Source organism: Bos mutus, chromosome 15, assembly GCF_027580195.1.
Source record: "Bos mutus isolate GX-2022 chromosome 15, NWIPB_WYAK_1.1, whole genome shotgun sequence".
In the NCBI taxonomy this organism is placed as follows: Eukaryota; Metazoa; Chordata; class Mammalia; order Artiodactyla; family Bovidae; genus Bos; species Bos mutus.
This window is the reverse complement of record NC_091631.1, coordinates 30,123,175-30,411,532: the sequence shown is the minus strand read 5'-3', so window position 1 is coordinate 30,411,532 and position 288,358 is coordinate 30,123,175. Positions and strand designations below refer to the sequence as shown.

Sequence of the window (288,358 nt, the reverse complement as noted above, 5' to 3'; positions counted from 1 at the left end):
TATAATGATTTAAACTGCAATTTCTTTTGCACCAACAGAACATGAACCTACCGCTGACTGCTGTATTCCACAAGGTCTCAGTTGATGGCTGTTTTGAGGAGAACATATTATTAGAACCTGGAGAGGGAGAAGTGGACAAGGAGAGTCTGTCTTCTCAGCCAATTTAACCAGCCTGTTTTTTATAATTCCATTTGTCCTTTCTATTTGCCTCAGCTCTGTAAATGATGCACAGTGGGTGTATTTAGAAATCTTGAGGACCTTACAGCCCATTTTGTAAGTTGTACATGAAAATTACTATCAATAATAGAAGGTCATCTTAAAGAATAAAATCATCCTGGAAATAGATTTGTTGACAATCATCATGCAAACCCTTACTTATGAAAATGAGTGTGCTTTTTACTCATCTGGGAAAGTCCGCAATCACTAAACATTCACAGTCATAATCCATTACCTTGTATAAAAATCCTCTAGAAAGGATGAGTTCTTTTCTTTGCTCTAACATCTTTCTCTACAACATGAACACGATGTACAGGGACGCTCTCATAATACTGATAAGCTGGATTTTAAAACATGGAGCATACCACTTATACCTATTTTTAGCATCCTTCCTTGTCTCCCTTGTCTCCTTCTTTACTTATGAGTGCTGTGCCAAGAGGGAGCAAATTTTTTATGTATTCTAGCAGCTGTCTGGTAAGTTCCAAGATGATTTTGGTATAAAATACGTCTTGATAGGTTTATTATTCTGAATTTAGGACCTGATCTTGGAGAAGGGAAACAAACAAAAAAGTGTTGTCAGGAAATAGCCTCACTCTTGGCTATATTATTAATATGACAGCTATATTTTGTAACAACCTGTCTCTAAGAGTTTAACTTCTCTAAAAATGAGGGATCCTCCTGTTTTATGTTATATCATGACCTAAGAGCATGATGCAAGTTAGTACAAAGCCCTCAAAATTAACATGTTTTTTGAAAAGTGAAAGTTCAAATTCAGGGACTTCCCTGGTGGTCCAGTGGTTAAGAATCCACCTTCCAATAAAGTGGACCTGGTTCGAGCCCTGGTTGTGGAACCAAGATTTCACATGCAGTGGGGCAACTAACTCACATTCTGGAACTACTGAGCCCATGTGCTCTAGAGCCCACGCACTGCAACTAAGACTAACACAGCCAAATAAATATAATAAATATATATATTTTTTTTTTAAGTAAGTTTAAGTTTAGGTTGGTAAGGACGTAACTTTGCTATACATGCAAAACATACAGGAAAAACTAACTTATTATTCATTTTAACAGTAGACTGTGTACTCAGAGACCATTTTACTTACAAGTGACCAATATTATTTAAAGCTTTATGCTTCTTTAAATAGAAGGAATCTGAAGAAGAACTTCTGGAATGACAGTCAGAACATCTGAAAATCCACTCCTCCATACAAGCAGTAACACTGGAAAAACTTGTCAAATCCAACTTTTCCAGAACTCTGGAAGTTAACCAAAGCTTTCAAAAATCTAAGGAGAATTTATTCAAGAAAAATTGCTGAATATCACTAGAACAGTGAACTTTGTGGCATTTTTATTTGCTTTTTCCGATCCTCCTCTCCACAACACCATAGTAGTATCCAAAATCGGCAGTCTCACAACTCCTGCTGCTGCTGCTGCTAAGTCGCTTCAGTCGTGTCCAACTCTGTGCGACCCCATAGATGGCAGCCCACCAGGCTCCCCTGTCCCTGGGATTCTCCTGGCAAGAACACTGGAGTGGGTTGCCATTTCCTTCTCCAATCTCACAACTCCAGTATTAACTACAAAAACCAGTGACCTAGCAGCCACTAGAGGGGGCAGAGTGGGTGTGAAATTCCCCAAAAAGCTCTGTTCCAAGAGAACTGTCACTGCTTGATCTGTCTGGAAGCTCTGTGAAGAGCCCCATTCACAGGGCTTGTCTGACTCAGAGCCCACTCAGTGAGAAACCCCGTCCCCAGGTGTTTGTCTAAACAAGCAACAGCTAATTATTTGACATCCCAGCCTCCTACCAGTTGTGGCAAACAAGAGGTATGATTAAAAAAAAAAAAAAAACTTAAAAGTAATATTAGGGAATGAGAAGCCAAGAGAGAGCTTTGAAAAGCTCTGACATCTACTTGGGAATCCTAAAATTTATGTGCATTTGCAGAACTGTGAGTATGTCCAGGAAATACCGGAGAAGGCACCAGTCCCTTAACTCTGGTGACCTTGAGGCCTTGCTCACGCAGGTAGTGACGAATAAGGCAGAGTAAACTGCTAGAGCATTTGAAGCTTGCCTGAACCAGCATACAGAGTCCCTTAGCAAAGAGTAGGAGACATTGCTTCAAGGCATTTAAGGAAAGCTCTGTCCAATCATTGGCTGACAACTGAGCTAACCAGGCAGAAACTTCAGTGACTACCATGTACCAGAACAGACTTTTTAGAAATAGTCCATGAAAATCAATAAACAAATAAACAGCACAAACAGCAAGCTCTGGTTGAAAAGATACGATTTCTTAAGTTTTCCCATATATTATTTAAAATATCCAGTTTTCAGCAAAAAATGTTAGACATATAAAGAAATAGGAGAGCATGGCCCAAGCAAAGAGAAAAAAGTAGTCAATAAAAACTGTCCCTGAGGAAGCCCAGATGTTGGACTTATTAGACAAAGATAAGGTATTAAGATATAATACCTTTAAATCAGGTATTATAAATAAGAACTAGAGGAAATTGGGTCTAAGGAAGTCAAGGAAAATATGAAAATGACATCTCACCAAATACAGAATATCCATGAGATATAAATTATTTAAAAAGGAAGTAGAAAATTCTGGAGCAGAACAGTACAATAACTGAAATTAAAAATTTACTAGAACTTCCTCAACTTGATAAAGAATATCTACAAAAGGCCCTAGAGCTAACATCATATGTCATAGTGAGAAACTTGAGGCTTTCCCAAGAAGGATGTCTCTTCTCACCACTCCTTTTCAACAGGATACTGGGAGTTCTAACCAACGCTTAGGATGAGAAAAGAAAAAGCTATACAAGTTGGGGAGGGAGAAATAAGTGTCTTTGTTAGTAGATGACATGTTCGCCTATGTAGAAAATCTGCAAGAACTGACCAAAAAACTCCTGGAACTAATAAGTGATTATAACAAAGTTGGAGGACATAAGGTCAATAAGCAAAAGTCAATCTAGCCTTCCCACATACTAGCAATGAACAGTTCAGGTCCGACTCTTTTCGACCCCATAGACTATACAGTTCATGGGATTCTCCAGGTCAGAATACTGGAGTGGGTAGCCTTTCCCCTCTCCAGGGGATCTTCCCAACCCAGGGATTGAACCCAGGTCTCCCACAGTACAAGTAGATTCTTTACCAGCTGAGCCATGAAGGAAGCCCAATGAACAGTTAGAACTCAAAATTTTAAAATATATATATATATATATTATGTTATGGGACTTCCTAGTGGTCCAGTGGTTAAGAATCTGCCTGCCAGGGGACACAAGTTCGATCCCTGTTCTGGAAAGATCCCACAGGCCACAGAGCGACTAAGCCCTGGCACTACAGCTATTGAAACCCTCAGGCCTATAGCACGTGCTCGGAAACAAGAGATATCACCGCACTGAGAAGCCTGCACGTGGCAACTAAAAAGTAGCTCCTGCTCCTCACAACTAGAGAAAGCCCACAGGCAGCAATGAAAACATAACACAGCCAAAAATAAAATAAATAAATAAAAATTTTAAAAGATCAAAACTTATTGGATACAGCTAAAGCATTGTTTAGAGGGAAATCTAGAGCTATAAAAGCCTATATTAAAAAAAAGATTTAAAATCAGTAACCTAACCTATTACCTTAAAAAAATAAAAACAGACTAAATAAAACAAAATAAACTCAAAGCTATCAAAATGAAAAAAATAATGAGTAAAGCAAAAATAAATGGAACAGAGGATAGAAAGACAACAGGGAAAATGAAGAAAATCAAAAGTTGGTTCTCCGAAAAAGTCAACAAAGTTGATATATCTTTAGCTACATTGATTTCAAGAAAAAAAGAGAGAAGAATCAAATTATTAATATCAGGAATAGAAGAAGGGATATTACTATTATTCCCACAGAAATAAAAAGCATTGTAACAATATTATAAACAACTGTAAGTCAATAGATAACATAGCACAAATGAAATGGACAAATTCCTAGAAAAGCACAAACTATCAAAGATGACACACAAATAAGTAAAATATTTAAAGTGAAGTCCCTCAGTCGTGTCCGACTCTTTGTGACCCCATGGACTGCAGCCCACCAGGCTCCTCTGTCCATGGGATTCTCCAGGCAAGAATACTGGAGTGGGTTGCCATTTTCTTCTCCAAGGGATCTTCCTGACCCAGGGATTGAACCCAGGTCTCCCGCATTGCGGGCAGACACTTTAACCTCTGAGCCACCAGGGAAGCTAGTAAAGGGGTTTTGCTGGTGGCTCAGACAGTAAAGAATCTGCCTGCAATGCAGGAGACCTGGGTTCAATCCCTGGGCCGGAAAGATCCCCTGGAGGAGGAAATGGCAACCCATTCCAGTATTCTTGCCTGGAGAATCCCATGGACAGAGGAGCCTGTCAGGCTATGGTTCATGTGGTCGAAAAGAGTTGGACACAACTGAAGTGACTTACGGAGAAGGCAATGGCACCCCACTCCAGCACTGTTGCCTGGAAAATCCCATGGATGGAGGAGCCTGGTAGGCTGCAGTCCATGGGGTTGCACAGAGTTGGACATGACTGAAGTGACTTAGCAGCAGCAGCAGCAGAAGTGACTTAGCAAGCATAAAAAGTAAAGAGATTGAATTAGTTTTTTTTTAATCAATTAGTTAATTAATTTTGACCATGCCTTGGCATGTGGGATTTTAGTATCTGGATCAGAACCTGCACCCCCTGCAGTGGAAGCTCAGAATCTTAACCACTGGACCACCAGGAAAGTCCCTGAATTAGTAATTTTAAAACTTCCTTAAAGAAAAGTTCAGGCCCAGATGGCCTCAGTGATGCATTCTACCAAATGTTTGAAGGATAATGAATACCAATCCTTCGCAAATTCTTAAAAAAAAAAAAGGAGAGAACACCCCCCAACTCATAAAATTAAACAATATCAAGAAAAAAACCTACAGACCAACATCTTTTATGAATAAAGATGTAAATCTCAACAAAACATCAGAGAATTCAGCAGCATATAGAAAAGGATTATACACCAATACCAACTGGGAGAATTTAAAGAATGTAACTTGGTTTAGCATCTCAAAATCAATTGATTTAACACACCATATTACTAGGATAAAATACCAACCACATGATCATCTCAGTGGATGCAGGAACATCATTTGACAAAATCCTTTAATTAAAAAAACAAAATAAAACACTGAACCAACTAGGAATAGAAGGGATTTTCCCCAATGTGATAAAGGACTTCTATGAAAAACCCACAGCTAACATCCTGTTCTAAGCCAAAAGGCTTTATCCCTCAGATCAGCAATAAGACAATTATAACTCTCATCTTGTCTATTCAATGCTGTATAAAGGTTGTAGCCAGGGCTATTAGTGAAGAAAAAGAAATAAGAAACACATGAATTGGAAAGCAAGAAGTAACACTATTTTTATTCACAGATAACATGACATTCTGTATAGAAAATCCTAAGGAACCCTCAAACACATGATTATTAACAAGTGAGTTCAGCAAATTTGAGGAGACTCACACTTCCTGATTTCAAAACTTACTACAAACAATAATCAGACAAAGCAGGAGTAGCAGAAGATAGATAGGATAGAACCTAGAGCCCAGATTTTTGACAACAGTGCCAAGACAATGCAATAGGAGAAAGAATAATCTTTTCAAGAGATGGTGCTGGGGCACAACTCAATATTCACATGCAGAAAAATTAGGTTGAAACCTTATTTTACACCACACACAAATTAACTCAAAAATGGATCAAAGACCTAAACATAAGAGCTATAGAGAACTTAGGGGAAGAGCTTCAATAATTTCTTAGATATAGCAAAAGTAACAACAACAAAAAAAGATAAATTGAGTTACATCAAAATTTAAAACTTCTGTGCAGCAAAAGACAAAAGAATAAAAGGGCAACATACAGAATACAGAATCAGAACATATGTCTGATAAGTTAACCCAGAATATATATTGAGAATTCCTATAATTTAACAACAAAAGACATGTAAACTGATTAAAAAACGGGCAAATAACACAAATAGACGTTTCTCCAAAGAAGATATACAAATGACCAACAAGCATATGAAAAAATGTTCCACATTACTAATCATTAGAGAAATGCAAATTACAACCACAGTTACATATCACCTCATACCCACTAGGGTGGCTACTGTTAAAGAAACAAACAAACCAACAGAAGATATTAATACGTTTTGGCCAGAATGTGGAGAAATTGAAATTCTTGTACACTGTTGGTGGAAATATAAAATTGTGCATCCATTTTAAAAAACAGTATGATAGTTCCTCAAAATTAAAAATAGAGGGACTTCCCTAGTGATCCAGTGGCTAAAACGCCAAGCTCCCAAGGCACAGGGCCTGGGTTTGACCCCTGATCAGGGAACTAGATCTCACGTGTCACAACTAAAAGTTTGCAGGCTGACACTAAAAGACCCTGCATGCTATAATTTAAAAAATTAAAAATAGAATTACCATACAATCCAGCTATTCCACTTCTGGTTATATATCCAAAAGAATCGAAAGCAGTGTCCCAAAGAGATAATTGTATACCTGTGTTCACAGTAGCATTCTTCAGGATACATTCCTGGTGGTCTAGTGTTGGACTCTGCACGTCCAACACAGAGGGTGCCATTCAATCCCTGGTAGGGAAACTATGATCCCATATGCCACGTGGCGTGGCCAAAAAAAAAAACAAACAATGTCATGGTAGCATTCTTCACAATAGCCAAAATGTGGAAGCAGTTCAAATGTCCAAGGATGGATGAATGGATAAAATATTATCCATTGTAGTATACATACAATGGAATATTATTCAGCTATAAAAAGGAATGAAATTCTGACATGTGGATGAACCCTAGGACATTAGGCTAAGTGAAATCAGACAGACACAAAAGGACAAATAATGTGTGATCCCAATTATATGAGGGAAAATCACTGCAGATGGTGACTGCAGCCATGAAATTCAAAGATGCTTGCTCCTTGGAAGAAAAGCTATGATAAACCTAGAGAACATATTAAAAAGCAGAGACATTATTTGCCGACAAAGGTCCATCTAGTCCAGTAGTCATGTATGGATGTGATGCTAAGTCACTTCAGTCATGTCCGACTCTGTGCAACCCCGTAGACGGCAGCCCACCAGGCTCCCCCATCCCTGGGATTCTCCAGGCAAGAACACTAGAGTGGGTTGCCATTTCCTTCTCCAATGCATGAAAGTGAAAAGTAAAAGTGAAGTCGCTCAGTCATATCTGACTGTTAGAGACCCATGGACTGCAGCCTACCAGGCTCCTCTGTCCATGGGATTTTCCAGGCGAGAATACTGGAGTGGGTTGCCATTGCCTTCTCCAATGGATGTGAGAGTTGGACTACAAAGAAAGCTGAGTGCTGAAGAATTGATGCTTTTGAGCTGTGGTGTTGGAGAAGACTCTTGAGAGTCCCTTGGACAGCAAGGAGATTCAACCAGTCCATCCTAAAGGAAATCAATCCTGAATACTCATTGGAAGGACTGATGCTGAGGCTGAAGCTCCAAAACTTTGGCCACCTGATGTGAAGAGCTGACTCATTGGAAAAGACCCTGATGCTGGGAAAGATTGAAGGCAGGAGGAGAAGGGGGTGACAGAGGGCAAGGTGGTTGGATGGCATCACCGACTCAATGGACATGAGTATGAGCAAGCTCCGGGTGATGACGGACAGGGAAGGCTTGCGTGCTGCAGTCCATGGAGTTGCAAGGAGTTGGACACGACTGAGCGACTGAACAACAACAACAAAAAGAGTAGCCAAATTCATAGACATAAAAAATTGAATGGCCATTGCCAGCGACTGGGGAGAAGAGGTAATGGGGGACTGCTGATATAATGGAAATAGAGTTTCTGTTTTACAGAATGAAAATGGCCTAGAGATGTGTTGCACAACAATATGAATATACTTAACACCACTGAACCATAAGCTTAAAATAGGACAGTAAATTTTCAGTAGTCTATATTTTACCACATTTGTTTAAAAGGCTACAAAATTGCTTAATTATGTTTACAGATATGGAAGATGGTGAGGTATTATCATTTATCAGATTCGAGACAATTTTTCTCTGTGACCCTTGACTGCTATACCTCAACTTCTAGCTGGTTCATCTGGCTGCTCATAAATTAACCTGATTTCTGCCATTCAAGCCTTCTCAAGCAACCTAAATGTCCATCAACAGATGAATGGATAAAGAAGATGTGGTGTGTATACATATGTTTTTACACACACATATACACACACAGGGGCTTCCCTGATAACTCGGTCAGTAAATAATCTGCCGGCAGTGCAGGAGACCCAGGTTTGATCCCTGGGTTGGGAAGATCCCCTGGAGAAGGAAATGGCAACCCACTCCAGTATCCTTACCTGGAAAATCCCATGGACAGAGAAGCCTGGTGGGCTGCAGTCCATGGGCGCAGAGTCAGGCATGACTGAGCAACACTGAGGAACTGATGCACACACAATAAAATATTACTCAGCCATAAAAAGAATGAAATATTGCTATTTGAAGCATATGAATGGATGTACAGATTGTCATACTAAGTAAAATAAGTCAGGTAAAAAAAGACAAATATTATATGATATCACTTATATATGGAATCTAAAAAAAATACATTACTGTGTGGTGTGGCTAAAATAATAATAATACAAATGAACTTATTTATAAAATAGAAACAGAGTCACAGACATAGAAAACAAACTTATGGTTACCAAATGGGAAAGGGGATAGAGAAGAACAAATTAGGAGTATGGGACTAACAGCTACACACTTGTAATAACCTACAATGGAAAAGAATACAAAGATGTATACCTGAAGCTAATACAATATTATAAATCAACTATAGTTAAATTGGGCTTCCCTGGTGGCTCAGACAGTAAAGAATCTGCCTCCAGTTCAGGAGACCTGGGTTTGATCCCCAGGTCAGGAAGATCCCCTGGAGAAGGGCATGGCAACCCACTCCAGTAGTATTCATGCCTGGAGAATTCCATGGACAGAGGAGCCTGGTGGGCTACAGTCCACTGGGTCGCAAAGAGTTGGATACAACTGAGTGACATCACACACACACACATAGTTAAATTGAAAAAAAAAATTTTTTTTTAAGCCTACTCAGTATATGACAGACTTTTCTACATATAATTCTTAACAGTTTTTTTGTGAGCAAACTGAAGCTGAGAAAGGTTCGGTAATATTTCCTATAGCTGTGGGAGAGATGGAGCTATCACCGGGTTCCATCCTGGCTGCAAAGCCTGGGTTCTTCCTCACTAGGTCCCATTCCCCTCAAGTCAGCACTTGGGGTCAAAAATTCAGATCCCCTCTTAGAGATGAGCAAATTATCTAGACTTTTTAACATTTAAGTTTAATTTTTATTTATTTTGGCTGTGCTGGGTCTTCATCACTGCTCAGACTCTTCTCTAGTTGTGGAGAGCGGGGGCTCCTCTCTAGTTGCGCTGCGTAGGCTTCTCATTGTGGTGGCTTCTTTTGTTGAGGGGCACAGGCCCTAGGGTGCATGGGTCTCAGGAATTTCGGTTCCCAAGTTCTAGAGGGCAGACTTCAGTAGCTGTGGTGCCTGGGCTTAGTTGCTCTGAGGCACATGGGATCTTCCTGGATCAGGGATTGAAGTCATGTCTCCTGCATTGGCAGGCGGATTCTTTACCACTGAGCCACCAGGGAAGCCCACTCTAGATTTTTTTTTTTTAAACTTTACATAATTGTATTAGTTTTGCCAAATATCAAAATGAATCCACCACAGGTATACATGTGTTCCCCATCCTGAACCCTCTTCCCTCCTCCCTCCCCATACCATCCCTCTGGGTCGTCCCAGTGCACTAGCCCCAAGCATCCAGTATCGTGCATCGAACCTGGACTGGCATCTCGTTTCATACATGATATTTTACATGTTTCAATGCCATTCTCCCAAATCTTCCCACCCTCTCCCTCTCCCACAGAGTCCATAAGACTGTTCTATACATCAGTGTCTCTTTTGCTGTCTCGTACACAGGGTTATTGTTACCATCTTCCTAAATTCCATATATATGCGTTAGTATACTGTATTGGTGTTTTTCTTTCTGGCTTACTTCACTCTGTATAATAGGCTCCAGTTTCATCCACCTCATTAGAACTGATTCAAATGTATTCTTCTTAATGGCTGAGTAATACTCCATTGTGTATATGTACCATAGCTTTCTTATCCATTCATCTGCTGATGGACATCTAGGTTGCTTCCATGTCCTGGCTATTATAAACAGTGCTTCGATGAACATTGGGGTACACGTGTCTCTTTCCCTTCTGGTTTCCTCAGTGTGTATGCCCAGCAGTGGGATTGCTGGATCATAAGGCAGTTCTATTTCCAGTTTTTTAAGGAATCTCCACACTGTTCTCCATAGTGGCTGTACTAGTTTGCATTCCCACCAGCAGTGTAAGAGGGTTCCCTTTTCTCCACACCCTCTCCAGCATTTATTATTTGTAGACTTTTGGATCGCAGCCATTCTGACTGGTGTGAAATCCACTCTGGATTTTGATGAATGTTGAATGTGTGGACCCTGGAATGACTAAATTAACAAATAGAGAGATGAGTGTAAACACGAATGGCTCACTTGACAGACTAAAGGAAACTTGGAGAGGGTGGGATCCAAAGAGAAGGAAGAGCAGGAGAAGCTGAAAGAGGAAATTGTATCTATACTTACCAGAGCTCTTAGTCAGTCTATCCTGCGCTGAGGACAGAGACCACAGAGCTGCTGCCAGCCTGGAGAAAGGCCAATCCAGTCAGAGCTGCGTGTGACCCTCGTAGCAAAGGAGGCTCAGGTAAGTTGCCCCAAGGAGGGAAGTGCGACGGGCACTCAGGAGAGTTGGCAGGTTGGCACACAGGGCAGGGACACATCTCTCTGTAGAAAGAGCACTCTGGCTCCTGTGGGGAAGGTGACTTAAAGGGGAAGAAATTGGAGGAGGGAAGACCTTACTCCAAACCCAGAGCCAACGGGAGTGAATTCCAGAAAGAATTTTTGGAAAGTCCCTTGCCAGGGCTTGGGGATCAACAACATGGGGGATGGTGAGAGAGAGGGAGGTCTCCATTATCAGTTCTTAGGTCCCTCGGTGACAGTCTAAAGGAACAGATCTGTTATGCAGGGGGTGGGTGAGGGGGTGGAAGGTGAGGGTCAGTCATGAACAGAGTAGGGGGCTGTCGCTTTTGCTGGGTGTCTCCCATGACTTTAAGTTCTTGTCCGGTTAGCAACTCCAATGTGGGGGACTTTTATGCTGTCCCTTGTCTTAGGATCCTGCATTTGTTCTTTGAAGGATAAAGGCAGGGATCTGGTTAATTTGTCCAGAAGTCGCTGAGGAGACCAGAGTCATGATGGAAGGAAATGATTTTCAGAAAATAGGGAAGGAAAAAGTCTGAGAAAGCAAAGCTGTTTAAAAACAACCCCCATCGTCATTTCTGTATTATTTAACCATCACCATCCTGTTTGGTACCTCCCTTGATCCTCATGCTGAACCGGAGAACTCAGCAGAGCTGGGTCACTGCCATGCCAGGGTAACAGGGTTTCTAAGCTGGCATGGAAACCAGGGTGATCAAGGGTGTGAAGGCAGAGCACTTGCTGGACACAGGATGAGGCTGTGTCCTCTTCTGGAGACTGGAGCATGGACCTGAATTATTTAGTTACTTTTCTTGGGTCACTCCAGAGAGAAGGTAGGGGCACAAGGAGTCTCCTCCAACTTGGGAAGATTCCCCCAGGGAATCTAATCCCAGATCCCCTTTTGAGCTCCCCAAGCTTACAGTGAGGGAGCCGGTGCCCTTGCCAATCTTCTCTACTCCAGCCTCAAGGAGCCTCAGGACCCCAACACTGAAGGAACAGGATCTGACCCCATCCTTCACCGTGGAGTTGGGGAGACTGGGGCAGGAGGCAAAGCGGGGACCCTGCGAGGGGCTCTCTCCCTTCAGACTTTGGTCTCCTCCACAGCTGACTCTGCAGGAAAGGAAAGACATGCCCTGGAAACTGACACCACTTCTGCTTTTTCTGGGTTGGATGACCTCTGTGTGCAGTGCCCGGACCCGGACAGACCTGCTCAACGTCTGCATGGATGCCAAGCACCACAAGGCAGAACCCGGCCCTGAGGACAAGCTGCACAACCAAGTGAGGATGGAGTGTGGCTCTGGGTTGGGAGGGGGCTTGTTCAGACAAGGAAGAGGAAGTCAGGGTGGTGGGGGAGGGGTTGAGGGGTCAAGCCCTTCCATTATACACTCACATCCTGAGTTACCATTGTGGGAGAAGATGAAGGCAGGATGGGGTGCAGTTGATGTGATTTCAGAGGTGGCCTGCTCAGAATAGGATCCCATGTTGGCAACAACGTGGAATAAACACTTACTGAGCGCCTCCCAGGTGTCATGTGTGTTCTGTGCATGGTTTCGTATTCCCAGAGGTCCCACGATATGGGTAGATGATGTTCTCCTCCACCTGATACAAAGGAGGACACTGAGGCCCAGAGAAGCACGTGGACACCCAGAGGATTTGGACAGGACTTGCCCCTGTGATGGGGTGGGGGTAGGATTGAGGTGGGCACTCCCAGGGGTTTAAAAGGTGAGAGATGTCAACATATATTACTGCATGCTGTGATGCAGCACACCTTTCCTCCTCTGCTCGAAAAGCCACCTTCCAATGAGGCTTAATACAACCACCCTCTTTCAAATTTCAACAATCATTCCATATTTCTATTCCCTGCTGTTATTTTATCCATATAATTGATCAGATCCTGATTTTTTTCTCTTTTAGCTTCTTACTGTCTCCCTTGACCAGAACATATATTTCTGCCTGTTTTGTTCTCTTCTGTATTCCCAGTATCTCAAACAGTAACTTGCATAAAATAAGTACTCAGTAATTATTTTTTAGGGAATAAATAAATTACTTTGTATGAAGTGTCAAGCACTGTATAAATGATAGCTATTGTCTTCCCAAGACAGGGCTTCTCCCAGGCTCTCACTGCCCCCATCAGTCTTGTAACTGTGTCTGCCCCAAGACAGGAGTTTCTGGAGGCCAAGGACAGAAGGGTCCTAATAGTGAACATTCTTAGGACAACCTGCCTGAGACAGGAGAACAAGAAGAGCCAAATGGGAAGAGGCTGGAGGTGGCAGAGGAGGCAATTAGTCTCATGTCTTCCCGACCCAGTGCACCCCCTGGAAGAAGAACGCCTGCTGCTCTGCCAGAGTCAGCCAGGAGCTGCACAAGGACACCTCCTCCTTGTATAACTTTACCTGGGACCACTGTGGCAAGATGGAACCCGCCTGCCAGCGCCACTTCATTCAGGACAACTGTTTGTACGAGTGCTCACCCAATCTGGGGCCCTGGATCCAGGAGGTACTGGGGTCTCCCTCCTTTCACCCCAGCAGGCTGCCCCCAACTCAGTCACAGCTGTTCCTACCAACATCCTTGGCTGACTGAGCCTCCCTGCCCCTACCTTCTCCCCCAGGTGAACCAGAAGTGGCGCAAAGAACGGTTCCTGAACGTGCCCCTGTGCAAAGAGGACTGTCAGAGCTGGTGGGAAGACTGCCGTACCTCCTACACCTGCAAGAGCAACTGGCACAGAGGCTGGGACTGGACCTCAGGTGAGGGCTGGGGGGCGGGGAGATGGAGGTGTGGGGTGGAGAATGGGGGTCTGAGGATTTGGGGTTGAGCAAGGATTCCTAGGGGTGGCCAGAGTTAAGCTTTAGGCCTAGGGACAGAATGTATGTGCCCACCCTCTCTCCCCCTGCAGGATCTAATAAGTGTCCAACTGGGACCATCTGCCGCACATTTGAGGCCTACTTCCCCACACCTGCAGCCCTGTGTGAAGGTCTCTGGAGTCACTCCTACAAGCTCAGCAATTACAGCCGGGGCAGTGGCCGCTGCATCCAGATGTGGTTCGACCCTGCCCTGGGCAACCCCAATGAGGAGGTGGCGAGATTCTATGCCTTGGCCTTGACTGCTGAGGCCTGGCCCCAGGGTATTAGACCTCTCTTGCTCTGCCTGGCCCTGATGCTGTCACTCTGGCTCCATGACTGAGTCCAGCCTGTCCCCAGGTTTGATGACCAGGCTGGGCTCAGTTCAGCTCCCACAAATGAGGGAGCCGTCAGCATGCTTCCATTCATCATCCATCCCTTTGTCATCCAGTTCCTGCTCCAGGATGGGGCTTGGGGTTTCTCTGACAGCCACTTCTAACAAATAGACCCAACACATCTGAGTCTGATGAATTATTTTGGTTCTGAGTTTGTGTGTGGTAGAGGGCAGATTCCACAGTTTTTGGATTCCTTCAGATTAGAGAAACAAAACATGAGCTTGTTCTGCTACTCACTATGTGAAAATGAATCAGTTGCTTAACTTTTCTTAAACCAGTTTCCTTCTCAATAAAGTGAAGATAATAATCCTTCCTTCTCTCATAGTTGTGAAATGTTGCCTAGAAAGCATGTGTGCCCAGTGCCTGCACATTATTAGTCCTCAGGGATCCTGTGGCCCTTGTAGCCCCAAATGAGACAGCCAAGTCCAGGACTTCATTATTTATATTGGGTCCCAGAGGAAGCCCTTTTCCCCAGGCTCTGTGCTCCCTTGTGCTGATATGGGAAAACTGGGGATTGGAGTCCAGGGAAAGCTGGGGGTGTGTGTGTGTGTGTGTGTGTGTAAACAAATTCACCCATGATACTGACTGAAGGGGCAGAGTTGGGGCTTGGCACCTCAGAGAAGAAGGCAGTTAGTGAGGTTCCTGCAGAGCAAACACTGCAGATTCTAGCCCTAGTTCAGCTCTGCTGAGTCCTGGAAGAGGGGCGGAAACTCTTAGGGCTTCTCAGAGGCGGGAACTATCCCCGACACCTTTGTCCCCTCCAGGATTGGTAGGTACCTTTGTCCCCTCCAGGACTAGTAGGTGTGCCTCTCCTGGAGGATTGCTCTGTCGTTACACAGCCCCCAGGAATTGGGCCTCAGTTTATCTCAGGGTCTCCGGCTTCCCCTTGGAGGAAGCCTTTGTCTCCACATCCCAACCACAGTTATCTTCAGAGAGGCGCAGGTACCTGAATGAGAACTCCAGGCAGGTGGTGTCCTCAACTTGAAACTAGAAGCCAGGAGTGAAGACTCAGTCTAGGTCTCTCTCGCCTCCTCATAACAAGAGGTTACTGAAGGGGGAAGTTGGCCACAGATTAGAGGACGAGTAATTGGGTTACTGGAGAGGTCTTGAGACACTGTTTCGCGTGGGTGGGTCTCAGTCATTACGTTTATCTAGTCTGGAAGGCCCTACAGGCCCCTCTCCACGTCCCTGGTTTTGCTCCAGCTGGGTAAAGTCACTGTATATTTGAAACAGAGAAAGGAACTCTTTGAAATTGACCCAAACACAGATTTTATTCAGCAAAGTGAAAGTTCCCAGGTTAAAGGGGATCCTTTGACAGCGGCCTGAGTTGGCGGCAGTGGGAACCAGGCGGGAGGCCTGTGCCTTTAAGGATCCAGGGGGCGGAGGGGCGGGGCAGGAAGCGGACTCCCAGGAGACGCCGCCACCGGCTAGGTCTTTTTTTGGGGAGGGGTGGGCCAGACCCTCCTAAGAGCTGCTGACCTTTCCGGGCGGCCCGTGGGCCCTACCTCTCCTGGTGGGAGGGGAAGAGGCCAGGGGACGACGGAGCGAACCCGGTCTAGGGGGCTCCTGGCTCCGCGTCCCGCCCACAAGGCTCAAGTTTGTTGACTTGGAGGGAGTAGCTGGGGCGGGGGCGGGTGCTAATAATACCCGTTCGTTCCGCCGCCGCGCTTTACAGTTTACACAGCTGTCACCTTCGTTACTCCTTAATTAATAATAAAAATAGCCGCCTTTCGGGAGCGCCCACTGGATGCCGGGCCCCGTGCCGAGAGCTTTACAAGCACAGTCCCGTGGACTCTGCCCTCAAAACGTTATCCCCATTTTACAGAGCCGGAAGGCGAGGCTCGGAGAGGCGCCGTGACCTGCCCGAGGTCAATCGGCCGGTCAGCAGCTCTGGGATCAAGGCGCTGGGCCCGGGCGAGGCGGGGCGCGCGGGTGCTACCCCCGGCTCCGCGGAGAGCCGCGGGGGCGGAGCGGCGGGCGGGGCGGAAGGCGAGGGGGGTGCGGCGGCGGAGGATGGCCATCTTAAGTGGCCGCTGAGAGTCCAGGGCCGCTTCCCCGGGGAAGGGGGCTTCGGAGCAGCCCAGGAGGTGGGAGTCTGAGTACGGCAGCCGAGGCTCTAGGGATAGGTCGGGAGCCCTGGGGGCTGAGGGAACTTTCTTCTGTGTGGGCAAAAGGAGGCCTGCTCTCTTGACTGCTGAACCCCTCAAGGCCCGGGCCTGCGGGTATGGGGGATGGTGCCAGGGAACTTGGCCGAGAGGGGGAAGGGCTCTGCCTGGGCTGAGAGGGGCTGGCAGGGACGGTGCTTGGGGATTCGAGGACACTGGAGCTCTTCTGGGGGTTTGTAGGGATCCCCCCACGGGATTTGGACCCAGTAGTTTGGGGGTTCAGGTCTAAGAGGGGATTTCAAGGGAGTTGGGGATGATGGAGAGAGGGGACGGCAGGAGGTTCATCATGGGATCCTTTGCAGATTTTGATAACTCGATCCTACGAGTCTGTAGGGAGTCCGAATGGAAAGGATTTGAGGGTGGGATCAAACGTTTATGGGAGTTGAGGGGTTGTATAATTGCCAGTGTAGAAGGAAGGGGTCGGGATCCCGAAGTGTCGGGCGCAGGATGGGGGGGACTTGGGCTTCGATGCGGGGGTTAGGAGCTGGATCGCCTCTGGTGATGGCGGGGCAGGATCATGTGGGGTTTGAGAGGCCCTGGGACTTGGGGGGTCCTGGGTCCTGTGGGATGCAGAGGGCAACTTCCCCATGGGGAAGAGGGTGGGGGCAGGGGCGGGTCGAGCCTCGGGCCGAGCGGTGGGGGTGGGGGCCGGCCGCTCGGCACGGCGCTCCGCTCCTGCCCCTCCCCCGCCGCCTCTGAACAAACTTTTCTTTCTCTTCAAGTTGAGGCCGGCGCTGCTGGCGGCGTCGGCTGCGCGGCAAACCCGGCGGCAAGCGCGGCGGAACGCGGAGCTCCGATCTCCGGGTCGGCCTCGCCGGCGGATCCTTAGCCCCGGGACCCGGGCCCGGTCCCAGCCTCAGCCCCGAGCGTCCCGGGGCGGATGGCGCGGGACGGTGGGCGCGGGCGGCGCTGAGCCCTGCGCGGGCCATGGCCTCCGCGTGCGGAGCGCCGGGCCCGGGGGGCGCTGGGCCGGGGGCCGCTTTGGGCAGCCCGGCCCCCGCCTGGTACCACCGCGACCTGAGCCGCGCCGCCGCCGAGGAGCTGCTGGCCCGGGCAGGCCGCGATGGCAGCTTCCTGGTCCGAGACAGCGAGAGCGTGGCGGGAGCCTTTGCTCTCTGCGTCCTGTGAGTGGGGCCGGGGCTCCGAGCGGGCGGGGGCACGGCCCGGGCTTCCTTGAGTGTTGTGGGGGTAGGGCCTGGGACCGTGGGACGCCAGCGCCCCCCAGAGTGAGGACCTTGGCTTTCTGCCGGACTTAATGAAGGATGCTGGGAGCACTTCCTTCCTGCTGTGTGTCTGGGGGCAGAGTATGTGGGGTCCTGCTGCCCCGGGTGGCTGTAATTGGGGAAAATGCAGAGTCTCTGGTAGACCGGGTCAGGCATCCTCCAGGCAGGCGTGAGGGTGTACATTCCAAGGTTGTGTGCATTTGTGTTTATGAAGGGATCAGGTATCTGACTCAGAGCCGGGGCCAGAGGAACTGATGGCCTGTGTGGGGGGATGCCCAGCAGCTTCCTTATGGGGACTTTCTGAATCCCAGGACTGAGACTGGGGCCTGCCTGGATATGTATGACTGGTCTGGGGGGCAGGGTAGTGTGGAGGAGAAGGGGAGGGGAGGCTGTATGGGGCCTTGTCATTATTTCATGAATCAGTGAGTGAGTGTGTCTGCTCTAGCTCTGGGAATGCGGCTGCCCTAGGCCTGAGCTGTGGGTGCTGAGTGTGGGGCTAGATTTGGCAGCTCTCCGAGTGGGCCTGGTTTTGTGCTTCTACCCATCAGCCATGTGTGGCGGTGGTGTTGGGTGGGTTTGCACTTTCGGTTTTGGAATCTTCCTGAGCTGCAGCCCCCCCCAACCCAGATCAGCCACTGGGTGGGCTCCTGTAGGCCTCTGGAGTGGGAGGTAGTGAGTGGGAAGCTGTGATGCTGCTTTGTTTAACTCTAGTTATGTTGCTCAGCTCCGTGAGCTCTCCCAAGTCCCTATCCTTGTCTCTTTCCCCTCTGTTCTCCTCACATCTTGGGGGTACACTGGCCTAGGCCAGGGGTTTTCACTTGGGCTTGATTTTACCCCTCCGGACAGTTGGCAGAGATATTTTTGATTGTCGCAACTGGTATCGTGCTACCTGCTTCTAGTGCGCAGAAGCCAGGGATGCTGTTCGACAGCACACAGGACCGTCCCTCACAACAGAAGAATGCGGTCCATAATGTTCGTGGTGCTGAGGTTGAGAAACCCTGGCCTAGGCAGTGGACCTGAAGAGGAAGGGGCTTATGTCCCTTAAGTTTCAGCTTATGTCCCACGTCTGAGGCCCAAGAGGGGAGACTGACGAGGGACAGCCTGGGCAGATGAATATCTTAAGAGTCCTGCATACCAGCCCCTAATTAGGGAGGGGAGGAAGGCAGGTGCTAGGTCAGCTGTTGAGTGGGAGGGGGACAGCTGGGCCTGTGTCTGGACGGGGAGCATTATTGTCCCAGGAGGGAAAAATTCTGGCTCCATTACCAGGGAGGGGCTGGGTGGGGTGGGGGTCTGTCTGTGTGTGGGAGCTTCAGCTTTACCAGCTGTCTCCGGTTACTCCCTGCATCTCAGGAGCCTAGAGGTGGGTGATCAGAAACAAACTTGCTTACCTGTACATGACACCTATGTGTACAGGGGAAACAAAGACACACCCCTGCCCCTGGAGTCACAGGCAATCTGACAAGCAGGCCAGGATACAGGTCCTGGTCTCTGTCCTGACTAAATGCTAGCTGGGCCTCTTCCTTTGTGGCCTTAGGCAAATCACTTTTCTTCCTTGAGCCTCAGTTTCCTTTTCTGGAGAATGGGGATGATAATAATAATATCTTCCTTAAAGTGTGAGGATTAAATGAGATTATGTCTGTAGGACATTGAGTACCTGGCTTGTCACAGAGATCGGACGCAGTTAATGGGATGCTATTATTGTTATAAACACAGACCCACAGTCCACAAACCAATACACCCAGTCACACACAGATACCCACACAGTTTGTGCCAGTGGTCAGGAGAGTCCCCAAAAGGAGAGTTTTCCTGAGAGGAGAGGGTGGCCCTGTGTCCAGGGTATAGGGTCTCCTCAAGTAGACGTTTGATCCTCTCTAGTGCCAGTACCCACCTACTGCCCGACACAGGGTCCAGGTGACTCCCTTGGGCAAGCCTGCCTGGAGGCGTGGCTGTAGAAATCCTCCACCCCCACCGAGCGCGGGCTGTACCATTTGGACCAGGCTCAGCTGTCACCTGCTCAGCTGTTGCTGCCATCTGTCAGCACCCCTCGTGCCCCTCCTCTGCTTGGGGCTCCTAGAGGCCCAGGTCCCCCACCGGGGGCCCCCATGTGTCCTCCCAATTTCCTGGTGTCTGAGGAAGGGAAAGGAAAGCCCTAGGGTGGTATCCCGACATCCGCTCAGCAAGACTGCTTCAGACACACCTGACTCCAGCAGAACCATACAACCAGCGTAAACACAGGCAGCAGACACATTTGTGATAGCACGTCACCCATGCATGCAGACGAGTTACCCAGGCGTCTGAGAACTCTTACTCTGGCGGGGGGCCCAGACTAGTACCACAGCCCAGAGGGTCTGTTTAGACAGCTGTGGAAGCCACAAAAGAGCTGCCTGTTGCTTCCCCGGGCTTGCAGTGGGTGTGGAGCATATGTAGGTCTGGGGTGGGGTCCGGTCATTCCTGCTCTGCTTAGCACCAGCAGGATAGAGTGGACAGGCCCCATCATTAACCCTGTGCAGCCTGGGTAGACAGTTTCAAGGAAACCTAGCCAAGGGGCCCCGGGGGCTGGGCCCGCTGGTTGGCAGGAGGAACGGATGCCTTGGGACTTAGATGCCATCCTGGGGGAGACAGATTTGGACCCCCTGCTTTGCCATCAGGTATCAGAAGCATGTGCACACATACCGAATTCTACCTGACGGAGAAGATTTCCTGGCTGTGCAGGTAGGAGCTTGGACCCTGACCCCGTCCTTGATTCTAGCCTAAGGTTGGGGACCAGGTGACTGACTCTTCTTCCACTCTTCCCGGCCTGCAGACCTCACAGGGTGTGCCAGTGCGACGCTTCCAGACCCTGGGGGAGCTCATCAGCCTGTATGCCCAGCCCAACCAGGGTCTGGTGTGTGCCCTGCTGCTGCCTGTGGAGCGGGAGCGAGAGCCGGACCCGCCGGACGACCGTGACGCCTCAGGTGCTGCCTGGGTGCCATGTACCTTCCCTGCCCCTCACCGGACGTCCCCCGTGACTTCCCACCCCATCTTCTCAACCTGCCTCCTCTGAAGCCCCCTGCCACTCTTCTGGTGCCTGGGCCATTTATTCCCTTCCATGGAACTCCCTGACAGCCATGGTACCCACCCCCACCCCCCACTTCACGGAGAGCAGGAGGCTCATACCGCTGCCTCCTGGCCCCTGTCCACAGATGGGGAGGACGAGAAGCCCCCACTGCCCCCGCGCTCTGGCTCTACCAGCATTTCTGCCCCCATGGGGCCCAGCAGCCCCCCAGCAGCCCCTGAGACCCCCACAACTCCAGCTGCTGAGAGGTGAGACCCCCCAATCCCTCCTGAGCAGGCAGTCCTTGTCTTTTCTGAGAACCATGTCCTCAACAAAGGTGGGAAGACCTTTAAGGCACCCCCTCCCCGACCCCCAGGAGGCAGACACCCTGGTCTGTTGCACTCTCATTGCCACTTGTACCATCTCCTCTAGGGAGGGGGTGGGGTGCTAGGACAGTATCAGCGGGCCTCCACTGACCTCTTACCCCTCCCCCAAGTGCTCCCAATGGGCTGAGCACTGTCTCCCATGAGTACCTGAAAGGCAGCTACGGGCTGGACCTGGAGGCCGTGCGGGGCGGAGCCAGCAACCTGCCACACCTCACCCGCACCCTCGCCACCTCATGCCGGAGGCTGCACAGGTACCTGGGGCACCCAATGCCATGCGCCCCACCCTTACCTCATAGCTGTCCTCTCCCGCTCCCTTGCTACACAGATGCCCTGACCTTTGACCTCTGGCTCAGTACAGAGAGCCTGCTGTTGCCTCCTGACTCTTCCTCACCTGAACCCTTGTATCCTCATGGGGGCAGCTGAAACTCCTACACACTCAGCCCCTTTTCCCTGTACCTGGGTCAGAGTGAGGAGTTCTGACCTAGTGTCTCCATAGTGAGGTGGACAAGGTCCTGTCAGGTCTGGAGATCCTGTCCAAGGTGTTTGACCAGCAGAGCTCACCCATGGTGACCCGCCTTTTGCAGCAGCAGGTGGGACTGTGGAGAGAGCTCTGGGGGTGGGTTTGTGTTCCGGGACTGGGCGGGGGGGCTCCTGCTAGGTGGTCTCATGGACAAACCTCATTCGTTCTCCCTGCAGAACCCACCACAGACCGGGGAGCAGGAATTAGAGAGCCTGGTGCTGAAGCTGTCAGTGCTAAAGGACTTCCTGTCAGGCATCCAGAAGAAGGTGCCCTGACTCCTGATCTCTGACCCCTGATCCCCTCACCTGGCCACTTGCCTTGTCTTGATCTGAACCCTGAATCTGTAGTTCAGCACTGACACCAACATCAGCGGTGGCCCTCCCTGCCCCTGCCCTCAGCAAGGCTCCTGACCTGGCCCTGCCCTTGCCCCCTCCAGGCCCTGAAGGCCCTGCAGGACATGAGTTCCACAGCCCCCCCAGCCCCACTGCAGCCATCCACACGTAAGGCCAAGACCATCCCTGTGCAGGCCTTTGAGGTACATAGCGGGGGGTGGGGGGACATTCCAGGGCAGAGAGCCGGTGGAGGTGAAGAGGGTGTTACCTGCTCCCCAGGTGTTTTCAGCAGCACCCCCACTTCCTTGCCTGCAGGTGAAGCTGGATGTGACCCTGGGTGACCTGACCAAGATCGGGAAGTCACAGAAGTTCACGCTGAGTGTGGACGTGGAGGGTGGGCGGCTGGTGCTGTTGAGGAGACAGCGGGACTCGCAGGAGGACTGGACAACCTTCACGCATGACCGCAGTGAGCCAGGGCCCAACCCAGGTTGGGCAGCAGGGTGGGCCCCCTGGGTCTGTGGGCACAGGGTGGTGTGACCCATTCTCCATCCCCTAGTCCGCCAGCTCATTAAGTCCCAGCGGGTCCAGAACAAGCTGGGCGTCGTGTTTGAGAAGGAGAAGGACCGGACGCAGCGGAAGGACTTCATCTTCGTCAGCGCCCGGGTGAGCAGCGCATGGGCCTGGCCGCCGGGGGCCGCAGGGGTCCCTGCCAGATGGGAGGGAAAAGATGATGGGGTGGAGAGTATGTGTGCTGAGAGTGGGCGGCCCGAGGGTGGGCTGATAATCATTCAGTGAACATTTACTGAGCACTTGCTGTATGCTTGAGGAGTGGGGGTGTGGTGGTGAGCCAGAGGTGTGTCCCTGTCCTTGAAAGACCGGCCACCTAGCAGGGTAGGCCCGTGGAAGGGGACTTCCTGGCTGCCCACCTGTGCCTGACTGACCGCTGTCCCCTGCAGAAGCGTGAAGCCTTCTGCCAGCTCCTGCAGCTCATGAAGAACAAGCACTCCAAGCAGGACGAGCCCGACATGATCTCCATCTTCATAGGCACCTGGAACATGGGTCAGGCCTGCGGAGGGACTGGGGTGGGAGAGAGGAAGGGCTCCAGGCAGGGGCCTGACTGCCCCGTCCCCTCCACCTCCAGGAAGTGTGCCGCCTCCGAAAAATGTGACATCTTGGTTCACATCGAAGGGTCTGGGGAAGACCCTGGATGAGGTCACGGTGACCATACCCCATGACATCTATGTTTTTGGGACCCAGGAGAACTCGGTGGGCGACCGCGAGTGGCTGGACCTGCTCCGCGGGGGCCTCAAGGAGCTCACGGATCTGGATTACCGCCCGGTGAGGGGGTGTTGTCGTGTCCAGCTCCTTTCCCCACACACTGGCTGGCTCCCCCCAGCTTGACTGGCTCTCCTTCTGGTCCCTGGGAATATCCTTTAGGAAGTCTACCCTGAGTCCTTTATGCTGTGGGAAGGCCGCTCTTTCTGGTCCCTCAGGAAAAGGTGTGGCAGGCCTTCTTACCTTGTGATTTCCAGAACCGTCTATAGTGTGGGCTGGGCAGGGTGAGGGTGAGGGAGGTGGGGACAGTGGCCCAGCCTGGGGCAGGGGTGACCCTGCACCCTCTCCCCAGATTGCTATGCAGTCTCTGTGGAACATCAAGGTGGCCGTGCTGGTCAAGCCAGAGCACGAGAACCGCATCAGCCATGTCAGTACGTCCAGCGTGAAGACCGGCATTGCCAACACCCTGGGTGAGGAGAGAGGGTGGGGTCCCTCTGGCTACTCTTCCTGCTTCCTTTCCAGCCAGGGTCCAGGGTCTCCTATCTATAGAACTCTTTGAACTTTGCAAAGCATGTTCATATTCTAAATCTCTTCCAGCCCTACCAGGAGGCATGGCCAGGATAATTATCTCCATTTCATAGATGATAAAACTCGAGCCCAGAGTGGTCAAGTGACCTGTCCCAGGTCGCACAGGCTAGCACGTGATAGAGCCTGGCACCAGCATAGTGCCCAGGTCTCCCTGTTTGCAGTCCAGTGTGCTACCTCAGGATAGATTGTGCTCAGTATCTACAAAGCCTTGCCCCTTCACCACCGGGGTCCCTGTGATCTCCAGGGACTCTGCTCTCACGTGCAGACAGACTCAGACCATCTAGATGGGGCTGCAAGTGCCCGGTGTGGACCCCAGAGAAGGCGTGGTTGTGTATGCAGGGAACTGCCTGCCTTATGTTGTGGGGGTCGGGAGGATCTTTCCACTGCTGCTTCAACGGGTGGGGGGTAAAGTTGGGAGCCCACCGAGGGTGACCCAGACATTCTTCTGTTGCCCTGACAGGAAACAAGGGGGCCGTGGGTGTCTCCTTCATGTTCAATGGCACCTCATTTGGCTTTGTGAATTGTCACCTCACCTCAGGAAATGAGAAGACTGCCCGGTGAGGGGGTGCCTTCCCAGTCATCTCTTTAGCCTTATCCTCTGTTCCTGAGACCTATTGCCTCTCCCGTATTCTAGTCCACGACCCTCCTACATCCCTGTCCCCCAAGGCCTCCTTCCTTACCTCAACTCAGGACCCCTCTGTCTATCCCTGATTTTGACCTTGTCCCCAGGGACCCTGATCCCTGCCCTGTCCCCAACCCCAGCCAGAGACTTCTTATCTACATGTCTGTGCCTGACATCTGACCCTGGAGCTCCCCCTACCCCTACCACAGGCGGAACCAGAACTACCTGGACATCCTGCGGCTACTCACGCTGGGCGATCGGCAGCTCAGCGCCTTTGACATATCTCTGCGCTTCACTCACCTCTTCTGGTTCGGGGACCTCAACTACCGCCTGGACATGGATATACAGGTGTGAGCAGGGCCCGTGGGTGGTAGGTAGGGAGGCTGGGCTGGGGCCTAACTGGGCTCTCACCTCTGGCTTGAGAGGGCAAGGCCCCAGCTTTTATGTGCCCTCTCCCCTCAGGAGATCCTGAACTACATCAGCAGGAAGGAGTTTGAGCCCCTGCTCAGGGTGGACCAGCTCAACTTGGAGCGGGAAAAGCACAAGGTCTTCCTTCGATTCAGTGAGTATGGGCGCGGTAGCGGCAGTCCCTGAGGGCCAGGGTCCTAGTAGGATCCCCGGGTCTTCAGGGCCCTGACCCCTCCATCCCTGCCTTTCCTAGGTGAGGAGGAGATCTCCTTCCCACCCACTTACCGCTATGAGCGGGGTTCCCGGGACACGTATGCCTGGCACAAGCAGAAGCCAACTGGGGTGAGTGAGGAGAATGGGTTAGGCCCAAGGAGACCCCCCAGGACTGTGGTGAATCAAGAGTGTGTGTGGGGTCAAGCCTCTGCACTTACCATTCCAGGCTTTATGGCCCCTTGAGGCCTTGGGGGTGATCCTGGGTGTTGGAGGTGGATGTTGGACCCAGTGTGGTAGGGGCATGGGCCTCAGCTGAGCAACCCCCAGCTGACCCCTGACCACACTGCTGACCCTGCCCCAGGTCCGGACCAACGTGCCTTCATGGTGTGACCGGATTCTCTGGAAATCCTATCCCGAGACCCACATCATCTGCAATTCCTATGGTCAGAGCCTCCCGGACAGGGTGATGGGCGATCCCGGGTGGTCCCTGACCTGACTCTGCCTTGGCTTTGGGAGTCAGGAGCAGAGAGTAAGGAGCTTTCCCCTGAGCCCCCATTCCTACTCCCCTCCCCCAGGTTGCACAGATGACATCGTCACCAGCGACCACTCCCCCGTGTTTGGGACGTTTGAGGTTGGAGTTACCTCTCAGTTCATCTCCAAGAAAGGTGGCTATTCTGGCTGTGCTGTGGGTGCGGCATCCATCTGGGTGGGTGCAGGTGCTAGCCTGGGGGGTGTGCATAGCTTTGAATATATCTGAGTGTGTGTGTGGGTGGGTGTGTAGGGGCGGGTACATACATGCATGTGCAGGAATGTGTCTGAATATGTGATGTGTAAAGCTGTCTGTGTTCCTGAGTCACCGTGAGAGGTATATGCCTGTTAGCAGGTGTGTGCGTATGGAGGTAATTGTGTACATGTTTCTGCCTGCCTGGGGCTCCTCATGTACCCGTGTGCCTAGTGGCATGGTGGATTGTTGGTGGGCCTATCCTGCAGGCACTCTGGTTCCCAGCCCCTTCTCAGATGGTCTCTGATTCTTGGGTTGTCTGTCTGTCCCAGCCTCAGGTCCAAGCTTTGGGGTCTCCCTGGGCTGCTTGGGATGGAGGAGGCCCCTCCTGGCCTTCCCTCCTGCTCTGCCAGGGCTCCAGATTCCCTGCCCCAGTGCTCAGTGTCTGTGTCCTGTTCCTTCTGCCACCCTCTCAGCCCTCCTGTCTGCATTCCTCCCTTTGCCCCTCAGGGCTCTCAAAGACCTCAGACCAGGCCTACATCGAATTTGAGAGCATTGAGGCCATTGTGAAGACGGCCAGCCGCACCAAGTTCTTCATCGAGTTCTACTCTACCTGTCTGGAGGGTCTGAGGCGGGGCCCAGGGCTGGGTGTGGGTCATTGGGGATGGGAGGCCTGAGGTGCCCAGAGTGGGCAGCCCCCTAGTTAGGGGGAAGGGAAGCTGAGAGGTGGCACTCAGTTGGGTGTCCCCTCCCCCACCAGAATATAAGAAGAGCTTTGAAAATGATGCCCAGAGCAGTGACAACATCAACTTCCTCAAGGTGCAGTGGTCCTCACGCCAGCTGCCCACGGTGAGGCTTGGGGGTGAGGGCACAGAGGGAAGTGCAGCCAGATGCCACCTGGAGCCTGCCTGGGAGGGTGGGAAGAGCCCACAGTGTGGGCTTGTGCGTGGAGTGGGCATGAGTGAGGACGACGGCATGTGCTTTACTTGCGGGGGGAGGGGGGTTTGGAGACCAAGTTGCAGTTCACTCATTCGTTCCATAGATACTTCTCAAGGCTTCACTAAACGTCAGATGCTGTGTTGGCAATTGTTGATGCAGAAAATCAGTTAGTTACAGGGCTCTTGAGTGCTCTGAAAGGCCCATGGAAATCTTTCCTTCAGGTGGACGGGAGTGAGCATGGACAAGCTTGAGGATGGGATGAGCCACAGTCATGAGGAAGTGGGGTGGGGGGTGCTTTATTCCTCACTGGGCCTCTCTGCTCCCAGCTCAACCCCATTCTGGCTGATATCGAGTACCTGCAAGACCAGCACCTCTTGCTCACAGTCAAGTCCATGGACGGCTACGAATCCTATGGTGAGGGCAGAGGGGGGCTGAGGGGCACAGAAAGCCGAGCAGGGCCCTAGGAAGGCTTGGCAATTTGCTGGTCTGTTCCATCTGCCCTTCAGGGGAGTGCGTAGTGGCGCTCAAGTCAATGATTGGCAGCACAGCCCAGCAGTTCCTGACCTTCCTGTCCCACCGCGGCGAGGAGACAGGCAACATCCGTGGCTCCATGAAGGTGCGGGTGCCCACAGAGCGCCTGGGCACCCGTGAGCGACTCTATGGTGGGGGCTCCATTGGGAGGGGTTTGGGGCATACAATGGGGCGGTGCGGGCAGGTCTAGGAGAGGAGGACCAGGGTTGCGGGGCGGGCGTTGGAATCCCTGGAACATTTGGCAGTTGTACAGCCAGGTCTGGGGGGTGGGCCTGCCCTAGGGAGTAGCTGGGAAGGGGCTAGCTAGCCCATGGGTGTCTATGAGGTGCAGGACCCCAGGTCCCTTCTAAGTCTCCTTTCCCTTCCCCTCACAGAGTGGATCAGCATTGATAAGGACGAGGCAGGAGCAAAGAGCAAAGCCCCCTCTGTGTCCCGAGGCAGCCAGGATCCCCGGTGAGCTGGGGCTCTGTGGGGAGTCACTTGAAGCGGTGCCTGGGGACTCGTGGCCAGCTCCTGCTTTATCTCCCTCCCCTGTGCACCCTGCAGGTCAGGGAGCCGCAAGCCAGCCTCCACAGAGGCCTCCTGCCCCCTGTCCAAGTTATTTGAAGAACCAGAGAAGCCACCACCAACTGGGAGGCCCCCAGCCCCGCCCCGAGCTGCTCCCCGGGAGGAGCCCTTGACTCCCAGGTGAGAGAAGGAAACTTGTCATTCCCATCCCTTATCCATCTTGATCCATCACTGTGCGTGGCTCTCAGGGTTGGCCTGGGGATCATCTGTTGCTTGGGTCTCTGTGGGGCCCTACACCCGTGGCCACTGGCCAGCCAGGCCTCCTGAAGGTGTGGTTCTCTGAGTCAAAGGGAGCACAGTCAGCCTCTCCTCTCACTTCTGTCTTAAAAAATAGACTTAGAAATGGTTTCTGCAACAGCTCTCTTAGATACTTAAGTTGAGCCTTCTGTTTGGAGAAGGCCTGTGTCTCAGCAGATTTCCCTGGGGCGTTCTGTGGAACACTGTCCTACAAGATGCCCCATTGGAAAACGCTTTGTTGTCAAATGAGTTTGGGAAATGGTTGTTACTAGATTCTTTTCTTAGATATTCCCAGTGCACAATAGTATCAGCAAAAGCTCTGAGCTTGTGGACAGGAAGGAAATCCTTTTTCAGCTGTGTTGAATATAGTTTCCCAAACTTAATGGGCCAGGAAACTTTTCCATGCAATAACTATTAATATCCTGGGGAACTACAGTTGACCCTTGAACATGGCAGGGGTTAGGGGTGTATAACTCATAGTCATCCCTCTGGATCCCCAGTTACTGTGTATCTGAAGTTCCGCATGGATTCAGCAAATGTGGCTCATATATCGTGCAATACCATAGTAGTGAAAAAAACTGCATAGAGTTGGACCCCTGTAGTTCAAGCCCATGTTGTTTAAGGGTTAAGGTCAAGTATAGTGTTCCATGGATCATACTTTGGGAAAGTGAGGCTTGCTTTTTAATTATATCCAGTTGTCATTTGAACATAAAGACTCCTGGTGCATTTTCAGTCATCTTCAGCTGTTATCAGGCACCTTGGTTTTATCTTCAGCCTTGAATAAAACTAACCTGAATCTGTGAGTAAGATTCCTCAGTAGACTGGGCTCAGGTGCCTCCAGGGCTTTCCATATCTGGCTGGTCATTCTCATTGAAGGCTTTTATTGCCCTGCCTTCTGGCCTCTGTTTTCACCCATTTTACAGCTTTTACAGTTACAAAATCAAAAAAAGGTTGGAGACTCTTAGCGAGTGAGGCAAGGAAGATTGGGGGTTATCCAGTTGTCTCCCCAGTTTTAGAGATGAAGACACAAAGGGGCAGAGAGGGAAGGTAACGTGCCCACGGTCACATGCAAGTCTAGGGGTGGGGGCTTACATCTCCTGACTCCCCGCCCGGTGCTCCTTCCACCGCACCCACTGCCCTTCTCCCCTTGATTCTGGGCCCTGATTTTATTCTGCTCCCAAACCCAGGTTGAAGCCAGAGGGGGCTCCAGAGCTGGAAGGGGTGGTGGCCCCCCCACCCAAGAACAGCTTCAATAACCCTGCCTACTACGTCCTTGAAGGGGTGCCACACCAGCTGCTGCCCCCGGAGCCACCCTCACCTGCCAGGGCTCCTGTCCCACCTGCCACCAAGAACAAAGTGGCCATCACAGTGCCTGCCCCACAGCTTGGGCGCCATCGGCCTCCTCGTGCAGGAGAGGGGAGCTCATCAGATGAGGACTCTGGGGGCACACTGCCCCCTCCAGACTTTCCACCACCACCACTGCCGGATTCGGCCATCTTCCTGCCCCCTGGTCTAGATCCTCTGCCAGGGCCAGTGATCCGGGGACGCAGTGGGGGTGAGGCTCGTGGCCCACCACCTCCCAAGGCCCATCCAAGACCCCCGCTCCCGCCAGGCCCCTCACCCGCCAGCACTTTCCTGGGGGATGTAGCCAGTGGGGATGATCGCTCCTGCTCAGTGCTGCAGATGGCTAAGACACTGAGTGAGGTGGACTATGCTCCCGCCGGGCCTGGCCGAGCCATGCTCCTGCCAGGCCCCCTGGAGCTACAGCCGCCCCGTGGGCTGCCCTCGGACTACGGCCGGCCTCTCAGCTTCCCTCCGCCTCGCATCCGGGAGAGCATCCAGGAGGACCTGGCAGAAGAGGTGTGTGGGCCGGGGGTGGCTGTGTGCCTGCAGAGTGTGCCTGCCTGCGGTGGGGGCATCTCTTTACTTCACCACTCGGCACTCAGTGGTGTCCCCTGCCCTGAGCTGGGCACTGGGGAGCTGAAGGTCGCAGGAATCAGCCCCTTGCTATGCCTCTCTCCCCACCCCAGAGCAGGCGGGAGAATATGGCTGCCTGCAAGTCCTGTGTGTGCAGGCCCCCTCAGTGCTGCCTCTAACCTGCTCTGTTCCCTCAGGCTCCGTGCCCGCAGGTCGGGCGGGCTGGCGGGCTGGGTGAGGCAGGCATGGGAGCCTGGCTGAGGGCCATCGGCTTGGAACGCTATGAGGAGGGACTGGTGCACAATGGCTGGGACGACCTGGAGTTTCTCAGGTGGGGGCGGGGCTGGAAGTGGATGGGGTGGGACTGGCCTTGGGGGCGGAGCTAGGGGCTCTCTGGACCACCTGGCCCTTCTCCCAGCATCTCTTACCCTTACAGCGACATCACTGAAGAAGACCTGGAGGAAGCTGGGGTGCAGGACCCGGCTCACAAGCGCCTCCTTCTGGACACCCTGCAGCTCAGCAAGTGACCGCGGTGGCATTTTGAAGCTGCGAACTGAGCGCCAAACCCGCCCTTAAAGGCCCAGCCAGAGCCCTGAAGTTTAAGAGTTATAAGGGGTCGGGGCAGTACTTTTCTGCCTATTTATTGGGGACCTGTGTTCCCTACTGCCCAGTCATTTGCCCAATCATTGTCCTAATTAGGACATCCTACCCCTCACCTTTTAGAGCCAGGGCTGCGGAGGTCAGTTGCCATGGTTACCGAGGACCTCGGTTATTCTGGTGCTGTCCTCCTTTTCTGGGCCACTCCTCCAGCCCCAGGGAGGTCATGGGGTCCATATGGGTACGTCTTGGGTCCCCACTTTCACCGTTGTTCTTGCTACCCTCCACCCAGGCTGAACCACTGGTGGAGGGGCTCAGCTGGGACTTCTCCCAACCCCCTCTCAGGGGTGTCCGTCCGGAAATGAAGGAATAGCCCGAGAACCGGGCTGGGGTTTATTTAAGCTTTTCTGTGTGGGTTTAGGGAGGGCGGGCACTTTAATGTTATTAGGGCTGGTTTGGGTGGGGGCAAAGAATCTTGGCCACAAAGCGCCAGTTTGCTTAGTTTTGTCTCCTGGTCTATACCACCTGCACTGCAGCTGTGTGGCAGCTGGGGGTTCCTCGCTGGTCATAAGGGGAACTGGGCTCTTGCAGGCAGCCTATCCCCTTCGTGGGTACCGAAGGGTTCCAGTGTGATGTCAATAAATTAAGTTTTATTTGGATTGAGCAAAACTCACCTCAATAAATTACAAGTTTTTCAAAGAAAAGAACAGCAACAACAACAAAAAAGACAGGAAAGAGGAAGCCCCTCTGTCCCGATGCCCTGGCAGCTCTGCTCATCTCAGGGCCTCCCCTCTGTGCCAGACCGGCTGAGGATGGGTGGGGAGGAGTGAGGGAGAAAACCGAGGTGGGACCCTTTTCGCCACTCTTTATCCCAATGATGACCAGCCGAGGGGAGACCCAGCCAGCTGCAGAGGCAGGGGAGGAAGCCGGGCTGTTCCATTTGAGGATTCACCTTTGAGCACTGTTGGGGCAGGCATTGTTTGATCCCCTTTTCAAAGAGAGCCAGGGGGCTCTGAGCTCTCCTGGAGGGCATCCCAGTGAAAAGTACCCTCCCCCACCCCCACCCCCACGGTGCGGAATGGGGGTGGGTGAAGACGAGAGTAGCCCTGGCTTGGTCTCCGAAGCTGGGGAGGGCACACGGAGGGGTCAGACACAGTGGGAGTGGGGCCAGCAGGCAGACCTGGGATGGGAAGGGGCTGTCAGGCCCTGGAGGGGCAGGGGTAGGCAGGCCCGGAGCCTCTGGAGGCCAGCGGCTAGAAGAGATTGGTTTTCAGGGCGGGGCCGGGCTTCCGGTGGAAGGAGGACAGAACCCCCGAGAAGGGCCCGGGCCCAGGTTCCGCTGGCTGCCAGGCCTTAAGCAGCTCCGCTGCGCCCGCGCCTGGCCCGCCGCCCCCACCACCCGCCACGCCGGCCCACAACGGGCCCTTGAGCTGCTGTGGCCCCGGCCCAGGTCCGGGCCCGGAGCCCAGGGCGGCGGGCAGCGGGCTGGGGCTCAGGCGTGGGCTGGCCAGGCCGGGCGCGGGCGGCGGCGGCAGCGACGCGGTGCTGTCGGGCGTGGGGCTGCACGTGGACTCCTTGGAGTCGTCGTCCTCAGACGAGCAGCGCGCCTCACCCTTTTTGGCTCCCGCCGCGCCCGCCGCACCCTTGGCGCTGGCCGCACGCTCCTGTTTGCGGAACTTGGCCCGGCGGTTCTGGAACCAGACCTGCGGGCACAGGGACCGGTCAGCCCGGGACCGCCAGGTGCGAGTGAGACCTCCGTCCGGAAGGGGCCGGGTCACGATTACTGACAACCAGCCTTCCGAGTCTTGGCCCCTCGGCCCTCCACCACTGCTCGCTGCCCTCCTCATGGCTCGCCTCACTCTCCTGCTCCACTGGTCTCTTCCCCCAGGTCCTCAGCGTCTTCCCCTTAGGATCTGCCCACCCGCCGACCCCGCCGCCTCCCGGTGTTCTCTGCCTCCTGGACCGGCCTCGGTTTTCGCTCTCCTCGTATCCCAAAGCCCTTGCCCCAGTTCCTCCCTACAAGAAGCCCGGGGCTGTAGAGAGCGGGTTAGGGCACTTGGGAAACCTTTTGTTCAGGGTCTTCAGTAAACGCGCTCCAGCTGAACATCTGAACTCAGATTTATAAGATCGACAAAAGTCTGTCCCGACCCAGCTCCTGCGCCTACCCTGAACCCCGGGCGTTCCAGGCTCATAGGTTTGGCTTTCCCCCTGTTTGGCCTCGTTTGGCCCCGAGGCCAACCTAGAGTTGACCCTCTACCCACTCGTCCTCCATCCTGGCTTCCCAAGCATCACTCTGCCGTGCTCAGCCCTACCCGGGAGACAAGGGGAAATCGTGACGCTGAATAGCTCCGTTCTGCCGAAGGCCTCAGACCCCGTCTGCCCGCCGCCTGCCTCCCGGGGCTGCCGGTCCTCTCCTGCCCTGTCACCGCCAGCCCACGCCCTGGCTCCTGGCCCTAGCTCTCTGCCAGCAGGCTGCACCCGCCGGCTGCCCGAGTGAGGCCCCTCTGTCCCGCGGACCCCCAGGTGTCAGACACTAACTTCCCGCCCTGCTCCGCGCGCGCGCGCGCTCCCCGCACACATCCGCGAAAACACACCTGCACGCGAGCCTCCGTGAGGTCGATCTTGAGGGCCAGCTCCTCGCGCGTGTAAATGTCGGGGTAGTGAGTCTCGGCGAAGACGCGTTCCAGCTCCTTCAGCTGCGCGCTGGTGAACGTGGTGCGGATGCGCCGCTGCTTGCGCTTCTCGTGCAGGCCCGACGGCTCCGGAAAGAACTTGTAGGGCACTACAGATGTGTGCGGGAGGGGGGAATCAACGAGGGTGGGATGTGAGGAGCCGAGCCCGGCCCGCTGGGTTCTGCGCCTGAGGGATCGCTTACGGTCCCCTACCCCTGACCTGGCCCCTGGGCTTGGCCCTCTCAATCTCAGATCGCTTCACCACCGCTGGATAGAGCCGGCAGGGATGAAGGCGGACAGGGCGCGGGGAGACCTGAGACCCAACAGCTGCAGCTAGGGAACCAAAAATCTGATTCTCTGTCAAGACTCTTGACCTGTCGCTGCCCTCCGCAGCGTTCCTTCCACCTCCCACCAGTCTACCCACCCCTGCGACCCTCAATCGACCTGACTTCTGATCCTGTTCTATCCTTCCTAGCCTGCGCTGTCTGTGAGGTCTCGCCAACACCCTGTCTCTCCAATAACCAGTCTCATGGACTGCAGCTGGATAACTGAGACTCTCCTGCCTAGGTCTACCTTCAGCCCTGCCACGGACTCTCTGACATTTAAAAATTTGGCCATCTTCACCCTGCATCCTTCTTCTCCCCAGGCCTCATTTCCTCAGCCCCATTTCACATCCCATTCTCCTCCAGGTGTCCCCCTCTCCTCTTCCTCATCTCTCTCCATCCTCATCGATCCGTAACTTTCCCCTTCTGGACCATTCTTCTCTTTGTACCCATTGTGAAGGGTTATTTCTCCCCTCCCAGCTTCCTCCATCTTCTCTTTGCCCTTCTTCTTCCTCCCAGGCACCTCTTTCTACCAGCTCCTCCAAAAACCAGCCCCAACCCTACCCGTCACTCTTTCTGTGCAGTCTCCCATGTGCCCCTTCCATTTCCCATTGCTCCGCAGACAGCATTTCTGATACTACCTCCCCATTCTTGTCTCCAGCCCCTGTTTAGGTCTCCCCATTCTCCAGAGATCTCCATTATCAGTATCTTTGTCATGTCTCCCTAGTTCTCTATCTCCCTTAATCCTGTCTCCAGCACCTCATGCCTATCCCCATCTTCCTCATCTCTGTTTTCAGTCTTCCCGGGTCCCCATCTCCCATAATTCCTGTCCACATCATCTGGTATTTATTTCATCGCCCCAGCCCTGGGTCCCCATTTCTCCCAGGGACTCCGATCTTTCCATCTCTGCTCAATCTTTGTGTATCTGTCCCCATCTTCCTCATCTCAGACTTCCAGCTTTCTGGGGGCCCATCTCCCCGTTTTCTGTTTCTATCTCCACAGTCCCCATGTGCATATGACCCCAAGTACCCAATCTCCCTATCCCTGTTCCAGTTTGACTCCAGTTTCTCCCTGGTTTTCATTTCTCCAAGCTCAGGTCTCTCTCACTATCCCTCCCCATCACACCGGTCCCAATCTTCTACTGAGTCCTGTGGTCCCAGGAAGCAAGGAAATGAGATTGGGTGGGGCAGCTTTGACTCTAACTGGAGAGATGAGGGTGGCTAAGAGCCTTCATGAGGTTGAAGGTTCAGTTAGAGACTTGGATGAAGGAGGCTTGGGCATCTCATGGGGCTGCTTCTGGGTTCTGCAGGACTCTAGCTGGGAAAATCTCCAGGGGAATGGAGAAATGAAAGTGGCTTAATGACCTGAGCATCCTTTTCTTCTGGCCACAGAATGGGTTTCAGTGGTGCAAGAGGGTTTGGGCACATGTAGGATGGGTTCGAAACCAGGCAGTAGAGGCTTGATGGTGTTGGAGCTCTAGGAAGGCTCCCAGTTGGGCAGCTCATCTGCCGCCCAGGCCCATGCTGGAGCCGGGCATGAAGTGGGGTGGTGATGATAAGGATGGGCAGTCTGACTGGCCTGAGCCGGGAGCAATCTTCCAAGGATACAGGGTATGGAGAGGTTTGGTGGTCAATCGTTGCCTGTGGGCAGGGGAGGGCCTGGTGAAGAGTCTGGGGCTAGACCAGGGATCTATTTATTTCCTTGACCTGAAGAGCACAGGATAGGGATACAGCAGCGAGAAAGAGGAACAGGAAGGATGAGAGGGTGGGGCTCAACTCTGCCTAGGGAACCTCCTCTTACTCGAGAGGCTGTAGGTCCCGCGGGAAGTTGGAGGATCTGGCTAGGGCAGAGATTGTGGCGGCTGTGGGGGACCGTCGCAACCACTTGCCGAATGGGCAGGGGCTGGGGGTGCCGTAGGATCTGCAGGGAGGTTTGGACCAGGGCTGGGCTCACCTGCCGAGTAGGGCGCAGGCTGATGGTCCCGTAGAGCACCAAGCGCGCAGTTGGAGGAGCCGAGCGCGGGGCAGGGAGGCCCGGCCGCGGGGAAGGCGGGTCGCAGGGGACTGTACTGGAAGCCGCCGGGCTGGCTGCAGGCGCCGAAGTCGCCGTAGGCGGACGCCTCCATGGCCGCCACGCACGAGTCGTACGAATTGAGGTAGGAGTAGTCCATCGGCCCGGGGGGCGGGGGCGGGGACCGGGCCTGGCCGGGTCGGAGTCTGGGTCCCAGGCCGGATTGGGGTCAAGATGGGGTTTGGAGCGCCAGGCGCTGAGGACCCGAGGCCAGTTCTGAGCGCCCGCGAGACCGCCCGCCCCGTCGCGGCCGCGCTCCGCTTTGGTGCAACGCAAGTGCAGCCCAGCCCGGCCCGCGCGCCTTTTAACGCGCAGGACCCCGCGGAGGGGGCGGGGCGGGGCGAGCTCTTCGGGGCGGGGTCTGGACGGCCAAGACCCCGCCCCCAGTCTCCCCGACCCCCCACCCAAAGGGTAGCCGCCGCCTTCTTAGGGCTCGAGAGATGCAGGGCAGGCTGCCCAGGCCCCCATCCCTAGAGTCCCCATCCCGCCCCAGTCCGGACCAGACCTTCAGTGTATGCATCGTGCCAGGCCGTAGGGTCCCGACCCCTCTCCCTGGCCTCCCCACCTGCGGCCCCGCAGAAGGGAGGGGAAACAGGCCTGGCGGCGCTCGCTCGTGTTAAGAAGTTAATTCAATTCGTCCAGTTAACCGAGTTATTCTGATTCAGTCCCTCGGCCCCGCCCCCATCGAGGTCCTATCCCGGAGGGGACCACGGAGGCGGCTCAGGAGGGCGAATGGCGATAAGAACGAGAAAGAGATGGGACCTGGGATGGGGATAGAGGATGTGGATGAAGAGAGGAGACAGAGTCGGAGACAGGGAGAGAAAGGGACAGAAACAGTGATGGAGAAAGATGGAGAAAGGAATAAGAGATAAGGGTTCACAGAGACAAGGATGAGACATGGAGGAGAGAGCTAGATTTGGGGCGGGGGGAGCAGAAGGGAGACAAGAACAGAGGTGGCAACCAAGGTGAAACATGTAGAAGAGGAAGGTGAGGATGGAAGTGGGGACAAGGCAGAGAGACAGAGGAGACAAAGATAACAGAGAGACAGAGGGGGGATGGAGAAAGCGAGTGAGGCAGGCATGGAGACAGAAGCCACATGGACGAGACACAGTTGGAAACAAGGATTGCAATGGAGATCAAGAGAGAGATGAAACAAAACAGGGCCATGATAGTGAGACAGACACACAGAGACTGAGTCTTAGTGAGACAAGGCCAGGGACAGACACAGCGGAGGAACAGAAGCTAAGGGGTGGAGAGAAAGAGCCTTTGGAGAACTGAGACCCACCAGCTGGAGCGCCTGGCGGGCAGAAGGATTGCTGTGAAGGAGCCACCTGAAGCTACTGAGGGGGAGGGCTGCCTCTATCCTGGCCTGTCCTGAAGGCCACGAAGCCCTGCCCCGCACCTTCAAGGCCCAGCCTGCCCCTCCCCTCCCCCAGGTCCCATAGCTCAGTCCCTCCCCCTATTGCTGCTGGTGTGAACCTCTGGTTCCTAGCACCCTGGGCACAAAGTATGTGTGTATGTGGGTACGTGTGTGTGTTGAAGGTCAAGACCAGGCAGTAACCAAACAATCGTTTCACTCTCAGCTTCTACCCCCTCCTCCAGAGGCCATTTTCTTTTTCAGGAAAACCACCTAGATTCAGTCTGGACCTGGCCACAGTGTGCTCCACGGACTTAGCCCTTGGCCTCCATACTGTGGGGTCACAGGATACAGAATCCAGGAGAACAGAACAGAGAACTCTTCACCCCCTGCAGCTCACCTGAGGAGGATCTAGCAGCTTCCTCACCCAGCCCTAGCCTCCAGCTCCCAGTGTTGGCAGATCCTGCCCATGAAGAAGTGGAGACCCAGCAAGAAGGCAAGGAAGTGGCAGCCCTTCGGTACCGGCCAGAGTCCTAGGGGAATGAGAGAAGGGCTCCCTAGTTCCCTCCCCGCTAGCTTAGTTACACAGTGGGGAGCATGCCCACCCTCAGATCATTCTCACCCTCCCGGCCACTCATTCTTTAACACCTATCCCCCATTTCTGTAACTACTGCTTGTAGGGGGCTTGAGGTGTTTTCTCTAGTTACTTTTTAGGAGGTCTAAACTAAAACTCACTCAGAATGTTCTCTCTGCCCGTGTGGGAGGTGCACCTTGACCCAGGGAACCAAAGGATGTCAGAATTGGAAATCAGACAGTGCCACTGCTCTCTTCCTTAGAACTCCCGTGGCTCTCCACTGTCTTCAGGATCAAGTCCAAGCTCTCACTCTGGCCCACAAGGTCCTCCATGCCAGTGCTCCAGCCTGCTTCCCCCTCACCGTGGTTTTCTTTGCAGCCCTCACACATTGATCTTTTAGCTCAGAGTTGTTGTCTCCAGTTGGAATGTTCATTCCAGTCTCCTCTCCACCACATTCCCCTCCCAATCCCTTACCCTCACCCAAAAAAAAAAAAAAAAAAAAAAAAGCCAAAACCTGGGAGACACTTTTTTGTCATTAGGTCTCAACTTAGATGTCACTGCTTCCCGGAAGCCTTCCCTGATACCCGTAGTACCTCCTTCTCTTGGTTACTCACCTTGGTGAAGCATTTGCAGCAAAGTGCAAGGTATAGGGCAGAACTGTGTCCTCATGTTGATCACCGTCTCTGGAGCCCTCCTGTCCACAGTGGCTAGCACATCACGGTACTATCGCAGGCCTTCCCATATCTGTTTGTTGAATGATTCGTGAAGGCAAGACTGAACTTTTTGTGTTGGGGAGTCCTGCCTTGTGTCCAGGAAAGGAATCCCATCCCGGACTCCCACTCCCCACTCTTTGGAAAGGGATCACCCTCCCTTCTTCATCCCCTCACTCCCCAAAGACAGGAAACTCCCTCCCTCTGGGCCAGCCTTCTGCCTGGGAGAAAGTCCTTCCTCATCTGAGGAATTTTCAAGGGGCCATATCCCTTCCACAAGGACAAAGTAGAAGCAAAGGGGCAACTGACGCGTGTGTGTAGGGACCAGCAGGGACGCGAGGCCCTGGTTCCATCTGTCTCCGTTTCCATGATCCATCCCTGTCTTGTCTACACTTTGGTCATGGAGCCATTAAGTTCCTTTTTCCGTCTAAACCGATTTAAGTTGGGCTTCTGACACAGCCAAGAGTTCGGACCAATATAATCCGTAAATGCTTGACACCTTTACAGGGAATCAAACAAATGGCTGTAGTGATTGGAAGTTTTGTGGTAACATGCCTGTTGCTGGCTCAGCTGGGCAGAAGCTGCCCTTCTCCTGACTCAGGACTCTGCAGTTGAAGGCTCCTGTCTCTGCGAGGAGCTGTTTGTGCTGAGGCTGGCCCTGACACTGAGGTGAAGTCCAAGAAAATGTTTGAACCCTGTCTGTTGTTGGGTTCAGGTGTTTCAGATGGTGTAGGTGGGGCAACTTTGGAGGCCAGGCTGCGTGTGTGTGAGATATGCTGAGAACTCAGCATAAAAGGAGACAGGTAGAATGAACTGGGCTCTGCAAGGGCCTCAGAACAGAGAGGCTAGTGGTTGTCATCTGATGTGGACACTGTTTCTAACTGAGACCCTCCTCCCACAAATGTGTGCACTCTTGGGGAAATAAAAATGCTCTGACATGGAACATTGTCTCGCTGAGCATGTCTTCACTTCCGTAGCTGATGATGGGTTCTGGGTCACTGGGTTCCAGCTCTGGCGCTGCCACTTTCAAGCTGGATGACAGGGAGAGTTACTCAGCCTCTCTGTGCCTTACCTTTCTCATCTGTAACCTGGTTTACTTTAATGATTAAGTGAATTAAAATATCTGAAGTGTGTGAATAGTGCCTGGCGCACAGTAACCATTGAATAAGTTAGCCACCACCACCACCACCCCTCTCTCTCTCACCAAGTGACTGAGGCCCGTGACTGATAGGCCCAGACCACAGTCTGGTTGAGCTCCTCTGATCTGTTACACCTGATACCGAGATATGTAATCCAGACACGGACCCCTGTCTCTGCACCACAGCATCACCTCTACCTTCAAGATTTCAGAAAATACCAGCACACTGCAGAGTTAGCCGGAATCCCTTAATTTTATGCCGGTGAGGAAACTGATGCCCAGCGAGGGGTCCTGGAGGAAAAGTGAAAACAGTGGGAGTGTGTTGTGATGGGGGATTCCTTCCACAGAGAGAGCGGTGTGCAAAAAGGAACCCGATGAGAGGGTGCAGTGGGGACTGACTTCTCTACTGCTCTGGTCCCAGCTCTGTGAGCCTGGACAGTGGAATTACCTTGAGAGCAGAGGAGAAAGGACTCATGCCCTGGAGAACTCTTTCTGCCTGTGGTCATTTGGAGAACTCCCAGGCTACTTCTGCAAGCCAGCACAGATCTTGACCTTCCGTCGAACTCTGAGCAAGGCCCTTCGGGGCTCAGAGTGTGGGCAGCAGGCTGATCTCCGGATCCAGGGCACTCCTGCCAGTCCTCCTCTCCTCTAGGGGGAGAGCAAGGAGCACTGGCTCCTCCTGCCTTAGACACGCATCTCTCAGCCTCTGAAGCAATGCCGCAGTGTCATTGCTGAACAACTGTGACCGGAAGCCAAGCTTGATCAGACACCCATGTCTGCCTTCTAGTAAGGGATGGAGTTTATCTATTAGTGAAAAGTTAACACATTTTTGGTCTTGCTTAAGGACCTTAGAACTCCTTTCACTTGCATTTATCAGTATCAACTCCATCAGTAACCTTCTTCCAAATAGCTATTCTCTCCTGCTATAAATTCTGGTCCAGGGAAGGTTGGAGGCAAACATATTAACTGTATATTCCCAATCTGTCTATCAGGACCTGACCTATAGTCTTGAGAATTCCCTGGCAGTTCAGTGATTAGGACTCAGTACTTTAACAGCAATGGCCTGGGTTCTACCCCTAGTCGGGGAACTAAGATCCCACAAGCCAAGCAACATGGCCAAAAAAAAAAAAAACAAAAAACCCCAAAACAAAACTGCAGTTTCTTGTTCATCTCTCTGTAATGGGGACAACTCTCCCCTTGTTGACTATTTTTTTCCCCACTAGTACCATAGGCTCTCCAGTCTTCTATTAATTTCCATTTTTATTTGTAACTTCTAGCATTAGGCCTTTCCAGGGATCCTAAACACCCAAAATATTTAGCCTTCAGAGATCTCTGAAGAATGAGAAAACATCTTAACTCAGTTCTACAAATATTTCTCGAGTATCTGATCTATGATGGAAACAGGGGGCACTAGACATATGCAATGCCACCCCACTCCAATACTCTTGCCTGGAAAACCCCATGGACGGAGGAGCCTGGTAGGCTGCAGTCCACGGGGTCACTAGGAGTTGGACACAACTGAGTGACTTCATTTTCACTTTTCACTTTCATGCATTGGAGAAGGAAATGGCAACCCACTCCAGTGTTCTTGCCTGGAGAATCCCAGGGACGGGGGAGCCTGGTGGGCTGCCGTGTCTGGGGTCGCACAGAGTCGGACACGACTGAAGCGACTTAGCAGCAGCAGCGGCAGATACATGGAAATTAATCCTGGATGCTTTCTTTTTTTTCAGACAGACTTAAAAATGTTTTTTTTTTTTTACTTATTTGGTTGTGCCATGCAGCATGCAGGACCTTAGTTCCATGACCAGGGATCAAACTTGCGCCCCCTGCAGTGGAAGCGAGTCTTAACTACTGAACCATTAGGGAATCCCCTTAGATGCTTTCTTTAGGGATCTTCCGATTTGGCGGGCACAAAAGCACTTATTTATGGGGAGGTTTTCCTTAAAATGTCTTAGTTGTCTGGGCAAGAAAATGACACATAGAGGGTGAGGTGAGTTCGCTATTTTTTTTAAAAAAAAGGGTTTGATCTTACCAAACATGCCATACCTTGCCAAGCTTCTTCAAACTTTTGCGCGTGGGAAGGGACCTGCCTGAGGGCTGCCATAGTGGTCATCTGTGGTGTGGCCAGCCCAGCACGGCTCTTCTCTTGGGAACTGTCTCCTCTTTCCACATGGCTACCCAGGGAACCGTTGTTCTTATACAATCCTACCCTCAGCCATAACTGGTCCCAGGTGTGGTTACCTGTTTGAAGATGGGTCAATAAAACCCTTTTTCATCATTTTTTCTTATTTGAATTGAGAAGTCATTCTCTTAAAAAAATTTTTTTTGCTTATTTATTTATTTTTGGTTGCACTGGGTCTTTGTTGCCGCACGAAGGTTTTTCTCTGCGGTGCACGGGCTTCTCATTGCCGTGGCTTCTCTCGTGGAGCACAGGTTCTTGGCACTCAGGCTTCCATATCTGCAGCATGTGGGCTCAGTAATTGTGGCTCGCGGGCTCTAGAGTGAGGGCTCAGTGGTTGTGGCACATGGGCTTAGTTATTCCGTGGCATGTGGAATTTTTCCAGACCAGGGATTGAACCCGTGTCCCCTGCACTGGCATGGGGATTCCTATTCACTGTGCCACCAGGAAATCCTAAGTCATTCTCTTTTGAATGATGAAAGCTATAGATATAAAGCTCAGGGAATGTTTCCAGCCATATTCCCCCATGAAGGGAAGGAAGACGGAGGCAGTGAAGAAAGAATAAATAAAAAGTTGAGACAAAAGCTATAGAGGCTCATATTAGAATTTAAGAGCCTAGTTCCAGTTATTCTGGAGACATCCTTACTTATTTTTGCAAATTAGTTATTCAGCCCTTCATTGAATTTTGTTATCCAATACAGTCTTCTTTATGTTTAATCTATTTCAAGTTGGATTTCTGTCACTTCCAAACAAAGAGATTCAAATTAAAAAATTGATATAATGGTATGCAGTGAGGCCAATGGCAGACCCTAAAAACTGGAACTAGTCTAATTGATCAGAGAAGGCAATGGCACCCCACTCCAGTACTCTTGCCTGGAAAATCCCATGGATGGAGGAGCCTGGTGGGCTGTAGCCATGGGGTCGCTAAGAGTCGGACATGACTGAGCGACTTCACTTTCACTTTTCACTTTCATGCTTTGGAGAAGGAAATGGCAACCCACTCCAGTGTTCTTGCCTGGAGAATCCCAGGGACGGGGAAGCCTGGTGGGCTACCATCTATGGGGTTGCACAGAGTCAGACATGACTGAAGTGACTTAGCAGCAGCAGCAGCCTTGTTAATACAGAGTGGGATGCAGTGAGAAATCCCTCCACTTTGAGCCTGGAAATGAGATGTCCTTGTTAGGTATTAATGAAGTAACTGGGAAAACTATTGCATGATTTCTCTTAGAACTTAACCTCAACTTTCCCCTTTGCCTTGTGGTTGCAACTTCAGAGGATTAAATTTTAAAAATGGTGTTTGGCAACCTTGAGAAGGTGCTTTAAGAGGACAAGTGGGTCTCCCCTGGTGGCTCAGAGGTAAAGAATTTGCCTGCCAGTTCGGGAGACATGGGTTCAGTTGACAAGGGTTCGGTCTTTGATCTGGGAAGATCCCACATGCCTCGGAGCAAGTAACCCTGTGAGGCACAACTATTGAGCCTGTGCTCTGGAGCCTATGCTCCACAACAAGAGAAGCCATTGCAATGAGAAGCCTGTGAGCTGCAATGAAGATTAGCCCCTACTCACTGCAACTAGAGAAAGTCCGAGCAGCAACAAAGACCCAGCAGAGCCAAAAATAAATAAATGAAATTATTTAAAAAAAAAAAAAAGAGAGAGAGAGAGAAGACAAACAGATGAAGAACAGCAGGATGATTCTAACTCATAAGGAAGCCTCTTCCGTGGCCAGCAGTCTGAGGCTGCCATAGCAGGATAGTCACGTGACCTGCAGATTGGCCATACTCCAGTTTTCTGCCACACTCTAGAGTGAATATATTTGACTAGGAAACAGTGACTGACAGATGAAATGGGAATATTTGGGAAGCTCTAGAGGAACTGGGCTTCCTAGGTGGGGCTAGTGGTAAAGAATCCACCTGCCAGTGCAGGAGACATAAGAGATGCGGATTTGATCCCTGGATCAGGAATATCTCCTGGAGAAGGACATGGCAACCCACTCTAATATTCTTGCCTGGAGAATCCCATGGACAGAGGAGCCTGGTGGGCTACAGTTCATGGGGTTGCAGAGTTGAACACAACCGAAGTGACTTAGCACGCAGAGGAATGAGAGAAGTGGGGTTCCCCCAGTTCTTCTAGGCACTCTGATCTGACAGTAGGAGAGAGTTGGCTTTTTTTCCCCCCATATCCAGCATCTGAAACCATGTTCTAAGTTAGGGGAATTCCCCACCTAATATATTCCAGATACTTACTCTTTGAACTTCCCTTGAAAACAAGATTGCATAGATAACTAATGGGAACTCAAACAGGGGCTCTGTAATAACCTAGAGGGGTCGGATGGGGAGGGAGATGGAAGGGAAGTTCAAGAGGAAGGGACATATGTATACCTATGGCTGATTCATGTTGATGTTTGATGGAAACCAACAAAATTCTGTAAAGCAATTATCCTTCAATTAAAAATAAATTTTAAAAAACCACATTGCAGATGCTTGACCTGTTCTCAGCCAGTCATGTACATTGATCATAGACTAAGCTAAGGAGTCTATAGCTAAGGAACTGAGGACTCAGCGACCATAAGAATCCTCTCCAGGGGAAATGGGGTTGCAGCAAGATCTAGTTCTGGGTGCAGTGGGGCCATCGCTGGTGTGGTTGCTCAGTGGGCACAAGGGACTCATATTCCTCCTTCCATTCTGTTTCCTAGAGTGTGATTTCTAACCTCAAATGTTCTAAGATAGCTGCTGGAGTTCCAGTCATCACATTCACTTTCTAGGCAGCGAGAATGAGGAAGAAGGGACTTCCCTGGTGGTACAGCGGTAAAAAAAAATTCACCTGTCATTGCAGGGGCTGTGGGTTTATTCCTGGTCTGGGAAAAGTCCATGTGCCATGGAGCAACTAAGCCAGTGTGCCACAGCTACTGAAGCTTGCATGCCTGGAGCCCATGCATGACAACAAAGAGTGGCCCCCACTTGTAGCAACTAGAGAAAGCCCACTAAGCAACAAAGACCAGCACAACCAAAAGTTAATTCATTGATAAAGAACAACACACCAAACAAAAAACCCCAAGAGCACCGCCAGCCACAGAAATACCAGACATCCCCCTGCCCAGGATTATGAGTGGCTGCTGTTCTAAAAAAAAAAAAAAAAAAACAAGGAAGAAGGAAAACAAAAAGTATATCTCTCAGTGAGCTATCTCCCTATAAGGAACCTTCCAGAAGTTCCATGCAAAACTTCTGCTTACTTCTTTTCTGCCTGAACTCAGCCGTATGGTCACATCATACTTACTGAGAATTTAGGAAAGGCATGATTTTAGCTATGTACATTAGTATTACAAATAAAATAGAGTCTTTATTGCTGAGAAGTAAGGATAGAATGGATATTAGGCAACTGTATTAGTTATCCATTGCTGCATAACGAATTACCCCAAACTTATTAGCTTAAAAAACACACATCTATTAAGTCACAGTTCCTGTGAGTCAGGAATCTGGGCATGGCTTACCTGAGTCTTCAGCTTCAGAGCCACCTCCAAGGCTGCAATCTAGGTGCCAGATTCGCAATCTCAAATGAAGGTTTGACTAAGGAATGATTTCTCCCAGGCTCACTCACATGGCTGTCACCAGGACCCATTTCCTCCAGGGATGTTGGTCTGAAGGGCCGAGTCCTTACTTATGTTGGCCAGATGTTGGCCAGAGGTTGCCCTCATTTCCTTGCCATATGGGCCTCTCCATTGGGCAAACATGTAAGAAGAGCCAGAGAAATGCCAGCAAGACTGAAGTCAGCCTTTTATAACCTAGCCTTGGAAATGACATACTGTCACTTGGCCATTTCTCTTCCTAAGAAGCAAGTTACTGCTCACATGTGAGGAGTGGGGATTATCCAAGTGCCTGAGCATCAGGAAGCAGGGATCTCGGGGAGTCACTTCCAAGGCCATCTGCCACAGCAGACAGCTAGTATCTCTGTTACAACCCCAACTTACTGCTGAAGATAGCCAGAGACTACAGCACCCTCTCCCTGTCTAATGGGATCACTTGACTTGTTTGAAGACTATGCAGACTTCCCTGTGGGGAATTATGTGTAAGAGGAAGCCAAGTCTCCTCATGCCCCATCCCACTGACTTAACTGTCTCCACACTCATTATCAGAATCAGATCCGACATGCATCAGAGTCACATATGAGGTCAAATTCAAATTTAGTGGGAAGAAGTCCTTCCCACTAAAAGAATTTAAAGATTTTTCAAATGTATATCAATAAAATCTGGCAAATATATGTGAGAATGGATTCTGAGAGTACAGGACTAAGGGTGAGGAGCCTAATTTAAAATTAGGCTGAACTGACCAATATGAGTGCACTTACCAGAGAGCCTGGATTCCGTGTGCTGATTATAACAGCTGGGAGCTCTAATTGCCTTTTTTCTTTTTTTAAAGATGAGTTTATCTTTTCTTTTTTTTCTAAATAAATTTATTTATTTTAATCGGAGGCTAATTACTTTACAATATTGTATTGGTTTTGCCATACATCAACATGTTCTTAGAGTCTAACATCTTATTATATCACCTATCCACCCATCTATCCATTCTTCTATCCATCTGTCAATCTGTTGTATTTTTCTGATACATTCACAGTAAGTTGCGGACATTCGTACATTTGGCCCCTAACACTTCAGCATGCATGTCATTAAGTAGAGAAAATATTGTTAATTTTTCTGGTAAATTTTCATACATAATGAAATGCATAAAGCTAAGTGTACCATTCAATGAGTTTGACACATGCATCCATCTGTGTAGCCCAATCCCTTACCATCATCACAGAAAACTCCTTCATGCCTCTTTCCAATCAATCCCAAGCCCACTCCCTCAGAGGCGGCCACTCTTCTGATTCTTTCCCACTACAGATTAATGTTGCCTGTTCTTGAATTCCTCTGAGTACTCTTTGTGTAAATCTTCTCCTACTCAGCATAGTATTTTTGAGATTCATCCATGTTGTGTGTATCGATAGTTCATTGCTGAGTAGTATCTCACTGAACGACTATTCCTGTGTAAGTAGAATTCTAAGATGTCTCCCGAGATTCTTGCCTCCTGGTACAATCTCTAGTGTGGTGAAGATGATGGGATAGCACCCCCACGATTAGGTTCTGTCATGGAGCACATTTGACTTTTTTAAAAAGCTATTTATTTATTTTTGACTGCACTCGGTCTTGCTGCTTTGTGTGGGCTTGTCTCCAGTTGCAGTGAGCAGGGGCTCCTCTCCAGTCTCAGTGAGCGCGCTTCGAGTTGTGGTGGCCTCTCTTGTAGAGCGCGGGCTCTGGAGAGCCATGGGCTCAGTAGTTGTGGCTGCGGGTTTAGTTGTCCCACAGCATGTGGAGTGTTAGAGGACCAGGGATCGACCCCATGTCCCCTGAATTGGTAGGCAGATTCTTTACCACTGGACCACCAGGGATGGCCTGCTTTTCTTTTTTTAAGAAATATTTACATTTAGCTGTTTGGCCGTGTCGGGTCTCAGCCGTGGCACGGGGGATCTTTCGCTTCGGCGCGCGGACTCTGGTCGTGGCGCATGGGCTGCAGATGCGCAGCCTCACTGGTCGCAGCACTTGTGCCTACTTGTTTCACAGCAGGTGGGATCTTAGTTCCCCGACCAGAGATCCAACCCATATCGCCTGCATTGCCCAGTGGATTCTTAACTATTGGGCCACGAGAGAAGTCCCAGCACATTTGACTTTTAAAAGGGGGATTATATGGGTGGATCTGACCTAATGAAACGAACCTTTTACATTGGGTCAAGAAGTCTTCAACAGTGAAGTCAGAGAGATTTGAAGCATGAGAGACCTTTAACAGGAGGAAGATTCCTCATTGATGGATGGAGGGACCATATAGCAAAGAATGTGAGTGATCTCTAGGGGTTGAGAGTGATTTCCAGCTGACAGCCAGTGAGAAAACAGGACCTCAGACCTTCAGTCACAAGAATCTGAATTCACTAAGAACCTGAATAATCTTGAGACTGGATTCTTCCTCAGAGCCCCCTGAAAGGAGTGCAACTCAGCTGACACCCTGAGATCCAAAGCCTATGATAGTCCAGCCACATTCTGGCAGATGAGAACTGTGCCAGACTTTGAAATACAGACTTGTGAGCTGAAATGAATGTTGTTTTGAACTGCTAAGTGGTGGGGCTGTTTGTTACACAGCAGCAGCCAGCTAATACTACCGTGTGTTTAGCCATTCCCTTTTGATGGACATATAGGTTATTTCTAGTTTGGGACTATTATCAATCATGTTGCTATGAATATTTATGTGCAGTTTTTTTTTGTGTCGATCTATTTTTTCATTCCTCTTGAAATGGAAATGTTGAGTCATAGGATAGATGTTGTATTTAGTTTTCTAAGAAACTGCCAGAGTTTTCCTAAAGGAGTTGTGCCATTTTATACTTTTACTGATAGTGTATGAGAATCCTAGTTGCTCCACATACTCTTGAAAGTCAGATAGTCTTAGTCTTTTTTTTAATATTTTCCATCCTGGTGGATGTATAGTGGATTCAATTGTGTGGTTTTTTTTTTTTTTTTTAGTTGGATTCACTGATGAAGTTAAATGAAATTGAGAATCCTTTGATACAATGAAGAAGAAAGAATTCAGACACTTTGGGAGATGGGAGTGTTGGTTTATAAACCCTCCTTCTAGGTTTATAAGTTATCTACCCCCAATTCCATCCCCTGGAGGGCCCAGATGACATTCTCTTCACCAAGGTATTGAGAAGTACACTTATCAAAGAGTGATGGCATCTTTGGAAAGTGCTGTAGCATCTGGTTCTGCAGGCCTGTGATGCTCAAGAGAGACTATATTTGGGCCAAAGAATATGGGCAGTTCATTAATATTCTGATATGTAAAACCAAAAGTCCTGATTAACTGGTGAGCAGAGGGCAGCCTAAGACAAGATGCAGAGTTATGACCTCTCACCCAGTTTCCAGGCCTGGGTTAGTTCACAGCCTTGGAGTCCCCAGAATGAAGTGAAAGCAAGCACGCTTAGACGAGATGTATAAATGTCTGTCTATATATTCCTGAAGATTTCCCTAGTGGGACCTGTAGTCATTTCTCAGGGTAAATTATGGGTTGAACTATGTCTCTCAAAAAGATATATCGTGGGACTTCCCTGGTGGTCCAGCAGTAAGGAATCTGCCTTGCAATACAGGGGACTTGGGTTCAATTCCTGGTTGGGGAACTAAGAACACACATTCTGTGGAGGACTAAGCCCACCCGTGTGCTGCAACTGCTGAGCCTGTGCACCACACCTAAGAGTGTGCTTCATCAAAGATCCCACTGGACTCAAGGATGATCCTGCCTGCTGCAACTAAGACGTGACACAGCCAAAAAAAAAAAAAAAAAAAAAATCCAAGACTGACAATTCAGTAAAACATAGTTTTCCTTAAAAAAAAAAAAAAAAAAAAAAACCACAACAAAAAGGCATGTTGAAGTCTTCACCCAGGTACCTTCGGAATAGATGACTTTATTTGGAAATATGTTCTTTCCAGATATAATCAAGTTAAGATGAGGTCATATAGAATTAGTGTGGGCCCTAATTCAATGACTGATGTCCTTATAGGAAGAGGACATCTGTAGGACTGATGTCCTTATAGAGACACACAGAGAGGACACCATGTGAAGACGGAGGCAGAGGTTGGAGTGATGCAGCTTCGAGCCCAGGAACATCAGGGACTGCTGGTGACCCCCGGAAGCTAGGAGAGAGGCATGGAATGGATGCCCCTCAGAGCCTCGGAAGGAACCGGCCCTGCCGACACTTCGGCTTTGGACTTCTGTTCTCCAGAACTGTGGGAGAATACATTTCTGTTGTTTTAAGTCACTCAGCTTGTGCTACTTTGTTAGGGCAGCCTTAGGAAATGGATAGGAAAACTGTGACACTGGGACTATTGACACCGGCTGTAATGCTAATTGGGACTGTAGTTGGCACCCTGGCCTACCATTCAGAGTGGAAACAAGTGGTAAATTGACTTGATTCTCACTTACTTCACCATATGTTCAGTCTGTAAACCCCTTAAACCCCATGATTTTTCTAGTTCCAGAGTGTATAGACTAGAGACAGCAGTTGGTAGAATATGTCTTTCTAGTCCAGGGAATAGGGCTTTTTTTTTTTTTTTTTTTTAATATGGCTATTATGGTTGAAGGGGTTGGTGGACTTCCCTGATGTTCCAGTGATTAAGAATCTGCCTTGCAATGCAGGAGATGTGAGCTCCATCCTTCGTCAGAGATCTAAGATCTTACATGCCATGCAGCAACTAAGTCTACACACTGAACTTACTGAGCCCTTAGAGTCCTCACACCACCACAAAAATTCCATGTGCCGCAACTAAGACCTTCAGTTCACTTCAGTTCAGTTGCTCAGTTGTGTCCGACTCTTGGCGACCCCATGAATCGCAGCACGCCAGGCCTCCCTGTCCAGCACCAACTCCCGGAGTTCACTCAGACTCACGTCCATCGAGTCAGTGATGCCATCCAGCCATCTCATCCTCTGTCGTCCCCTTCTCTTCCTGCACCCAATCCCTCCCAGCATCAGAGTGTTTTCCAATGAGTCAACTCATCACAGGAGGTGGCCAAAGTACTGGAGTTTCAGTTTTAGCATCATTCCTTCCAAAGAAATCCAGGGCTGATCTCCTTCAGAATGGACTGGTTGGATCTCCTTGCAGACCTTAGGCAGCCAAATAAATAAATATTAAAAAGAAAGTCTTCCTATCAAAATTATAAACAAAAAGTAATGATGCATTGTTGGGGGAAATGCAAGACTTGGTAACCATCCAAGACCTGAACATTCATAGGTGGTGATTCCTGTTACTCACCTAATTCCTCCTTAACTCACCCGACAGCGGATTATTGAAGTGTTAAGACAGGTGATGACTCCAATTGTGCTGCTGTCCCAGGTATGATTTCTTTATTAGAGCAAAGAGTCTAGCAATAGAGCCTCTGCCACCTATAAATAACTTATTAAATTGTAAATGTTTTTCCTCTATTTCAATAAGCTAAGAAGGCCAAAAGTAGTTTCAGCCTGGCAAGGGCAGTAGTGTATCTTCACCATTTTGCTTCAGGACCACCTTAACTTTGCCTCTGGGCCACAGTTCAGTCCACAGAGACTTTGATTACCTTAGCATGCAATGAGACATCACACCAGTCCACTATGATTATGATAAAATGCAGACAAAATCTAAGCAGCAGCAAGTATTAGGTACCCTGCATGTCTTAGTGAGTTGGTGTGTCAGTGTTTGGGATTTTAGTCACTTTGGTACATGTGTAGTGGTAACTCACGGTTTTACTTTGCAATTCTCTAGTAACAGGATGTTGAACGTTTTTTCATGTGTTTGAGATTTGATACATCATCTTTGGTGAGATGTCTGTTCAGACCTTTTGCCTATTTTAAAATGAGGCTTTTAAAAATTATTGAGTATTAAGGCTTCTTCGCATATTTTCAATACTAGTCAGATGCGTGTTTTGCAAATAGTTTCTCCCAGGCTGTAGCTTGTTCTTCCATTCTTTTGAAGAGCAGAAGTTTCTAATTTTAATGAAGTTCAACTTCCTCTTTTCTTTCATGGATTGTGCTTTTGGTGTTATATCCAAAAAGTCATTTGAGAGCTCCCTGGTGGCTCAGTGGTAAGGACTCAGCACTTTCACTCAGGGGCCCAGGTTCAGTCCCTGGTTGGGGAACTAAGATCCTCTGAAAGTGGCACAGAATGGCCAAAATCAATCAAACAAACAAAAACAGTCATTGCCAAACTCAAGATCACCTCAGTTTTCTCCTATGTTGTCGTCTATGAGTTATATAGTTTTGTATTTTACATTTAGGTCTGTGACTGACTTACATGTATATTCTTAATTATTTTATTAAAAATGAAACAAAGAAAAAAGATTTAATCAAATTAAAAGTATAGAATTAAAAACCAATCAAGACACAATGAAAAACTTCTCTTTTCTCCCCACTTCTAGTCTCAGAACCCAGAATCCACTCTCTAAATCATTTTAGCTGTATCTTTTGGTATTGCTCTCCATACATTTAGATAAATGACAATTTTAGCTAACATTTACAATGGGTCAGGCTGGATCCTAAGTGCTTTGCATGCACTGTCTAATCCTTATAATCACCTTATATGGTAGGCATTATTTCTATTCCTATTTTAGAGATGAGAAAAATTGAGTCACAGAGGGATTCGGTAATTACATAAAGTCACATGCTTAGCAAACGTCAGAGCTGGGATTTAATCTCAGACAGTGTGTTCTTCCAGGATAATGTTTACTCTGTGATGTCTTGATTGGCTGATTTTAGACTACTGGCTTCCTCCTATGAATAATTATAACTCATACCACCCAAGGCCCCAGTGTGACTCTAATATCCCAATATGCCATATTTCATGGAATCTAAGACACCATTGACTATAAGTTACACCTTTATATACCACTAAAAAGAAAAAGAATAACCAAAATAACCACAATGTTTTCTTACCCCTTAGAATTTTTATATTTATTGAAAGAGATCTTTTACATTTTAGATGTATAATTTATTATATACTTTGGTGCTTGCGAGCAATAAAAAGAAAAATATAAGCAAATAAATTGATTCAAGTATTTCTAACACTTATGTCAGAGTCCCATTTTTTGAATTATTTTTTGCTTTAAACATGTCAGTGCCCACATTTAATTAATTTAACACAATGTTATACTCTGAAACTTCAAGAGTATTGGTGATACAGAGAGGGATCTACAATCATCAGTAATTTTCTTCCAAACCATTGATATTTCCTTCTGCAAGTTCTGATATTGGCGCTTTCTTGATTTTTCCAGAAGGTATAAATGAAAACTCAGACTTACATTCTTTCCTCAGATAATACTGACATGCTGTGTGGACTGAAATCTCCAGGAGTGGCAGCTATCCAGTCATGCCACTGGAAACAGCTATCATGTTTGCACATGGCAATAACTATGTCACAGCCATTCCCTGGCTGGTAGTGGTTTTGAAGGATCTTGATTTCAGATTTTCAGATTCCAGTTTTTACAACATATGTGTCTTGAAGTACATGAAAAACTTCATGTTGAAAAAAAATGCATTTGCACACAAATTGTAGTTATGTCATTTGGTTGGACTGTTTGATGTCATGTATGCATAAAATATGTACCACGATTAAATTAATTTCCTTGTATGAATTTTTCTTTTCCAAGAAGTAATAATAATTGCCTACTTAAAAAAATATATTTTAATTTATTCAGCTGTTCTGGGTGTTAGTTGCAGCCTGCAGGACCTTCGATCTTCTTACAGCATGTGGGGTCTTAGTGCTGCATGTGAACTCTTAGTTGTGCACTCGGGATCTACAGGGATGGAACCTGGGCCCCCTGCCCTGGGAGTATAAAGTCTTAGCCACTGAACCATCAGGGAAGTCCCAATAATAACCTGTTTTTCATTTGCTTAGCTTCCTAAGCCTATCACTATCACTCTCCTAAGAAACTGTAAAATTCTTGGAGATCCTCTTTTCCACACAGTCAGACATGTCAGGTCTTCTATCCGTCCCATTATTATTATTATTATTTCCTGGAGAGGTCTCTCCTGGAGCTTTCTGGCACAGACTGGTTACTGTTCCCAGTCCCTCACTTCCTTCCAGTTAGAGAATTATACACCTCTGCTTTTGCCATGTGACTTTGCAGTATCTTTCTCAAAGTAGGAGGAATATATTTTCCTGTCCCATTGATGTTGAGCTTGGCCCTGTGACTTGCTTTAGCTCACAAATTTTAATAGACATGAGGGGAACAGAGAAGTTCAATGTGCTTGTGTAATCTGGCTTGCTTCTTCAGTTTCCACATACCACCATGACAAGGACATGGTTTGGATAGCTTTTGGTTCAAGGAGAACGAGAAAACATGGGGAGAAGATTTGAACCTAAACCTCAATCTATAGGTAAGCCCACCCGAGCACTGCTGTATTGATTGAACCCTAGCCAACATGTAGAGCCATGAACATGAAAAATATTGTTGTAAGCCCCTGAGGTTTAGAGGTTTTATTACATAGAAAAAGCTGACTAATATACCTTCTGTCCTCCTGCATGAATCTGGACTAGCTGTTGTTCTATAGAGCTTTGTCCTGCGATATGCCTTTGGGTATTTATTGGGCCAGATCCCCCTGCTTTTTGAATTCTGTGACTTGCTTTATCTTGACTTATTTCCTTGTTTTAATGGAGCACTTCCTCAAGTAGCTTCCTGAGAATGGGTGCAAAGTAGGAATATTTTTTGAGACCATATCTGAACACATTTACTGGACCATTACATTTGATTAATAATTTGGCTAGGTTTGTATTTCTAAGTTGAAAATAATTTTCTCTTGTAATTTCACCGCTGTCTTTTAGCTTCCTATGTTGCTTTTGAGGGATGTTGATATGGCTCCTTATTCTTTGTATGTGAATTTATTTTTCTTTTGGAATCTTTTAGAATCTTCATGTCCTGAGGGTTTTGATATTTTATGGTGATATGCCTGTGTAAGGATCTGTTTTCAACCATTGGTCATTTGGTGGGTCCTTTCAGCCTAAAAATTCATGTCCTTTAGTGATGGACAGTTTCTTGTGCTACTTATTTGATAATATTCTCTGCCTCACTTAATCTCTTCTTTCTTTTTAAAACTCTTATTAGATGGATGTTGGGCATTCTTAATTGCTTTTTCTAACTTTATATGTCCTGTCACATTTTCCATTTCTTTTTGTTTTACTTCTTGGGAGATTTTCTCAAGTTTATCTTCCAATTATTTTATGGATTAAAAAAATTAAAATTCCAGAAGTTATTCTCTTCTGTTATTACTTTTAAAAGAAGAATCTTGTTTTCATGTCATGGCTATGTTCTCTTTTATCTCTCGAGATATCATAGATTGTTGGGGGGGGGTAGTTTGCCTGTTGTTTTCTATATTGTTTCTGCTTCACCTAGGGATCTGCCATTACTGAAACTTCTAATTCTTTTATGAGACTTCCTGGAAAGGGTAGGATTTCAGTGATGCCATCATTCCAAGAGAATTCAAGTCCCTAGTGAGGTTTTATAATTACCATGCCAAAGGTTCCCTGGGTTACAGAGAAGAGATCCTATGCAATCAAAGATGCGTTTACCTGTTTGGAGACCATCAGCACACTCATCTGTTTGGGCTTCCAAAGCTGTGTGGTCCTTCCAAGCAAAGTGGAAAGCAGTAGGAATTATTGCTGAAACAAGGCCAGGCCTTGCCTACATTTTAACCACTTACGGAGATCTACATTTCTTTATGTAGATCCAAGCTTCTTTCTGATATCACAGTCCATCTTCCTGAAGAACTTTCTGTAATATTTTTGTAATCCAAGTCTAATTGGTAATGAATTCTCTTAACCTGCATTTGTCTGAAAAAGTATTTAATTTTCATTTTTGAGACATTTTCACTGTGTATAGAATGCTGAGTTGACAGTTCCTTTTTTTAGCACTTTATAAAGGTGTCACTCTATTGCCTTCTGGGCTTCCTAGGTGGCGTAGTGGTAAAGAATCTGCCTGCCAAGCAGGAGACCCGAGTTCGATCCCTGGCTTGGGAAGATCTCCTGGAGAAGGAAATAGCAACCCACTCCAGTATTCTTGCCTGGAAAATCCCATGGACAGAGAAGCCTGGTGGGCTATATATATAGTTCATGGGGTCACAAAGAGTCAGACAGACATGTGCAGTAGTTTAAATATACGCATAGAAATTCTTTGCTGTTTTAGAAGACGGAGCTTAATTCCCCTCCTCTTAAGTTCAGGAGAGAAGTAGAGATATGTTACTTTCTTTTCTGGGTACAAGATGCAATTCAGAATTTTTTCTTTTGATTTTTTTGTACTGAAGTTTAATTGACATAACATTGTTAGTTTCAGGTGTGTAACATAATGATTCAATTGTATATATTGCAAAAATGATCACAATATCTAGTTAACATCCATCACCATACACAGTTACATTTTTTTTTCAGATTACATCCCCATGGCTTATAACTAGAAATTTACTTTGTACCTTTGACCCCATTAATTCATTTCACCCACCTCCATATCTTGCCATGCCTCTGGCAATCACCAAATTGTTCCTCTGTATCCATAACTTTTTCTGTTGTTGTTAACGTTTTTTAAAGATTCCACATATAAGTGAGATCCTCAAGGTCCATTCATGTTCCAGATGGCAAGATTTCATTCTTTTTAAATGGCTGACTAATATTCCAGGGTGTGTTTATAGCTCACATTTTCTTTATCCATTCGTCCATCAGTGGACTCGGGAAGGTTACTCCCAAACCTTGGCTACTGTAAATAATGTTGCAGTGAACATGGAGATGCATATGTCTTTTCAATATCAACACCCTGAAGTGGAACTGCTGGGTCATATGGTAGTTCTGTTTTTAATTTTTCGAGGCCCCTCCATCCTGTTTTCCATAGAAAGCTCACTTCTAATGGCAAGACTACAGTAGAAACAATGGTGTGGGACCTCTGAGACCTGGGTCACAGAAGACAGCGCGCTTCTGCCCGACCCGCAGACTGCTCTGAGCACACTGACTGCCGCCTGTGAGGGCTCTAAGCTGTATGCTTTAGTCACCAGGAAATTATATTTCTTTTACATATTTAATTGTCAGGAAAAGGCCACTGGATAAGGAGTTATTATAATGGGAAGAAGCTACCAAAGATAAAATCTCAAATCATGAGGTTATGCCATAAGAAAGCTTACTGAGTGATTTGCTCTCCCAGCAAGCACCAGGTAAGCATCTCTTCTGTGTCTAAGTATGCCCAGAGAAGCCACAGAAATCAAGTGGAGGATGACGCTAAGACAGTTTTGTAATTTTAATCTTTTAAAATATGACTCCTGACTTCTTTGATACAGCTCTATTAACATGTGGTTTTGCTTTTTGAAATTAATAGACTTTATTTTTTAGAGTAGCTTTAGATTCACAGCAAAACTGACTGGAAAATACAGAATTCCCACACTTCACACCTGCCCAGCCCTGCCCCAAAGTCTCCCCACTATCAACACCAGCATCAAAATGGTACATTTGTTACAACTGATGAACCAGTATCGACACATCATTATCAACCAAATTTCATAGTTTACATTAGGGTTTACTCTTGTCCATTCCATGGGTTTTGACAAATGTTTAATGTCAAGTACCCATCTTTATCATACAGAATAATTTCACTGCTTTAAAAACTCCCTGTACTTTACATGTTTATCTCTGCTCCCCACTCAAGTTTCAGGCAACCTTAGTTTTTTACTCTCTCAGTAGCTTTGCCTTTTCCAGAATGGAATCATACAGTATGTAGCTGTTTCAGATTGGTTTCTTTCACTTAGTGATATGAATTTATGGTTTCTCCATGTCTTTTTCCAGAGAAGGCAATGGCACCCCACTCCAGTACTCTTTCCTGGAAAATCCCATGGACGGAGGAGCCTGGTGGGCTCCAGTCCATGGGGTCGCTAAGAGTCGGACACGACTGAGTGACTTCACTTTCACTTTTCACTTTCATGCATTGGAGAAGGAAATGGCAACCCACTCCAGTGTTCTTGCCTGGAGAATCCCAGGGACGGGGGAGCCTGGTGGGCTGCCATCTATGGGGTCGCACAGAGTCAGACACGACTGAAGTGACTTAGCAGCAGCAGCATGTCTTTTTCTGGCTTGATAGCTTATTTTCCTTAAAAATATTTTTTCACAGAGAGTTATTTTTATTTTAAATAAAACAATGTGTACATGTCAATCCCAAACTCCCAATCTATCCCTCTCCTCCCGACAACTCGTTTCTTTGTAGTGCTAAATAATATTTCACTGTCTGGATGTACCACAGTTTGCTTATGCATCTGCCAACTGAAAATATCTTGGCTGTTTCCAAGTTCTGGCAATTATGAGTAAAGCTTTATAAACCTTTGTGTGCAGGTTTTTGTGTGGACGTAAGTTTTCAACTCCTTTGGGCAAATAGCAATGAGTATGACTATAGGATTGTATGGTGAAAGTAAAGCGTTGTAAGAAACTGCCAACTGTCTTCCAAAGTGGCTACACATTTGTGCACTCCCACCAGCAATGAGTGAAAGTTCCTGTTGCTCCCCTGTTGTCAGCAGCTGGTGTTGTCAGTGTTCTGGATTTTGGCCATTCTAATAGGTGTGTGGTGGTATTTTGCTTGTTAACTAGCATTTCCCTGAGGACATGTGATGTTAAGCATCTTATATTTTTATTTGCCATTGATATATCTTCTTTGGAGAGATATCTGTTCAGATCTTCTGCCCATTTTGTAATCTGGTTGTTCATTTTCTTACTGTTGATTTTTAAGAGTTCTTTGTATATTTTGGACACCAGTCCTTTATCAGATATATGTTTTGCAAATATTTCTTTCAGTCTGTGGCTTTTCTTTTCCTTCTCTTGACCTTTAACTTTGATACATTATAACTAACTTATTTTAGGGACTTTCCAGACCCTAACCAGTGGTCCAGTGGTTAAGAATCTATCTGCCAATGTAGGGGACACATGTTTGATCCTGGTCTGGAAAGATCCCACATGCCAGGGAGCAACTAAGCCCATGCGCTCTAGGGCCCATGCTCTGCAACGAGAGAAGCCACTGCCACGAGAAGCCCAGGCACTGCACTGAAGGGCAGCCCCTGCTCACCACAACTAGCAAAAGCCTGTGTGCAGCAACAAAGACCCAGCGCAGCCAAAAAAACAAAATTATTTTAAAGGATTTTTTAAAGTATAGTCTTTTGATATAAAAATTGAGATAACTCACATAATAAAATTTACCCTTTGAAAAAGCGTATGATTCAGCGATTGCACAAAGTTGTACAACCATCACCAGTATGTAATTCCCTAACATTTTCATCATTTCAAAAGAAGTCCTGTATCCGTAATGTCATTCCCATTCCCGTTCCCTCAGTCCCAGGCGACCACTAATCTACTTTCTCTTTTATCTATCTAGACATTTCCTCACCAATAGTTGTTATTGTCTCTCTTTTTTTTTAATTATACCCATTCTAGTCGGTGTGTAGAAATATCTCATGGTTTTGGTTTGCATTTCCTTGATGGCTAATGATGTGCTTATTGGCCATTTGTGTATCTTCTTTGGAGAAATGTCTATTCCGATGTCTGTTTTCCACTTTTTTAAATTTTCTTTTTATTGTTGAGTTGTAAAAGTTCTTTATTTACTTAGGATACTAGATTGGCTGGAGAAGGATGGGGGTTTTGGAGGAAGTACAGTTACTGTTGATAAAATTCGGATGTGACCATGATACAAGTGACTGAGGTGGGCAGGGGCATAAAAAAAAATCACTAAATGTGAGCAAAGTAGCGTTTTGGATAAATCATTCATGGGAAGCTGAAGCCACCAGGAATGATGGCATGTGTTGAGGAAGGGAGAAAGTGATATGGGGCCTAAGATCTTCCTTGTATGAGGCACAGTTGTTGAGAGATCAGTAGACAGGGCAATGACAGAAGGGCTGGAATAGTCACCTGCTGAATTAAAAAAAGCTAGGAGGAAGGATGAGCAATAATCACAGAGAAGCAGTGGGGGCTCACTTGCTGTGTCTGATGATAAAAGCAGCTTCTGTCTATAAGGGCTACAGGGGAAGAAGCGTCTTAAGGGACAGCCAGAGTAAACAATATCTTCAGGGGACAGTCAGGGTGAAAAACATTCTCTGACAGAAATCACAGCAATGTTTTCTTAGGTCAGTCTCCCAGGCAATAGAAATAAAAGCAAAAATAAACAAATCAGACTTAATCAAACTTATTAGCTTTTGCACAGCAAAGGAAACCATAAACAAAATGAAAAGACAACCTATGGACTGGCAGAAGGTATTTGCAAATGATGTGACAGACAAGGGCTTAATTTCCAAACTATACAAACAGCTCCTACAACTCAATCACACACACACACACACACACACACAAATCATAAAAAAATAATGGGCAGATGGGCAGAAGATCCAGACAGACATTTCTCCAAAGAAGACATACAGATGGCCAACAGGCACATGGCAAGGTGCTCCACACTGCTAATTATTAGAACGGGAACCCTTCTATACTGTTAGTGGGCATGTAAATTGATACTGCCACTAAGGAGGCAGTATGGAGGGTTCTTAAAAAGCTAAAAATAGAACTACCATATGATCCAGCAATCCCACTCTTGGCCATACATCTGAAAAAGACATACTCTAATTTCAAAAGATATACTCACCCCAATGTTCATAGCAGCACTGTCTACAATAGGCAAGACATGGAAGAAACCTTAGTGCCCATCAACAGAGATATGGACAAAGAAGATGTGGTATATAAATACAACTGAATATTCAGTTCAGTTCAGTCGCTCAGTCATGGCCGACTCTGTGACCCCATGAATTGCAGCACGCCAGGCCTCCCTGTCCATCACCAACTCCCGGAGTTCACTCAAACTCATGTCCATTGAGTCGGTGATGCCATCCAGCCATCTCATCCTCTGTCGTCCCCTTCTCCTCCTGCCCCCAATCCCTCCCAGCATCAGAGTCTTTTCCAATGAGTCAATCCTTCTCATGAGGTGGCCAAAGTATTGGAGTTTCAGCTTTAGCATCAGTCCTTCCAAAGAATGCCCAGGACCGATCTCCTTTAGACTGGACTGGTTGGATCTCCTTGCAGTCCAAGGGACTCTCAAGAGTCTTCTCCAACACTACAGTTCAAAAGCATCAGTTCTTTGGCGCTCAGCCTTCTTCACAGTCTGACTCTCACATCCATACATGACCACTGGAAAAACCACAGCCTTGAGTAGATGGACCTTTTTTGGCAAAGTAATGTCTCTGATTTTGAACATGCTATCTAGGCTAGTCATAACTTTCCTTCCAAGGAGTAAGCATCTTTTAATTTCATGGCTGCAATCACCATCTGCAGTGATTTTGGAGCCTCCAAAAATAAAGTCTGCCACAGTTTCCACTGTTTCCCCATCTATTTCCCATGAAGTGATGGGACCAGATGCCATGATCTTTGTTTTCTGAATGTTGAGCTTTAAGCCAACTTTTTCACTCTCCTCTTTCACTTTCATCAAGAGGCTTTTTAGGATATTACTTGGCCATAAAAAAGAATGAAGTGATGTCATTCGCAGTAACATGGATGGACCTACAGATTACCTTACAAAGTGAAATAAGTCAGGCAGAGATAAATATTATACCACTCATATGTGGAGTATAAGAAGTACAAATGAACTTATTTACAGAATAAAAACAGACTCACAAACATAGAAAACAACTTATGATTACCAAAGTGGAAGCATGGGAATGGATAAATTGGGAGTATGGGATTAACAAATGCAAATTACCATGTATAAAATAAACAACAAGGATTTACTGTATAGCACAGGGAACTATATTCAATATCCTGTAATAAACTATAATGAAAAGAATTGGGAAAAAAAAGTACACACAGGTATAAACAGATCACTTTGCTGTTCACCTGAAACTAATACAATATTGTAAATCAACTATACTTCAGTAAAAATGATGACAAAATGGTGAAGAGATGGCACAAACATTCCAACAAAATGCTTATATAAAAAAATGTTATTGATTGAAGGAAGAGCTGGGGGGGCACAGGGAAGCGTTGGGCAAGGGAACACTATGTGATGAGGTGATGGTACAGATGACCACTGAGGTTCATACCTCTTGAAATTACCGTGATAAACCTGTGAGGCATACTGGGGTTGGACTGGAATGACTCTTGGAGGATGGTGGGCAAACAGTTCCAGGATTATGATGGAGGGTGCGTTCCTTATTTCTGATCATGGCCCTAGAGGTGACACACTGGTATCTGCCCTCTTACCCCACACTGAAGGGGTGTTCCCCCTGTCCCAGGTCAGTTCCTTAGAGCCCAGCAGGTGACCCAAATCTTTAGAGATTCAGTACTTAATGGTTCTGTTATTTCATATCTAAATCAATTAGGATCACACAGTTCAGTCAGTCACTCAATCGTGTCTGACTCTTTGCAAACCCACAAACCGCAGCACAGCAGGCCTCCCTGGCCATTACCAACTCCCGGAGTTTACCCAAACTCATGCCCATTGAGTTGGTGATGCCATCCAGCCATCTCATCCTGTCATCCCCTTCTCCTGCCTTCAATCTTTCCCAACATCAGGGTCTTTTCAAATGAGTCAGTTCTTCGCATCAGGGGCCAAAATACTGGGAGTTTCAGATTCAACATCAGTCCTTCCAATGAACACCCAGGACTGATTTCCTTTAGGATGGACTGGTTGGATCTCCTTGCAGTCCAAGGGACTCTCAAGAGTCTTCTCCAACACCACAGTTCAAAAGCATCAATTCTTCTGTGCTCAGCTTTCTTTACAGTCCAACTCTCACATCCATACATGACTATTGGAAAAACCATAGCCTTGACTAGACAGACCTTTGCTGACAAAGAAATGTCTGTTTTTTTATATGCTATCTAGGCTGGTCATAACTTTCCTTCCAAGGAGTAAGCGTCTTAATTTCATGGCTGCAGTCACCATCTGCAGTGATTTTGGAGCCCAAAAATCACTAATAGAGAAAATTGTTGGGGGTGAAAAACACGGAAATAAATCTGAGAAAACCACCTAGAATGAAGGTTCTTTTTTCAAGTTCACCATACCCTCCTTTTTTGCCTTATAGTTTCTAATCTTCCCTTTACTTCTCTGAACATTTTTTTCCCTTTTATTTTCTCTAAACATTTTACACATACTTCTTTTAAATTCAGATTCATCTGTTACAATTCTTGGAGTGCAGATTCTTCTACTGGTGGCATCTGTTATGTTTCTTCTCCTTCGTGGTGGTTTGCTTTTTTTTTTTCCCCTTTCTCTTCTCCTCCTTTGTTTGAGGGTGTTTTCCCTGTATGCTCATTTCAACTGGACTTGTTTTCCCAAAGGTTCCTTTGTGAAAACTTGGTTACAAGAATATCCTTACTGAACAGTTTTGTCTTTGCTTCCAAGGGATTCTATAGCCCAGGACCGGCTTTTTGTTAATTTTTCATCTTGACATTCTAGTAACACTTGGGTACTGTGAATTTGGACCACATTCTCACAAATGGCAAATATATTTGTTTGTAGAGGAGTCTTTCTACCTGTAACCCTGAGTGATGTGAGACTTTCTTGTATTTCCCTACTGATCCCCAGGTTAAGGAACAGGGTTTTTCTGGTCTTCATTTCACAAGGAAGTGGTCCTTTGAGACTCCTGTTTCAGTGGTGATGGCCCAGCACTCAGCCAATAGGTGGGTCCCCAGTCTCGATAAACTCTTTGACCTTGACTCTCACACATCCTCTGACTTTTGGGTTTCCGTTCATTTCTGGCACGTTGGGACTTCCCATTTTCAGTTTCAAGTTCAGTTGTGTGTCAAACATTTTTTTGGCTACATAATATTCAATATTTCTATACTTGATGTGGGAAGGAAGTTTGCCTGGGACTACTCTGTTGGTTAGAAGTCACCCCAAAACATTCTGCATACTGCAATGAAAAAGTTCTTTTAAAAATACCAATATGGCTGTTTCATTCCCTTAGTATGGCATTCAAAGCACTGTGAAGTCAGGATACTTGCCTCTCTAGCATTTCCCACCACTTTCTCCTTTTCTCCAGAGTCACATAGTCTGTGCAGTCCAGAAACAGATACCGATGCGTCTCTTTCCATTCTCTTACGAATCTATTTAGGGTATACAGTGATAGTAGTTACATTTACTTATCCTCTAGTTTGCACACTCTCCAGGTGGAACTGAAGTAACTGATAGGCTACTACTTGTATCTCCTAGACCCAGAAAACAGTAGTTCTGAATTGTATATTATTTTTTTATGAAAATTTTTTAAAATTTAAATTTATTTTAATTGGAGGCTAATTACTTTACAATATTGTATTGGTTTTGCCATACATCAACATGAATCTGCCACGGGCGTACAAGTGTTCCCAATCCTGAACCCCCCTCCCACCTCCCTCCCCATACCATCCCTCTGGGTCATCCCAGTGCACCAGCCCCAAGCATCCTGTATCATGCATCAAACCTGGACTGGTGATACGTTTCTGACATGATATTATACATGTTACAATGCCATTCTCCCAAATCATCCCACCCTCTCCCTCTCCCTCTCCCACAGAGTCCAAAAGACTGTTCTATACATCTGTGTCTCTTTTGCTGTCTTGCATACAGGGTTATCATTACCATCTTTCTAAATTCCATATATATGCGTTAGTATACTGTATTGGTGTTTTTTTCTGGCTTACTTCACTCTGTATAATCGGCTCCAGTTTCATCCACCTCATTAGAAGTGATTCAAATGTATTCTTTTTAATGGCTGAGTAATACTCCATTGTGTATATGTACCCCAGCTTTCTTATCCATTCATCTGCTGATGGACATCTAGTATATCAATTATATAGGTTCTTTCCAAGAACAATATCTTTTCATTTGTCAGATCATGTGCTATGCCCTTCAATATGATTTTCCTTTTTTGTTAAATTTATTCTTAGTATTTTATAATTGTGAACAGGTAATACATTAATAAGGTTCAAAATTCAATTTAAAATTATAAAAAATAGTTAATTTACCCTTCCATTGCTGTTTCCTCTCTACCCAATTATTCTCTCTTCCAGAGTTACTTTATGTATATGTGAGCAAATACATATACCTATTTATTTCAACTGTTAATGGAATACTTTTGTTGTTGTTTCTAGTTGATTATTGCTGGAATAGAAAAAAGCTATTGATTTTTGTACATTTATCTTTTATTCAGACACTTACCAAATTTCCACATTAATGCTAATAGGTTTTACTTAGAGCCTCTTAGATTTCCTAAACACACAGTCACATATCAGCAAAACAATTTATTATTTTCCAATACATATACCAATTATTCACTTTTATTGCCTAATTATTTTCAACTGAATTTTCAAATCAATGTTGACTCTTATTTCAGACTTTAATATTTACTATTGGTTTTTGATGAACAGTTTCTTTTCCTTTTACTTGGAGGTTTATCAAATCACACTTAAAGCTGTAAAATTCTGTCAAATGCTTTTTCAGTACATACTGATTAAATGTTTCTCATTTAAAAAATTTCATTCTGAAATAATTTTAGACTTATAGAAAAGCTGCAGAAACAATACAAAGAATTCCTGTATACCCTTCACTGATTTCCTCAGTGAGAATACTTGTGTTTAATCGCTCTGTATTTTTTTTTATGAGTGTAAGTGGCTCTGTGGTAAAGAATCTGGCCGCCCATGCAGGACACTCGGGTTTGATCCTTGGGTCAGGAAGATCCCCTGGTGAAGCGAGTGGCAACCCATTCTAGTATTCTTGCCTGGAAAATTCCATGGATGGAAGAGCCTGGCAGGGGGTCACAAAGAGCTGAACACGACTGAACGACTTAGCACACACACTTGTATACATACATATGTGTATGTATATAATTTAGTTTCTTGAAACATTTGCCAATTGTCTTTATCTTTAAATATTTCAATGTGTATTTTCTAAAAACAAGGATATCTTCATAAGAAATATTATCAAAATAAGAAAATGTTAATCTACAGACATTTAAATAATATTCATGTTCTTGAGATTAATATATTAGTAATATTTCCTGATATAGAAGCTTGTATTACCTTATGTAATAATGTTAATAATGTTAAAATAAACCTTATGTAATCATGTTATAAAGTTCAACTTAATTTTATTTGGAATTTTTACACCTATAGTCATAGATGAGATTACACTATGGCATTCTTTTTTGGCAGTTTATCGGGTTTGAGTATTAATACTACACTGCACTTTAAAAATCAACTGAGCATCTTTTAATCTTTTCCAATGATCTGAAGCAGTTTATATAGTAATTAAAAATCACACTGATACATTTTTTGGGTTGGGTTATGGCTACAGTGTTATTAACTTTGTGATAATTCACTGAATTGCATAACTGTGATTTGTATACTTTTCCATATAAATTTTAAATAAAAAGTTTAAAGAGGAATCTTTTAAAAGGGTAAAATTGCAATCACTTTTCCAATTTCTTCTGTTGGTAATTAATTGGCTTATTCAAACTATATCTTGGGTTAGTATTTGCTAGGAAATGATCTATCTGCTCTGTTTTCAAAATTGTGGCCACAAGACTTACCTTAAAATTATTTAAAACTCTTCCATATATATGATTATGTCTGATGTTGTCCCCCTCCACTTTTCCCCTTTATCAGACTGAGAAAATCTATTTTATTGGTGTTTTCAAAAAGAATCATCATTTTCTACTTATATTATTTTTTTTTTTTTGCATTTCTACTTAACTTCAGGTTTTATCTTTTTTCCTATGGTTTAAATGTTTTTTTTTCTAAATTCCTAAAACAATCACTAAGCACCTTTGAATTTTTCCTTTTGAACAATGAAGGTATTTTACTTCCAAGTCCAGCCTCATGTATTTCTAGATACTCAGTAAGGTGTCTGGGGTCTTACTTTGCCCTATCCTCTCAAGTTCTGCTGCCTGGCCACAAGCACATGACAAATGTTCGCTCCATGAACATAGGATACTGTTGTGTCCTGGGCCTCACTGTGAAGATCCGTGCTTGCTGCAGGGCCTACCCATCCATCCAAACACCTGGAGCAGCCATCATGTGAAGGCTCTGTGCCAGCTTCTATGAACAGGACAGTCAGTAGAACTGGGTATCTGCCCTCGTGGATCTTACACTCTAATGACAAAGGCAAACACAGAACAAGTAATGCAACTGAGCTAAGTCCTGTCGAGGATGCTGTGAAAGTATAAGGCAGGCGTCCAACATCACCTACAAGGCCCAGCTGAGTCTCTAGAAGTGATACTCAAGCTTCTTAGAATCGGAGGTCTACTCTGTCCCTTATTCTCTTCTCAGAAAGGTAGTCATTGGGTTTTCCTGTATAAAAGCTATCTGGTTTTCAGTTGTATGTCTGCTGGTCCTGGCCACAGCTGACTGAACCAAGAGACGGACAGCTGGGCATAAGAACTTTATCCAACAGGAGTGCTCTACACAGGATGGTCACTGACTGACTTAATTAGAGCCTCTATGGGAGTCTGAACAGAAAACAGAATGAGAGAAGAAACAGAAATAGCAGGAGAGGAAGAAGCAGAGAATGAATCGTAAAGTGCTAATAATAATGGCAAGCCCTGTGGTATGGGGTTAGACTTGTAGGCATCAATATGGACTCATGGTTTTTAATAATATACAGATGGACAGATTAGTAATAAATTCAGCTGTGTGTGACACATGTGTTAACATATACACATATATTTATTTCCTAGCTTTGTGTGCTGAAAAGGCCTAGAAGCAATGATACTCCAGGAGCAATGAATATACCACCCTGGTTTCTAAGTACCATTCTCAAATAAGAGGCATCAGGAGTTGCTTAGAGAAATGGCTGAAGTCAGGGCTGGGACAAGAAAAGTGTAAGTAACCTTGGAACACCTTGTGGTGCCAGAAAATAAGGTAATACTAAAAAAACGATGGGGCAACATTGAAACAACATAGGAGCCAACTCAAGAGCTCCCAATGGCCAAATCTAGGCCATATGAGCAATGAAATAAATTCTATTAGTACTATTAGTAGGCTACAACCCATAGACTAAAACAAGTATTCATTAGTTTTTACTTATAGGTAAATTATTGAATAAATAAATGGGAGAAAAGAGACAGCTGTTCCTTACAGAAGAATACCAATTAATACATATAGATGGAATAAGAAAACAATGTCATTATTAGGCAAATATAATATTAATATTTGTTAAAAGCAAGAGCCGGTTGGGAAGATCCCCTGGAGAAGGAAATGGCAACCCACTCCAGTATTCTTGCTTGGAGAATCCCAAGGACATAGGAGCCTGGCAGGCTACAGTCCATGGGGTCACAAAGAGTCGGACATGACTGAGTGACTAACGCGTTTACATTTACATGATGGATGCTAAAATCAACGGGCAAAATTCTATGGATAAATAAGACATCTGTACAGTTTCTATCTTTCTGTGAGATTCTTATTCATTTCAAAGGGAAAATTAGTAATCTTACAGTGGAGAACTGGTATACACAACCTCAGCATGTATCACCTGCTCTGAGTTATAAGGATGGGCACAGCATCACTTGAGGGCTAGTCTTGCCCAAAATGGAGACCCTCAATCTAGCATGTGAAAACAGCAGACAAACTCAGATTAAGGGACACTCTACAAATTTAACTGACCTGGAGGTTTCAAAAGTGTCAAGATCATAAAACGCAAAGGATGGAGGAACTGTCACAGGTTGAAGGAGATAAAGGAAACGCAACAAGATGTAACACGGGATCCTCGACTGGATTCTGGACCAGGAAAAGGACATCAGTGGGAAAAACGGCAAAATCTGAGTGCCTAGAGATTAGCTAGTAGTACCATATCATGTTAATTTCCTGGTTTTAATAATTATAATTTAATAATTTTTAACAAATGGTTGATGAAGGGTGCATGGAATTCTACTATTGTGTGGTAATTTCCTGTAAGTCTAAAATTATTTCAGAACAAGAAGTAAAACAACAACAACAAAAACTGCTACTAATAAATAAACAAAGAGTGGCAGTCACTGAGGTACAAAGCGGCAGACAGCTCCTTGAGGGGCTGGATGGTGCCTGTTGCAGCATCTGCTGGAGGCCATGTTCCAGCTTCCGGCTGCCCCCCACCCGCCGTGTCATGATATTCCTCCATCACTCGGGGGACTGTGATTCCTGTCCCCATTTTCTGCTTCCTGGAAGAGACTTTCTGACACCAAAGGAGGGTTTCCAAAGTGGCCCTTCAGGGGAGGCTGATGGCATGGTCCTCAATGGTGGCTACTGCAGATGGTTCCCAAGGATGTACGTACCAAGCCTTGCTGTGCCCTGCTAATTAAGCTGAGGCCGAACACGCCTGGTGTATGGAAAAGCCTTGGGGGATGGTGTGCAGTCCTCTGCTTAGTGACTAGCATGCAGACTGCATGAGGGAGCTGTCTATCCCATGTTCACTTAGCTAGGACCACGGTATAAACGGGGCTGAGGCAGACTCCATGGCCATCTGGGTACAGCCCGACCCAAGGATCCCTCCCCCTACAGTTCTCCACTGTCTATGTTGTTGGTCTCCTGCAAGAGAACCCGCAGAGTTAAGCTTGCTTGGTCATTTGGTGCTTCTGTCCAGGCCCCGTGTAGGGTAGGGTAGTACCCAACCTTCTTCCTAAAGATGCCCAATGCTGGCCTAGTTCCAAGGCTGGAGAGACGTGGTCTGGTCTGACCCCTGAACGTGGGGCAGGGAGGAATAGTAGCTACGACACAGCAGTGGAAGGGGGAAGGGTTCCGAGAGTCCCTTCCCCTTGGAATTCTAGGGCATGGGAAAGAGGAAGCAATGGCTTAAATGCAGAAGCTCTGTGTCTGGGCCTCTGACTTCTCTGCTCCCTGTGGAGACATTCTGGGGACTCAGTAGCATGAGAGCCAGCAGAGGGTAGCAGGTCACAGCCTGGTCCCTGTCTTCTTCCAGCCAGATCTGTTCTCAGCTGCCATACTTCTGAGCTTCCAGAAAACATGATAAAGTTCCAGAGGCTCTGGGACATGAGGATCACGCTGAGGGACAGGGATGAGGGAACTCCCTCTTCTCCCTGCCATAAAGCAGAGGAGCAGCTCCCCTCCCAGAGACCTAGGAGCACATGTGGGCCCCACAACGAAGGGGCTAGGGTGGGGCTGAGAAGGCATCTTCCAGGGGCTGTGAGGAGGTAACAGGCCTTAGGCTAGATGCAGAGGGGTGAGAAGCAGGAGGGGAAGGTAGGTCGGTCACCATGCCACAGCCAAGGGGGCTTTATTAGGTGTTGAGGGCATGTAGACGCTAGAGGGTGTGGCACACCTTCTCAGGGTGGAGTGGTGCCTGGATGTCCAATTTGTGGGTCTTGCTGTCCTTATCGATGATCTCCAGCCGCAGCTTGGGGGGACGCCTCTCGGCCTGGGATGAGGACAGTTCAGGACTCCTGAGCAGCTGCTTGTCTGAGTCCTCCACAGTGATGCGCAGGGTGCAGCCCCCCGGCAGCAGGTCCTGCTCATAGGCAGCTGCCAGCTGGTTCACCACTCGGCGCTCCACCTGCAGGCGGTAGGGGAAGCTGTCGTCACTGCCAAAGCCTGGAGGCCCAGCTCTGTTACTTGCTGCCTGGGCAAGAACTTACTCAAAGCTTCAGTTTTTTCATCTGCAAAGGGCTAACAACACGAGCTTGCAGGACAGTACTAACAAGTCAGTAGTCAGTTTCTGAGGTTCCTAGCCCCAGTTCCCTGACGCTGGTAGGAGTTCAAACTCATTTCCCCTCTTGGACAGGGGTTTTACTTGATTATATTGTTTTTGGTTCTGAAGGGGCATCTGCTCTGGGTAAGGACAACCCCAGCCTGCCTGGGCGAATGGGTCTAGGGGCAACAGAGAGGGAGGTGTGGAGGTCCTCTCAGGACTCACCTCATGCTTGATGGAGCGGGCGCCATAGTGCACATTGTAGCCTTCGACCAACACGTCTGCCACCTCACGGTCCCAGAGCAGAGTGATGTTGTGCCTTTGCTTAGCCTGGGACAGGTCAGACAGCAGCATGTCTGCATGTGGCCCAGGGCTTTCTAGATGTTCCGCCCCCACCCATGGGCAGTCCCTGCTCTTACTCTTTTGGCCCAGAAATTCAACTCCTTGTTGACGAGCTGGATGAGCTCCGAGTGGCAGAAGGGGAGGAAGTAGACGATCTCATTGATTCGTCCCAGAAACTCATCTCTCCGGAAGTGAGCCTGCAGGGCCAGGTTAGGGATGTGAGCTTAGTGACCCAGAGTGGGTAACGGAATTAGTGGACCCTACTGGGGAAGATATGGATGGGAGGGCTTCCACATCCTCACGATGGCTAAGGTGATCCCCTCCAACTCGAGGCTCCAGCGGGAAGGACAAGGAACTCTTACTTTTAGGATGGGGCGAATCACGTTTTCCTTGAAGTTCTTTGAGATGGTGATCTTGTCACTGATCTGGACGTCCCCTGTGGAGACAGAAACATAAACTGCCTGCTCCCTACACCTGGGACCTTTGGGAGCTGTGCTGAACCTTGGCTCCATGACAAGAGCCTGCTCTTGCCCCTGACAGTCTGTATGATCCTGGTCAACATCTTGTGTCCTCTGGGCTTCGGCCTTCTCATCACCTGCACAATCAGAGGACTGGACTGCATACTTCCCAGACCCTTCCAGTGCTCATGTGCAGTAGGAATTACATGAAGGAGCGGAGGGGAGAGGAGAAGAGTCAGGACTGAGACTTGAGTCCTGAGTTGTAAGAAGGGGGCTGGAGAGTTCAATCCTAGACAGAAGGCTGATAGAAGCAGTGTCCACCCTGACACACTCCCCTTTCCAGCACTTTCCAGGGCCTACCCGTGCCCACCTCCAGGTTTCTGACCTGCCAGCCCCTTGCTGCACCAAAGTGTCCCTCCCTGTTAAGTGCACATCTCTTTAGTCCCCTGAGACCCTGGCCCTCCTCCTGGCCCCACACCTTGGGGTGGCTCTGTCCCTGCCTCTGTCTGGAGCCCTCCTGTTACCCGAGAGGCCTGGGGCTTTCTTGAGGAAGTAGGGGCACTGTTTGTTGGCCTCCCTCCACTATCTAGTTGGGTGCTTGGTATCTAGTCAGGGCCAGTGAGGGAGAGATGCCAGCCAGGACCTTCATCTGACCCTGGGACCCCGATTCCATCCTTCCCCTGGAGCAGCGTGGCAGCCGTGTCACTTGACTGTTTGCCAAGAAAACGTGGGCCACATGCCATACCAAGGTTCTCGGCAATCCGGTTACGGCTCATCTCCAAAGCTTCCTGCCTCAGCTGCAGTGCATGCTGTGCTATCTCGTCACTGGCCACGTTTGAGGTCATGATGAAGATGGCGTCCTTGCAGTCGATGGTCTTGCCTTTTCCATCTGTCAGCCGGCCCTGGGAAGGAATAGCAACTGCGTGGTCAGGGAGCGGTAAGGCCGGGCACCGCTTCCAGGAGGTCTCTCCAGAACCCTCTCCCCCTGGCAGTTAGCGCTCCCTCCTCTGGGGTGTCTGAGCACTGTTCTCACACCTTGGTTTCAGTGCTCACCTGCTGGGAGAGCCACCAGCTGAGACTGCATCTGCTGCCTGGCATCTCTCAGGGCACCCAGAAGCCAGTCTGACTGTATAAGCAGCCATCCAACACACTCTCCTGGAGGCCTGCTGTGGGTGGAGCTCTGTGTTGGGGCACTGGGGACTCACTGAGCCTGACAGCTCCAGTCTAGAGGAGTGAGGCCAGGAAACAAGCAGTTAGAATTCAGTGGGTTAGGCATTATGATAAAGGGAAGGCCAGGCTGCTATAGGAGGTCACAGCGTATTCTACAGGGCCACTGTGCAGACCAGATAAATGAACTGAAACAGGTATCATCTCTGCATCTTCAGAGCCATCCTCTGGCCTAAGATAAAAAATAATGTTCTTCCTTTAATCAACATGGGAAGTTGCCTTGGAATCTTTCGTTTTTTTCTAGAAGTGACACAGAAGAAAGCATCTTTACTAGACGCAAATGCACCAAGGAAAGAGAAAAGGGGCAACAATAAAGGGAAGAGACAGAAGAACTAGAAAAGTGTAGTTGTCCAGGGCCGTTCAGCTTAAGAGCGAGGAACTCCGCCCACTCAGCAAACCTCAAGGCTCTCATGGTACAACAGCACTTTGCAGTCATTTGTAAAGAAGCACAGGGGCTTTCCTAGTGGCTCAGTGGTAAAGAATCCGCCTGCCAACACAGGAGATGTGAGTTTGATCTGGGTTGGGAAGATTCCTTGGAAAGAAAATGGCAACCCACTCGAGTATTCTTGCCTGGGAAATCCCATGGACAGAGGAGCCTGGTGGGCCACAGTCCACAGGGTTGCCAAAGTGTTGGACACGACTTAGCAACTAAAGAACAACAATGACATATAAAAGCAATAATCAATGCCCTGCTGAGAGGAACTGGTGGAGTCTGCTGTGATGGGCACCCACAGCCACCCCCAGGGCCCTACTCGGTACCTCTGTGAGGGCAGGGGCTGGGTCTTGTTCTCACTGGGTCTTAGAACAGTGCCTGGCATAGAGCAGCCCTCAGCACTTGCTTGCAGACTGTTTGAATCCTCACCACCCCTACAAAGAAACTAAGGCTCCAAGAGCTTAGTTTGTACAAGGTCTCAGAGCTGGAACACAGTCCAGCTGAGACTCTACTGAACAGGCTCACCCCAGCACCCCTGTCACTGTACACCAGGCTCCTGGGGCCATACCAACAATGTGGGATAAAGGAGGCTTTGTGAAATTTTCTTTCCTAAATAAAAACTTCTCAGAGTTCTTCTAAATTCAGTTTGCATCCTTTGATCCTGACTGGAGAGAAGCTAAGCTACTGGGTCAGGTGTGGGGAGAGGTAGACCTTCTTAGGAATTCACTGGGGCTGCAGACAAAGCATAGCTCCTGCCAATTCTGAGAGCATGGCTCCGGGGAGAGGTCACTGACAGCCTGAGGGGCCCTGCCCCAGGCCAGTGATTCGGGGCCCTACCCCAGCCTCAGGCAACCATTCCTTCCTAAGTATGTTCCTTTCCCTGGCTGCGAGGGCCTCACTCAAGGTCAGCCCTTGCTTCTAAAGCAGATGCAAAGGCAGACTAGCCCTAGCTCTCAGAGGTAAAAAAAGAAAGGCATGTGCATTAACTGAGCACCTACTGTGTACTGGGCATGGTACCAAGTGCTTTTCTGCCTCACTTTACGCTGGCCCGTGGCACAGGCCTCTCAGGAAGTGTTAGCTCCAAGGGCGTCTATTCAAAGGGGACCTTGAGATCCAGTCGTGGTCATTCCCCCGTCCCAGCCTTGAGTGGGAAGAGGAGAAGGACGGGTACAAGCAGATGTCCCTGAGCTTGGCCATTAGCTCCCCACTTCACCCCCTGCCTACGAGTTACAACACGACAGATCCACTGAGGGCAGTTCTAGTTCTGGGGACCAGGTCTGCGTGTGCGTGGATGACCCCGCTGTGTTCACAGTGCTCGTCCCTGAGGACTGAGTGCACACACGGCTATACTGGCCAGAGCAATAACCCGCGGCCATTCCGTTCTGAGAGATCAAAGCTCTGCTCATAACGGGGCCTGGGGATGGGTCCCTGGCGGGCCAGGGGAGCAGGTGCAGTGCATGACTGGCCCAAGGGTGACTTTCAGTGTTTGTGCCTCCTCCTCAGAGTCCTTGGCAATAAAATGTGTCCCAAAGAGGGAGCTGTGGCTGACCCGCCTCCCAACTGGAGTGCACGCATGCGGGTGAGGTGTGAATGCTCACTGCAGGGTCACAGGGGCTGCTTCCCCAGTGGCCCCCCATTTCTGTCCTCGAAGGGAGGCACAGAGAGTGGGCTTCCTGGGACTTGTGCCCTGTGCTGTAGGTCTGGGGTCAACTGGGAAGTGAGCTGCATTAGCTCTGCTTGGTGACAGCTTTGCTAGGGCTCCCACTTTTCTGGGCCTAAGCTTGGGGGATCTGGGATGGGTGGATCTGGGGTGGGGGGCGCGAGTCTCTATGCCCCTTAGTCCTACTGATCCTAGGGCAGCACTCACCACAGTGGCTGAACTGCTTTTTGCTGCCTGTCTCCCCCTCACTCCCGAGCACTGAGGCAGGGGCTGTGTCTGTTCTGCCTGTTTCCCCTCTGCCTGCCTGCACTAAACCACACTCTTTCTAATTTGCCTCCTACTCTCTGGCAATTCCCTCTGGGTCTTTGCAGAGAGGTCGCAAGCCTCGTCTCTGCTTACCAGACTCTCACCAGGTGAGAGCGCTCGTCCATTCCTGTGGCTTGTGACTCTTTCTGTGCTGAAGCACTCCTGAGTCTATTCCAGCACAGACCTCTCTTGCACTCCAGACAAGCAACTTCCTGGACATCTCCATCTGGCTGTATCCCAGGTATTTCATTTTCAACACTTCTGAACCTTAGCTCCTCACCTTCCTCAATCTGTTGCTCACATCTCTGTGTTCCCTGCCTCTGATAGGGGCAGAACCCATGGGTCAGGCCAGAGACACTTCCACTGGTCACCCTTGTCACCTCCCTGTCTCCTCACTTGGGAGTTCTCTCCATCCAATGGCCCTGCTGTAGAGCACGTCTCCCCAGCCCTCACTAGGACTCTTCAACAGTCTCCTCGCTGGTCCCTCTTCTTCCTTCTAGTCCATTTACTCACTGCTGCCTACAGGAGCTTTATAAAAGGAAAATTCAATCATGCTTTTCCCTTGCCTCAAGTCTTTGAAAGCTTCTTACTCTCCAGCAAATAAATCCACGCTCCTTTGCCTGAGATTCTAATCTGCCCCTGTCTATCTCACCCATCTACCTCCACCATTCTGTTCTCACCTTCCCTCGCAGTCGGGCAATTACTGAAAGGCTGCAGTCCTCTGGATGAGGCAGGCTGCCTCACGCCTCTCTGTGCCTACACACAAGGTGTCTACTGCCAACCCTAACATACTGAATTAAGTTAGTTGACGGGGTGTTTCCCCTGGTGCTGGGGGCTCTGAGAATGCCTGGAAAGACTAGGTACCTGGGAGTTATTATTTAAGCTGTGGGTTCTAGGAACTGGAGTGCCTGGGTTCAAACCCTTGATTTTCTCTTCCCAGCTGTGTGACCATGGATGAATCAGTTATCTCACTGTATCTCAGTTTCTACATTTGCCACACTGAGGTAGTAATAATGACTATCTTCATATGGTTATCGGGAAGATTAAAGGAGTTCATAAAACAGTGCCTTGCACATAAAGTACAAAAATGCCAACTTGATCGCATCCCTTTTCTACCTGATAGGGCAGGTTTGGGTCTCGTCCATAAGCTGTGTACCTGAATCCTATTAACAGTCTAGAATGGAGTTGGGGGAGTATCAGAGCACAGGTGTTGGAAACAGAATATGTGACCCTTGAAGGACTGGCCTTCATTCCTCAGTAGGAGTTCTCAGGATAGGGAGCAGATAAGAGCCTAGGAGGAGGGCAATAAAACTGGGGCAGCCAAGGATGCTGGGCTCGGAGGGGAAGCCAGTGAGTGGGCAGCTGTGGGGACACTTGGATCTGGCTCTGGCTGGCTTGGTACCTGGTGTGCTATTTGGTCCAGGGGTATCCATTCCTGTATCTCATCAGCGAACCTGTGAGATTTTGAGAAGCAAACCCCTTTCCATTTTCCCAGGGCTGGATGGGGCTGAGTGGAAAGGCGGGCTGGACTCGGTCTGCCCATGTGCTGGCTAACACAGCCTCTGCATGGGAGCAGAAGGAAGGCCTCACCTGGAACAGGTGGATGTCAGCCCCTCCCCTGACAGTAAGCCCTCCCTCCCCTGCTCAAGATAAGGAGAGGTACAGCGGGGAGACCTGGGCTCTGGGACCAGATGTGTCTTGAGACCATTTATGGCTCCTCTGGCCTTGTGCTCTGTGGCCTTGTGCAAGTCATTTACAACCTCTTGAACTTGTTTCTACATCTGTTATAAAAGGTTACTACCTTGCCTGGCTATTGTGATGATTAGCAATAAAGTCTGTAACATCTTTAGCACAAGCCTACTGCATAGACTGCTGAATAAAAGGAAGCTGTTCTCATCTAGAGCTCACTCGGTCAGTTCAGAGGGAGACTGTTCTCGTTTGTGATGAGCCGGGAGCTGTTCAGAAGAAGAACACTCCATAAGCCAGGGCACCACCATTCCATCATCACTGCAATGGTCACAGACAGCAGTAACATTACTAACATTTTAAAGAACTGGTGAAGATGATGGAAGGAAGGAGCAGGAGCCGTCTGAGTGAGATTCTTGGAGCTTACTGGATCCAGCCTCCCTGTTTTTCACATGAGGTTCCTAGAGATGGAGCTGAGCTGGAACTAAAAATTCAGGTCTCACTCTCTCCTGGCACTTCTGCCCCATTCTCTCTTTAAAAGGGACCTGGGCAGCCACAACATTTCAACTTTTGGGCCCTGCTTGTTTTTCCTAGAGTGCCCAGTCTGGGCCCTGGTCCAGAGAAGGGGTGAAGCCACATCTGCTAACTGAGAAGCAGGAACTTGATGAACGACTGACTCCGGATCCACAGGTCCTGCTGCTCATAGCCCCCTCATACCTACAGGTGTCCCCCAGCCAAACCCAGCCCCATGACTCACCTCATCAAACAGCTGCAGCATGATGGTGAGCACATCTGGGTGGGCTTTGTCTACCTCATCAAACAGCACCACGGCGTTGGGGCACTGCTTCAGCTTCTTGGTCAGCTGGCCACCCTCCTCATGGCCAATGTAGCCTGGTGGGGACCCGATGAACTTGGCTACCTGGCGGAAGGAGAGAATTAAGTTAGGCAGGCCTTTCCATCCTTTCAGTTTCCAATACGGGGCATGCACGGTAAGCTGGCTTTGTATACTGTTAAGACTGCCTGTTTCAACAAGGTGAGGTTATCTCTTGGGGTGGAAGGAATCTTGCTGTGATAGGAGAGCAGTTGGATCTCTTCTATGTTTATTCTTCAGAGCAAATCCTATGCAAAACAGATGGACCCCACTGTGTACATATGTCCCCAAAGGACAAATTCCAAGGCTGCTGTAATTATCTCAGGCTTGAATGACAAGTCACATCAAAATACCCAGGCAGAGTCATGTTGACAGGCTTTCCAAACCAGACTTCCCCAAGGACTCTCACTCACCTCATGCCGCTCCTGGAACTCAGACATGTCTAGCCTGATGAAACCCTGTGTGGAAACAAGCACGAGTCCATTTGAAGATAGGAAGGCAGAGGGAAGGGCTGAGGAGGAGAGCATCTCAAATATCTTCTGGGCTTTCAAGCCACACCAAGCCAAGATCTTCTATCCCATTCTCATGACACAGTGTTTTCTGGCTCCTTGTCTCCTTTTTTGTCCACTCATCCCCTAAATGATTCCCTCACTCCCTACCTTAATAAATCCAAGTCACGTCCCTGCCCTTAAACTGGCCTGGAAAGTCTTTTTTTTTCAGGCTTCTACTAGGCCTGATCACCGCATCATCCACTTACCACACATTTCCTGAAGGCGTCCTGTGTGTGCTGAGCACTAGAGCTATGTATGTCTCTGTCCTCTAGGAGCACCGGAGTGGGACAGGCTGACATAGACAAAGTCAGCCACCACCAGCGTGGACCATGATGAGATGGAGGGGAGCGACAAACACCCAGACAGCTCCACGGTGTCCTCCACTCTGCAAGTCTACATAGGCACAAGTCCCTTTGCTTTAGTTTTCTTCTATTTTTCAAAGAGTATAGTTGATTTGCAAAGCTGTTAGTTTCAAGGGTACAGCAAAGTGACTCAGTTATACCCACACACAAAGACACATACATATTCTTTTTCAGATTCTTTTCCATTACAGGTTATTACAAGACATTGAATATAGTTCCCTGTGCTATACAGTAGGTCCTTATTGTTTATCTTTTTTATACATAGTAGTGTGTATCTGTGGAGAAGGCAATGGCACCCCACTCCAGTACTCTTGCCTGGAAAATCCCATGGACGGAGGAGCCTGGTGGGTTACTGTCCATGGGGTCACGAAGAGTCGGACACGACTGAGTGGCTTCACTTTGACTTTTCACTTTCATGCATTTGAGAAGGAAATGGCAACCCACTCCAGTGTTCTTGCCTGGAGAATCCCAGGGACGGGGAAGCCTGATGGGCTGCCATCTATGGGGTCGCACAGAGTTGGACACGACTGAAGCGACTTAGCAGCAACAGCAGCAGTGTATATCTGTTAATTAACTGTTAATTTATCTGCTCCCCATTTCCCCTTTGGTAACTACAAGTTTGTTTTCTGCCCTGAGTCTATTTCTATTGTGTAAATAAGGTCATTTGTATCACTTTTTAGGCTGCACAGATAAATGATATCACATGATTTTTGTCTTTCTCTGACTTACTTTATATAGTTTGATAATTTCTAGGTCTATCCATGTTGCTGCAAATGGCAGTATTTCATTCTTTTTGATGGCTTAATAATATTCCAACCTCCCTCCCCATCCATTCCTCCATTGATGGACATTTAGGTTGCTACCATGTCCTGGCTATTGTAAATACTGCTGCTATGAACACTGGGGTACATGTATCTTTTTGAATTAGAATTTTCATCATCTTCAGATATATGCCCAAGAGTAGGACTGCTGGATTATATAACTCTAGCTTTTTTTTAAAAAAAGAATCACCATACTGTTTTCTAGAGCGGCTGCACCAATTTACATTCCCACCAACAATGAAGGAGGGTTCCCTTTTCTCTACACCCTAGTTTACTTTTCTTTTAAACTAATAAATCTGATTTATTTACATGTTTTCACGTCATTCAAGTGCTCTCCACAACACTGCTTGCAGCCCTTCTCTCTCCACGGTTGGGCCTAGGGGTGCTTTCCAAGGGAGGTGGCCTCCTGGGTGAGGCCCTACCATAATTAGGCCCAGGGATAGAATACTGTCTAGAGTGGGATTTGCGAGTTAACACAAGCAGAATGCCTTCTCCTTTTTATGAAGAACTCAGGGACTTAGGGTGTTATAAGGGGATTCAGAGGTACCCTGTCTCTCCACCCAGATAAGGGTTCCCCAGAGACTCCTCAGGTTCCTCTCCTACTGGCACCCACTGACTACACTTCTCTTAAAAGCTGAGGAACAGCGGGTGCCAAGACCTGAGAGGGAGGTATTAATGGCTATATCTGAAATGCAGGCCATACTGCAGTTCAGCTGCTGGTCAGAAATTCAGTCTGTGAAGTATTCTAGTTTTCTCTGTCCTGTCACTCTGTATCTGAGGTATAGGGCGGCAGAAAGAGCCCTGGACTCGGCTTCCAACCCCAGTTCTCCACTGTCTGTGGCCTTGACCAGGCTGCCTTCCCTTTTAGAGGTGCTGTTTCTTCACCCTACGTCCTCTCCCTGTTTCACCAGAGGCCTGAGGACAGGCCCTAACCCAAGAGGTGGGAAAGACCCCGGAGAAATTCTTAAGGCCATGTGGTGTGATCACTGCTATCAAGGATGAAGCATTAGCCAGTAAGCATCTTCACAGGGCCCCAGGCAGCTTGGCCAAGAGAGACATAGGCTTCAGGGAGGGTAGGAAGAGAGACATGGGGAAGCTGGGAGTGCTGGAAGCAATGGGCTGGAAGCCATGAGATGGGCATCTGATAACAGCTGAGACTCACTGAGTGCTTACTATGTGTTTGGCAATGTTCTAAGCAAGCTAGAACCCACGTTCTAAAGGGCTTAGAACATGAGTAAGTCTAAGAGATAAGTACTATTACCATCCCCACCTTATAGATGAGAAGACTGTCACGGATTAAAGTAATTTGCCCAGGGTCTCAAACCGACAATCTGGCTCCAAGTCTGTGCTCTTAGCCTCTATACTCTGTTGTTTCATATGTCCCACTCCCTCAATCAGCTGGGCTTTTGGCATCTTCATCTTAAGGGTTCTGAGTTTTGTGCCCAGAACCAGTGTCAGTCAATGTCCTACGATAAGAGGGAGTATAGACTTCAGTGCTTACTTACTCTTATGTCAAGTTACTAAGTTCTTCTACTGATTTGCTAAATAACTCTGAACAAATCTCAGGGCTTGATTTTCTTAGCGGGAATAATTTTGGTTTCACATGATCTTAGCTTAGGGTTATCTAGAAGTGAGGCAACAATAATAATAACAACAGTGAAAGTGAAAGTGAAGTTGCTCAGTCCTGTCGAACTCTTTGCAACCCCATGGACTGTAGCCTACCAGGCTCCTAAGTCCATGGGATTTTCCAGGCAAGAATACTGGAGTGGGTTGCCATTTCCTTCTCCAGGGGATCTTTCAGACCCAGGGATCGAACCTGGGTCGCCAGCATTGCAGTCAGATGCTTTACCGTCTGAGCTACCAAGGAAGCCAGTAATAATAATAGTATCCAACAAGTACTGATTGCTTACTAATGTGCCAAGAATAGTGTACAGCATTTTACATCATTATCTCACTTAACCTTCATGATAATTCACTGAGATAGGTACCATTATTGCACCCATTTTACAGATGAGGAAACTGATGTAAACAGAGATCTCAGCCAACTCCACAGAGTAGTTTAGAGCTGAACTCAGATCCCTGCTCTTGATCCCTTCATCATACTATAACTGTGGTCTTTAGAGCTCCACCACCCTATCTCAGGATGAAATCACAGGATGCCGTTAAGGTTTTTTTCTCCGTTAAGGTTTTTTTCTCAAGGATTATTAACTCTAATAATGGAAGTTAACGAAGCTGCTCAATTTGGGAAAAACAGTGGAGTTTAATAAGAGAAAAAAAAAAAAAAACTCATAGGAGGTCTGATAAAGAAATTATAAAAATGTGCAAACAGGGATTTCTCTGGCAGTCCAGTGGTTAAGACTTCATATATCCACTGCAGGGGGGCATGGGATCAATTCCTGGTTAGAGAACAAATATCCCATATGCTGTGTGGTGTTGCCGAAACAAGAAAAAAGTGCACACAAGTCTTTCTGAGGTAGCCAAGTCTGGAGGTATCAGTGACTCTTTTCAAATGAGGAAACTAAGGTACAAGAAAGCCAGAGCTTGAATTCAAGTCACCGACTCCCAGGCCAGTGCTTGTTCACTGAGTGAGCCCTCCTTTACACTGGGGCCTGTAGATGACACTCCCCACACATCAGTCCTTGGATCCTGGCAACATCAGGTATCCTGGTTAGACAAGCTTACAGTTCAGAACCCTCAGATTATAAAGGCATGTCTCAAACATGCCTGTTACATGGCCAGATAATGTCCATGCTAAACACAGATGTTGTAATGAGTTGATCCACAGGGCTGGTCAAAGTAGGAGTTTTATAAAAGTACCAACTCTGATTTAAAAATATATGGATGATTATATTCTCACGCCCCTCGTCTCCCTATGTGACACAAGGACAAGAAGGACAGGTTTATAATCTAGTCTTCTCTTGCAGCAGAGAACAGTTTTGAGAGAATAGCTGACAGACTGGATTCTCATTTTACTTCTTCGCCTAACAGGTGCCCTTAACGTTGCAGGGTCTCAGTATTCTCATCTGAAAAGTGGTTCTAATTTGGCATTTAAGCTATTTTCCTTGTAAAATCAAATAAGACAGTAGATGGGAGTGCTGTGAAAGGATGGAGTGATGGATAAATATGAGACAAGGGATCAGGTACTTGATGGGTGTTAGAGCCTGAGCTCGCTGTGATTCACAGTATTTCACTTGATGCTCACAGTAATCTTAGACACAGGAATGATTAGCTTTATTTGAGGCAATAGCTGAAACTTGGAGGGGTAAAGCAACATGCCTAGGGCCAGCAGAACCTGCGCCAAGGAATGGCTGACTCCAGAGTCTGGATCACCCAGCCCACTATCTCCAAGGGGAGAGGGTGGTAGGCACTTCCATCTCCTGGGTGAAGCATGCACTGAAGGATGCCATCGTCAGCTTTCAGGACACCCTTCACAAGTTGAAATCTGCCTCTCGTTTAGATGCTCCAACTGAAAAAAGACTTGCATCGTCCATCTTTTATCAAGCCCTTTCTCCTTTCTACACCAGCAAGTCAGCAGATACTTTCCTTCTACTTCCACTGTTTATGAAGACATATTAAGACAGCTTGGATAAGGAGATTATAATTTGTAATTAAATATTAACCTTTCTGACAGTATTAAAATTAAACCACTCAGAATTCTTCATCCCTAATCAGGTGGTTCCTGCCCGTAACTACATCTTCTCTAATAGTCTCACTAGTTTATGGCCCTTTCCAGAGTGCTAATTGTTTCAATCGCTGCCAACCTGATGAATTGGCCTAAAAAAGCCGTTTCAGTTGGAACATATTAGCATGCCGTGTGCTGCTTCTTGCCTGCCTGCCTGCCTGTCGAGTGGGTCTGCCCTGGCTTTGGGTGAGGCAGCTCATAGCTACTGGCATAGTCAGCAGAAGGGACCATGGACACAGCTCAGGAGGACACAGCCTCAGCTACCTTGTTTTCTGTGGCTGCCAGGCCCTCAGAGAGGTGGTGAAGGGGGAGCCAGGCCGCAACAGGACAGGAGTTGGCCAGGACTCTGTTGCTGGCAGAGTTCTAGGCAGTTCCTTATTGCCTCAGCTAGGGAGGCTTTCCACAGAAATTAGGCAAGGGTACCCAGGGTTGTGGGCAACCTGCAACGCCTCCAGACTGGGAAGCTAGGAGGAAGAGAAATGTCTGGTTTTAAGTTGAAATGTTTCTGCAGTCTCCAAGGACTGCTCTGACATTTTTCTCTGTGTGAAACAATTTCTTGTCAGCCTTAGTAAGTCAAACTGAGCAGGTCTCGGAAAGCCAGAGTCTGAACAAGGGGATGGACTTGTGCGAGCTCTCCACGGCCTGCCAATTGCGCCTAGTTCCAGCCCTTACCTTTTTGGCATCTTTGTGCATATATTTAGCTGTCTGCTTGGCCAGTTCTGTTTTTCCTAGTAGAAGGAAAAGAGAAGTATTGGGTTAGGAGATGACTATCTCCTGGAATGAAAGAATATTAGAAATATTAGAATATTAGAAATGCATGGATGCTGGAAATAATACATGTTACAGAAGGGAACAGAACAGAAAGGGTGACTCAAAGTCACCAAGGGAAAACTGATGGTAAATCTGGGACCAGAATCAGAGTCTGCATTGTATCTTGATTTTTCTGTGGATGGGGACTGAAACTTTTTCTCTATGGTAGCATCTAAAAGTGGGAGGTTGTCTCATACAATCCAGAGCCATCTTGTCCTTCGAATCCCAGCACAAACCTTGCTTTTCCTAGAAGCACCTTGACTCCCTGGCTCATTGTACTGTCTCTCTCTGGACATCCATGGTCCTGCCATCTAAGCTAGGCCCTGGAGCCACAAGGCCAAACAGAGGCTGGGAGAGGATAGAAGCCACCCCTCCCTGGCTTTACAGCTTTATTTTGTAACATAAAGAAAGGATGACGATACCAAAGTGATGGCTCTGAAGGGCCATTTGGTATGATGGTCAAGTCTTTGGAAGTCACTGCCTATCTAGTATGGCTCAAGGTCTATGATATAGTGTGAAGTGATGGTAACCCTTTGGGACCCTACATCAGAGGCAGCATCCATGAAGATGCTGAGGGGGAAGAGGAAGCTACAAATGCATGTAATTCCCCATAAAGACAATGGGAGGGCAGCGATGTGGGACTGTGAGGGTGGAGAGTGAGAGGGTGAGAACACTTCAGATAATCCAGCCCAACTGGCTATAAAAATCCCCAACCAACTTCACTGCAACCAGTTCTGCTATGCACTTAGCACTGTGCTGACCATCAGTGGCTTTCTTTAGCTTCCTAGAGGGTTCTGGCCCAGGCTACACTAGATAAGGCTGGTGCCCTGGGCAGTGGAGGTAGTTCAACTACTCCTACAGGGCAGCGTCTGGGGTTGCAGAGTGGCTGGACCAGGACTAACAGGCCCCCAATGGCCTAGCCCTCCTGGTGAATCAGGCCCTGCACCACAGCTTCCAGAGAGAGAGGCATAATTCCAGCTGTTTCAATGTGACAGATGATCCTCTGCTGGCTCTGTAATTCGAAGGCAGTTGTTTTGGGAACTGGAGTTGAACTAGAGGAGGGTCGTGTGACTCTGGCCCATAGCAGCTGGGGCTCCCCCAGCTCTCTTCCCCACAGGCTGATCTACTCCCTGTTACCTATTCCAGATGATCCCAAGAAGAGGAAGACCAGGGGGTGTTCTTCGTCGTACCAGCCATTCTCCTTCCTCCGGATCGCTATGGCCAAACACACAAGACGGGAGGACAGAGAGGGAGGCAGATAAATCAATGACACAAAAGGCAGGATAATTATCACTAAGTATACAATATGTTTTACTGCTCTGCGCCCACTCAAAGTCCTCACTACCATTAGTGCTGCCTAATCTGATTAGTTGGCAAGGCCCCTAGAGACACCTAATCAGGTTAGCATGGATTTGGAAAGCTGCCCAGAGCAGATTTCGGATAAAGTTTTCCAGGATGAGCACTCAGCGTTGCCAGGGAAACTGAAAGGCTGGTGGATGGTGAATGGAGGTGAAGGGGGTGGGGGACTGACTGGTGAAGGAGAATTGGAGAGGAACTTTAGATCCCGGCTGGTAACCCATCTACTCACAACTGGTTGGCAGCTGAGCCTCCCCCTATGCAAATGGGAGAGGCAGAAGCCCATGGCAGGGCCTTGGGGACTGGGGTGTGAGCTCTGAACTCTTTCCCATTTGGGGGAAGTAAGGTCTGCTGTTAGGAAATATAGCCAAATGCACTTTCTGGAAGCCAGTCAAGGGTACTGTGGAGCTCAGGGCAAGGAAGGGTGAGCCACTTGCTAGCACCTCCACAACCATGGCCTCCAATGGACAGAGGTGCGGGAGGGGAACAGACATGTACCAAGTTTCTTGGGGCTCAGCTCTGTTACAGTAAGCGCTGACCTCTCCTCTCCAGGAGGAAATATATAATCAAGGGCTCTGCATGCCACACAGAGTGGGAGAACCAGGCTCAGAAGCATTACCCAAGTATAAGAGTAAGGAGCAGAATGAGGCAGAACCATCTGAAGAATCATTTATTTAATAAATGATTAAATAAATGTTATCTCCTAGGCCCAATGGAAAAATCGCCAACATTTTATTACTCAAGACCCATTCAGATAACCCTGAGTAGAAAATATTATTTTCAATTCCATCAGATTGAACAGGAAACTGAAACAAGAGATAAAGATATCTGCCCAAGTCACAACAACTAGTAGGTTACCAGCTGACTGGTGGAGATGGTAGAGTTGCATTGCTAAACCTGTCTTCTATTTTGGTCACATATGGTTATAAAAAGTGGATTAATTTGGGTTGCATAAATGGAAACACGCACTCAGAAGCAGGAAGGGGTGAGAGCACTGTGCAATGTCAAAGTTGGTCTGCAGATGGAACAACATCTATGGTCTGCTCCTCAGAGAGCTGAGGGGAGATGAGCAAAGGAATATATGTTGGAGGACAAGGCCTGGAAACCAAGTCAATGGAGGAGGAGTTGACAGTCTTAGGGAAGCGTCTTCAGTTCTGAGGTGCAAAGATCATCCATACTACACACTGTGTGGTATAATCTGTGTCTCTGGGTTTCATGGAAGTGGCTGGGGAGGTCAGGGAAGGCCTTCAGAAGAAGTGGAAATGATGACAGATCAGACTAGGCAGGATCTGAAGGGGAAGAGGTGGCAGTATGACAGAGGTTGTGGGGGGGACAGGAATGAACAGGAGTAGCTGTGGGTGGGATCAGACCACAGAGGTCTCGAATGCCTGTCTCAGGAGTACATGTCCACACTGTGGGCTTTCTCACCTCAATCTCTAATGCTTCTTCCTAAGATACTTTCTAGTTCTGGCCTCAGAAGAAACAGAAACTGTCCGTGGACACCGGACAAGCCACTCTGCCTGCCTGGATTCTCTCCCTGAGATTTCTGAGAGGAGTCTGAGAAACCACTCAGTCTAACCTCTCCCTTGGGTTAGGCTGAGATCATCTCTGAACTGACTGGCTTGGTCCTCTGGAAGAATGGCCATGAGGGGAACCCACAGGCCTCGCAGGTATCCAGAGGCTAGGCATGAAGACAAAGAAGCCCTAGCCTGGCGAAAGGGGAGGCCCCAGTGTTCTGACAGAAGCAACACCCTGTGGGTGAGGGTGTTTGGGAAGGTAGAGACCTATAAAAGGACAAAGGCTAGACTTCTGTGAATATATGTGTAGGATGTGTGCTGAGGTAAAGGTGAGAATGGGGGCTTATCTGAAAGGAGTCACACTTCTCCAAAAGTTGAATAAGTTGAGAATCTAGGTTTGAAAGAAGCTGAACATAAACTAGATTCAGGCTTCATGGGGGTATCTGGGGAGGCCAAAGTACCCAGGCATCACTCAAATGGGGAGCCCGGGGAGAAGAGTTCCCCAGGTGTTGTGAACCTTGGGTTCTGATCTTGACTTCTCTTTCATGAAGCTTCCCAGCCCACCAAGAGCTACATGCCTCTGGGCTAAACAGTTCAAAAACACCATGGAGAACATGGAATTGGATTACGCCTGGGGCCATCTTTCCCCCCTTCTTTTCTAATAACGCACCTGGGAGAGAGCTCTTTATAATGCCAAGCAGACTCCACTGCACAGCTGTCCCTGGTCAATTCTGCTGGACTCAGGGCATGAGTCTGGGGTGGGCTCAATCTGGGCACCCCCGTGAAACAGGCAAAATGCCAACCATTAAACAATTACAACTCTGGATATTTCTAATAATATCTGAAGAGAAAAACGGCCAAGCAGATGGTGTCCGACAGAATGAAAAATGGAAGTAGCTAGAAAAGACTGAAGAAGGCGGGCCCCCGGGTGTGTGGTTGGTAGGGCAGCTGAGGGCTAAGACTGGGAACCTTAGGGTCCTGTCAGGCTGGGGCAGAGGCTGGGACACAGACCTGGCTGGGTCCACTTGGGATGTGGTCACAGATATTCGTGCTCTCACTGTGGACAAGCAAATGCAGCAACTTCCTCTGCTAGCACTTCAGAGCCTATAAAGAACTTCTGTAGACATAACTTCATTTGAGGCTGGTTACAAACCCATGAGGCAGGCAGGGCACGTAACTTGATTCCCATTTTACAGATGAGATCATACATATAAAGAAGTGAGGTGACCTGCTCAAGGTTACACAGGTAGATAAATGGACCTGGGCTTTACCCCTTGTGCTGGCAAGCTCTTGAACCTGAACTGGTGGTTCAGGAGTTTAGAGGGAGGACCTGGCTGTTTCCCACACAGCACCCCGCATTCCCTCACCTCACCTGGAAAGTTGCTCCTCTGTAGTCTTTCAATCTGGCTGCCTCAGTCACTCCATACATGGTCTCAGGAGCCCCTGCCCCTGACCATCTCTTGACCAGTGCTCTCTGGTCTCAAGGTCCCCTGAGCAGGAAGCTCAGCCCATCTGGCCTGTCCCATCTCTGGGGCTCCAACAGGCTTGGCAGCCTCTCCATATGCTGGACCAGTGACAGGGTCCCCTCGCTGGGTCTTCTGGCCATGTGGACCACTACCACTCATCCTACATCTCTCCTGCAACAACTCTTCCAGCTGACTCCATATCACACCTGCCCCAATAACCCCTGTGTTCATCGATGGGGCGGTGCGGTAGGGAGGGCAGGAGCCACAGGATCTAGTTTGGGGTCCCGGCTCTGTCACTTATTAGCTGACTTTGAGCTCAACACTTACTCCTTTAGAAGCCTGGTTTCTTCATCTCTAAAATGGGACTAGCCATACGTGCTCAGTCGGCCCCTCATGAAGATTAAAATGAGTTAATGGTTATGAAAGTGATTTGTAAGTTGCAAAAAAAAAAAAAGAATAAGAATAAAAATAACAGTAGTCATAGCAGCAGTGGGGGCACAAGCCATTAGCCGTGCTATTTTACAGATAGCCCTTTCATCCTTACAATACTTCAGAGAAGTAAGGAGTATCTCTCCATGTTACAGAGGACGAGGCTGAGGTTCAGAGAGGGACAATGGGAAGGTTTCATCTGTGCACCCTCATATCAGGGGGAGGGTAAGTCCCGATTTGATTGTGTATTTCATGGGTGCATGTCCTAGGCCTATTTCCTGAGGGACTTTTGCAAAACACTGGTATAATGTGTGCTGACTAAATGAATTAATTGTTGGTCTTCCTGGAATCACAAGGGGCAAAGAACAGATATTTCAGCTCCCATTTTACAGAGAAGAGTGATGCCTGGATCCAAGAGTCTCTTACAGCTCCAAGTGGTTACTACTACCCTTGGGTAAAGAAGGCTTCCATTCTCTTCTTAACTTCCCTCCAGGGAGTCTTATCCATTTGTTCAGCAAAAAAGTTCTGTGTCGAGTGCTGGGGCACCTACAAAGAAACCGAGAACAGGTCTGCACCTCTTGGGTGAACGCTGCTATGAAAACTGTGAGCGCCAAGTGGTATGGAGTACTGTGAAAAGTGTGGGAAACGCTATCTGTTTCTGACTGTGACTTGGGGGCCAAAGCACAAGGGGGAGATGGCTAGGCAGCCTGGATATGATGGGACATTCCAGGAGGAAAGCTCTGGTGTGCAAAACCCAAGTGAGACAAAAGAACTGCCTCCTCCTCCCATGCCAGGCCTTTGCCTCCATCTAGCTCAAGGTTTGGGGGAGTCTGGGTAGGCTGACTCATCTCTCCTGATAAGTTCTATTGATGCAGCAGATTTTTTTTTAACCTAACCTGAAACAGTTTGCCCCATGCTTGTGCCACCTCCTAGGGGAACCTATCCTTCACAGGAATTCCACAGTTCAGTCACCTAAATGTCTATTAGTATCTTCTGCCTAAGCTTACAGGTTCAAGGGGCATAGCTCAACAAATGCCTGCTTCTGGTGCCCTGGGTTTGGTGGATGATGAGAGAAAAGCTCTTTCTAGTCTGTCAGGAGTATTCTTTCTGAAGGCAAACTACTGCTACCGAGGAGTTAACGTACTAAAATTGCAAATAGCTTTTGTTGAGCCCACCCACTGTGTGTGAAAGCCTCGCAGGCTATGGTTAGGTTAAGGTTAAGGACCCTATGGGTTAGGGACCACTGGAGGGAAGACTGACACCCTTCCAGAAAGAGGTTGAGATCAGAATCTGTGCTCAGGGGAGGCAGAACCTCAAGACGTGTTTAGACTTTGTTCATCTGAGTTTACTTGAGTTCAACAACCTTTTACATACCTGTGTGCCAACTCTAAACAGACCTGAAAGAGAGGTAGTTTCTGACTTTTGCAGGGAGAAAGACATACAAACTGATGCTACGTGGTAAGCGCAACAAAAAAAAAGTGTCCACAGGAAGTGCATAGAAAGGCCCTGCACCAGGTGGAGAGTTAAGGAAAGCTTCCTGGATAAGGCAAGGGTCAGGTCCTGGCAGGCGAGCAGAAGGGCAGAGCAGTCCAGACAATAAGAGCAGGGGCACAGGAGGGACTCCTGAAGTGGGGAGGTGGAACTTAAGAAGTTTTCTAAATTAATCACTACCTCTCTACAACTCAGGGACGATCTAGATGTATTTCTCAGATTACAAACAGGACTCCAAGGGAGGGTCCAGAAAGCTAGCTGCAGCACTCAGGAAGATTACATTTCTGGATTAGTCAAAGAGGGAGGTGGAGTATGAGATAGGATGGTGCACCTACTGTGCGTATATGGGTGATATTAAAGTTCTGAATTCGGGTCAGAGCCAGGCTTAGAAGAGAGGTCAAGGTGGTAGAGCTTCCCTGGGGAGTTCACAGGCTTCAGAGTCAATGGGGACCAGATGCAATGGGCTTCAGGCATAGGCCTCTGGTCAGAGGGAGCCACTGAGAAGCCTCCACGGGTGCAGGCTGCCCAGAAGAGGCTTCTTGGAGCAGGTCTGGGGAAAGGGATGTCACTTCAAAGGGTCAAAGGCTGACTAGTATGGGTGTTGTAAACAATGATCTTGCTACACTCACATTCTTAGTGTGCTTGTGAACAACTAGGAAGCAGGCTTAACAGCTTCTCTTCTTTCCTCAGAGCACATCACAGAGATGGACAAAGGGCCATAAGCAAAGTAATTAATGTGACAAACTGCACTAAGCATCCACCTCGACTGGAGGGCTGCTCCAGGAACTGGGAAAACAAAAATGATTCAGTCAGGGTCTCTGCCCTCAGGAGTCTACAGTCTATTGCTCCTGAAATATAAAAACCAGCCCGAGGGTGGGAGACGGTCAGGGCTAGGGTGGGGAAGAGGCCAGAAGAAAGGAGTTTCAACCAGAGATGGCAGCATCAACAAATATAGGCAGGAGATCAACGCAGCATGTGCAGGGCGGCAGAAATAGCCATTGTGTGCAGTGGGGGAGGGGGGACAGCTGGGGAAGTGGGGGAGGGCAGCAGGGGTGGGCCCTAATGCCAGGCCAGGGCATTAGAAACTCAAGAATTTTACACAGGTTTTTTTTGTTTTGTTTTTACACTGTACAAAGCTGACTCCAGCTAGGGAGAAGTGGTTATAGGGGAAGAAAAGGAGGCAGAGAGACCAACAAGGAGACCACCACTAGGTTCAGACAGAAGACACTGAGGTCCTGAGCTGGAGGTCCTCAGTGGTATTAGGAATGGGGGGAGAGGCTAGGTGTGAGATCTATTTAAGAGGTAAAATGATAGAACCTGAAGGGCTTTAAGGGGAAGGAAGAGCCAAGGAAATATCTACGCTTCTACTCAGGAGACCAGGGAATGGTGGGGCCTTTACCGAGACAGGAACATGGGAGGTGACCAGGTGGAGGAGGGGAGCAGAGTCTAGATCTGAACAGACAGCTGGCTGCCTTTCTGAGGATGGTGGGCACAGAGGTTCTGAGCTCCCACTAGAACAGGCATCCTCCCCTTCCCCATGATCAAGAACAGCTTGGGATTCTGGAAGAAGAACCTCACACTTGATGTCAGTGCTCTGGCTTGTGGTCTGCATGTTGGCCCTGCTTTGGCTCCAGTGACCCAAGAAGACCAGAGAGGCCACGGGGGCCTGGGCTGTGGGGTCGGTGCTTCATCTCCCCCATTTGTAAGATGGTAACTGTGCGCCAGCCTTGCTAGAAGCCCTGCAGCTGGGGATCACACTGATAAATTCACTGTATTACTTTGCACAAATCAATATCCCAGCACTTACCAGGGGTTGATGTGACCGAAATTGGTTTCAGCCAATTCGTGAGGGTAATAAATGGCCATTTATCAAATCAATTCATTCTGCGGCACTTCTTTGGCTGCCCACCCTCATGGTACATCTGGGGTGCCAGGTTCCACCCAGCCAGCACACATCTGACACTAGCTGAGAGCACTCAGGGAGCACCCTAGCCTGCCCTCTAGATCCGCCCCACTCTCCTGCACCTGCTTCAGTGCTGAGGCCCTGCCATAGATTCCGACCCAGAGAGTGCCTCATGCTTCACGGGAGCTGGAAGCTGAACACACTCTGACTGTTATGAGTGTGATCCCTGGCTGCAGGGCTTCTAGCAAGGTGGGCGAAAAGTTACCACCTTACAAATGGAAGGGAATGTACTAACCCCACAGCCCAGGCCCCCACACCCTCTGTGTCTTTTCCAGCAGCACTGGAGGCATAGCAGAGTCACCCTACACACCACAGGACAAGGAGGAAAGCGTTCCAGATCTGAGGCAGAGTGTGGGTGACAGATGGAGCTATGGGTAGGACAAGGCACTTGGCAGACATTCTGACAGCCCCTAGGAGGTGGGAAGTGGAACCATCTACTCCTGCTCTGGGCTGGCAGCAGGGAGAGACAAGGAGAAGGACCAGGGGAAGACGCCAGTCTGGGGCTGGGACTAGGGGTCAGTCTTGGATTGATGGAAACAACTGAGGGCCTGACCTATGAAGCACAGTGCCCAACGCTGGACAGTAAACATCTAGAGGAGGGGGACTGGGTTTTATTGAGAACTGTCTGGTACATACTGGAGATAGCATATGCTTTACAGTCCTATAGTCCTGAGTCTGGATCCCTGGTACAAAGGTGAGGAAACTGATGCTCAAAGAAACTGAGTGACCAGCCTGAGCTGCATAGCTGGTAAGTGGCCCACCTGCCATTTGAGCCCTGGCTGACTGAATTCTTTCCACTTTAATGTCCTCCTCCCTCCCCTAACTACTTCTGGAAGTCTCACAACTTATGGGCTTGAGAAGCTGGTGAGAAACAGGAGATCAGAGGAGTGGGCAACATGTGAGGAAACGGCTGTGTAAGAAGTGGAGGGTAAATACCATGATGGCAGCTATAGTTCTGGCCCAAGTGGACATGAAACTCTAGTAGAACCTGCTTCTCACATCTTGGCTCAGTCACTGATCTCTCCAATGGGCTCCTCCTCCTCTCTTTGACCCAAGAGCTCCCAAGGTCTCCTCTCTTTTTACCTCAGACATGGCCTTGGCAAAGAAGTGGGGGGTTGCCACCTCCAAGCTGAGGGTGGCTGTCTATTCAGACCCAAAAGCGCAGCCTGATGAGGTCTGGGCTTGAGTAGTGGGGACTTGTGTCTTCACAGAAGCTTTCCCTGGCTCCTGGGTGTGCCTGCAGGTAGTCTCTGCCCTCCAGCTGCTGAGGCAGATCTGGTCTATGGGCTCCTTTTAACTGCTGATGGTCAGGTCATGACCTGACCATGAGTCCCACTGGTGTGTGAGGAGGATGGAGACGGGCTGGGCCCAGTGTGTCACAGGGATGACTGCCTTCATTGTGCACTGACTCCTCTGGGACTCCACAATTTCAGCTTCATGTCTCCTTTCACAAGTGAGAGAGTTTGGTGCTGGGCGTGGCGGCTGCTGGGCTGCATGTGGTGGGACTAGAGGCGGCACTGGATGCACCTGACCAAGACATCGCAGGGAAGAGGCTTTTAAAGCTGAGCTGAGCATTGGCTCACCTGAAGGGCCTCTCAGAATATAGAGTTCTGGTCCATCGCCAGAGCTCCTGATCCCACAGGTCTGGGATCAGATCTACATTCTAACAAGTTCCCAGAGGATGCTGATGCTGCTGGTCCAGAGACCACTTTGAGAACCACTGCCTTGGGGGATACTCCCTTGTCTAAGTCAGAAATAGGGTTCCCTTGCCCTTCCCTCATCTGTCTTGAGGTTACCCTCAGGGAGCCATGCACCTCAGGAGAACAATGGTGAGGCCACCATCCTGAGCACAACCCCAGTTTTATCTCTCTCCACTGGAGATGCATGCACAGGAAGGTCAGGAGATGAGGGGTGATATCAGCAGACGGTCTAGATCCCAAGGTGGCATAAGCGCTTCTGAGGTAGAGAAGAAGGCACTCAAGACTTGCACGGGATGTTTTCCATAGAATTGAGCCAGCCTCCAACAAATTATATTGAAGGATGGCACAGTCCCCGCCGGGAGACAGGAGACCAAAGCTCTAGTTCTGGCTCAGTTATGACAATACTAGTGATGGGAAAGCTCTTGTTCCTCTCTGGGTCTCAGTTTCTCCACCTGAAAAGCGGGGGTGGGGTGGGGTCAGTAGATCAGATGAACATCAGAGTTAAATTCAAAGCACAGAAAGAAGCCTTGACCAAATTACTCAAGTGTTCTGCCTCAACTTCCTCATCTGTGACATGGGGATTCAATGGGACCAACCTCATAGGATTGTAAGGATTAAATGACGTGGCATATGCAAAGAGCTTAGAACACTGCCTGGTACACAGAAAGCACTTCACAAATGCTATGCTGTAACAATAACAGCCCCTTCTCCTCAGCTTGGAGATGGCAGGACCACACCTCACTACAGCAGACCACAAACTTCTACACCCTCTTCGGTGTGCGTGTACTCACCTGCGCCCACTGTGGCGATGGCGCTCTCCTGGCCAATGATGTGCTCCTTCAGCCGCTGCTCCAGGGGAAAGCGGCGCCGCTCCTCGGCCTCCCGCTTCCGCTGCTTCTCTTGGTACTGTGGAGAGAGACGAGAGATGGAAGGCGGCTCAGGAGCGCCGGACCCAGGAGGACCCTAGTTTCATTCTATCCCCCCAACCCAGGGGGAAAAAGCAAAGGGTCTGGGCCTCTGGGGGTTCTGATGGACAGCTCTGGCTCATTCTTTTCCCAGCCCCTCGTCTGAGTCCTCACCTCATTTCCCTACCTTGGTGGCCACTGCTCAGGGGTCCTGGCTCGCCCTGCTAGTAAAATAAGTACTGCTAGTATTGGGTTGGCCAAACGATTCTTATGGTGTTCACATAAGATCTTATGAACTTTTTTGCCAACTCATTAGATTAACTCTTGAGTCTGGAGTCTGACAGAAGACTTGGTTTGAATCCCAGCTCTCTCACTTATAAGATGTGATTATCTGGAGCAAGTTACTATGCTCAGTTTTCTCCTCTGCAAATTGGGGATTAAATATGATGCTGTATACAGAATGTGTCTAGTGCTATGGCTAGTAAGCACTAAGTGCTTACAAATAGATAGGTTCCTTTCATTTTCTGCTTACCCTCTTGAAAACCATTTTGGTTTTCAAACCAGAGCTACGAACACCCTTCAAGTCAATGATACTGCATTTTTCAATTAAACACAACTATTCAGCAATTGCTAAATTCCTGGCACTGTGTATGCCATGATGGAAAGGTGGGGAAGGGGCAAAGAGGAAGACTGGCCCCTGGCAGGTTTAGATGATGCTGAGTGCCTGGCAGGTGTCTGGCCTCTGGCTTGGTCCATTTCAGAAAAGACAGAAGCAGGAGGCTTGAGCTTTGTCCCACTGAAAGGGAGGGGAGAAGAGCCATGTCTTGCTTTCAAAGAGCTCTATCTAAGTCAGGCAGGGGAGGCGAGGCAGGGTGTGTACATGAATACTTCTCAGGCAGGATCAGCCGTTTCCCTTGTGGTTCTAAAGCATGTGTGCCTACACCTAGCCCTGTATCTATCACTGAAAAAAGCTACTTGAAAATGAGTTTGCTGCATATTTGTGATTGTGTCTTACAAATCAACTATGAGCCCCATTTTACTCACTGCTATTTCTGGCATGGGTCCTGGCACAGTGGACACAGCTGGTGAAAGTTTACAAAAATGAAGCTGATGACAGATACAAAGAGGAATTAACAGCTAGATTGGGTGGTGTAGGAGTACAGAGAAGGGAAGGATACATAAAACATAAAACATTTCTGGGAGGTGAGAGACTTGAAGGAGCTGGAATATTGGGCTAGTTGGGAGCTGTGGCACTATCTGGAGACTGGGTTGGGGGGTGAGTGCATGGGTCTGATGATAAAGCATCGATGGAGGCCAGGCGCTGGGGGCAGGAAGCAGGCCTTAAAGTGAGACAGAAAGACCTGGGTCTTCCGGGGGCTTCTCTTCCCTAGGGCTCCTGTAACACTGACAGCTTTCTAGAAAGCGAGCTGCCAAGGTAAGGCCTTGTCACAAAAGTGGTGGCTGCAGATTGCTCTTGTGGGCAGAGTGGATGAAGAATACCTGCTACTTGGGCAGTGTTTTCCTGTTATGGTAGTGACCTTGACAGAAGTTAAAAAAAATAAATAGCAAACAATCCAATTTTGGCTGTTGCTATCAGTCTGTAACTGAAAGCTCCCATCAGTCCTGGGGTTTCATATGGAGCAATAATTCGGCACCGATCCCAGCGGAGCAACGCTTGCCGGTTGGAATCCAGCACGTCACTGTGCAGCTCCCTCAGGCACCACATACATCACCTGGCTCTGCCGACTCCAGCCATATATCTGCCTCCTCCTCCTCCCTGTCCACCTAGCCCCTCTCAGCACTTGGGTCCACTGGGCTGAAAGGCTCTGATGGAGAGATGCACACATACAGGCCGGTACAGCACCAGCCAGTGGCCTGGCCCGCTTGCAGTCAGGCAGGATGCAGAAGGAACCTGGCCTCCGAGAGTTTGTGAGGTCTGTCTGCTAGGTCATTTCCCCTCAGGGATGGGTATTCCCACCTCTGGGCCTTTTGTCCACACTGCTCCCTCAGCACATAAGTCTTCTCTATTCCCACCCATCTCTAAGTGATCTTAGCTTAAATACCAAATTGTCTAAAGAGCCTGTTGCCCTGGCACCTCCAGAGCACTTGTTTAACTGCCTGTTTCTATCTCTTTACTCCACACATGAGGAAGTAGTGACAAAGACCATGCTCTATTCATCCCTGTAACTCCAGCACCTAGCACAGGCCTGGATCACAGAAGGATTCAATTTGTGCTGCCAAGTGAATGAGGTGACTGCCGTCTGTGAGATGGCTGCTGTGTGCCGGGCATGGTAATCCGAACTTTCTGTGTAGTGTCTTACTGACTTCTTACAGCAGTCCCCGTATGAAGTTTGATACCTTTCTGGCTCATAGTGAGGCACATCATGTGGCAGAAAGAAGCCAGCTTTGCCCCAGAAAGACCTGAATTTAAACCTCACCTAATCTACTTGGGCTTCCCAGGTGGCGTAGTGGTAAAGAATCCACCTGCCAATGCAGGAGACATGGGTTTGATCCCTGGGTAGGGAAGATCCTCTGGAGAAGGGAATGGCAACCCTCTCCAGTGTTCTTGCCTGGGAAATCCCATGGACAGAGGAGCCTGGGGGGCTACAGTCCATGGGGTCAAAAAAGATTGGACACGACTTAGTGACTAAACAACAACAACAAATCTACTTAACAGTAAGCTCACCTTGGGGAGTTAATTCAACTCCCTGAATTTCAGTTCCTCATCTCTAGCATGGCAATGGTACTCATTGTGGGATGCTGGTGAGAATTAAGTGAGATGATGCATATGAAGCACTGGGCAGGTCTCTGGCACACAGCGAATGTATATGCAGAAGTAGCTGTGTGAGAGACTCAGGGGCCAACACAGTATCTGGCCTGTGCAGGCCTTTGATAAACTTTGCTAACTACTTCTTTACTGCATTTTGATAACTAATTTTCTAACCCAGTGCCTTTGTTTTTATTTTGGTGCTAGAACTAATTTAATCTGCATGGAGCCCCACAGATAAGAGGAAGAAGCGCTCTGGCTTAAGCAGAAGCCAGGAGTTAGGTCCATTAGGATGCCCCCATGGACCCAGTGTGGCTCCTGAGACTTCTCCCCAGGAACCCTGAGTCTGCTGGGCAGTCTCAACACCAACTGAGCTCTCAGGACACCTCCACTGCCTGGGGTGTCTCAGCTGTGCCTGTCAATTTCCCTTACATGGTAGAGAACTCCTCCTCTAGGTGCTTTCCATCCACTGGTTTGTGGGGCCTCACAAAACACACCTTTTCTTCCTTTGCTGCAAGCAAAGCTTAACAGGAGTTTCCCCACCACTCTGTTGGTTTGGGTACTACCATCATGGCCTCCCTGAGCCTTCTCCAGGGCAACATTTCTACCTTTTGCAACTCTTCTTCAGTGTCATGATTTTAGGTTATCTTAGTATTGTTATTTTCTTGAGCAATGGGAAAGGGTTCTGGACTTCTATGGGGGTGAGCGTCAGGTTTCTCAGGAGCTCTCTAAATAGTACTGGGAAAGAGTCAACCTATGGCCTAAATTTGAGCACACCCTGATTCGAGTACAACCCCCTCTACGCCTGGAGCCGTATACAGCTCTTCAGAGAAACTTCTGAAACTGGACCAGACTTTTTGATAAAAATGTACAGGACAATGGGATTAAACCACGTATGAGGTTATTACTTCATGCTCTTTCCCAAATGCTTAGCACAGAGCTTATATTAAAAAAATATGTTGAGGACTTCCCTGGTGGTCTAGTGGTTAAGAATCTGCCTGCCAATGCAGGGTAAAAGGGTTTGATCCCTGGTCTGGGAAGATTCCACATGCCAAGGGAAGCCCGTGCACCCCAACAAGAGAAGCCACCACAGTGAGAAGCCCACACAAGCAATGAAGAGTAGCTCCCACTTGCTGCAACTAGAGAAAGCTCACACGCAGCAGTGAAGACTCAGGCAGCCAAAATTTTAAAAAAAAATGCTGAATGAATGAATGACTTTTTAATAGTGTGAGCTATGAGTTCAGGCTTGTGGAGAGCTAACCAGTGGAAGAACCTAGGGAAGGAAACTACTTGGTCTGTATGTATTTTCTTTGGGAGGAAAGAGAAGGCCCCTGGTAAGGGTCCATGAATGTGGGCTATTGTTGTTCCTGGCTTCTGAGGAAATGGGGAAGAAGACTACAGGGAATGAGGTCAAGGCTCTGCTTCAACAGGGTTCCAGTAGAGGAGGGGACAGGGTAGGTGACCCAGCTTGCAGAAGCAGAGGACACTGGGTGGAGATGCACTAGAAGGAAGCCACCAGGAGAGCAGGAGAGGGAGAGTGATCATCTTCTTAATAAAAGCCACATGCAATTAGTTTCAGAAGCCCTCACCTGGAGCCAGCAGCAACCAGCTTCCTATGCTGCATCTCGGCTGGATAATCGCAGCCACTGGTTTTCATCATTCTTGATTTAATATGGCACCCCTCCTGGCTCTGAGTGCATTTACAGGAAAGGGCTGGGAGGCCGAGGCGAAGCCTAGCTGGGCTCTTGTTAGGAGGTGGGTGGCTGGGCAGAGCAGCTCTGTGGGTGAGAGTTACAGGGAGAAGGGTATGGCAGCACCCCTGCTGCTGGGCATTACTCAGGGAACAAATCTGATAATAAACCTAGCGATGTGTTTACTGAGAGGGGAGCTGGGGCAGGGGTGGTCGGCAGGAGACCCTGGGGAAAAAACAGGAAAAGTGTGGCAGAGGGAAGAAAAGAGAGTCCAAGATGCAGCTTGCCTTTAGAGGGAAGTCAGGGCACACAGCCCCCTGGTTTCTCACAGACTCAGATATGCCCCATCCTCCTGACTTCCTAGATCCACCCCAACTCACATCATAGTCAGGGCTTCTACCATGTCCTGAAGCTGGGGGAGGCAGAGAGGCCTGGGTGGGGAGGTCAACAAAGTGGGCAGAAGATGAGACTCAGGGGGCAGGTGTGGGACGATGCAAGAGTCCTGAGAAGAGGGAGTGATGACAAGAGGAGCACAGGGGGTCCAACAAAGGAGGCTGGGAAACGTCGAGCAGACAGGAGGGGAGGATGGGGGATGAGAGGGGCACCTAAGGGACTTGAAAGTCTCCTGAACTAGCTCAGAGTCCACATCCGTATTGAGGAAAGCTGGGTACAGTGCCAGCATCAGTCCCATGAAGACTTGGTGACCGCTATGTCAGCATCCCAGGGTCCATTCTTTCCTCCACCTGATCCTCCTTTTGCCGCCAGATCAGTATTTTTAACATGTTAACTGGATCACGTTGCTCCTCTGCAAATAGCTGGGTTGCTCCAGAGACAAGAATGGCAAGACGGTTAAGAGGGGCAAAGAGGGGCTGAGGTGAGAAAATGGGTTGTATGCTCCTCAGCGTGTCACATCAGGAGGTACATGATGATGATGTACCTGTGACTGGGGATGTTAGTTTTGATCATCTGATTAAGGTGGGCTGTGCCAAGTTTCTCCACCATCATCTTCCCCTTATGTAATTAACACGTGTCTTGTAGGGTGGGACTTAGAGACTACATAAATACCCTGTTACTCCTCAAACTTCCACTCCTTAGTCTGAGTATGAACTGATGAATCTTGCCTGATTTGGGACCAGCTGTTCTACCCTCACAGCCCTAAGGAGGTCAGAGGATCTCCTCCCTCATCATCCAGAGAGGAAGTAATTAAAGCAGGGTCCCACTGGTAGCAAGTAATAAAGGCAGAACACTAACTCCTGCAGTCTGACTCCAGTGCCTGCACCTTCCACCCCGGAGATAAGAAAAGACCCGTTCTTGCCTTTAGGGAGTTCAGAGCCTATTTAGGGAAAGGAGATTTAAAACACAAATTTCATATTCCTACTTTTAGCATGGGGATACCTAACGAATTTATTGAAAATAAACACCAGAGGGTGTTCTTGCCAGAAATGCACAGCCTGAATTGAATCATAAAGAAACATTAGACAAACCCAAATTGAGGACAGTCTACAAAATAGCCAGCCTGTACCTGTTAGAATGTCAAGGAAGACTGAGGAACTGTTTCAGATTAAAGGAAACTAAATAGACGTGACAACTGAATCCAACTTTGGATCCAAAATTTTTTTTCCTTGTAAAACGAACTATTGGGACAACTGGTGAGATGTGAATAACATCTGTAGATTAGTTAATATTAATGCTCTGATTCTGAGAATTGTATTGAGGTTATATAGAAAATGTCCTTTATTTTTTAGGACCTTCATACAAGTATTTGGGGGTAAAGGGGATCATGTATATATAACTCTCAAATAGTTCAGAAAAATTATATATCTTTATATTATTCATCTCTACATAATAAAGCAAGTATGATAAAATGTTAACAACCAGTAATATAGGTGGAAGTTTATGGGAATTTGCTGTACTATTTTTGAAGTTTTGTAAAAATAAAAGTGAAATAAATCAGGACAATGCTTACCCTTGAGGGACAGATAGTGACTGGAAGGGAGTATGATACAAATGAATGCTTGTAATAGTCTACTTCTTGATTAGGTATATTCAGTTTGTGAAATTAACAGTGAGCTGTATAGTTATGAGTACCTTATACAAATACATTTCAACAAACGATTTTTTAAAAGTTAAAAGAGAAAGAATGCAAAGGTGTATCCCCATAAAGCATGGAGTGCTCTGTCTGGCCCATGGAGAACCTATAACGAAGGTCGGATGGTGTTGTCTGGGCCAAGCACAGAGCCAGGCATGCAGCACACCAGCACTTGAAATGAGATGCGAAGCAGGGAGCAGGCTCGGTGAGGCAGGGAAGGGGGTTTCTCTTCATCCTAAGCCAGGCGGAACATAACCCTCTACGTTCCTGTATACCTCACCCCTTCTCTCCTGATGGCTTCCTCCAGATCTGATGGGAGCACCCAGGCGTGCAGCCCGGAATGCGGGGCCCAGGGGAGCCCTGCATCCCCAGCTACCCCTGCAGCAAATGAAAAAATACACAGACAGGAAATGTGCTTGTGATTCTGTCACTGGGATATGCAAATAAAATATATATGATAGACCTATCTGCCTAATATTCCTGCCAATTCATTCTCTGGGTGTGATTAAAATGAGCAATAAATTCCTCGTGAGTCTCGGTGGAGTGAGGATCTGGGAGTGGAGATGCTGGCTGCCACCAGCACGTCCCCCTCAGCTGAATATTCATCATGGAATAGCTTCCCATATTTTTGTTTTATCTGCCATCATGTGCGCAGAGATATATTTCCATCTCTCTGTTGTCTCTTAGTTAAGATGTGAAAATGGTCTAAGCTTTAAGTATTAAACCCTTCAGCTTGTGAAATCCTTCAAAGTGAGATCACAGGTTACCTTCTCTGTGAAGCCTGCCCTGCTCATTCTGCCTGGAGGTGATCCATGCTTTCTTAGAACCCCCACTAGCTCTGCGTGGACCCCTCCTAAGGCACAAGTCAGCCTGTGGGTATCAGAGCTAAGAGCGCCTGCCTCTCCCCATCTTCCTCTCCTGATACCCAGCTCAGGAGACAGGAGCTGGGCTTCATCCACCTCTCGATCTTCTTAGGGGGCCTAGGAGGCTTCCACACACACAGACTGCTCAGAGAACTAAGCAAATAAGCCATGAGAAACAAATCATTTAGGCCACTTAAAGTGACAGAGATTCTTAGATAAGTGACATATTTTAAAAGGCAGAATAAAATTAAAAATTAGGCTTATGGATAATTCTAAAATGGGAAAACCATCAAGAAATAATAAGTGAAAAAACATAGATTCCAAACATGGAACTAGGGTCATAACTCAAATACCTTCAGGACCAAGAAGGAAATATAAATGCCTGACAGGTAAGCACATAACACGATAGGAAACAGATACCTGTGGCTGGAGAGTCCACATTACAACCTCTAAGGCATTACACTCACATTTAAAAAAAACTCTGAACTGCCAAAATAAAAGGTGGCTGCCAGTTTGAGGCCCATGGTTTATACAGTAGGCTATCAACCAGGCTAAGAAAAAAAACCCACTTATGTATAGATATGGTCCAGAAAAGGTAAATGTAGTATCATAAGAGGAATGGTCTGATTCGTATCTCAATAGCTGCTTATAATAGCCTGATTTTCAAAAGTCACGTTTTATTTTACCTTCAGTTTTCTCACCTGTAAAAGGGGGGGAAATAAGAGCTACCTCATAGCTTTGTTACAGCATTAGAAAAATTATATATTCGAGACCTGGCAGAGTGCCTAGATGCACTTGATAAATGGTACCTACTATGACTATAAATAATTAAAAACATTAATAATAGTTATGTACAGATAGTAGGGCTAAAATGCTTTTAAGTGAGAGTCAGTTCAGTTGACATCTCTTTCAGGTAGCCTTCCTTGATCTCCTAGGCAGGATTAGAAGCCACCATGGGTTGCCACAGTCCCTGGGCTTCCCTGGGACTGATGACTCAGTGGTGTCACACTTTACTTGTCTGTTTCCTCACCAGACTGTGAGCTCCTTGAGGGGTTCACCCAGATATCTTCTTCCCACCTAGCCCAGAACCTGGCATACAGATGTCATTTATAAATATGCACTGACTTATTTAATTATCTTCATTTTATACTGTCCAGATTTTCCATAATGGGAAAGATGACTTTTATAATTACAGATTTTCTATAAAGAGTATATATTTGACTATAGAGAGGCAAGTAAAGGCGGAAGAGGCTGAGCTGGATGGCAGGGAGATGCCGGATGGACAGAAGGGGAGGAAGATAAGATCAGAGTGGTGGTAATCCGTGTCTAGACAAAGAGCCAGGACATGAGGTCTGAGGCTGGAGCCTCAGCACCCTCCAGGCCTGAATCATTATGTCACTGACATAGGGCCTGAACTCGAGAGCTGATACTTACTTCCTGGCAGAGGGTGACATAACCCAATCTAAAGCAGTGTTTCCCCCCTGAAACTCTTCCTCACAGTTTTGAAGAGGTAGTTTTTTTTGCAACCTGGAGAAAAAGAGCAGAGCAGAAAGAATGGGAGACCATGGAGATGCTGAGCAACTGAGAGAAAGACAATGCTGCTGATGTCCAGGGAGAGCTGAGGGTGGTTCATGTGGGTAGAATCTGAGGGGACCCCAGAGCAATCAGGTGGAGGTGCTCAGCAGACAGCTGAACATTACAGAAGAGGAAATCCAGCCTGTGTAAAGGGATCAAATGCAGAGAGGTGATGACAGAGAAAGAGTCTTCATGTTGAGAGGTGACAAAACCCCTGGCTGGCTCTGAGTGGTCTTCTAGCCTCAAAAGGCAGCCCCTGCCCTGGCTCACAGCTCTGTGAGGGGGCTCCTTCTGGAAGCAGCCACCCATTAAGCCTGGCTCTGTCCTAGCCCTGGCACTGAATCCATTTCCTCTCTCCCCTCCTCCTCACAGCCGTCTCTGTGCCCACGTGCCATCTCTCCTATCCCGGCCAGATGCCCCACTGCCTTCAGCCTTTTCTCATGGCACAGTTCTGCTTGCCTGCCTGCTGCCCACCTCTGCACAGATTCTGAGAGCTCACTCTACTCAGAAGGTAGCCCTCTGTGGTCTAGAAGGATCTGACTGGCACAGAGGCAGCAACTGCCACTTACTCATTTGGGACACTGACTTTGTATTGATATGGCTGACATCAAGACATTTCCTGGGCAGCCAAATTTCATTAGGGTCCCTCAGCAGCCCTAACCCTTCCATCCCTGCTGATATGAAGAGGTCTGTTCTCCTGCTTTACGTGACCAGGCCAGTGCTGGCCCTATGTCACACGACCTGACAAAACAGGAGTAATTTTGGCCAAGGGCAGCGCTGGCTCTCAGGGGACAGTGGCTTGGCCTCAAAGGGGAGATAATGACAGGGATGTAGTCCCTGAGGTGATGTGAAACAGTGCTCAGAGATTTCCTTAGAGAATAGGGGAAGCAGACCCAACTCTAGGGCAGGAACATGGGATTAGCTGTGTCCAATAAGTTGTGAGTGGAAGTAAAGGGTCCTACTTCCAGGCTGAGCATGTAGCTGCCGGTGGGCGGCCCTCCAGGGTACTCTCTTCCAGAGGGCGGCTGCTCTGCAGTGAGGTCCCTCAGCATCGCGGATGAGCAGAGCCCGCCTCTGCTGACCCATGATGGATGATGGACGTGTAGCACGAGGTAAAAATGAATCTTTGTTGTTTTAAGCCACTGAAATTTGGGGTTGTTACAACAGCATGACCTAGTTTATCCTGACGCTACACAGACCAGCGGTATATTGAATGGAACCACAGAAACCATTCAGTCACAGTGTTTTCATTTCACAGAGGTAAACTGAGCTTCAGGAGCAGAAGCCCTTGCCCGAGGTCAGTCAGTCAGTGAGGGGGTGAGATCACAACCCCAGCTGAGTGCTCAGTCAGGTGACCTAACCTAAGTGCTCTTACTCAAGACACACAGAGTGTCTGCCACTAGGTGGGACCTGCCACTCTTAATCATCTCAAAGTACTGCAGCCAATTTGCCAGAGAAAGATTCCACGAAGCTGGAAAAAGCCCAAGACTGACAGTCAGAAACCAAGCTTCCAGTTCCTGTCCTGCCAGTGAACCTACCACGGGATCTTAGTAACAGTTTTGATGTTAACTCGCTCTGGGACCAAGGGCAAGTCACAACACACCCCTGGGCTCCAGTTTCCCCAGGAAGAAAAGAAATCATTTGATCGAGGTTTCAGAGATTTAAAATGTGTGCCCCACAGCACAGCTTCCATGGAGGCTACCCAGGGGGGAAGGATAGGCTCTCCTTCAACCAGAACAGCTCTATTTTCCTCTGACTTATTTATTTTACTTTGATAAGATTTCCCATCTACTGGACTTGATGGTTTCTCAGGTCCCAGCTCTGACATTTGTGATTCTAGTTCTTAGATTCTGCCAAGTACTTTCTAAGTTATAGCTGGGTGGCTGAGAGGAACAGAAGGCAGCCTGTTTTTAGAAGGTTCAAAGTCTGGATGAGAAAATCAAATTAAGATGAAGATTGTTTTGCCTCATACTCTACATAAGGATCTCTGGAGTGTATATGGAGGGAAGGGCTGAGGGAAAAGTTCTAGAAGGAGAGATGATGGAAAAGAGTTACTTGATGAGGCTGCAGAGTGCATGAGACCTGAGGAAATAGTACTGAGGCGAAGATTTTGTCCTGCTATCCCCTCTCCTTCATGGAAGGAGCTGGAAGGCTCACTACCTCAGAAACTGAATTTAAAAGTTAGTCCTCAGAAGCCAGAAGTGGCCCAGGCTGCTTCTTGGTCAGTAAAGGGGATGCCTCCTATTCTTGATAAGAGGAGGCTGGATTTGTATTTAAATAGACAATAATCCTCTAAGGAGAAGTGGCCTTTGGTGTAGAGTCTGACATAATTTAATGAGTGAAAGATGAAATGAAGCATGGAGTGCCCACAGGCCTTCTCCTTTCTTTGAGACTTACCTTGGTCTCAGAAGTCCTTAAAAGCTTCATCACGTCCCCTTCTCGGGCATAATCCAAGGGTGTGTGTCCCATTTCATTCCTCTGCAAGGGATTGGCTCCTGACAGGAGGAGAAGGAGAAACAGAGCCTCTGTGAGTGATCAGTGGACCCTCAGCCTTCCCTGGGAGGTGGCATAGGCCTTGACTTCAGTGTAAGGAATGCTCACAGAAATATGGAGCAACAAAACCTAAGAGATTGAAACACATGTCAAGTTACTCTGAGAGAGGAGCTCTAGGTCTTCTCTGACACAGAAGTAAGGGTATTAAGGCTCCTACATGTGCATGCATACATGCAAAAACTCATTACCCACAGAGAGTTGCCACACACACAGATGTGTTATACACACACATAGGTGTGCTGTGCCCACAAAAATATACACAGCTGAACATGCTAACAAATATACCAATACACATACAGATTAATACACCCCAACTCCAATGCATTCTTCATTAAAATGGCTGCATTATCAAATTTGTTTGTATACAGATGAATATTCATTCACAAAAATCATATAGAAATCTAAAGCACAGAGTATCCCAGGTAATGACAAGGCCCCTTCTTTCTGCTCTCTGCCTCTCCCTCTGCTTAATGCTTCTTTTCCCTGCTCACTTCCTGCCTGCTAGAGTCAGCTGAGCTCTGGCCATCATCAGCAACCCCACTGTGCCAGCCCTCACCTGTGCTACTTGTTGCTGCGTGTGCACTCAGGCAGGCATCTCCTCCAGTCATTGGTTCCCATGATTCAAAGACAAAGAACTTGAAGTATAACAAAAAGAAGAGGCTTACTTGGGGCCATGTATCTACCTTCTCTCACTTATAAGTGCCGGCAGCTAGGCAGCTGATGAGCCTGTGTAAAGTGTCTGCTTGGTGTAGAGCTTTGACAGTCATGGAAGATAGGCTACTTTAACCCCCACACTGTCAGAATCTCCTCCCCAAAGCCCAGATCTGGGCACCTCACTCTTCTCTTCGAAAATTGACCATTCCATTCAATCTGTCCAACCCTGAATGAGCTGGGACTCAGGACATGGAAGAATCAGATCTGGTCCTGGCCCAAAGCACCGCTCTCAAGAACTATGTGTTAAATGGAACATTAAAGTAACAAACAAACAAATACTCCTTGACCTTTATTGCTAAGGAAGTGCGTTGTCTATACTTCAATAAGGGTTAAGACACAGTCCCTGCCATGAGGATGTAGTAAGTTGGCCAGGGACACTAAACGCACAGGAAAGGCTGCGTCACCATGAGGCCTGGCTCAGAGGGGATATTCAGTCACTGTTTGCTGATGGACAGTAAAAATCAGTGTTTCTCAATCCCAGGCTGAGGCAGCATTCATATCACGATATAAAACCATTCCTATTGAAACTCTCTGCTTCTTTAAGGACTATAAACTCATCAATGATGATTGTCATTTATTAAGCATTTACACATGGCTGTCTGCCGCGGCTGCAGAGGAAGAAGCATGGGAGGAGGAGGGGAAAGGAGCAGAGAGCGTGAAGCATGACCCAGACCAAGGAAGCTTATTATCAGTTAGAAAAATTAATACTTTTTTACATGATTCTATTTTCTAATAGGAAGCTAGTACAAAATAAAATATTTAGCTAACTTTTAATCACAATTCACATACCTTTCAAGGTACACAATTCAGTAGTTTTAAATACACTTCCATCATCATGTAAGCCTCACCAGTATCTAATTCCAGATCATTTTAATCATCTTGAAAAGAAACCCCATCACCATTATCAGAGACACTCGCCACTTCCCCCAACCCCAGAAACCATTAGTCTGCTTTCTGTCCCTATATGTGCCTACGCTTGACATTTCACATAAATGGTGTGGTCTTTTGCATCTGGCTTAATTTACCATGTTTTCAAGGTTCATCCATGATGTAGCACATGTCATTCATGCCACAACATGAATGTAGGAATATAGCATGTACTTCATTCTTTTATGGCTGAATAATAGTGCATCCTGTGGACATACCTTATTTTGTTATTCATCAAGCTCATATGCATTTGATTTGCTTTCCCCTTTTGGCTATTATGAATATGCTATGAATATTTGTGTACAAGTCTGTCTGAGTGGATGTATTTTTCTATGTCTCTTGAGTATGTATCTAGAAGTGGTGATGATAAAAATAATAGCCACTAGTGTTTACTATGTACTCTGTATTTTATATATATTATCAACCATCCTGAGGGGTAGAAATTAAAATTCCTGTGCTATAGATGTGGAAACTCAAAGGAGATAACTAGCCCAAGGTCACAAAGCTGGTGATTTGCTTGGCTCAGGAGTCAAACCTACTCCAGGTTTTTTTAACTACAATTCTTCACACTTCAACCAGGGCAGCCACAATACACCCCTGGTGAAAAATCATTCCATGGTTTTCACTGCTTATAGGATAAAATGCAACCTCCCTAATGAGAAGAGTGTCTTCCTAACTAGCAGGCAAGTCCTCAAAGCTCAATTGGAGCCTTATTCTTTCTTTCAATTCTGTTGGTGCTTGCTTACTGGGCACTGTGTATCAGGGCCCTGTACATAGGGAGATGGGAGACTGCCAAAGCCAATGAATAGTTTTTGGGTTTTTTTTTATATTTCTTGATCACTCTGCAGCAACCAATACCTTGGCCACTCTCTCCTTTGAGTTATATAAACCACTTTTCAGGTTTTCCTCACACCCCTGAGACCATTCCTTCTCTGTCTCTTCTGCAGGCTCCTGGTCCCATCTTTTAGATTAGGTGCTATCTAGAGTCTAGGCACAGTTCCAGCTCTCCAGAAGCTAAAAGGGACGAGAGACGACCATGCAACAACAACTCAGGCCGAGAGTGATCAGTGTGCCGAAGGAGGGACAGCGGGCCTGTAGAGAGAGGTGCAAGAAGACCACAGTGCTAAGGGGCTTGTTCACCTGACCCAGTTTCCCAGCCAGCCCTGTTCTGTCTGGCGCTCAGCACTCAAGGCTTGAGAGGCAGGGGCAGACAGCATCGTCCCTTTCCTCAAAGCTCCTGGACCACAGCTAGGGCTGGAAGAGAGCTACACTCACTCAGTGGAAAGGCCTCTCCTCTCTGAGGCAGCCTCAAGGGGAGCTCTGTCACTGAATATGGGCTAGAGTGGCAGGAGGGTGTGGGAGAGACCTCTGGAAGGGAAAGAAAAGAAGAGCAAAGAGAAGAAGAGAACTGGGTAAGAGAGGAAAAAATAGGAGAGAGAAGGGGAGGGGGAGAAGGAGAGAGGTGAGAGAGGAAGACAGTGGAAGAAAGAACAGAGGGTGAGATTAGCTGCTTCAAACAAGTGCTGTCAGTGATCTATATTTGCTTACAGAATGAAAAATGTGTGCCATAAACATTGGCCACTGAGTAATTTCTAGTAGGAGTTGTGTCACTTCTCATAAAGGATGGGATGGGACAGGTAGGACATTTCTGCACTGGGCCAGCCAGCACAGGGATGTCGTTTAAAGCAGTGCTCGGTCTGTCTCCAGCCCAAGAGCTCTCACCCAGATTCACCCCAGCCACCCCGAGGCGGGAAGCCAGCCAGGCTCCCCAAGGTTCTGGAGCCTCGGGTCAGCATGTCTGCTCCCAGTTTAGGAAAGCTGAGGCTGGGGCGCCATGGGTAATGTCCATCTAATATTAGTCCCTCAGCCCCCGAACCCTTGCTCTGATGTTCTGACTTGACTAATTGCTGTAATAATTGATAGAACCTGACTTCTACAACTGATCGATTTCACCTCCACGACCAACGGCCACAAACCATTACACTCCAATAAATAACCACGTTGGGCCTCACCCGGCTGTCCTCTCCAGGGGCATCAGGATGGCCCATGCCCTGGCCTGACCTCACCATGCCTCCCACCCAGGGCCCCTCCGGGCCAAGCAGCTGGTCTAGAGGGTCAGGCTCCTGGGAGTAAGTCAGAGGGCTGGGCGGAGGTGGGGAGAGCTAATCGCAGGCCATCCGTCACCTCCCACTGGCTGTCTGGGGCTGGGGCCAACACCTGGAGCACCCCAGGCAGTATAGTGCAGGACTCCTCCCCTGCTCCAGATTAGTGTGTCTCAGCTTATAATATTTGATAAATAGCAGACTGGCTTCCTGGCAGCACTGCTGCGGCTGCGCCTGCCCGCTACAGCTGTGGAAGGTCACTCATTGGGGAAATATGTTTCTGTCAGTGGTATTGAAAAAAGTTCAGTGGAGTGACAGGCCTCAATTTTTCAAATTTTATTAACTCCATCCTCTTAACCATTTGTCTTGAATTCCTTCAGATTCTGGGGGATCTGTCAATAGGGCTCGGGCCAGGAAAGTAGGATGGGGGTGGATGGTCATGGACAGGTCCTGGCTGGTGCCAGTGACAGGCTGGGGTCTCAACACCCAAGGCAGGGTAAGGGAGTGGAGCTGGTGTTGACGGGAGAGAGGGCCTGGCCCACGGGGGCCCAGGGAGCCTGCTACTCTTCTTTGGTACAGCACCTGCCTTAGGTTTGACAGCCTTATAGGCTTTCTGAGGCAAAATAGACCTTAATGGTGAGTTCTTCCAATTCCCTAAGAAGTGACCCGCCTCGACTACATTCGGAACAGGTGAGTCACCCTGACTTCCTCAAGCATGTCCAGAGCCCCATTCCAAGCTCACTGCCTGCCAAGGGGTTTCCCGCACTAAACTGAGGGCAGATTCTTTTTGCATGAGCCCCAACCTCTCTCTCTAACCCTACTCTCACCTTGGACTTCTTATAAATATCCATTCATCTTTTAAGACTCAGTTCAGGCTTCTTCTCCAGGAAACCTTCCTTATTTCCCTCTCACCCCAGATTTGGTGCGATCCTTTGTGCTCCATGAGCCTTTCTGCTTCTTTCTTACTACATTGATCACTATGTTATAACAGTCTGTCTCCATACAGGACTGAGAACTCTCAGAAGTCAGGGTCCATGGCTGATCCACTGCTATATCCTGACTACCTAGCACAGGGGCCAGCACAGAACACATGTTCAGTAAGATTTACCAAATGAATGGACTTCTTTCCAGGTGTTATCTTCCAGAGCCACACACAACATGGCCATTCTTCCTGCCCCAGAAAGGCCCTTCTCATAGCAAGTGAAGTATGTGACCATGTTCCTTATCCCAGTGGACCAAAGTCCTCAGTCTCTTTGCTAGTTCTAAACCTCTTCGTCTAGGTGGCAGGTCAGGTCAAGACCCAACACTCTCTATCTATCTCTGTGGTGGGAAGTGGGGAGGAAGTGGTTGCAGAGAGAGGCCCACTTGCCCTTCCTGGGGAGAGTGTGGAACCAGAGTGAGAGATGGGATTCAGGTCTCCTGACAGCAAGTCTGGGGTGGCAGAGGCGAAAAGGCACATTACTCCCTCCTCCCTTGACACCACTCTGTTCTGACTTTCTGCTACCTCTGTGAATATCAAAGACAAGACAATGATGCAAAATGCAAAGAAGAGAGCTTAAAAAAAAAACAAAACCAAAAAAACCAAACCCAGTAACTGCCCTATACAAATGTGTGAGCCTATATTATCAATAATATTGACAGGCTCCCCCACTCCCTCCCACCCCTGCAGTCCTATTGGCCATCCTGGCCTTTGAGGGATCCGGATCTACCACACCTGGTTTTCATGACTTGCCCTTTTCTCCACCTGCAGCTACCTCCCTGTCCCCGAAGAGTACACAGCCTGGAAGCCAGCACGGACGGGGGTTACTGCTCCCTGGTTGTGACTAGGGTCTTGCTTCACTTCTCTGGTGGTCATAAGCACAGCCCTGCCTACCTCAAGGGGTTCTATTTGGACTGAATAAGATGTGTAAAAAGTGTAAAAAGATAAAAAGCTGGGGGGAGAAAAGACTGTACAAACTGTACAATGTTTGTAATAACTTACACATTCATTCTTCCAATATTTCCATGTTTTTTTTGAACCACACCACTCAGTTTGTGGATCCCCAACCGAGGAAGCACAGTCTCAACCACTGGACCACCAGGGAAGTCCCATTTTTACTGTTGACTCCTTTAGCACCTTCATCCTAATTTTTACTATTTCAACAGTCTGTTTACTATCTCCAATTAGAAGTTACTATTGAATAAGGGAAATTTCCCCCATGATCAGAGGTATCAGTGTGGAGTGATTCATTCTCTTTGGCTGTGAGCTCCCCATCAAGGACACATTCTGAGATGGGGTGGCCACACGAGAGAAGCCATGCGCCTGCCCCGTCTCCATACTCACCTTCACTCACCTCCACACTACTGTCCGGGCAACTCCTCAGGCCTAGTACCCTGGTCCCTCGTCTCCCTGACTATCCAGACCCTACCCCTTCTTCAGGGCCCCTTCTCCGGGGAGCCTCTCCACCCCTCCAACTCTCAGTGCTTATCATCCATGGGCTCCTATTATCTTCCCACTCCTCCCATTTCTAGGAGTCCACCTGTCTAGTCTTCCCAGGTAATCTGTGTGTAGCTCCTCAGGTCAGAGATGCACTGATTCTCCGTGTGTTCCCAGAGGTTGAAGGTAAAAGAGAGGAGCCCTGTCCAGGATGCTGCAGGAAGCACAGCAGTACTGGGAATAGAGCTGTGGTTCCTAAACTTTTCCCTTAGACCACACTAACCATTTCCAACAGAATCTGTATACATACGTACATGCGCACCTGAAGATATGCCTCCCAGGTAACCAAGAACTTTTACTAAGTACTGACTATATGCCATACACAGTGCTGACTACTTCCTCCTATTTAATTCTTAACAAGAATTTGATATGGCTTTCCTGGTGGCTCAGATGGTAAAGAATCTGCCTGCAATGCAGGAAACTCAGGTTTGATCCCTGGGTTGGGAATATCCCCTGGAAAAGGAAATGGCAACCCACTCCAGTGTTCTTGCCTGAAAAATCCCATGGAGAGAGGAGCCTAGCAGGGCTATAGTCCATGGGGTTGCAAAGAGTCGGACACAACTGAGCGTCTAACACACAAGAATTTGATGAAGAAAGTAGGAGAGGTATTATTTTTTCCATTTTACAAATGATTTAACTGAGTGTGGTAGAAGAGCAAGGTGAAAGACAAGCTAACATGTGTTGGGTGTTAAGGCCTTTATATGCAGTTATTCACCATACAAAGACTCCTAAGAAAATAGAGGCTTAGAGAGCTAAAATAATTTGCCCATGGTCATTCAGCAGATAAACAGTAAATCTGGGACTTATTATACTATTCTCTTTTTGAGAGAAATATATGTTTGAAATTTTACATAATAAAATGTTGATTTCTTTTTTTAAAAGAAGCCATCTGGTTTTTCCACCACATTGTGCTACTTTCCAAAGGTCCGATGACTCAAAAAGAGGGACAAATCATCTTTCCTCTTCCCTACCAACATGCTTAGATGCTCCAAAGCCAAGTTTGGGGGGTGTTTCCAGAGGCAGGTTTGGGGTAGACAGTTTTGTTGAAAGGGTACAAAATGGAACTCCTTTTCTTCCGAGTCAGAACGCCCCTCTCCAGGGTGAATGATGATCCACATAAGTTGGTCCCCAGGTCATTTGGAAGTCTGAACCCTCTGACACACACTCTGGTGGATCCCTTGTCTTCAGGGAGGTGGATTTCTGAAGTTCATGGAACAGAGAGCTTTTGCCTCCTGGCTGGACCCAGCCCTCATTAATCACTGATTACTGACTTTGAGGCAGGAATGGCCACACACAGCGGAATCTGACTGGTTCTTGTCCAGAGGGAGAACCCAGATTGGTAGGAGACAGATAGGGACAGAAACAATGACAATATAGTATGGTGTCAGGGGGACAAGGAGAAAAGGATGATGAATCCCCTCCCCCATTACAAGGGAGACGTATCCTGGGGTGTCTCGGGACAATCCTGAGCACACAATGGAGAAATGTGGGCCGACTGCCATTCCGTGTGGAGGGTTCGTGAGTGACAGTGGACTAACCAGACCCACAGGGCAGGGCGGAGCGACGGACAGATCAGAGGTCACAGAAGAAAGTTTCCAATGGCAGCAAAAAGGCTTGGTCCTGGTTCAGTATGTTCACCCCTGATATGGGGATGGCCTAGTCACCAAATCTATCTAGACTTCAGATTTGCGTGGGAAGAGGTCCAAATACATGTAGAAGACGGACATTAAGAGCTAAACAAACGAGATGAAAATGAATGGCAATAAATGGGAAGTCATGGATTTGGAATGACAAAGTAGAGATTGTTCTGGAAGAGTGACTGAGATAGGAAATGGTTTAGAAGCCACGTGGAAAAACGTGGTTTAAGGAACTGGAGGTTTAGGCTAGAGGCAAGATAGCTCAGGAAAACATGCCTGCATTTTCAGGTATTTGAAGGGCCATCATGTGCAACAGGGACTAGATGGACCCAACAGTAAAACTTTAAGACCCTTGCAAGCAAATTTTGGCTCAATATTTGAAACTGCTAAGCATCAGAAAATCCAAAGATAGAATGTGAGCAACCTCAGGAACAAATGCGATTCCCCCTGCACTGGAAGTGTTCAAGCACTGAATGGATGACTGTGTGGCAGGTCTACTATTTACACATCCGTTTACAGAGGTTTTATCAAGATTGTTAATTTGTGTTTCTGCATTCATTCAGAGATACTTCTGGAGAGCGCTCTATGTGTCTGGCCCAGTGCCAGGTGCTGGGGACACAAAAGTGAATAAGATGACCCTGTCCTTGCCCTCAGGGAGTTCCTGGTTCTGTTGAGAGCAGATGGACAAGTTTATTCCAACAGTAACTTGTGTTCTGATTACAGGCCTCAGCATAGGGAGGCTGGCTTTGGCTTAGGTTAAATCAAAGAGTTTCTGTGGAAATTCAAACACGTTTGGTTACCAAAGGCCATGGTTTTATCAAGGTCAAATCACTTCTGTAAACCTACTATTGGCTGTGGAAACAGAAGTATACACTGAAGCACAGTCTGTGAATTTTTGTGCCCGATGTCTTGCTCTCAAGAGCCCCAAATAAGTCGCTTCACATGTCTGACTCTGTGTGACCCCATGGACTGTAGCCTGCCAGGCCCCTCTGTCCATGGGATTCTCCAGGCAAGAATGCTGGAGTGGAGTGGGTTGGCATGCCCTCCTCCAGGGGATCTTTCCGACACAGGGATGGAACCCATGTCTCTTATGTCTCCTGCACTAGCAGGCAGGTTCTTCAGCACTAGCGCCACCTGGGAAGCCCAAAATTTGGTTTTTGGCTGGGACTGTTTATGTGCCTACAGATTGTCTTACAAGTGGCTGTGGTGTCAGGGTGAAGTGATTTAGTCAGAGGCCTACCCAACTCTCCATTTCTTACCCACCCTATGGGGACTGCTTCAGCACAGACATAAACATGCTCCTGCCGTTACCTTATTGCACTCGTCACATGGGGAGGCTAGAAGGCTTGATTCAGGGATATGATTGGATTTTAAATCCCAGTCTCCCAGGATTTTAATTACTGGTCTGGGGCAGCAGGGCTAGGCGCTGGCTGCCTTTGGATGGAGGAGGTCGATACGCCACTCCACAACATATTGAGCCACAATGCCTGCAGACTCTATTGCTCTATTTAATCATCTTTTGCAAAATTTACAGTGGAACAGGAGGGATCAATACGGAATTTATCACATTCTCTTGTAAATATGAGCTGGGAAAGAGTTCCAGGCAGTTTGTTACTGAGTGGGAGGGAACATGTCTGTGTACAGCTGGGCATTAGGAGATGAGACAAAATCCATACTTCTTGGCATAAGCTACAGATGCTCAGCCAGTCTCTCTGAAGCCTGAAGACAAGCTCAATGGGAAGAACACTGATTCATTCACTCATGTGATCAACCAACCAACATTCCAGAGCACCTATTTCATGCTGAATCCTGTATAAGGTCGAGGAACAGAAATGGAGTTCTGCTCTTGAGATCAAAATCACAGATTCCACAGTGGCCCTGCCACCTACTAGTGGTGGAATATGGAATATGGAATAAACAACAAGTTACTTAACAGCCTAATGCCTCTGTGCATGCATATGGAAAACATAGGTAATAAGAGTGTTAAACTTGCAAAGATATTTTAAGTATTGAAAGAGATAAAGCCTTAGTTCAGAGCTTGGTACAAAGTAAGAACTCAATAAATGACAGCTATTGTTATTTTTACTACAATTATCATTATTAAGTACCCCTTCCTATAAAGTGTCTCACTAATGGTATATGTGCAGAGATGGAGGTGTTGAGCAGGGGGGCAGCCCCCCTTTCTCTTTAGTAGACAGAAGGGAGACTGAGTGGCCTTCCATAGGTTAGAGACCTAGTTAGGGCTCTACTGGCAGCAGAATCAGAAGAACAGAGGGAAGAGAGAATAAGAGGAGACGCATGCTAAGCTCTGTTTTTGAAACTTCAGTTGTAATCTCTAAAACAATAAAATAGCTTCCGAGGGAATTTCCTCGTGGTCCAGTGGTTTGGGTTCCACACTTCCACTGCAGGGGGCATGGGTTCCATCACTGGTGGGAGAACTATGATCTCACATGCTGCACAGTATGGCCAGAAAAGAAAAAAAGGCTTCCTAAAACTGCTGTGGGGTAACAGCATGAGAAGCGATTCACTTTACGTGAGCAAACCAGGAAAAGTGACAAGAAGAGACATAAATGAGTTGGTTCTTGAAGGCTCAGTGGGGGTTTGATAGGTGGAGAAGTGGGGAAAGGGCATTCCAGTGACAGAAAAGTAAGCAAGCAAAGGTCTGGAGGCAGGAAAGACTCCCTTCAGGGAATGAGGAGCTGACTGGGCCTATGGCAGAGACAGCTCCTGTGTGCCCAGGCCCACCTGGCTGCAGACAGGGCCCTGGTTAGCCTATCAAGTGCTGGTCCCAATCCTGAAGCAATCATCCCCAGCTGCTCTTGGAGATAGGGTGGAAGAAGATTCCCAGTGGACCACAGAGAGATGTGCATGCTAAATTAGACATCTGAGCGTTATCTCACAAGCATAAGAAATTACTGCAGGTTTCCAAACAGTGCAGTAGTGGGGTTTTGCAGAGTAAAGGTTGGTTTGGAAAGGAGCCTAGAGGTAGGGAGACCAAGAAGTCTTTTCCAACAGTCTAGGTGAGAGAGACAAAGTCTGAACCAGAGTATGGGGACAGAGGGGAGAAGATGCACTTGAGAGAAAACTCTAAGAAAGATGAGTGTGGTAAAAAGTGAGGGCAAAGTCATCAGACACTTTAAAATTCCTTTCTTGTTTGGGTGACAGGTATTGATGATGCCATTCACCAACTAGGAAATATGGAAGAAAGTCTGGGGGACAGGGCTGGGTTTGGTTCATTGAGTATGAGAGGTCTACAGAATATGAAGCATCACAAACTAGTGGAGACACAAAAATGCCTGATTTGTTCTATGGCAAATGTGTAGGCTGGTCTGGTTAGAAAACAGGTGGTACAAAAACATGGAGATGAACACTCAAATGTATTTCACATATGGAGTTAGGTGAGCAAAAGGGCAAAAAGCAAAAACTCCTGCCAAGAATTTCTGCTCAAGGCAACCCTAAGGCAAGCGTTTTCTAGATGAGGGATAAAGAAGGCTGAGCGCTGAAGAATTGATGCTTTCACTGTGGTGTTGGAGAAGACTCTTGAGAGGACCTTGGACTGCAAGAAGATCAAACCAGTCAATCCTAAAGGAAATCAATCCTAAAAAGCCATTGGAAGGACTGATGCTGAAGCGCCAAACTCTGGCCACCTGATGCGAAGAGCCAACTCATTAGAAAAGACCCAGATGCTGGGAAAGCTTGAAGGCAGGAGGGGAAGGGAACAGAGGACGAGATGGTTGGATGGTATCACCAACTCAATGGACATGAGTTTCAGCAAGCTCTGGGAGACAGTGAAGGACAAGGAAGCCTGGCATGCTGTAGTCCATGGGGTCACAAAAAGCTGGACACGACTGAGCAATTGGAACAACAAGAGATGAATAGCACGTGATGTAAGTGTTGGAAGTAGGGGGATCCTTAGCTCATTTTCATTTGGGGTGAGTCTCCTGGAAGTTGTGGGCTTTCAGGAGGTCAGCCTCATTTCCCACTCTCCCCATAATCCAGCACAGACTATCCTCAGAGGTGGCAGGAGGTTCTGTGACCAGAAAGCAGCTGGGAGCAATTGTCAGTAGGGAGGGAAAGACTCTGGATAAAGCCGAGTTCAAAGTGGACTATAATAAGAGCTCGGGTCCCCAGGCTTCAGCACCCCTCCTCCCCCTTCTGCAAAGACAGCTGAGACCAAGGCAGCCGAGCCTGGGGTCTGGGCTGAATTTAGCAGTCATAATTATACTGCTGACGTCTGGGGCACAGCCACAGTCTCTGCAGAAGGCAGCAGCTTTTGTTCATGCGCTAAAAACACACCATCCTCAAACATGCTAATCGCATGTCTGCTTCCATCTAACAGCATTGAAGGGAGGCTGAGGAAAGGGCACACAATGCCCACACATCTGGCTAATTCAGTTATGAGGCCAATCAATCTTGATGGGTTGTCTATAAAACACCAACCACCCCAAAGGACTGAACTGACCAGATGTTTAAGCTTCTGTTGACCAATCCCAGCCTAATGTCCATAGCAGGGAAGAGGGGTTATCAAGAGATGGCTTATGCTTCCACTCACAGGTCTATTGCCAAAGCTAAGTAAAGCCTCTGCTTGAATGAGAAGCATTAGTACATCAGAGCAGTGGTTGAGCCAGGCTCACTGGCATGAAATACACTCAAATATACAGACCTTTACTCTAACCTTAAGGAAAACAGGAGGCCTTATTTACAGTTGGCTTTGAGAACAACCACAGAAACAGAAACTGATGAAACAGTCTGCTAACTGCACTTCCCAGCAGGAAGAGAATCAGGAGTACAGAGGCAAGTACCTTTAACTATGACATTAAACATCACAGGTTGCAGTTCTGGGCACAGGAACTGTGTGTTCATCACTGATGTCTGCTTTTCACCACCACCACCACCACCACCCCGGCATCAAGTTTGATAAGAATTACTTATCTCCCTCATAAAATTGTTGCTTGAAAAAAAAAAAATCAGAAGCCACTGCCAAAAGGAGTCTTCCAGTTAATATTATGCCCAACCACAGTCACCAGGCAACAATCACCAAAAATAAAAGTGGAAGGGTAGTGGGGAGATTAGGAAAAGGAGAAGACAGGGAATAGACTTGAAATCTATACCAAGAAAACCATTTCAACCCAGAGCTTCTTGCTGGTGCTAATGATTCCATTTTTTCTCAAAGGGGCTTTTCCCTAATCAATTCTAAGGACTTTACCAAATCTGTCTCAGAGTCTAGGCTTTATGGCAAACCAGATGGATGAACATAGGTAAAGGAAACTTACAACTTTTTTTAGAAAGTGATGAGAGAAGCACAAATTAAAAATGAGGATTTGTTATGATAGCCCATGACCAGAACAGCACTTGGCATCCAGTAGGAGTTTAATAAATATTTTCTGATTGAATAACTGTAACAGTTATGATAAACCTTTGTCTACTTTGCAGGTTCCTAGTCACTCTTCTGTCCCGTCATGGGTGACACTCAAGGTTGAGTACTCAGCCCTTGTCCCTTTCTGTCTGCATCCATTCTCTTTTAGAAAAAAAATTGTTCCAATCTTTACAAACTATCCCAGTGGTTCTCAATCCTGGCTGTACATTTAGGATTATATGAGAAGCATTAAAACTGTATCAATACAAAACTGAAGAAAATATTTGTAACATATATCAGAAAAATAGCTAATATCCTTAACTTGCAAAGAACTTTTAAAAATCAAGAGAAAAACAAAAACCAAAAGTCCCAGAAAAAAATAGGCAAAAGACATTTTGGCAGACAATTGAAAAAAGGAGAAAAATGATTCTTAAACATTTGAAATGGTGCCCATTTCACTCACAGTAAGAGAATCAAACTAAAACTATACCAAAGTACTCTATTTCACCTATTAGATTGGTAAAAGTTCAAAAGGTTGGCAATATACAATGTTGGCAAGGCTGTGAGAACACAGCCACTTTCACACAATATAAGTAGAAATGCAAAAGGCACAACTTTTATGGAGGAGAAATTTGCAATACCTAACCAAGGGCATACATTTACCCTTTGACCTAGCAATAGCGCTTGTAGAACTCTGCTGTAGAGATGCACCTCCCATTATTCCAAAATGTACGTGTAAGATGCTATTCACATAGCATTATTTTTAACTACCAAAGCACAGCATATATAGTTCATACACACAATGGATTACTATGTGACTACAAAAAATAAGGACGATCTCTGTGAAATGATTACCGAGTGACTTCTAGAAAATATGGTTAAGTGAAAACAAGCAACTGCAAAGAGCATGTATAATACATTATCTTTTATGTAGGAAAAAGGAGAAATAAGAAAACATATATATATTGGCTTAGACAACGAAATACAGGAAGGACAAACTAGAAAACAATCAAAATTGGTTATCTATTACACAAGGGGTCAGGGCTTACTGAGGAGAGCAGGAAAAGGTTGAAAGCAACACACAGGAGGGAGTTTCACTTCTCTGACTATACCTTTTTGTACAGTTTTTAGAAAAAGATTAATGGTCTATATATTCAAACAACAAAACTAAAACAAGGAAAGGTAGAGGAGAAAAACCCTAAAACTGAAAGCGTGTTGAAAAAATTAACCCAACTGCATTTCAAATTAACAACATAAACACCCTGAAAGGAAAAACACCCACCTAAATAACCAAGGAACTAGTATTTGACTATATACCCTCAGCCTTGGATGGAGTAGCTGGGCCAACTATAAACATATCCTGACCTGAACTCTTTTAGTAGTTCGTTTTCTATAGTGGTTTGGCTGAAGAAGGTCTGAAGACTTTTTGGATATATTATAGGATTAAACAAATGAGTTGTGTATCAGGGCTATTTGGAGTCAGAATTCTCACTACAGAAGAAGGGACACAGAAATGTGAAATGTGTGAGGACAAGGAAGAACCCTGTAATGATGGACTGGAATGGGAGGTATTGGTATTCTCAGGACTTCTAAAATAGGTACGTGCATATGCATATAATATGCATATACATAATAGTGTGTATATGCATATGCGTGTGTGTAATAAGTACACCTAGTACTCATGTTTTGGTCTCCAATACAATTGCCCACTAAAAAAGTCTTAGGACTCTCAGAGAAATGGCTGATTCCAGGGCAATGGCAAGGTGGATATAAGGTAAGATTGAAACATCTAGTTATGCAAGAAAATACGGAAATTAAAAAAAAAAAAAAAGATGCAGGTATGGCACTCTGGCCAAATCTGAGATAATTTTAGCACCAATATAACCACTAAGGGCAGTAATACATTATAGAACCCTAAAGCAATAGTATCCATAAGCACACATAACAATAAATAAATAAGTGAGAGAGAAGGAATTCTTGTTGATCACAGAAATGCCAGTTGCTGGTCAATTGTGGAGTGAGTGCTCACCCTTTTGAATTTTGTACTGTGTGCAAATTAACTATTCAAAAACAGGAAGAAAAATAAAACATTTATAAAATATCTCTGACAGTGCAGCAGGCAGAATAATGACCTCTAATGATGTCCATGTTTGAATCCCTGGAACCTGAGAATGTATTAGTTACTCAGCAAAAGGGAATTAAGGTTTTTCATCAGCTGACTTTGAGATGCAAAGATTACCCTGGATTATCTAGGTGGGCTCAACATAATCACAAGAGTCCTTACAAGTAAACGAAGAAGGCAGAAGAGTCAGTGTCAGAGTGGTGGAACGTGGGAAAGACTTGAGGGATTGTGCTAGTCTGGGGATGGAAGGGGCCAAGATAAGGAATGTCTGAGACAAGGCAGCCTTGAGAAGCAGCAAATGGCAATAAAACAGATACTCCCTGAGTCTCCAAAAAGGAACACAACTCTGATGACACTTTGATTTTTGTCCAATGAGACCATTTTAGACTTATCCCCAGAACCATAAGTTACTAAATTTGGGTGGCTTTAAGCTGCTAAGTTTGTGATCATCTGTTTGCAGCAGCAATAGGGAGGCTACCTAAGGAAAGCTACAGTGGCTGCTTCTGAGGGGGACCAGGGGTGTGGAATGGAGATTTCCTTTTCACTACACATCCCCTGGTACTGCTTGAAATGTTGATTTTTTTCCCCCCACATTTTTTAAAGTAAAAATCACTGCAGCGCTAAACAAGCCAACAATAGACAATCACTTCAGGGACTCTCTACTGGCTTCAGAGTTGAGCACAAGTCCTCAGGCTCACCCCAAGGTCCTCCATGCTCCGGCCTTCCCCTGCTCACCATCTGACAGGTGGCCAGTTTCCTCCAGGTCTCAAACATGCAAGGCTCATTTCTGCTCCTCCCACACCTGAAAAGCTTCCCTCCTCCCTCTGCTGATCTATTCTGCCTGTCCTTCAGGATCTGCCTCCAGGCCCTCTCCTCCACGAAGCCTTCTACAATGCCAACACTGATCTTCCCCTCCTCACCTCATTTATTACATTCACTGGTTTTTTTGCTTCCTGGCCTTTGTTTATTAGAGTTTCATTACCTACTGTCATGGTGTTCTCAGCGTGCTTTGTGTTTGGGCCTTTTCACTGAACCAGCGCTCTACAGTGTGCAGTCTGAAGGAAGGGCCTGTATCTTTCTTTCTACTCCTGCAACGCCTGGTGCGCATTTATAAATAAACTCAGTCAGCAAACATTCACTGAGCATCTATCATGTGCTAAGGATAGTGCAAGGTGCTAGGGATATAAGTCCTGCAGATCCAGACCCTAACCTGTGTAATGAAGGCAAGATCTATTAATCAGATAACTGAATAGCTATTTGCTGTGTTAAGAGTGATAAAGAAATTATACAGGCTGCTTTAAGAGCAGAGTAACCTTTCTAGGAACCTCTTCTAAGGGATGCTGGTGGTCAGCTGCAGGAAATTAATTAATAGCTGCTGAATAAATGTGAATACTTAGATTTGCAATTAAATCAGAGGGCAATTATTCATTCAGAATTACAAAATATGAAAATTAAAAGGAGCTTTGAGACTGCAATCCAACTAACTTTATAGGTGGGGAAAACGAAGCCCAGTGAGGAGGAAGGGACTTACTCAAGGTTCCATCCACTGCAAGGCCAAGTTAGTGTAGGTCACATTAGTGCTGCATAGGGTTCATTACTAAGGGAGTTTCTGAAGGATTCCTGAAGTGGCAGACTCCTTTCTTTGGCTGCACTTAAAAGAATTTTTCATTTCCAAAATGATGTTCAGGCAGAAGACTGTGGGATCAGCCTACAGAGAGCATTTCTGCTGTGTTCTCCGTGGGACGCTGCTAGGCCTCTGTGTAACACAGCAGAGTATATGAAAGCTAGATGTGAACTCGTTTAGGGAAGGGAACTTTGGTTCTGACCCATCTTACCCTGGGATGGACCTCCGCTGCTATTTTGCAGGTCCTGACCTCTATGGACTAAGGTTCTCCTTCTTAAAACCCGTGCTGCCCTTTCTCTCTGCATTCTACCCAAGAGCACACTCACTGGATGGGCACGAGTGGGCTGACAAAGGGCAGCCGACCCTGCCATGGGAAACTGGAATCCTACTCAGATGTTTCCAGGCCCAGTGCAGGTGGAGAACACAGAACAGACCTGGCCCAACAAACGCTGACCTCTCCCTCACCCAAGGGAGCCTTGGCCTCCAGCTGCCACTCTTGGTGATGAGCTCATGCCGGATACCAGCCAGGCTCATCTGAGGACTGCCTGGAGCCGATTAAAGCCTTGATGAAATGCGGGTGCCTGGTGGCAGGTGGCTCTGGAGAGCTGGGGCTCTGGCGCCCAGGCACTCTCATCTCTAACTCAACTAAAGCAGCGACTCCTCTACGTCCACAGATCTGGGATACAGAAACACCCTTCCCTAGGGACAGCTCATCATTCTGCACTGCCCAGGCCAAAGGCAGAGGACAGGCCTTGGGGTCACTAAGGACCCTCTTTAGCCCTGACCTACTATGTGAACTGCAATGGCATCACTACAGAATCCCTCCGTTCCCCACTGTGCCCCTGACTGGACGGCTGCGTCTCTCTGGATGACTAATGGCTGTCACTCTCCACAGGCTTTCCTCAAGTTAAGTGACCGGTTGACATCTACACTTCAGGTTTCCATGTTTATACCATTTGCTCAGGGAAGACCTCCCTCATCTGCTTCAGACTAGCTTAGGCCTCCATTACACTCCTACCACCTTCTACTTTTCCTTAATACTACTTCTCTCAGTGGTAATTAGCTAATAATTTTGTGATTATTTGCCTAGATGTCTATACCCTGCCAGACTAAGCTTCATTAAGAATGAATAATTTGGGAATTCCCTGGTGGTCCAGTGGCTAGTTAGGATTCCATGCTTTTTCACTGCAAGGGTGTGGGTTCAATCCGTGGTTGGGGAACTAAGATCCCGCAAGCCGTGTGCCTCAGCCAAAAAAAAAAAAAAAGAATGGGGTGTGCTATACTTGTTAAATTAATAACTGGAAACCGATAAAAATACCAGTATGGGTAAGAGAAAGTTTTTCAGGTAACTTTTTAATAGTATTCTTTAAAAAGAAACTTTTATATCAGAGGGTCCCCTCCTATACAGCACATTAGCTATGGGACCAACTAGTCCAAGGCTACAACCAGGCACCATCCAAGCCAATCTTTTCTGGTTTTGAGTAGCATAGAGGATTTTATTACTTTCCTTTTTTTTTTAAATAGCTTTACATACCATAAAGTTCACCCATTTAAAGTATACAGTTTAATGGGTTTTTTTTAAAGTATATTTACAGAGTTGTATAACCATAATCTAATTTTAGAATACTTTTATCATCCCCCAAAGAAACCTAGCACCCATTAGAAGTCACTCTCTATCCCTCCACAGAAAATTGCTGGCATGGAGGGTTTTTAGGTCCGTATCCAAAATAACCAGAAGAAAACTTTAGCATCCAGTAATCTGATATGATTTCTTCATCATACAGATGAAAAAAGTGATTCCACAGAGAGGCTGTGATCTGCTGGAGGTCCTCCTGGGATGAGATGGTGGCAGAGCTGGGGCAGACCACGGTCTCCAGTTCCTGCATCCTAACGGTACTGCTTTGATCTCTCTACCACGTAATGTGTCTGTGTATCCCAAACTGCTTACCCCTCTGGACTTTAAGCAACTTGAGGGCAGAGGCTATATTCAGCTCATCCGTCTTCCCCTCTTGCCCAGGAGTACCGTTAGAGCAATGATGCTTGAAGTGCAGTCCACATACTGGTGCTGGTCTGTAAACTTTGTTACCAGTCATCGATGAGGTAAGCACAGTAAGTACGAGTAAGTGTCCAGAAACTTTTATACCAACTTAAGAGTAATTTCGCCTGTTGAACCTGATGACAAATTTGGGCCTGTATTTTGTATGCCCTTTAAAATATAATTTTTCTAAAATGTTTAAAAAAAATAAAACTTGCAGAAGACAGGTTTTTCAGATAGTTGGAGCATCACTGCAACCCCTCCCCAACTCTCTTTTCCTTCTCCTTTCTCCCGTTTCCTCGAATCTCTTGCACTGACTCCTCTTCTTACGTGCTCACACCTGAAATGTAGGCTCTCTCAGTTGTGTTCTTGGGCCTCTTTAGCTCTACAACTCTTCACGGACAACTCAGTGTCCACCACCCTCAAGAGACTGACAACTCTCAAATCTTCATATTTAACTTATAGTCCTTTCTCTCCTGAGCTTCAGACTCATTTGTCCAACTGCCCACTACACATCTCTACAAGTGTGTCCCACAGGTCCCCCAGCTGGTCAACAGCTATTTGTAACTCACATACCATCTGCCAGCTGTGAGGTGTTTTCCTTAAGAACTGTGAATATGGCAGTAAAATAAAGAGACAAGGTCTCTGTGATGGTAAGGCTTTCATCCTAGTAGGGGGGAGAGGCCGATGATAAACATACAAACAAACATGATCACTTCAGGGACTGATAAGTACCACAAAGAATATAAAATAAGGTAATAACGATGCAAAGTAACTGGAGGAGCTACTTTACTATGGTGGCCAAGAAGGTCTCTGAGGAAGGGAATTTGAGTTGAGACCTGAATTCCCAAGGGGAGAGTGTTCCCATCACTGGGAGAGATTGGTACAGAGACCCTGAGATGGGAAGGAGCTCAGTGTGGCTGAGGGATGAAAGAAGGCCTGTGTCACTGGAGAGGAGTGAACACCGTGGGTGAGGGAGTGACTAGAGATGAGGTCACAGAAGGCAGGAAGGGTCTAGACTACGTAGAGCCTTGCAGGCTATGGTAAGGAATTTGGCAGGCTATGGTAAGGAATTTGGATTTTATGCTGGTTTCACTGGTATGCCAACGGAAGATTTTAAACAACAGAAAGACAGGGTTTACGTTTTAAAAAGATTCTCCTGGCAGTTATGTGGAAAATGGATTCAGGGAGACAAAAGTGGAAATGGTGAGACTAGTTAGGAAACTGTGGTGATTATCCAGGAGAACTGGATCGTCCTGCACTGGGACTAGAGTTACAGCAATGGGAATGGCAGAAAGGGGATGGTTCCAGATTACTTTAGAGGCACAGGTGACAAGACTTACTGAACAACTTGACAGGTACTGTAAATGAGAAAGAGAACTCAAACATGACTAAAATTTGTGGCCTGAAAACTAGATAGATGATTGTATCATTTACTGAGATGGGGAAGACTTGGGGAATATCAATTTTGGGGGAAAAAACAGAAGTATATTTTGGCCATGGTGACACTGAGACTGAGGAAAGAACTGGAGCCAGGCAAGTGAATTCAGTGGTTAGCAATAATTTTTTTTGAGGACTTTTAACTGTGAAGGGATGCAGAGAAATGAGGCAGCAGATGGAGGTAGATATGGGGGTCAAGGAAATTTTTAGTTTGCTTTGTTGTTTAAGATGGGTGATATTAAGGCATGTTTTCATGATGATGGGAATGAGCCAGCAGAGAGGAGAAAACAGACAATGCAGGAAAGATGGGATCATTGGAGGAACGAAGTAATTGAGAAAGCAAGTGGAAATAGAAGCCTGAGCAGAAAGCAGAGCTGAAATTGGGAACATCTTCCATTGTAGAGGTAGGATGGCAACACACGGGAGTACAGAGGCAGGGAGGCTGGTGAAGTGATGGTGGGATGGTAAGGTAGTTCTCTTATGACTGCAATTCATTTTCTTTATGAAGTGTGAGGTGAGATCATTAGTTTGGGAGTCAGGGAAGGAGACTGCTGGACGTCTGAGGAGAAAGAAGGTATATGAAAGTTGTCTCGGTCCAGAACAAGACTGTGATTTTACTCAAGAAGTATAGTGGGGTGGTTGGCAGTACTGAGTGTCTGAAATTCATGAACATAAATGTAAAGTGAGTCCAGTTAGCATGGTTTATGATTTTTTTTTTCCTGAAGCAATATTCAGCTCTTCAGATACAGAATGAAGTAAAAAGAAATTGGGTTTAAGTAGGGTTAGTGTTTCATCAAGTTGAGTACAAAGAAGGAAGAAAGAAGCAAAGAAATAGTTAGAACACTGGACCGTGGAATCTGAAAGTGTGAGGGAGGGAGGAGGAAAATGTTCAAAGCAGAACTAGTCATTCCTCTGCACCTCAATTCCACCCATACCTCCTTCTAGTATTCATTACCTCAGCACAGGCACATACCATCTACCGGCCATCTGGTCCAGAATCTGGACCAATCTTGACCGCTCCTTTTCTCTCACCATCTGATCCAACTGATGCTACTCCTAAATCTTTCTGGGATCAGTCCTCCTCTCCCACTGCAACTGCCTTGCTTCAGGCTCCACCTAGACAATTAAAATAGCTTAAAAAAAAAAACACTCTATTTATTTGGCTGTGCCAGGTCCCGGCATGGTCCATCTTTAGTTATGGCATATGAACACTTAGTTGCAACATGTGGGTTCAAGTTCCCTGGCCAGGGATCAAACCTGGGCCCCCTGCATTGGGAGCATGGGGTCTTAGCCACTGGACCACCAAGGAAGTCCCTAATATAGCTTTCAAATGAAATAATTTTCCTTTCTTCAACCCTGCTCCTCCTAATCAATTTCTTCCCCTATTTTTCTCTAACCTTTCTTTCAAGTCTAATGTATATACACAAAAGTACAAAAAGTGCATAAGGATACAGGTCAAAGAATTTTCCCAAGGTGGAAGTATAACCAGTATCTAGATAAAGAGGCAGAACATTAAACACTTCTGAAGTCCCTGTGTGTCCTTCCCCAGTCACTATCTGCCCTCTTGAGGGTAACTGCCATATTGACTTCTTACACGCGATGGTTTGTCTATTTTGAACTTTCCCATTGGAGGAAAAGTTCTATTTTCTTAGCATATCTTATGTTACAGGCCTTCATTACTGGCTCTTGCTTTCCATTCTTCAATCCACACCCTACAAATTCAGCTCTTCTGAATTCAGCATGCTGCTTCCTACTCCATACCTCTGAACATGCTGGTCCCTCTGCACCTTTCTCTCTCTACCTGGTAAACTCACACTCATCCTTTAAGACTTCATGTAAACTCCATCTCCTATAGCATGCTCTCCCTGCTCTCTTCAGAGATTTAAATGGTCTTTTGTGTTCCACTAGCACCTTCTATACACCTCCATTAATACACCAGATGGCAATTTTTGGCTAAAATGTGTGATTTCCTCACCGACCTATGAGCTCCTTAAGGGCAAAGACCATGTCTGGATCATCTTTACTTCCCAGGTGCTGAGGGTGAGTGTGACAGGAGAGATGCTCAGTTAAGTGTTTGAAAAATGAACGAGAAGACTCACCCAGGGAGCTGGAAGAGGTCCTTGTAATCAGCTACCCTAATCTCTCTATTTTACTATGGAGGAGAAAGGACTTGCCTAAAGGAGAGAGGGTTTGCTGGTGGCAGAGCCAGAACATCTGATCTTCACCCAGGGCTCATTCCCCTTCCCTGTACTGCTGGCGAGAATCAGAGGATGACATTTCCAGAGAGCACAGCCTGAGGCAAAACCAATCCCTTCCACATCGGGCAGCGCAGCCAGATGGGCAGACACTGAAGTGGAACAAGAAACAGAGCTTTAAGTTTTTAGCCCCAACAACAAACTAACAGGCTGTTAAAGGGAATATACCAGCACTGGAAAGGTTCCTTGCCTTAGGCAGTGATGGTGGGAATTTAAGGACGGCTGGTTAACACTAACAACTGAGCCCTATACTTGGACAGAGGGACGAGGAAGAGCCAAGAAAGTAAGTAGGAAAGAGGCTAAGGGAAGCACTGGGGAAGGTATCATTAGGTGTCAGAAAGCCCGGCATTTCTGAGGTGATGCACACTGGTGGCTGAAAAGGCAGGGGAGGGGCACTGTGACTAAGACAGCTTCATACGTGAAGCTCTAGACACTAAAGCAAGTGGCCCAGGAATCAAAGACACCACATCTCCAGTGGTATCCAATCTACAGTGGCTTTGGAGGTTCTGGCGCATCCAAATAGGTATTGAACTATGGGCGGGGCACTGTGGCAAAGAAGGCAGGGAAAGTAACACACAGTCTTCGTCCTCAATCAACCTCAGTGCAGTAGAGGGGGGCTGGGCCCAAATCCCAGGGAACAGGGCAGACCTTAGAAGGCAGGCAGCATGAGAGGTGGGTACTGGCTGGTAGAAACCATTCTGCTAGGCTGAGAAACAAAGTCTTGAAGGGAAAGGAGAGGCAGAAAGACCTGCAAGGGTAAAGGCACTGAGGTGGAAACACGGAACAGACATTATAATGGTGTAACTGGAGCCATTAGGGCAGCAGTGGGAAAAAAGTTAAGTGAGGGTCAGACTGCTGCTGCTGCTGCTGCTAAGTCGCTTCGGTCGTGTCCGACTCTGTGCGACCCCATAGATGGCAGCCCACCAGGCTCCACCGTCCCTGGGATTCTCCAGGCAAGAACACTGGAGTGGGCTGCCATTTCCTTCTCCAATGCATGAAAGTGAAAAGTGAAAGTGAAGTCGCTCAGTCGAGTACGACTCTTAGCGACCCTATGGACTGCAGCCTACCAGGATTCTCCATCCACGGGATTTTCCAGGCAAGTAGAACAACTCTAAAACCAGGTTAACAAATTAGGATGGGTAGGATTCCCTTTAAAAAAAATATGTAAGTGCTGGGTGTTTTGAAGTTAGTAACACATTATATGTAGAGTGCCTACTCTGCGGAACCTACACATGCCCAATCCTGACAAAACCTTAAAGGGTAGGTGGCACACTCTTATTCCAGATGAGGAAAGAGGACTTCAGAGTGGTCACAGCTTCCCCAGGACAGATGGCTATTAACTGGCAGGGCTGTATTCAGATCCTGACTCCACAGTTTATGCTCCTTCCTTGCAGCCTTTCTCATCTGGGGCTTCTCCTCTGAACCACAACTGGGAAATTATTTGAGTAATGATTTTTTCAATTCTCCCAGGAATAGCACATAACTTGTACCACTTCAGATAGGAGAGAAATTAATAACCCTGTGTATAACAGATGCCTGAGAGCATTAGAGTTTAATTTTCCAGAGGAACCCTGGATGAGAAAGGCTGCATGGTAAGAGATATGTTTTAGGAAAATGGATCTGTGAAAGTAGGATCACATTCCTGGGACGAAAAAGCTGTGAAAGCACCTTAACGGCCTTGGAACCACAGGGATGAGTCAGCTCCAGGGGCTTGAGGAAGGAGGCTCCCCACCTTCTCAAATTACTCGTCTTTTCAGCAGTCCTGCCTTTCCTTCCTTCCTCTAACCTTTTCCTGTATGTGGCAGTCAAGTGCTGAAAACAGGCCTTTCTGCTCATAAGACAGCGACCCACGAAGAAGCAGCATTTTTCAAGAGGAAAACCACAGAAGCCAGTGGATCCACTTTTCTGTGGAGGCTGGGGGTATAAAGCTGGCACCGGACTCAGAACTCTTGCACACAAATCCATCTGGCAAACTCTCACTGCCCTCCCCGACAAGGCTGAAGCAAGCCATCCTCTGGGAAGCCTTCTGTAACTGACCCTACCTCCCTGCTCACCAGGCAGAAGCAGGTATTTCCTCCTTGGTCTCCCCAGAGCCCTTTGTCCAGAACCCTGCTGGGGCACGCGCCTGCCGTCACTGCCTGTTTCCATATCTGTCTCCTCCACCAGTCTGCGCCTCTCTCAGGACAGTTTGCCAGATCCACCTTAGATGCCCTGAGGTCAAAGGTGACAACTGGCTTACCCAGAGTCACACTAAAGAGCTGAGATTTAAACCCAAGTCTGTCTGATCCCCAATTTTGTGTTCTTCTCACTATGTTATGGGGCCTCCTGAAGATGAAGTGGCCTTTCTGTGCTAAGCACCCATCGCGACAGTGAAGTGTTCAGAGGCAGCACTGTCAGAGCAGACCAGACCACCTGGAGAGGCTTCCTTAGAGGATCTAAGCTGAGAAGAGAGGGAGTGTGATGGTGTTTTGGGCAGGGTGGAGAAGCTGTAGGCAGAAACAGAATGAAGAAGTCTTAGATAGGAGTACAGATTTCATGGGGAAGGAATGGGATTATAGCTGCCAGGGTGAGCATTTGATTTCTTTACACAATCATGGAGAATCTATCTGTACTTGGGACCTTTAAAGACGTCATCACTAATCCTCACGCCCACTAATCCCTGTGATGCTTCCCAGATGTTATTTACTCATTTGGCTGTGGTGGGTCTTCACTACTGCATGCAGGCTTTCTCTAACTGTGGTGGGCGGGGGCTACTCTTTGTTGCAGTGTGGGGGCTTCTCACCACAGTGGCTTCTCTCATAGAGCATGGGCTCTAGGTGGGCTTCAGTAGTTGCAGTTCAGGGGCTCTAGAGTGCTGGTTAAGCAGCTGTGGTGCATGGGCTTAGTTGCTCCACAGTACATGGGATCTTCCTGACCCAGGGATCAAACCCATGTCCTCTGCATTGCAAGGTGGATTCTTAACCACTGGACCCCAGGAAAGCCCCTCCCAGCTGTTATTTTACAGACAAGAAAACTGAGGCTTAGAGAGATAAGGTAACATGTCTAAGCCAACAGAGCTAGTAGGTGGGGGAGCTGGGATTCAAACCCAGGCTGGCCTGACTCTAAAGCCCTGTTTATTACTCCATGCTGCCTCTTAAGGGGTCAGAGAACCTCCCACATTACCAGACTGCTGCTGCTGCCTGGACCTCCCCCAGCTCTCATGTGGGGACTGCTGATCAGAGGGCGAGTGCGGCTGCCCCCTCTAGCTCCAACCCTCTAAGATCTGGGGGCCCTAAATCCTTGTGGACTGAGCAATTTTAAGGACAAGAGTTGTGTGTGGATCCCATGAGCACAGGCTGGCCCCATGTCTAGGCCTGCTTTGGGTCTCACAGAGAAAGTCTCTAAGGTGCTGCAGCAAAGCCAGTGGCAAATATAGGCTGAAAAAGCTGGACGGTCAGGAAATCAGGGGCTGCCCTCCCTGAAACCTTCTGGAGGTCAGCTGAGGTCAGAAACTTTGGAAATGTTACTGGCAAGAGCCCCTAGGACAAGGGAACAGGATCCTGCCTCTCGGTTGGCTGGTCACACACACAAGCAGACCAAGAGAGGTCAAGGGGGGAGGGAGGTCAGAAGTTGGCAAGCCTGCAGGCCCTGAGGGATGGCCACTTGTTCAGGTCAGAAAGGGAGAAATCAGTGGGTTAATGGTTTTGGCCCTTGAGGCTGGGAGGCTAGGGCAGGGGGTGTAAATGGATTCTGGGTAAAAAGGCAGGTGGGTGAAGTGTAAAGATGGGGGCTAAGGGCATCTGTTCCAAGTCAACAGGCAGGAACCATGCCCCTGGAACGGCTCAAATGGCCAGCCTTGGCCTGGGGGGTAAGGGTGGGGTGTTTCATAAAAGGCCCGTGCTTCTTCATTTTAAAGGTGTTCGATCTGCAAGGCTGGGGAGAGGGACTCTTTGTAGAATGAGTTTCTTGTCCATTTAGGGGCTGATGGGAAGTGGGGAATGTAAACCACTGGACAATAGCTGGGGGTATTGATTGATTTTAAGGCACGGCAGAGAGAAGCCCCATAGTGAACGTTCTAATTCTTAGCTACAAATGTCTCTCTTTGGAGAGCTTTCCAAAGGACAAAGTGAGTAGCATGTTACTTGGGGACGTTTTCTAAGTCTCTGCTCCTGTAAACAGTGAGTTCTTGCTCCAAAAGCACCAGTCATCCTAGATGCTGTCACCATATCCGTGAGCAGTGCTGCCCCTCGCAGTGTTCATTCCCAGACCAAGGTGCACACTGGCTGCACTGGGGCAGGTCCCTTGTAGGCTGTGGCTATGGGCCAGGCCTGGGTCTTAAGTCAGTGTGATTGTGGTGGATGGAAGGTGGTAGGACTTGAGGATTACTGGGAAACCCTTCCAGTCCAATCACAAACACTAGAAGATGATATGGGGACACTGGGCTAGAGAGGCGAAGATTCTAGGGCTGAAAGTACTTTATTTGAAGATGGGGTTTTGAAACAGTGATTGACTGCAGAGGACAGCTGGCAGAAGATACTAAGAAAATCATACCTACTTAAAAGAATCTATTTAAACCAGTCACAGCAGAATTAAAATGGAATGGGCTCCCAGGGAAGAAGGAGGGTTCCCTCAGTCTCTGAGAGACTTCAAAGAAAGACCAGCCAGCTAGCTGCTGGAGAGGTTTCTGCCAGGAGGAGAGAGGGCGGGCAATCAGGTAAACTGGAGGACTTCCAAAGATCCTTCGAGCTCCCAGGTTCTATGAAGAATGACCACTGACAAGGAATGCCTTGGTGTCCAGGCCCAAGAGAGGGTCCCTAAACCTTCAAAAAGTGCAGTGAAGGCATAAAACAGGAAGTCAGTGCCATAGTGCCATACCAACTCAGGGGCCTGGGCACCATGCATCCTCGCAGGATGCTTTCCTCACTCTCCAAAGGAGAGGCTGGAGTAAGATAAGGGCAAGTGACTGCCTGGGAGGCCTCTGGCAGGTACCAGATCTGGACAGGACCAGACCAGCCTGAGTATGGGGATGGTATGTATTATCCCTCCAATACATCAGTGCTCTCCAAAAGAAGGGTAGTCAAACATTTGATAAAGATTTATTGAGTGTTTACTGTGTGTTAGGTACTATGTCAGGTGCTAGAATGAATCAGCCATAGTTCTCGCCCTCAGAGAGCTCAGAGTCAAGTTAGGGAGAAGGCTACTGAACACACACACAAAATTCAAGATTGCAACAAATGCAACCATGGAAAAAGAATAGGGTGCAATGAACCAGAGTGATGGAAGAGGCCTGATTTAGACTGGGGTGGGGCAGGGGGATCAAGGTGGATGTCTTTTGAGTCTGAGGTTAGTAGAGATTTGAAGGCTCTCCCCCCTTGGTCCACCAGTCCTGCTCTGGAGGACACAGGGTAGAAGAGAGGATACTTTTGGGGAACGCAACAAGCAAAACTCAGAGCATGAACGTTCAGGAAGGATGGCATGGTACACCACACAACCGTAGGCAAAGAACACACTCCAGCCACATGAGGGTGAATCCCGCATGCACGTGGCCACTGTCACAGAGTACAGGCAGCTTTGAGGCTTTCCAGTCTGGGAGGGCAACACGGCTTTGGGGAAGCTTGGCATTCCTGGAGGAGAGAGGCAGCTAAGTCCACACTTCCTGCCGACTAAGCCCTCCGCCCCACTCACCCATGCTCTCACCTCCATCAAGCAGCTCCTTGACAGTCCGGTAGTCATCAGCGAGGACAGCATAGTGTAGGGCTGTGCAACCCTTGAAGCTGGCGCGGTTGTTCAGCCGGTTGTTGAAGTCATCCTCTCGGGTGACCAGGACTAGGGGGACAGCAACACAAACCCTTTCATTAGCAACAAATGCCAAGAGCCACCAATTTCACTTTCTTCCTCTTGGCATTTTTTTCCCTCATTCACTCATCTACTTCCTTAATAAACAAATAATGGCACCTACTATGTGCCTGGCCATCTGTGCTGGGAAAGAGGAAGAAAAACAGAGCCCGGTTAATTCCACATAGGTTTACTGACATCTATTATGTGATAAGATTCGTTTGGGGACATAGAAATGAATCAGATATGGTCCCTAACCTAACCTGACAAAGGAGGCAGACAATAAACTGATGTTTACAGTATTGCCTGAGATAAATGCTATTATATAACAGGATGATATAAAAAGCCAGAAGGGAGCTTAGCTCAATTTGGGCATGAAGAAAGGATCTCAAAAGATGAGAGTCTTGAAGGGTGAAGAAAAGCAGGCAAGGGCAAGACAGAGGGCAAGTCAGGAGGCAGACAGAGGGTGTTCTTAGCAGAACAGTAACATGCCTCCTCTGTGCTCTGAAGATGTTTACAATCTAATATTTAATATTTTGTAAAGGATTTTTAAATTTATAAAAGCCATTAAGAATTTGAAACTACAGGAAAGTATAAAGGAGAAAAAGCATGATTATCTCAGCAATTTGAGAAATGGCATTTAATATTCTGGTATATGTCCTCTGATATCTATATTGATATTGATATGGACATTAGTAGATAGAAGATACCTGCATATATATCCTACATGTATATCTTACAAATTTGGAATTAATATATTGCAATTTTGTAATCTGCCTTTTTTCCCTTAACAAAATTTACTGCGAGCATTTTTTAAAGGCAGAAAGAACAAGTATTGCATGTGTCAAAGAACCAAAAACCCCTAGGCTCACTCAAGTGTTTTTATTAGTGACTCTCTCTCTCTAAATTGATACAAAAGAACCTAAAATCAGTTGCATTACTTTACAGGACCCTCTGGGTTACTGATCACACATGTGCCTGTTCATCGGGATAGTCACGACTTATGCTTGCTGTCCTCAACAGTCCCAGTATGGACAATATTTGGAAGGCTACTTAAATTCTGGGGCCTTTCCTTGGGAACTAAGACCCTACAGAACAATATCTATCCTGTGAAGGTGATGGGGTTTCTTTCTGCCTCATGTAGAAATTATCAGTGTACTTGCCTTATGTTCCTTCCTGAGCTTAGTTTACTGGAGGTGGAATTTGGGTCCTACCTACTTGTACCTGCTCCTCCCTCAGTCCACGGCACAGGGCCTGCACAGGGCAGGCTCCTCCTACTTCCTACTGGATAAAGGCATGTAATTCAGTCAAGAGAGAACCTTGCCTATGTAGTCAAAAGCACCAGACAATTCTTAAGCCATTCTTTTCCAAGATGTCTTGGAATGGAGTTTATGCATTTCCCCCTCCTACAAAACTGAACTTCCTATTGGAAAGCCAGCAGACTGTCACGCTTCTTCCTAAACCTAACAGAGATTTCACCTAGATCACTTCATGGCAAATAGATGGGAAACAATGGAAACAGTGACAATTTTCTTGGGCTCCAAAATCACTGCAGATGGTGACCACAGCCACGAAATTAAAAGATGCTTGCTCCTTGGAAGAAAAGCAACAACAAACCTAGACAGTGTATTAAAAAGCAGAGACATTATTTCACCAACAAAGGTCCATCTAGTTAAAGCTATGATTTTTCCAGTAGTCACATATGGATATGAGTTGGACCATAAAGAAGGCTGAGTGCCAAGGAATTGATGCTTTTGAACCGTGGTGTTGGAGAAGACTCCTGAGAATCTCTTGGACTGCAAAGAGATCAAACCAGTCAATCCTAAAGTAAATCAATCCCGCATATTCATTGGAAGGATTGATGCTGAAGCTCTAATACTTTGGTCACCTGATGCAAAGAGCTGACTCGTTAGAAAAGACACTGATGCTGGGAAAAATTGAAGGCAGGAGGAGAAGGGGATGACAGAGGATGAGATGGTTGGATGGCATCACCGATTTAATAGACAGGAGTTTGAGCAAGCTCCAGAAGATGGTGAAGGACAGAGAAACCTGGCGTGCTGCAGTCCAGGGTGTCGCAAAGAGCTGGACACAAATGAACAACTGAAGAACAACAACTGACCTTCTCTGCTCTTTGGCTGACATGGTCATTTCACACAATCTATGTAATTCCCCTAACTACTTTATATAGTGCTTGTTGCTTAGCCGCTCAATCATGTTTGATTCCTTATGACCCCATGGATGTAGCCCGCCAGGCTCCTCTGTCCATGGGATTCTCCAGAGAAGAATACTGGAGTGGGTTGCCATTTTCTTCTCCAGGGGATCTTCCCAATCCAGGGATTGAACCTTGGTCTCCTGCATTGCAGGCAGATTCTTTACTGACTGAGCCACCAGGGAAACAGGCATTATAATTCTCGTTTTATAGACGAGAAAGCTAAAGTACAGAGGTCATACAGTTAATAAGTGGTTGCATGAGGATTAGAGCCCAGGTCTAATCTGAGTCCTCACGCTATTTCCCCATCACATCATGCTTTCACCCTCATTTTGCAAATGAAGGAATCAGAGCCCAGATGTTCTGGTCCTAGCCTTGGCTTACACTCTCTCTTCTTTCCCTGCTCAAGTGAAGGTGCCAGCATACTCTCTATGGAACCTGCCCTAACAGAGATCGGCCTGAGGTTTGTAGATAACACCCAGGTAAGATGGCTTAGGTGGTAGTATTTCAAATGTTTGGTCAAAATGAAGTTGTTGGAGTATGTAACTGGAGAACAGACCATACTTCCTTATGGTCTGGTGAATCAGTGGTCCATCAGCTCTTCTGCACCAGAGGCTCTCCCAACTGATGACCCCCACCCCTGGAGTGTTATCTGACCTTTCCTGGAGTAGGGTAAACAGGAAGAAGGCCTCTGATTAGCTAATATATATGTCCAATGTACAATGGTATCTGCATGTTTCTCATGCAGGACCTAACTTTAGGACCTAACTCAAAGATTAACTCAAACTCTTAGTTGAGAACAGTCTTATCAAATCATGGCAAGGGATTTTGTTTCCAGCCTACTGCAGATTAGAAGAAGCAAACTAGAAGGCTGGGAAGAAGTTTTCAGAATCAAGTATGTGGATCACAGTCCAGAGCTCACCAGGCGGGGAGGGAAAATAACAGTACAACAAAAACCTGAAAGAGGAAGCCAGAGAGCACAGTACCTCAAGAGCCAGTAGGGCACCACTGAATTGCCACACAGGACATTAACTGCTAGATACAGTGATGAACATGAGGAAAAGGGATAGTTGGTTCAAGAAAGCAGGAAGGGTATAACCCATTTTACAAAGAAAAGATATCATCCATTCAAATTGTATTCTTAATGAACACCATGCATGGTGGAAGCTTCTGGAGATATACTAATGAACAAGATACCCTTCTTGACTCTAAGAAGTTAACATCTGATGCAAGAATCAGACCACTGAACGGACAAATCATAAGTGTGAGACAGAGTTATACATGGGATGCTTACCATAAAAAGCACAAGAACTCAAGGGGCACAGCTGGGCTATTTGGTTCAGGGACAAACATCAGCATAGTGGCAGTGTCACAGCCCAGCTAATAAGGAATGTCTATGAAGAGAGTCCCTGCTCCCCTCTGAGGTCTCCTCTCACCATCCCCTTCCTAATGCTCTTTCTAGCCTCTGAGCTTTTGCAAATACTATTCCACTGCCTGGAACATTTCCCTCTCTCTCACGCCATCAATTGACTAACTTCAATTCACTTTTAGGCCTCTGATTAAAAGTCACTTCCTCCAGTGATTCTTGCTAAGTTTGAGGTAGTTATTCCTCCCAAGAGCTTCCCTAGCACTTCAGGCATCTCCCAATTACAGTATATATTACCCATTCCATTGCAATCACCTGATTACCTGACTATGTTACCCACTAAACCAAAAGCACAATGAGGAAAGGAAGTGTGACTGTCTTCCCCACAGTTATACCCCCAGTGTCTGGCCATAAATATATGCTTGACAAACACTTGTTGAATCAGCAAATGCATACATAATACATAATTAAGGCCCTACTATTACCTTGTTTTGGAATAATAATAATACCACCAGCCAACAGTATTTAATGGAGGAAGGAGAGTATAGCTGTTAAATAAGTGAGCTCTGGAGCCAGATCACTTGTGTTTGGGTCCCAGTTCTCACTTTACTGACTGTGTAATCTTGGGTAACTTACTTAACCTCTCTGTGCCAAGTTTCTTTACCTGTAAGTAGAGATGATTAACATGTTCTCTCATGGGATATCATAAGGATTAAATGAGACACTGTGAGTAAAGGGGCTTGGAACAGGACCTAAGAGTACCTCTTAGCCACTGTCAGTTATTATCCCTACTGTCTAGTCTTATGCTTCCAAAAGTGTACTCTCTCTACAATAAAAGGTCTGGGAATTTCTGCATACACTTTTCCCCTCCAAGAGGCACAGTTCTGAGTAAGAACCATCTATTTAATTTGGTGGTGGTGTTTAGTTGCTATGTCTTTTGTGACCACATGGATTGTAGCCCACCAGGCTCCTCTGTCCATGGGATTTTCCCAGGCAAGAACATTAGAGTGGGATACCATTTCCTTCTCTAGGGGGTCTTCCTGACCCAGGGATCGAACCCACATCTCCTGCATTGGCAGGTCTATTCTTTACCACTGAGCCACCAGAGAAGCCCTAATTTGGTTATTACTCAGCAGTTTTATGTTTGGCAGCCTCTCCACCCACCCCGTTAAAATCCTGCAGCACTGGTGTTCCATGGAACACTCTGGAACTGAACAGTGCGTAACAACATATAAAGCATTCCCTTTACTTATTTACTTCAGAACGACCCTGTGAGGTGGAAGTTCACTCTCCCCGTTTTACAGATGGGGAAGCTGAAATAGAGCAAGGTGCACAGCCAGTCAGTGGTGGAACTAGGACCCTGTCCAGGTTGGCTAGACCCATTTTGTGTTCTTAGCAGTAAGCTCTTTTCCCCTTGTCACCCAGCTTTAGAAGCCCTGTCCCAGGAGATCTTACTGAAACCCCCAGATCATTAGATCTCTATCAGAAAAAAAAAGTGTCTAAAGGTGGGAAAGAGGAGGTGTGTGCAGCATACGCCCTCACATTCTTACTTGCTCTTGTGGAGAAAGAGGAAGCAAACCCACAGAAGCTAAAGTGACTCATTCAGGGCCAGCTCACCAGCTGGCCACCACGGTGGTCTTTTGAGGCCCAGTGTGTACAGCTGGTCCTCAGCCAGTGAACCATCCCCTTCCCAACAAAGACATCCACCAGCCCATCTCCAGCACAGGGGGAGATGGGCTCAAGCTCCTGCTTCCCCTCCAGGCCAGCCATCCCTGTCCCTTCACCCCTGTGGCCACAGAGGAATGACACAGTATTACTTTGTCATCCTTCTGTTCCCACCTCTGCCTTTTGAGGCGCAAAGTCTATGCTGGGGTGCTGTGGCCAGGGTCAGCCTGGGGGCCTTGGCAGGTGTGCAGCTGATGTACACACAGCAGGATTTCCTGCACTCAGCAGTGTCAAGGAGTCAGGAGAGGTGAAAGGGGTCCCCAAAGCCCTCCCTATAGCTTGACCACTAGCTGCTGCTGCTGCTGCTGCTAAGTCGCTTCAGTCGTGTCCGACTCTGTGTGACCCCATAGACGGCAGCCCACCAGCCTCCCCCGTGCCTGGGATTCTCCAGGCAAGAACACTGGAGTGGGCTAGCACTGCTGAAACTGCAAAACAAAACAAGACAACGCCCCTCTGCCCCCAAATCACTGCCTCACATGATGAGAAACAGTAATCAAAGGTAAAGGACTCACACAGTCCTGAAATCTTAGATCTGCTACTTACTAAGGTCTTCTACCTGTAAAATGGGCATGACAAGCAATAATTTGAATATTAAATGAGAATCAAATCTGATAACAGATTTTAAAAAATATTACAAACATGTAGTAATGCTGCTTCCTCCCCCAGGGTCAGCACTGGGGATACAAAAGTGAATCACACATGGTTCTTGTCCTCACATTGCTAAGTCTATTGGAGGAGACTTTGAAAAAAGCTAAGTGAGGCAAAATGAGTGGTCTCCCAGTAACAAAAGCTTTACTATCATTGCCTTGTGAGGAGGAAAGGCAACGTGCCACACCCAGGAACTCATGTCATCTACTGCCATGGAGTGCCTTTAAAAATAGGAGCATGTCTCCATGAGGGGGAACCTTTACGACTAACCTGATGAACATGAGGAGAACCCTTACATTTGTGCAGCACTTAAGGGTTTAGACAGCACTTCAAGGCAATTGTCCCCTCACCCCAGGTCAGCCTAAGACAGACAGGTCAAGTATTATTCTATTGAACAGAGGAGGAGACAGAAGTAAAGAGGCTGGATGGCCTGCCCAACTCAGATGGCTAATCGGTCCTGAGCCAGCCTGGCTCCATCTTCCATATTGCACAGCTTCTGCCAGTGCCCACAGGCTCAATCCTCACATACCCCAGCATCAGCCCACCTGGCATGAAGCTCAGGGACTAAGCTAAGTTCTTATTGAGAGTCTCCAGGAGGAAGCCTCTGGGCTCTCAGCTTCCTTCCCATGAGGTGTTCTGTATCTACTACCTTGCCAAATCCTCACTCCTAGTGCATCACCAAGCTGCCTCCTCAGCTTCTGCGGGCACTGTTGTGCTTGTTTTTAGCCAGGGGATGGGTCAAGAGGGAGACTCCTTGCACTGGATCACTGTTCCTGGGGCAGGCAAGGCTTTTCATTCCCTTGCCCAGCCTGGATGGCTCTCCTTCCTCTCTAAGCCCTCCCTGTTCTTCAAAGTCCAATTCAAGGCCTTATCTTCCAGGAGGTCCTGTCCCCCCAGCTCTGCTCTGGAAGCCTGTCATGCTGATAGCGTGTATCTATTTACTACTTTACTACTTGTTTGTTTATTGTCTACAACACTTTGTGTAATACCTTTTTGTGTTATAATTTCCCTTCTGACTCCCCAGTTTCCTCATGGATGACAGAAACTAGTTCATAACATTTTTTATATGTATCCCACCCAGCATCACTTCAGTATTTCATGCAGCTTCAGCCATGAGCACAGAGGAGCCCTCATTCACCCCCTGCCCTGGAGCATGCCACCACTGAGCACCTCAGCACAGTGAATGTTATGAGAGGCATGTGTGCACACGGTCTGGTGGCAGCAAAGACGGACACATGTCAGGCGGCTTGGGGAGGAATCTCCCCAGGCAGAAACTGTCTGGAGGACGAGGTAGAGAAGAGCATTCCAGGAAAGGAAGTGGTGTTTGCAAATGACAGTGGGTGAAATTGCATTACCTGTCTGTACAAGAAACTGGTTCTCCAATGAACCTGGAATGCTGAATGAAGGCGGGTGGAGCAATGGGCGCAGATGAGGTTGCCCAGGCAGACAGAGGCCTGATCCTGAAAGGGGTTAGGACTCTGTTCTGAAAGCTATAGGCAGGCAACAGTTTTTGTTGACAAATTAAGCAGCATGGGGAACAGCAAGAACAAAAGACCAGGAGAAAAGTGAATTGGATTTAAAAATGGTTTCCACTAAACTTGCTATGTATTTCAATCCTTCCATGTCCCAGATTCCTTATTTTTAAAGTGAGGAGTTTTTCTCACATCCATGGTTCATAAACTTTAGTGGCATGAGAATCATGTGGGTAACTTGTAAGAAGCACTGGACTAGTCTCTGAGGGCCCTTCGCATTCTAATTCTCAGGGATGGCAGCCGGGAGGAGCTACCCCACGCCCGAGGCCCGGGGCAGCGGCTGGGAGGAGCAACCCCACGCCCGAGGCCAGGGGCAGCAGCTGGGAGGAGCAACCCCACGTCCAAGAAGCGGAGGGCCGAGAGGAGCTACTCCACATTCAAGGTCAGGAGGGGCGGCGGTGAGGAGATACCCCTCGTCCAAGGTAAGGAGCAGCGGCTGCGCTTTGCTGGAGCAGCCATGAAGAGATACCCCAAGTCCAAGGAAAGAGAAACCCAAGTAAGACTGTAGGTGTTGCGAGAGGGCATCAGAGGGCAGACACACTGAAACCATAATCACAAGAAAGATGCAAGGCTGGCCAAACCCATCCCATTTCCAAATGCCTGATTCCACTCTAGGGAAGCCAAGGATGTCTGGGCACCAGAATGTTCTTCCCAAATCCCATGTGTAGAAAGTTAAAGCAAAGCCCTCTAAGACACCAAGTCTTGGGATACTGGAGACCTCTAATGTCTCACTCAAACTGCCTCTCCCTGCCAAAATCCAACTTAAATTAGGTCTTCCTGTACCATATATTCTAGTCTGTTTCCTTGTTTATCCAGCAAAGTATTGCATACTTTCCATGGGCTGGGCCATGGCAATAAAGAGGCCCTGCCCTGAAGAGCTTACAAATGCTGCAAGTAACACTGAAAGAATCTTTTACGAAGTATCACTGAAAGGGAAGAGCTCAGAATACTGAGGTGGAAAGACCTGGATTCTAAACTTTGGTGATGCTGGAAAATTATTCCAGACCTCTGAGCTTCAAATTTCTCCCTGATAAAATGGGAGCACTGATATCTATAGATTGTATTGCTGTGAACATTGAAATGATGTGATACAGTGAAGGGCGCAGGAAGTGACTATACCTAGGAAACGGTACAAACTAACATGTAATTTTCAAACTAAAATATCCTCCCCTGTTCTGTAACCTGTAATATATCCACATTCCCCTGTTGACTTTCAGAGGCTCTCCTACCTGGTCCTAATGTCTCTAAATAAACTGTTAACTCCTCCCTTCCTGCTAGTGAGAACTCCCCACCACCATGAAAGGATCCTACCAGGGATCCTCAGTAGGCAGCACTATGTATCAGAAAGAGCATAAAGGTCAGAGTCAGTCAGACTGGTAAGCAAAACTCACTGTACAACTTTGATCAGATTAACATCTTTGAGAATCTGTTTTCTCATCTGCAAGATAGATATCATCACCCTACCTCACAAGACTGAACAGCAAAACCAATTTAAAAATGGAAAAAGAATCTGAGAAAGTATTTCTCCAAAGAAGATATACAAATGGCCTAAAAGCACATGAAAAGATGCTCAACATCATCAGTCATCAGGGAAATGCAAATCAAAACCATGAGATACCACATCACATCCACTAGAATGGTTAAAGTAAAAAAGACAGGAAGTAACAAGTGCTGCTGAGGATGTGGAGAACCTGGACCCCTCACGCATGACTGATGGAAATGTAAAATGGTGCTGTCACTTTGGAAAACAGTCTCGTAGTTCTTCAAAAGGCTAAGTACTGAGTTACTATATGAGCCAACAACCCTAGATATACACCCAAGAAAATAAAAAACACTATGTTCACACAAAAATTGGTACAAAAACATTCACAGCAGCATTATTCATGATAGTCAAAAGTCAAAACCAAAATGTCTCTCAATTGATAACTGGATAAACTAAATGTGGTATAGCCATCAATAGAATATTATTCAGCTATGAAGAGGAATGAAGTATTGATACATGCTACAACATGGACGAACCCTGAAAACAAGTCAAAAAGAATTCAGCTACAAATGATCACATATTGCATGATTCCATTTATATGAATTGTAAATCTATGGAAACAGAAAGTAGATTACTGGTTGTGTAGAGCTAGAGAGCGTTAAGAGAAGTGCAGAATGACTGATAACGGGTATGAGGTTTCTTTATGGGGCGATGAAAATGTTCTAAAATTGTGGTAAGAGCAGCACAATTCTTGTGAATATACTATAAACCACAAAATTACACACTTTAAATGAGTAAACTATGTGGTATGTAAATTACTCAATAAAGCTGTTCTATTAAAAAGTGTAAGGAACTGAGCACATTGCCTGGCATGTACTGTGTGTGTGTATGAAGTCGCTCAGTCCTGTCCGACTCTTTGCGACCCCATGGACTGTAGCCCGCCAGACTCCTTCTGTCCATGGGATTCTCCAGGCAAGAATATTGGAGTGGGTTGCCATTTTAAGGTGCAATACATGGTAATAAATTTATTCTTGTGCCCTTTCCTCTTCTTTTTAAAAAATTTATGTATTTACCATATTTATTTTTGGTTACACTAGGCCTTTGTTGCTGTGTGTGGGCTTTCTCTAGTTGCAGCGAGCAGTGGCTATTCCTCCTTGTAGTGCTCAGGCTTCTCTCTGTGGCAGCCTCTCTTGCTGCAGGGCACAGGCTCTAGGGTATATGGGCTTCAACAGTTGTAGCTCGTGTGCTCAGCAGGTGCAGCTCACAGGCTCTAGAGCAGGGGCTCAGCAGTTGTGGCGCACAGGCTTAGCTGTTCCACGGCATGTAGGATCTTCTCAGAACAGGATCGAACCCATGTCTCCTGCACTGGCAGGTGGATTCTTAACTACTGTACCACCGGTGCGGTCCCCCTCTCCTCTTTCTGATGCCACTCTAACCACGGCCAGAACCACCTCTTATGGTAACACTGTAGGATAGGTAAGGCTCATTGCAGACAGCCCATTTTATACTTAGTGGAGGGTCACAGGTGAGTTCTGAAGGCTAATATCCCAGGACTAAGAGTCGTGTGTGTGTGTTTAAAACTTGGAGTAATAAGAAAATAATGGCCTCCATTTACTGAGCACTTACTATGTGCCAGGTACTGTGTGAGGAACTTTACAACTATTTTCCTTGAAAGAATCACACTAGGCTGTCATCATTCTTATTTAGTAAAAGAAGTTGGCACTTAGAGAGGTTATGTAGCTTATTTCTGGTCATGGTGGCAGTCAATAACCAAGCTAGTTTGTTTACCTCCAAGGCTGTTACTTTGTTCTCTATACCACAGCTTCACTATTTCTTCCTTTTGTTTATCTACAAAAGGAGATAAATGTTTTACCCATTCTTTACAACTCAAGAAGTCTGATTTTCACTGATCTCCCTCTCCTCTCTGCCTTCTAGTATTGTGCAGTCCACATCAAATTGGTTAACATTTTCTCTTACATAATCTTTTGTATTTTCAGACTGTTTCATGCATACACTCTTGAGCATTGCAGGTGTTCCATAAATACGTCTCTCCAAGTAGAAAAGAGGATCTTGAAAGACCCTGTGTCTTACAGGTCTCTTTGCCCTTCATCTAGAGAATGGTCATCTAGGCTGGTCTGTGGCTAGAGGGTTAGACCCCACTTAAAAATGGTTCTCACAAACACCATGCTCCCTGCCCATAGACTAGAAGATTTCTCCTTAAGAACAGGACCCTGTTTACCTCATTATACCTAATCATAGTGTAACATGAGACCCAACACATAGCAGAAGGTCAGAAAGGTTTGATGAATTAAAGAGAAGACTGAGCTAGCATTTACTCTACTGGAGACACGTCAAGGGCAGCCTTCCCATAGAAGGACCCCCAAGCCCATCTTCTCTCATCCCAAGGAAGAGAAGGGGGAGAGCAGGAAGGTCGGCCTGGAACCTTAAGATGAAAGGTTGCTGACTCTGCCTGTGACCCCAGACAGTCAGTGTGGCATCTTCTCTGGCCTACGACATTCATCTGACCACAGACTCAGGTAGAGCTTTCCAGAGCCCACGTCTCACCTGCACATAACCAAAATCTAAACATGGGCAAACTCTTAGGAATCTGTTACTGTTATCTGTTATACTGTTAGCTAGAGACCCACCATGGAGAAGGAAATGGCAACCCACTCCGGTGTTCTAGCCTAGAGAATCCCAGGGACGGGGGAGTGTGGGGGGCTGCCATCTCTGGGGTCACACAGAGTCAGACATGACTGAAGCGACTTAACAGCAGCAGCAGCAAAGACCCACCAACATTTCCACCACTTCCCATCTCTCCTAATCCTCCCTGGTATCCAGAGCCCTGTGATTTGTCCTATAATTACCCTGGGCTCACCATCTCCCATCCCCCTGCTCCTACGCTGATCCTGACCAAAGCAGGGTTCTTCCAGGTCTGGGGCTCCTCTGGGCAGGGCCACAATACGAGGAAGGAGCCTGTCCTCTTTGCCAGCTGTGCTACTCAGTTGGCCAAACTTGGTCCCTGTGTGCTCCTCATCTCTACACCTGCTTGCCTCTCTTCTGCCTTTTCTTCAAGATGCTAAAAACTTGCAATAAAAAACAAATACAAAATGCTGTAATTAATAGCCAATTCCAAGCCAACCCAGCATCTCTACTAATAAACCTCAACATTTGCAAAAAGAACAATAAATTCTGCATCTCTCTGGTTCTGGGGTGGTCTCTTATATACACTCGGTGTGTGTGTATGTATGTGGGTAAGTGTGTCTACATATATATTTATTTCCCTTTATTTCCCATCCAGGGAGGGGCAGAATAATGAACTGCGTGCGTCAGGGAAGATGAATCTGAGATACTAGGGAGCAGTGCAGTAAAAAGATTAAAGTGTTATTATTGTTGGTTTTTTTTCCCCCATGGTCCATTGTGACAGCTCGACCGTCATCTGTAAAAAATGTCTCGGCGAGAGATAATCATCGGAAACTCAATAAAGCGTCAGGGGGAGCCTCAGCCCCCATCAATCACTGGGTGCCTGGAAAATTTCAGCTCTCTGTCTCCCTTCCTGCTATCCATATAAATGTCTCTAATATATTTTGCGTGGTGTGTGGGACCCACCCCTGATTTGGAACTTTTGATGAAAAAACATTTATATACAAAATATGTAAATCAGTTAAAAATCACAAGACTATAGTTCTTTGCCACCCCATCCCATTTTTGCCTTATTTTTATAAATGCATCAAATTTATTATTTTTAATAAAACATGTCAACTAGTCTATCTCCTCCTAGTCAAACATATATATAGATGTGGAGGGCTACAAGGATGGAAACAATTAACCTAACTAGCTGCTATACTTAATCCTGAAGTTGGCCAAAAGGCCTAAAGGATAGATAGTGCATTGTCCATTTGAGTGACTCTACAGGGGCTGACACTGCTGAGAAATGACATGTAGAACCACTGGTGCTGAAGGTGTGACAAGGCTCTGACAATGATGAGGAAGAGGCAGGGACGTTATTAAAAATAATAACTTGCCCAAATAGCTTTTGGCCTGGCAGATTCCCAAATTTTCCAAGACTTTGGACAAATCAGAGGTTTTGAGCCAAGTGTGGGGCACATATTGGCTGACATTGGTGCTGGGTTCTCTAGAGAGCATGAGATGGTTCTGCTGGCATTTGACATCATCTCTCTGCCTCAGTTTCCCTCAGTGCCTACGTCACAGGGTTGCTGTGAGCATGCAATAAATTAAGTACCAATAAATGTAACCTGCTGCTGCAGCTATTATCATCACATCTTATTACCATCACTTTCCCCCTGCTTCTCCACTGTGGAAGGAGTCAGTTCCTGTAGTACCCTCTCCTCTAGGACCTGCAAGGCTCCTCTCTGCCTAAGAGGTTAAGTCCAAGCATCTGGATCTGGCCCCAGCCTACTCACTTTAAAGCAGCACCTTTACTGCTCATTACCCTCTAAAATGAATCTTCTGCTGTATGGATGCTTCACCCTAACAAATTTACTTGCTGCCCCGAAATATATTTTTTCCATTTCCCACCTCTGAAAATTCTGGACATAACATAGGCCCTTCTCTGAAAAAGTGAAAGTGAAAGTCGCTCAGTCATGTCCGACTCTTTGCGACCCCGTGGACTATACAGTCCACAGAATTCTCCAGGCCAGAATACTGGAGTGGGTAGCTGTTCCCTTCTCCAGGGGATCTTCCCAAGCCAGAGACTGAACCCAGGTTTCCCACACTGCAGTGGATTCTTTACTAGCTGAGCCATCAGGGAAGCTCACACACTTCTCTGATTATACACAATTTATACTCAGTTGCTATAAAACTCAGTTGCTCTATAAAACCTTCTTATACTTCAAGGCTCAAATACCATTTTATTTCCTGAAGCTTCAGACAGATTCTCTTCTTTGAGCTCTGATAGTCCTTGTTATCAGCATCTCTGACTGGACCCTTGTCAAACATAATCTTGGTCATGTCATCAATCTTTATTATTATTATTGCCAGCACCTTATATGTGTATGATACCTTGTATTTTCTCAAGTATTTAATAAGTATTTTAATTTGATCTTCGTAATAAGCCTATGGTATAGAATATATTATTCTCTACAGAAGAGAAAATCAAGGCTCAGAGAGATAAAGAGAATTGCCCAAGGTCACACCGGTGATGGCCAAGCCATCCCTTGAACTCGAAGATAATGTTTAGCTCTTCACAGATAACAGTTTGCTACCGCTGAAGGCTGTGGTAGAGATACTGAAGCACTGGAAGACTGTGTCAGAGACACTGAATGAAGTTTTATAAGAGTATGATGACGATAATGATGATGATATAAAAACAGAAATTTACATTAATGGAATTCCTTCTATGTTCTAGGTTTTAGGCTAAGGATAAACATACTACTTCTAACTCTCCCACTAATGTTTATTTTACATATAAGGAGACAGAGCCTCTAAGAGGTACAGAAAATTGCCCTAGGTGTCACAGCTATTAAGTGTTCTGTACACCCATAATACCATGCTTAAGCACACAGACTCTCTAAGAATGAAACTTCAAGTGAAAAAAAGAGTCTCTTCCAGGGAGAAGGTCCAGATGAATTTTTTTAAAGCAGTTCAAGCATAAATAGGCTAGATCACCTACTCAAAGAGTGCGAGCCTGTTAGAAATGCAAAATTTCAGGTCCAACCCCAGACACACTGAATTAAAATCTCAGGATCTGGGAATGGGGCAGGAATCTGTGTTTTTGACACGCTACATCTAGGGTGTAAAAAATCTTATTCTCTATAGATGAGAAAATCAGGGCTCAGAGATATAGAGAATTGCCCAAGGTCACACAGGTGATGGCCAAGCCACTCTTTGGACTCTGAGACAGGTGATTCTTATGTCCTTACTGCTAAGTCACTTCAGTCGTGTCCGACTCTTAGTGACCCCATGGACTGCAGCCTACCAGGCTCCTCTGTCCATGGGATTTTCCAGGCAAGAGTACTGGAGTGGGGTGCCACTGCCTTCTCCGTTATGTCCTTGGAACCATTATTATTCCCATTTCAATTTGTCTCCAAGGGCACAGATTCTCTCTGCTGTGCCTGGGTAGGGCTGGGCATGCAGTGGGTGCTGGGTGTTAACTTATATTGAATAGATGAGCTAAGGTAAGACTACTCCTTAGCAATGTTCTGGGGAGAGGGAAAAATATTATAGAGAGCAGTTCCATTACCGCCAGTGGGGACTCCTAGCCATCTCCTGAACTCCAGGGCACTTGTCCACTGGTTTGTGATGTGCCAGCTTGCATCGTCCTGTCCCCCATCTGAAGACACAGAGATGGGGAGGTCAGCTGGAGCAGGCCAGGACCTGCAGCCCTTGGAGCTATGGGAAGAGAGCCACCCGGGCTGGGGGTGGGGTTAGGGTTGGCCTTGGCAGGTCCAGCGGGGCAAAGCAGGCCCCTATCCCAGGAAGGGCCCTGTGCCAACCCAGCTTCTGCACAACTCATCTTTATTTAGCCGCCACTTGGAGCTGAGAAGAGAAGCTGATTTACAGCCTGCTCTGGCTACGTTTCTGCCGTGTTTTATTGTTTTAATTGTGTATATGAGAGGCGCTCAGAGTGCTCGCGTGCATTTTTGACAGCCCCAGACACCCAAGGTTTATAACAGTTACTTACAAGCAGCCAGGGGCATCCCTGACTGGGTGACTTGTTTACTGTTACCACTAATTTACTGCCTCCTCCACCTGAGGATTGGGGCCCACACCCAGCAGCCAGCTACAAGTGGGACTCTCCTAGAGTGGGGCTCAAGGCACCACATAGAATGTGGTCAGAATCAGGGGATGAAGTGGTAGAGAAGCAGCTGTGATCTCCAAGCTCCCCTTCATGTGTCCCCTCTGTGCCTTTGCTCAAGCGTGATCCCTGCTTAGAATATCTTTTCTTTTTTTCTCCTCTCTCCACTATCCAAAGCCTGGCTCAAATCCTACTTCAAAGTACATTACTTGCTCTGAAGATAAGCCTAAAGTTTCCAGAACCTTGGAAATCACATGGCTGACAGGAACCTGGAAGCAATATAATCTAATGACCCTTTACAGAATCCCTGATGGGCAGCCAGCCAGCCAGCCTCTGTCAGTACCCCATGAGTGGTGAGTTGCTCAGTACCTCTATGGCAAATTTCCTGCCTTTCATTGAGCAAAGACCCAACTCCACAGAGAAGTTCTTCATCATATGCTACTGTGCTTTACATGCGATTATTTCTAGTCATTCAAATGACTCTTTAGGATGGGTATTGTCATCCCTATGTTATAGATGAGAAAACCAAAATTCAAGTGGCTTAAGGTCCCATGACTGGTTGCAGAGCTTAAGTGAACCATAACTTCCTGGCTCTGAAGCCTCACTGTGCCTCTGAAGATGACATTCCGAGAGCTGAAGAGAACAGAACAGTCAGCCAATGAGGCCAACAGCCTTATTGCACTAACACCTGCACCAACAGCCCTGCTCTCTACCCTGAAACACCAACACTGACAAGAGTGGAAGACACTGTAACATGCCAGCTGAGCAGGCTTCTTGCTAGAGAAATACCAAACAGGAGAAGCAGTTCACCAGGAATGGTGAATGAGGCAGCTGATAGCAAAGCCTCAGCAACAAAGAGGTTTCTTTTCTCTCTAGGCTCTGCCCATTCTGAGCAGGCAGGACAGACACAGAGCACCTCTCTGAGAGAAGAAAACCACGCAACTTCTCCAATACCTTTCAGTCTCCTTGCCTGGATCCTCGTTCCTCCTCCCAACACCTTAAATGCTGGTATCCTGAATGAGGGACTTGTCCTCCTATCCCTTTGCTTTAACCCCTTTCCTCAAGCAGTTTCAGTCACATTCATTATTTTAACTACCAAGCAAATGCTGCCAGATGTCTTTAAACTGCAGACCCATTCATCCAATGGTTCATCCAAAGCAGAAACCAAGGTGACAGGTGCCTCCTTTTCCATCAATTCCCACATTCCATGGAGTACTCAATATCCTCCTTTTTCAAATATCTATTTCTCTCCACTCCCAAATATTTCTTTTAGAAATCCCCAGAAGTGAGAAGTGCATTTTGAGGGAGAGGACCATCGTTTCTCAACCAGTTCTCAAAGGGATCAAAACATTAAGAACCATTGCTAACCTCTCCTCTCCAATTCATTCCCATCCCATAAGAATGGTCCATCTAAACTGCTAATGTAAACTGAGCATTCCTCTACTTGAAATCCTTCAGTGGCCTTTAGAAAACACTATGAGCTCCCTAGAATTGCCTTACAGGGTCCTTCCCACGTAGAACCCTGCCTCCCCCTATGGTCTTACTTGTAGCTGTTCTAAGTACTGTGGCAGATGATTCTACCTGCTATCACTTAGCCCTTATCTCTGCATGTGTTGTTCCTTCTGCCTGGAAAGTCCATCCTGGTTAGTCTGCCTGGCAGTCTCTGACTCAACCTTAAGACTCAATTCAAAGTCACTTACCCTGTGACACTTCCCAGACACCAGTCTGCCCTCAGGAAGAGGGCATCACTACCTATACAAGTGCTACCTGTATCCTTTGTACATCCATCTACCTTTGCATTTATCAGTCTGCACTGGGATGCCTGTTCATAGGTCTGTCTTATTACTTGACTGAGAGAGCAGATCATATATATTGAGGGACTAGATCATATATATTCCTTTTAATTTATTCCCAGCATCTGGCAGAGTGCCTGGCACTCAGGAAGTACATGCTCAATTATAAATGAACCAAATTAATAAGCAGTTGTAACTGTAGAATACTTTATGATTCACACATCACATCTCTTCAACTTCATAATAATACTGAAAAAGTAGACAAGGGATATATTACAGGGGTTTAGGGAGGTCTTGCCAAAGTCAAACTGTAACTCAACACTTCCCTTCAGTACTGACCACAGGCTGAGCCCCACAGAAATATCTATTAGAAATTTAGTGAACTAGATGGCACTGACTCTGTGCTCCAATACTGAAGAACTTTCCTATGAATTCGCCTGCACACACTCTGGGCAAGGGGCTTATAACTCTTCTCCTTAACCTCCTCACATATCCCCAGGTCAGGTAGTTTCCCATGAAAAAGTCAATCCAATAAAAAAAAAAAAACCCAAAAACCAAGACTCTTGTTTTTGTCTACTTCCTCAGTGAAAATGACCCTGAGCTGGGTACAGTGACTTGCATACAGTAGGCAATCAATAAATACTGGTTGAATGGATGAATGAATGAGATATTTCTAAATGGGAAAAGGAAAGAAAAGTATGTTTATCAAGGAGCTAAAGGCTTAGGCTAGTAAGGAGAGGAGAACTCTGAGATGATTATAAAGGACCATCACTCTCCAGGTTCCGAGTCAGAAAGCAGAGCACATGAAGTCCAAGTGCAGAGTACATCCACACTGACACACCAGGGAAATCAGAGGAACTGCCAGAAAACCACAGCCAGCAAAGGCAGCCTGGAATTCAAAATGGAGAAAAAGCTATGAGTTAGATCTTTCAAGCCACAGAGCAGTGAACTTATGAATGATTGTTGATAGTTATTGCTTAAATCTAGAATTTATTTATATTTAATGGTTCTGAAACACTTAGGTGATTACTGGGCACCAGTGTGGGTTTGCTAGGGATAATACAAAACCATGCCAGAATAACCTAACATCTTGCTGGGCAAGGATTCCTATGCAACAAATTAAGACAAATGTTAAACGTGTCTTTATTTCAGCAATAAATCTGAGAGAATCTCCTACAATTTTGTGGACAAGATGGGAGAAATGGAGGCTAGAAAAGAAAGAAGTTTGGAGGATTTACAATTCTGACTGTTGAATAATGCTTCTAAATTGTCCTGATCATGAATGAGTTCCAGGGCTCTGTACTTAATAGAGTCCTTATAAACACTGTAATCAAAGACTGGCACATGAAGTGCATGATGGCAGGGACCTTGCTTGTCTTACAGTGCTGAGACCAGTCCCTGCTAGATAGGAAAATAATCAATTAAATTTTTAAAATTACTTTTGAATAAGTAAATGAGTCCATAGAAAGCCTATTCACTAAATTTGCAGATCATATAAATTAAGAGATAGTTAATATTTCAGGCTGCATTTCATGAGAGATATATTAGTCTGTTTCAATATTTCTGTTGCCTACCTACCTAGAATGTAGGCTGGCTAGCACAAGAGTTAAAAAAATTCAAAGGAGGTTGATTAAAAAGGCAAAGAAAGAGAAGGAAGCAAGGGAGGGAGGGAAGGAGGGAGGAAGGATAGGAGAGAGGATGGGAGGGAGGGAGGGAGGAAGGAAAAGAGAAAGGAAGGAGAGAAAAAAGAAAATACCTAAAACAAAGTTGGCAAACTACAGCCTATGGGTCAAATCCAGCCTGCTGCCAACTTTTGTAAATAAAGTTTTATTGGAACACATCCATGTACACTCATTTGTGTATTATGTTCTATGCTACAATGGCCAAGCTAAATAGCCACAACTGAGACCAACTGGCCCACAAAGCTTTAAAATGGTTACTATCTGGCACTTGTCAGAAAAAGTGTGCTGCCACTGATCTAGAATGCTGAACATGAGCATCATCCTGGAAAGCTGAACACCAAGGTGCATGCATGCTCAGCCGCTTCAGTCGTGTCCGACTCTTGTGACTTATGGACTGCAGCCTGCCAGGCTCCTCTGTCCATGGCATTCTCCAGGCAAGAATACTGGAGCAGGTTGCCATGCCCTTCCTTCAGGGGATCTTCCTGACCCAGGGATCGAACTCACGTCTCTTGCAACTCCTGCACTGTAGGTAGATTCTTTATCCACTGAGCCACCTGGGAAGCCCCAGAACATAAAGGTTCAAAACTTGAAATGCAGGGGTGGGGACCGGTGTGACAGCAGAGGCAGGACTAGATGGCTTCACAGTACTGAGATCCTGTGAAATCAAAAATGCTTACTGGGCGGTGTTTGGATCCCAAGAGCAGATGAGAAGGCCCCTGAATAGTTCCTTCCCTTCTACCTGGCCCTGCCCCTCAGCAAATGCTCCTCCTTGCTTTTTGGTGAAAGCACCGGAACAGAAGCTAGAGCTGAGGGTAGCAATGCTGCATCTGAGTGAATGGTAGACAGCCTTTAAGCTGAGTTCCCACACATCAGGCTGCAAATATAGGGCAAGTCTGGCACTCATGAAATTCTCCTCGACTGCAAACAAAATGAATATAAGTCCCCCAGCTCAGTGAGGAATCCAAGGTGGCATAGGTCACAGCCTGCACATAGAACTGTCAGCTCACGAGGAAAGAAAAGACATATGAGCAGATCAGAGTTCAAATAACCACATAAAGGGCTAAGATTTAGAGAACATTCAAAGGAGCAGCAGAGGACAGGTTGCAGAGAAGGCTCTGTGGAGGATCGGGCTACAGCAAGGGAGCTTGACAGAGAAGGAGCAGGTTCAGAGGTGGAGAGGCAGAGGAGGGCAACTTCACATTTCACCTGGGTAGCAATGCTCTGCTGCTTTTGACATTTTTCTCATGCTACTGATATGAGAAACTTTGCTGGGGCAGCAATGACACTTCCGCCCTAGGCTACCACACACCCACGTCAGTCTGGCAGCCTTGCTGACGGTTCTGAGGGCTGAGCATACTTCTCCCCTCTGCTGAACCTCCCCTCAGGTCAATGTTCTGACCCTCGAACAGTCAGCAAGGCTGTCTCTCCTGGCATCATTGAAAACTCTAAAGCAGCCTCAGCTTAGCTGTCCTGTTGCGGGAAAGTGAGGGGAATCTCAGGCTCTGTGAGTAAGCCAGGATAATGGGTGGGCGGCGGAGTCAATCTGGACAAGCAAAGCTCAAACGTAAAATATTCATCTCTGTCTGCAGTCAGATCAACCTGCCCTCTTCTCAATTCCACTTTCGAAAAACTACTCACCAGAGGCAATTCAGACTAACTTGCCCACGTACCTTCCAACAGATGTGACCAAGCCCTGATAAATGTGCACATTGGCTCCTTCCTCTGGAGAAGTCCAAGCAATCACCCACACAATACCCCACCACGGCAATGATGACCACTCCATTTTACAAGCACAGACATCAAAGTACAGAGGAGGTCCACTCTTTGTCCTGGATCACTGAGTAAGTCGAGGGGCCAGTGCTAGAGAGAGGACTATATTCCACATACAGGAGGGGGAGAAAAAATAGTATTCAGGGTAGTGTGGAGGGACTTGTGAGGCTAAGGGAACCAGTAAAGCTGGTTTCTAGTCCTGGGGCAGGGCTAGGGAAGGCTAAGTCCGCAGGAAGTAGAGAAAGAATGAATCCACATTCCACACAGTTGCCTTAATTATCTTACGGAAACCTGCTTCATTGTCCACTCATCTGAGACGCCACAGGTTGAGGCACTTTTGGCAGAACACCAGTTAAAAGGTTTTCCTACTCCTCTCCTCAGTTACGAAATCAGGCCTCTATTTTATTCCTTAAGACGTGAAGTGACATAAATTACAGAGCTAGAGGGGGCTGTGAAGGGGATCTGCCCCAAGCCTTTGGGTTATCCATAAGTCCCCAGAGGATGAGCGACTTGCAGGCTCTCACCTGAGTTGCTGGTAGAACTGGCACGGAGAACGGCTGCTAGAAGCTGCAGGGGGGAGGGCCCGCAGAACAGCACAGTAGTCCACACTTACCTTCTAAAGAATGGATTCCCTGATCCTTGGCGGTCTTGTATACACTGCTAAAATCGTCCCCAAGGTTTGGGTCAGCACCAGCAGCAAGCAGGACCTGCACCACACTGGAAGAAATCAGACAGACATAAGTGTCACAAACAGGAAAGGTCCAGGAAATAAAGACTCTAATTCTGAGGCATGTTTAGGGACTGGCTCTGCCTCTGTTCACCTGAGTGGTACAGTGGAAAGAACAGGAACTTTACAAGTATCGAACACAAGGGTAGCAAAGTTGGCTCTGATATGTTACTGGCTGAGAGGCTCTGGACAAGTTATCTAACACCTCCCTAAGGCTCAGGATCCACAACTATAAAATATGAAGTGTTTTTATTCAACAACTACTTATCAAATGCTTACTATGTTCAAGTCACTGTTCTAGGTACTAGGGTCCATGACCTCAGGGAGCTTACAGTCTCTTCAGAGAAGGACAACAATTTACCATAAAATTCTAGCAAAGTGTGATGGAGGCTATGATGGGAAAAGTACCATGTATGGTAGGAAACCAAGGGAGGGGATCAAGAAAGGCATCCCAGGGAATGTGATATTAAAGACGTGAAAGGCTGAATAACCAGATCCAGGTTGGTGAAGTGGGAGGACCCAATGCATTCACAAATCCTGGGAGGCAAAAAAGCACGAAGTTTCATCTGAAGAAAGTGGACCTGGAGCAGAGGGTGTAGGTGGAAGAGAAGTGGGAGATGAGGTAAGCCACTGAAGGGCTGGGGAAGTGACATGGCAACACAAGCTTTTCCTCCCCACTTACATATGTATGCACACACACACACACAGTACAAATCATATTGAAATACTAAATTGAAAAATGAAAGTCTCTTATAGCCATCTCCTCAATCTAAATTCCAGGAGTAATTACTATTTATAGTTTGGTGTGTTCTCTTCTAAATCTTTGCTATTAGAAGAATCACTCCTATAGCCGTGTGAGAATGGACTGAAGGGAGAAGACGACAGGCAGGAGGCTCCACAGTGAGATCAGATTAGGTGAATTTATAAAGCACCAACCACAGTGCTTGACCCAGGAAGTGCTCTTTATATGTTAGCTTCCCTTGTCTTATGTGATGTTCCTGCTAATAATTCCCCCCACTTTTTTTTCTAACAAAAAAGGTTCATGTTCACTATAAGAAATTTAGAAAATACAGCTAATCAAAAAAACCTGTTTTAGAATATATAACATCTTTGCAGTTTTTTCCAACATATGCACATTTTTATTTACAAAAAAAAATGGGGTCATATATAAGTTCTCCCTAAATATATACATACCTCTTCCATTTATTATATATTTGTCTATGACATTGTTTTTAATGATTGCACAGTATTCTACCATAAGGCTTGTCTATACTTCATGGAGAAGGAAATGGCAACCCACTCCAGTGTTCTTGCCTGCAGAATCCCAGGGACAGGGGAGCCTGGTGGGCTGCCATCTATGGGGTCGCACAGAGTCAGACATGACTGAAGCGACTTAGCAGCAGCATACTTCATTTAGCCAATCTCCAACTATAAAATAAATATTTTTAATATTTCTATAACAATTTCCTTTGAATAAATTCCTAAGAAATGAATTTCTAGATCAAACCTATAAACATTTTTAAGGTTTTTGATAAACGTTAATAAATTGCCTTTCAGAAAGAATGTGATTTTTATTTCTACTATCAAAAGAAGAAGGATGAGAGTAACTATTGTGCCTTCCTTTCATCATAATGTGAGTGAGTGACTGAAGGTCACTCAGTCGTGTCTGATTCTTTGCAATAGTCCATGAAATTCTCCAGGCCTGAATGTGGGTAGCTTTTCCCTTCTCCAAGGGATCTTCCCAACCCAGGAATTGAACTCAGGTCTCCACATTGCAGGTGGATTATTTACCAACTGAAGCCACAAGGGGAGCCCAAGAATACTGGAGTGGGTAGCCTATCCATTCTCTAGCAGATCTTCCCGACCCAGGAATCAAACTAGGGCAGCCTGCAATGCAGGCGAATTCTTTACTAACTGAGTTATGAGGGGAGCCCTTTCATCAAATAGGGCATTTTTTTCTTTTTAATAGTGTGTTAATCTGGACACAGAAAATGTGTTAGACAGAAAATGGAATCACATCACTGTTTCAGTTTGCATTTCTTTGATTACTAGTGAAGCTGGACTTTAAAAAAATCTTTAGCAATCAGTTGTGTTTCTTTTTTCATGAATTATAATAATCAATTGTTTTTATTCTCATGAATAATGTCCTTTGCCTATTTTTCTTTTAGTATGTTCATCTTTTGCTCACTGGACTTCAAAACTATTAATGCTTTTGAAGGCATAAATTGCAAGCATTAAAAAAAATTATGCTAGGGAATTTCCTGGTGATCCACTGGTTAGGATTTGGTACTTTCACTACCAGGGTCTGGGTTTAATCCCTGGTCAGAGAACTAAGATCCTACAAGTCATGTGGTGACATGTAGCCAAAAATAAATAAATAAAAATTTAAAAATTACTCTAATTATTGTAACTATTAAAAAGCCAAACTGTAATTTTAGATTCTCTCTGTTGTTAAGTTTTTCAGTATCTGTAGTCAGTAGTGTTGTTGGTTTTCCCTGTATTAACTGGTTTGAATTTCATAACCTTCAATAGGCACAGGACCTGGCCCAATTATCTGCTGAATGGATGAATGAATTTCAGTAACTCCCATGCACACACACACACACACACACACACAGTCCTCATAGATAAGTAACATGGTCAAGTCAGTCTCCTGACTCTAATACCCCTCACCTAAAAAGATTTTAAGAATTATCTTTTATAGGCATTTTATCCAGGCTATGAATTATGATCCTAAAGAGAAATGAGAAGGGTCTCTAAGCAGCTAAAATTCACATCTAAAAGTCAGATATGTAATTCACAGCAGACACTGTCAGGTTTTTAGTTGGAGACTATTTGCCTATCAGTTCAGTTCAGTTGCTCAGTCATGTCCCACTCTCTGCGACCCCATGGACTGCAGCACACCAGGCTTCCCTGTCCATCACCAACTCCCGGAGCTTACTCAAACTAAAGTTCATCAAGTCGGTGATGCCATCCAACCATCTCATCCTCTGTTGTCCCCTTCTCCTCCTGCCTTCAACCTTTCCTAGCATCAGAGTCTTTTCAAATGAGTCAGTTCTTCCCATCAGGTGGCCAAAGTATTGGAGTTTCAGCTTCAGCATCAGTCCTTCCAATGAATATTCAGGACTGATCTCCTTTAGAATGGACTGGGTGGATCTCCTTGCAGTCCAAGGACTCTCAAGAGTCTTCTCCAACACCACAGTTCAAAAGCGTCAATTCTTCGGTGCTCAGCTTTCTTTACAATCCAACTCTCACATCCATACATGACTACTGGGAAAACCATAGCTTTGACTAGATAGACCTTTGTTGGCAAAGTAATGTCTCTGCATTTTAATTTGCTGTCTAGGTTGGTCATAGCTTTTCTTCCAAGGAGCAACGATCTTTCAATTTTACGGCTGCAGTCACCATCTGCAGTGATTTTGGAGGCCAAGAAAATAATATCTGTCATTGTTTCTATTGTTTCCCAGTCTATTTGACATGAAGTGATGGGACTGGATGCCATGATCTTAGTTTTCTGAATGCTGAGTTTTAAGCCAACTTTTTCACTCTGCTTTTCACTTTCATTAAGAGGCTCTTTAGTTCTTCTTCACTTTCTGCCATTAGTGTGGTGCTATCTGCATATCTGAGGTTATTGATATTTCTCCCAGCAATCTTGATTCCAGCTTGTGCTTCATCCAGCTCTGCATTTCACATGATATACTCTGCATATAAGTTAAATATGCAGGGTGACAATATACAGCCTTGATGTACTCCTTTCCCGATTTGGAACCAGTCTGCTGTTCCATGTCCAGTTCTAACTGTTGCTTCTTGACCTGAATACAGATTTCTCAGGAGCCAAGTGCGGTAGTCTGGTTTTCCCATCTCTTTCAGAATTTTCCAGTTTGTTGTGATCCACACAATTAAAGGCTTTGGTGTAATCAATAAAGCAGAAGCAGATGTTTTTCTGGAACTCTCTTGCTTTTTTGATGATCCAGCGGATGTTGGCAATTTGATCTCTGGTTCCTCTGCCTTTTCTAAATCCAGCTTGAATATCTGGAAGTTCTTAGTTCACATACTGTTGAAGCCTAGCTTGGAGAATTTTGAGCATTACTTTACTAGCGTGTGAGATGAGTACAACTGTGTGGCATTCTTTGGCATTGCCTTTCTTTGGGATTGGAATGAAAATTGACCTTTTCCAGTCCTGTGGCCACTGCTGAGTTTTCCATATTTGCTGACATATTGAGTGCAGCACTTTCACAGCATCATCTTTTAGGATTTGAAATAGCTCAACTGGAATTCCATCACCTCTACTAGCTTTGTTCATAGTGATACTTCCTAAGGTCCATTTGACTTTGCATTCCAGGATGTCTGGCTCTAGGTGAGTGATCACACCATCGTGGTTATCTGGGTCATGAAGATCTTTTTTGTATAGTTCTTCTGTGTATTCTTACTACCTCTTCTTAATATTTTCTGCTTCTGTTAGGTCCTTACCATTTCTATCTTTTATTGTAATTTACTTATATAGTTTACAAATAATTTGGAAAGGACTGTCATTAGTCTTCCTGTTTCCCAGAAGATGAAAAGTTAAGAGGGTTCAAAAAGGCTGTTAGAGATGGGCAAACTAACTGCAGGCAGTAAGAAAAATATCTCATGGCAAAGGATGCAGTATGGCACAGTGGTTATAATGTTGGCTTTAAAATCTGAGACCATGGTACAGATGGGCTTCTCTGGGGAAAATGGAGAAGAATCTGCTCGCCAATGCAGGGGACATTGGTTCGATCCCTGGTCTCAGAAGATTCCACATGCCTCGGAGCAACTGAAGCCTGTGTGCCACAACTACGAGCCCACTTGCTGAGATTACTGAGACCAAATTCTACAACTACCAAAGCCTGCGCATCTAGAGCCCGTGCTCCACAATAAGAGAAACCACTGCAAAGAGAAACCTGTGCACAGCAATGCAACGCAACGAAGAGCAGCCCCTGCTCACTGCAACTAGAGAAAGCCCACGCAGAGCAACAAAGACCCAGTGCAACCAAAAATAAATCAATAAATAAATTTTAAAAACTCTGAGTCAATATGAACATCAACATGAATAATGACATTAACGGACTATCACCCATTGCACACTAAGATTCCAAGAGTCCACATAGTCAATGGGTGAGGGGGAAGGGAAAGCTTTATTTTTACTGTAGAATGACAACTAATAAATGTAGAACAAATGATGAAATGAGAAAATCACTCTGTATCATAATTATCAGATATTAAGAATATCTAGCTCATATGACTCTGTTAGTGCATAAAATGTGCTTTCATAGTATATGACACACAATAAGTGCTCAACAGACATTAGTTATTATAACTGTGTACCTGACCCTATGGTTGGGCTGTAGGCAAGTCAAGAGACTTATGAACTGACACACAAATAGGGAAGATGGTGTGACATTTTATAACAAGTACATTTTATAACATAGTACACTATCACTTACTAACTGTGATCTTGGACAAATTATTACACTTCTGAAACTCTATTTCCTTACTAGAATAATAGGGATTATGATGCCTCCCCCTTGTAAGTTATGAGATAAAAACTCTACAGTGCCTGGCACATCAAAGGAGATTCACAAATATGAGCTCTCTTCTCTGTGTCCATATAATCTTAGTGATAATTACACAGGCTGAAGTGGGCTCCAAATCTATACCCAGCACTTGTGCTGCCATAGCACTGTGTTAAGAAGGCAGCTCTTCTATATTCTACTCAAGTTGGCTTGTTTTAAAATTTAAGTGAGGAGGGTTTGTCGATCTAAACTCAAATGGACATAATTTGGTTAATGCTCAGCTGCTATGTCCAATCACCATTCAATCACAACCCCTCCCAGGGCAGGCTGTCCCTCTAGGCATTTAGTGTCACTAACTGTGCTACCTGGGCCTCTCCAGGTTCCTGAGTATTGATTCCATCTGTCCAATTTGCAGGCTGCAAGACGTGTCCAAGCAACCAAGTATGCTACCCTTGGCCCCAAGGGGCAGACAGTGGTCTGGCAGGATGGGGAGAGAAAAGTGATGAGGCTAGGCCCTGGGGCTGCTAACCCAATCAAAAGGAATGGGCAATTCACTTCACAAACTTGGAGGACAAGGAGGGTAAGCATCCAAGCAAGTGACTCATTCTGCAACCTTGGAGAAGATTCCTTTCACTTTTCATAAATGCAAAAGGCAGCAGCCCCACGGTGGGGTAGAGCTAGGACTAAAAGAACCATGGCTGTTCTGTGGTCCAGAGTGGCACCAAACAACTTATCAGACAGCAATAAGCTTTTTGTCCAGGAGCCATCTCAAACTTGAAAAGCATTTGACCCAGAGTTCCATGGGGATCAGGTCTTTTTTGGAGAAGTCAGTCCAGATCAGCCTAAAGGACTACATGACTATAGTTAGCTTTGAAGACAAAAAAGAACTTTGTGGACCTGTGATATGCAGCAGGGCAGAAATAGGGTAAGAGGCCAGCCGGGTAAGAGAAACCTAGGGCAAGGCTGGTGAGAACAGGTTTAGCAGCATGTCAGGCCCAGGGAGTGCCAAGAAGTTCATAGTCAAAACAGAGCCAAGGGCCAGAGACCAGGCAGCAGAGATGTGAGGCAGAGAGCCAAAAGCCAGGTCATATGTTAAGGACTAGAGACAGAGGGAAACAGCAGACACAAAACAAGTCAACAACCAGAAACCAAGAAACACACTAGTATGAGGCCAAGGGAAGGCAAAAGAAGCAGACACCAGGAGCAGCAATGAGGAGACTTCGGAAATGAAGAGATTTCTGTCTCTGACGTTGTTTTTGCTGAAGCCAAAACAAACCCCCAATTCAGAAATGTATCTGGGAGAAGGTGACATGTAAGGGATGGTGAGTTGGCCCACCTGCCTGACAAGGGGATTACCGGATCTGATGGTACAAAGGCAGGCAGGCACTGCTATTCAAGGTGATCCACAAAAGGATAACTGCAGCCGACTCTGTTCTGGCGCCGGCATGATGGTTGTCACTCGTGAGGTTTCGGTTTAGGTATCACTACCTTAAACGTCAACAGCTGGTGCCAAATCGGCAGTACCTAGTTTGGGCTAGGTCTTCATGCTTTTAATAGCTGGATTAAAGGGGGCAGGGTACACCATTCCACTCACTCATGTTTTTCTGTAACACACTCAAAGGAACTATGCTGACTACTCCACAGGTTCTCACTGGGCAAAGGCTTACAAACATCAGCAATTCTCCCAGCCAGCTCAGAACTTGGCCTCTGGTAGTCTGTGGAAAGACATGCCTACCAATGTCAGTATCAACTTCAAAGGCTAGAGATAATCTCCAGATACCCTACTTCCAATACTAACCCGGAAAGTCAGAGAATGTATGCAGCCCGAGAGGATGGAGGTTTAGAGTTGGCCTTTAGTGACTTGGCTCTGGTAGCAGTACATGCCTTCCTGTGTGTCCATCACAATCTATTCTGGTCTTATCTGTGCCCAAGTGAGCTGACTTACCAAAAAGACTGAGCTGTGTGAATACTGAAGGTGAAGATTGTGAGGGATAGTATCCAGCTGACAGGCTGGGAGAGGAAGAGCAACAGGACTGAGCTAGCCAGGCTGGGGGGCTGGTGGGTACTTGCAGGCCTGGAAATCTGACTAGTCAGAAATGGTCAGGTATTGAAGACTGGCCTCAGGTAGGGAGGAAAACGCAGGTCCAGAACCCAAGACCTGGGTAAGAGTTATACAAGTGAGTAGGAGTAGTGAGCTCTGAGTCTAGGCTGAGAGCTGTTTTCTTTCTACTTTCTCTTACTGCCTGCTGGTATAAGTATTCAATTTCTCAAGGGTACAGTAGAGCTAAGTAGGAAGAAGACAGCGGTCTAATAATAAGAGCTAGCATCTGTATATACTTCCTACCCACCAGGCACTATTTTAAATATTAATACTTTATATATACTAACATTTAATCCTCACAACAACCCTATGAGGGAGGTTAAACAGAAACCAAGGGGTAAGTAACCTGCCCAAGGTCACTCAGTTGTAAGCTGCACAGGTAGGATTCAAACCAGGGCAGTCTGGCTACCAAGTCCATGTTCTTATCATTCAGCTATATTGCCTCTTACTTCCCTTTATGGATTCCCAGGTAGCTAACAGTCTGGAGGACTTGCCTCAATTCAAGTTTTAGCAACAAGGCAAGGATCAGGAAGTCCCACAGAAAAATGAGGCAAAAACACCCAGAAGAGGAAACAAACAAGATGATTAAGTATATGAAGAAATTCTCAAGCTCATTTGTGATTAGAGAAATGAAAAATTTTTAAATAAGCTAGCACTTTATTGGGAATTTGGGGTTGATATGCATACACTGCTGTATTTAAAACAGATAACCAACAAGGACTTGCTTTAAAAATAATTTAAAAATGAGATAGCACTTTAAATTCAACATACTGACAAAAGTGAGAAAGCTGAAAAATACCCAGTGTTGGTGAAGGCATGAGGATCTTGGATTCTTCAGGCACTGCCTGGGGACAGACTGATGCAGCCATTCCAGATGTCATCTTGTAATATTTGTCACACTCAAGTACCTGACCCAATAACCCAGCACTTTGCTCCTGAGTATATGTATCTCAGAGAAATTCTTACACAGGTCCAAACATGGGAGATGTCCCCACACCTTTTGTGGCAGTGGGGAGTTGCAGGCACTCAAGTGTCCATCACTGAGGAAACGAGTGAGTTAAATGTGGTCTATAAAACATGATGCAGCAGTTAGAAGCAACAGGCTGGACACAAGAATAGATGATTTTTAAAAAAGAGTTGAGGGGTTTCCCTGGTGGCTCAGTGGTAGGTAAAAAGAATGTCTGCCAGTGCAGAAGACATGGGTTTGATCCCTGATCTGGGAAGATCCCACATGACACGGAGCAACTAAAGCCTGTGCACCACAACTACTGAGCCTGTGCTCTGGAGCCCATGAGCTGAAACCATTGAAATCTGGGTGCCTTAGAGCCTGTACTCCACAAGAAAAGAAGCCACTGCAATGAGGAGCTAAGACACCATAACTAGAGAAAAGCCTGTGCAGCAGTGAAGACCCAGCACAGCCAAAAATAAATAAAATTACTAAAAAAACTTAAAAGGGTCGGATTTCCTGCCCTCATTTCTTCTAAAAGTTTATTCCTTCAGGGAGTCTCTCAACTGCCGAACTTCTAATTCCTATGTTGATCTAGTGATCTTGGGGGCTGAAAAATTAAGGGCCCAGTGAAATCAACAAACTCCCTGAAGTACACCAAAGATCATCAAATATATCCCTCCTGCTAGGAGTCCCCCCCACCGCCCCACTTTCTGTTCTACTGGTTAGTGCTCACTCACCTTCAGGGCTCTTCAGTGACATAGTCATAACTCAACTGAGGCCTCTCTGACTCTCAGCCCAGGTGCACGCCCTTCCTGCTTGCACAGAACCCAATTCTCACTCAAGTGGAAGGTGCCGCTCACCATATCATATCGTGATTGCCTGTCTATTTTTATTTACCTTTCCCAGTAGACCACAGGGCAAGGGCCATGTCTCAACCTTTCCTAGCTTCTTGCCCAATGCCTAGATCACAATAAGTGGTCAACAGATGCTTTCTGAATGACTGTATGAATAAATGAAATAATTCATTTGGTGAGAAACAAGGGAGAAAGGTGGAAGGCAACTGTCTTAGCCCTTCCCAGCCTTCTCCCACCTGAGGGTCCAAACTGGGTTGCAGGCAGCTTAGCTGTGGAAAACGTCCCCATCTTCCTCTCCTGAGCACCAGACCCTTCCCGACTTACACCAGGCAGTTCCCAAACAAAGATGAGGAAATGAACTGGAGGGTGGTCTCTAAGTTGCAGCTCCTGAGACTCACAGAAGTCCCTGTGGAGCAAAAGCCCCCACGAGGCATGTTTTAATTAGCTGATTAGGCTGTAATTAGATTAGAGGTGGACACACCCTTAGGAAGTTGGCTCATATGGACCTAGATGAGCTCCCATTTTCAAGACTTTTCACAAAGCTTGAGAGGGCAGTTGCATTGATTGGCTTTCTGCTCTCAGTGGCCGGAGGGGCTTTGGGTCATCACACTGTTTAGGAAAGAGGGAGGAAACCTGTGGTGTGAGCTCAGACCTAGGCTGGGCCAGGCACGTGTCAGAGACGGCTGGTGAGCAGCTGGAGCTGGTGAAGCAAGAAGGGCAGTGATCCCAGCTCCAGGTCGGCCCCACACAATGTGGAGCTTCTGGAGAGGCTCCTCTGACTCCCCCTCCCCTTTACCCCCCACATCCAAGCACAGGGTCACTGTGTCCCAAGGAGAAGACAAAGAGTTGACCTATTCTCAACTCAGCGCACACCTCAGTGAGGGGAGGAAGCAAAGAGGTCACAGTTCAGGAGGTTTGCTGGAAGTCAAATGAGCTGTGGCTCATTCAGTCTACTGGCCAGTCTATGGGAGGTCAGGAAAGCAGGGTGGCCGACCAAAGGCACGTGTTGAATCTAGAGATCCTGTGGTGGGGGGCCATGAGCTTGGGGCAGGGGCGGGTAGTGGGGAAATAGGAGGGCGGTTTTCTTTTCTTCTTTTTTGGGAGGATGGGGTGCAGTCTTCTTTTTAAAGCCAGCTTCCTTGGGAAACAAACTAAAGATTAGGTAGGAAGCTAGGTACCTGTATAGAAAATGTGTCCCAGTTTTCTTGAATGAGGATGATATTTTATTTACTTCCCTTGAAAGGCAAAGATCAATAATCATAATAAAACAGCCATAGAGGGTTGAGCACTTTACATTTACTTTTACATTTACTATTCCAGATCATTATAACCACTCGCAATGAGGTACCAGTCAATTTTATAAATGAATAAACTGAGGCTCAGCAAGATAACATGAGCTGTCCAAGTGTACATGTTTAATAAACACAGGAACCAAGATTCAAATTCATTACTATCTGGTGCACATTCCCCTAAACCACACTGGTTCTCACCCACCTGACCATCCATTAGTCTGTCCTAACATCCCATAGTTGCTGGGCCCTCACTATGCACCAGGGACAGTGATATTTTCAGACAGTCGTAAAGCTAGCTGGGTTAATAAGAGGGAATCTGATTTAGATAGACAAGGGTCAGAAATCAATAGTGGGCCCAGACAAGGTTAGATAATTTGGGCAAAGCTCAAGGAAGGCATGACACGTTAAGTGGGCCACCAAACCAAGATTATCCATTACAGGGTTTCCAGGACAATTGCAATTTCACACTCTTCACCTAGTTCCAAACACAGGTCCATACCTTTCAATCTGTGGTTCATAATACTCAGTCGCCAAACCAATGGGCCAGAGTGGTCAGGCCCTGGTTATTAGGGATTCTTTCCACAGTATGGGCTAGACCAGGCTCTCCATAGGCAAATCATCCATAAGAGCATGTTGGGGCTCCTACACTTACTATGCACTAGGCTGTCTTAAGTGCATTTTAATCTTTGCAACCACATGATGCTGAGGCAGGTGCCATTATTGTTCCTACTTTGCCGATGAGGAAACAGTTGGTAAGAGGTAGAGCTAGATTTTAAACTCAGGTCCTTTTTCCGGAGCCCTTGGCCCTCACTACTCTGTCACACACATCTAGACTGTGCTCCCTAAAGTAAGGACTGTGCCTGGCCATATGTTCCTTTGCACACAGGGCAGAGTACAAGCCAGTAAATATTTATCAATTCACTTCTGAGGCCTTAACACTGCACTGCTGGTGCACACACTGAGGCTGCAGTCAGCTCCTGGGCTTTACTTGCCAGAACTGCTAAATTGGGTTGCCCTGGGTGTTACCATTGGTTTTGGTTTTAACTGCAGACTGAAACACTCATTCCCCCCTATTAATTTTTATCACCACAGATTTAACCATTGCTCTCTCCCATTGAGTTCTTTTTTCACATTCCCAATTCTTTCACCCAACATATCAGCTTTATTTAATTTGCCAATTTGTTTGTCATTTATAACTGGTCTCATTAGAATCAGTGATATGACTAGTGAATAGGACAGAACCCTGTGGTTCATAAGCACAGTCTGCTTTCCAGCCTGATATCCATTCATATATGAACAATGAACCAGATCACTCACCATTCATTAGTTTTGGCTAAACTATTTGCTACATCATATTTTATTCACGCAGATAGCATGAGAGACAGCCAAAACCTTGCTGCATCCCAGGCACACTCACCGTATTTACTGATATTTACTGTGTATCCCCGAGCCACCAGCCTGGCAGCCCTCATGAGCACAGTTCATGGCACAGAGTGGGTCTGAGGTCTTTAGAGAGGAGGTGCAGGAGCGTACCACATCACAGTCCCTAGAAATGGAACACTCCTCCCCAGGCTGCTGAAGGGGATGAACACGGGGTGCTCTTTTTGTCCCAACCGATCCTCTCTGTGAAGACAGCCCTGAACACAGAACCCCAGGATGGGATACAGTGGAGGAAAAGTGGGTGGGTACCCTGAGACTGTCAGGTTAGGCAAATGAGCTGGCATCGCTTTCCCAGGAGCAGTGCCTGGGTGGCCTGAGGTCAAGGCATGCGTCTGCCAAACTAGAAACGGGTGCATGCTGGAATTGGAATATCATTACTATGAAACAGGATTATCTTGGGCAATGATTCTAAATGGGATTAGAAATGACTCTTTGTTACTCAGAGATAATCAGCCACAGCAGCAGTGGTGGGAGAGACATCAAGCACGGCACACTTTTCTTGGGGCATAGTGCTGGCATTCTGGGCACCTGGCCAGCACCCTCAGCCACCTTTCCTTGCTGGGAAATACTGGGAACTGTTCTTCACCAGGCAGGTGGCCACCTGGGACAATAGCCAGCTTCACGTCAAAATGCTCTGGTCTGGGGTCCCATGTTCTAGGCATGGCTTCTGAGATGAAAAGGAGTAGAAAAAGGATTTCCAAAGCCCTACTGCTTCTGCATCACACAAAAGAGATACTGGTGAGAGGCAAGTAATAGCGCCACCTCCCTCAAAGACAGGTCTACTTGCAGGAAATTTACTAACTTCATGAGGTCACCCACAATCAGCTGCAGCAGAGTTAGTCATAATAATAATTAAGACACTACCACTACTACTACACTGCTGCTGCTGCTGCTAAGTCGCTTCAGTCGTGTCCGACTCTGTGCGACCCCATAGACGGCAGCCCACCAGGCTCCCCCGTCCCTGGGATTCTCCAGGCAAGAACACTGGAGTGGGTTGCCATTTCCTTCTCCAATGCATGAAAGTTAAAAGTCAAAGTGAAGTCGCTCAGTCGTGTCTGACTCTTAGCAAGCCCATGGGCTGTAGCATACCAGGCTCCTCTGTCCATGGGATTTTCCTGGCAAGAGTACTGGAGTGGGTTGCCATTGCCTTCTACTATTAACTAAAGTAGCAAACTCTTCTCCAGTGCTTATTATGTGGCAGGCATCATTCTAAACACTTTTACATATATTTATAAACTTAAAGTAGCTCACCTTGTTATCTCTGTATCACGGTTGAGGAAACAATCACAGGTAAGTGAAAGAATTTGTCAAGATCAATAGGAGGAAGAGCCTGGATGTGAACCCCAATCTTTCAGCTCTCGAGCTCACAACTCCATCACATGCTGGATGGACAGTCTCAGCCTGAGAGGACAGTGGCCTGTGCTGGATAAGGCTTTCCTGTACGCTCACTGGTCTCCAGATCCTGCCAGTGCCTCCTATCAACTCTGGTACATCTCTACTTTCTTACCTTTAGGAGCCTATCCTCACAATGGTCCTTATTCCAAAAATGCTGTCTTTCTACTCTCCACCTCTACCGATCAAAATCCTGTCCATCTTTCAAGGCCCACCTCATGTGAAAGGGCCTCCTTTCATGATCGCCCCCTCCCCAGCACTCTAGGCTGGTCTTCTCTGGGGTACTGACCATACTTTGCCTCATTCTACAGTTATAGGGGGCTTGTTTTATTTCTTCTCTGAGGACAAGGAGAGTAGTTTGTTGGTATTTAAATTTCTCAAAATCATCCAGCACATAGTGGGTCATCAAGAAACCTTGCCTGAGTTGACTTGACACCTGGTCCTGACATGGCTTTGATCCTGAATCTTCCCTAGGCAGTGCAGTCTAGTGGACAGAAAAAGGGTTTGGGGTTCGGAGGGACCTGGCTTCAAATCCCGGCTCCCCCTTTCACCAGTGGACAAGCTTGAGCACCTCTGAACTTCATTTTCTCTATATGTAAAACAGGGATAATAATCCATCCCTTTTAGGGTTGCAGTGAGGATCACAGCCAATACTGGAAGTATTTGACATGGGCCTGGCACACAGAAGACACCACAACCATCATCATCACTATGGTCAGGAGATGAGACAGCACAAAGCCAGCCTCTTTAGGCCAAAGGAAGCACCGTTGTGCAGCAAGCAGCCAGGCTGAGAACAGGCTAGGGATCTTGGGAAGAGGCTGGAAGCCTCCAAGACAGGCTAGACCTCCACGCTGTCAGGCCTCCTAAGGACCTAAGCTGAAGCATGGGTCCAAAGTGCTCTACCTGCTCAGCCTCTGGCCAGCCAGCAAAGAAGAGCTTCCCAAGGAGGCTGCCCTGGTCCAGCTGCAAGAGCAGCATCAGTTCTATGCTCAGAGAACACCTGCAGAGTTGTCAGCCACACAGAGAGGGCTATAAAACCTCTCTTGAGGGTCAGCAATCTGGCTTGTGCTGCTGGGTTCTTAAAGATAGGGTATAATGTCCCCCTCCCTTTAGTAAGATGGAGGGAAAATAAGCCAATGCTAAAAATAAGTGACTGCTATGAGAGGGAATTAAATGGTCTTTGGCCAAGGATGGCGGCATTTTAAAATTAACAAAGCCCAGGTACCACATCCAGGAAGGCCTTGGCAAATGCGTGTTATCCACTCATTAGCTCAGCTCCTCAGGGACCCCAGCCAAGTAGGGAAGGCAGTGCCGGGAAGCGGTCCTTCCGATGCTGATGAAATGCACTCCGGGAGAAAAAGCAGGAGGGAGGGAGACTCTTGTGGGGAATTTCAAACAGTTCTGCTGGAGCTTCCTTCTCTGTTTGGTGGACTCACCTTCTCTGAGGCAGGGGCTTTCAAAGCAACCAGCAAGCCCAAGCGGGCTCAAATCTCAATCGCCCCACCACCGCCCCACCCTTTCAGGATCCCTGGTTCCTGAAGCACACCAATGGCCATACTATTTAGGCGGTCCTCCCTGGACAGCAGTCGAGGAACAAAGAACCCAAGAATAATATGGGATGAGGCAAGTTCCCAGTCCTGAGCCCTGCTCTTTCTCCTTGCTATGAAGAAGAACCCTATGACACTTTGTGAGCCTGCCGTATACCACTCACAAAGTGAACTGATCACTATTCATTGGTCATGTGACTCCATAAGTCTTTACTCCTCACAATTAGAACATACAGTATTGCAATGTAAGATACCACCAGCAATAAGGATTCAAAACATTCTAGGTGACCACAAACAGTATGGATTTTTTTCATTTTAACACTACAATCATGAATTCTCAGTACACCAAAGGTCACAATTAACAGTGAAAATATAGAGAAAGATGGTGGCATTTGAAAAACTTTTTTAATGTCAGCTTATTGAAGCATCTTTTACGCATAGTAAAATGCATCCCTTTAAGATGTACAATTTGATGAGTTGTATGGCCACCACCAGAATTAAGAATTAACACTCTAAAGTATTTCTGTCACCCGAAAAGTTCCTTTGTGTCCTTTCCTAAATGCTACCAGCCACTAACTTGAGTTCTGTCCCTATAATATTGCCTCCTCCAGACTGTCACGTAAATGGAATTATACAGAAGGTAGCTTTTATTGTCTGGCTTTAACTTAACATAAGACTTTCAAGATTTGACCATGTTGTTACCTGTACAAGAAGTTAGTCTTTTCTTTCCCCCCCAGTGCTGAGAGGTCCACTGTATGGATGTACTATAATTTGTCCTTTCATCAGATTATGGACATTTGGGTGATTTTGAGTTTTTGGTGATTATGAATAAAGCTACTATAAATATTTGCATACAGGTCTCTTGGTAAGATATATGTTTTTATTTTTCATGGACAAATACCTAGGAGTTGGTATTGCTGGGCTGTATGATAAATGTACATTTTACCTTTACAAGAAATTGCTAAAATATTTTCCAAAGCGGCTATTTCATTACACATTCACATCAGCAGTTATGACAATTGTTCTGCATCACTGTCATCACTTGGTACTGTCAGTTTTTAAAATTTTGGTCATTGGAATAGGTGTTTGGTCAAATGGAATAGCATTTCACTATGATTTTAACTTGCATTTCCCTAAATGCTGAGTATTTTTCACGTACTTATTTCCCATCGATCTCTTCTGTGGTAAAGTATCTGCTCAAGTCTTTTGCCTATTTTTTTAAAAACTGGGCTATCTTTTTACTACTGTTGTGTCCAAGAGTTCTTCATACTTTCTGGATAATTTTGTTATCAGACGTGTTTTCACAGCTTCTTTTTTGAGGAATCAGAAATCGTACCATTTCAATTCCAAACCACTATCCCCTGAACATACATGTTGATCAAGAAAACAGAAAAGACAAACTTTGAGTTTACAACTACCTTAGTGCCACTGGGCAAAGGGCCAAGCAGTACTCAGTACCTGTTAGAACTCACAAGATGGTCTGCACCTCCACGATGAGCACCTGACCACCACTGGGCTTTAAAGAAAGCTACATCTGGAGAAACGGCTGTCCTTTAAGGCCCCCCAGGCTCGGCACCTCCCAAAGCCCTGTTCTGGTCCGGCAGGCTCCTGGAATGGTCAACAGTTGTCACACTCCATTGCTGGCCATTGTCCACTGGGAAAGGTAGGAGGCTCCCAACCCACCCCTCAGTGAAAGAGCAAACAGTGGGGCCTGTGGCTGCCTGGACATCAAAGTAGAGCAAACAGGCCTGGCAGGCCCTGCCTCTCCGCCTACACATCCTGCAAATGCCATCTGAAGGAGCGTCCCTGAGGGGGTCATGACTTCCAGCTTGTCACCGCGCACATCAAAGTTTGCACCACACACGAACTCGGTGCATGGGTTCGAATCAAGTTGCCCAAGAGCGGATACTCTGCCATTGTGTCCAGTTTTAATCCCGTGTTTTCCCAAGTAATTAAGCCTTCTTGCTTATGAACTTGTGACTAAGTAAAGCATCACTGAGAAGTTGTAACATCAAAGTGCCTTCCACCGTCTGTCCATGTTTAGTAAAATTGGATTTCTTTCCGTTCTTAAAGAAAAACTAATTGAATTTAGCTGAAGGCTGGGTATATTTGCACAAGCCAGTAGAGGCTGTGCTAAGTTACAGTGGTCATCCTTGGACCCTGTGGCTTAGCCTTTAGCTGGGCTGGGTCAGAGTGCAACATGGAATGAGGCACCCAGATTTAGGCTAAACAAGTGCCTCTGGCATGAGGCTTATGGAGAAGGGGCCCGCCCCTGCCGACGACTCAAGGCAATACTACACCCAAGCTGTTACTAGGCTGGTGAAAGGACTGTCCTAGCAGAATGTTGGTAAATCTTTGGCAGGACGGCTACTGAAGACAATGGCCATCACAATGCTCAAGTCCTTGATGTTAGCAGTCCAAGTAAGCTTCTTAAGGCAAAGGCTGGGATGCTTACTTAGTATCTGAAGGCCCTCTAGCCCAGCACATCAGCACCTGACACAGTATAGTTTTTTTTTTAAGTTGCTGGATGCCTAACATGATAATAAAAAGGTACATTAGAACCAAGTTTCTTTCTCCTGCTGTGAAGTCACTTCAGTCATGTCCGACTCTGTGTGACCCCACAGACATCAGACCACCAGGCTCTCCTGCCCCTGGGATTCTCCAGGCAAGAAGAACCAAAATTCTCTGTATCCTTTTTTGCCTGGTCAGGAAACTTCAAACTAAATTTATACTCTATTCCACAAGTTACATGACTTACACAGAGTACATCCGGGTCCCATTTATGTAAAATTAGACACACGCAGATATAGATATATAGTGACTGGTTTCTAGACAGAGGAAATTCACCTGATGGCTCCTTGCTTCTCTATATTATTTTTACAAAAACAACAAACCTATTTCTGGAAAAGAAAATCTCAAGTTCAATCCTGATAGAATTATCTTTCCTTTTACCAATATGATTTCTGATCTTGATCCAGTTTTAACTCTCCTGTGTACATCTATGTTTGTATTTTAATTTAAGTCACCTCAAACCCTTTTTGGAAATAAACGGAGGGGATAAATGATTTTCTTTGTTCTATAGCACTATATTTTCTATTCAAAACTAAATAACACTTTCTCCATTCTAAATTAAATAAAATAATACATACATATATATATATATGTATGTATGTATGTATATATAAAAGTTCACAAGAAGTTATCTCCTTAAGGATAGAGACTATCGTGTTCATATCCCCAAGGACTTAACACATTAAGCAGCCAGGCACTAAAGGCAGTGGAGGGTGAAACGCCTGGGCTCTTCTCAGGATATCTCCCTTGAGCTTGTGGGCTGCCAACACTGGAAAGGAGGTAAAGGCTCTCTGTTTTCTGCCTTGAATCTCAGGTTGCTGCCCCTCTACTCTTCCTTGATACAAACCCAGTTCAAAGGTAGTGGCATTTCAGGCCTCGTCAGTATGATTCCAGACAGGTTTGGTGACTGATAAGATGAGGATCAGCACACTTCTAATATGGAAAAACACCGGCAGATTGTGCTGGGATGGACACAATAATCCTTCAAGACTCCCACAGCACCTTAGGAATGTGGCCTATCCACCCTGAGCAGTATATTCCTGGCATACCAGATTCTACTTCCACTTTTTTTCCACTAGCACTTCTTATCTCCTAACATATATAGCTTGCTTGTGCACTGTATTTACTGTTTATTGTTTGTTTCTGCCTCTTTCTACCCAAGGACCAGCACTTGTATAGAAATAAGCTCTTTGAGGACAGGGATATTTGTCTATCAAGAACAGTGCCTGGTAAAAAGAAGGTACCAAACAATTTTTGTGATATGAATAAATAAATCTAACCTGAGAGTATGCTGTTTTCTGTAAAAATCTGTCCTCGCTGGGTATTGGAAGGAAGAGGAGGGCACAAAATAGAAGCTTAAAACACCAATAATTAGTCCCAGGAACCAAGTAAATACAAGCCAACACTCTCACTTTGCTCAATGAGCATCACTGATTTGCTAATGGCCCTGGATAAAGACAGAGCAATCAGTTAAACCAACAACTCATTAGATTGAGAGAGAAGTGTCCTCAAAGCACATCTACTAGCTGTCTGCTCAATGATTGGCATTACTTTTAGTGTTATTTCCTATCCTGTATCAGTGCTGAAAATACCACACATAGAAGGGCTCACACCCACTCCCCTTTCTCCATCCTTGGTTATCTCTTGCAGATAGAGATGCCTGCAAGCTGGGAAAGACTGGTGGAGTCTTTCTCCACTGGGGGTGGAGGCAGGAGAAGCAGGTTATCAGTGGTAGAACAAACACCACTGTGATTGTGTGTGGACAGGTCTAGCAGCAGAGAATAACTTCTCACCATTTGTAACCTGTAGCACATACATTATCTCATCTGACTCTCACAAGAATACAGTGAGAATCTATCTGCTCTACTGTCAGATTCAGTCCCCTCACGCCCTCTGCTTTGATAAAATCCTGTCCACACTGCTCTGACATCATTGATTACACTATACTCTGCTTCTCTACCTGCCTGTCTTTTCCACATAAGACTATGAGCTCCCAAGGCCTCTGATTCCACAGTGATTAACACAGAGCCTGGCTCAGAGGAGTTATCTACCAAATGTTTGCAGAAATAGTTGCTTTCAGGTGAAGAAACAAGGAATAGAATTTTGAAATTCAACCAAGGGTCGGAGCCAGGACTGGACTCTAGGCTCTGACTTGTAGAGCCAATTTACATCAAATTTTTCTTTTAAAGACTATGTGCTTGGAGCTAAAGAGGCAAATAAGGAGACAGAGTGCTGAGATCAAGTTCATGACAGAGGAGCAGAGAAGAGAGAACTAGGTCAGTACAGCTAAGTCTCTCAGCCAGTCTGAGGCAGTGCCACCTCGACATGATAAAGTCCCAGTTTGGTTGATTTCTACCACCTTTATGACTCTCACAAAGGTGGTCGGTGCTGGCAGATAAAAGCCTTAAAGATCTGCTTGAAGGGAAAATGAAAATTGGCACCTCCCACGATCAATATCTGCGGCTGCTACTGAAGTGCCCAGTCTGCCTTCTTTGAAAGCATCTTTTTCTGCTTTTTCAGTCAGTTCTTTTGCACAATCACAACTAGAGACTCAAAGCATCCAGCCTGAGCCTGGGATCTGGCAGAGGGAGGCAGCATTGAGTTACAGTAAAACATAAACTCTGCAGGAAGCCAGACGAGGTTCTAAATGCTATCTGTGTGACCTCAGACAAATCACTCTGCCTCTCTGGGCTTCAGTTGTCTCAGCGGCAAAATTAATACATATCATGTGGATGGCTGTGAGTAGTAGAGCTCACTCTCTGTACAAAGTAGACTATTTCAACCTTAACCCAACAGCTGCATGCTGGGGCACTAGGGGAGTGGGCAGGAAAATAGCAGAGCCTGCAATGAGAGGGCAGAACACCCCACCTTCCCTAATTTCTATCAGAACTTCCAAAGGAACAGCCCAAAGAAGTCCTTGCTGGGGACAGTGACTGCGGACTGCTCAACATGAAAAGACACGATGGCAGAATCATGATGATAACTTAAACATGTATACTTAACCCCTAACAACAGGCTTCTCAAACATTTTGTTGCTTTGGTAAAGCAAACAACTTGCCTAAGGTCACAATGTCAGTGAATGATGGAGCTGGGATCCAGAGCTAGAGCTTCCCACTCCACATCTCCTGAAAGTTCCATTGCACCAGGTGAAGAACAGTCCTTTAGGCTGAGGCCATTTCCCTGCCTCTGGAGAAGACAGCAGAGGGACAGGCCAAGGGTAGGAGAAGGTTCAGGATCATGGTCTGCAGATTCTGGCAAAGGGAGGGTGGAAGGAGATCTCTCACCTGTCGTTTCGGTTGATGGCTGCCACCATTAGTGCTGTCCAGCCAAGTCTGTGCCTTGCATTGACATCTGCACCTTCCGACAATAGTCTAGAGAGAGACAGAAATATTTTCAGTGTATGGTTTATCATGGACATAAGAGTGGAAGACATGAAAAGTCAACAGGGAGGCTAGATAGATTTGGAAATAGTTATGGACCTCTGAGAACCAAATACCCATCCCAGCTCCTCTGGTCACTATCCTCTGACCCCACGCTTCCTCTTCCTCTCTCTCTCCCCTTAAATGAGTCAGCCTCCACTCTTATCCTTCCAGCCTTCTGAGGAAAGAATGTGTCTTCCCTCCATCCAGAATGCTCTCTCTCTGACTCTCTGCCTATTTTAATCTACTTTCATGGGAAGTACAAAGTACAATCCTGGCTTGGGGGACTCTCCCCAACAAGGCTCTCCTGACTCATCCAGTCCACAGATCTCTGTCCTTAGAATTCCTCCGTGCTTAGCACCAAATGTCCAAAGACACTTCTCATCTATGTAGCTACCAGTTTATAGAAGGATCCCATTTCTCAAGTTTATCTGTATGGTGGCTGTTTGGAATTGGAACTCTTTGAACCCAAGGAAAGATGGAAAGAGTGTTAGAAATGCTAGATTAGGTTTCTAGGAAAGTCCATGTGAACCTACTTGACTCTACATGCCAGTGCCTAGCATGTGGTAGGAGCTCAGCAGCTGTTGGATAAATGAACAAGCATGAGGTTTTAACCATACCCCTAAAAGCCTGGAGTATTTTAGGTCCTGGTAGCAGGAGACCCTATAATGTGGGGGTAGACAGAGAGAAGGGGAGTAAAGAGAACCAGCTCTTACTGAGCACCTCCCACAAGCAGGAACTGCCTGGGAACTTTGCACACATTCTCTCGTTCACGCTTCACACATGCTTAAGAAGCTGATATTAATCTCCTCTTTTCATGGATGAGGTAACAGGCTCAGTGAGGTGAAATGACTCGATAAAGGTCACAAAGCTAGGTAAGGGGCAATACTGTGACTGGAACCCAAGTCAACATGGCTCTGAAGCCTGAACCCTTCTCACCTCACCACGCCTCCTCTACATTGAACCTGGCTCCATGTAACATGGAAGACAAAAGACTAAATGGACTCCAACAAGTCAGCGTGATATGCACTTGGTCCTGTGCTGATTTCTGGAATAGGGGTGTGAGAAGACAGGGGGTTTGCCCTCGGGAATTTAGTTGTGGAGGGAAGACTCAGGATAATAGGAAACCAAAGCCTGTAGTGTGTGGTCTCCCACCAGAAGTGTTGAAGGAGGCCAGGAAAGGAGGAGACCAGCAGTCAAGAGCATTTCACCAACAAGGCAGGAGCTGCGTACTGGGAATGGGTGTTTGGGGGAACTGGGAGGCTGTCTACTCATCAATGGGTTCCAGACAAAAGGGCACTGGCAGAGAGTCCAGATGCTTGGGGTTGAGTCCTAGCTCCATTCTTACGCCATAAACTGTAGTAGCTGCCCCTCTGGACCAAGCCAAGTCTAATGTCTGTGCTGTTGAAGTAAGCAGGTGATGAAGGCTTGGAAGGATGAACAGACACAACATGTACTCATTTATTCACTCAGCCTGCAAACTCATTTGTTCCCTGCCTTTGCAGGCAATGAGACAGGCAGTTAAAGCCTGAGGGGAGACAGACCAGCAAGCACATCACCACACATCTGACGAGTGCTTGGATGGGGGCTGCAGGTTACAAGTGTACAACCAGGGAACCTAACCAAGTCTTAATGACCCATCAGGCCTCTCAGAGGAAGTGATGAGAACTGTTAGCCAGACAAAAGAGGGCAGGGAGGGGAGGAATGTTTCAGGCAGAGGTAAACCCTCTCGATCAGAGTAGAAGGCAGCATGGGGGATAAGAGGCCCTGAAAGAGGTCTTACAGAACTGAGGCCGAAGTGTGAGGGTAAAGTGTTGAGATAGGAGGCTGGGAAACCCTCTTCTCTCACCTCTAGTTTGAAAGGTTTCTTCTGGGCAAAATCCTTGGCCTCTTACCTTACCACTTACTGTTAAGCATCTTTTATGCAGAAACAAGTGTCCACAGTCAAAAATGTTAAAGAGGCTAAGAACCCTGGGAGTAATTTTCTGAGACAAAAATCTCTTTTTGGACAAAACCTTCCCTTGTATAGCAGGTCAAGTGGTGCCGTGGAGAGCGCAAGGTTCTGAGAACTCAGAGACTGGAGTTCTGATTTTAACTGTGATTCTGGCTGGCAGGCTTCATGTTTCTGGCCCTGTCCACAAGACTAGAAAATCAGGAAGGGCTGAAGCAAATCAGAGGTTTCTGAGGGAAAGACATGAACTATGTCTTGAAGAACAGGAACAATTTAGGGGAGGAGGAGGAAATGCATGCCAGTCACGGCAAAAGACATAAGATACTGTTCAGAAGCAGGGGAAGCAATGAGAAGGTATACTCAAAGAGACCACCAGGCAGATCCATCCATGTGACAGTTAACAGCACAGGAACAGGCAGCTGCCAAGATATGCAGGGCCTAACAGAGGGTCTCAAAAGCCAAGCTAGGAGGACAAGGCAGTGGGCATAAACCTTTTCCAGCCATGGACTCCTCTGAGAATATGACCAAAGCTGATGATCCTTTCCAGAAAAGTGCATAGGTACACATACACTCAAAAAAAAAAAACCACAAAACTTTCTTTACATACAACATCCAGAGGTTCATAGGTCCTCAGAAAATCAATAGTGGACCCGACATTAAAAACTCAATCTAAAGGGTTGACAAACGCCTGGCATGTGGTCCTGGGCTCCTGCATCTGAGTCAGAATTCGCAAATCTCTCTTAACAGCTCTTTCCTATGGAGCCCTTGAAAGAGCCTCCGCAACACTGGCTCCAATTAGCCACCATCAATAAAAGGAAACCTATTTGCCATTCTTTAGAGGCTCACCACAGGCAAGTGTGGTTGTCACTGAAGTTTGGGGTAAAAGAAATTACAGAATTAACCTAATAGCTTAAGCAAGCTGAGTCTAAAAGAAGACAGAGTAGAAAATGGGGACAAGGAGACCACTTTGGAAGCTGCTATAACATAGACCAAGGGAGATGAGCTAACACAGGAGTTTGGACAGAAGAAACTCAATGAAGCCAGAACCCTTTATGCCTTAATTGGGTCAGTGACCCGCATTTCCCTGCCTGGGCCCTGATAATTCTGGAAGCAGCACTCTTCTGGAGGCTGCTGCTGGTGTTAAGTCACTTCAGTCGTGTCCGACTCTATGCGACCCCATAGATGGCAGCCCACCAGGCTCCCCCGTCCCTGGGATTCTCAGGCAAGAACACTGGAGTGGGTTGCCATTTCCTTCTCCAATGAGTGAAAAGTCAAAGTGAAGTCGCTCAGTCGTGCCCAACTCTTAGCGACCTCATGGACTGCAGCCTACCAGGCTCCTCTGTCCATGGGGTTCTCCAGGCAAGAGTACTGGAGTGGGGTGCCATTACCTTGTGCTGAAGAAAAAAGATCGAGATACTTCCTCTTCCTGCCCCTTAAGGGCTGAGTGTAGTGTAATAAAAAGATGAATAGAAGGCTCTGGAGTAAGTCAGACCTGGATTCAAATTCTAGTCCAGCTAGATAATGCTGAACAAATAAATTCTGAGTCTCAATTTCCTCACCTATCAAGTAGGGACAATAATCTCTGACTTGCAGGGATCCCAGCCCAGTACCTGGCATATAGCAGGTACTCATTACAGAGTGGTTTTTGCCTGCCACCCTAACCTGTTTTCATCTCTGTGATGGAACAAAGCGATCTGGCCTCAAGTTGGTAGTGGCAAATTGGCAAGTACCCAGGAATTCTAAGACAGGGTCACATAGGATGACCTGGGTAGTTTGGCCAGGCCAGCGCCAGGCACTCTTTTGTTCATTTATTCAACAAACAGGCACACACTTACTCTGTGCCTGGCTGACGCTGGCTACTGAGAAGACAAGACAGAAATCCTTTTTTTCCCAAGACCTAAGCCAAGTAGGGTTTTCTTTTTTTAATGTGCATGTGTGTATTTATTACTTTTTCCCACAAATAACTGCATTTTAAAATATGTTCACATTGCTAAGTATATAACAATTCCATTTTAAGTTGTAACTTAATTCTCCACAGCACATTCATCAGAGATATTCCCTCTCTGCTCTCCCAGGCATACCAACCCAGGTAACATCCATCTCTTGGTCATCAAAAGCAACACTCAAAGAACATCCTGTTGCATATGCCCTTTTGGACCTGTGTGAGTCTTTTCTCAGGGCATGTACTCAGAGTGTGATCCCTGGGTTATGGGGTTTACACCACTTAATCTGACTAAATAGCACCAGAGTCCTCCTCAGGACAGCTGCTCCATCTACCCTCTCACCAGCAGGACAGGGGTGTTCCTGTGTATCATGGACACTTGGCAGCAGCCAACTTCCTAATCACTGTAAGTGCAATAAGTATAAAGGGATTTCATGTTATCCTTTTAATCTGCATGTCTCTGATTAGCAACAATTTGGAGCTACTTGTTGTATACATATTAGCATGCTGAGGTTTCCTTTTTCTGTATACTGCAGGGTTTTCTTTTAAGAGGAGGAAATGCCAGGAGAGAAGGCTTCTCCAAACTTGCTATCCTTTCAATGAACAGAGTAGAAAGAGCACAGGGCAGAAGATCTGCATTCAAGTTCTAGTTCTGCCACCTCCTGACACCCCAGGAAAGGTATATTATCCTCTAAGCCTCAGTCTCTTTACAGGCCCACTCCATGGAGAGAGCAGCCTGGTGGGCTACAGTCCACAGGGTTGCACAGGGCCAGACACAACTGAGTGCACACACACACACTCACACACACAAGTACTGCAATCTGAGGGAAAGGGTTCTGTAAACCCGAGGGATCATTCCTAGGATGTAAATTTTACTGTAACGGTCCTGGAGTCCAAAGGCTGGAGTTCAGATTCTGGTTCTGTCATTTATTAGCTGTGACACCGGGGCTATTGATCCCTACTGTGCAAGGTGGCTGTAAGGATTAAAACAGATACCACAAGGCAGAACTCCACAAGGAATGGGGGCACCTGGTGAATCAAGGAAGGACCAGAACAAACAAAAACCACAAGTGACCCCAACTCCAAACAACTTTTCCCCTTTTCAGAGCTGAGTGGGCCCCTCCCCTACTTCCCCCAGGGTGCAGGGCAGCCCCAAAAGTTAGGATTTCACAAACCCAGGTCTCCTCCATTTCATTTTGTTGCTTTGCAAGTGAATGCCCAGCGGGCAGTCATTTCAAAGTCCTGGGACAGCTGGGCGGGTGGATGCCTGCTGAGAGCAGCTGAAAGGGCCTCTGAGGCCTGAGAAAGCCACCCTTGCTCTCCCCTGTGATTTTCACCAACGGACAAAGTGCGGCAAGTGAATTAATCTCTTTTAAAAAGAGCAATGCTTGTGACAGAGCACGGTGTCTCCGAAAAGGTTAGGATTCCATCATCCCTGAGATGATGAGTGGAATGCTTAATGCAGGTTGCCACTCAGGACAGAGCAGCCTGTGGCCGGGGGCTGAGGAGTGGGGGTGGGCACCGCAGGCCTTTCTGGACGCACTCCAGACTTGTGGAAGGCCCTTCCCTAATGAACTAGGTCTCCTGCTTGGCAGGGCAGTGGTGGGTGACACTAATTGGGGGTGACCCAGGGGAGATGATGGAGAGGAAACCACACACTAGCAGTCCAGAGCTGAATTCAAGCTCGTGTACAACTCCCAGGCAGCAGCGCAGGGCATGAAAATAAATGAGAGACCCCTCGGTTCACACGCAGGCTGTGGCATTTATCTTCCTGCCCCGCGCTACTGCCTGGAAGCTGTACATGAGCTGGAATTCATGGTGGGCAGCCGTGGACGAACGAGTGACTTAGCTTCTCTGAATCTCGTTTGGTCTCATCTGAGTAACAGCTCATGCTCTCTGAGCCTGTTCCACAACTGCTAAAAAAGGGAGAGGACACCACCAGCCCTTCTCCGTATGTCACGCAGGGGCACCATGAAGAAACGAGACAAAAATATATAAAAGCACTTGGTATGCAATAAAGCATTATATAAATGGAAGAACCTATTTTATTGTTATCATCATTTTCTAATGAGTATCTACCCCATTTTATGGAAGTAACAGTAAACTAGGATGATATATCCAAGGCGCACACAGAACTCAGAATATAAGTGCTCCAAATTTTCTGTGGATTTCTAGGATGGTCTCAAATTCCCAGGCAAGGGCAATGGTAGAATAAAGGTTTCCTGCTTCTTGGCAGGACAAACCTAGACAGTGTGTTGAAAAGCAGAAACATTCTGCCAATAAAGGTCCGTAGAGTCAAGGCTATGGTCTTCCCAGTGGTCATGTACAATGGTGAGAGCTGAACCATAAAGAACGCAGAACACCAAAGAATTGATGCCTTCAAACTGTGGTGCTGGAGAAGACTCTTGAGAGTCCCTTGCACAGCAAAGAGATCAAACCAGTCAATCTTAAGGGAAATCAACACTGAATATTCACTGGAAGAACTGATGCTGAAGCTGAAGCTCCAGTATTTTGGTCATCTGATGTGAACTGCTGACTCATTGGAAAAGTCCCTGATGATGGGAATGATTAAGGGCAGAAGGAGAAGAGGGCATCAGAGGATGAGATGGCTGGATGGCATCACTGATGCAATGAACATGAACTTGGGCAAACTCTGGGAGATGGTGAGGGACGGGGAGGCTTGTCGTGCTGCAGTCCATGGGGTCACAAAGAGTCAGACACGACTAGGTGACTGAACATCAACAGCAGCCCCAAAGCTGATGATTTCCACAGGAGAGTAACAAATCATGGGGGGATAAAAAAGCAGCAGCTATCCCATCTATCTTCAGGAGAGTCCAGAGGCTCTGGACCAAACAGGCAGCAGCAGTTACCTCAGGTGCGGAAGGGAGTCAAACTTTCACTTCCTACTGTGAATGCTTCTCTATTGTTAGAAGTTTTGTTGCTGTATTTTTTATAACAATGAACATATTATTACTCCTTAAAAAAAAAAAAAAAACAACTTTCTTAGGAAAAGAAAAACTTTGGACCTAGAGACTGTTATACTGAGTGAAGCAAGTCAGACACAGAAAGATAAATATGTAATATCACTTACATGTGGGATCTAAAAAAAAAAAAAAGATATAAATTAACCTTTTTACAAAGCAGAAATCAGGGGCTTCCCTGGGGGCTCAGTGGTAAAAAATCCACCTGCCAATGCAGGACACAAGGGTTTGATCCCTGGTCCGGGAAGATCCCACCTGCTTCGTGACTACTAAGTCTGTACACTACAACTACCAAGCCTGCACTCTAGAGCCCGAGAGCTGGAACCATGGACTCCCACGCTGCAGGGTGGCAACAACTGAAACCCGCACACCTAGAGCCTGTGCCTCGCAGCAGGACTAGCCACTGCTACGACAAGGCACCCCAACAAAGAGCAGCCCCTGCTCACTGCAACTAAAGAAACCAGCCTCGCATCAATAAGGACCCAGCACAACCGAAAATAGATAAAAAAAAAAAACAAAAAACAGAAATCAAGTCACAGATGTAGAAAACAAACTATGGTTACCACGGGGGAAAGGCAGTAGGGGAGGACTAAATTGGGAGCTTGAGATTGACAAACACACACTATATACAAAATAGATAACTAATAAGAGCCTATCGCATAGCACGGGGAACACTATTCAATACTTTATAGTGGCCTGTAGGGAAAGCAATCTGAAAAAATATGTATATGTACATCTGACTCACTTCGCTATACAGCAGAAACTAACACATTGTAAACCAACTACATTCCAATAAAAAAATCATTTGAAAAAAGAAATCACTTTAAAAAAAAAAAGAAAGACTTGCCCCTTCTTCTTCCCAGAAGCCTTCCCTAAGAAAGCCTTGTTGGCTTATGCTAGCCCGTATCTACAGCTGTCAGTTTCCCTGTCCCACATTCCCAGTAGTCAGCATGACCCCCTAGAAATGCCTTGTTTCTTGACTCCTGGTGCTGGCACAGTGGCTCAGGGGCTGGACAAAATGCCTGTGGCATTCTACAAAATGTCTACACAGATCTCTCCCCTATACTCATATGCCTGTCAGTTCCCAAGAACTCAGGTTCCTGATACATGTGGAAGGTATAGGTGTGGCTTCTCACTCTCAGGGCTGAGGATACTTAGACACAGGCTGGAGGCCATGGGTTTTAGTCATGGCTCTCTCAACAACTAGCTGTGTGACCTAGACAAATCTGTCTCTTTGGGCCTCACTTTTCTCTGTGGTAAAATAAGGGAACTGAATTAAATGATTTCTCAAGTCCCTGCCAGAACTAAAATCTTAGGATTTAAAATACGCACAGCATCAAAGAAGTTGAGAAGTGAACTCCTAGCAGTCAGGGGCACCAGCGTGACTTCCAAAGAAGAGAGAACTCCTCAGGTTTGCTGTCTATTGGCGGGAGTGAGGGAGTCCCAGACAGGGATACAGGGCATTTTGAGTCATTCTGGCTTGATCAGCTCTTCTACTCAGGGGAGGGAGGTACCACTTGGTTTTTCTTCCTTCCTTATGACCAATCAATACAAAGCAGCCACTGAACTTCAATCGTGCATTGTTCCATCTGGTTTCCGGACCCTTCACATGACCTGCCCTCAGCTGCAGCTGGGGAGGGGCTTGAAGGGTAGGGAGCCCTATCCCACCTGCACCAGAGGCCTGGAAGCAGTGAGCCATGCAGACGCAATCATGATTGCTATCTGGGCTACAGGGCCCTGGCTGGAGCCTCACAGAAGGTCCTGTTTACAGTAATAACAGCACCAGGCCCTGCTGTCTGAGCAGAGGCAAGGTGCCTGGGGCTAGAATCCTCCATCTGTGCCTTATCTACCCGGTAGCCGTGGGCCGGGAAGGGTGGGGCGAGGGAGGAAAGGCTGCTCTCAGAACCCGGTGGAGGTTAGGTAATTCCAGGCAGGTCCCAGGGCTACAACTCCACAGACACGGGGCCTCTCTGGCATCTTTTGCTATCAGTCCTTCAACTGAACACTCTCTTTCAAGGGCGCCTCAGGGCCTTGCCCCTAGGAATCTCTCCAGATGCTCTCATTCCTGGTGAGGCGGCCCATCCCAGCACTGCCATACCTGGACTACTCCAGAGGGCAGTGGGTGGGCAGTGAGACGGGAGCACTGGCACTTACGCAGCACTGACAACAAGGAAGGTGCACTGCGTAACGTACCTGCATGCTTCATAACCAGTTAACTTCCAATCGCATAAAGTTTTTCAGTTTCTGAATGTAAAGAAGGATGTGCTGAGATCAGTCTACCCAATCCTTTCTTTTTATAGATACACATACAGAGGCTCAGAAAGCACCAGCCTTGGAACAGCCCGATATGGACATAAGCCTGCACCTGTCTCTTCCAGACTGTGTGACTGTGGGCAGGTCATGCTAACCTCTGAACCTCGGCCGTCCTACCTTATCAGTCTGGTAACCGAGGTAACCAAAAATGTACGTGCACTTCTAGTGTTAGCTATCATCATTACCACTGTTCTATGTGTTCAAAGGCACACAGCGGAGGAGCTGTATCAGAACTTCACTGAATACTGCTGGATTAAAAAAATAAAAGCCAAAGCTGGGGGGGACCATACTTTGTCCTATCTTTCTTATAGTTTCTAGCAGGAACTTGGCACATATTAAAGTGCATAGATTATTTTTTTTTAACTTTTTATTTTGAAATTATTTCAAACTCACACAGCACTTAAAAAATAGCATGCACACACACACACACAAAACTCAGGTATATCCTTCACTCAGATTCTCATTACATTTTGCCTCACTCCTTTTCTGTTTTTTCCTAGACCATGTGAGAATTCATTTCAGACATCATATCCCTTTATTCCCAAATATTTCAGCACGTATTTCCTAGTATGAGGACATTCTCTCACAAAGCACTAACCAGTAATGATTAAATTTGGTACATTTTAACACTGACAAAATATTTTTATCTAATATACAACCCATACAAATTTCCTCAATTATCCAAACAATATGCTTTAGAGCAATCCACCCTTCACCCCAGACTCAGATATAAGCCAGGATCAAAACTGGAATCACACACTGCCTGTGCCTTCAGTTTTCTTTCATCTAGAACAGTCCCTCAAACTTTCTTTGATATATATTCATGATACACACATTTTTGCAGAATAAGGCTAGTTTGTCTGTAGACTTCTTCACTTGGGATAACAATTTATTGAGGAACCACTTCCTATTATTCACCTATTCACTGCACAAACTTTTCACGAGACTGGTTATTACAGGACTGTAAGCAGGATACCGAGGACTCTGATGAATTCTACAGTGTTCTTATCTTCAAGGTATTCACTGCATAGTTATTGGCAAACAGCTAAATTACAAGCAAGCACCTTGTGAGTGTAGTGCAGAGCAAGGGCCACAGGCATGACTTCTTGGAGGCAGAAGCATGAGCCATGCCAGAAAGGATGCGCAGAAGCACAGATTCCCTTAATGCACTCCTGGGATCTTCTATGGGAGACAGCTCTGCTTCCCCAAGCAGTATGTGCCACGGTGGGGGCTCAATAAAACACAAATCCAACAATACAAGGCCAGAAAGGGGAGGGAGTGGTCCAGGGCACCCCTATCTGGGTACCTCTATTCAGGGCTCTAAGTTAAGTCCCACTCAGCAGCTGCCGTGGTGACAAGAAGGCAAGGACTGTCTAGGCAGCTGAAGTGTGGGAAAGGGCCATGAGTGCCACCTACTGGCACCACAGCAGGCCTGTAGGCTGCCACAGAGGGCAGCTGGGTGTTGCCAGGAAGCCTGTTATCCTATGGCAGTGAGACACAGAAGTAGCCCAAATTTCTAAAATTGGGTTGGCACTTGAGCTACTACTGCTAAGCTCCAGAACCCTATGAGATTTTCAGTAAAAAAATGGACTGTGCAAAGCCAACCACAGTATCTGGCCCTCTAGATAGGAACAAAATTTGGCCTTCATTAATTCAGGTTTGTCCCAGTAACAAAGTAGGCTCTTCTCCAAGTCAGGCTCTGTGTTGAGCATTGAGGGTACAGATGAATCAGACATGGATCTTGCCCACAAGGAGCTCCTGGTCTGAACTGGTGGTGGGGAAATGGAACACAAATAAGTGTTTTAAGGATCACAGGTGCTCTGAAAGCTGTTTGTAAAGGGTCAGTGACCACACAACATGCTTAGCTCTTCCGGTCTTTCAAAACTCTTAAACTGTGGTATTCAAAAGAGTCTGTGTTTCTAGAGCAGCCTACTACGCACCAAGCACTTGACATTTATAATCTTATCTGGTCCTGTGATTAGAGAAGGAGTCATAAAGAGAGAGGATAACTGACTTGCTTAAGATCAAATAGTCAGTAAGTGGCAGCCTGGGCTGGAACCCACCCTCTCTCTATGGAACCACACTGCCTTCCAGGGTATATATCCCAACTTCTTCTCTTTTTCCACACATTTAGCCTGGGATCAGCACAAATATCTGTGGGGCCTAATCAGCTGACCCTGGTGAAAAGACCCTGACGCTGGGAAAGACTGAAGGCAGGAGGGGATGACAGAGGATGAGATGGTTGAATGGCATCACCGACTCGATGGACATGAGTTTGAGCAAGCTCCAGGAGATGGTGAAGGACAAGGAAGCCTGGCATGCTGCAGTCCATGAGGTCACAAAGAGTTGGACATGACTGAGCGACTGAACAACAATCAGCTGACAGAAAATGATAAAAAAAAAATAAAAAAGGAAAAGCCTTACATAGAAAGGAAGTTAAATGATGAATGGAGATACTCTGATTAGTTCTGCTGTCTAGAACCTTCTCCCTTGGAAGGGACCCCTTCTCTTAGACTGAAGATGAGAAAGGCCAGATCCCTTCATGGTAGTCTCCATAGTACCACCAGCACTTTCACAGCTGCATGGCAATATAACACTGTAAAGTGGTCTTGACTTTAGGTTAAAACAACCTTGGCAAACAAACCTAATCAATAGGTCTTAGAAGTATAGGAAGTCCTAGTTCTCTGCAGACAAGCTTAACAGACTCTCAGAGTATAATGCATCTGCCGAGAAAGCTAATGCAAACTCAGGCCATGTTAACAGCCTCATAAAATCTCTAAAAAGTGGATCACTGCCCTGCTCTACACAATGATAGTCACGCCACACCAGAATTCAAATAGGGCACCAAAAACTTTGTGGCCATTTCATTACAAAATGATTAGGATGAGAGAAGAATTGAAACCACAGTTTGGAGAACCAAGGTTTATTTGGCTTGGAGGTATTAACATTCAAAAGCCTGGAACAGGGAAAGGGAGCTGTGTAGTCTTAGAGGACAGAACAAGGACCAAAGAGGCAAGCTGTAGAGAGAGCTAACTACGTAACAGCAGCCCACCAGGTGTCAAGCGCTATGCCAGGTGCTTTCATAATATTACCTTGGAATTCATCACAACATAAAGCATTTTTCTAATAACAAAGTGCTGTGTGTGCTCAGTTACTCAGTCATGTCCAACACTTTGCAACCCCAGATAGCCTGCCAGGCTCCTCTGTCCATGGAATTTTTCAGGCAAGAACACTGGAGAGGGTTGCCATTTCATCCTCCATACAGAGTGCTTATGCTTACATTACTCCAACTGCCCAGAATGTCTTTCTACCCAGCTCCTTATATCCAAATACTAACATCTCCAGGCCCAGACTGAATGCCCCTCTTGTCTATAGAGACTTAACTTTTTGTATTGTACTAGAATTGTACTAATTACAATTCTCTTACCAATGTTCTTTGAAAGGCAAAGGTCATCACGATACATCACGATTCAATGCTGAATGGGGCATACTGCTCATAATGGGCCTTAAGAATAAATAAATACCAAATAAAATGTACAAATGACCAAAAAAAAAACTCATGAAAAGATGTTCAACATCATTAGCCATCAAGGAAATACAAACCAAAACCACCAAGAGGTATCACTTCACACAACGGCTCTAATAAAAAGACAGTAACAGGTGCTGGCAAAGGTGTGGAGAAATCAGAAGCCTCACATTTTATATTGCTGGTGAGAATGTTAAAATGGTATAGCTACTTTGGAAAACAGTCTGACCATTTCTCAAAATGTTAAACACAGAGTTACCACATGGAGCAGTTCTACTCCTAGGTATCTGGCCAAGATATATAAAAACATACATTCACACAAAAATTTGTACACACATGTTCATAGCAGTGTTATTCATAACGGCTGAAAAATGAAAACACAAATGTTCATCAACTGATGAATGTGTAAATAAAATGTAATATATCTATACATGGAATACTGTTCAGTCACAAAAAGGAACAAAGTACTGTACATGCTACAACAGAGGTGAACCTCGAAAACATAATAAGTGAAAGAAGCCAGTCATCAGAGGACAAATATTGTATGAGTCCATTTATATGAAATACCCGTACAGGGAAATCCAGGGGAAAAGAAAGTCAGTTAGTAGTTGCCAGAGGCCGGGAGAGCGGGGAATGGGGAGCGAATGCTGATGGGACTGGGTTTTGGTGGGGGAGGGGGGAGGTAGTGATGAAAATGTTCTGGAATTAAGACACAGAGATGGTTGCATAATCTCATGTCTATATTAAAAAGCCACTGCACTGTATCCTTTAAAAAGATGAATTTTATGATGTGTGAATTATATCTCAAAAGGAAAAAGAATAAGTGAATGAGTAAATGTTTACTCAGAGTAAGCTTATTACTCAGGAGATAGAGTATCCCTCACACCTAGAGGAGCCCAACTGCGGACCGGATGGTGCCCATCAGAGAGCCTGAAGAGGAGACAAGAACACTGGAGCGGAAGTGAGGCTGAAGACAACAGTGCCCTGGGTTCTGTCTGACCCATCAGGGGCTGTACCTGAGTCCCAGTGGCCCTGGGAAGGATACTGTTCTGCCTGCTGGACTCTGACCCGTGGGGATTCCATGGGGCTCCTCCAACTATGTGTGCTTTACATTTGGTCCTGCTCACTATCTGCAAAGGCTGGTCAAATACACAGATTTCCCAGGAGGCCTGGGCGCTATCCCCACAAACAAAAGGGCATTGAGATGGAAGCCTGAGCTCAGCCTCAGAGAGGGATTCTTATGCAGCCTTCCTGGGCCTCCCATCCACATGAATGGAGGATCATGGAGACCAGTCAGTCTGCCCAGCTGCTGGACCCTGCTGGGGAAACTCTGGAGAATAAACAAGGTTTCATTCAATCAGTCAATCAACTGGCCAGACTCCATCTGTACTGTGTGCTTTCTGAGTGCCCAATCAGCCTTGTGTGAGTAGCCATGGTGGAGGCAGGAAGAGATGCTGTCCACCTGGCTGGGACAGCATGGCCTGGGTGAGGAGACACAGGCATGAAGCAACTGTGGAAAAAGACAAGGAGGTGAAGACTCAACATGATACCATCTGGCTCAGACTTTGAGGCTTTGGGAATTTTGATAAGTTAACTGCAATGAGAAAAGCATACATTTTGCATTCATGTGGAACTTGGTTTAAATCACAGCTCTAGTCCTTATCAGCTGCAGGGTATTAAACGCACAGTTGTGTCCAACTCTTTGTGACCCCATGGACTGTAGCCCGTCAAGCTCCTCTCTCCATGGGATTCTTCAGGCAAGGATACTGGAGTGGTTTGCCATTCCCTTCTTCAGGGGATCATTCCGAGCCCAGGGATTGAACCTGGGTCTCCTGCACTGCAGGCAGATTCTTTACCGTCTGAGCCACCAAGGAAGCCCATGTGGAAAATGGTCACAGCACAATCTGTTTTGCAAAACTGCAGCAAGAACTGAAGATAATACATATACAGTATCTGGTACTCTGCCTCGTGCACATACACAGAATGGGTATCTAATAAACAGCAGCTATTACTACTAGGGAAGGTGAGCTTTCTGGAAGAGAAAGGGCTTGAAGGGGGCAATAAAATATGAATTGGATCTAAATAAAAGAACATGGGTGGAGTTGGAAGCACTACAAAAGCTAACAGGTAGGAAGAAGTAAGCTGCATGTTTAGGACCAGAGAAGCCAACTCTGACTGGAATGGGGGTTCCTGGGATGGAGGGGAGTCGGGCTTGGCTGGCAGGAATGCAGGGCGGGGAAGAGGGGAGGGGCGCTGTCAATGAAGAGCAGAGTTGAGAGCAGGAGAGATTAGGGATCTAGATTTGACATTCATTTTCAGGAACCTTGTACAGTCCTAGTAAGGCAGATTGAAATGGTTCTCCCTTGAGCTACAAAACATCTCCCTAAGCCTGGAAGCTTACTCCTTGGAAGAAAAGTTATGACCAACCTAGATATAGGAAAAGGAGTACGTCAAGGCTGTATATTGTCACCCTGCTTATTTAACTTCTATGCAGAGTACATCATGAGAAACGCTGGGCTGGAAGAAGCACAAGCTGGAATCAAGATTGCCGGGAGAAATATCAATAACCTCAGATATGCAGATGACACCACCCTTATGGCAGAAAGTGAAGAGGAACTCAAAAGCCTCTTGATGAAAGTCTAAGTGGAGAGTGAAAAAGTTGGCTTAAAGCTCAACATTCAGAAAACAAAGATCATGGCATCTGGTCCCATCACTTCATGGGAAATAGATGGGGAAGCAGTGGAAACAGTGTCAGACTTTATTTTTCTGGGCTCCAAAATCACTGCAGATGGTGACTGCAGCCATGAAATTAAAAGATGCTTACTCCTTGGAAGGAAAGTTATGACCAACCTAGATAGCATATTCAAAAGCAGAGACATTACTTTGCCAACAAAGGTCCGTCTAGTCAAGGCTATGGTTTTTCCTGTGGTCATGTACGGATGTGACAGTTGGACTGTGAAAAAGGCTGAGTGCCGAAGAATTGATGCTTTTGAACTGTGTTGTTGGAGAAGACTCTTGAGAGTCCCTTGGACTGCAAGGAGATCCAACCAGTCCATTCTGAAGGAGATCAGCCCTGGGATTTCTTTGGAAGGAATGATGCTAAAGCTGAAACTCCAGTCCTTTGGCCACCTCATGCGAAGAGTTGACTCATTGGAAAAGCCTCTGATGCTGGGAGGGATTGGGGGCAGGAGGAGAAGGGGACAACAGAGGATGAGATGGCTGGATGGCATCACTGACTCGATGGACTTGAGTCTGGGTGAACTCCGGGAGTTGGTGATGGATAGGGAGGCTTGGCATGCTGCAATTCATGGGGTTGCAAAGAGTCAGACACGACTGAGCGACTGAACTGAACTGAACTGAGATAGCATATTCAAAAGCAGAGATATTACTTTGCCAACAAAGGTCAGTCTAGTCAAGGCTATGGTTTTTCCAATAGTCATGTATGGATGTGAGAGTTGGACTGTGAAGAAAGCTGAGCACCGAAGAATTGATGCTTTTGAACTGTGGTGTTGGAGAAGACTCTTGAGAGTCCCTTGGACTGTAAGGAGATCCAACCAGTCCATTCTAAAGGAGATCAGTCCTGGGTGTTCTTTGGAAGGAACGATGCTAAAGCTGAAACTCCAGTACTTTGGCCACCTCATGTGAAGTGTTGACTCACTGGAAAAGACTCTGATGCTGGGAGGGATTGGGGGCAGGAGGAGAAGGGGACGACAGAGGATGAGATGGCTGGATGGCATCCCTGACTCGATGGACGTGACTTTGAGTGAACTCCGGGAGTTGGTGATGGACAGGGACGCCTGGCGTGCTGCAATTCATGAAGTCGCAAAGAGTTGGACACGACTGAGCGACTGAACTGAACTGAACTGAAGCCTGGAAAAGCACTGGGAGGAAACTGTGACCCAGGCAAGCTCCATTCTCCTTCAGGCCTCACAGCATCCTCATCTATAAAATGAAGTGCTAGGACACTTCTAAGGGGGGCAACTTTAGTAAATTACTCAAGCAATCCAAATTTCTGTTTTATCATCTGTGAAATGGGGCTATACTACTTTCACAGTTGTTAAGGATTTAGTAATTTAAGTCTCATGTAATGCCTATTTTAAAAAAGGCATTTAATAAACACCAGCCACTATTAGTAATAGTTAATGTTATTAAAACATTACTATTTTATGTATTTTAATATACACATACAAAGAATACATGTTAAAAATATACAAAATTATACTGTTAAAGTAATATGCTAGAAACATTAAATGAAACTCTGACTAAATGTGGGTTCTTAAAAAAAAGTAATAAAACTAAGGTGATAGGTTGGGTTTTTTTGCTCCACCTTAATTCATTTACCTTGTGTTCATTAGTTGGGTCTTTCTGAATGATCACACTAGAGCTTAATAAAACTGTAGAGGGTAAAAACTGAATATCCAGAAAATTCTATCCATTATCTTATTTTGCTAGTTCAGGAAAAAAACCTGGTATAATTAATAACACTCAAAAACAACCCTTACTACGCACTGAGCACCTAGTAAATATTAGGCATAGCACTCGCTGGTTTTTCTCATTTAATTTTCTCACTGAATACTCACAGCAATGGTGTGAGGTAGGTCAATCACCATCCCACTCTGCAGATGAAGAATCTCGGGCTAGAATCTTAGCCTACTTTCCCAAGGCCACAGAAAGCTAACAAATGGCACAGCTGGGATCCAAACCCTGTCTTCTGAGACTCACCACTGGGAATCAAAGCTTGTTTCCTCAGACTCTGAATTCCTTACTGCCAGGATTCCTGCATCACTATGAACAAAGCTAGTGGAGGTGATGGAATTCCAGTTGAGCTATTCCAAATCCTGAAAGATGACACTGTGAAAGTGCTGCACTCAATATGCCAGCAAATTTGGAAAAGTTAGCAATGGCCACAGGACTGGAAAAGGTCAGTTTTCATTCCGATCCCAAAGAAAGGCAATGCCAAAGAATGTTCAAACTACCGCACAATTGCACTCATCTCACATGCTAGTAAAGTAATGCTCAAAATTCTCCAAGCCAGGCTTCAGCAATATGTGAACCATGAACTTCCAGATGTTCAAGCTAGTTTTAGAAAAGGCAGAGGAACCAGAGATCAAATTGCCAACATCCGCTGGATCATGGAAAAAGCAAGAGAGTTCCAGAAAAACATCTACTTCTGCTTTATTGACTATGCCAAAGCCTTTGACTGTGTAGATCACAATAAACTGTGGAAAATTCTGAAAGAGATGGGAATACCAGACCAACTGACCTGCCTCTTGAGAAATTTGTATGCAGGTCAGGAAGCAACAGTTAGAACTGGACATGGAACAACAGACTGGTTCCAAATAGGAAAAGGAGTACATCAAGGATGTATATTGTCACCCTGCTTATTTAACTTATATGCAGAGTACATGATGAGAAAATAGATGGGAAGCAGTGAAACAGTGTCAGACTTTATTTTTCTGGGCTCCAAAATCACTGCAGATGGTGACTGCAGCCATGAAATTAAAGATGCTTACTCCTTGGAAGGAAAGTTATGACCAACCTAGATAGCATATTCAAAAGCAGAGACATTACTTTGCCAACAAAGGTCCGTCTAGTCAAGGCCTATGGTTTTTCTGTGGGTCATGTCCGGATGTGACAGTTGGACTGTGAAAAAGGCTGAGTGCCGAAGAATTGATGCTTTTGAACTGTGTTGTTGGAGAAGACTCTTGAGAGTCCCTTGGACTGCAAGGAGATCCAACCAGTCCATTCTGAAGGAGATCAGCCCTGGGATTTCTTTGGAAGGAATGATGCTAAAGCTGAAACTCCAGTCCTTTGGCCACCTCATGCGAAGAGTTGACTCATTGGAAAAGCCTCTGATGCTGGGAGGGATTGGGGGCAGGAGGAGAAGGGGACAACAGAGGATGAGATGGCTGGATGGCATCACTGACTCGATGGACTTGAGTCTGGGTGAACTCCGGGAGTTGGTGATGGATAGGGAGGCTTGGCATGCTGCAATTCATGGGGTTGCAAAGAGTCAGACACGACTGAGCGACTGAACTGAACTGAACTGAGATAGCATATTCAAAAGCAGAGATATTACTTTGCCAACAAAGGTCAGTCTAGTCAAGGCTATGGTTTTTCCAATAGTCATGTATGGATGTGAGAGTTGGACTGTGAAGAAAGCTGAGCACCGAAGAATTGATGCTTTTGAACTGTGGTGTTGGAGAAGACTCTTGAGAGTCCCTTGGACTGTAAGGAGATCCAACCAGTCCATTCTAAAGGAGATCAGTCCTGGGTGTTCTTTGGAAGGAACGATGCTAAAGCTGAAACTCCAGTACTTTGGCCACCTCATGTGAAGTGTTGACTCACTGGAAAAGACTCTGATGCTGGGAGGGATTGGGGCAGGAGGAGAAGGGGCGACAGAGGATGAGATGGCTGGATGGCATCCCTGACTCGATGGACGTGACTTTGAGTGAACTCCGGGAGTTGGTGATGGACAGGGACGCCTGGCGTGCTGCAATTCATGAAGTCGCAAAGAGTTGGACACGACTGAGCGACTGAACTGAACTGAACTGAAGCCTGGAAAAGCACTGGGAGGAAACTGTGACCCAGGCAAGCTCCATTCTCCTTCAGGCCTCACAGCATCCTCATCTATAAAATGAAGTGCTAGGACACTTCTAAGGGGGGCAACTTTAGTAAATTACTCAAGCAATCCAAATTTCTGTTTTATCATCTGTGAAATGGGGCTATACTACTTTCACAGTTGTTAAGGATTTAGTAATTTAAGTCTCATGTAATGCCTATTTTAAAAAAGGCATTTAATAAACACCAGCCACTATTAGTAATAGTTAATGTTATTAAAACATTACTATTTTATGTATTTTAATATACACATACAAAGAATACATGTTAAAAATATACAAAATTATACTGTTAAAGTAATATGCTAGAAACATTAAATGAAACTCTGACTAAATGTGGGTTCTTAAAAAAAGTAATAAAACTAAGGTGATAGGTTGGGTGTTTTTTTGCTCCACCTTAATTCATTTACCTTGTGTTCATTAGTTCGGGTCTTTCTGAATGATCACACTAGGAGCTTAATAAAACTGTAGAGGGTAAAAACTGAATATCCAGAAAATTCTATCCATTATCTTATTTTGCTAGTTCAGGGGAAAAAACCTGGTATAATTAACAACACTCAAAAACAACCCTTACTACGCACTGAGCACCTAGTAAATATTAGGCATAGCACTCGCTGGTTTTTCTCATTTAATTTTCTCACTGAATACTCACAGCAATGGTGTGAGGTAGGTCAATCACCATCCCACTCTGCAGATGAAGAATCTCGGGCTAGAATCTTAGCCTACTTTCCCAAGGCCACAGAAAGCTAACAAATGGCACAGCTGGGATCCAAACCCTGTCTTCTGAGACTCACCACTGGGAATCAAAGCTTGTTTCCTCAGACTCTGAATTCCTTACTGCCAGGATTCCTGCATCACTATGAACAAAGCTAGTGGAGGTGATGGAATTCCAGTTGAGCTATTCCAAATCCTGAAAGATGACACTGTGAAAGTGCTGCACTCAATATGCCAGCAAATTTGGAAAAGTTAGCAATGGCCACAGGACTGAAAAGGTCAATTTTCATTCCGATCCCAAAGAAAGGCAATGCCAAAGAATGTTCAAACTACCGCACTGGTGCACTCATCTCACATGCTAGTAAAGTAATGCTCAAAATTCTCCAAGCCAGGCTTCAGCAATATGTGAACCATGAACTTCCAGATGTTCAAGCTAGTTTTAGAAAAGGCAGAGGAACCAGAGATCAAATTGCCAACATCCGCTGGATCATGGAAAAAGCAAGAGAGTTCCAGAAAAACATCTACTTCTGCTTTATTGACTATGCCAAAGCCTTTGACTGTGTAGATCACAATAAACTGTGGAAAATTCTGAAAGAGATGGGAATACCAGACCAACTGACCTGCCTCTTGAGAAATTTGTATGCAGGTCAGGAAGCAACAGTTAGAACTGGACATGGAACAACAGACTGGTTCCAAATAGGAAAAGGAGTACATCAAGGATGTATATTGTCACCCTGCTTATTTAACTTATATGCAGAGTACATGATGAGAAACGCTGGGCTGGAAGAAGCACAAGCTGGAATCAAGATTGCCGGGAGAAATATCAATAACCTCAGATATGCAGATGACACCACCCTTATGGCAGAAAGTGAAGAGGAACTCAAAAGCCTCTTGATGAAAGTCTAAGTGGAGAGTGAAAAAGTTGGCTTAAAGCTCAACATTCAGAAAACAAAGATCATGGCATCTGGTCCCATCACTTCATGGGAAATAGATGGGGAAGCAGTGGAAACAGTGTCAGACTTTATTTTTCTGGGCTCCAAAATCACTGCAGATGGTGACTGCAGCCATGAAATTAAAAGATGCTTACTCCTTGGAAGGAAAGTTATGACCAACCTAGATGGCATATTTCAAATCAGAGACATTACTTTGCCAACAAAGGTTCGTCTAGTCAAGGCTATGGTTTTTCCAGTAGTCATGTATGGATGTGAGAGTTGGTCTGTGAAGAAAGCTGAACGCAAAAGAATTGATGCTTTTGAACTGTGGTGTTGGAGAAGACTCTGGAGAGTCCCTTGGACTGCAAGGAGATCCAAACAGTCCATTCTGAAGGAGATCAGCCCTGGGATTTCTTTGGAAGGAATGATGCTAAAGCTGAAACTCCAGTCCTTTGGCCACCTCATGCGAAGAGTTGACTCATTGGAAAAGACTCTGATGCTGGGAGGGATTGGGGGCAGGAGGAGAAGGGGACAACAGAGGATGAGATGGCTGGATGGCATCACTGACTCGATGGACGTGAGTCTGAGTGAACTCCGGGAATTGGTGATGGACAGGGAGGCCTGGCGTACTGCGATTCATGGGGTTGCAAAAAGTCGAGCGACTGAAATGAACTGAACTGAACTGAGGATTCCTGCTAATGATATGAAAACCTCTCAGGCAGACCCACTGACAGAGGCACAAGAAGAGAACCACTTTACATGCCTTAGTAGGACTTTGGGCCTGGGACCCTTTTCCAAAAGGAGGAGAGGGAAGGAACCAGGATGTAGACAAGTTTAAGTTCAAAAGTAAGATTTTCTGAGACAGCAGAACTGTGAAGCAAACTGCTAAACTGAATACGGTAAACCCATAACATATCAGTTTGACTAATTTCAATATTCTTACATTTCTCTGTTCCTCACTGGTAGGATTTGTGTTATGGCCATGACTGAGCCGGGCCTTTGGAGAAGCAGCACTTGGGCCATAACAATGGTGGCTGGGAGACTGAGCCAGACAGCTGCCCCTGCTGGGGAGCCCTGAGGGACTGCAGTTTTGCGTCCTCACTGCCTCCGTGGCTAGATCAGTGCCCAAGAAGATGCTGACACACACAGCTGGTAGGCGCTCAGAGTGGTTCCCAATGTTTCTCAGCAATCAGAATTGATGTGCAATCCCCTCCCAACCACACCAACTCAGCTGCCGCTGCTTCACACTTGCTTTGTTGTTCCTCCCGCCATGGGGCCTCTATAAACAAAAGTTTCCTCTGCCAGGAAAGCTCTTCTTGTCTATTCACCTAAGTTAACTCCTTCACTTCCTTTGGGAATTTTTCCCTGGCCAGAGGAAATCTCTCAGAGACACTTGAGATTCTCTATATCATTCCTTTGCAGCATTTGTGACAGCTGTAATTTCATATTTACATGATTAATGTCTGACTAAGCTTTAAGCTTCATGAGACAAGGTCTGTACATTTTTGGCCTATCACGGATCCATCAGGGCTTAGCACAGTGTCAACACACAGTAGGCGTTATTTGTTGAATAAATAAATGATTGAATTAAATCACCATTTTAATTTTCTTTTTCCCTAGGGGATGTCAATTCTTTTGTTTACAAGTTTATTATGACTGTAAATAGCTACTAACATTTGCCTAACTCCTACCATTTACAAAACACTTTAAAAATACTCAATAAATATTTGTTAACTATTTACGTGAACAGTGATAAACAACACAGCAATGGTCTGCCACCTCCAAAACTCACAGTAGCGTGTGTGTGTGTGTGTGTGTGTGAAAGAGAGAGAGCGAGAGAGAGAAAGAGAGAGAAGGAAACAGATGATCCATCCCAAAAGAGGGTGATAAGTGCTATCACAGAGGAAGTATAAAAGTACTTGGAGGGCTAGGGACGGCTTCCTGGAAGACGTGACACTGATGACCCAAAGGATGAATAATTCTCTAGACCACAGGAGTTCACCCTCCTGGAATTTTCATGAGTTCCTGGGAGGGTGGCCTGGCAAGTATCTTACAGTCAGGGTTACTGAGGAAGTTAAGGGACTACCAGCTCAAGACCACACAGCCAAGAAGCAGTGGGGCCAGCACTGGAGGCTCCACCGCAGGGCTGGGCTTCCCTTCAGGGCATCCCTCCTTGCCGCAAGCCACTGCAGTAGGCCCTGGCTGTTCTTTGCTCCTGGGCTTGGCCAACAACCTGATCCTTCGGGGTTCTCAGCAGCTGACTGGCTGTTTCCACAACTCACCTACTCATAAAGTTCTGAAAAAGCTGCTAACCCAATCTTCCCCAGTAGTTTTCTATCACCAGGGAGCAAGCAAACAGATTCTGTTTAAGTTCACACCTCAGAAAACATGCCAGACCACGGACCACTCTGCAAAATTGCTAGGCTGGTAAAGGCCCACTTGAGTAAGCCCTGGAGTTTCAGTGCGTGATCTGGACCCTCCCCAAAGGGCTCAGTTTTCTCTGTAGAGTTTAACACTGAGAACTATATTTCAAAGTTCTCAGTGGGGACCTCATTAACAAGATGTTGAAACAAAGATTCGAAAAGGGAAGGTCTGTGATTTATTAAAGGCTTCTCTGGTGGCTCAAATGGTAAAGAATCTGACTGCAGTGTATGACAACTGGGTTCAATCCCTGGGTCGGGAAGATCTCCTGGAGAAGGAAATGGCTACCCACTCCAGTATTCTTGACTGGAGAACTCCATGGACACAGGAGCCTGGTGGGCTATAGTCCATGGGGTCACAAAGAGTCGAACATGACTGAGCGACTAACACTTTAATTTTTTTCATGATCTATTAAGAGTCCCAAAGACAGTAACTGTGACAGAAGTGGAACTTAGGTCTTCTAATTCTAAAATCCTTGTATTTTTTTTTTTTTTTTTTGGTAACAGTATGCTGCCTTCCAACATCCCAGCATTCAAAAAGAAACCTGTGTAGGTTATACCCTAGCATTCAAGAAACACTCATAAGCTTCAAATTACAAGAGTGATGCCAGTGCGGCCTTGACCTTCAGTCTAGAATAAAGCTTTCGTTTCAACCTACTGCAAGCCACAAGAACATTTACATATTTACTGGTTAAGAGAGTTGGATGTTTTGGTTGCTCTCATGCCATCATTAATATTTTCCCATCCAGCCAAAGTGATACAACAATCGATAAATAGCCTCTCAGAGGCCCCGAGACAGCCAAATGTATTTACCAGCCAGGGTTTTTGTTAATTAGATAAAATCCTTGGATCAACGTGCAGAACATTTACCTATATTGGAGCTAAGTACATTCTGGACACCTTAATCCTGGCACAATGACAGCAAGTGCCTCAAGCCCCAAGCTGGGGCATCCGGGGACAAGAACCAAACCAAGCCATCAATGCAAAGCTAGAATAAATGTGTTTGGCCTCCAACAAAACTCAACCCTTTCTTCTTTCCTGTGTTGCAAATCAAATCAGACTTTTTTCCAAAGGTATCTAATAAACAAGTTTTAGCTGGTATGAAGTACTTTAATGTCTAAAACCATCAAACCAGAAATCAAAACAAGATGTCAAAACAATCTTTAGACTGATCTTTGAGGCAGCATAGCATGTACAGCAGGAAAAGTCAGAAGGTTCCATTCAACTGTCTACTTGACATCACCACTTGAATTTCTCACTGAAATGTTAAATTCAACATGTTCAAAACTGAACTCAATCTTTTCCTCCCAACCCAGTCCTCCTCCCCCAGCAGCTTCATCTCAGAGAACGGCAACAGCATCTCCACCGCTGATCAAGCCAGAAAACAGAAATTCATTCTTAACACCTTCTTCTCCCTCATCAACTATATGCAAATTCATTCATTCAAGATTCACTTACTGAGTACCTCCTACATACCAGGCACTGATACTGTTCTGAACATCACCAAGTCCTGTCTAACTTACCTCCTCCATCTCTGCTACTGACACCTTACTCCAAGTCACCACCTGCAATCATCCTTTCTGGTCTGGACTACTTCAGTCACTATCAACTGGTTTTCTTGCATCCACCACAGCTCCCTATCAATCTATTCTCCATGGAGCAGCCAGAGTGATCTTTTAAAATTACAGATCTAGATCATGTCACCACATGTCTCTCTCTCTCTTTCTATCACATACACACACCTTAAAATTCTTCAATGGCTGCCCACTGTTCTTAGTAAAAATAAAAACCATTACCATGGCCAACAGATCCAGTGTGATATGGTCCTTGCTTAACTCCCCAACCTTATTTCATGCCCTCTCCCACTTACAGTCCAGTCATTCTGGACTTCCCTCAATTCTTTTCCATCTTTTCTTGACTCAGGGCCTACTGTCCTTTTAACTCAATATTCTTCTAGCTTTCTCGTCATCCTTCAGAGTTCACTTTAACCTCACTCAGATGCTTTAGCTTACTGATAACATACCCCCACCCTCCACCCCTCTCATACTCAAGGTTAGACTCCCAAGTGTCTTGTGCTTCACTTTTTAACAAAGTTTTACTGAGATATAATTCACACACCATAAAAGACATCTATTAAAAGTGCACAACTTGTTTTTAGTAGATTCAGAGTTCTGTGATCTTGACTACCAACCCCAGAACATTTTCATTAGCCCCCCCCAAAAAAACTCGACCCATTAGCAGTCATTCCCTATTCCCTCCCAACCCCAGCCTCTCCAGTCCTTGGCAATCACCAATCTACTTTCCGTCTCTATAGATTTGTCTATTCTGGACATTTTATATAAACTGAATCATTTAATATGTGGTCTCTTGTGTCTGGCTTCTTTCACTTAGCATAATGATTTCAAGGTTCTTTAATGTAGCACACAGGCAATATTCATATTGATTAATATTCCACTGTATGCCTATATCGTACTTTTATTTACCCACTGATCAGTTAATGGACTTTGGGGCTGTTTCCCTCTTTAGGCTATTATGAATAATGCTGCTATTAACATTCTTGTACCAAGTACATCCATGTACGTTTTCATTTTTCTGGAGTACACACCCAGGAGTAGACTTGCTGGGTCATATGTTTAATATTTTGAAGAATTGCCAATTGCTTTCCAAAGCAATTACACCATTTCACATCCCCACCAGCAATATTTAAGGGTTCCAACTTTTCCACATCCTTACCAACATTTGCTATTATCTGTCTTTCTGATTACAGTCATCCTAATGTGTGAGAAGTGGTATCTCATTGTGGCTTTGATTAGTATTAAATATCCCCAGAGAAGGGAATAGTTGCCCACCCCAGTATTCTTGTCTGGAGAATCTCATGGACAGAAGAGCCTGGTGGGCTACAGCACATGGGGTCTCAAAGAGTCAGATATGATGGAGTGACTAAGCACAAGCACCCTAATACTAATGATGTTGAGCATCTTTTCATGTGCTTATTGGTCAATTTGAATATCTTCTTTGAAGAAACGTCTATTTGGATCCTTTGTCCACTTTTAAGTTGGGCTATCTTTTTTATTGTTGAGTTTCCGTATTCTTAATACAAATCTCTTACTAATTTGCAAATATTTTCTCCCTTTCTGTGGGAGAGACTTTTCACCTTCTTGAAAGTGTTCTTTGAACACAAACATTTTTACTTTTGAAGTCCAATTTATCTCATTTTCTCTTTGATTTCCTGTGCTTTTGGTGCCATATCTAAGAAGGCTTGCCTAGCCCACAGTCACAAAGATTTACTCCTATGTTTTCTTCTAAGAGTTTTATAGTTTTAACTCTTACATTTAAATCTATGATCCATTTTAAGTTAATTTTTGTGTACAGATGAGGTAGGGCTACAGTTGTATTTTTTTTACACGGCGATATCCAGTTGTCCCAGCACCATTTGTTCAAAGGGCAAATTGTACTTCATTTTAAAGTACGTAACTGTAACTGCATAGTCCCTGGCTCCCAGTTGGACTGTAAGTATCAGGAGGGCAGGAACTGTGCCCATCCTGTTCACCACTGTATCTCCACACTCAATCCAATACCTATCTCCTAATAAGCACTCAGATATTTTGGCTGAACATAATACATTTATTATTAACAATAAACACGAACAACTCTATTATGAGTTATAGGTATTATCATTTCCACATCACTTAGGCTTACAGAAGTTGGGCAACCTGTGCCTTGTTCTGCTGGTTCTCAATTTTTGACTTAAGTATTCCCTCCTCACCTGAGAAGCGGATTAGTGAGCTCCTCAGAGCAAGGACTGCTTCTCCTTCCTCATTTTGTTGCCACCAACACAAATTCAGCTCAGGGCTAGGCAGAAGAGACAGGCTGGACAGATGAGTGACTGAGGGACAAAGGGACAATGCTCTCCATAACCAGGTCCCTACTCATCTCCAGTGTCTCCTGGCCTCAGACCCTGATCCAGCAACACCGAACAGTGTAACAGTATACAGCTTCCCCTCCTCACCACACACGTAGGCTGTTTCTTGCCTCAGCCTCAGTGCTATCACTTACACTGTTCCTTTTGCCTAGAATGCCTTTGCCTTCTATTTGCTAAACACTCCTAATATTTTAAGACTCTGATCAGGCGTCATTTCCTCTGGGACATTTTCTCCGGTCCGCCCAGTAGATGAGGGCCATATGCTGGGCTCCTGTCTCAGCACTATGAGTGGACACAGACTAAGGACCTGCATAGTTACTGGAGAGCATGGTGTCTGTCCATGAATCCTCCAGGCAAGAACACTGGAGTGGGTAGCCATTCCCTTCTCCAGAGGATCTTCCCGACCAGGAATTGAACCTGGGTCTCCTGCACGGCAGATGGACTCTTCATCATAAGAGCCACCAAGGAAGCCCTCCTGTCTCAGCACAGATCATGCTGCGTTACCAGTCTTCCCCAGACTCCTTAATTGAGGGCAGCAAGTGTGTCTGGTCAGTTGTCCCTGATGCCAGGTAAACCACCCAGCATGTGGCAGGTGCTCAGTAAGCTTTCATCAAACAAACAAATGAATCCTGGAGAGAAAGGGCAGGAAGTCTGAAGTTCAAGACTGATACCACCATATTTCCTTCATTTAAAAAATGTTTGTGCCGATGGAAACAACTGAGTTAAGCACTCAGCAGAGCCCTAGCTCCCTGCTGGGAGAAGGGAAGTGGGCAGGGGTATAGTCTTTCACCCAGATTTGTTCGAAAAGAAATGTGATCTCTGCGGCAAGAATAGGAGGCCTCACTACTCCCAGCCCTGACAGCTCCTCACTCGGCTCTGTCCGATCCTGGACAGATGTGCCTTCAGACTGCCCTGGGCCCTAGGTTTCGGTTGAGTGGTTCCTGAGTCCAGGAGCCAGGCGTGGAGTGGGCTGAGCCCAGGAGCAGGGCCACCTGCTCACGCTGCCGACAGGTGGGATGGGGCCTCAGGACCGGGCTCCCACTCCTGAAGAGCCACAGCTGGACCTGCAAACGATGTTTAAGTGCCTTGGGGGAAGAAGGAAACAGCTGCCACACAAAGAGAAAGGAGAGGAGGACGGGAAGAAAAAGAGATCCAGTCTCCTTCTGATATAGCCAGCTGGAGTTTGAAAATAAGACTCTGGACTGTCTGCTTCCGGTTTGCTAGAAAGTCAGTAAAAAGTAGCTTTCCCCAACTTTCACTGTACTGGAAAAGAGGATAAGACACGTGTGGAACCAGACCTTGTCCCTGCCATGGGGAGGCACACAATCCAGTGTTTAAGGTGAAGGCCAGTCCAAAGTTCCTTAATATAAAGAAGAACATGGTGAGTGGCAGAACCTTCCCTGTGCCTTTAGCCAGGCAGGCCCACACCACGAATGGTTAGCCAGCTCCACGTAAAACAGGCAACAGTGCCCACACTTCAGAGCTATTGGTTTGATCATCTCACGCTGCCTGAGGATCCCTCATCTGTTCCTGATTTGGGCAGTGTGTGAACCACACTGGTTTTCCTGTTCATGGGCTGAGTGCCTCCTCAGTCCTGATGTTCAGCCCAGCTTCTCCCACCTGACCTCCAACTTCTCTACTAGTAAAGCAGTCTTCTCCTGCATGGCTGGCACGGCCCTTCCTAGATGACCTGACCACCAACCCCCCTCCACCCCCGCCCCCGCCCCCACACCAGGCCAGCAGAAGGTGCAGGGCAATGGGCAGATCACACTCAGCTGGGAGGAGTCTGAAGTACTTGAGCGAAGGCTGGGAGGCTTTAAGCAAAGGTGTAAGGAGCACAGTGTACACACAGCGGTCTGTGTGGAGGGCCCACACCTAGAACCCAGAAACTGCAGATTCCAGAGTATGCGTCTAGAAGATGATGAAACTCCCCACCTCCGAACAGAAGAGCTTTGGATTGCTTCCCTTCACTAGCAAGAGCTCTCCCAAGGCTCTGGGAAGGTAGGGGATCATCAAGGCAGAGGCACACACAGCCCATAACCCAGAGGGGGACAGGAGAAAAGGGAGGGAGAGACAGCATTACTCCAGGTCTGAGTTTTATTCCAAATACTGATTTGACCACACAGATCATACACGTGGTGACCCAACTGTGTATAAACTATGAGTAAATATTTTTAAAAATTGAGAATGGAATTCTATCCTGGTATTAGCAGCTCTGTTGGGTAGAGCTAAAGGCCAGGACACAGATAGGAAGAAATTAATGGTAGTGTTAAGCACCTGTGCAGAGTCTGGAGTGTAAAAAGGCTAAATAAACAAGGACCTGTGGTAGGAATTCAAGGAAGTTTCCTTCAAGCAAGGGTGGTCAGGCTCCCACTTCATGTAGGTGCAGCTCTCTGAGCAGGAAGAGCTGTGATTGTTTCCTTGAGACCACATGATGAAGGTGAAGGGAGACTGTCAGTTCTGAGGGGCCGGGTCTGTGCCTTGCTCATCTCTGCCTCCCTCACAAGGGGTGAAGGGAGATTCTGACTGAGTCTTCATGATCAACAGGGATAGGACAAGAGGAGGCAGGAGAAAAACACACAAGAGACTGTATGTTTTTAGAGACTGGGGACATACAGGGAAATCCTTGCAGACACTAGCCACATAGGCAAGAACAAATGTTCTGAACCACACACATATCATAAATTCAATCACTTTCTGTAATTTGAGGGTGGGAGGTTTAATCGTTATTAAGAAAAATGTGTATTTGAAAGAGCTAAATCAATCAGCCCTTGGGGGTTAAGTGAAACAGGAAAGGAATACGTCAAGGCTGTATATTGTCCCCCTGCTTATTTAATTTCTATGCAGAGTACATACATCATGCAAAATGCCAGGCTGGATGAAGCACAAGCTGGAATCAAGATTGCAGGAAGAAATATCAGTAACCTCAGATATGCAGATAACACCACCCTTATGGCAGAAAGTGAAGAAGAACTAAAGAGCCGCTTGATGAAGGTGAAAGAAGAGACTGAAAAAGTTGCCTTAAAATTCAACATTCAAAAAATGAAGATCATGGCATCCAGTGCCCACTTCAAACAGATGAGGAAACAATGGAAACAGTGATGGACTTTATTTTCTTGGGCTCCAAAATCCCCGCGGCTGGTGACCACAGCCATGAAATTAAAAGACGCTTGCTCCTTGAAAGAAAAGCTATGACAAATCTAGACAGCATACAGAGACATTACTTTGCTGACAAAGGTGCGTACAGTCAAAGGTGTGGTCGGTTCTTCCAGTAGTAATGTACAGACGTGAGAGCTGGACCATAAGGAAGGCTGAGCGCCGAAGAATTAATGCTTTTAAATTGCAGTGCCAGAAAAGACTCTTCAGAGTCCCTTAGACTGCAAGGAGATCAAACCACTCAATCCTAAAGGAAATCAACCCTGAATATTCATTGGAAGGACTGATGCTGAAGCTGAAGCTCCAATACTTTGGCCACCTGATGAGAAGAGCTGACTTGATGGAAAAGACCCTGAGGCTGAGAAAGACTGAAGGCAGGAAGAGAAGGGGATGACAGAGGATGAGATGGTTGGATAGCATCACCGACTCAATGGACATGAGTTTGAGCAAACTCCGGGAGATACCGGACGACAGGAAACCTGGTGTGCTGCAGTCCATGGGTTCACAAAGAGTCAGACACGACTGAGGGACTGACCAAAACAGCCTCCCCTGGTGAGAACAGATGCTTTCACAGCCCTGCTGCTCTGCACATGCATGGCCTGTCCTGGCTTGCCAGAGGAAAGCAGCAGCCTGGCAGCAGTCACCTAGCGGTCATCAACAGGTGACTAAAGGGTCAGCAAAGGCCTTAAATGAGGGGCACAGCCAGCTGCCACCCATCGTGCCACCATACTGCAGCAGAAGGAAACGATGCTCATCTGTTTCTGAGGGAATGAATATGCCAAACACTGCCTGCAATTATGAATGGCTCTTATAACAGCAAGCTGACATCTGTGCTTGGTTTTTAAGATGCATCATCGCATGTTTATTAAACTACTGCTCCATCATATTTATTTGGCTACGAAACAACTCCCAGCCCATACTTCCAAAAGTGGTTTATTAAAAACTAAGCCTTGAACATTAATACTCAAAAGCACCCTCGAGAGTCAATAGTAATATGGCAGATAAAATGAAAGGGAATCAAAGCAGTAAGTCTTGATGGGGGCTGTGGCTGCCTTTCAACACTTTCTTTCACGTTCAGGCAGTTGGAGTGGGGAGGAGCACCACGGGTGTGCGGCGCTGGGTGCGGTGATAGCCACTCCAATCACCTAATTTCCTGTCTAAAATGTGGACATGGCGGCAGGGAAGGGAGGGTGTCCCACGGCCACCTAGCTCTACACAAAAGGCAGTGGAAAAAAAAAGGCCAAAGTTCAGTAATGCCGGGCACCAAGTTTCACTAAGAATGAAGCCTATGCCCCTAACGAACAGCCCCACGTTGATGGCCCATGTCAGAGCATCCATCCAGGACAGACTCTATTCTGCCCTGGCACCTGGCTGAGGCCTGGGTCAAGTCCTGTCCCTGCGGAGGAACAAGCCTCCGATCTAACTGGCTGCTAGTGGTCGCTAGGGGAACAGATGAGCTAGGTAAGCTGGAGAAATGCAGTCAGCCCTCAGACAGGCACCCAGCCCCGCAGGCAGGTGGCTCTGGCAGAAAGATCTCTTCCAGCTCCCTCCCAAACCTCCAAGTGTCTCCACTGTTGCCCACCCGCACTCCATCTGGTCAATAAGCAATTACCCGTGGCCAATCCCACAGAAACAAGAACAAAGAGGAAGATTCACGGAGGAACCCACAAGATGTAGGAGGGATCCCAAACCACGCCCTCAGAAGAACAGAACAACTGAGGGATCGGGGCTGTTTGGGGCCAGAAAAAATGACACAGGGGCTGACTCTCTACCTTAAGATACCTAAGGGCGGGGGCCAAAGGAGCCCAAGTGACTCACTGACTACAAGGAAGTGAGTTTGGTTCCCAGCTCAGCGTGAGGATTTCCTCCAAGGCATCACCACCAGAGCAAGGGCCCCACCCCACTCAGGCCTCCTGCATGGGAGGGCAAGGCCTGGGGTTTGATACTCACCTGCTGACTTCTTGGACATTGTTGGCTCGAGCAGCTTCCATCAGGGCTGCATCTGAAGAGAGAGGGGGCACCAATCAGATCCCTGGCCAACCCTCAGAGCTTCCTGGTGGGCCCAGAAAGACAGTGGAAGGGAAGGCACTTCAGATACATGGGCTTTAACAAGTAAAAAGATGCCAAGATACACAAAGAGAAAGCTAGTCCTCCCCTGTCCACGTGAAAGCCTCTGTTAACAACCTGTCTTCCACATCTTTCCATTAGAGCCCAGACTCAGAACTCTCATCACACAGGTGATCCAAGGAATGTGTTAGTACCACGTGTGGCCAACAGTAAACGTGTGTGAATGCCTTCGCCCTTCATTAGCTATAAAGCTCTGCAGGTTTATGTAACTATCATACATTATTAATCATCCCCCTACCTTGCCCCACTTTCTCTTCCAACTTCAGTTTACCAGCCTAGTTTTGAATCTTAATGTTACAGGTCACAAACCTAGGAGGAGGACAGAATAGGGAGGAGCAGGCAGGGGTGTGGACCCCTCCGAGAGTGGAGAGACCCTTGAGCAGGAGCCAGGCTCCACCACAGCCCGTCCACTGTTCACCCTGTTCTGTGGCGGCCTTTCCCCCCTCAACACCAGCTTCCCCGACTATAAAGCAGAGGCACTAATCCCTGCCCTGACAGCCTTACAAGGATGCTAAAGAAATAACGGTTGAAAAGCCTGCAGACATCCCAGTGCCAAACCCAACGAAGGGAGAGCCAAAGTAGAGGATTCCAATCCATCCCTTAGGAGTCACCAGGCCTGGTAGAAAGGCAATGGCAAGCTTGGCCTGGCCTGGGCAGCGTGTGGGCTGTTGGCACCACCTTGTGGCCATGAGGAAAAGCTGCCAACAGCAGAGGCACGTTCTCTCTCCCAGGAGGCTGCAACACTGAGCTCAGCTGGTCCTGAGATCCCACTGATGGGCACCAGACAGACTCAGACCCAGCCTTGTCTCAGGGAGCTCTCAATCCAGCCAAGAGAATCACCAAGTGAAACAGAGAGGAGGCACTGGGGCAGGGTGGAAGAGCAGACCTGGGTCTGGTCTTAACTCTGCCACTTACTTGCTGTATGACCTGGCTCACTCACCTAACCTCCTGTGTACAATACCCACCTTATCAGACATATGCAAACCAGTCCTGTGGTTCAGACCGATGCATAGGCCTCCATGCCACCTCCTGCTCTAGGCTCCAGGGCCAGGTCTTCCTCGGTTCCCCAGCTGCTCCCCCAGCATACACCCAGGCATGCTTGGGCAGCCCCCAGCTGGAAGGGGAACAAGCCTTCCTCAGATACTGCAGTATTCTCTCTCCCCTCACTCTTTAAAAAAAAATAGCTTCTGCAAGGTCCCAGAGGGAATGAGGAATGAACTGAGATTAGAACCGGGGTCCCCTGGCTCCTAAAGGGCAGTACTGATTATGCTGCACTGAGGGCCTTGGCTCGCAACTCTCAAGTCAGGAGACAAGGGAACTGGCAAGTCAGAAGCATTGGGACTGGTCATGGTTTGGTAAACGTCATATATTTTGGTAAAAAAAAAACCCCAGTGTCTTTTGCTGGGGTTCATATGCCACAGAGTCCAATCTGGAGCCCCCCAAAAGCTCTGAGGCAAGACCTTGGACACTTTCTCCCCATCTGTCTAAACCTGCTGGACTTGGGACATTCCCTGCTCATCAATTTTCCATGGCTTTCCATCACCTAAAGAATTTCAAACCTTCCAAACCCTCATGCCTGATATCCAGACCCTACCCCATCTGCTCTCACCTCATTTGAAAGACTTCCTCTCCTCCAACCAGGCTGGACAAACTGCTAGCCTCTAAACGTACTATGTTGACCTGAGCTTTGTTCCTGGAAACATCTGCATAGAATACAAACCATCTTGTGGAACATTTACTAAGTACCTACACTAAATACCAGGGACTATGATGGACAATGCAAAAGTATTAGGAAAAGGAACTGGCATCAACCTGAAAATATCAAGACGCACTCCCTGCTCTCAAGGAGCTCACAGTATCACTCTCCTTTTCATCTCTTGCCTTATCCTTCAGAACTCAAATTCAAATTCCCCATCCTCAAGGAAGGTCTCCAATCATTCAGGAAGGCTTTCCTGACCATGCTGGCCTTCTGATCCCCCAAAACACACTGTCAGATGACTCACCAGATGCACAGGTCTAATGGCCCGCTGCTGCTGCTGCTAAGTCGCTTCAGTCGTGTCTGACTCTGTGTGACCCCATAGATGGCAGCCCACCAGGCTCCCCCGTCCCTGGGATTCTCCAGGCAAGAACACTGGAGTGGGTTGCCATTTCCTTCTCCAATGCATGAAAGTGAAAGTGAAGTCGCTCAGTCGTATCTGACTCCTAGCGACCCCATGGACTACAGCCTACCAGGCTCCTCCATCCATGGGATTTTCCAGGCAAGAGTACTGGAGTGGGTTGCCATTGCCTTCTCCGATAAAGGCCTGCACCGTCCCCTTAACTGGCATTGTGTTAAGTCAGGAGTTCCACATCAAGCTTTAAAGTAGGCGCACAGAGGGTATTCATACCTCTGTGGGTGTGGAAGTAACAGAATCATAGTGTGCCTAAGCTAGAAGAACCCTTAGGAGCTCTGTTTCAACACCCTCATTTTATAGATGAGGAAACAGGACCATGAGAAAGAGCAGAAGTCCAAAGTCATGTGGCAATTAAAGGTAGACCAAAACAAGACCCCAGGTGACCTTACTCCCTGCTGAGGCTCTTCCTATACAGCTGGCCACATCCTGCTGAATAAACAAATGAACATCAAGGGCGTCCCTCCTCTTGGTCCAAAGTCTCAGAGCTTGGGATGCATGGAATCTTGAAACACCATGCCTCACTCTACTCTCTGAGGAAGAGCTGAGAACCTGAGTAGCTGGATTCATGTAGGCTAGAAGTCTAGCTCTCTGCCTGATCTCCCATTCCCTGCTCGGCTCCATGCACCTAGGGGTGATGCCAACCTGGGTCAGCCAGCCCCCGTGGTTGCTCTGGTTCTCTAGAGAGCCACCTCCCTGTATTCCTTGTCCTGCCAACTTCCCCACATAGCAAGATCACCTCATGCCTGAGACCAGGCACAGCAGAACCCTAGGAGTCTCCCTGATGAACACACCCACACTGCTGAACTTCAAAAGGAATCAGAATAACAGCACTGTAAGAGACCTGAGAAATCACCCTTCACCTGTGGGGAAACAATCTAGAGAGCAGAGCCAAAGTTGGCACTGAAACCAAGTCTCTTCCCTTCTTAGGCCATGGACCCCAAGGACTGTAGCGTGCCAGGCTCTTCTGTCCATGGAATTTTTCAGGCAAGAATACAGAAGCTGGTTGCCATTCTCTACTCCAGGGGATCTTCCCAGACCAGGGATCAAACCCACATCTCTTGCATCTCCTGCATTGGCAGGTGGATTCTTTACCACTGCACCACATGGGAAGCCAAACAGGTTCCCTGGAGACCTCTTAAAGGAGGAACTGAACCAGGTAGAATGGTAGAGAAATAGGCCACATGCTAATTTCAGATGTTTCGTCCAATGCTCCCATTGTACAGATGGATAAGGTGATACTCCAAGAAGAGAGGCTGACCTTTAATAACTGTATTATTACAATACAATAGTTATTATTATGGGCTTCCTAGGTGGTGCCAGTGGTAAAGAACCCACCTGCCAATGCAGGAGACACAGAAGACGCAGGTTTGATCCCTGGGTAGGGAAGATCCCCTAGAGGAGGGCATGGCAACCCACTCCAGTAGTCTTGCATGGAGAATCCCATGGACAGAGGAGCCTGGCAGGCTACTGTCCACAGGGTCCCAAACAGTAGGACACAACTGAAGCGACTAGGCACGCATGCAATTATTATTCTAATACAGTAACAGTTGCATAATTTGAGAAATTACACAACTCGGAGGCACTGAACTCCTCAGCCAAATTATGTCTGGGTCCTACCAGGACTGAAGCTCTAGTGGTCTAAATCTATAAGCAACTCCCACCTTCCAACCACATGGACTCAGGACCCACCTCCCGCCTCTCACTTGCACAAAACCAGACTGTCCCGATAATCACCCTTGCTGGACGGGCTCTTGCTGTAACAATGAACCACCAGCGCCGTGGCCAGGGCCCACACGCCCAAGCCGGCTCTGCTGAGGACTCCATTCCAGCTGTCCTGCCCAGGGAGTGTGTCTTCGGGGCCAGGAAGACGTCCCCACGTGGCAGCTGCAAGGCAGGGGGTCTCGGTACGTCCTCTCTGGCGCCCTCCAGTGGCTGCCCCTCCTCCGGTGAGTAGGGCCGGCGACGTTCCATGGCGCCCCCCGACGGCCGCCCTCAGCCACTGAGGCTCCCCGCGACCCCCGGTGGTCACACTCTGGCCGGTGGCACTTTCGTGGCTCCGGAGCGATGGGGACCTAAGCAGCTGAAGAAGGAGCCGCGGCGCCGGCGCTGTTCTCTTCGACACCAGGGACCCCAGCATCGTGACAGCTGCTTCGATAACCCTCTGGTGCCGGCCCCTGTGCTGACCACTTCCAACATGGCTGCCGCGGCGCGTTCGAAGACGCCGCGGAGTGGAATTACGCACTACCTCACGGGAGTGGTAGTCCCTAACCGTAGACCTTGACGTAGCGGGGGGAGAAATAAACTACACTGCCCAGAAGGCTGTAGAACTTGCGTCATAATGACTGCAGACTTACAGCATCCTGGGGCGTATTGGGAAATGGAGTTTGGACATGGGGGCGTGGCAAGAAGGGAAACACCTAGCAGGGCCCGGGCATTAGAGTTAAGGTGGGAATCCCAGAGTCGTCTTCCAAGTTTAGCTAAAACATGCGATGCAATTTCTGAGTATTGTAAATTAAACGGGACTCTTCAGCAGAGGCCAGTCATGAAACTTGTGCTTCTTTTAGCCTGTATCTCTTTTTAGCCTGGGACTGCTTTTCACAAAGATAGCTAGGGTAACGGATGCACCTGAAATAGGAACTCCTTTTCTTTTCTCTCTTTTTGTTTTTTGTACACAGACATCCTTTCTGTTAAAAAGTTGATGCCTAATCTTGCTTTCCCACTTACCTAAAATATTTAAGGTGGCAGCTGAATAAGGGAAGCTGGGCTAGGACTATTATTCCTGTGTACAGGGAAGGGAATTTAGGCTCAAAAATAAAAGAATTTGTCAATAAATCAATACGTAAAGCTCAAGCCTTCAACTCCAAGCCATCGCCTCTTTGATACTTGCACCCTCATCCTGCCCTCATTTCCCCTGATTGAACCCGTGAGCAGGCGAAAGATGAAGTGCTTTTTTTTCTAGGTGAGAAGTGGATTTATTTAAAGAGAAGCACACTCCACAGAGCTCCAACCTTCTCAGAAGGAAGAGCAGCCTTGGGAGAAACACACTCCACAAACTAGAATGTGGGCTGTTGCAGAGGGTATGAGTAGTCTTGAAATGCAGTATGGTTAGTTTTTATAGGCTGGGTTATTTTTCACAGGCTAATGAGAAAAGCTGTGATAAACCTAGACGGCGTATTAAAAACCAGAGACATCACTTTGCCGACAAAGATACAAATTGTCAAAGCTATGGTTTTTCCTGTAGTCATGTATGGATGTGAGAGCTGGACTACCAAGGCTGAGCGCTGAAAAATTGATGCTTTCAAAGTGTGGTGTTGGAGAAGGCTCTTGAGAGTCCCCCTGAACTGCAAGGAGATCAAACCAGTCAATCCTAAAAGACACAAATCCTGAATATTCAGGGAAGGACTGACGCTGGAGCTAAAGCTCCAGTACTTTGGCCACCTGATGTGAAGAACTGACTCACTGGAAAAGATCTTGATGCTGGGAAAGATTGAAGGCAGAAGGAGAAGGGGAATAGAGGACAAGATGGCTAGATGGCCTCACCGACTCAATGGACATGAGTTTGAGCAACTTCGGGAGATGATGAAGGACAGGGAAACCCGGCGTGTTGCAGAGCAACTGAACAACAGCAAGGGAGGATTATTCCCTAACTATTTTGGTGAGGGGGTAGGAGTGATTTCCAGGAATTGAGCCACTGCCCACTTTTTGGTCTTTGATTGTTGGCTTTGGGAACTGTCAAGGCACCTCTAGGTGCGTCATTTACCTTGCTGATGTACTACAGTGAGTATATACTGAGGATCAAGGTCTAGTCTAAGTTGACTTATCTGCCATTTTAGGCCCATTTGATTCTAATCAGTTTATGTTGTGTCCTCGGGCTATGTCATTCTTTCAAAGATTGTGCCCTGCCTCCTTCCCTCCTGTTTCATTTGACCCTCAGATTTTACTCCATATTCTTATGGGAAGCAGAAGGGCAATGGTCTATCTTCTGTAACTGAGAAGGTTCTTTTTTATATCAGTTCTAGATCCTGTTCCTGCACTTACTTCAAAGTATCTGAACCTTCCCAGATGACTCTATTTAAATAAGCTATCTTCCTTTCCACATCTTTCTTATCCTGCCTGCTGCTGCTGCTGCTGCTGCTAAGTTGCTTCAGTCGTGTCCGACTCTGTGCGACCCCAGACACGGCAGCCCACCAGGCTCCCCCGTCCCTGGGATTCTCCAGGCAAGAACACTGGAGTGGGTTGCCATTTCCTTCTCCAATGCATGAAAGTGAAAAGTGAAAGTGAAGTCGCTCAGTCATGTCCAACTCTGAGTGACCCCATGGACTGCAGCCCACCAGGCTCCCCCGTCCATGGGATTTTTCAGGCAAGAGTACTGGAGTGGGGTGCCATTGCCTTCTCTGTTATCCTGCCTACTTGTCTTCATATCATGAAGCACTTGACATGTTGTTGTTGTTTAGTTGCTAAGTCATGTCTGACTCTTTTGTGACCCCATAGACTGTTGCCCGAAAACTCCTCTGTCCATGGGATCTACCAGACAAGAATACTGGTGTCAACTAAAAAAGATGCACAGCTTGAGAGCTTCGAGTTAAGTTTTATTTGGGGCAAAATGAGGACTGCAGCCCAGGAGGCAGCACCTCAGATAGCTCTGAGAGATAGCTCCAAAGAGGCAATCAGTTCAGTTCAGTTCAGTTCAATTCAGTTGCTCAGTCACATCCAGTTCTTTGCGACCCCATGGACTGCAGCATGCCAGGCCTCCCTGTCCATCACCAAGTCCCGGAGCTTACTCAAACGCATGTCCATTGAGTTGGTGATGCCAGCTAACCATCTCATCCTCTGTCGTCCCCTTCTCCTCCCACCTTAAATCTTTCCCAGCATCAGTCTCTTTTCCAATAAGTCAGCTCTTCACATCAGGTGGCCCAGGTACTGGAGTTTCAGCTTCAGCATCAGCCCTTCCAGTGGATATTCAGGACTGATTTCCTTTAGGGTGGACTGGTTGGATCTCCTTGCAGTCCAAGGGCCTCTCAAGAGTCTTCTCCAACACCACAGTTCAAAAGCATCAATTCTTCAGCTCTCAGCTTGCTTTATAGTCTAACTCTCACAGCCATACATGACTATTGGAAAACCATAGCCTTGACTAGATGGACCTTTGTTGGCAAAGTAATGTCACTGCTTTTTAATATGCTGTCTAGGTTGGTCATAACTTTTCTTCCAAGGAGTAAGTGTCTTTTAATTTCATGGCAGCACTCACCATCTGCAGTGATTTTGGAGCCCCAAAAAATAAAATCTGCCACTGTTTCCACTGTTTCTCCACCTATTTGCCATGAAGTGATGGGAAAAGGCAGTCGGGGAAGGTCAGTATATAAGATTTCAGTGAAGGGGGAAATCAATGCAATCAAGCGGTTACTTTACAAGAGGTTTTCTACTAGTCACAAGGATCTGATGTCATCATGAAGGGATTTAGTGCTTTTCTAGATATGAGGAGATGCAAGGATTGGAATCATGAAATAAGTTCTTGAAAAATATCCAACTATCTAGAGACCTGTCCCATCAGATAGATTCCCTGGAGCACAGAGTACCTCACTCCACCCTGAACTCCCTCAGAGGGTGTTAAAGGTCAACAGCTGAAGCAGCATGAGGTTCAATCTCCACAGAAAGTGAAAGTCGCTCTGCTGCTGCTGCTGCTAAGTCACTTCAGTCGTGTCCGACTCTGTGCGACCCCATAGATGGCAGCCCACCAGGCTCCCCTGTCCCTGGGATTCTCCAGGCAAGAACACTGGAGTGGGAAGTTGCTCAGTCATGTCCAACTCTTTGAGAATCCATTCTCTATACAGTGCATGGAATTCTCCAGGCCAGAATACTGGATTTTGTAGCCTTTCCCTTCTCCAGGGGATCTTCCCAACCCAGGAATCAAACTGGGCTCTCCTGCATTACAGGCAGATCCTTTACCAACTGAGCTATCAGGGAAGACACAGTTTCCACAGAGGCAAATGCCCCTGTTGTTTGGTTGCTGGTAATGCTCTTGTCGAGTATCAATTTGTAGTTGACACTGGAATGGGTAGCCATTTCCTTGTCCAGGGGATATTCCCGGCTCGGGAATCAAACCAAAGTCTCCTGCATTGGCTGGTGAATTCTTTACCATTGAGCCACCAGGGAAGGGCCACCTGATATATTAAATATTTGTTTTGTTTATTGTCTTTCTCCAGTAGAAGTTAGTCCCACAAGACAGGACTTTTAACATAATTGTTTTATTTTTACTGCACTGCATCTTCATTGTGGTGTGCTGGCTTCTCTTGTTGTGAAGCATGGGCTCTAGAGTGTGGAGCCCTGTACCAAAGTCAGGACAAAAATCTTTGGAACTGACTGAGCCCCATAGCAACTGTTGCTGTGAGCCTATGGATCTAAACCGCCAGTTCCCTGGCCCTAATTAGGTAAATACTCACCCTATTAACCACCCAATAGCAGCCTAGCCAATCACCTAATGCCACCATTCTAGTAGGAATTTTCTGTTTTGAGGTTATAAAAATTGGCTACTAGCTCATGAAAGGGTAGGCTCTCTCTTGAGCTGGCCCACTGTTAGAATAGCATCTCCCACTATAATAAATTTTATTCTCCTTTCATTTTGCCTCATGTCTGGAAATTCTTTTCTAGCCTGTGCACAGGCCATGGCATAGAGCTCAAGGTTTCCATTGCCCTGAAGCATGTGGGATCCTACTTACCCAACTAGGGATCAAACCCAAGTCCCCTCCATTGCAAGGTGGATTCGTAACCACTGAACCACCAGGGAAAGAGGGGACTTTTCTTTTTTTCACTTTCACATCACTAGAACAATGTCTGGAACAAAGAGGTACTCAATACGTATTCATTCACTGAATAGCTTACTCTCACTATATTAGCATGGTCATATTAGAATATGACCTTTAGACTGAAGGCAGACCCGAATTTCAATTATGACTCTTGTGTTTACTACATGTGTAACTTTGGACAAATTTCTTTTCCTCTCTGATTTTTTTTACCTATAAATTTATTTATTTTAATTGGAGGCTAATTACTTTACAATATTGTATTGGTTTTGCCATACATCAACATGAATCTGCCACGGGTGTACACATGTTCCCCATCCTGAACCCCCCTCCCACCTCCTTCCCCATACCATCCCTCTGCATCATCCCAGTGCACCAGCCCCAAGCATCCTGTATCATGCATCGAACCTGGACTGGCCATTCATTTCATATATGATATTATACCTGTTTCAATGCCATTTTCCCAAATCATCCCACCCTCTCCCTCTCCCACAGAGTCCAAAAGACTGTTCTATACATCTGTGTCTCTTTTGCTGTCTCGCATACAGGGTTATTGTTACCATCTTTCTAAATTCCATATATATGCATTAGTATACTGTATTCAGAGAAGGCAATGGCACCCCACTCCAGTACTCTTGCCTGAAAAATCCCATGGACAGGGGAGCCTGGTGGGCTGCAGTCCATGGGTTCAATATGAGTCGGACACAACTGAGTGACTTCACTTTCACTTTTCACTTTCATGCATTGGAGAAGGAAATGGCAACCCACTCCAGTGTCCTTGCCTGGAGAATCCCAGGGACGGGGGAGCCTGGTGGGCTGCCGTGTCTGGGGTCGCACAGAGTCGGACACGACTGAAGCGACTTAGCAGCAGCAGCATACTGTATTGGTGTTTTTCTTTCTGGCTTACTTCACTTTGTATAATAGGCTCCAGTTTCATCCACCTCATTAGAACTGATTCAAATGTATTCTTTTTAATGGCTGCGTAATACTCCATTGTGTATATGTACCACAGCTTTCTTATCCATTCATCTACTGATGGACATCTAGGTTGCTTCCATGTCCTGGCTATTATAAACAGTGCTGCAATGAACACTGGGGTACACGTGTCTCTTTCAGTTCTGGTTTCCTCAGTGTGTATGCCCAGCAGTGGGATTGCTGGGTCATAATGCAGTTCTATTTCCAGTTTTTTAAGGAATCTCCACACTGTTCTCCATAGTGGTTGTGTTAGTTTGCATTCCCACCAACAGTGTAAGAGGGTTCCCTTTTCTCCACATCCTCTCCAGCATTTATTGCTTGTAGACTTTTGGATAGCAGCCATTCTGACTGGTGTGAAATGGTACCTCATTGTGGTTTTGATTTGCATTTCTCTGATAATGAGTGATGTTGAGCATCTTTTCATGTGTTTGTTAGCCATCTGTATGTCTTCTCTCTCTGATTATTAACTTCCTCATTATCATCAAAGATAATACTTACCTTCAAGGCAATTAGTTGTATTAAATGAAATAATATGTAGACCACTAATATTCCTGGCTCACAGTAAATCTTCAAGAAATGGCAGCTGTTTTATTCCCCGCTCTAGGGGTTTACTGGATCTCCTACTGTAAACTGCTTGTGGGAAGAAATGGAGTTCCTCATTTCCTCATCCCTTAGTGAAGGCACTCAGTAAATAACTGTTGAATGAATGAATATTTTAAAAGTACGCAATAGATGAAGCATTTTGACTTTCCTATTTTAAGAGATTCCCATGTTATCTGTCTTTTTAGCCACTCTATTCACTATCGCAGCTTCACCTTCCCTGTATTCTTAGAGTATCTCTGCCTCCCAGCTTAGGGTTGGTCGCAACAGGGAAAGCAGTCTCTGAGTTCCATTACCAGGTGGGTCACAGAGTGAGTGTGCAGTGTTCAACTCCTCTGCTGCAGACACATTCCAAGGTCCTTCAGTTTACTTACAATTGCCTAACTTTCCAAGCACACATCCAGTTATTCTCTCATATGGTTTTCACAAATAACATCTTTGAAAGAGCAAGGCAGGGTTGAATCACTATTAGCATTTGGTAGGGAGTACTGAGAGGTTAAATGATCAATGTCTGGCTGAATGAGAAGTAGTGGAGCAGCATGGGGGAATCACCCATTAAAATCAGCCAGGACTCAGTGAATTCTAATTTTCAACAAACAATTCAAAATCCCCTAGGTCACATTAATAACATTTAAAAAGATCTTCAGTTCAGGGACTTCCCTGGTGGTACAATGGATAGGAATCTGCCTGCCAATGCAGGGGACATGGCTTCGATCCCTGGTGCAGGAAGATTCCACATGTCTCAGAGCAGCCAAAGCCTGTGCATTACAATTACTGAGCCTGGATACTGCAACTGAAGCCCACGCATTTAGAGCCCGTGCTCTACAACAAGAGAAGCCACCACAGTAAGAAGCCCATGCACCCGACAGAGGAGGCCCAGCTCACAGCAACTAGAGAGAAAGCCTGGACACAGCAACGAAGACCTAGCACAACCTAAAATAAATAAATAATATATATTTTTTAAAAAGATCAGCAGTTCATGATGACTTCCTTTTGGTCTGCTCAGAATGCAAGAATTTATTGTATCAGGTTGTAGTTACCCTACCTGGGGTTCTAGCTCTTGGGTTGGAGCACAGATAACTCATTTCATTTAGTTTGTGGTGAGGTGACTAGAGATATTGGGGTTCAAGAGGAGGCAGAAAGTGGAGAATCAGTGCCATTGCTGTGGTCACTTTCCACTAGGATAAAGTTGGAAGCCATTCTGCAGGCTTCTAAGGAAAACACTTTTCCTGAAAAACAGCAACACACTCATTTTTAAACAAAATAATTAGATATGTAGGAGATAATTAAAGCTGGGTTTTTCACTGTTAGAGAAAGAAGCTATAAGTAAGAAAGAGAGAAAGCCAAAATGAACCTTGTGGCATTGGATTGGAATTAGGGGTATTCAGTATAAACTCATGGTTTTAAAATATATACAGATATATTCATAGAGAAATATCGATATGTAAGTATATATGGGTTCAGTTCAGTTCAGTCGCTCAGTCGTGTCTGACTCTTTGCAACCCCATGAATCGCAGCACGCCAGGCCTCCCTGTCCATCACCAACTCCCGGAGTTCACCGAGACTCACGTCCATCGAGTCGGTGATGCCATCCAGCCATCTCATCCTCTGTCGTCCCCTTCTCCTCCTGCCCCCAATCCCTCCCAGCATCAGAGTCTTTTCCAATGAGACAACTCTTCGCGTGAGGTGGCCAAAGTACTGGAGTTTCAGCTTTAGCATCATTCCTTCCAAAGAAATCCCAGGGCTAATCTCCTTCAGAATGGACTGGTTGGATCTCCTTGCAGTCCAAGGGACTCTCCAGAGTCTTCTCCAACACCACAGTTCAAAAGCATCAATTCTTCGGTGCTCAGCCTTCTTCACAGTCCAACTCTCACATCCATACATGACCACAGGAAAAACCATAGCCTTGACTAGATGGACCTTTGTTGGCAAAGTAATGTCTCTGCTTTTGAATATGCTATCTAGGTTGGTCATAACTTTCCTTCCAAGGAGTAAGCGTCTTTTAATTTCATGGCTACAATCACCATCTACAGTGATTTTGGAGCCCAAAAAAATAAAGTCTGACACTGTTTCCACCGTTTCCCCATCTATTTTCCATGAAGTGATGGGACCGGATGCCATGATCTTCATTTTCTGAATGTTGAGTTTTAAGCCAACTTTTTCACTCTCCACTTTCACTTTCATCAAGAGGCTTTTGAGTTCCTCTTCACTTTCTGCCATAAGGGTGGTGTCATCTGCATATCTGAGGTTATTGATATTTCTCCCGGCAATCTTGATTCCAGCTTGTGCTTCTTCCAGTCCAGCGTTTCTCATGATGTACTCTGCATATAAGTTAAATAAGCAGGGTGACAATATACATCCTTGACGTACTCCTTTTCCTATTTGGAACCAGTCTGTTGTTCCATGTGCAGTTCTAATTGTTGCTTCCTGACCTGCATAAAAATTTCTCAAGAAGCAGATCAGGTGGTCTGGTATTCCCACCTCTTTCAGAATTTTCCACAGTTTATTGTGATCCACACAGTCAAAGGCTTTGGCATAGTCAATAAAGCAGAAATAGATGTTTTTCTGGAACTCTCTTGCTTTTTCCATGATCCAGCGATGTTGGCAATTTGATGTATGGGTTAGTATATTCCATATATGACCTCTCTCTGTCTCCTGAGAGAGTATAGAAGCAATGACATCTTAAACACTGAATACACCACTACCCAGATCCAAACACTATCCTCCAATTAAAGGAAACAGTTCTCCTTGGAGAAATGGTTCTCTTCAAAACTGGGGTAGGAAAAATACAAAATGACACAGGACTATCTTGTGTGCCAGAAAGGAAAGAAAAACCAGATACATGCTGATCAAAAGAACACAGGAGCCAACGTGAAGGACTTACTGATGACCCAAACCAGAACACTCAGGCAAAAAATAATGACAGTATGGGTTTTTTACCCAGAGAGTAAAACAAATATCCACAAGGTCATACTGATACATATAATCAAATAAATAAATAGATAGATTGGGGGAGGAATGAGGTAAAGAGACAGCTTTTTCTTACAATAGAAACTGAATTAATATAGATAGAAGGAAGAAGGAAATAGAGATCATCATTATGCAGATATCACAGTTATAAACATTTCAGACAAAATCCTCAAACCATGCTAAAATTAGTGGGTCAAAGTTTGAGGACAAACAGGACTTGTAAAAAGACATAGTAAAACTTCCCTGGTGGTCCAGTGGTTAACAATCAACCTGCCAACGCAGGGGACATGGGTTCAATCCCTGGCACGGAACTAGGACCCCACATGCCACAGGCAACTAAGCCCATGTTCTACAACAAGACAAGCCACCCCAGTGAGAAGCTCACACTCCACAACTAGAGGGTAACCCCCTCTCACCACAAGAGACGTGTAGCAACAATGACCCAGCACAACCAAAAAAAAAAAAAAGGAAAAAAGATATAGACATCATTAATCCTTTGATACTGGGAACACAATATCATTTTTGTGGCATTCTTGCCAAGCACATATAACCCCACTCCAGTCGTGAGGCAACATCAGACAAATCTAAATTGAGAGACAGTCTATAAATAACTGATCAATATCTGTATTAGTTTTTATTGCTATACAACAAATCACCTTACATTTAGCAGCTTGAAACAATACCTACTTAATATCACAGTTTCTGTCAGCCAGGAGTGTGGCATATTTTAACTGTGTCCTTTTTTTCAAGGCCTCACAAAAACTGAAGTCAAGGTGTTGGTCAGCAATAGCAGCATTTGTAAGTTCAACTAGAGAAAAGCACAATTCCAATCTCCTCCAGGCTGTCGGCAGAAATCATTTTCTAGCAGCTGTGGGACTAACGTTCCCATTGTCATGCTGGCTCTTGTCAGATGAGGACCTCTCAGGTCTCTGCCATGTGACCACCACTTGAGACCCACTCTTATTTGCAGTCTCTCTGACCTCAGAAAGGACCCTGTCATTTCTAAGGCCTCAAGTGATTAGGTCAGGTCCACCCAAGTAATCTCTCTCTTGATAAATCCATGTTAAATTATAAGAAATATAATCACAGGAGTGATAGTTCATTGAATACCTTGTGTGAACATGGATAGGATTTGGGGACCAAAAAAAAGATGTTAGTGGGAAATTGGTGAATTTCAAGTATATGCTATAGTTAATAATATTGTACAAATGTTGACTTCCTGTTCTTGATCACTGTACCATGGCTATTTAAGATGTTAAAGCTGAGAAAGTGGGATGGGGACTATAAGGAAACTCTTTGTACTATTTTTGCAATCTTTCTGTAAATCTAAAATTAATTCTTTCCCATTCTGTTGTTTTCCTCTATTCCTTTACATTGATCACTGAGGAAGGCTTTCTTATCTCTCCTTGGTATTCTTTGGAACTCTGCATTCAAATGGTTGTACCTTTCCTTTTCTCCTTTGCCTTTAGTTTCTCTTCTTTTCATAGCTGTTTGTAAGGTCTCCTCAGACAACCATTTTGCCTTTTTGCATTTCTTTTTCAGGGGGATGGTTTTGATCACTGCCTCCTGTACAATGTCATGAACCTCCATCCATAGTTCTTCAGGCACTCTGTCTATCAGATCTAATCCCTTGAATCTATTTGTCACCTCCACTGTATAGTTGTAAGGGATTTTATTTAGGTCATACCTGAATGGTCTAGTGCTTTTCCCTACTTTCTTCAATTTAAGTCTGAATTTGGTAATAAGGAGTTCATGATCTGAGCCACAGTCAGCTCTCGGTCTTGTTTTTGTTGACTGTACAGAGCTTCTCCATCTTTGGCTGCAAAGAATATAATCAATCTGATTTTGGTATTGACCATCAGGTGATGTCCATATATAGAGTCTTCTCTTGTGTTGTTGGAAGAGGGTATTTGCTATGACCAGTGCGTTCTCTTGGCAAAACTCTGTTAGCCTTTGCCCTGCTTCATTCTGTACTCAAAGGCCAAATTTGTCTGTTACTCCAGGTATTTCTTGACTTCCTACTTTTGCATTCCAGTCCCCTATAATGAAAAGGACATCTTTTTTGGGTGTTAGCTCTAGAAGGTCTTGTAGGTCTTCATAGAATGGTTAAAATTCAGCTTCTTCAGCATTATTGTTCGGGACATAGACTTGGATTACTGTGATACTGAATGGTTTGCCTTGGAAACGAACAGAGATCATTCTGTCGTTTTTGAGATTGCATCCAAGTACTGCATTTCGGACTCTTTTGTTGACTATGATGGCTACTCAATTTCTTCTAAGGGATTCTTGCCCACAGTAGTAGATATAATGGTCATCTGAGTTAAAGTCACCCATTCCAGTCCATTTTAGTTTGCTGATTCCTAAAATGTCGATGTTCATTCTTGCCATCTCCTGTTTGACCACTTCCAATTTGCCTTGTTTCATGGACCTAACATTCCAGGTTCCTATGCAATATTGCTCTTTACAGCATTGGACTTTACTTCCATCACCAGTCACATCCACAACTGGGTGTTGTTTTTGCTTTGGCTCTGTCTCTTTATTCTTTCTGGAGTTATTTCTCCACTGATCTCCAGTAGCATATTGGGCACCTACTGACCTGGGGAGTTCCTCTTTCAGTGTCCTATCTTATTTTTGGGGGGGCTCCAAAATCACTGCAGATGGTGAGTGCAGCCATGAAGTTAAAAGATGCTTGCTCCTTGGAAGAAAAGCTATGACCAACCTAGACAGCTTATTAAAAAGCAGAGACATTACTTTGCCAACAAAGATCCATCTAGTCAAAGCTATGGTTTTTCCAGTACTCATGTATGGATATGAGAGATGGACTATAAAGAAAGCTGAGTGCCAAAGAAGTGATGCTTTTGAACTGTGGTGTTTGAGGAGACTCTTGAGAGTCCCTTGGACAGCAAGGAGATCCAACCAGTCCATCCTAAAGGAAATCAATCCTGAGTATTCATTGGAAGGACTGATGCTGAAGCTGAAACTCCAATACTTTGGCCACCTGATGTGAAGAACTGACTCATTGGAAAAGACCCTGATGCTGGGAAAGATTGAAGGCAGGAGGAGAAGAGGACGACAGAGGATGAGATGGCTGGATGGCATCACCAACTCAATGGACATGCGTTTGAGTAAACTCTGGGAGCTGGTGATGGACAGGGAGACCTGGCATGCTACAGTCCATAGGGTTGCAAAGAGTCAGACATGACTGAGCAACTGAACTGAACTGAACATTAATTCAAAATAAAATGTTTTTTAAAAGGGAAATGTACTCTAGTCTAATTTCAAATCAGTTGGCACTTGGGATAGGCAGGGGAAATGAAGAAGAAACTGACATGTATTAAGAGTTTACTATTAATTTATTAGTCCTTTAAACAAAATATCTGTTGAGTACCCACTCAACTCCTTGAGGATAGGGTCCATGTCTTATTTATATATCCCAAGCACATTGCACTGTGACTGGCACACAGAAGGCATGAATGTTCTTATTTAATTCTGACAATAAGTATGAAGTGGGATTCCCCATTTCATAGATGGAGAAACAGATTCAATGACTCGTCCATGTCATAAACTAGTGAGTGATGGCTCTAGGATGAGAGTCCTCTTCCTAGTGATTCCAAAGTCTCCTTCCACCACATCATGCTCCTTTCCATTTTGGGTAGGCATCATTCGGTTCAAAAAGCATTCTATGGTATGAATTCAAATACACCATTTACATGATTTGGGGCGGTGGAGATAAAATACATGAGTTCTCAAAGAAACTTCAGGCTTACATGGATAATGGTGGCTACAGTCCCAGATCCTCTTATGGTGTTCCAGTGGAAACCTTTGAAAACAATTCTTTTTCTACAAGTTATATGGTCAGTTAACAGTAGCAGAACATAAAATTTTAAAATAAGGTATTCTTTCAAATATCAAATGTGGCTGACAAATAGTTTATTTTGGTTAGCTTATTTTGGTTAGTTTCATGAGTCAAAGATCTTTTAGTTTCATGAGTCAAAGGTACAGAGCTACAGAATTAGCTCTGTACCTAGGGGTTGATGAATAGGGTCTGGAAACAATTAATTTCCTGTGGATCTTGCTGGATACTGTCATACCTCTAACTCGGTGCACACTCTCCCACAGTTCTTCTTTGAATAAGTGGATGAACAGATTTTCTAGTAATCAGTTCAGTTCAGTTCAGTTGCTCAGTCATGTCCGACTCTTTGCAACCCCATGAATTGCAGCATGCCAAGCCTCCCTGTCCATCACCATCTCCCAGAGTTCACTCAAACTCACGTCCATCAGGTCGGTAACGCCATCCAGCCATCTCATCCTCTGTCGTCCCCTTCTCCTCCCGCCCCTAATCCCTCCCAGCATCAGAGTCTTTTCCAATGAGACAACTCTTCGCATGAGGTGGCCAAAGTACCGGAGTTTCTCAGCTTTAGCATCATTCCTTCCAATGAACGCCCAGGGCTGATCTCCTTTAGAATGGACTGGTTGGATCTCCTTGCAGTCCAAGGGACTCTCAAGAGTCTCTCCAGCACCACAGTTCAAAAGCATCAATTCTTTGGCGCTCAGCTTTCTTCACAGTCCAATTCTCGCATCCATACATGACCACTGGAAAAACCATAGCCTTGACTAGATGGACCTTTGTTGGCAAAGTAATGTCTCTGCTTTTCAATATGCTGTCTAGGTTGGTCATAACTTTTCTTCCAAGGAGTAAGCGTCTTTTAATTTCATGGCTGCAATCACCATCTGCAGTGATTTTGGAGCCCCCAAAAATAAAGTCTGACACTGTTTCCACCGTTTCCCCATCTATTTGCCATGATGTGATGGGACCAGATGCCATGATCTTCGTTTTCTGAATGTTGAGCTTTAAGCCAACTTTTTCACTCTCCTCTTTCACTTTCATCAAGAGGCTTTTGAGTTCCTCTTCACTTTCTGCCATAAGGGTGGTGTCATCTGCATATCTGAGGTTATTGATATAGCACCTAAATTTTATTAAGTATTTTCTATGTTCCAACCATTGTGCCAAATAACCCACCTGCACCTGTTATTTATATAAATACTCAGATAAGTTTCCCCCAGGTTTTGCTGAGTATGTTTGTTTTTCTTTCATGCTATCTCTCTAGTCAATTAAGGCACATTACCCCAACAACAACCTGTAAACCACATCTGAGAAATTCTGGAGAAACATATCTAAGCATTTTCCAAAAACAGAAGAAGTTAATGTGTACTGAATGCTGAGATTTATTCTGAACCCTGAGCTAATAAACACTTTATATGAGCAAATTCTCTTAATCGCTACTTTAACCCTAGAAGTTAGATACTATTAAAATTCCGAGATCTGTCTGACTCAGAGCCCAAACTTTTAGCCATTACACAGCATGCTTTCCTGAGGAACAAAATGTGTGTGTGTGTATTGTGTCTATGTGTGTAAGCATATGTGCAAAAAATGTTCTGGATTATTCTTTTCCTCAAATACATTGCCCACTTTCCTGTATTAACAAATAGAAGGTAGTGAATATAACTTAATCGTTTTCTGATGGTTGAGGTTATTGCTATCACAACAGATTTTTTTTTAATGTACCATGTTGTAAATGTAGAGATCATGAGCATTAACCACGCATGGGAAATATTTTGCAGAATAAATCTCTTATATCACCTCCTTTTCTTCTCATCTGCCTCTTTCTCATGGACTCAAAGTGAAGTATGTAGCCTCTGGGCAGAGTAACATGGTTACTTTTTACACTAAGGATGAGAAATTTGTTTATGAAAACTCTGTAGGTGAATTATTTAGTAAATGGTGTTGGGACAACTAGGGAGCCAATTGGGAAAAAAAATTGGATTTCAATCTTAACCCTTCCACCAAAATAAATGCCTACTGAATCAAAATGTTGAAATGTGAAAAAAGAAACCATAAAAATGCTAGAATACACACTATATGTTTTTTAAAATGACTTTGAAATTGAGAAGCTTTCTAAGTATGACACAAAATTCAGAACCCACAGTAGAAAAGACTGGTATATTTGACTCTATGAAATATAATTATGATGGAAAAATACCATAAACAGTGAAAAACATAAATGACAGTCTGGGAAAAATATATTCGCACCATAGTGATGAAGGGCTAAGTAATAAAAGAATGCCTATAAAATATGAAAAGACCTGCAAGAAAAGAAATAAATGGGCAGGAGCGATGCCTGTGTTAGTTTATACCACACCTTGTGCACAGTGGAGGCAGGGTCTTCCTGGGGATGAACTAGGGAAAAGGGTTCAGCAAGTCCTGTGCTGCCAGATTTCTGCTTCCACCTCTTCTATTGGCTTAGGCTTTTGAGCTGCACGTGAACTGCATATCCAATCACAGTAGCCTGGAACAAAGGACTCGACTAAAGAGCTCAGAAGAAAGAAAATTATATTTAAATACAAAAACATGTTCAACAACACCTGTGATAAGAAACGTACGAATCAAAACTATAATGATCCGTATCCTGTACCATATACAAAAATGATCTCAAAATGGGTCATAGACCCAAAGGTAAAACCTAAATTCTAAAAGCTCTAGAAGAAAACAGAGAAAATCTTTGTGGCTTTGAGTAAGGCTAAGATTTCTTACATACAACACCAAAAACATTCATTAAAAAAAGAGAGATAAATTAGACTTCATCAAAACTGAAAACTTGTACTCTGCAAAAGCCGCTGTTGAGGTTCATGCATACTCAGTCATGTCCGACTCTTTGTGATCCCATGGACTGTAGCCTGCCAGGCTCTTCTGTCCATGGAGATTCTCCAGGCAAGAATACTGGAGTGGGTTGCCATTTCTTCCTCCAGGGAATCTTCCCCACCCAGGGATTGAACCCGTGTCTCCTGCATTGGCAGGCGGATTCTTTACCACTAAACCACCTGGGAAGCCCATCATCAAGGTATCAGGATATAAAGAGGGATGGCTTAAGACACAATTGTACATTAACTGGGAGTTATATTTGGTGAGAAAGGGAAAAAACCCTAACCACTGACTATCAAAATGTTTAACTTAGGGTTTCCCTGGTGTCTCAGTGGTATAGAATGTATTTGCCAATGCAGGAGACCCCAGTCCCACCCCTTATCTGGGAAAATTCCACATGCCTCAGAGCAACTAAGCCCAGACACCCTAGAGCCTTCTCTTGTTGCTCAGCAGCAAGAGAAGCCACCACAGCGAGAAACCTGCACACCACAACCACCCTGCTGGCTGCAAATAGGGAAAAACCTGCCCAGCAACGAAGACCCAGCGCAGCCAAAAAAAAAAAGTTCAACTTACAAGGAGCCAGTGCCACTCTATACTGAATTTACACAAGTTCTATAGCTGATTTCTGCAAAATCCAATGAGATAAATGAATACTGTAAATACTTTTTGTAAACTTTTTCAACTTTGTACCTCAATATCCCCACCCGTAGAACAAAAGTCTGACTTATCTACTGAGGATTATGTAATAATAATATAGGCAATTAATCAAAAGTCTTTTTAAAAGCCACAAAAGGGGGATAATATATGAAAATCATATATTCAATAAAAGACGTGTACTAGTACATACAAAGAACTCTGAAGTCTCAATAATAAGAAAACAACCCAATTTTAAAAAGAGAAAATATGTTGAATATTTCACACTTCATCAGAGTGAAATAAGCACATGAAAAGACCCTCAATATTATTACTCATTAGGAAAATGAAAATTAAAACCAGAATGAATTACTGTAACACTTCTGTTAGAGTGTCTAAAATTAAAAATGCTGACCCCACATATTGGTGAGAATGAAGAGCAACCAAACACTCATTCACTGCTGATAGGAATGTAAGATGGTACAATCACTTTAGAAAATAGTTTGGCAGTTTCTTTAAAAGTTCAACATACACCTATCACGTGATTCAGTCATTCCACTTCCAGGTATTTACTCAAGTAAAATAGAAACATAAATGACTTCTAAGTCACTGTCTTATTTGTGATAGTTATAAACTGGAAACAATCTAAATGTTCATCAGTATAAGAATGGATAAGCAAATTGTGGTGTATCTACACAATGGATGGATATGTCAGGCGAGTGTATGCGCCTCAGTTCTGTCTCATCACAACAAAGATTTGGAGTGACGGACATTAAAGCCCTTGGAGGGTCACAGCTCTCAGGTCTTGGACAGACCATGTTATAACGCTCAGGTCTCGAACAGACTGTGTTATAGCTCTTGGACAAATCAGTGTTACAGCTCTATTCTATTTAGAAAATGGCGGGAGAATTCATCCTCCAGGCATGAGGGCATGCTGACCCAAAGACGAGAAGAGAAGAACGCCCCAGTGCATGGAGGTGGGGTGGGTGGGGGTGGGGGTGGTGGGCAGGGGAGATAGAAAGAGCCCATGCACACAGGAGAGAGAGAGAAAGCACTTTGGCTCTTCCTTTTGTTTTTTCCTCCCCCTGGGCCTGCCCTATGCAAATTGGGCTTAGCCAAGAGTGCTGTTTGTTCTACTTGAGGTCTTCACTCCGGTCCTCGGACCTTCCTTTGACCTTCCTTTGTTCTATTTTCTCGGGCTTTTCCCTTCCTTGTCTTTTAGCCACCGCCATTTTGGACTCCTTTTCCCTATTCTAACTACCTAACAGATACAACTCAGTGATAAGAAGGAATGACAGCTGCTGCTGCTGCTAAGTCGCTTCAGTCGTGTCCGACTCTGTGAGACCCCATAGATGGCAGCCCACCAGGCTCCCCCGTCCCTGGGATTCTCCAGGCAAGAATACTGGAGTGGGTTGCCATTTCCTTCTCCAGTGCATAAAAGTGAAAGTGAAGTCGCTCAGTCCTTTCCTACCCTTAGCGACCCCATGGACTGCAGCCTACCAGGCTCCTCTGTCCATGGGATTTTCCAGGCAAGAGTAGTGGAGTGGGGTGCCAGTGCCTTCTCCAAGGAATGACAGAGGTGCATTTAAAAATAATTATGCTGAATGAAAATCAGATTTAAAAAGTCTACATACTATATTATTCTGTTTATATAAGATCCTAGGAAATAAAAACTATAGTAACATAAAGCACTATGGTGGATGCATGGGGAGGGGGAAGAAATGTTGGTGGGAGGAAGGGATTGAAAGGATCACAAGGAAACCTTTGAGGGTGATGAGGTATGTTTATTATCTTGGTCGTGGTGATGGTTTCACATGCTAAACAGGTCAACACTAAATTTATATGCAGTTTACTGTATGTCAGTAAACATAGTTGTAGTCGAGTAAACGGTTTTTTAAAACTGTAATGAGATATGGTTCATCTATCAGATTGGCAAATATATATTTTACAGTAAATATGTTGCTGCTGCTGCTGCTAAGTCACTTTAGTCATGTCCGACTCTGTGCGACCCCATAGACGGCAGCCCACCAGGCTCCCCTGTCCCTAGGATTCTCCAGGCAAGAACACTGGAGTGGGTTGCCATTTCCTTCTCCAATGCATGAAAGTGAAAAGTGAAAGGGAAGTCGCTCAGTCGTGTCCGACTCTTCACGACCCCATGGACTACAGCCTACCAAGCTCCTCTGTCCATGGGATTTTCCAGACAAGAGTACTGGAGTGGGGTGCCATCTATTAGGAACAGCTAAAAATATTATTATTTCCTAACAGGGTAATCTTATCTCTTTTAATGTGAATACTCTGAGTCATTTTAAGTGGAGAAAAATCAAGGCACAGAACACTTGTATACAATCACTGACGTTATTTGGGAAAAAAAAAATTTATATGATTACATACTTAGGATATCTCTGGAAGGATAATAAAAATAGTTGCCCTTGAGGTAGACAAAATGGCTGGGGTGGTGGGGGGCGGTGGTGCTTAGGAAAGGAATCAGGGAGGGAGGAAGAATTTACTTTTCACCATCAGTTCATTTCAGTTCAGTCGCTCAGTTGTGTCCAACTCTTTGCGACCCCATGAATTGCAGCACACCAGGCTTCCTTGTCCATCACCAACTTCCAGAGTTCACTCAAACTCACGTCCATCGAGTCGGTGATGCCATCCAGCCATCTCACCCTCTGTCGTCCCCTTCTCCTCCTGCCCCCAATCCTTCCCAGCATCAGAGTCTTTTCCAATGAGTCAACTCTTTGCATGAGGTGGCCAAAGTATTGGAGTTTCAGCTTTAGCATCATTCCTTCCAAAGAACACCCAGGACTGATCTCCTTTAGAATGGACTGGTTGGATCTCCTTGCAGTCCAAGGGACTCTCAAGAGTCTTCTCCAACACCACAGTTCAAAAGCATCAATTCTTTGGTGCTCAGCTTTCTTCACAGTCCAACTCATTTCACCATAGACATTTTGAATTTTGTGGTATGGGCATATATTGCCTATTCAGTTAAATCAATCAATCAATTATCTGTATATCAATATTCACTTTAAATTAATTTCTGGCATCAGTGACAGTGCCTTTCATCTCAGACTATTGCATTCCTTTATCTCAGGTAGAAACACTGACATCTTGTGGACTTTAAAGATAATGTGGCTAAATATAATCAGTGAAAGAAAATGAAAGTGTTAGTCACTCAGTCATGTCCAACTCTTTGCAACTCCATGGACAATAGATGGCCAGACTCCTCTCCTCTGTCCATGGGATTTCTCAGGCAAGAATACTGGACTGGGTTGCCATTCGTTTCTCCAGGGGATCTTCCCAACCCAGGGATCGATTCCAAGTCTCCCACATTGCAGGCAGATTTTTACCCTCTAAGCCACCATTCTACTCAATTTCACTCCCTCACTCTGCTCTTCTCAACAAATATTTGTTGAATGCTTACCCTTTTGGGTAAGCTGACCCAACCAACCCTTTAAAGCTGACACAGTTCCAATAATATTCAACCTCACTTACTGAACAGCAGTGAGGCCCAAGGTACTGAAACAGCCATCAGGGTATGGAGCTCTGGATGGAGCCCACAGTCAACAGGAAACATCAGAGCAGCATGGTACATGCTCCAGCAGAGACAACTCCAGTGTCTCTGGGAGCACACAGCAGGCTGAGTGGTCAGGGAAGTGACATTGGAGCTGAGCTCTGCAGGAAGAGCCAGAATTGGCCAGAAGAAAGGGACTGCAACAGCTAGGATGGGCCGAGGGTGCTGGGAGAACAGGTTACTTTAGGTAAAGGGAAAGCTACATGCAAATCTGCAGAGACAGTAGTTTTCTTGTGTGCAACGCATGTTTGAGACACAGCATGTTCAGTGTGGCTGAGCGTGGAGTAGCAGGGGCTAAGAGGTGAGAAATGTGGGTTAACCAGAGAGGTTAAGCAATTTACTAGGTTCTCTCAGCAAGTACGTGGTATTCCAAGAATTTGAAAGAAAAAAAGTGAAGTTGCTCAGTTGTGTCCAACTCTTTGCGACCCCATGGACTATAGCCTACCAGGCTCCTCCGTCCATGGAATTTTCCAGGCAAGAGTACTGGAGTGGGTTGCCATTTAACTCAGAATTAAATGACTCCAGTGCTTCCTCTCATTCTCACTATGAAGATTTTGCTCTGTGAGGCTTTCCTGGGCCTTCACCTAATGCTCTGCTCTCCCCAACCAGGCCCAAAGTTGGGCCTCCCTCTGTCCCTTCTTTCCTTCCTTCCTTCTCTCCCTCCCTCTTTCCCTCCTTCTTCCTTCCCTCCATCCCACCTTCTTTCCCTCCCTCCCTCCCTTTCCTTCCTTCTTTCCTTCCCCCTCTCTCCCCCTCCTTCCCTCTTTCCACACTGCTTGTCTGCTCCTGCCTTGGTGCTGAGGAGGATAGAGGGAAGGCTCTTTGGGTGCCAAGTTGCTAACTGGTCTCAGAGGAACTGTTACTCTGGTCATGTTGATGGATAAAACAAGTCAATGAGAATGACCCCTGCAGCAGAACCTCTCTCCATCCCTCCAGCTTCCCTGGTGCTCAGGGTGGAGTGGGGCAAGCCTTGAACTTGAAAGCTGTCTCTCAGTGGTAGCCCTATGTCTGACCCTGTACAAGTCATGGGTTTACTGAATGGTATTATGAGCAAGACTCTATTTTTAGTGTTATGTGTTATGTGTCTCTTTTTAGTGTTTAACTCCAACAGCCACTTTATGAAGATAATCACGATCTTATGTCCATTTTGCAGATAAGAAAACCAAGGTGTGGAAAGATTAAGTTGATCAGAGCCACCCAGGTTGTAAATGGCAAAACTGGGGCTCTAATTGTCTGAATCTAAAGCTCAGACTCCTAACTACTACAAAATATTGGCTGGTAGGAAAAAACAGATCTATATGAAATAGACACTTCTGCTACACTTCCAGTGACTCAGTATTATTGAGTTCAGCATAATGGGTGCAGGTCTGTAAAAGAGCACTCTGAGACTTCAGGATGAGAAAATAATTGAGAGTAGGAATCTCTCTCACACATCTTTGTAATTCCCTGAACCTGGTCTGGCATCTAGCACAGAGAAGGTGCCAGAGCAGTGACATCTGTACCAGTGAGTATTGAGCCAGAAATGCTTAACTACCACACATCTAAGGTCAGGACTCACTCTACTGCCCAGTCTAAGGCTAAACATGAAGATGGGGTGAGCCTGACTTTAGAGAAGGGCTGCAGAAGCTAGAAACCAGAAAGGCTTTTATGTCTCTGGGATGTGGAAGATGGCCAATGATTACTAACTATAGATAAGCATCTATAAACAGGATGCTTATAAAAATTTACTTGGGATAGTGAAAAACAAGACACGGTACTAGAGGTACTAGAACATTATGTGGCAGTTAAAATGATGACTCTGTAAAAATTGCAAGTGCGTATTCATGAGGAGAAATGAAAAAGGAAGCGCAGATATTAAAATAGTTTCTTTGTAAAGGGATTTTAGATGAAATTTTAAGTTAATTTTCATAATGTTGTAAATTGTAACTTTAAACGGTTAAGAGGAAAAAAGAATCCACTGAACTTTTCCCATTGTACCTAGTCAGTGAGCAGATACCTACATTCAGAACTGCTACCCATTTCAGGTTTCACCACATGCTCTCAATGGGTGAACAGTTCGTGAGTGTTTCCTCTCAATATTTTGCCTCCTCCTTTTATATCCCTTTGAAGATGAAATGAAATGGACATTTGGCATGTCAGTTTAGACAAGGATCTTGTTCCAGTGTCTTGGTGAGGGATATTTGCAGGTCTCAGGAAGAGGTGGTGGTGGTTTTAGTCGCTAAGTCATGTCCTACATTGGGCTACAGTCCCGATGAACTGTAGCCAGTCAGGCTCCTCTGCCCATGGGATTTCCCAGGCAAGTATATTAGAGTGAGTTGCCATTTCCCTCTCCAGGGGATCTTCCTGATTGAGGAATCAAACCCATGTGACCTGCATTGCAGCCATATTCTTTACCACTGGGGCACCAGGAAGCCTAGAGACATTTTCCTCTGTCTCTTCCCCAGTTGGTTCTGGACCACCTACTTTCTCTGTACTTTTAGTCACAAAATACATCAATTAATACAAACAGATACTTGGGGAACTGCTGCCAAGTTTACACACTGATTATCTGATCAAGCTCCACTGGACAGCTTTACTACATGTAAGTTCTGGCTGACTCTAGAGCAAAGGAACGATCATAGTAGGCGGGGCTGCCACAGTACTGTTGTCCAGTATGTGCACTGCCTAACAATGCCTGGCTGAGTTGGTGAGTGAAGGTTGCTAATTCGCAGTTCAACCCCTGACTACCCGCCAAGCTGTGTACGCTTGTAGGAGCTGCCTCAGCAGTAGCACCATTTTCTTTATAAAGACGTTGTCCACTTGTCAAAGCTCTTGCCCGCAGGGGCTGGGGAGGTGGAGGGCACTTTGTTTCACTTCTCCAAGTAGGAGTCTCCTTCACTCATTCAAGGCATGTACCCTTAGCAGATACCCTGAGAGTGGGCTTGGGTTACTCAGAGAAAGCTTCTTGGGAGAGAAAGATTTCCAGACAATTCTGAAGAAAGAAAGGAAGTTGGTTTTTGGAGAGAAGCCTGGAGTGCACAGACTAATTTAGAGCAGGGACAAAATACAGCAGACACTCTCAGTGCCCAGCCTGTGTCTCCCTCAGACCTCACCATCTCTGTACCTGAGGGTTGCTCCAGAACCACGGAAAGCTGTCTTGCTCACCCACACTCAGCAGGCTGGATGTGTCGGGGAGATTAGCACTCCCAGCCCTCAGCCAAAGACTGATGCAATTTGGAGGAAAATACCCCAGGTTCCCTACCTCTCAGTGAGATAATCCTGAGGTATGCTTTGTACCCTTTTCCAGAATTCTCCTGTGGAATTAAGCTCCAGTTGGCCTTCAAGCTGCAGGGCTTAGTAACACACCCTTCACTGGCTGCCTTCCGGTGTCACTTCCCTAACTCCCCTGCAGATGGCCCCTTCTCCCTCTAAATAAACTACCTACATTAGCGTCTTGCAGTCAGATTCAGAGGGAATCCACAGTAAGACACGGGTTTAGCTGGCTGGAACAGAGTTTGCTCGGAGAGAAAGACGACATATGGGTGGGACTAGGGGGCAATGTGTTTAAGGACTCAGATACCAGACTGAGAGTTTTTAGACTTGGTTTAGGAGAACATTCATGCACTGAGTGGTACATGAATATTTTTCCTACAATTTATTATTTTCACATTTGACGAACTAGGAATTCCCAGATTTCTACATATCTTGCATTTTCCACTGACTTCTGTCTAATAAAATCTTGCCTGAAGTCAGAGATGGTAGTCTTATCTGCTTGTTGCCAGTAAAGAGAAAGTCTGAAGAGAAAATGTTTTTAAGGTATAAGAGATGGAATTCAGAGCAATGAAGCCATTCTCAAGACCTTGTTAGAGAAAGATGAAGGCTGAGAATAGTCACAAGACTATATCTTTCATGAGAGGATTTTTATTTGTATCCATCCTGTTCAATATTTTATAGCCTTTTTAAAGAGCAACTTTGTAAGGTTATCTGAAAAGTCTCCTTAAAACATGGATCTTCAAAAATTTATTATTTCCTCTGGTAGGAAACTTTGAATCTCAAAGTACTGCATAATAATTGGTTGTCATGGGAAACTGCATGACTGTAACTGGTGCCTATAATTCCTGAAGGTAATATAAATAGCCTAAATCCCTTTGTTCTGTAGAATAGTCTCAAAATTCTACATCTTACTCTTCTTATTTAGGCCCAGGATAAAATTAATAAGCTCAGTGACTCTGGCAGATTCTTTGTCCTAAGACAACACCTTTGAGAGATTTAAATTAGAAACTTGACAAATCTATTACGTTCTCTCTGCCTTGCAGACTTAGAAATCAGGAGTGATCTTTCATAGAGGTATTTCCCTCTGCTATGCAAGTTCAGAAACGTAGAATTATCTTTTATATGTGGACTTTAATTAACCAAACTCACAGAGAATGCCTATTAAAGGAAAGGACAGAATACCAATTTGCTAATTCATACTGGAATTCTTTCTGTTCATATTCTCTGGTCAAAGCCCTTTTGACTCATAGGCAGGCTACCCAAGGGGTCAAATGATAAACAGAAATTTGTCTAGTGTGCATGAGACCAGAACAAATGGAATTTGATCATCTGAGTGGTTAATGGCTTCAGATTAACTTAGGATGACTCTCCTGTCCTGCTCTCAGGACGAGAACATTTGATGGATTTTTTAACCAGAGTCCTCTCTTCCATTGATGATATTTGAAAGGACACTGATAGTGTGTATCTTATGAGCTTCCTTTTTCTATACTCATGTCTAACCAACAAATCTTCTTTTTTAAAAAAAATATGTTTATTTATTTGGCTACACTGGGTCTGCGTTGCAACATATGGGATCTAGTCCATGACCAGGGATTGAATCCAGGCCCCCTGCATTGGGAGTCCAGAGTCTTAACCACTGGACCACCAGGAAAGTCCCCAAAAATCTTCTGATGGACACTTTCTATTATTAGATGTTTTTAATACCTTGAGCCACTCCAGAAAGGTATGGGTTCTTAACTATGGGTTCATGAACAGGATAACGAGGGACTCGAGCACCTGAATATTGAATACATATTTTGTATCTATATACATTTTCTATAGAGAGGATTCATAGTTTTTGTCAGATTTTCAAAGTGATCTGCTCTCTAATATAGGTTAGGAACCAGTTATATAAGCAAAGTCGAGTCCTACTAGCCTGGGTACTACTCCTTAAAATGATTTTTTATGTTTCTAATTGGACGCATTATGTGTTGTTTCAAAGCACTAACTCTTCTGGAGGATCTTTATTGTCCTTATTTCCATATTTAAGAGGATAAGGCTCTTCAATATAACCATGCAATTTTTGATTGTGAGAAATGGAAGGATATTCTACAAGGACTGATAGATGTGAGCTGAAAGAGAAGTGTCCTGTCCAACAGGAGTTTAGTTTTTTTCAAAATCCTAATATACTCTATGTTATTTTGAAAGTTCTAAAATTTATTTCTTTTTGTGGCTAGCCTGTATGTAGGTCAGAATGTGTAGAGACTGTTTCATTAAAGCTGGATATCATGGTGGAAGTAGATTCTAAGTACATTAGACTGAAGAGGATGAAATATAAGTTTGAATAGGCATCGTATTAACATTGGGGGTGTATTTATATGGATTCAAGCAACAGAATTTAACTTGAGCATCCACAATTAGCTTTAACAGCTTCGTTGGCTAGTTTACTGAAGCTTGGACTCAGTGGTGGCCTACAGATAATAAGGTGTTGAAGGGCCAAAATTTCAGAGAGATAAGAATCTTGGAGTGGACCTAAATGTCCAGTTTCCCCAGCCACCCTATCCATACCCTGGGAAGGGCCAGAGGATGCTACATTCCCCATATGCATAGTAATGAAAGCACCAGTGAAAAGCATGGCCAAAGTGGTAGTGGGAGATCCCACCTTAGAACCGGGCTTTCCCATTTCACTGAGACTAACAGGATTCTGGATTGGTGGAGGCCAGGTGGTGGCTCTTTACTTCACAGTCAAGGTAGGTGAATTACCATAATAGGTTCCAGGGGTAGAAAGGCTGTGGACAGGCCTAGAGGCCCTTGACTGAAGGAAAGGCTGGGTCCCTTTAAGGAAGGACCCTACAATACAGCCATCAGTTCAGTCAGTTCAGTCGCTCAGTCGTGTCCGACTCTTTGCGACCCCATGAATCGCAGCACACCAGGCCTCCCTGTCCATCACCAACTCCCGGAGTTCACTCAGACTCATGTCCATGAAGTCAGTGATGCCATCCAGCCATCTCATCCTCTGTTGTCCCCTTCTCCTCCTGCCCCCAATCCCTCCCAGCCTCAGGGTCTTTTCCAATGAGTCAACTCTTCGCATGAGGTGGCCAAAGTACTGGAGTTTCAGCTTTAGCATCATTCCTTCCAAAGAAATCCCAGGGCTGATCTCCTTCAGAATGGACTGGTTGGATCTCCTTGCAGTCCAAGGGACTCTCAAGAGTCTTCTCCAACACCACAGTTCAAAAGCATCAATTCTTCGGCACTCAGCTTTCTTCACAGTCCAACTCTCACATCTATACATGACCACTGGAAAAACCAAAGCCTTGACTAGACGGACTTTTGTTGGCAAAGTAATGTCTCTGCTTTTGAATATGCTATCTAGGTTGGTCATAACTTTTCTTCCAAGGAGTAAGCGTCTTTTAATTTCATGGCTGCATTCACCATCTGCAGTGATTTTGGAGCCCCCCAAAATAAAGTCTGACACTGTTTCCACTGTTCCCCATCTATTTCCCATGAAGTGATGGGACCAGATGCCATGATCTTCATTTCTGAATGTTGAGTTTTAAGCCAACTTTTTCACTCTCCACTTTCACTTTCATCAAGAGGCTTTTGAGTTCCTCTTCACTTTCTGCCATAAGGGTGGTATCATCTGCATATCTGAGGTTATTGATATTTCTCCCAGCAATCTTGATTCCAATTTGTGCTTCTTCCAGCCCAGCGTTTCTCATGATGTACTCCGCATATAAGTTAAATAAGCAGGGGGACAATATACAGCCTTGACACACTCCTTTTCCTATTTGGAACGAGTCTGTTGTTCCATGTCCAGTTCTAACTGTTGCTTCCTGACCTACATACAGGTTTCTCAAGAGTATATTATAAACTTCTCCTCTAAGCCTCCCCACAGAAAGACCTGAAGCCAATTACTAGAATAACCATGCATTGGAAAGGAGAATGTCCCACACTTTTGGGAGCTATTAGATACCTTAGATACTGAGTCTGAGTTGACGCTAACCACTTGGCTGCAAAATGCCACCTTGGCCTACTGGTTAGAATGAAAGCTTATGAAAGTCACATGACAAACGGAGCCTTGGCCTCAGCTGTCTGCTCAGTAGGAGAGTAGGAGCACAGAGTACAGAGAGGAAGTTTTTATAATAATCTGCAATTTTGATTCTCTATGAGCCAGTCTTCTTTGAAGCTTAGGTGATACCAGCTATTTTCCCTCTAGTCCTTCAGTTGACCCCTAGAGCAATGGTTCCCACTACAGCAGCATTGATTCAGGCATTATAGGGCTCTTGGGACAGAGCATAACCTTATCAAAATTTGACATTTAGATGAGCCCACAGAATTCTCTCAACATTCAAATATTAAAATCACTGAGAAATGTCAAAGTTTGCTTTGAAAAGACTGTCAGTAAAGCTCAATGTATGGATAAGCCAGAGCTGGCTAACTCTGCATTCCCCCTTATTTTACAAATGCTTTTAAAATAAAAAGAGGGAACTTCCCTCGTGGTCCAGTGGTTAACACTCTGCACTTTCAATGCAGGGGACATGGGTTCAATCCTTAGTCAGGAAACTAAGATCCCACATGCTGTGTGGTATGGCCAAAAATTAAATAAAATGAAATTTAAAAAAATAAAAAGAAACCAACAGAGTATAGATCTATACTCTAGGCTCTTAAGAAGAAAATAAAAGCTATTTACCAAAATACTGCAATTAGCCAGATTCTTCTGGCTGAATCCAATGTATTTAAATGAAAGATTAGACAATTTCTTTTGTTACTGTACTTAAGTCTGCTCTCACCACCAAAGTACACCTAATAAGACTTAGGAAATTCTGTACAAGGGTGAAATTTTAGCATGGGTGGAAGAAGCATTTTCCAAATGAAGACTATTAATATCTAAGTTACTGGGGAACAAAAGAGGAAAAAACAGAGTCTGGTGAGCTTGGAACAGTGACTGTACTTTGCAGATGACAAGTAAGGAGCTGAGCTAATTATTATCCAGGAGGTGTCATTAAAATATTAGCTCATGAGATGTGATTATAGAGTGCAAGCCTACACAAAGCTCCATATTTTTCTACACATTGACTTGAAAAAATTTTTAAATATTAACCTTGAAATTTTTAAAAAATGACAACAATTTTAGCTGTTTCTCCAGTAGCTGTGTTCCAGGTGGGAGCAGTGGGGCCATGATGAAATAGAAGGGGTACTCTGCTATCAAAGCCACCAAAGCGGAGAACAATGGGGCCGCCAACCATCTGCAGAAGAAAGAGTGGGCTGGTATCCCAGAATAGAGAGCAGCTGAGACAGTTTCTAGTCCAGCCAAGCTCCCAACCTTTCTGCTGTGCAGAGGGTCAGAAAGACATGCTGGGCAGGAGTCATGGACAAAACTGGAATGTGCAGCAAAGGAAAGGGTCAGGGGAGCTGGAAGAGCTGGTCCAGGCAGAGTGGTGTGGCTGTCATAGTAATCTGGGAAAATATCCAGGTGGATGAACTGAGGCAGTAGCTGTGGAGATATAGGGAGATTGGGGAACTGGTGTTCTCCAAGAGGTTATGAAAAATCAAACAGAAATTCAATTAAATAGAGTTGGGAGGCCATAGCATGGCTTCCCAGGTGGCTCAGTGGTTAAGAATCTATCTACCAATGTATGGAGTCACAGGAGATGTGGGTTTGATCCCTGGGTCAGGAAAATCCACTGGAGGAGGAAATGGCAACTCACTCCATTATTCTTGCCCGGAAAATCCCATGGACAGAGTAGCCTGGCAGGCTACAGAACATAGGATCACAAAAAGTTGGACACAGCTGAATGACTGAGAATGAGCATGAGAGGGAGGCCATAAAGGGGTCTTTCACACACTGTGACAGTGGCAGAGGCCCACAGGAAGGAGAAAGACCTGTCTTCTTTCCTAGTAAGGACTCAACCAACAAAAAGCCATGGACTATTTGTTTTTTATAGGCATACCAACTGCCTTTTTTGTCTCTATAAAAGAGTTCTTCCCTGGTCCTGCAGGACTTGCACATGGCTTGCCATGGTTGCACACACCAAATTGCTCTTCTTTGCTCATCCTAAATAAACCCACATTTGCTAGAGAATTACCTGGCAGTCTGTTTTAGGTCAACAAGGTGTACTAGGAGGAAGAAAATGAAAGATGGACAGACTGAGGGGTATGGTCAGAAACCAGTTTAGTGGACCCTGAGACTTCACAAGTGGAGAATTTTAAGTTCTGATTAGACTCTAGGATATTTCTATAGAAGTGTACTCTGAAATTTCTTTAGATAATAGAAGCATTCTAAAAACAGAAAACAGAAACTCGGGGAGTGAGTCCAGGGGAGCTTTGAGCCTTTGCAAGGAGTTTTTACAAGCTTTTAAAATTCACATCAGGTCTTAATGGAGACCTGATAAATGGGGCGGCCGAGAAAAGATGCTACCCAGTTGGTTAGATCAAATGATTACCACCAGACACTGGTAACGAAGCCAGATTTCAACAAGAGTCAGAAAAACAATTAACATGTGAGTATAACAAATATTTCACAAAGTCCTATTGGGCAGAGAAAGAATTTGTTGCAAATAATAGAATTTCCAGGAGGTCAGAATCTTTTAGGGGTAAAGAGAGACAAGCGCAGGGGGCCCCCACGATATCAGAGGTGCTCCAGGATCCGTCAGAAAAGGGCTGTCTCACAGGGAGCAGCACCCAGGGTGCCCAGGTGGCTTGGAAATGAGGACTTGCAGCCTGAAACACTGAGACCTAGAAGTGGAAGGGACTAAGTTGCCCATCAGACTTAACAGCACAACACTGAGACTTTCTTGGGTTTGAATTTCCTGAGAACAAAAGGACAATGTCCCTGGGATCTTTCTGGGTGTCTCAGAAATTCCTGTTAGGTGAAAGGGGATTCCAGCTGTGAGTCAGGAGAAGTGGACCGAAGAGCCCCTCTGCTTGAATTTTTCACCGATGTGTGTGGCTGGAAAAATCTTGAGAGGCTGACATTCTGAAGCATTTCTCCCCTTTCTTTCCTGGTCTCCTGGTCCTGCTGCTTCCTGCTGAGCAGAAGTCCTCACCTGCTTCCTGATTTTACCCTTTCTTCAGTGGAGAACATATGTAAAAGCAACAGATGGGGGGCTGACTACTTCCTTTGTTATGGCAAGAATTAGGAAGCATTAAAAGTGGAATCTTTTCCTTAGTTCTTAGTTACTGCTTTTGTTATCCACATAGAAATTCAAATCTCCTAATTGAACTAGAAGATTATATAATCCTTTGAGAATTTCTAGCTAATCTGATGTATATTCTGTGTTTAAGTCCTTTGATGTGATTAATAACTGTATATACTGTTAGGACCAGCATTAAAGATATATGTTGGGATCACTAATAGTGTAAGTTGAAGAAATAAATGATCTATTATAATGTTTCCTCTTCTGTGATTTTAGATCACAGAAGCCTGTGATGTGTACAGGCTGTGTTAGGTCCTGGGTAGGGTTTTCCTCAGACTTAGCCGAGCCTTGAGTTTTACACAGTACTGAGATCTCACGTGGCAGGTTTTTCTCAGCTTTACTTGATGCCCTGAATGCCCTGGTAGGACTCTGAGAATCATCCTAAACTAGCATATTTCTACTGACACTTAGGCTTAGATAATTCTTTATTGTCAGGGGGCTGTCTTAGGCACTGAATTTAGTAGCAGCCCTGGTATCTACTCACTAGATGCAGTGACACCCCCTCTACCAAGTAGTGAACAGCCAAAAATGTCTCCAGACATTGCCAGATGTCCTCTGTTGGGGGAAATCACCCTAGCTGAGAATCACTGTCTTAGTAGGTGGACATTTCCCTCCCCCACTGGACATCTAATTGGTCATAAAGTCTTGTTGGACATACCTTCTGGAATTATCTCCCAAATCTATTTCTTCTGCTCTGTTTCCAGTGTTTCTGGTCTCCCAAGGAAATGCACAGAGGTGTTTTTAAAGTTTGGATGGAACCAGGAAGGATAACCCTGGAGTAGGGGAAGATCCAAGGCTGAGGCTGCAGTAGCTGATAGTGACCAGGGGGTGGTGTCTGAGAAGTACCAACTCTGGAACTTAGGAGAGCACCTAGGGCCAGGACTGATCTAGGAGAAACTGGGCAGAACGTGGCCCAGGCCAAGTCAGTAACACTAGACAGCATCTATCTAGGAATACCCACTAGATATACACCGCAGAAGGTGCTTTACTCATGGCAGTAATAATCGTTTGTTGTCATTCAGTCACTCAATCGTGTCCGACTCTTTGTGACCCCATGAACTGCAGCACACCAGACTTCCCTGTCCTTCACCATCTCCCAGAGTCTGCTCAAACTTATGTCCATTAAGTCAGTGATGTTATCCAAACATCTCATCCCCAGTCTCGCTCTTCTCCTCCTACCCTCAATCTTTCCCAGCATCAGGGTCTTTTCCAATGAGTCGGCTCTTCGCATCAGGTGACCAAAGTATTGGAGCTTCAGCTTCAGCTTCAGCATCAGTCCTTCCAGTGAATAGTTCAGGGTTGATTTCTTATAGGATTGACGGGTTTGATCTCCTTGCAGTCCAAGGGACTCTCAAGATTCTTCTCTAAAAGCACAGTTCAGCCTTCTTTAATCATCATAATAATCATAGTTAACCATTATTGAGCATTTGCTCTATGCCAGACACTGGGTTCTGTGCAGTGCGTGAATTATCTCCTTGAATTCTCACAATAATTCCAGCAGATAGATGAGGTCTCATGTTACAGACTTCATGTTATAGGTTATAAAACAGAGGTACAGAAAAGTAAAAATTAACTTTTAATTCTTCCCCAAACACTCAAGTAACTCATCTAACTATTGAGTACCTACTACGCGTCAGGCACTCTTGTATGTGTGAGCTAATATTATCAACCCAACGTCATAGGAGAGAAAGCAGATCTCAGAATGTGAGAGTCCTAGTCCAACTTTGTACAGCCTGCTGAGTCAATATTTTAACTCAGGGCATCTGTATGATTCTAGCACCTTCATTGCATCCACATTAGAATCCACAGACAGAGGGGTCTCCAGGCTGTGCCGCCTCCTGATGGGTCTGCTACATGACAAGTCTCACGCACACCTACTGTGGGTCAGGAGTTGTTCTGGGCACCTGAAGGTGAACAAGACAGGCTTCCAATAGAGGGGAAGAGGGATGGCAAGGAAGACAGCTGCTTAAAAAACTTATTCCAGAAGTCACTAAGTACATGCTGGGTACTGAAGAGGAGAAGCATAAGACTGGAAGTTGCGAAATCTTTGTAGAGGAAGCCAGCCTTGTGTAGGAAGTCAGGGCAGGCTTCACGGGGAAGGAACATTTGGGCTGACAGTTAAAGACTGAATAGCAATTAATCGAGTGGTGAGTATGGAGAAACTGTCGATTGAACTGAAAAGGACTGGAGGCTGAAAAGAACTTGGCCCTAATATCAGGAAAACACATAGTGGTGAGCAAGGCATAAATAAGGTAGTAACTCACAGAGGTAATATAACAGGTTCTAACCATTTTTGGTTACTAGCATGGACTCCGGAACCAGAGAACTTGGGTTCGAATTCTAGCTCCACTCTGTATTGACTGTGTGGCACTGGACAAGTTCCACCTTCCCTGTGCCTCTGTTTCATCTTCTGTAAAGTGGGAGTAAAAGTTTGTGTCTATCCTTTAAGGTTGTTACGGGGATTCACAAATGTAAAACACTTAGAAGAGCACTTAAGAGGTGCATGGCAAGTGCTGTTAGTTATTATCATTACTGTTATTATTGTTTGGTACATAAACATTTAAATTCTACTCTGTTCACTTTACAAGTAAACATGTCCTCATGTGATTAAAATTTTGTAACTGCACACTGTGTACGAGCACGTATGTTTGTAAGAGCTGGAAGAAAGATAAATGCCTCCCAGACCAATGATGTGGTGGTTACCTCAGAGGGGGAGGTGGCAAGACTATTCATTCTTCCTTCATACAGCTTTTTATTGCTCCTCTGGGAAAAACAGCAACAACAAAAACAGAACAAATCAACCAAAAGAATTGAATAGAAAATCCAGAAATAGACTCACACATATATTTATGTGTGGGGTTTATGACAAAGGCTCCACTCAAATTTACCAAAGGTCTTGTAAATAAATGGGTTTATTGAAAAACCAAGTTGAAAAAAATGAACTTTGACTTTTTCTTCACAACATTCAAAAATTAATTTGGGAGAAATCACAGACTTAAATGTGGATTTTAAAACAAAGCAGTAAGATTTCTAGAGGAAAATATAGATGGAAAAGCTTTCTTATTTAAAAAAAGATTGACATATTGGATTTCATTAAAATGAATAACTTTGATTCATCAAAAGATATCATTAAGAGAGTAGAAAGGCAAGCTATACATTGGGAGCAAATATTTGCAATACTTATATCTGACAAAGGAATCATATAGAATATTTAAAGAATATATATGTATATAAATATATGAAACATTAAACAATCGGGAGAACTAATCAACTACTGATATACGAAAAACAGGGATGAATCTCAAAGACATGAGGTTAAGTGAAATAAGCCAGTCATATAAAAAGATCATATTATATGATCCCATGTGTATGACACTCAAAAACTGGCAAAATGAAAGTATGGTTATGGGATCTGAAAACTGGTTACTGTAGGTGTAGGTACTGATTGGGAAGAGGTGCAAGGAGTCTTTGGGGATGCTAGAAATATTCTATATCTCGATCTGGGTGGTAGTTCCACACATATACACATAAGTAAGAATTCAGTGAGCTTAAGATTTGTGCACTTTACTGATGTAGTTACATTTCAATAGAAAACCCTTTTAAAGTTTAACAAATACAATTCAAAGGAAAACAATTGACTCACAGTGAAAAATAATTAACTACACAAAAAATAAGGTACCATGGACAAGAGCCTGCAGAAATGACAGCAGAAATAGATGCATAAGAAATTCCAAATGTAGAATTATCAGAGTTTATATAATACCATATTCTATAAACTTAAATAAACAGCAGAAAGTCTTTTAAACTATGTATAGGAAATAAGAAACTATAAAGAATTATAAAGCATGCATGAATAAGAAAAAAATAGACTTTCTAGAAATAAAGTCATAAAATAATTGAAATTAAAAATTCAATATATGGGAATTCCACTTCCAGGAATTTGGAGTAAGGTGTACTTTCCCCTAGTCTTTCTGTTAACTACAACTAAAACCTCTAGAAGCTATATATAAAGCAAACATAAGACTTTGAAAGATGGAAGGAAGAAGTCAGACCAGATAGGGACTTTGGGACTTAAGGAATAACACGAAGAGTTCCGTACATTTTTTTTGCCTTATATATCTCAAACTAGGAGCTGAAGAGTCCAGCAATTTAGAAATGCCAGCAGATACAGTCAAAATGACAATCCCAACAAAAGTCTATTCTTTCTAGTCAAGGGACCAGGAAAGGAACAGCATAGAAAGAGAAAACTTTTTTACAATTACAGTTGCTGCTGCTGCTGCTGCTAAGTCGCTTCAGTCGTGTCTGACTCTGTGCAACCCCACAGACAGCAGCCCACCAGGCTCCCCTGTCTCTGGGATTCTTCAGGCAAGAGCGCTGGAGTGGGTTGCCATTTCCTTCTCCAATGCATGAAAATGAAAAGTGAAAGTGAAGTCATTCAGTCGTGTTGGACTCTTAGCGACCCCATGGACTGCAGCCCAGCAGGCTCCTCCACCTATGGGATTTTCCAGGCAAGAGTACTGGAGTGGGGTGCCGTTGCCTTCTCCGACAATAACAGTTACACCTAGCCAAACACCAAAGAAGAAACTGTGACCTCCCACCACCACCCATGCCAGCAAAGCCTGAGTGAGGAGCGTAGATTTCTACTCTCACTTGTAGTGAGACACCCCAATCCTTCCTGCCAGGGTAATATCAAAGAAGACTGAGTAGGAAGCTGGGATTTTCATCTTGCTGGGAGATAGTAAGGCTGCCTCCCCCACTGTGATATCAGTGAAAACTGCATGGGGTCCACTCCCACCCTGTAGTAATGAGGAGCCCCCAACCTCATGTGTCAATAGAGACTGGATGGGGAACTTCCACTTCTATCCCTACCTGGCAGTAATCCCTCCCCTATTCTTGCTAGAACAGTGTCACACACACACACACACACACACACACACACACACTTAACCCAGCTTAACAGAAGATTTAAATGAGATCCTGAATCTCATAACACAATACTCAAATTTTCTAGGTTTAAATAGAAAATCACTATTCATATTATATTAGTCTACTTAGGGTTTGATAACAAAACACCATAGACTGGGTGGCTTAAACAACCAAAATTTATTTCTCAAAGTGCTAGAAGCTGGGAAGTTCAAGATCAAGGTGCCAGTCAGTTCAGTTCCTAATGAGAGCCCTCTTTCTGGCTTGCACTGTACCTTCTGTATCCTCACATAACAATATGGACAAGTTGAAAGTAAAAAGATAGAAAAAGATATATCATACAAATATTCATCAAAAGCAAGCAGAAATAACTATAATAATACCAGATAAAGTATTCTCAGAGCAAAGAAAATTGCCAGAGACGGAGGAGGAAAGGGACATCCTACAACATAGCTGACCAGTACTCTTCAAAACTATCAAGGCAATTAAAAACAAGGGCAGTCTGAGAAAGTGTCATAGCCAGTGGGATTCTGAGGAGATACAACAACCAAATGTATTGTGACATCCTGGATGGGATCCTGACTGGGAAGTCATTAGGGAAAAAATTAAAGAAATCTGAATAAATTATGGATTTCAGGTAATAATAATATATTGATATTGATGCATTAATTATAAACATGTACTGTACTAAAGTTAATAGGAGAAATTTTGTGCAGAGCATATATGAGAATTTCTGTATTATCTGCTCAATTTTTCTGTAAATTGAAACTGTTCTAAAAAGTAAAGACTATTAATTTTTAAAAAGTAACAAGTGATCTCTTACATATTAAGAAAACTGACAGCAAACATAAAAGCAATCAATAGAAAATGTCAAAATATTATCTTTAGTTCATCAAATGGAATGTTCTTGTACTTTAAGACAAAGGAATCATATTCCTAGGTATTTGCCAGGATTCAGCTACAAGAATATGGAGAAGGAAACAACAACCCACTCCAGTTCTCTTGCCTGGAGAATCCAATGGACAGAAGAGCCTGGCAGGCTATAGTTTAAAGGGTCACAGGGAATTGGACACAACTGAGTGTCAGCACACACACATACAGGTTACAAGAATGCTTACAGCAGCAAAATTCTGGAAGTAAACAGATACCCAAAGGAGAATGGATGAATAGATATGGTATACCAATCAACAAAGACACTTCAAGAGTGGAGAATTATAAACCTGTTCCATTCATGAATACAGATGAAAATTTTTTTAATATTAGCAAATCTAATGTAAGAGTGTGTGAGAACCAATCACAACATTACTCAATTGAATTTAACTCATGTATGCCAACCTAGTTTAATAGTAGAAAATCCACAAATACAAATAATCATATTAACTAATTAAAATGAAAAAACATACCATGTCAATTGATACATAAAAAATCTTTTTATGATAAACTCCATCTCTCAGTCATGATAAATACAGCAAAATGAGAATAAAGGAGAGAAAATCCTTGGGACTTCCCTGGTGGTCCAGTGGTCATGACGCCACACTCCCAATGCAGGGGGGCCTGGGTTCGATTCCTGGTCAGGGAACTAGATCCCACATGCTGCAACTAAAGATCTCGCATGCCGCAACTAAGACCCAGTGCACCCAAATAAATAAAATTTTTTTTTAAAAGAGAAAATCCTCAATCTAATAAAGACTACATGCTTTATAAAAATACCTAGAGAAATCTCATCCAAAATGGGGAAGCTCTGGAAACGTTCCTCTGAAATCAATAAAAAATATACAAGAAAATCTACTATCAATAATTTTATTCAATATGGTATTGGAGATTCTAGCCAATACAACAAAGAAAAAAGGACATTGAGGTACAAGGATTGGAACAAAAGACAGAAAAATACCATTGCTTGAAAACAACAAACTCAAATGGATATACATACAAATTGTTAGAAATTATTATAGCTAGTTATAAATATAAGATTACCAGTCACTTGAATTTCTATATACCAGCAGCAAACAACTATAAAATATAAATTTTCTAAAATACATTTTTTTCAGAGAAAATAAAGTCTCTAAGAGTAAATATACTGAAAGATCTTCAAAACCCCTTTAGAGAATGTTATAGAGAAATCTGTTCTTCTCAAATTGATCTGCAAATTCATTGTGATTCCAATAAATATCTCAACAGAGTTTGCATGGAACATGATAAAATGCTTCTGAAATGTATATGGAAGAGTAAAGGGCCAAGAATGGCCAGAACATCTCTGTAGCTGAAAGAAGAGACGGGTGATGCCTGGGGGAGAGAGAGAAGGGGAAGAACCAAGGATCCAGTGTCCATTCCAAGTCACCTGAGGAACTTCTCCTGTCAACTGACCAAGCTAGCAGACTTCTGGGTAGAAACAATGATAGTATTTCTCTTTATGTGGTGGAACCATTAAATAATAATTTTACTTTATACTAATTATACTTAATAATAATTTTACCCAACTAAGAAGTTGGGGAAAGAAAGAAAGAAGTCAGAAAAAAATACCATTCTACCCACAGTTCAGAGGATGCAGGCAAACCTCAGACAAGCCCAAACAACCTGCTTGTGCTTTCTGTTCTGCTGTTCTGGAGTTAAGATTTTCTGGCTGTCTATCTGTCAAAAGATTTGTGCAAGTGTGGGAGAGAGATAAAGGCTAAATCTTCAGTATTTATAACAGAAACAGCTTAGAATGTCATAAAAAAGAAACTAATTTAAATTTCGCTCTTAAGCTCAAGTATCCCATCTCAGAAACTATTTTTATTTCTTCATATTTCTTTACCGTCTTTAGATAGGCATGCAGTTTTTTGCAGAGTCATCATTTTAAAGACTTCATAATAGTTGTCTGCTCATGATTCCCCCAGCTTTAGACATTCATGTTGTTCCTGAATTTTTCACTCTTATAAATAATGCTCTATAAATATTTTGTGCAGCTACATGCTCCATCATTTCAGAAAAGGTCAGAGAGATGAGAAGTATGCAGCATTTCTAGTAATTATCTTTTCTTTCTTCCAAACATTCAGCAAGAGGCTCTAGCCATTTCTCAATCTCTATAGATATGATCTCTCTACTATTTATCTAATATTATCTGCATAATTAAGGACAACTCCAGTCTCTGGAATGAATCTTGGCCATTAAAGTGAAAGTGAAAAAAAAAAGTGAAAGTGAAACTGAAGTCGCTCAGTCGTGTCCGACTCTTTGTGGCCCCATGGACTGTAGCCCACCAGGCTCCTCCATCTATGGATTTCTCCAGGCAAGAGTAACGGAGTGGGTTGCCATTTCCTTCTCCAGGGGATCTTCCCGACCCAGGGATCGAACCCAGGTCTCCCGCATTGTAGGCAGACACTTTACCGTCTGAGCCACCAGGGAAGTCCAGTAGTCTGGAGATGAAACAAGCATTTATTGAGCATCGCTCATGTGATGAGTGGGATACTTAAGAGGGCCCTTCCCAGGTGGATCTCTGAGTTACTTAAGGTAGAAAATATTTCCTAAACTTCTGTCTGTGATTATGTGCATTAAACTAATGATAGATTCCTTATCCCTGAAACTAAGTATGGGAGAAATAAGCCAAAGACTGATAAGCCACTCTACTGATGGAATGGCTTTGAGAGAGCAAGACCAAGATAAATATTGTTCTTCAATGGATAACAGTAGGGAGAGTGGGGGGTGTTATAAAGGATCCCCCCAAATATCTGAGCCCTGGTCACCTGCTGGACTGATGATACATCTATCCTACTCCAAGTCACTCTTTGATCCAATCCTTCTTCTCTAGTTCTTTTTAAGGGCCTCAAGGGAAGTTGAGGCCCATGCAACTGAGCCAGGATCAAGGATAGCCATTAACATGTGCTGACCATAGTGGAAAGATGACTGCATTTGGCCACATCAAGGTAAAGAGTAAATAAATAAGAACAGTGCATGCACCCAAAGCTCCAAGTCTTTATGGCTTTACTCTTAAATGTAAACCGATAACAAAGATAACCAGACATTTGAAGTAAGCTTGAAAAATAAAAGAGGATGACCAAGATAAAATGGGAAGAGGTTGTTTTTATTTGTTTGTTAGTTTGTTTTAAGGAACAATCAGAAGCCAATAATGAAGTCTTGGAAACTGAAAATATTTGCCAAATCTTTGAGTTCAATGGAAGAGTAGAAGATAAATTCATGTGAATCTCTCAAGGGGTAGAACAAAAATAAGAAATCATAAACTATGGAAGATAATAGAAATGAGATTAATCTAGGAGGTACAACTTCTAATTAAAAAAAAAAAAAAAAAACCTCCTAAAGGGAAAACCAGGGACTTCCCTGGCATTCCAGTGGTTACGACTTTTACTGTAAGGTCAAGGATTCCATCCCTGGCTGGGGAACTATGATCCTGCATGCCTTCTGGTGTGGCCAAAAAAAAAAAAAAAAAGGAGAGAGAGAGAGGAAATCAAAGGTAAGAAATCATTGAAGAATAAAAATGAGACATTTTCCTGGATATTAAAGACTGTTGATATAAAAGATGCACAACTTGAGAGTTTCAAGTTAAGTTTTATTTAGGGCAAAATGAGGACTGCAGCCCAGGAGGCAGCATCTCAGATAGCTCTGGGAGACTGCTCCAAAGCAGCAGTGGGCGAAGATCAATATATAAGGTTTCAGTGAAGGGAGTTCAATACCATTAAGCACTCATTTTACAAAAGGTTTTTTGTTAGTCATGAGGATCTGATGTCACCATGAAGGGATTTAGTGCTTCTCTAGATATGAGGAGATGCAAGGATTGAGATCATAAAATCTGTTCTTAAAAACATCTAGCGTTCCACTAGATTCCCTGGAGCACAGAGTGCCTCCCTCACTCTACCCTGAACTCCCTCAGGGGTTGTTGAAGGTCAACAGCTATAGCAGCATGGGGTTCAATCTCCATAGAGGCAGATGGCAAATGCCTTTGCTGTTCAGTTGTTGACAATGCTCTTGGTAAGTGCCAATTTGTAGTTGAAAGACCAAGTTTGCAGATTAAAAAGTCTTACCAAATTTTAGAGGAGAGGGTGAGTGGGGAAAATAGATGCCCTCCAAATGATGTAAATCAGACTGGCTTCAGGTTTAGATTGCTCATTAACAGTACTGGAAATTAAAGGAAAACTACATAGCAGTTCCCTCAAAGTCCTGAGGGGAAATTACTTTAAATCCATGATTTTACATCCAGCCAAACAAAATCAAGTGTGGGGTAAAATAGAAACATTTTCATACATGCAAGGAATTATGTCTCTCATGCCTCTCCTATTAGAAAACTATTTGAGAATATGCTTAAATGAAACAAATGAATTGTTCAGCCTAGGCTTCCTGAAGGCAAAGCTTGAAGTAAGGGTTTATAGATAAACTGGGAGTGCAATCCAAGGGGGCAGAAGTGAGTGACAGATAAAATGCAAAAAGGGAAACAGGAAAACCAAGGCAGGATTGCATTATTTATTTTTTTAATTGAAGTATAGTTGATTTACAATATTATCTTATTAATACTTTCTGGTGTACAGCAAAGCTTTTCAGATATATGTATGTGTGTGTGTGTGTATATATATATTATATATATAATTCTTTTCCATTATGATTTATTACAGGATATTGAGTATTGTTCCCTGTACTATACAGTAGAACCTTGCTGTTTATCTACTTAATATATAGTAGTTTGCGTCTGCTAATCCCAAATTTCTAATTTATCCTCCGCACCCCTTTGGTAACCAGTTTGTTTTCTATGTCTGTGGGTCTGTTTTATACATACATTCGTCTGTGTCATGTTTTAGATCCCACCCATAAGTGATATCGTGTGATATTTGCCTTTCTCTAACTTACTTCACTTACATGACAGTCTCTAGGTCCATCCATGTTGCTACAAATGACAGTGGTCCATTCTTTCTTATGGCCCAGTAGTATTCCCTATTGTGCGTGAGTGTGTGTGCGTCATTGAGGTGGCAGCCATAAGTGCCTAGTTACTGTATCCCATGTAGAGAAACCTGATGAAATACAAATAAATTGTCGAAAGAAGAGGGAAAGAGAAAGAGGAAGAAAGGAAAGAAAGAAAGGCAATTATCTACTGAATCTTCTCTTCAATTGGTCAAAAATTCTTCCATGGAGCATAACCTTCCTTGCTCTTCTGCTTATCACATTGAGTCAGCATATGGGTTCACACAGCATGATATCAAGCCATGTATTAGACAGGAATTCAGATCATGAGCTGGAGGTGAGGTGCTGTCAGCTTTCAACTACACAAAGTCAATCAGAGTCCACAGCAGAGGCTACAGAAAGAGATGAGAACTAGAATATTGGAAAGAGTATATAAAATTTCATTGAACACTTCCAATATAGCCCTTTGAGTCTTCTCATACTTTCTGTTAACAGCAGTCCATCACAGGGTCTTTGCAGCTGCCATCTCTGCAAAGACAAGCTGCAAGAGGATTACAGAAAGAGCTACAGTTCCTGGTGCTGTAGTTGGTCCCTGAGCCATAATTGAATATCCAATAATACAGTGTTATAACATTGTTTTATATAATCTGATGATAGCTTTTAGAGATGTTAAAGAAGAGAATTATAATGGCTACCCACTCCAGTACTCTTGCTTGGAAACTCCCATGGACAGAGGAGCCTGGTAGGCTGCAGTCCATGGGGTCGCAAAGAGTCGGACACGGGACATGACTGAGCGACTTCCCTTTCACTTTTCACTTTCATGCATTGGAGAAGGAAATGGCAACCCATTCCAGTGTTCTTGCCTGGAGAATCCCAGGGATGGGGGAGCCTGGTGGGCTACCGTCTGTGGGGTCGCACAGAGTCGGACACGACTGAAGCGACTTAGCAGCAGCAGCAGTCTTTTTTATTAAGCTACATGTTTACCATTTCTGATATGGGCATACTTCATTTTATTTGTGCTTTGTTTTATTGCACTCCACAGATTATGAGTTTTTTTTTGTTTTGTTTTTACAAATTTGTGCCACAGGTTTGTGGCAACTCTGGGTGGAATAAGTCTATTGGCACAATTTTCCCCACAGCATCTGCTCATTTTGTGTCTCTGTCACATTTCACTAATTCTCACCATATTTCCAACCTTTTCATCAGTATTTTATTTGTTATGGTGATCTGTAATCAGTGATCTTTGATGTTACTATTGTAATTGTTTTAGGGTGCCACAAACTGTGTATTCCAACTGCTCTACTGACTAGCCATGCCCCATGTCTCTCCCTCTCCTGCTGCTGCTGCTAAGTCACTTCAGTCATGCCGACTCTGTGCGACCCCATAGACGGCAGCCTACCAGGCTCCCTGGTCCCTGGGATTCTCCAGGCAAGAACACTGGAGTGGGTTGCCATTTCTCCCTATTCCTTGAGACACAATATTGAAATTAGGCCAGTTAATAACCCTACACTGGCCTCTAAGTGTTCAAGTGAGAGGAACATTTGAAAGTCTCTCACTTTAAATCAAAAGCTAGAAATGATTATGTTTAGTGAGAAAGGGGTGTCAAAAGCTGAGACAGGCTGAAAACTAGGTCTCCTGAGTCAAACATTTAGCCATTGTGAATACAAAAGAAAAGTTCTTGAAGGAAATTAAAGGTGCTGCTCCAGTGAACTCATGCATGATAAAAATACCTTATTGAGATTTGGAGAAGGCTTTAGTGGCCTGGACAGAAGAACAAACCAGCCACAACATTCTCTTAAGCCAAAGTCTAAATCAGACCCAGGCCCTGTGAAAGTGAAAGTCGCTCAGTCGTGTCTGATTCTTTGTGACCCCATGGAGTGTACAGTCCATGGAATTCTCCAGGCCAGAATACTGGAGTGGGTAGCCTTTTCCTTCTCCAGGGGATCTTCCTGACCCAGAAATTGAACCAGGGTCTCCTGCATTGCAGGCAGATTCTTTACCAACTGAACTATAACGAAAGCCCCCTAAGTCTCTTCAATTCCACAAAAGCTGGGAAAGGTGAAGAAGCTGCAGAACAAAAGTTTGAAGCTGACATAGTTTGGTTCATGGGGTTTAAGGAAAGTAGTCATTTCTATAACCCAAAAGTGCAAAGTGAAGCAGCAGATGCTAATGTAGAAGCTGCAGCAATTTATCCAGAAGATCTGGCTAAGATAATAAATGAAGGTGGTCACACTAAACAGTTTTCGATGTAGCTGCCTTATATTGGAAGAAGATGCCCCCCTAGAACTTAAATAGATAAAGAGGAGAAGTCAATGTCTGGCTTCAAAGCTTCAAAGGATAGGCTGGCTCTTGTGGTGTTAATCCTGCTGGTGACTTGAAGTTGAATCCAAAGAACATTTACCATTTCAGAAATCCTAGGCCCTTTCTGAATGCTAAATCTACTCTGCCTTGCTCTCTAAATGGAGCAACAAAGCCTGGAAGACAGCACATCTGTTTACCACATGGTTTACTGAATATTTTAAGCCCACAAGTGATATCTATTGCTCCAAAAATGATTCCTTTCAAAATATTATTGCTCGCTGAAAGTGCACCTGTCACCCAAGATCTCTGATGGAGACATACAATTAGATTAATGTTGTTTTCATACCTGCTAATACAACATCCATCCTATAACTTGTGGCTCAAGGAGTAATTTTGACTTTCAACTTTTATGATTTAAGAGGGACATTTCATAAGGTTATATAGCTGCCTTACATAGTGATTCCTCTAGTGGATCTGGGCCAATTCAATTGAAAACCTTCTGGAAAGGAATCACCATTCTAAATGCCTTTAAGGACATTCCTGATTTATGAGGAAAAATCAAAATACAACATTAACAGGAGTTTGGAAGAAGTTGATTCCAACCCCTGTGGACTTGGATGAATTCAAGGTTTTAGTGGAGGAAGTAACTGCAGATGTGGTGAAAATAGCAAAAGAACTAGAATTAAAAGTGGAGCCTGAAGATATGACTGAATTGCTGTAACCTTATGATAAATCTTTAACAGATTAAGAGTTATTTCTTTTGGATGAATAAAGAAAATGGCTCCTTGAGATGGATGGAATCTACTTCTGGTCAAGCTGTAAAGATTGTTAAAATGACAACAAAGGATTTAGAAGAGTACTTGAACTTAGTTGATAAGGCACGGTTTGAGAGAGTTGACTCCTCCAATTTCAAAAGAAGTTCTACTGTGAGTAAAAGGCTATCTAACAGCAGAGCAGGCTACAGAGAAATAGTCTGTGAAAGAGTCTAATGCAATGAACTTCATCTTATTTTTTTTAATTGCCATGGCTACCCCAACCTCCTGCAACCTCCACCCTGATCACCCAGTAACCATCAATACTGAGCAAGGCAAGACCCTCTACCAGCAAAAGATATAACTCACTGAAGGCTCAGACGATGGTTAGCATTTTTTAGCAATAAAGTATTTTTATTTAAGGTATGTACATTATTTTCCAAGGCAAAATGCTATTTCACAATTAACAGACCACAGTAAAGCATAAACATAACTTTTATATGGAGCTTCCCAGGCGGCACTAGTGGTAAAGAATCCATCTGCCAATACAGGAGATGCAAAATATGTGGGTTCGATCCCTGAGTCGGGAAGATCCCCTGAAGTAGAAATTGTAACCCACTCCAGTATTCTTGCCATGGACAGAAGAATCAGGAGGGCTACAGTTCATGGGGCTGGAAAGAGTCGGACGTGACTGAGTGACTGAGCACACACAACATTCATATACATTGGAAAACCAAAAAATTCATGTGACTCGCTTTATCACAACATTCACTGTATCACAGTGTTCCAGAACCAAACCCAAATCTGCTTCCACTAATTTAACCAATATTCAGAGTATTTTTAAAAAATAAATGCTTCTCAATTTGTTGTATGCTCTTTGACCAATTTAAACAGTTTTTTGTTTGTTTATTGTTTTGTTCAATTTTGTCACTGTGTTTTGGGAAGAGAATTTGCACAGCTCCTCACCCAGCCATCCCAGAATACGAAAAAATATTTTCATAAAATAAGTAAGGGAAAGATGGAAAAATAAAGAAATTTTTAAAAAGAATCTAAATTTTTATAAAACATTTGATAAAATTTTCAAGTAACTGCACACATAAGGCAAAAACCAATTCAAGATGAACAATTCTCTGCAAAATGTAAGGTCAGGGGAAAATCAGATAAATCAGCTAAACCCCAAGTAATATCTGCAAAATAAAATTGAGACATTCTCATCCGGCAATTACTAATGTTGACCACCGAAGCATAATATGGTGTATATTTATTTAAAACCTCTCACCACAGGAATATAATGTTGTCTAGGCCCCTAAATTATAATTCATATCATAATAATGGGATAGGGGAAGGGTCTGAATGATGGATCTAATGCAATCTGGGGATTGATCACACTGTAAAGACTATCCAGAGAGAGGTACTGGGCAGGAGCCCAGGTGGAACCAAGAAAGAAGACAAAAGAATAAGAACTTGACATTGTGTGTATAATTTCAATTTGTGGGCTTGAGAAATTCTTAGGTATGGGAATGCCTGCCCTTTCTCATGGCACAAAACTGACAATGCCAATAAACCAATGTAAGTAAATTTTTGGTATCTTGCCTATTTCCTATATCAGCATTATATCATGGACAGGTCCATGATCCAGACATGGAAAACCTCATTCTTTCAAAGTGCCTCTAAACTGAATTCAGAATATAGTGTATATGAAAGCATCTCCCTGTCTCTTAGTTCTGCCAAGCAGAGTGAGAAGGGTTTTAAAGATTAGTTATGGTTCAGTGGGAAATTGTGACTACAACTAACCTAATCTTATTGTTAAATCCTCCTGAACACAGTAATTTGTTCTTGAGAACACATGTCCAAAGAGAAATCACTGTTCTTTTATGAATACATTACTTTCAAATTGTGTTTCTAGTTGAGACACTAAACTGTGTCAGTATCATCTGGAGGTGCTACTGCTTGTGTTCTAAGGTTGCTTGGGAAAAGCTCTCTTGCAGTAGGAGAAAATAAAATCAATATGCAAAATTAAGTGAAACCAAGAGACGGCAATAAAGCACTGAGTGATATTTGTGTTTCTGGACCAGACATTCCTGAAGCCAAATAACCAAAGATCAGAGAAGTAGAAATAACAACAACAATATTACTTCATTTTTGCCCAGATTTTCTAAATTTGAAAATATCAGAAACACCCAGTACAGGAAAAATGTGAGGAAACTCACACTATAAGGGTCAGATTGGTACAACTTTAGTGGAAAGCTATTTAGCAGTAGATACAAAATTCTAAATACAAGATAACTTGACCTATCACTTACACTCCTATGAATTTATTCCACTGGAAAACATTTCTCATAAATGCAAATATATAAGCATTTTCATTAAGATATTATCTATAAAAAGGAGAATCAGAAGCAATCTGTTTATGAATACGTAGAAACAGAAGATTACACGCCTCATACTACATTCCCTTAAGTCTCTTTTGTCCTTTTCCTTTCCTTTACTGTTAAGTTTTAAGACTCTCAAGTCCCACCTTTTCTGTGGGCGCTAACCTCTAATAATAATATTTAGTTCTTTAAAATGGTGACCTTTCTTTTAACTGTTATGGCACCCCACTCTAGTACTCTTGCCTGGAAAATCCCATAGACAGAGAAGCCTGGTAGGCTGCAGTCCATGGGGTCGCTAAGAGTCAGACATGATTGAGCGACTTCACTTTCACTTTTCACTTTCATGCATTGGAGAAGGAAATGGACACCCACTCCAGTGTTCTTGCCTGGAGAATCCCAGGGATGGGGGAGCCTGGTGGGCTGCCATCCATGGGGTCACACGGAGTTGGACACGACTGAAGTGACTTAGCAGCAGCAGCAGCAGTAAAAATAAATCTCAGAAAATTAAGGGGGAAATGTCCCTTCTTTCTATAAAAAATTAATAAACAGAAACCTCAATTAAAATAAAGTCAGAAGGTCAGAGAGGGAGTGCTCATGCCCTACAATGGTAACAGAGCCCAACAGGAAGAACAAAAATTTCCTCTTCTTTCTTGGCAAGAGTTCAGCCAATGAGAGACTGTCACAACTCAGCCAATGAACAGCTATCGACTCTTTCTTCAAAAGAGAAAAAAGCCTCCCCAACTTCCTTATTTCCTTTATAAAGAGTTCTTCTCTTCACTTCTGCTAGGAGCTTGCACTTGGCTTAACATGGTTGCAGACTTTGAATTGCAGTTCTTTCTTGATCCCAAATAAACTCATTATTTTTGCTAGAGAAATAACTGGCAGTTATTAGTTAACAAATAACTTTTGATTTAGGTACATGTCTTATAGCTGCAGAAAATCAGATACTGTTCTACATCACAAAGTCAGTTTTGATAAGGTTGGAATCATTCATCAGACTATCTGTCTTACTCTCCATTGCTGTGAAGAGACATTTTTCAGTATTTAACTGAAACTATCCCTTTCTGTTTATTGTTTAACAAATGAGTTTTCTTTTAAGATATATGGATTTAAAAGAGTGAGGTAATTCCTATAAAGCATACTTTTAATCTCAAAAGTCTTCAATCCTGGAAGTTCCCTCGTAGTCTAATGGTTAGGACTTGGTGCTATTGCTGCTGGGGCCTGGGTTCAATCCCTGGTCAGGGAACCAAGATCCCACAAGCTGTGTGGTACAGCCAAAAAAAGAAAAATGTAAGAAAAAATTGGAATCTCATAAGGCACATGCACTGAGCAGTCAGATCAGACTGCTGCTGTAAACAGTAATGCCATAGTGGCACACAGAAGGGAGGACTAGCCTTGCAATTTCTTATTAAATTTATTGCCCTCATACTGAATTGGATACTAACGTACCTCTAGAAATACAAATATTTGTGGAGGATCTTTGTTAAGTCGTAGAAGGAAAACGGACTTTCCCTTATCCCCATCGATTCCCAAAATTATATGGCTGATACATTTCTGATTCAAACTAGGAATTTTAATAAGTCTATCTCACATGCATCAAAACATTTTTAAAAGACTAATTTTTTAGAGTAGTTTTAAATTCACAGCAAAATTATAAAGAAGGTAGAGATTTCCACAGACCCTTTCCTTCCACACATGTACAGCCTCCTCCATTATGAACACCTCCCAATAGAGTGATACATTTCTTACAATTAGTGAACCTACACTGACATAATTATCACTTCAAGTCCATACTTTACATTAGACTTCACTCTTGGTGTTGTACATTCTATGGGTTTGGATAAATGTATAATAATATGTGTCCATTATAGTATTATACAGAATATTTTTTCACAGCTTTAAAATCCTCTGTGTTCTGCCTATTCATCTCTCCTCCCATCTACCCCCAATCCCTTGCAACTGCTAATCTTCTCAATGTCTCCACAGTTTTGCTTTTTCCAGAATGTCATATAGTTGGAATCATACAGTATAAATGTTTTTCACATTGACTGCTTTTACTTAATGAGAAATAGAATATTTCCTGCCGTATCAGTAAACAAGGATGTCACAGTCATCAGCCATTGTGGCCCTCCAATGTGTGCTGCTGAACCCTAAGGGCACTCAGGAAAGAGAAGAATACCTGTGATCTAGTAGCCATTAGACCACAGCTACTCCCTATGGTGAGCCCCAAGAGCTCACGATGTGAAAAACACAGAATACTGGCCCTGGATAGCTGAAGTGCGTATGAAAGGAACGATTTCAGTAAGCCTACACTCCTGCATCTTCCCATACATAGAAAAGCACTAAATTCCTTAACTTGGGAGACCTGGTTTTCTTTAATTAACAGTTCTATATAACCTGGCTCCTCCCTGTACCTCCTCCTCAGAGCAGTTCCCTCAGGGTTACCTGAGATGCTGAGACCCAGATGGGTCTCCTGGGCTTGAAGTCCCAAATTTCCCATTGAATAAAACATAACTCTCAACTTTTAGGTTGTGAATATTTTTAAAGTTGACACTAGTAATATGTATTTAAGGTTCCTCCATGTCTTTTCATGACTTGGTGGCTTATTTAAGGCTAAATAGATTCCACTGTCTGGATGCACCATAGTTTATTTGTCCATTTGTCTACTGAAGGACATCTTGGTTGCGTCCAAGTTTTTGCAATTATGAGCAAAACTGCTATAAACATCTGTGTGCAGGTTTTTATGGGGTTATAAGTTTTCCATCGGAGAAGGCAATGGCAACCCACTCCAGTACTCTTGCCTGGAAAATCCCATGGACGGAGGAGCCTGGTAGGCTGCAATCCATGGGGTCGCTAAGAGTCGGACACAACTGAGCGACTTCACTTTCACTTTTCACTTTCATGCATTGGAGAAGGAAATGGCAACCCACTCCAGTGTTCTTGCCTGGAGAACCCAGGGACGGGGGAGCCTGGTGGGCTGCCATCTATGGGGTCGCACAGAGTCGGACACGACTGAAGCGACTTAGCAGCAGCAGCAGCAAGTTTTCCATTCCTTTGGGTAAATACCATGCAGTGTAGTCACTGCTTCTCAGTCTCTTTCTTCCTCTTAGGTGGGATACAATGGCTGTAGGGTGGTCTGGGGTTGAATATTTCCCTTCCCCCAGGTAGGTTTAAGCTCTGATTAATTTCTCTTGAGGGCAGGACTTGTCAAGAGGAATAGACTGTTCTATTTCCTTTTTTTTTCTCTAACCCAGAAGCAGGGGTGGGGATAGTTGTTTATCCAATATTTAGGATAAGAACCTAGTTGAGCTCCTGTAGATAAATCTCACAGTATTATGGTCCCCCCACCCCACCCCACCCTGCCCCACCAGTGACTGGGTCCTGCTTGAATTTTTCACTCTTAGACTTGTCCACACTGAGTCCCCAGAAATTCATTAATTAAAATTCAGGTTTTCCTACCCTAGCACTTGTTCCCAAGGAGGTTCTTGCTTGTGAGTCTCTGCTCTGGTAAGCCAAAAATTCCCGTATTCACCTGTCTGACTCCGTAATCTTCAGGGCAGTGGTTGCCCGTGTTCTCCCCTCTCTTACAGATCCAGAACTGTTGATTTTTCAGTCTGTTCAGCTTTTTACTTTTTGTTGGGATGGAGTGGCTCCTTACATGTGGAACCAGAAATAGAAAGTGAGTCAAAATATCTTTAACAATTGGTTTTTCATTTTAACTTTCTCTACTTGGATAGGCATAGGTAAAAAGGCAAAAGGAATTCTGCCTTTGGACTTGAACTGAAATTCTTCTCTGAGTCTCAGCCTATAGGTCTATATTTTGGACTGGCCAACCCTCCATAAACAAGTGAGCCAAATCTCAGTTTACATATATACCCATCTGGGTGGTTCTTTTTCTCTGGAGTGTGTGTATGTTCAGTCATGTCCAACTCTTTGTGACCCTATGGACTCTAGCCCGCCAGTCTGCTCTCTCCATGGAATTTTCCAGGCAAGAATACTGGAGTGGGTTGCCATGTCCTACTCTAGGACTGATACTTTATGAAAATGCAATAAGAACAAGTTTCTAGGAAAACAACCATATGCTTAACTATTGTGGAAATGTCAAATTGTTATAAAAGTTTCTAAATGCTTGCTTTCAATTTCCATATTTAGCTTATCTGATTGGTAGCTCCATGTTTAACTTGTCTGATTAGAAAATGTACAGGACTGAGTTCTCTGTGGAACACACACACACACACACACACACACACACACACACACGCATGCGTGCACACAAATGGAAGAAATTTGCACATTCAGGGCTCCCCCAGGTGGCGCTAGTGATAAAGAACCCACCTACCAGTGCAGGAAACACGGCAGAGGTGTGTTCGATCCCTGGGTCGGGAAGATCCCCTGGAGAAAGGAATGGCACACCCCTCCAGTATTCTTGCCTGGAAAATTTCAGGGGCAGAGGAGCCTGTTGGGCTACAATCCATGGGTCCACAGTCGGACATGACTGAACAACAGCATACACACAGCACACACACACACTAATTATTTCTGTTGACACAAACAAAAGCAAAATTTGATCTAACGTTGTTTCTCAAAAGAAGTTCCAGATGGTTCCAGAGATTAGCCCATTAACCTTCTTGCTAAGTAAAACCATTATTACTTAAGATTAGTTCATTAATCTTAGTGCTAAGTAAAAAAAAAACTTATTGCTAAGTAAGAACTAATTATCACCCTGCTTATTTAACTCACATGCAGAGTTCAGTTCCATTCAGTTCATTTCAGTCGCTCAGTCGTGTCTGACTCTTTGCAACCCCATGAATCGCAGCACGCCAGGACTCCCTGTCCATCACCAACTCCTGGAGTTCACCCAGACTCACGTCTATCGAGTCAGTGATGCCATCCAGCTATCTCATCCTCTGTCGTCCCCTTCATGCAAAATGCAAGGCTGCATGAAGCACAAGCTGGAATCAGGGTTGCTGGGAGAAATATTAATAACCTCAGATATGCAGATGATACCACCCTTATGGCAGAAAGCAAAGAACTAAAGAGCCTCTTGATGAAAGTGAAAGAGGAGAGTGAAAAAGTTGGCTTAAAATTCAACATTCAGAAAATTAAGATCATGGCATCTGGTCCCATCACTTCATGGCAGTTAGATGGGGAACCAAAGGGAACAGTGACAGACTTTATTTCAGGGCTCTCCAAAATCACTGCAGATGGTGACTGCAGCCATGAAGTTAAAAGATGCTTGGTCCTTGGAAGAAAAGCTATGACCAACCTAGACAGCGTGTAAAAAAGCAGAGACATTACTTTGCCAACAAAGGTCCATCTAGTTAAAGCTATGATTTTTCCAGGAGTTATGTATGGATGTGAGAGTTGGACTATAAAGAAAGCTGAGCACTGAAGAATTGATGCATTTGAACTGTGGTGTTGGATAAGACTCTTGAGAGTCCCTTGGACTACAAGGAGATCCAACCAGTCAATCGTAAAGGAAATCAGTTCTGAATATTCATTGGAAGGACTGATGCTGAAGCTGAAACTCCAATACTTTGGCCACCTGATGCGAAGAACTGACTCATTGGAAAAGACCCTGATGCTGGGAAAGATTGAAGCCGGGAGGAGAAGGAGATGACAGAGGATGAGATGGTTGGATGGCATCACCGACTCAATGGACATGAGTTTGAGTAAGCTCTGGGAGTTGGTAATGGACAGGGAAGCCTGGCGTGCTGCAGTCCGTGGGGCTGCAAAGAGTCAGACATGACTGAGCAACTCAACTGAAGTAAAACCATGCATATATAGAAGAAAACAAGTGTGAATTCCTCCATAACCAAGGGGTGGAGAAAACTTTTCTAATTATGACTCAAAATCTAGAAGCAGTAAGCAACAAGGGAAAAAAGCCAAAATCCTGATACATAAAGTAAGAGACAGATGACGAACTGAGTGAAATATTTGCAAGTTACATCATAGAGTTTATTTTCCTAAAACATGGAAGGCATCTAAAAATTGAAAAAGAAAAAAAAATAGCAATCCTATGGAAAAATGGGTAATAGATGTACAGTCAATTCTCAGAAGAATTACAAGTAGCCCTTAAACACATTAAAAGTCATTTAACCTTGCTATTATTTCCCCCAAACATTGGCAAAAATCCATCCCAGACATTGCAGTTCCAGTTCTACAAGTTCAATTTGGGCCTCTTTAATAACTCTCACATTACTATTTAATGTGATTGATCCTTCCTCTAGTGTTCTGAACTTAAGAAATATAGTCATAATAACTATTTTCATGTCTTTGCTATTCTGTGTCAGTCCAACTGATTGATTTTTCTCAGCATTATGGGACATTTTTGTTCTGCTTTTTTTCATGCCAATCTTTAGTTTGATTCCAGACACTGTGATTTTTTTTTAACCTTATTGGATACTAGATATTTTTGTTTTCCTGCAAGTATTCTTGAGCTTTGTTCTGGAACAGTTAAATTGTTTGAAAACAGCTTGGTTTTTCTGGGTTTTGTTTTCAGGATTTGTGAGGTGAGACCGAAGTAGCCTTTGACCCAGCACTAATTATTCTCCTCTACTGAGACAAACCTTTCTGATTCTTCTGCTGCATCAAGAAGCCGGGGCTAGGGAATTTCATTGAGAATATGCAGGTGACTACCTGCTGATCAGACACAAGCCACCACATGGAGGTGGTAGATTGCTCCTTGGGCTTATGAGCTCTGACTCTGGGAAAGTGAAAACACTGCGGCCCTTTTGATGGAAGCTGTAGTTTCAAAACACTCCCACAAAGGAAGTTGAGTCGCAAGATTTATGACTCTGCCCTCAGGTCTTTGTCTAAGTGTCCAGGTTTTGGGAGTGAGCAGGATTATCATACCATAAAATGCCTAGGCAGCAACTGAGAAAAGCATGTTGTTTTCCTCAAAAGTTGCTTTTCTCATCACAATAGACTCTGTGATGCCTAGGCATTAATCTTTAAGGATAATTATACACACTGTCTGGACAGCAGAGCTATATCAAGCCAACTAGCAGGGTTTTAGTCACTGAGTACATGAAATATAGGAGCAACACAAAAATGCCAATCAACAGTATCATCAATAGACAAATGATAGCTTGAAATCCATTTGTTGTGGTTCAGTGAAAAAATAATCAGAGTCCTTAGATAAAGCCAACATTTTTGATTAGGTGAGATTACAGAACTCTTGTCCCCCCTAGGGCCACCTTCTATAAATTTGTCTGAACTTGTCCAGAATTTTTAATATACATGCGAAAGGCGGTGCTCTTTAAAGCACTCATACCTCCTTTTTTGGTCAGTGAGTAATCTAAAGCTAAACAGTCATCCAAAACCATCTGCACTACAGAATCACGTTGGGGGACTTTCCTGGTGGTCCAGTGGCTAAGACTCCACACTACCAATGCAGGGGGCCTGAGTTCGATCTCTGGTTGGAGAATTAAGATCCTGCATGCCAGGACTGTGGAGCCGAAAGTAAAAAAGAAAAAAATCATCCCCACAGGCCACTAACTTGGGAAATAGCCTTTGTGGAGCCACGTAACATGCTCAATAATCGCAGCAACCCAAAAAATGAGCCCCGATTTCTGCCCTACCGAAGGGCTTGAAATGGAGGATCGTGGAGCCCTGGGTGGTGACTGTGGGGAAGGATCCCCTCGAGCGCTGGAGGGAGGTGACCCTGTGGCTGTTGTGCTGGTGGGTGGGGGGAAGGGTGGTGATGCTGTGGTGTTGGCAGCATCCACAGCCACAGAAGGGTTCCTCCTAACAGATATTTAAACTCACTAACTCTCAGGAGGACCCATAATGTGGAATCTAATGGGTGTGTTGAAGGCAAGCAACTAAGTCAAGTGTTTAGGAGCCCCCATAGGTTGTGAGACTAGACATGTGCACAGTGGGGAGCAGCCCGTCAGTCAGAGTACTGCCTTACCCTGAGCAGCAAGCAAGGGGGCTCCGGGGTAAACACCAAGTTAAATCTGCAAAATGCCGCTCAAGGGAGTCGGCAGCAGGAAATTCAGATAAGCAGTCAAGTACCAGGCAGTACTCACAGTCTTCATCGCCGTGTCTTCCTTGATGTCATCTCTGCTATTGTGGAAGCCTCCAGAGGAAGTAGTCAGGGTTGGGCCCATGAGGGAAACACCTTGCCAATGATTGGGTGGGGCTCTTCTCCAAAACATGGGTGGCTTCCTCCACACCTAGTAAAGGTTGGAAGCCCATGGGTAGCCTCGGTTTAGAGAAAATTTAGTTATATGCTTGCAACAATTCAACGCTTGGCCCTGTATTGCCAGAGATGAGTCTGAACTGCATAAGCCTATTAGCCAATTAGAGATGAAATTGGGGCACTGAAATGGCCAGTGGCTGCAGATCAGGACGTTGAGTGACCATTTGGGCAGGGACAGTGGCCTTTACACATATGTGCCCCTTAAGATAGAGGGCTTGAATCCCTCAGCTAGTGTCTGCACCTGGTGGCGTTCTGGGCACAGCCCCTCTATAGCTATCATCCCCCATTCTAGGGTGCCATGTTGTCCTGGTAAAGCTGGCTCCCCAAGTCCAACCCTTGGCACAGAGGGCCCAGCAGCTCGCCTCCGCAACCAGCACGAATCTAGAGGAACTTTGCTTGGCTCCGAGTGAGACAGGCTGGGACCTGAGATCTCTGCCAGAGTGCCTGCACCTGGACAAACGTCTCCTTAAGCAACAGGATACAAAACAGCCACAAGGCACAGGTGATTAAACACCTGCTCGCATGCGCCACTGGGGCAATTTTGACCGCTCTCCTACCTTCCTGGGGCAGCAGTAATGAGCTTATCCACCATGTTTGATGTGACGGGTGCAGAGATGAAGGACTGTGTATGACCCTTGCAGACGGCCCTCCACAAAGGGCGGATCCTTGCACCAGGCACCCTCAGAGGGCTGGAGAGCCCACCCAAACTACACCTCCAACCAAGCTCCCACGCCTACCCTCACCCTATTTAAGGGACCAGCTAGCTCTCTGGAAAAAAAGAGCAAGAGCACCTGCTTCCTATTGCTGCCTCCGTGTGCTGTAGCTTAAGCCCTAGCAAGTCCTTGCCCGAAATCCATCTGGCCTCATCAATTTCTATTGATTAAAGGGTCCAAGCGTCCAGGTCCGTAACACTAGGACCTGAGCCCTCGCCCTGGTTTCTGCCTGGAGGAAAAAGGCAGAGCCCTTCCATCCTGGTTAGCTCACCTTGCCAAAACATGAGGGATTTTCACATGTGACCGTAGCCCATCACCTCCAGAACTGACACCCAGGAGGGTCTCCTTTAGAGAATAATTGGAAACACACCCATCTCAGACTGGGGCCTTTAGTTGGCAACTGAGTCTCTGTAGGGAGCATCTGACCTTTTACAGCACTGATGATTTAGGGTAGGGATTTCCAGCAACCAGCAGCAACATTACTGTTAGCACTGGTTTCTTCCCATAGAGACTGAGTAGTATGGAGAGAAAGGTAGTATGCCATTCACAGCTCCAATACATTGAATAGGGATGCAAACTGTTCCCACCATCCTATCCTCCTTGTCGCCAATTGTGTTGAGAAGAACAAACTAGTATATTGAATTAAGAATGCTATGCTATGCTATGCTAAGTCACTTCAGTCGTGTCCGACTCTGTGCGACCCCATAGATGGCAGCCCACCAGGCTCCCCCGTCCCTGGGGTTCTCCAGGCAAGAACACTGGAGTGGGTTGCCATTTCCTTCTCCAATGCATGAAAGTGAAAAGTGAAAGTGAAGTTGCTCAGTCGTGTCCGACTCTTAGCGACCCCATGGATTGCAGCCTAACAGGCTCCTCCATCCACGGGATTTTCCAAGCAAGAGTACTGGAGTGGGGTGCCATTGCCTTCTCCGTGAATTAAGAATAGGCAGATTATAACCCTGGCCTGCTCAATAAGGAGGCACAAGCCATCTGCACGTGAGTGGCAGGTGGCTCCCTCAGCAACCCAGCTGTCACCTTCAGGAATTTAAACCCATGGGGGTTTGTTTGGATTGAAAACCAAGTTTCAATACACTCATGCAAAGAGGGTTGTGGTTGTTGTCTCTAATTATGTCTGACTCTTTGTGACCCATGGAGTGCAGCATGCCAGGACAAGCATGCCATGTCCTTTATTATCTCCCATTTGAGTTTGAGTTTGCTCAAACTCATGTCCACTGAGTCAGTGATGCCATCCAACCATCTCATCCTCTGTCACCCCCTTCTCCTCCTGCATTCAATCTTTCCCAGCATCAGGGTCTTTTCCAATGAGTCAGTTCTTCGCATCAGGTGGCCAAAGGATTGGAGTTTCAGCTTCAGCATCAGTCCTTCCAATGCATATTCAGAACTGATTTCCTTTACGATTGACTGGTTGGATCTCCTTGTAGTCCAGGGGACTCTCAAGAGTCTTATCCAATACCACAGTTCAAATGCATCAATTCTTCAGTGCTCAGCTTTCTTTATGGTCCAACTCTCACATCTACACATGACTTCTGGAAAAACCATAGGTTTGACTAGATGGATCTTTGTCAGCAAAATAATGTCTCTGCTTTGTAATATGCTGTCTAGGTTGGTCATGGGCTTTCCTTGTGGCTTAGCTGGTAAAGAATCCACCTGCAATGCGGGAGACCTGGGTTTGATCCCTGGGTTGGGAAGATCCCCTGGAGAAGGGAAAGACTACCCACTCCACTATTCTGGCCTGGAGAATTCCATGAACTGAATAGTCCATGGGGTCAAAAAGAGTCAGACACGACTGAGCGACTTTCACTTTCAGGTTGGTCATAGCTTTTCTTCTGAGGAGCAAGTGTCTTTTAATTTCATGGCTGCAATCACCATCTGCAGTGATTTTGGAGCCCAAGAAAATAAAGTCTGTCACTGTTTTCATTGTTTCCCCATCTATTTGCCATGAAGTGATGGGACTGGATGCCATGACCTTAGTTTTCTTAGTTGAGTTTTAAGCCAACTTTTCCCTTTCACTCTTCCACTTTCATCAAGAGGCTCTTTAGTTCCCACTATGCCAAGTTGGCTTCCTAAGCAACCTACTCTTTTTTTTTTTTTTTTTAATTGAAGTATAGTTAGTTTGAAACTGCTAGGTGGTGTTCTGGGGGCTCTGAGGAGCTCAGTCCTTTGTGTTTCAGCTCAGAAAGAATTCAACAAGAGGCAAAGAGATAGACAAGAAATGATTTATTAGAATAGGATGATTTTGAGGCTTACAAGCAGGAGGGTGAGAGGGTACTACACCCCAAGAACTTAGTGGGCTACAGTTTACAATCAAAGAAAAAGTGGGGAGGGGGAAAAGACCACGTTCTTTCTCGCTCTTGAATGAATGCCATGCTTCCATCACAGCTTCTCCTCCACGTCAGGTGGGGAATTTTCTTGTCTGTATATGGTCAAGACAGGACTGTATTGGCACAATGGAAATGAGCCAAAAGTGGTAACATATATGCTTTGGCATATATTTCAAGTTTCAGTATAACATCACCCTTTCCTTATGTTTTTGTTTTTAATGTGTCCAGAGGAGCATGTCCTAGGAATCCTTAATTTACTGAGTTTCCTGGACAGGATGTGGGTCTCATGCCACCATTGTTTTATTGTTTGGGAGCACGTCTCACACTTCTGTTGTGTGGTTTTGTTACTAAGTAAGCCTGCTTGGCTTTGCAATTAAACAAACCCTGCTTTCTTTAGTGATCATTAACTTACAGGGGTCTCCCATACTTTTTCTTTACTTACATCCCTTAGTGTGATTAACTATTTAATTAACTACTTTGTCCCTTTACTCTGTCCCTATCAGAAGTCAAAGACAAATATATCACTTATATGTGGAATTTTAAAAATGATACAAATAAACTTAATTACAAAACAGAAATGGACAAGTTCTTTTATTCAGAGAGGATTTAAAGTTACTTCTGCTTCAGGGAAAGACCACTGAATCACTCTAAATGGATCACTGTAAATGAAATTCTCAGGTTGGAGTTGGTTTTTTTTTTTTTTTGGGTCATTCAAATAGCATGAAGAGGTTGTTTGGCAAGGGGTCTTCCCTGGTGTTCCAGTGGTTAAGAATCTGCCTTCCAATTCAGGGAACATTTGTTCTGTTCCTGGTTGGAGAACTAGGATCCCACATGGCTCAGGACAACTAAGTCCAAGCACCACAACTACTGAGCCGAGATGCCCCACTACTGAGCTCACATGCCACAACTAGAGAGAAGCCTGAGCATTGCGATAAAAGGTGCCAACTAAGACTGACACAGTAAAAAACAAATTAGTTTTTTTTAAAAAAGTAGCTTTGCTTCCAAATTCTTTTTTCTTTTCTTTTTAAAAAATGCTTCCAAATTCTTGGTGGCAATGTCCTCTCCCTCCCACAGCCACAAAGGTTCAATTTTCCCTCGCTGAGGGTGCAGCCCAGCTTTCTGCAGAGAGGCTCTCCTACAGTCTTCACTACAGGAGGCCCTCATCTCTATTTTCCCCACAAACCATGAAGTGTGGAAACAGAGGCTCCCATTCACCTGAACCAGCAAAAGCTTTCAGAGTGAAAGCTAGTTCCAGCACTCCACTTACCTATCTGGCTGTGTTCCCTAGACTGAGAATTCCTTTTTTTTTTTTTTGCCAGACGCCCAATGTTTGTAATGAAGGTACTGTTTTTTGTTTGTTTTGTCTTGTTTTTTGGTTTCTTTAAACAAATATTACCCAGGATTGATAGTTGTTGTCAGTGGATGAGTTGATCCAGGTCGTAGTCTACTATGTTCCCAAAACAGAAGTACTCACTACATTTTTCAAGAGTAAACGGTTTAGAAAAACAATGAGATTTGGAATTTTTTTCACTGAAAATAAAAAGGATGGTTGGTTTAAACCTTCCTTGTTTATTTGTTCCAGAACAGGAACTATTCTCATTAATCAAGGTCTACAGTTACAACTCAAACACATATTTCTTTGGAAAATGCTTACCCAAACAGACAATTGTTTTGGAACTCTGAAATCCCTGAACACCATTTGAAATTAAATAACTTTATAGTTGTATAAATCACCAAAAGAAAGATACCATTGGTCAAATTGAGTTGAACTGAGTTTTTTGAACTGTGGTATTGGAGAAGACTCTTGAGAGTCCGTTGGACTGCAAGGAGATCCAACCAGTCCATTCTGAAGGAGATCAGCCCTGGGATTTCTTTGGAAGGAATGATGCTAAAGCTGAAATTCCAGTACTTTGGCGACCTCATGCGAAGAGTTAACTCATTTGAAAAGACTCTGATGCTGTGAGGGATTGGGGGCAGGAGGGAAGGGGATGACAGAGGATGAGATGGCTGGATGGCATCACTGACTCGATGGACTTGAGTCTAAGTGAACTCCGGGAGCTGGTGATGGACAGGAAGGCCTGGCGTGCTGCGATTCATGGGGTCGCAAAGAGTCACATATGACTGAGCGACTGAGCTGAACTGAACTGAACTGATGTACCTTTCTAGGAGGATGGCATGGTATGGGGAATGAATGTGTGGGCTGAGGTGCCAGACTACATGGGTTCAAATCCCAAACCTGCCACTTATCAGCTCTGTGATTGGGGAAATTACTTAACTCTGGGTCTCAATTTCCTCATCTCTAAAATGGAGATAATAATAATGCCTATCCTATAGGATTGTATTGAGGATTGTGTGATTTAATGTTTGTAAAGCTTTTTTTTTTTTTTTGGTTGTGCTATGTGGTATGTGGGTGGGGTCTTAGTTCCCTGACCAGGGATCAAACCCATGACTCCTGCAGTGGAAGCTTAGAGTCTTAACCACTGGACCACCAGGGAAATCCCTTGTAGAGGATTTATATTAGTGTCTGACCCAAGATAAGCTCCACATATGCATAAAAAAAAATCCCCTATAAGGACTTCCCAATACAGGGGACCTGGATTCTATCCCTGGTCTGAGAACTAGATCCTACATGCTGCAACTAAGACCAGGTGCAGTCAAAAAAAAAAAAAAATATATATATATATATATATATTAGATTTCCTATATATAAAAACAGACTAAGAGCCATGAAATTAAAAGACGCTTACTCCTTGGAAGAAAAGTTATGACCAACTTAGATAGCATATTCAAAAGCAGAGACATTACTTTGCCAACAAAGGTCCGTCTAGTCAAGGCTATGGTTTTCCCAGTGATCATGTATGAATGCGAGAGTTGGACTGTGAAGAAAGCTGAGCGCTGAAGAATTGATGCTTTTGAACTGTGGTATTGGAGAAGACTCTTGAGAGTCCCTTGGACTGCAAGGAGATCCAAACAGTCCATTCTGGAGGAAGTCAGCCCTGGGTGTTCTTTGGAAGGAATGATGCTAAAGATGAAACTCCAGTACTTTGACCACCTCATGCGAAGAGTTGACTCATTGGAAAAGACTCTGATGCTGGGAGGGATTGGGGGCAGGAGGAGAAGGGGATGACAGAGAATGAGATGGCTGGATGGCATCACCGACTCGATGGACGTGAGTCTGAGTGAACTCCGGGAGATGGTGATGGACAGGGAGGCCTGGTGCGCTGCGATTCATGGGGTGACAGAGTCGGACATGACTGAGCAACTGAACTGAACTGAAGATTCTTTAAACAAATGATTTCTCTGTCCTTTGGTCTTCTACATCCTAGGTTTTCTGCAAGGGAATAATATCTCCATTTTGATAAGTTTCTAGTTTAAAATGCCTTACTTTTATGAGGCAAACAAAATTCTTTTGTCTCTGAATATTCTTTACTAAATGCAAAATATGTTTTATTTCTTTTGTATAGCCCATCCTCTATGCCACATTGATATAAGTATTTTGTGTAATTGTACACACACACTAAAGACTGCTTTGAAACTAATTTCCTTAAACAAAAATTATGACAATTATTTTATTATGAAATTTAATCATTCTTTTCTATCCTGAGTTAACCTGAGCAATGCATGGGTTTCACCAAGGTGTAGACTACACCTATTCCAAGGTGTAGACTTTATTTTCCTATCTAGATACATGGTTTATATCTAAAAATGAGAGCAAAAGATGGTGGACTTTCTTCAAGAACAAGTTGATTGGGTCAAAAGATAATGACACTGATAGATATTCTAAGTCTATTTTGTTTTAAAGTTTGTATCCTACATGCTCATGGGTTCTGGTTATGATTTGAGAGCTTCCTATACAGAGACATTATGATCAAAGAGTTCTCAGCATTCCTAGGTGTGAAACTGAGACATAGAACAAGGTGGTTTAAAGTCATTTCAAGAGCAGCGGAAGAGAAAAAACTCGACTGGCCAGGAGATGCTTGCAGATTGTCAGGGTAGACAGATTGAGATAGTCTTAGAAGCCTGTGTTTGAAAGAGGCAGTGAGGAATGAACAATCAAAGGTTATCATGGGAATATAAATGTACAATCATTACTGTTCTCCGTAATGAACAGTATGGAGGATCCTTAAAAAAGCAAAATGAAAAGGAATGAATTTGAGTCAGCTGAACTGAAGTGGATGAATCTAGAGCCTGTTAGTACAGAGTAAAGCAAGTTAGAAAGAGAAAAACAAATGTTGTATATTAACTTGTATATATAGAATCTAGAAAAATGGTACTGATGAATCTACTTGCAGGGCAGGAAAAAAGATGCAGACATAGAGAATGGACTTGTGGACATAGTGGGGGATGGAGAGGGTGGAGTGGATTGAAAGAGAAGCACTGAAATAGATACATTACCATGTGTAAAACAGATGGCTAGTGAGCAGTTACTGTATAACACAGAGAACTCAGCTTGGTGCTCTGTAACGACCTAGAAGCGTGGGATGGGTTAGAGGCAGGAGGAACATTCAAGAAGGAGGCAATATATGTATACTTATGGCTGATTCACATTGTTGTACAGCAGAAACCAACAGAACATTGTAAAGCAATTATCTTCTAACTAAAAATAAATGAAAAAAAAGTATTGCAAAAATTACTGATAAAAATCCAGAGTTATCAGTAAATCAAACTGACAACTCTCTTATCAGAGTCACTGGTAAATCAAACTATGTTGTTGGTTCTGCATAATTTTGGAGAGTTTCCCAAAATCTCAGAATTGTGACATTTTAGAAGAAAAGGCAATCCAGTCTGTTTTACAGATGAAGAAATGGAGACCCACAGAAATGGACTGGCAGACTAGCACGTTAACTCCATAGTTAGCAAGGATCTGCTCTGCCATTTCCTAAACAGTATGATTTGGGCCAAATACATAGCCATTTTGTTTAAACATTTATTTATTTATTCAGCTGCCTTGGGTCTTAGTCGATGCATACGGATCTTTGTTGCATCATGTGGGATCTTTGCTGAGGCTCACGAACTCTCTAGTTGTGGCTTGTGGGCTTAGCTGCTCCACAGCCTGGGGGATCTTAGTTCCCTGACCAGGGATTGATTGCAAGGCAAATTCTTAACCACTGAACCACCAGGGAAATCTGGTATATAGCTTTTTTAGATCCAAGTTACTAATATGTGAAATGGGGCTGGAATGGTAAGTACTAATTGGTAGAACACATGTGAAATGTTTAGCAAAATGCCTAACATATATTACATACTATTATCATCATTGCAGGTGGCTGCGAGGAGATCCAACCAGTCCATTCTGAAGGAGATCAGCCCTGGGATTTCTTTGGAAGGAATGATGCTAAAGCTGAAACTCCAATACTTTGGCCACCTCATGTGAAGAGTTGACTCATTGGAAAAGACTCTGATGCTGGGAGGGATTGGGGGCAGGAGGAGAAGGGGATGACAGAGGATGAGATGGCTGGATGGCATCACTGACTCGATGGACATGAGTCTGAGTGAACTCCGGGAGTTGGTGATGGGCAGGGAGGCCTGGCATGCTGCGATTCATGGGGTCGCAAAGAGTCGGACACGACTGACTGACTGATCTGATCTGATCTGATTATCATCATTATTAGTACAGGACTAAAATCTGGCTTTATAATGACGTCTAATCTGGAATAGGCTTCCCAGGTGGCACTAGTGGTAAAGAATTCGCCTACCAATGCTGGAGATATAACAGACGTGTGTTCAATCCCTGGGTCAGGAAGATTCCCTTGAGGAAGGTACAGCAACCCACTCCAGTATTCTTGCCTAGAAAATTCCATGGACAGAGGATCCTGGCGGGCTCTTTGTGATCTGTGGGGTCACAAAGAATAGGACATGACTGAAGTGACTTCACCAGCGCGAGTGAGCACGTGCATGTGCATGCGTGCACACACACATACACACACACACATACACAATCTGGGATAATGAATAAGAAGACTCTAGATATTACTGAAGTTGAAGGAAATTTTATCTCATGCTTATGATCAACTATTAAACTTGCATATAGTAGAGATAGCAGTACAGAATATTTTTCCTAATATTTTCCTCAAAGATAAATGTCTTCTTGCTAAAAGCCTTCTGTTATAGCAACGTTCAGGGAAATTCCCCAGTAAATATAATAACTACTTAAAAGACATGAAATTTGTTTCCCTATAAGTTCATAATAAATATTTATTTACCCTGGAAAATTCAGATATATTTGGTGATGTCAATCCCCTGCTTTAAAAGAAAATAAACCCAATAAAAACAAATGAAATAAAGAAAAAAAAAACCCTAAAAATAGAATCATCATGTGATCTAGAGTCCTACTCCTGAGCATATATCCGGACAAAATCATAGTCCAAAAAGATACATGCACCCCATTGTTCATAGCAGCACTATTTACAACAGCCAAGACAAGGAAGCAACCTAAAGGTCTGTCAACAGATGAATAGATAAAGAAGATGTGGTACTTATATGCCATGGACTATTACTCAGTCATAAACATAATGAAATAATGCCATTTGCAACAGTATGTACGGACCTAGAGGTTATCATACTAAATAAAGTAAGTCAGACAGAAAAACAAATATCATGTAATATCACTTACATGTGGAATCTAAAAAAAATGATACAAATGAAGTTACTTAAGAAATAGAAACAATGTCACAGATGTAGAAAACAAATTTGGTTACGGGGTTGGGGGCAAAGGGGAAGGGAGGGATAAATTGGGAGATTGGGATTGACATATACACACTACTATGTATGAAATAGGTAACTAATAAGAACCTGCTGTACAGCACAGGGAACTCTAGTCAATACTCTGTAATATCCTATATGAGAAAGAATCTAAAAAAGAGGGGATATGTGTGTGTGTGTGTGTGTGTGTGTGTAACATTCACTTCGCTGCATAGCAGAAACTAACACAACTTTGTAAATCAACTATATTTCAATAAAATTTTTTTTAAAAAAGGATATTGTAAAAGACTTCAATTTGAGTTCTTTTTTTTATTGAGGTCCTTAATGTGGTTGTTTGTGTTTTGTTTTGTTTTTTTACCTTTCTTAGGTACTTATGTGGGTGGCAGTCAAGGATTTGGCCTTCCTTTTATAAATGAGGGGAAACAGACTATGCTTTCCCAAAATAATTGCTCTTTGGCATAAGGATTATTTTGAGCTGATTATTTTTAAGAAACAGCAGGCACAGAGTGGAAGTTGTCGCATTGTCAGGGATGAAAATTATGACAATTACATTTATAAAGGAAATCTCCATTCGCCAACTGTCTCCCTCTCTGTACCAGGAAGACAAAGATGACTCTCAATCATGAAAGGACACACAGTGAGCCCAAACAAGCCAGAACGTTGGAGTTCGGAACAGAGGAGGCAATGGCAGGACCATGCAAGGAGACTTGGCTCAGACTCTAAAAAGCTCCCCGAAGGTTTTCAGCAAAGCAGTTTTCGGCAGGGGTGATGGCGGGGGGAGGTGGAGGAGGAGGGCAGGGGTGCGGGGCGGCGGGAGGGACAGGTAGTAGGGCACGTGGCACAGCATGTTGGATCCTAGTCCCTGACCAGGTATTGAACCAGCACCCCCTGCATTGGAAGACCGTAGTCTTAACCACTGGACCACCAGAGAAGTCCCTAGCAAAGCATTTTAAAAAGCCAGATGAGGGTGGGATGGCAGTGATGGTGTTGCAGTTCATGCACAGTTATCTGACTGGCTGATGGTGAAGTAACAGGGTGGTGTCACAGGGGTTAACATTACTAGTTCTTAGGTTCCAGGAGGCCTGGGGCTAGGTACTCAAGGTCATCACGTAATTAACATCTTCCACTGGGGGTGGGGGAGTTTACATCCGTAAAACAACTCAGGAAATGTACATTAGATACTGTTGTCTAGGTACCTCAGAGAGGTGCTAACGCAGAAGATATGGGGAAAAGGCCTGTCCTGGGAAGGCCTTGGAGAAGAAAATGGCAACCCATTCCAGTATTCTTGTCAAGAGAATCCCATGGACAGAGGAGCCTGGTGGGCTGCTGTCCATAGGGTCGCACAGAGTCGGACACGACTGAAGCAACTTAGCATGCATGCATGAACGGGAAGGTCTCATAGGGTCCTGCTCAGTTACACAGCCAGATGGAGAGACACTGGGTGATGTGGTCCAGAGGGTCCCAAGTCCAGTAACTTCTGTCCTGTGGAGCTGAGTATACCATCTTCCTGTGACCCAGATGAGGACACCAACCTGGAAACTCTCTAAGTCTCTTTGTTCAGAGTTTTGTAACCCAAACTCTACCTTCACCTCTACCACATCATCTCTGGAGGGCAAGGAATGGGGCTGAAACTTTCATCCCACTAATCAATTAGTCTTTCTTAGCTACATCCTAAGGGACTTCATCCTTAGTTACCTCATAATTGTGATTGAAAGAGGCTTGTTATGAATAACAAAGACACTCTTATCATTCAGGAAATTCCAAGGGTTTTAGGAGCTGTTGGGTGGGAGGGTTGGGAAGGGGAAGGGAAGAATAAACACGTTTCTTATGTTATCCATGAGAAGGAAGCCACAGGGCAAATTCCAATTTTGACCCCAGTTTCATATTTTATACCAATTCCATTATCCTAAACAAATTTTAAACACCAGGGACCACAGTTGCCTTACATATATTGAGCAGAGTTAAGACTTGTCAATTGAAAGAAAAAATGCACAATGTAAGAGTTAAGTTTTATTCAGGGTCTTACTGAGGACTATAGCCCAGGAGACAGTTTTCAGCAGCACTGAGAAACTGCTCCAAAGGGATGGGGGGAGGTTAGCTTGTATATGATGTTTTGCTGGAAATACATGCAGTCAAGTATACATCTTGATCAAAGATTACTGCTAGTCACAAAGAACAGATATCTCAAGTTAATAATTATAGTGCTTTTCTGTGTGTGGGGGGAGATGCAAGAAGTTGGTTTCATTAAAATTCTTCCTGAGATACAGCTTACTATCTCTGAGGCCTGCTTACCCTAAGCACAGAGCGTCTGGTTATCTTCTTCCACTTCCTCTGAAGCACAGAGTACTTCATCCTATAACATTGCTTTAATCTCTTCTGTCTGAAGCACAAAGTTGGTCAGTGATGGCAGTAGATTAGTCTCTGGTTAGCAAAATGCTATGGTGAGCAAAATGCTATTTGTTCTTCTTTTGTTTGCAGACTCCTCCCAATGTTGTTATGAGTTATATAGGAAAGATAAAATGTGGGGAGACTCAGTTTAAAATCCTTACAAGAAAAGGCAAAACTCTCCAAAATGAAGGTAAAGGAATAGTCCAATGAAATGGGAAGAACTGAAATTCAGGCAGCAGAAGAGTTGGTGTGTGTGCTTAACCCTTACACTGCACACCTCTCCACGAATCACAGGCTCTGTGCTCTTCCAGATTCCAACAAACAAACTAGATTGTTGTGGAAAATAAAAGATCACAGATAAAAGGTGAGAGTTAAAATCTGTTATTTGTTAAGAGGGACATGCAGGAAGGAATAAAGTCTGGGCTCACCAAGAAGAAGCTGGGTGGCTCTTGCTTCAAAGATCCTTGGCTCACCTTGCTAGGTATGTGGCCTGTGTTCTTAAAAAAGGAAAAATGAATTTTATTTAGGTGCAGTTAATCACAGGCAATTTGGGCCTGAGTAAGAAATTACAACATTGAAACATTTTCTGTGGTGTTGATGTAAAATCAAAGCCATATATTAGAAAATACTGAGAAATGTTTGTCATGAAGACTAATAACTCACCTTTGAAAGGGGTCATGGTGTTTTTCTATGAGGAAAAAACGGAAAGGCTCAGTTTTGGATCCCTACTTGAAACAACAAAGCCTTTGGAATCAAAATCAGCTCCAAAACAGAGTTCCCTGTGGTAGTCCTACCCAACAGAGAGAAGAGGTAGGACCATTATATTAGCATTCCCTGCTGCCCCTGTCTTTCTCGAGTTCTGGGATGCTTCGTATTCTGCCAAGGCCAGGTCACATTTCTATGGAAAGAAACAAAACGTACTCACAATTAGGATCTTATTATTTACTAAGTGTTGGGTGAGGGAGGAAAATTCTCCTTTCTTCTCTTCTAGGTTCTTTGGCTGGCCCAATAATTAAATCGAGAAGACAGATTAACAAGGGAAAAACAAATTAAATTTTGCATGTATGGGAACCCATAAAAATATGAGACTCAGATAAGTGACCAAAGCAGGCAGTTATTAATACCTTTTAGACAAAGAAACAGTAAATTTGTAAAGAATTGGTAAGACAAGGAAGTTTGGGCTTGGGGTAGTAAAATAGTAAAGCACTGATAAGGTTTGTTTATACAGTCTTCTTGGCCATAAATTCCCTCTCTCTAGTGATAAGGATGTCTCTCTTTCTCCTGGTATAGGAAGCGTAACTTTTATTGCTCAGGGAGGCAAAGGAGGTCAGAGTGTCTTTCTTGCACTGGCTACTTCTTCGGGAAAAATAATTCAAAATAATTAATATACCTAAGTGGCATATTCTGTTCCCCTTCTGTTGCGTGAAGAAAGGACTGATGACTAACTCACCTTAACTGCTTGACTAGTCTTATTAAACATCTCTTTTTTTTTAATAACCAGAAGAGGAGAGTGAAAAATAACGCCTTTGCTGGAGATATAATACATAATGAGGCAAGCTGGTCATGGTGAAAGCTTCTAACTCTGAGAAATATTTGGGGGCCCTAAATTAATCTGTGCCCTGGACTAGCAAATATCAAGAACTGCTTTTAAAGACAACTGATACCATACTTTTGAAAAGAGTCACAGTATTCATCTAAGGGGAGAAGATGAGGTTTTGGAGGGTCGATGAAATCTTATTTTTTCCTCTAACTGGTAGTCTGCGCAACAGAAAGCTGTCTGATTGGGAGGGTCACTTTTTTCATCAGGGGCCCTCTCTCAGGCTGCACCAAAGCCAGTTTCACCTAACTGGTGTGGGTAAGATTCAGACAATGGTTTCTAGGACATCAAGGTTAGTTGTTTAAGATGGAGGGGAAATTTAGGAGTCTGGAATACTACATCACAGATTTGAAATTAGGATTTGTTAGCACTAAAGAGGGGCTTCCCTGGTAGCTCAGATGGTAAAGAATCTGCCTATAATGCAGGAGACCCAGGTTCGATCCCTGGGTCAGGAAGATCAGCTGGAAAAGGGACTGGCAACCCACTATGTTGCCATTATTCTTAGTATTCTTAGTATGCCATTATTCAACCCCCTATTCTTAGTATTCTTGCCTGGAGAATTCCATGGACAGACCATGGGGACAGAGATTCGGATACGACTGAGAGACTAACACAGCAACAACACTAAAGGGATTCAGGGACATATTTACAATAAAACTACATTTTCATACTTTACTTTCACAGTCTTATGTTTCTTTGCAGTCCCAACTGACCTTGAGGATGGCATCTGTTCTCGGTGCAGTGGTTCACTTTTTGATCCTAAGTTGGTGTCTAAAAGTACAGGTAACATTTCCTGCTCATGAGTCCTCATCTCTGCTGACACCTACTCTCTCATAGCAGGCCTCCAAGGATGGGCTCCATAAATTGGGCTTGTTAGAAATTGTGAATCTCAAGAATTATAAGATAAAACTGAGAAGCTAAATAAAAGCTTAAAGCTTAATTATTTCAGAATGTAATTAGTGTACAGCCATTGTGCACACATGAATGTATCATTCATGACATATGTGAAAATGTCACGTGACTTGTACATCATCTGAGCAAGGAGTACATAAACTGGATAGTATGGAGTGCCAAGTACACGCCAGTTCCTCAGTCAATACGATGAGGGCATAGGGGCAGAAAATTTTTCTCTCTTCCCCTCTAGGTTCTTTGGCTGGTCTAATAATTAAACTGATATAAGACAGATTAACAGGAGAAAATCACATTTAACTATGTATATACAGTAGTCGACAAAGACATGAGACTCAAAGGAAAGTCACACAGTTGAGGCTTATATGCCATCCCAAGCTAAGAAATACGATAGGGGCCTGGGGCTTCAAAGGGGAGGAGAGTAATTCACAGGAAGATAAAAAAGAGCAGATATTTGATAATCAGTTGTTTGCCCTGGGACTTCCTTGGTGGTCCAGTGATGAGGACTTCATCTTCCAATGTAGGGAGTGTGAGTTCAACCCTTGGCTGCGGAGCTAAGATCCTACAATGCCTCAGTTCAGTTCAGTTCAGTCGCTCAGTCGTGTCCGACTCTTTGCGACCCCATGAATTGTAGCACGCCAGGCCTCCCTGTCCATCACCAACTCCCAGAGTTTACTCAAACTCATGTCCATCGAGTCAGTGATGTCATCCATCCATCTCATCCTCTGTCGTCCCCTTTTCCTCCTGCCCCCAATCCCTCCCAGCATCAGGGTCTTTTCCAATGAGTCAACTCTTCGCATGAGGTGGCCAAAGTATTGGAGTTTCAGCTTTAGCATCAGTCCTTCCAAAGAACACCCAGGCCTGATCTCTAGAATGGGTTGGTCAGATCTCCTTGCAGTCCAAGGGACTCTCAAGAGTCTTCTCCAACACCACAGTTCAAAAGCATCAATTCTTCAGCATTCAGCTTTCTTCACAGTCCAACTCTCACATCCATACATAACCACTGGAAAAAGCATTGCCTTGACTACACAGACCTTTGTTGGCAAAGTAATGTCTCTGCTTTTGAATATGCTATCTAGGTTGGTCATAACTTTCCTTCCAAGGAGTAAGCGTCTTTTAATTTCATGAAAATCCCAAAAAACAAAAAACAGAAGCAATATTGTAACAAATTTAATAGAGACTTTAAAAATGGTCCCCATCAAAATGTGTGCCGTGCAATGTAGATGTAGGCTTTCAGATAAAAAATGTTATCTCTGGTAATAGTTCTTTCTCTGGTATACTTGTCTAAATTCTTTTAGGCAGTGAAGAGGGAGGTAAAATTTTTTCCTGAGTCTGCTGGTTGTTGATTGCCTTCACCTCAAAATAATCTGCATGCCAAAATGGCATGCTTGGGGGTGGCATATTCTGCTCCCCTACAGTTCCCAAGGACACTGTTTCTTCCTTATAGGTGTCTGACCAGGTTGACCTAGACATGGCTGACCATGCATTTGATGATCAGTATACGCGCTGTACTGAAGAAATGGAGGAAATGGCACCCCAGCTGCTAAAAGAACTGGAGGCAAACAAAGAATTTTCAATTGAATGGAAATGGGCATCAGAGACATGGAACGGCATAAAGAACACAATGTTTCAAAGAAACTCAATGATTTTCATGGAACAGCTCTTGTAGCCTCTTCTAATGGGGACATTGTAAATTTTAATAGAGCCATAAGAGAATTTCACAGCAATTCAGACAATTTTCAATTCAAAGCCTTCCATTATTATTTGACAAGAGCTCTTCAACTTCTTAATCAAGGAGATTGTTATACAGTATATAAATGCTCTGTCCCCAGGTTTCATTACAATGGGACTGGAAATGTAAGCTTAGGGGGATTTATCGACTCAACTTTGTCTAAAAGAAGAGGTATAAGTCCTTTTATTTTGGAAAAACGGCAGTGGAACATGTTTAAAATCACCATTTGCTTGGGCGTTCCTATTAAAGAATATTTTTACTATCCACATGAAGTGGAAGTATGTTGTGTTAGTTCATTCTAGGGTATGAAGTATATCAGAAAGTAAATGTCACTGAAAAGGAAAAATACTTTGAAATTACACTTGAGAATCCCAAAAATGATAGGAGCAATTACAACTGCTTCTATCATAGCTTGAAAAATAATAGGAGTATGGACACAAACTACTCCTATAATTGGAATAGTCCGTGCCACTTCTATGAAATCTCTTCAGGTGAGTCAGGGTCTGTGCTTGAGATGGGAGTGGTGGGGCCATCGAGAGGGGAGAAGCTACCCAGAGCAGACACAGGGAGGCTTCCAGTCGACTGAGGAGCATGTGGTCCCTGAGCAGAGTACTAATGTTCCAAAACAGAAATCAAACCTCAGGCCTAGAGACCCATGGCAACTTCTAGTTTTGCTAAGTTCTCCATCTCCCTGCTGCATTAAAAGATCAGAAAGATCTGCTGGGCACCAGGGAACACGACTCATGTAAAGTACCAGAACGTGTGGTGGTGAAGTCAGGGGAGGTGGAGACCTAGTTCTAGGCAGAAATCCAGGCAAATATCCAGATGCCTGAACTGAGGCAGTGCCTATGGCGATCAAAGGAGGCCAGGGAATTGGTGTTTCTAGGAGGTGTTCCGGGAGAAAGAGGGTGAAAGCTGGACAGACAGAGGAGTGTGGTCAAAAACAAGGGTGAGGATGATGAATCTTGAGATTTCTAGTATGGAGAGTTTGCAGTTCCTGAGCAGGTTAGAAGACATTCCCAGCAAAGTAGCTGGCTAGGATGAAATGTAGGTGAATAGTGTTGGAGCTGAGATCAAAGATCTGAAAGGTTTTGCAGGAGTAGGGCCATGTAGGAGACCACACACAGGGATGGTGCCTGGCCTGATGAAGATTAGAGATAGGAAGACCAGAGGACACAAACCTCTGGGAAGGCATGTTAGGAATTGCTGGAAAGAGCAAGGGAGGGCATAGAGAAAGACTGCTGTGTCTCCATCCCCAAGATGGGTGAGAAGTGTCACCAGGATCAACCTCCAGCAACCTTCCCCAAGGGGTCCTGGCTCTCAGATTTCTGTGATTTACACTCATTGTTCCTTCTAGTCTGAAGTCTTTGATTTCATGTCATATTTCATCCAGTCTAAAACAGTATCATTTTAGTAACTGTCTTTTAAGACCTATCTCAAATATCACTTCCAATGTTGCTTTCCTTGATACTTTCAGGCAAAACTTGTGATCTATGCCACAGGTCTGGTGTCAAACAACCTCAGTGATAATTCAGGCTCAACCACCACTGGCTCTGTGACTTTGGCCAGGTTACCTTAATAACCTGTGTATCAACTGCTTCATTTACAAAATGAAGACACAAATAATAAATAGCAGATGGTAAAGAATCCACCAGCAATGTGGGAAACCTGGGTCCAATCCCTGAGTTGGGAAGATAACCTGGAGAAGGGAATGGCTACCCACACCAGTATTCTTGCCTGGAGAATTCCATGGACAGAGGAGCCTGGCAGGCTATATAGTCCATGGGGCTGCAAAGAGTCGCACATGACTGAGCTACTAAGCACAGCACAGCACAAAGTGTTTTTTAAAACTGTAATGCAATATGGTTCATCAGATTGGCAAATACCTTAAGTTATATCTTACATCTACCTGCATTAGCAGGCAGGTTCTTTACCACTAGTACCACCTGGGAAGCCCCTCTGAAAAGCAAAAAAGAAAAAAGTCGAAAGTGAAGTTACTCTGTTGTGTCCGACTCTTTGCGATCCCATGGACTGTAGTCTACCAGGCTTCTCTGTCCATGGGATTTTCCAGGCAAGAGTACTGGAGTGGGTTGCCATTTCCTTCTCCAGGGGATCTTCCTGATCCAGGGACTGAACCCAGGTCTCCTGCATTGCAGGCAGACGCTTTACCCTCTGAGCCACCAGGGAAGCCTGAAAGGCAAGAGGAGAGTCTAATTGCTGGCCAAGTATATGGATCCTCTAGAGCCTACCCCGGAGAAGGCAATGGCACCCCACTCCAGTACTCTTGCCTGGAAAATCCCATGGATGGAGGAGCCTGGTGGGCTGCAGTCCATGGGGTCGAGAAGAGTCGGACATGACTGAGCGACTTCACTTTCACTTTTCACTTTCATGCATTGGAGAAGGAAATGGCAACCCACTCCAGTATTCTTGCCTGGAGAATCCCAGGGACGGGGGAGCCTGGTGGGCTGCCATCTATGGGGTCACACAGAGTTGGACACGACTGAAGCGACTTAGCAGCAGCAGCAGCAGAGCCTACCCTCTTGGTTTTCTGAACATAATGTAAAGCTCAGGAAGCTTGAGAGGTCCACATCTTGAGCAACCCCATACGGAAACCTTTCCTTCTGTTCTGCCCCTCTGCAGGAATGAGAGAAAGTCCTAACTCCTGCTGCCACTGCCCGGCCTCCTGGTCCTGCTGCTCTTCCCTGCTGAGCTGGAATCCTCCCCTGCATGGGGCCTGGTTCTTCAGGGGTTTGTGAACAGGGCTGTTGGAGGAAGGCAGAAGGGCAGGGGGCTGACTGGCTTGCCAGCATCGGCAGTACTGTCGGACTTTTGCATCCACAGGTTCCACCAACCACGGGTTGAAAATACTGGAAAAAAAGTTCAGGAAGTTCCAAAAATCAAAACTTGAATCTACCACAGATTCAGTAGCTATTTACATAGAATTTACATGGTATTTACAACTATTTACATAGCATTTACATTGTATTGGGTATTATAAGGAATCTAGAGATGATTTAATGTATATGGGAGCATATGTATAGATTAAATGCAAATACTGTGTCATTTTATATAAGGGACTTGAGCATCCTTGAATTTCAGTACTCGCAGGTGATTCTGGAACAGTTTCCCCACAAATACCTTCAGACAACTGTACCGTATTAGGAAAGGTGGGACACAGGATCTTTTTCATGGCCCACGTTAGTTCTCATGTCCCCTAAGACATCTGAGGGGTCTGCTGGATCTGAGTGCAAAAGTGTGTGCTCCATCTTCAAATTTATTACCTGAAATAAATCTCAATTCTCTTGATACCTTGCTGTGATTAAAAAGCAATGTTTTTATGCACTGTCAGCAGTAACAGTCTTAAAAATGCAATTTCATTGTGATGAATGTTATAATCTAAAGAAATAAATCATTTATAATCACACCTTGCTTTTCTGTAACTGTGTATTTC

At 45.4% G+C, this 288,358-nt stretch overlaps 4 protein-coding genes across 7 annotated transcripts; 2 read left to right on the top strand and 2 right to left on the bottom strand.

Annotated features, from left to right (window-relative positions):
* Window positions 1–10,867: 10,867 nt before the first annotated feature.
* FOLR2 (folate receptor beta) lies at window positions 10,868–14,611 on the top strand. Of its 2 annotated transcripts, none has more exons than XM_014477505.2 (5): window positions 10,868–11,020; window positions 12,175–12,348; window positions 13,378–13,566; window positions 13,679–13,814; window positions 13,964–14,611. In XM_014477505.2, exons 2-5 carry the CDS (start codon window positions 12,199–12,201, stop codon window positions 14,248–14,250), a joined length of 762 nt encoding a protein of 253 aa, XP_014332991.1. In that variant the 5' UTR covers window positions 10,868–11,020; window positions 12,175–12,198; the 3' UTR covers window positions 14,251–14,611. The 2 variants fall into 2 exon arrangements, with proteins under 2 accessions (XP_014332991.1, XP_070239266.1); XM_070383165.1 differs by having other exon boundaries at window positions 10,878–11,020; window positions 12,258–12,348.
* A 1,650-nt stretch (window positions 14,612–16,261) lies between these two features.
* Window positions 16,262–31,246, top strand: INPPL1 (inositol polyphosphate phosphatase like 1). Of its 3 annotated transcripts, none has more exons than XM_070383791.1 (29): window positions 16,262–16,389; window positions 17,190–17,591; window positions 20,339–20,402; window positions 20,494–20,644; window positions 20,873–20,993; window positions 21,221–21,361; window positions 21,607–21,700; window positions 21,807–21,896; window positions 22,067–22,165; window positions 22,278–22,428; window positions 22,519–22,625; window positions 22,919–23,021; window positions 23,104–23,300; window positions 23,590–23,707; window positions 24,286–24,382; window positions 24,657–24,795; window positions 24,910–25,009; window positions 25,109–25,197; window positions 25,430–25,511; window positions 25,644–25,733; window positions 26,300–26,413; window positions 26,550–26,638; window positions 27,055–27,142; window positions 27,235–27,390; window positions 27,634–27,712; window positions 27,806–27,946; window positions 29,251–29,923; window positions 30,178–30,311; window positions 30,417–31,246. In XM_070383791.1, exons 2-29 carry the CDS (start codon window positions 17,395–17,397, stop codon window positions 30,505–30,507), a joined length of 3,795 nt encoding a protein of 1,264 aa, XP_070239892.1. In that variant the 5' UTR covers window positions 16,262–16,389; window positions 17,190–17,394; the 3' UTR covers window positions 30,508–31,246. The 3 variants fall into 3 exon arrangements, with proteins under 3 accessions (XP_070239892.1, XP_070239894.1, XP_070239893.1); XM_070383792.1 differs by lacking the exon at window positions 16,262–16,389 and adding an exon at window positions 16,398–16,524; XM_070383793.1 differs by lacking the exon at window positions 30,178–30,311.
* A 125-nt stretch (window positions 31,247–31,371) lies between these two features.
* PHOX2A (paired like homeobox 2A) lies at window positions 31,372–35,742 on the bottom strand. Its single transcript, XM_070383794.1, has 3 exons — window positions 35,526–35,742; window positions 33,165–33,359; window positions 31,372–32,297 (listed from the first exon to the last, which is right to left on the bottom strand). The coding sequence occupies exons 1-3, from the start codon at window positions 35,740–35,742 to the stop codon at window positions 31,831–31,833; spliced, it is 879 nt and encodes a 292-aa protein (XP_070239895.1). The 3' UTR covers window positions 31,372–31,830.
* A 30,065-nt stretch (window positions 35,743–65,807) lies between these two features.
* Window positions 65,808–213,628, bottom strand: CLPB (ClpB family mitochondrial disaggregase). The gene is made up of 16 exons (XM_005893508.3): window positions 213,155–213,628; window positions 209,070–209,121; window positions 176,508–176,594; window positions 155,430–155,533; window positions 133,714–133,842; window positions 105,194–105,291; window positions 93,698–93,812; window positions 84,122–84,199; window positions 82,847–82,902; window positions 77,172–77,216; window positions 76,645–76,806; window positions 71,321–71,477; window positions 70,480–70,553; window positions 70,195–70,314; window positions 70,001–70,105; window positions 65,808–69,640 (listed from the first exon to the last, which is right to left on the bottom strand). The coding sequence occupies exons 1-16, from the start codon at window positions 213,555–213,557 to the stop codon at window positions 69,392–69,394; spliced, it is 2,034 nt and encodes a 677-aa protein (XP_005893570.2). The 5' UTR covers window positions 213,558–213,628; the 3' UTR covers window positions 65,808–69,391.
* Between the last annotated feature and the right edge of the window lie 74,730 nt (window positions 213,629–288,358).

Excerpts from the sequence above, each read along its gene's own strand:
- INPPL1 (XM_070383791.1), top strand. The coding sequence starts at position 17,395 with ATGGCCTCCGCGTGCGGAGCGCCGGGCCCGGGGGGCGCTGGGCCGGGG. Across the intron at positions 22,626-22,918 it reads TCATCTTCGTCAGCGCCCGG|AAGCGTGAAGCCTTCTGCCA; the intron begins GTGAGCAGCGCA and ends TGTCCCCTGCAG. Across the intron at positions 27,391-27,633 it reads CACCCGTGAGCGACTCTATG|AGTGGATCAGCATTGATAAG; the intron begins GTGGGGGCTCCA and ends TTCCCCTCACAG.
- FOLR2 (XM_014477505.2), top strand. The coding sequence starts at position 12,199 with ATGCCCTGGAAACTGACACCACTTCTGCTTTTTCTGGGTTGGATGACC. Across the intron at positions 12,349-13,377 it reads AGGACAAGCTGCACAACCAA|TGCACCCCCTGGAAGAAGAA; the intron begins GTGAGGATGGAG and ends TTCCCGACCCAG. Across the intron at positions 13,567-13,678 it reads TGGGGCCCTGGATCCAGGAG|GTGAACCAGAAGTGGCGCAA; the intron begins GTACTGGGGTCT and ends CTTCTCCCCCAG.
- PHOX2A (XM_070383794.1), bottom strand. The coding sequence starts at position 35,742 with ATGGACTACTCCTACCTCAATTCGTACGACTCGTGCGTGGCGGCCATG. Across the intron at positions 33,360-35,525 it reads GCCTGCGCCCTACTCGGCAG|TGCCCTACAAGTTCTTTCCG; the intron begins GTGAGCCCAGCC and ends ACACATCTGTAG. Across the intron at positions 32,298-33,164 it reads GGCTCGCGTGCAGGTGTGTT|GGTCCCTGTGCCCGCAGGTC; the intron begins TTCGCGGATGTG and ends CCCGGGCTGACC.
- CLPB (XM_005893508.3), bottom strand. The coding sequence starts at position 213,557 with ATGCTGGGGTCCCTGGTGTCGAAGAGAACAGCGCCGGCGCCGCGGCTC. Across the intron at positions 93,813-105,193 it reads TAAGGACTTCTGAGACCAAG|TACCAAGAGAAGCAGCGGAA; the intron begins GTAAGTCTCAAA and ends CTCTCTCCACAG. Across the intron at positions 70,315-70,479 it reads TGATTCGCCCCATCCTAAAA|GCTCACTTCCGGAGAGATGA; the intron begins GTAAGAGTTCCT and ends CTGGCCCTGCAG.